The sequence below is a fragment of the Arvicanthis niloticus genome, chromosome X (genome assembly GCF_011762505.2).
Source record: "Arvicanthis niloticus isolate mArvNil1 chromosome X, mArvNil1.pat.X, whole genome shotgun sequence".
NCBI lineage: Eukaryota > Metazoa > Chordata > Mammalia > Rodentia > Muridae > Arvicanthis > Arvicanthis niloticus.
Genome location: NC_047679.1, coordinates 31,433,000 through 31,682,109, shown reverse-complemented (window position 1 = coordinate 31,682,109; position 249,110 = coordinate 31,433,000). Strand labels below are relative to the sequence as shown.

The following is a 249,110-nucleotide window of genomic DNA, read 5'->3' as shown; positions in this document are numbered from 1 at the left end:
AGGTCATCCTCCCATACATCTACAGATGGAGTCATGGGTCCCTCCCTATGTGCTCCCAGGCTTGTGGTTTAGACCCTGGGGAGCTCTGGTCGTTGATATTGTTGTTCTCCTCATGGGGCCACCAACATTTTAAGCTCTTTTCAATCTTCTCTCTAATTTACCTTGAAAATCTGGATGAATGGAACAATTTGCTAGACAGATACCAGGTACCAAAGTTAAATGAGGAGCAGATAACCATCTAAACAGTCGAATAACCCTAAAGACACAGAAGCAGTCATTAAAAGGTCTCCACACCAACAAAAATTAGGAAATGACACACTTCAGCAATACTCACAAATATATAAAATATCTTGGAATAAATCTAACCAAGCAAGTGAAAAATGATATGACAAGAACCTCAAGTCGTCTGAAGAAAGAATAGAAGAAGATCTCCGAAGATGGAAAGACTCCCATGTCTCCTAGATTGGCAGGATTAATTTAGTAAAAATGCCATCTTGACAAAGCAATCTATAGATCAATGCAATCCCCTCCAAATTCTAAATCAATTCTTCATAGAGATAAAAGTTCAATTTGCATATTCATCTGGATAACAAAAAAAAAAAAAACCCAGGATAGCGTAACTATTCTCAATAATAAAAGAAAGCTTCTGGGGAAATCACCATCGTTGACCTCAAACTCTACTACAGAGCAATAGTGATAAAAACTGTACTGATGTATTGGTACAGAGACAGGCAGAAGATCAATGGAATAAACTGAAGATCCGAAATGAGCCTACATACCTATGTCACTTGATCTTTGACAAAGGAGCTAAAACATCCAGTGGAAAAAGGACAGCATTTTCAGCAAATGGTGCTGGTGCAACTGGAGGTCAGCATGTAGAAGAATGCAAATCAATCCATTCCTTATCTCCTTGTACAAAGCTCAAGTCCAAGTGGATAAAGAACCTTCACTGAAACCAGATACTCTGAAAAATAAATAAATAAAAGAAAACATCACCATACAAAAAAAAAAAAAAAAAAAAAAAAAACAGATACACTGAAACTAATAGAGAGAAGTTGGAAAGACCATCAAATACCTAGGCATAGGGGAAAAGTTCCTGAACAGAACACAATGGCTTATGCTCTAAATCAAGAATTGACAAATGGGACCTCATAAATTGCAAAGCTTCTGTAAGGCAAGAGGACCGTCAATAAAACAAAGCAGCAACCACATATTGGGATAAGATCATTATCAATCCTACATTCGATAGGGCTAATATCCAATTATATCAAGAACTCAAGAAATTATACTACAGACAACCAAATAACCCTATTTTTAAAATGGGGTACAGAGCTAAACAAAGAATTCTCAACTGAGGAAATCAATTGGTTGAAAATCACCTTAAGAAATGCTCAACACCTTAGTCCTCAAGAAATGCAAATCAAAACACCCCTGAGATCCACCTCACACCAGTCAGAATGGCTAAGATCAAAAACTCAGTTGATAGCAATGCGGGCGAGGCTGCAAGATGCAGAGAAGAGGAACACTCTCCGTGTTTGGTGGGATTTGCAAGCTGGTACACCACTCTGGAAATCAGTATGGCGGTTTCTCAGAAATTTATAGCTGAGGACCCAGCTATCCACTCCTGGGCATATACCTAGAATATGCGGAACATATAACAAGGACATATGTTCCACTAGTTCATACAGAATTATTTATAATAGCCAGAAGCTGGAAAGAACCCAGAGTCCTTCACGAGGAATGGATACAAAAAAATGTGGTATATTTACACAATGGAGTTTACTCAGCAGTAAATTGAATTTGAGAATATCTTAGGTAAATGGATGGAACTAGAAGATATTATCTGATTGAAGTAACCCAATCACAAAAGAACACACATGGGATCTACTCACTGATAATCGGATTAATGTAGCCCAAAAGCTGAATAGCCAAGATTCACTCATATCACACCACATGAAGCTCATGAAGAAAGAAGACAAAGTGTGGCTGATTCTGTCCACTTAGAAGGAGTATATAACAAATACTCAGAAAGCAAATATGGAGACAAAGTGTGGGACAGAAAACTGAAGGAGGGGTCATCGGAGACCACTCCACCTGGTATCCATCCCATGTGCAGTCACCAAAGGGTAGACACTGATGTGGATGTCCATGAAGTGTATGCTGACAAGAGCCTGATATAGCTGTCTCCTTAGAGGTCAACCAGAGTCTGACACATTCAGAGGCAGATGCTCACAGCTAACCTTAAAAAGATATCTAAGAAGTTACTATTTGTAAACAAAAACAGAAATTACTTGGAGTTTTTGTTTCTGTTCATTCCAAAAAATGTCATTGGTGAAATATTATGTAGAGTAGCTATTTTTCCTCTAGCTTGCATGACAATCACCATCACAAACAGAGATGTTGTGGTGTTCTAATAAATCTTTATCATTAAATACAGCGGGCAGGTAAGTCTATGGTAAGAGGAATTGAGATTATTAACTAGTGGAAGATTGGGACCTGAGACACCATCACCATTCCCTCATGTCCATAGTTTTTTGCTGTATAGGAGGTGGAATGACGGAAGTTTTTCCTGATGCAAGATTTCCTTGAGTCAGATAGGCTAAGATGGACTTCCTGGTCGTATAATTACTTTTAAGTTGCCATGTTCTTGTGAGAGCATGAGAACTCATTGCTTCACCAATGTGGACCTGATGGAATCCTTTCTTATGTCTGTTGGTACCCTTTTTGGCCAAGGTAAATAGATACATATCTTAGAGCTCCTGAAAGAAAAGTCACAGAGTGACTTTTGTGTGTGTGTGTGGTGTGTGTGTGTTGTGGTGTATAGTGTCTTACATGTAGTGTGATCATGAAGTATGTTCTGTTTGTTTTGTTTATGTTTGTGAGAACAATGCTGCATGCAACTGTCATTTGTTTATTGCATATTCCTTATTTACTTTATTCTGATGCTGATAGCATTTGGATTCTTCCAGTTTTAGGCTTTTACAAATGATGCTTCTACATTTCTGACGATCATAAACATACATTTTATTCAGATATATATTAGTTGAACAATAAAAACGACCTATTCACCCCTTTTTGCCTAGTAAAATGATAATTGGAAAAGGAATAACAGGATCATAGGGATGCATATAGATTTTGCATTGGAGATATGCCAAATATGTTGCTGGTTCTCTTTCTGGCTCCTCATAAGCTCTGTCAGAGGAATTTCAAACAAGATACAGTATGCAATGTTGAAGATAGCTTATTACATAATAACATGAGGCACTTTCAGAGTTAGAGTAGGAGGTCAAGAGTTAGATGATAGCAAAGGGGCCATTGCAAAGGGGAAAATCCTCATAGGTGAAATTAGACAATGGCCAGAGAAAACATTGTCCTGACATAAATAGTCAGGATTTATACTATTTCTCTCAAAGGCTGAGAACAGATTTGTCATTCAGGTGATTGACAGAGCCATCTGGAGTAACTCATTTAAAGATTTATTCTCTCCTCACTCTTCACTCTTCTCTCATTTCTCTCTTCTCTCTCCCTCCCTTCCTCCCATGTGTGTGTGTGTGTGTGTGTGTGTGTTTGTGGTGTGTGTGTGTGTATGAAAGAGACAGGGGAAAGAGGGAGAGAGAAAGAGAGAGAGAGGAGAGAGGGAGAGAGAGAGAGAGAGAGGAGAGAGAGAGAGAGAGAGAGAGGAGAGAGAGAGAGAGAGAGAATGTATGTGTCCTTAGAGGCCAGAAGCAGTATCAGATCTCCTGGGGTTGGAGTTTACATATATTTGTGAGCCATTCAACACAGGTCCTGGGAACTCTATTTTGGGCCTCTGTAAGAGTAGCAAGCCTCTTTTAACCACTGAGCTATTTATCCACCCACTAGATTCATCCTTAAGAAGAGACAATGATATGTCTTTGTTCTTAACCAGAAAGCCTCCTGGTATATAATAGCAACTTTTAGAATCTTTGGCAGTACAGAAAAAGTCATATTCTCAATCCAAAGCCAGAAATATAACTCACATCTCATTGTTTTAGACAAAAAATCATATCACAGAACAGATTTTTTAAAAGATAATACAAAAAGAAATCTATAAAAATGGTCCTGCTTTGCCAGGAAGCCTTCCCATAATGCAGCTCAAGAAAGTCCTGCTACCTTCTCCTTGTTTTCTCTAAGTTATCATTTCAGATGTTCCTTTAAACCTTAAAGAAAGGCAACTGTGTAGTGTTCTCCCCCTTATCTTATTGCGTATTTGAAATTCTAAAGATGGGCAGTTGTGATATTTTCCCCTTCCTCATTTCAGTTTCACAATCTGTGGTACCAGAAACATAGGAGGAAGGTCTCAATGCTGATTTTGAGGGAAGGATCCATCCTCAATGGCCTTCAAGCCTGAGAATTATAAAGTATCTACCTAACAAATAGTTTACCAAGTTACTATCCCAGTTTGTACTCCCACCTTTGATTAAGGGAGAGTTCTATTTCTCTTGGTCCTTCTGAGAAGAAAGGTGAAAATAACTGATCTGACTGTGGCTGTCATCTGTGAACATGTCTTCACAATTTACATATTTTTCTATGGAGAATCTTAAGTCATTTGCCTAACCTTCTATTGGTTCACTGCCTCATTCATTTTTATTACTATTTTGATTTCACAGCTGAAGGCATCATAATTCTTTCATTGCTTAGATCTATAAATATTTTGATTCAGTCCTGTCCCCAAAGAACTGTGTGTCTGACTCTACTCAATTATATATTACAGTACTGAAGTTTTATTTACATATCTTCTCCAAATTACTAAGTAATTTGGGGGTTGTTGAATAATTGAGAACTACAAGTATTATTCACCACTGCACTCATAACTCAAGTCTAATATCTAAAAGTGATCAATAAATATTTGTCCAGTTTACTGAGATATATTTTACATTATATTCTCTCTAAATGTGTGTGAACTATACTCATTTGTATGAAGCTTATTCCAGCATTGCAAGTGGTATGAAGCAGAACACTGTGCCCCTGCCCTACTAAGTCACAAAACAATGACAGGTAGTCGCAACTGTACAAAGATGAGAGGCAGACAGTGGTAGAAGTTTTCTCTGAACATAAGTGAACATATAAAAATAAACATAATCAAAAGGAAAACCTAAGATTCTTTTTGTATCTTAATATTGTAATGGACAAAGGACATCGATAATATAAATTACACCAGAGAGGTAAGAACTAGTAGAGCTCCATTATTAAAATTGACCTGCCACATTCTTACATGTTTTAACAGAAGCAAATATTAGTTAAAACTGATAATATTTACGGTTGTATAATTGTGGTGCCTTCTTTTATTGTTCATTATTGCACTTGACATTGTAGTTGTTTATCTATACATCTGAGTTCCCATCATATTTTTACTTCCTATAGACAGGTTCTATTTTGGGTTTTGTTCTAGTACAAGGCAGGGTTTCTTCATACATAAAATTGTTTTTATTTTCCTCTGTCTCTGTATCTCTGTCTCTCTCTGTCTCTGTCTCTGTCTCTGTCTCTGTCTCTCTCTCTCTCTCTCTCTCTCTCTCTTCTCTCTCTCTCTCTCTCTCTCTCTCTGTGTGTGTGTGTGTGTGTGTGTGTGTGTGTGTGTGTGTGTAGCTAGGGTTGGAACCCAAAGCCTTCCCCATGGTCGACCACTAGGTTATAACATCAGCCCAACATATTTTTACTGGGATGCTATTTTTAGTACACTAAAGTATCACACACCTCCTTTGATCAAGTAACTTTATTCTTAACTAGTCTAAAAACAGAAGAGGAAGGGGGAAACCCTATACACTAAAATATCTATGTCTATATTATAGCATGGGGAAGATGAAACTAAGAATGTCTACAATAATAGATTCTGACTGTGTTACCTCAAAGAACACACATAGTATGTAATCACTGATAAGTGGATACTAGCCAAAAAGCTAGGAATACCCACAATACAATTCACAGACCATATGAAAACTCAAGAAGAAGGAAGACCAAAGTGTGAATGCCGCCAGTCCTACTTAGAAGGGGAACAAAATAATCATGGGAGGTAGAGGGAGGAAGGGACTTGGGAGGGAGAGAGGAGGAGGAGGAAAGGAGAGGCAGGATCAGGTGCAGAAGGAGACGGGGAAGATCTATAAAGGGACAGGAAATTGAACAGAGGTGTGTAGCAATGGGGGATGGGGTAACTGGGGTAGCCACCAGAAAGTCCCAGATGCCAGGAAAGCAAGAGTCTCCCAGGACCCAACAGGGATGAGATTAGCTGAAAGATCCAACAAAGGAGAGAAAAACCTGTAGAAACCTGTAGAGACCATATCCAGAGGTTCTCTGGCCCCCAGTTGAGGGATGGGACCTTGCACTCATCTCAAAAATATTTAACCTAGACTTGTTCCTGTCTAAAGGATATATGGGGACAAAGAGAGGAGCAGAGACTGAAGAAAAGGCTATCCAGAGACTGCTCTACCTGGGGATATATCCCACCTGCAGACACTAAAGTATTCCTTAGTAGTCTGAATGACCATGAGCTCACTTCCCTCCTCACACCATCTCATGTTTTATTCTTCCAGATCTTCTGACCACCCTTAGCAGACTTGCTCTGATGCAAATGACTTGGGGCCATTTCCACTCCAGGGTATTTGTACTGAGTCTTACCACCACCCTGGAGGCTCTGATCTGAGAGATTGTCTTTGTTCATATATCTTCCTATCTATTCTGTTCAAAGTCTAATACCTCAACCTACATACATTCTAACTTCTGTCCCCTGTTCCCTCTAGTAATTATTACCATTAATTAAATCACATTTTCACTCATTTTCTTGTTTTCCTAGAGTATGGGCTTTACAAGGTTAAGGCCATTTAACTGTTTTGTCTGTCACAATGTTCTCAGCACCTAAATTATGAGGCACATAGTAATGATATATAAATTGACTCAGCATATTTTCAAGGACCTTTAACATGTTAGACACTATTCCAGTTGCTAGAAATAATGGTAGCAAACAGGACAAGTACCCACTTTATGAAACTTACAAGATAGTAAAACAAACAAAAGGAAGAAAGAGAGTGGGGGGGGGATGCTAAGAAACAAGGGGTTAAAAGGCAAACAGAGAAGAGGGAGAAGAGAAAGGGAGGAGAAAGAAAAATCACCAACTGTGGTTAGATCCAGGAAGTGGTTAGATCCAAGTAAAGTGGCAGACATCATAGGTAAGAGCCTTGGAATGAATGGAGTCACATTTTTAAAAATACAAGGAAAATTTCAAGCACAGCAACAAAATCCATGAGACTAAGACAAAAGGCTTCATAATATCAGAGAGGAAGAAAGAAGCCCAGTGGACCTTAAGAAAAGAGAATTGTTTTGAGGTTTATTGTAAATTCAATGAAAAGAACACTAAAAGGTTTTCTGGTAAAGCAATGACAGTGCCATTATAAAACTTTTGTTTTGGAAGTTGGAATCCAGAAGTCGCCAATGTCCTGGATTAATCAACATGAGATACAGCAGCTAACACCATGTCTCATAGGTTAGTGGGCAAACATTAAATGATGGATAATTTTCCTTTATTCTTAAACAGCCTTCATACATATCACCAATGGTCCAGGTTAAGCAGAGTGGACTTTGGTTTGTGGAATATTGATAATATGCTAAATGCCTTGAAATGTTTTTCAATCAATGATTACAATAACATTGGCACAATGAGTATTCTAAAGAACAATTTCTTCTTTTTTAATTTACTTTTTACTTATTCATTTTACATCCCACTCACTGCCCCCTCAGTTACCCTTCCCACAATCCTTCCCCTATCCCCCTCCTTTTCTCCTCTGAGGGGGTGAGACCCTCTGAGTATTCCCCACCCTGGGACTTCAAGTCTCTGTGAGGCTAGGCGCTTCCTCTCCCACTAAGGTCAGGCAAGTCAGACCAGCTGGTAGAACATACCCAAGTAACAGGCAACAGCTTTTGGGGGAGCTCCCTTTCCAATTTGTTCAGGACCCACATGGAGGTCAAGCTGTACATCTGCTACATATGTGTAGAGAGGCCTAGGTCCAGCTGTGTATGTTTTTTGGTTGGTGGTTTAATCTCTGAAAGCCCCAACAGTCCAGGTTAACTGATTCTGTTGGTCTTCCTGTGGAGTTCCTATCCCCTTAGGAGCCTGTAGTCCTTCCTCCTATTCTTCCATAAGAGTCCCCAAGCGCCATCGACTGAACGATTTGTTCTTAAAAAGACTTTTTGATTGATTTCTTCCCAACAAACTATGTGCATTTAAATCAAACTCAATTGGCACCAGAGTCTGTGTAAACACACAAATGAGAATTGAAATGTGAGTCTCTGAGGACTGTGCTTGGCCCTTGTAGATAAGTAAAATTTTACTCTAGAGCATTCATGACAAATCTACTCTAGTATTCCCCTATATGTGCCCCATGCAGCCTTGAAAGGTGGACAGATACATTTTTTTCATCTAAAATGAATTCTTCATGGGCTTATCTTCAGGAGATACACGTCTTCAGGAGAAGCAACAACAACAAAAGTTTATTCATGTTTTTATTAAAATAATTTAAAATAGGTCATATATATATACACACACATATATATATATACACATATATATCACAGTATTCAATAATTTTAAAGAATCTTTAAACCCTAAAAGATGATGCTGGATAAAAGCAATCATGCAGTATAGAATGTTTCCTATAGGAGCAACTCCTTTCAAAAAATATATACATACTTAGAGTTAAAAGTAAGGGACGAATATAGATCTCCTCTCCTTCCAATAAATTGATTATATATTTATGAGTGGGTAAGTTGGTGTGTTTGTAGAGGAGAGAGAGAGGGAGAGAGGGAGAGAGAGAGAGAGAGAGAAAGAGAGAGAGAGAGAGAGAGAGAGAGAGAGAGAGAGAGAGAGAGATATATAGTAGAAAGTGTAGATACACATGGACAAATAATAGACCCTTCTAGAAGACAGTGGGAATATCCTGTAACACACTAGAAGGCCTCAGAATTCAGAAACTTATTAACGGTCCCGATCAGAATGCTTGATAGAGATAAAACAAGGTTATGCCCCTAAAGCCCTTCAAAATATCCTCAGGCAGTATTGTAAAGTTTTGTTCTCTGGCTAAAATGACCTGGAGACAATATGAATGTGTGAGACTAGGCTGGATGTAATCACAGGGCTGGATGCAGGTAGATTTGCGGAACTGCATTGAAGGTATACCCCAACCGGTAAATCTTATTACATAATATAATTAAGGCATTTAGTTTAAATGTGGCATGTAGTACATTCTCAATGAACAGTAGCAAGCATTATCACTATGGAGCACCTTCTGAATTTCTTCTTGAAGGACACAAGGTGGAAACTACCACTAAATATAAAATAACATAAACTTACTCCATTATTTTTAACAGAATATTATAGAAGCATAACTTATAATCTTCAGTAAGTCACAAAATTATGGTTGTTAACATCCCTCAATGTCCAATATAGTATTAGAGAATAGACTCTAGAACTGGTTAAAAACTGACTAGTTCTGCCTCCTCTAATTGCTAGCATGGATGGTCTTAGCGAGTTCCAGAAGTATCCTTCACATGTGCAGTTAGAATATTAACTATCTGCATGATTTCTGTGAAGACTGGCGATAGTTACAGACAAGGCCCTAGCAGAGTACCTTTGTCATAATGTAAGTCAACAAACAGAGGCTATTTTCATTATGATTACTAGGCAAAAAGAAATCAACAAACACTCATTAAAAATGTGCTCAATTTCAGGATAGGTGTGTTCTGGGATAATTTTGTTACACATCAGATGTCATAGTGATTTAATAGTTGTCTCTTATATATATATGTCATGATTCCATTCGCCTCCAAAACGGTTTGTACATTAACCCAATACACTTTTGAAGTGATAAACTATGCTTTTTTCTCAGAAAATTTGCTGACACTTTAGTCAAATTCTAGTGTATATATTAGACAATATTTAAGATAGCTTTAATTATTAATTCTTTTTTTCAGACATTTTTTACATAGCCTAAAGTGGTTCTCAACTTTCCTAATGCTGCAACCCTTTCACAGTTCTTCATGTTATTGTGTCCCTCAACCATAAAGCTTTGTTGCTACCTCATAACTGTAATTTTTCTAATGTTATGAATTGCAATGTAAATATCTGATATACAGAATGTCTGATATGTGACCACTATGAAAGTGTTGTTTGAACCCCATAGAAGTCTTGAATCAGAGACAGGCTGATTTCTGAGTTCAAGGCCAGCCTGGTCTACAGAGTGAGTTACAGGACAGCCAGGACTACACAGAGAAACCCTGTCTAGAAAAAAAAAAGAAGAAGAAGAAGTTGTGAATCATAGGTTGAGAACTTGAGAACTACTGACCTAAGCTGTCCTTAAATTTGCTATGTAACTAAGAATAAAGTTAAACTTCTGATCCCAGTCTCTACCTCCTAGGTACTAGGATTATAGACATTTGCTACCCAATTTATGCAGTGCTTGGGATTGAACCCACGACTTCATGCATGCTAGCAAGTATTCTACCAAAAGACCTACATCTCTGGCCACAACATTGTGGGTTTTTTTTTTTTTTTTTTTTTTTTTACCTGTTTGGTACTTTCTCTGTGAAAACAAGAGTCTCGATTCAGAATTAATTAGAAAACAGTGTTTGTGGCCTATAAATGAACAATCAGCTTTCTTTCTAGGACACATTCAGGGGAGGAATCATAAAAACAGAATAGACTGAGTAACATATTTCATCTTATAACAGATAATGAAAATAATTTTATATAAGGTTTCTTAAAGAATGGAAAATACTGTATTCTTTCAGCAATGTTTCACTTCATAGTCTATTTCCTTTCTCAATGGGATATACTTTAAAAGCATAGAACTTATCTGTAAATCTATGGCTTAGCCACAGATTCTTATATTCAGTTACCTTTTTAATTGATCCAATTAACAAAGCAAAATACACATTTAAATTAAACATGTATCCAAACCATTGAAGAATAATTAAAATTATAGATCAGGTTTTCTTTCACTGATCAGAAATTATTATAATGCTTCTGTGGTGCTTGGTTCCGGGCTCACTTTGGTGCGTTATTAAAGCATAGGATTGTCAGATCACAGGGAGCAGCTCATTTTCATTTTCATATCTTCAATTCTAAAGGGGATTAAATTATCCAATTAAGCTGTTAATTAAAAGACTCCTACAGAAGAAACTGCAGGCTACCAATAGCATTTTCAATTTTCATTGTGCTGTATTCAAAAGCAATTTTCTAACTTCAGAAGAGAACAAAGTTACTGCCCTAGATTATACTTCAAAAGGTATACCTGCTATCAGCTGAGAGCCCAATCCACTTTCTCTTTCTTCTTGGCTCATACCTGGACTATGTGATTCAGCCACCCCAAAGATTGGGTTCAGCCACATGACTTTTATCCAGTGGAATAAAGAGAAGTAATGTAAGCCAATCCCCGGGACCGAACAAATCTTCCATTTCATATTTTCTGTGGCAATCTCTCTCCTATCAGTCTATTGTTTGTGAGCATGTTATTAAATCATGTCTTGAAAATTGTATAACCCCCTGGCCCAAATACTCGTGGCTGGAGCAGTATTCCAGCCAATCTGCTCCCCTCTGGAAACTGAGTCCGGAGGCACCCTAGGGAGGTCACAGACCGCAGAGCTACAGAGGTACCCAAGAGAGGGTCAAGGACCCCAGAGCTGCAGACATCCTAGAGAGGACACAGCCCACAGAGCTGCAGAGCATGGGGCACCATTTCCTGAAGCATCATAGAGGAGCAATTACATTCAGAGCAGCAAACACATAGCTTGTCTACTACCATGGAGACACCATATCCTGAAATATCCTAGAGGAGCCACTGTACCCAGAGCAGCTGGAGCTCAGAATCATAGAGACATCTAGACCCCAAGGAGTTCTGACACAACCAAGATAACTGGAAAGGCAGACCCCAGTCAGAACCAGTGAGTGCGAGTAGCACTACAGCTAACCAAATGGCAAAAGGCAAGCATAAGAATGTAAACAACAGAAACCAAAGTTACTTGGCATCACCAGAACCCAGTTCCCCCACCATAGCAAGTCCTGAACACCATATCACACCAGAAAAGCAAGACTCAGAATTAAAATCACTTCTCATGATGATGATGGAGGACTTTAAAAAGGACATAAACAACACTCTCAAAGAACTTAAGGAGAACACTGGTAGACAGATAGAATACCTTAAAGAAATTCAAGAAAACACAACCAAACAGGTGAAGGAATTACACAAAACCGTCCAGGATCTAAAAAATGAAGTAGAAACAATAAAGAAATCTCTAAGGGAGACTACCATGGAGATAGAAAACCTAGGAAAAAAGATCAGGAGTCATAGACGCAAGCATCACCAACAGAATACAAGGGATAGAAGAGAGAATCTCATGTGCAGAAGATACCATGGAAAACATAGACACAACAGTCAAAGAAAATGTGAAATGTAAAAGCTCCTAACACTAAACATCCAGGAAATCCAGGACACAATGAGAAGACCAAACCTAAGGATAATAGGTATAGATGAAGGTGAAGACTCCCAACTTAAAGGGCCAGTAAATATCTTCAACAAAATTATAGAGGAAAACTTCCCTAACCTAAAGAAAGAGATGTCCTTAAATATACAAGTAGCCTACAGAACCCCAAATAGACTAGAAAAAAAAAAAAACACCTCCCGTCACATAATAATCAAAACATCAAATATACAAAACAAAGAGAAGATACTAAAAGCAGTAAGGGAAAGAGGAACACTCTTCCATTGTTGGTGGGATTGCAAGCTGATACAACCACTCTGGAAATCAGTATGGCAGTTCCTCAGAAAACTGGACATAGCATTACCTGAGGACCCAGCTATACCACTCCTGGGCATATACCTAGAAGATGCTGCAACATATAACAAGGACATATGTCCCACTATGTTCACAGCAGAATTATTTATAATAGCCAGAAGCTGGAAAGAACCAAGATGTCCCTCAACAGAGTAATGGATACAAAAAATGTGGTACATCTACACAATGGAGTATTACTCAGCTATTAAAAATAATGAATTTGAGAAATTTTTAGGTAAATGGATGGATCTAGAAATTATCATCCTGAGTGAGTTAACCCAATCTCAAAGGAACACACATGGTATTTACTCACTGTTAGGCAGATGTTTGCCCAAAAACTTGGAATAGCAAAGACTCAACCCACAGACCACATGAAGTTCATGAAGAAGGAAGACCAAGAGGGGATGCCTCAGTTCTACTTAGAACGAGTAACAATAATACTCAAGGGAGCAAATATGGAAACAAAACATGGGACAGAAACTGAAGGAGGGGCCATCAGGAGACCATTCCACCTGGGTATTCATCCCATGTACAGTCACCTAAGCTAGACACTGATGTGGATGGCTGGAAATGCATGTTGTCAAGATTATGATATAGCTGTCTACTTAGAGGTCTGCCAAAGACTAACATATTCAGAGGACGATGCTCATAGCTAACCACTGATATGATCAAGGGTTTCCCAATGGAGAACTTAGAGAGAAGACTGAAGGAGCAGAAAGGGTTTGTGACCCCAGGAGCAGGAGGAAAGCAACAATACCAAACAACCAGAGCCCCCCAGGGTCTAAACCACCAGCCTGGGAGCACATAGAGAGGGACCCATGACTCCAGCAGTATATGTAGGGGAAGACGGCCTTGTCAGGCATAGGTGGGAGAGGAGTTTATTGGTCCCATGAAAAACGAACACAGAGTAGGGGGGATTGTGAGGGTGGGGAGGGGGTAAGGAGGTAGGTGTGGGCACTGCCTCATAGAAGTATGAGGAGGGGGGATGGGAAAGGAGGTTTCTGGGTGGTGGGAGGAAGTGTGGTAAAGGGATAAAATTTTTTTTAAAAAAAGTGATAAAAAAGGGGAAAAGGGAGAAAAAAGAAAGAAAAAATAGGAGATTTAATTACACAAAGGGAAGGATTTAGAAATTTAGGAGGGATTTTATATTAATGGAAACAGCATCATAGAAACTGGAAAATCACACCCTCATAGAAGCACAATGGGGGGGGGGATAAAGGGTCCCTGGGTGGTAGTGGGGAATGGGATAAGGGGATAAAATTTGAAATGTAAATATTACAACCAATTTTAAAAAGGGGAAAAAAAGAAAAGTTGTTAGAACCAACATTGTTAAAAAAAAAATGTCAGCCCTCCAGGAAAAAAAAATTATCTTGATACTAAAACTTGTTCTGAGAATTGTATATTGCAGAATACACAGCCTTGGTGTATCTACTCATCAAGCATACTGAGCAGACCTGCCCAAACCTCCGATGTCCTGGAATTCCATCTGGATTCAGTGAAGACACAGCATCAGAGGCTTATCAACTTACTCTTCCCCCCACCCCTCTTCTAATATCTCAACACCCATAATCAGCTTGAAGAAGTTAGAGTCAGCGCCCTTATTCCCTGGTCTTGGGGACTAAGGTGGTTAATATTGGGCTGTCGTTCTAGGGAAAAGTAGTGGTTTTGTTGGAACAGGGATTAGCTAGGATTGATTGCATAGCCATAACCTATTGGTAGAAATCTGTATAATTATTATCAAGATGAAGTTAGAATTTCTTAAATGGCACAAAATTTACTTTGATTTCAAATTTAAGGTTTTCATTGGTATGAGCTTCTTATTGATATAAAAGGGAGATGAATATTGATACTCTCATGGGCATTGTGCCTGTATAACACATTTAGGAATACAAGGCTTAGACCCAGTCCTTGTTTAACTTTTTTAACTGATTTGAGATGGTTAGCCTGTGAGTTAAGGGACTATAGCAAATTCATGGCTTTGAGTTTATTGTTAGGGTGTTTTCTATATTTTATTTAGAAATAGCTAAGAGGAGTTAACAGACAACAGTCCATGTTACCTTACATGGATAGTTGGTTTTCAGAACGTCATAAATCCACAGAATTGACTTTACAAACATTTCTATATTAATGCTCATTTTGATTAGAGACCTGCCTGCTCCTGACAGCTTCCTGTCATGGATTCTAAGAAGAAATTGAGCATCCTTGGAGTTACTCCAGTTGTGGGGAGACAGCCACTAGGCAAGAATTGCCTCTTTCCATCTACAGACAAATTACTGTCCAGAAAAGGACACACTTGCAGAATAGTCGACTGATTATATCTGCCTAGACAGAGTAATCAGCCTTTCATAATTTTGCATCACTAGGTCTGTCAGATGATTCTGGGCCAGAAGGCTGAAGAACAGATGTGTCTCCACCAGTCAAAGACAGTTTATATATCTAGGTTGGATATTGGGTTACACTTCTGATTGAGCATTACCAAACTTATAAAGCCTTTGATTAACATTTTTAAAAAATGTATAAAAGCAAAAAAGGAAAAGGGGGCATGGGATAGGGGTTTTCTATGGAGGGGAAATGGGGAAAGGAGATGGCATCTGAAATGTAAATAAAATATAAAAAAAGAAAATTCTATAACCACAGTATTGAAGCCTGGGTTGCCAAATCACCAACTGGAGGAGAGACGTTCAATGGCCATTAATATCCATTGTGCATGTAATGAAAACAAAATAAACTGAAGTTGAACTAAGCCTTTAAGATTGTCTATTTCTACAGCTAGCATGGTCTTAATTACTAAACAAATCAGGTAAATTGGAAAGGCATGCAAAATCCCTTAAACATCAGCCTGAACACATTCGGATTTTGATCAAATCTACTTAGATACGTACCTGAAAATCTAAACAAATTAAATACCCCTGGGGTCTCTTGAAATCTAAGTTACTTAAACCATAGTAAAGGAGATTCTGTATCTCTCACCTCTGTCTATCCCTGCAAAATCTCTGCTTCCTGCCCATAACCTAGAGATAATTCTGGGACAAACTCTTGTCATTTATAGTCATCTTTCCTTCAAACCATGATCGATCACACACACACACACACACACACACACACACACACACACAAACACACACACACACACACACTTTGTGGATCTATTAACAAACTAGAAACTCAGAAACTTAACTCCCTGTTGGTCTATATCCAACCACTTATTACCCACTAATTCTAGAGCATCTCACTTTAATATCCAATGCAGGATGCCATGACACATTAGAATGACTTAGGACCCTGTAGACCAGTACTTTGTCAGATTTTAGCAAATAAGTGCTAGGAATTTATTTTAAGGTAATTAATGGGCAATTCTATGTGTATTATCAGCCTAATCCCAACAGGCTCCAGTGAGAAACTAGTATAAACTAGTATAGATTTGTTTGGATTCAGGCAAAGTGGTCAACCTTTCAGATTCCTGTACCATTCAGTTATTACATCAGGGTTGCCAGGAAATTACAGTTCACTGAAAGTGGATTGGTCAAAGAAGCCCCAGGTGCATGAAGGTATGTATCTAAAGAGCCATAACCAACCAGAAACAAAAGTACACAGAAGGTTAAGTTAGGGCTTCTTATAAAAAAGAACTTGTTGGGATCTTGGAAGAGAGTGGACTGATAATGTCCTTTATAAGGGAGCTAAATAACTTTTACATGTGTCCCAAACCACACTGTAATATACTTACATATCAGATGTTACTAGGTAGTGTACTTATACACATTTACAATATCCATGTCCCCTGTTAAACCAAACAGCTCACTGAAGCCAGAGACTGTATATTATCTTCCTAAATATAGCTGGCTTGATGATTTCAATAGAATGGATGCTCAGTTACCATGTGCTGAATGGATAACTATAAATTGACTGTATTGTTAAGGCACAGTAGCAGCACATGAGATTCTCTGCTTCAATAGAAATGGTCTTGTGCATTATCACTTTTGTGAGACCAACCCTACCACGGTAGATAATTTTCTCAGAGGCATCTCTTTCCCTCAGCAGGAATATTATTACAAATGCAATAAAACCACATCTGCTGGCTTATATTCTAGAAGGAATGTAATGACCAGCTTTCAAATTTCTCATTGTCTACAGAGAAAGTTTCTGCATCTAAGTCTTACTTTCCCAAAGCAAGAAATTTAGTTTATTGTAGTGGCTTGCATAGTTTTTCTGGCAAATACATTTTAAAACAGAACTGAATATCCACATATATAATAGATTGAGATTCTTTGCAAAAAAGGACAGCAACAGAAAACCTTCAACAAATGTTTTATTGTCCTTAAAATGATGATTCTCATTGTTTCATAAAGGAAAGAAAAATCACAACCAAACCAGTCTGATAGTAATGACATGAATTGTTTTTAACTGCACAATCCAAGAACATCTTTCTTCAAACCAGTAAGGCACTGCCACTAGTGTTAAAGATGTTATTACATGAAACAAGCATGCAGTCTTCCATGATTTAAGATGCACTGTAACATTATGTTAAAAATATCAAAGGCAGTGGCTACCAAATGATAAGTAATTTTAGAAATACTGGTGGAACAAACATATTAGAAAAGAAGATACTCTTAAGAGATGCAAGTTAATCCAAAGGTCAGTAGCCACAAAACCTGTCTTTCCATGCTCTGAGATATTTGACAAACAATTCTAAGCCTTCCCATTTCTCTTGGCATGAGCACCCTCTGTCTGATACACCTCAGTTCCTGGTTTCTTCTTAGTGATGCTCCAGGGCTAAGTAAGATAAGGTTTATGGGCTATGCTTTAATCTCCATCGAGGTAAGGCACTAAAAAAACTTGAGGATAATTTATGAATCCTGATCTAACGGTAGTCATGTTCCAATCTATCTAATAAAAGAGAGTGAGGCAGGAATAGGAGGCTTATGCTGAGTAGTTGGGGAAAAAAGAAACTTGGCAAACTTTGGACAATGGCAGTAAGGCTAAACAACACAGCTTTAAATATACAGAATCCTTGACTCACAGACAAGAATTTCCCACACATTAAAAAAAGAAAACCTCCTTCAAATGCCCAGTTAATAATCCACTTGCAGAACAGCTGCTATATGAGTCAGAGCAGTGTGTTTCTGCAGCCCTAGTCTGAGATCCAATATTCAATTTCCTTTTGATTTACCATAATTATTTTTAAAGACTTTTTGGCTCTTCACCAGTAAACATGTATATCAAGGAGCTCCAAGATCCTATCTTGTTTTCCTTAGGTCAGCTCCCCCTGCTTTTCTTCCATTCCTCCAGTCATGTCTGACCTTCTCTACCATTTCATCAGTGTCTCTTTAAGAAATCAAGTTGCACAAAGAACAATATTGTAATCTGAAGGGTTTAACAGAGACACCTAAAAAACTAGTACTTGTAGAAAATGTGTGTGGCTACTAAGAGTAATTTTGTATCACTTGAAAATCTAAATTGATCAAGATACTTAGTTACTAATCCTACCATCCAGAAACTAGGAGAACTCTTAACTAATCACTAACCAGTTGTCCTTAACCAATAAACCAATCCCATTTCCAAAGTCGTAAGTCTATAGTTTTATCAAACACGTTCTCTGACCTGCAGGAATGTGTTTCTTTGGAACTGTTAAAGGAAAACCTAGAAAGAATGCACTATTTATAGAAGCATGGCAAACTTCAGTGATCAGGAATAATTAGGGTTATCAAATCAGAATGGTTACACCACAGAAAAGGCACGTATGTTTCTAACAACTCACATAATGTTATTTGTGTTTAGAAATACAAATAAAGGTCACACTAAACCATGGTTAAAAGGAGGAAAACGTTGCTGCCCTTCAGAAGTGTATCCATTCGGAGAGGAGGAAGTCAAGGGGAAAATCACTCTCCTCAGACTAATGCAGTGTAATTGTTTTCCTCATGATGGTGCCCTTCCATTTTTCTCTCTTTGGAAGTTCCCATGGTTACAAAAGAATATGGTTCACACATTTTTTTTTTGCAAAAGAATGACAGGTCACAAGGATGCAAAATGACCTCCTGTGGTTCATCTGACTTTGTCATTATGCTTTTGAAATTTTTCTATTGCCCCACTTAACCCAGCACCCCATGTACAATGAATAATGTGATGGGGGGATAGAAAATGCCTACACTAAATTTAAAAAAAAAAAAGGAAATACTCACCACTTCAATGCCATTACAATTTATCCTGCATACACTCTTAAATGTGATAACAATGTTATCCTACATAAATACACACTAAGTTAGTTAATTAACACTATAGGTGTTGATTACAAAAATAATGCTCTAAAGATCAAAGTACAGTACTGCTTTTAGAAAAACATAAACCCTTCATAAGACGTAAAGAGTAAATTTATGTCCTTTAGATCTAGGCAGGAGTGCTTAAAGTGGATACATATATACCAAAATGCTTTTCATTCTAGAAGCTTCCGCAAAGGTTTTCTTTTAAGGAGAGGTAACATTAAGTGGACTGAGATGGAAGAGCATTTTACTCCCTCCTCAGCATGGTGTTATATCATCATGGTAAAAGAAAATGAAAGCCGTATGTCCCTAACATGGAAACAAAAAATTCTTTCCTTATTGTCTACTCAGTTCAGACAGGAGATAAACACATTTGAGCAGAACAAAACAAAATCAGAACTGCTCCATGATTGTTATCCATCAGACAGAGGCTCACTGACATAGAGGGACTGGATCAATGTTTGTAGACTTCATTTCCTACTATCTTTATTGTTGTGTGATTAGTTGTTATTTTTGTTGTTGTTGTTAGTAGTTTTTAATACATCTGGCAATTAAAGATATATTCTTTTTTCCATATTTTATAAACCCAAATCCTTCACCTAATGGGCTTTATGCCATCTTTGTTCATGCTTACTTAAACAGGGCAGTTAGCTAAATTGGGTGGAAGTTCTGAGATCCAATAGACTCCAAGCCTGAAGTAAAAAACCTTTATCAAAAATTATAAAATGAAGATCCAACATATTTCTAATTTAACTACCTTAGAATTAAGAAATGTTGTGTGATAACTGTATACCATAGGGCACACATCTTTATCATTGAAGGTGACAATTTTCATTGATTGATCCTTTCTATGGATATATTCTACGCAGGCCCCCTGCAAACTATATAGATTGAAACACTATATACCACCTAGCTGTGGCTAACAGAAAAGGATAATAGGGTTATCAGCCAAGAGCAGTTTAACCAAATAGACTTGACACTCATTTTCATTGGTTTGGCTTTCTAAAAAATTGTATTTGGCTCAGTTCTTGAATTCCTTTTATAAACCTAATGACTTTGAACAGATACTGTTTAGATCCAAGCAAGTCATCTACCCAAATAATGAAAATGCATTAAAATAAAAGCCTTCAACAAAATATAGACAGAAAGCAGTAGGTGCAGAGTACGTTAATGCCTCCTCTACTGGCACTCCTCAGCTTGGTCAGGATGGCAGAAACCAGCATTCCTGCTACCAGAGTCGGCAGGAATCCGCACCTCTGTTCATGGTGGAATTTGGTGGACAGTTAAAAGCTTTCTGAAATTCTTCAAAGTTGCTAATGGCACCATTGACTCTGAAAAAAAAAAAAGAGAGATGACAAAGTACATGTTATTCAATTCCTACACATCCACGGGTTCTGGATAAAATAGTCCATTGCTACAAAAGGGTCTTGCATTTGCTTAGTCTGTTTATAAAGAAGACACCTAAAGCTCAGATAATTAAGAAAAAATTTAATGTCATTGAGAATGAAAACCAACATTTCTTCAAAGGCTACCTTTTGAAGGGTACTCCTTCAGGACTCTAGTACTCCTCCAAGAGTCTTCAAATTCCTACACAGGTGTATCATCTCTAAGGTTTTGTTTTTCTAAACTTTGAGATATTTATTTATAGCAAGTATTAAAGATAGAATATAGGTAATAATCAATAAATATACTCTGTAAATTATTGCAAAAATTCCAACATTTCAAGCAACTAGTTAGTAAAATGAAATTAGTTTCTAAGACATATATAGTTGGCACAAAGGGCACAAATCATAAGTGTAGAAACCACTATTTTTTAACATATGTCCCTATTTCTACCATTCTGTGATCAAGGCAAAGTATCTCAAGCACTCCAAAGTCTCCCTTGTCTCTTCTGCCAAGACCTCTAAAAATAATTACTACTTCACCATTTATCACCATAGCACCACCTTTGAACTTGGCATGAATGGAATGTCCACTACACATAAGTTTGTCTTTGGCTTGTTTCTCTCTCACAATATTATAATATTGTAAAAGTCATTGCTCTTCTGCATTTCCAATTAGTTTTTAACAGTTAATTCAATGTACCAAAATACTTCCTTTAAATCCCTATCAATTTGTATATTCACATCTACCTAGAATTTGGCTTACATAAAAATCAACTAACTAATTGAAAGAATCTAGCTGTTATAGATGAGTCATTCTGCACTGGATTTTAGCTTCAGAATCTGCTACAGTCATAAGTTCCTGACTTCAATAGAGACTGCAGATTTCCTACTCAGCACTTTGATTGTAACTGCCTTTTGCAAGTGGTGTTCTCATTGTGTGATTTTTCTCTACACTTAAAATCTATGCTTACTGCAGATATCAATAACAAGTCAGGCAAAAACTTGCCATCATCAATTTCTTACTCAACTGAACATTCAAAAGGCTCACTAAAAGCAGCATTCTCTGTCACTATTTCTTCCCTAATGACTCTGGGCATTTGAATGAATGTTATGGCCTGTATCCAACAAATCCCCATAACCTCTTGGGTTTAGTTCGGGTGTTTAGATAGGGATCCATATATCATACTGTGATTAGCCTTAGGCAAGTGTTCAAGATGGAATATAGATGATAATCAGTAAGTATATTCTGTAAATTATTAGCAAAAGAAATCCAATATTTCAGGCAACTAGTTAGTAAAATGAAATTAGTTTCTAAAACTTATCTGTTGAGTAATTAATCTACTGTGTGGTTTAATCTGCTCCATTTGTCTGTGGGATCACATTTTAGTCCATTAGAAACTGTCAGTCTTCATGACAGTTCAGCCCAGTGGGAGAGAATTTCCAACACAGTGATTAGATTTTTATGCTAGTGGGTAATTTGTAGTCAATTTTGAAGCATTTCTAAGGCAAAGTTTTAGGAATAAAATTTTAAAATATAGAGGAACTCCTGGATGACTTTCTTATGATATGCTAATGGGTTTGTTTAAATATTAAACATAAAGATATCCAGGTATAATATGTTCTAAGCAAAGAATAACTATAAATTATCATGGCTTCTTGGATTTCTCCATATAACTAACTGTCCTCTACTGTAGGAAATTTCTCTCAAGCCATAGAACCTAGTCCAAGATCAGTAATAGCAACCTTAATTTTGTTTTTACTTAATATTTTATGCATTCTGAAAATTACAGTTGTTAATCTTTTCCCCTTCATAGATATAAGCAATTGTTTCAAAGGGTGTTACAAGATGAAAACCAAACTGCACTGTCTCTGAATCCAGATATGATTTATAATTGCTAAAGATAACCATATATCTTGCTTTGTGTTCAGAAAGGGGACAATTGTTTATGTTTGTTAGTTTACCAGGGGGTGACAACAAGAGATACCACAAAGAATACTCTTAAACAGAAAACAGATCAGAATAAACCAGAGTTTTTGAAGCTTAAAAACAGAATAGTATGTCAGATTACATCCTCTTCTGAGATAATAAAATCAATTTTGAATTTTTTCTTTTGCCTGGGCCTCCATGCTAAAATATATGGTAAAACAATTCAATATTCCCATTATTAAGCAGGGAATCTGATGTACTAATGGCATCCATGGACTATTACCTTTCAAAAGCAATTATAATTCTATATATACATAATTCTTTTTATTTCATATGTATGAATGTTTGACTGTATGTATGTGTACCATGTGCATTGGAGGCTTCAGAGACTGCAAGAGGAACTCAGATTCCCTGATATTTGAGTTTCAAGTGGTTATGAGCTATCATGTGGGTATTGGAAATTGAACCTGAATTCTCTACAAGAACAGCAATACTCTTAGCCATTGAACCATCTTTCTGGCCCCAATCAGTTCTAATTCTATATCTGAAATTTAATACTAAAACTAAGATTTGGATTGCAACTACTTTTGAAGACTCTCTGGTGTCTTGATATAATACTAAGCAGAAATTGAGTTGAAAAGACACTGAGAAGACCAGCTTACTACAATGAAACAAGAGATGCTTAGTTTCTGCTTAGCTAGGTTCTGTTGTCTACAAAATGGAGATTATAAATTTCATTGTGTAGACTTTTGTTCATATATCGAATCTGGCAGCAGACTGGTATGGCTGGGAGCACAAAGTGGGGGAAATGCACAGTTAAAACCTGGGGTCACCCCAGAGTTATTAAATTAACAGGTTGGCAAGCCAAAGATAAGTAAGATTCTGCACAGAGCCTTACCAACCTAAGACAGAAGTGCATTGCTTTTGATAATCTATATTCCATGATATAGGAAGGCATTCTTGGCAGATTGACCTAAGACAGGCTCAGTCTTGTTTATGAAATAAAAAAAGAGGGAGAGGCAGAGAGCTTTGGAGGCTGCTTGGCAAGAATCTGACATGGGCCAAGGACAAGGAAATGGACTGTCTGGTAGGAATATGACATTGGCCAAGGACAAGGAAGTGGACTTCAGGCAGGAATCTGACATTAGGCTAGAACAAAGAAATAATTTCAGGCAGGAATCTAAATATTAGGCTAGAACAAAGAAGTGATTTCAGGCAGGAATCTAAAATTTAGGCTAGAACAAGGAAGTAGGCTTCAGACATGAAAATGACTTTGGGCTAGGACAGGGAAGTTGGCTCAGATATTTTGGTCATCCTGATAATCCTTTAGAAACATTGATCAAGGGAGTGTTCACAGAATTTTGTTTATTGCCTCGCTTGTTCTTTGAATATTTGTGTTTATTGTCTTGCTTGTTCTTTAACTATTTGCATCTATTGTATTGCATCTTCAACCTAGAACTGACCTTAATACTTCCATGTAATTAAAATGGTATAAAAGCAAAAAGGAGGAGGGGGATGGGATGGGGGGTTCTAGGGAGGGGAAATGGGGAAAGGGGATGACATCTATATTGTAAATAAATAAAATATCCAATAAATAAAACCTGTGGTCACTTACCTAAATTGTGGAGGTGTGTGAGCACCAATTTGGACTTGTTCTCTGGCAGCTTCTGGTCTATAGGAATTACACCTCACCTAAAAGATAAAGATAAACCAGTAAATATGCCTCTACTCCAACCATACATTTTCTAGTGTCTTAATTCATCCAAGTTGTACTGAAGAGTAATTTTATGATTCATAGAGAGCAAGAAGTTTTAGTGAATCAAATAAAACTTGGAGCAACAGCAATATCCGTTATTCAAATTCCCAGAGCAGGAAGTTTTATCAATGTGAATTATATAATTTGAGTAAATAAGGAAGGTGTCCAGGAAAATCATTTAAATCAAGAGAATTACATGTGCCCCAAAATTACTGAGTGTATTCATCTTATTAATTTTGTGTTTTAAATAGCCTTTATCAAATTTAACCATATTCATTTCAATGAAAAAATAAATAAAGCATATCATGGTTTAGTACAATCAGGAGGTTTATTGACTGTAGATGCCCTGGGTGTCTTATTTGCCTTATACTGGTCTGGACTTGGGAAAGGAATACATTTCTCTATTTCCTTTGAAGTTAGACATGATTACCTAACTTGTTCTGACTAATAAACATAAAAAGTTATATATTCTGTTTCTCAATAAAAGTTTGAGAAAACTTGGCATCAATTTTAATAGTTTTGGGAGCAATGTAAGATACTACATTAACAGTCAATGGGTTGAGTAGATGACTCAATCTATAATGTACCTGATACAAGGATGAGGGCATGAATTCAGATCCCTAAAACCCATACTAAAAAGCTGGGCATGATGGCATCTACCTGTGCCTTAAGAGCTGGGGGCAGAATATGGGGGGTGGTAGAGAAAAGTGGAGTTCATTGGCAAGACAGCCTAGCCAAATTGATGATTTTTTAGATTCAGTCAAAGACCATTTATCAAAAAATTAAGAAGAGTAATAACAGAAAGACACTTGACATCAGCTTCTTTCCTCCGTACACACATGCATACATCCACACTAACAAGTATGCACACCAACATAAACATACACTGACAACAAATAAAAAGTGCTGTTTGGCGTCCATGAAAGTGAAATGATGAACTACTCCAAATGAAACACTGTCAAGATGAAATATTTCCAAACACAATTCCTTCAGTAAAAAAACCTATGGTCAGAGGCCCACTGATGACATATGCTGAACATGGAGCAAAAACAAGAAATACACTCCTGTGTTATTTGTTTCTGAGGTATAACCTACTTAATACTTGTTTGAAATATTTTTTGAAACATGATATAAGCTTAAAGTATGAATACCTCTAGGATACATGAATATATAGGAAAGCATTTGAAATTGAAAGGGAAATTATAAATGATTGAGGGATGGGGAAAACGTTCAGCTTGGTTGAACATCAGTGTGTAAGTGCCCAGGGAGAGAAAGGCTCATGCCAGATTTCTGAAGTACTAATCAGCAGGTCTAATTAGTTCTTGAACAGTAAAATAAAACCATATTTTTGAAGAATTTACCTGGCAAAAGGATATAGGAAAAAGAAGGAAGTAAAGACTAGTTGCATTTAGAAGCTATTAATGTCTATTAAATAAGTAGAAATAGGCATTGAAAGAACCAGAAAAATAAAAATACATGGAAAAATGCATAAGAAACAAATTTAGCAGGTCATAACAACTATAGGTATAGAGGGCAAGAAAGCTAATGGCTTACTGTTATTTTGATAATGATAAATCATTTCTCAGCATATTTATGAATATGATTTTAAGGATGTTTTGTAATGTGATTCCTTAATTTCCTCAAAAGCTAGCCCATGGTAGCTTGTGGTGGTTTGAATAATGATGATTGGTCCTCATAGACTCATGCGTTTGAATACTTGGTATAGGGAAATGGTACTATTAGGAGGTGTAGACTTGTTGAAGTAGGTGTGTCCTTGGAGGAAATGTGTCACTGTGGGAGTGAGTTTGAGCTCAAATGGTCAATCCACTTTTCTCTCTTGTTGCTTGCCTATCAGGATGTAGAACTCTCAACTCCTTCTTCAGCACCATGTTGGCCTACATGCTACTATCCTTCCTGCTAATGGCAATAATAGACTAAAACTCTGAAACTGTAAACAAGCTTTAATTAAATGTTTCCCTTTATAAGAGGTACTGTGGTCATGATGTCTCATCACAGCAATAGAATCCCTAAGATAGACTTTATTTTTCCTGATCAACCTCATATCTTAGGTTATTTTGTCATATATATATATATATATATATATATATATATATATATATATATAATATTAGCATTATGTTTCATAAGTTATTTAAGAAGTTCCTGAACATTAAGGTTGTTACTGTTTTCTAGTACATTTCCAGGATAGAAAATAGTATGTACCAGGTAAACAGAATTCCTCCAATATCCCTGTTCTGTAAGATTGGGGGATGCTTGAAGAGAAATTTCTCAATGGAGATTTTTTTAAAACAGAATTATTCTTTTACCACCGAATTTCTTTAGTTTGACAAAAATGTATTTAAACATATTGTAAAATTTAAATAATACCATCTCTATCCATTAGTTTATTCCATTTACAAAGAGATGTTATTTTGGACTAAAATGTAAGTAGTAGGAACAGTTAGATCCTTGTGTTTTTGTCCTCCAGACCAGAGTTCAGAAAACTTCTTCTGGAAAGAGATAGATTTGAACCTTTGAAAATCATAAGATCCCTATTTCAACTATTCAGTTCAGCCACTACAACACAAAACTAACCACAGATAATAGGTAAGTAACAAAGTATAGCCTTTTTCAAATCAAAACATTATTTATTACTTTTAAATTTAAAAAAACCCATATGCCCTTATTTGCTCCTGTTTGCCCATTCTAACTAGGAAATACTATTTTGGGGGTGTGCTTTTTGGGTAAGAATTCTTATACCTAACCCAACAGAGACACAAGATTAAATGTTGGCTATTGTCAAAGTCAGCGAGCTTTTCCTCCAAAGCTTTGATTAAAAGCACAAGTCAGTGGCATACATTTCTCCCTTTGGTGCCCTATCCTCAGTTTACTCACATGAGCATAACTCAGGAAGAAGAGCTGGTTGTTGGTGAAAGTGATGCCTGGTAGGAGGGGCTCCTCAACTCCATGTCTTCTATCATTTATCCATTTCCTGTAAGCCTAGTGACAGAAGCAGAACGGGTGATCATCATCAATAACAGCTTTTCTCTTTTCCCAATCAACACAAAAGTATTAAACACATACTCCTGCCATGTGTATAATGTACTGTGCCGAGTCTTCCTTTAAGAAAACAAACACCTGGAAATGCCACCAAGTGTCACTTCACCTAATAGTAAAGCAGGTGCATCTGCAAAAGAACTGTACACCTTATGCTGCTAGCCAGGCATGGTGGTACACATCTGTCATCTTAGCAATTGAGAGGCTGTGGCAGGAGCATTTCCATGAGCTTGAGATCAATTTGAACTACAGAATGAGACCGTCTCAAAAAAGAAAAATAACTGAAACTTGCAAAAAAAGGAACCTTACACTCTATAAATAACAAAGCAACTGGGCCACAGTAATCAGGTATTAAGTAGCTCTTTAAAAGGTGTTCTTTCCATTCCAAGGAGGGACAAACAAATTGAACACCATGCACAACTGTTTTAGCAATAAATTTGAGTGGGGTAAACATTATTTTTCTTTTGTCAAGAAGAAAAAGTATTATCTTTTTTCATCATCAATTAATAAAATAAGATTTGTTTTAACTAGAATATAAAGAAAGATAACACTTAGAATCAACCTGGTTTTTAAAGTAAACATATTCAATTTTATGCAAATCTTTCTATGTTATTGCTATGTTTATTTCTTTTTTTTTTTCCACAAGACGCGGGAAGGGAGCAGGCGGGACTCGAACCTGCACACAAGAGATATCCATGCCCTCTGCAGGCGGGCGCCTTAAGGGCCCAGCCACCAGCAGTTTGCTAACTATGTTTATTTCTTAACTATACACTGAGAGATGGTGCAAATAGTCTTATAGACTTTCACTGGCCCAATATATGAGAATGAGTAGCCTCTGGCCATAAGTTTGAAGTATGAGGCTTTAAGATAAAATGATAAAGAAGGATAAAGATAAATCTTTACTTCAAGAAAATTCACATGAATTTAGCTTCAAGTAGAGTCCTATGGCATTCTTTAATATGATTCTGAGTATGTCTGAAAACTCTATTTTAAATATATAATTCTTAATAACCATTATCATTTAGGACGACTTAATACTCCAAAGAGAAAAAAAAGTACTATTCTATTAGAGTACAGTGGAGTCCATGTAGAAACACAAATATATTTTAGTGAATACAAAACATCATAGTCGTCAACACCTAGTTGGTGCTATACACTGAGCTATACCCATGCATGCTTTCGAGTTTTAAAGCCCAGTAAATGTAATGGTGAGTACCCTAAAAGCTTCTCGCAGACCTCCGTTATCAGCAATATTTTCTCCCAGGGTCCTCTTCCCCTTCACCTAAGAAAAGAAAAATGAAAGTGTTTCACAGTCAACTACCATTCAGCAAAAGGCATGTAAACATTATAGGAAGGAAACGTCATATTTTAAAGAGAAAATCACATACAATAAATAAAACATAGGCATGATATGTTTTGAGATGGCAAATAGCCCCAGCAAGATGCTTCTGAATATAGCCATTTTTATCTTGCTACTCTCTGCATTACTTTCTCAGCCACCTCTTTATCCACATTAACTGAGCCAGCTCCAATAAAACATTAACAATATTCTCAATGGCTCTGGTTTAATGGGAGAAATAGAAACATCAATACCCAAATGACTCTCTGATTGACTCACATAATTTGAGTGTTTCTTCCCATTGTCTCTGTGTCTCTAAAAATTTGCCATACACACAGGAAAAAGATATTAGAACCAGCCATTATCATTTTTATCTTCAGCTATTTCTATGAAACATTGAAAGGAAAGTTGTTCTCTTGGGGAAGAAAAATGAAATAGAAGTGGTATAAACTACAAGGTCAAGGTTTGAAATATGTATGACACCCAGCGAAGCATGGGGAGACATTCTTCCCAGCTGTTTCCTAAAGCTATAAATGAGCTAGGATGGAAATAGTCTACGTTTATACACCCCAGCCAAAGCTAACCTGCCATTTGCTTTTGTCTAGACAGGATTTTCCACTTGTCAGTAACTGAAGGAAAAAATCAAAAGAACTGTATCTTGTGGCATATAGAAATTATATGAAATTCAAATCAGTATCTATAAATCAACTTTTATTAGATCACAGCCAAGCCCACTAACATACACAGTCTGGGTTCCCTTTCTTGCTAAAAGAGCAGTTTAGTATTTGTTATCTAGCCTAAGGGTATGCTAACCACAGTATAGTAGGCAGACTTATGGCTTCTTAAGGACATCTACATCAAAATCCCCAGGCATTCAGAAATCAGTTACCCTTCAATGGCAAAAGTAACTTTTAGAATGTGATTAAGTCAAAAAACCTACTATACCATAATTATAAATGTTCTTATAAAAGGAAAAGAAAGACCAGATAGCATCAGAGTGATACAATGGCCATTGTTGGCTTTTAAGAAGGGAGGTGACTTCATTATTGTTCTATGGCTGTAACAAGATACTATGACCACAGCAACTCTTATAAATCAAAGCATTTAATTGGAGACTCCCTTACAGCTCAAAGATTTTGTCCATTATTGTCATAGTGGGACACATGGTGGCATGCAGACAGACATGGTGCTAGAGAGGTAGCTGAGAGTTCCAAATCTTAATCAGTGGGTAGCAGGAAGAGAGACAGAGACACTGGGCCTGGCTTGACCTTAGGAAAACTCAAAGTCCACGCCTCAGTGACACACTTCCTCCAACAAAGCCCCTCAAACAAAGCCACACCTCTTAATAGTGTCACTCCATATGAGCCTATGGGGGTCATTTTCATTTAAACCAACACAGAAGGGGTCATAAGTCAAGAAATATAACTTCAAAAACAGAAAACGCAGGAGACAGACTCTTTCCTAGTACTGTCTACAAAGGAAGACATCCATTCTGACACCTTTCTTTTAGGCTACGGAGACTTGAGTCACACTTCTGACATACAGAATCTTGTGAGAATAAATGTGTCGTTTTAAGCAACTAAGTTCATACTAATTTCCTGTATCAGCAAGAGGAAACTAGTATACCCTACTCCCAAGCCAAGGATCCTACCAAAAGCATACTTTTAAGTTATCCCAACTACTGATATATCAAGCAATGCTAGCAAATAAAAATATCTCATAAGGAAACAAGATTCAGAGTGATCACCTAGAACCCCTATCACCCTTCGCTTTACTCTCCTAAAGTTACTATTTTGGCTCTGCTTACATTCTTTTTCTACATTCCAATGAGGTAAGGACTATTGCCAATACTTTGTTTAACAAACAAGCATTTGAAATTCAAAGAAGGCCATGGATTAAAAAAAAAGAAGAAGAAGAAGATGAAGAAACTAAAAAAAAAAAAAATAGTTATATCATAAGCCTTGCCTCTTTTCAACCCTCCCCATGCATCCCCCTCTTGGCTCCCTCTCAAGTTCTTGGCCTCTGTTTCTCTAATTGCAAATTCACAGAAAGTTACCTGTATGCATATGATTTCAGAGCCACCCAGTACATTCCCTTCTCTACCAAGAATTTGCAACCACCTTAGCCTATGGAAGTAGCATAGCTCACCTTCCAGTGACTAACCGATGTGCCCAGCCCCTTGTCCCTGAGGTGAACAACTTCTGGGGTGCATTCTCTAGACTCTTATTTAGTATGAAGAGTAATGCTCAGTTTCCCTCAGAGCCAAGAGCAGCTTTTGCATGAACTATTTTCTCTGTGAATCATTCACTTAAGGAATCCCTTCTTAGATTTTGCTTATAAAGAAGTTGCTCTAAGACCGAATAATTAAGAAAAACATTCATATTCATCAGGAATTTGAACCCAAGTAGACCTCTGTCTCTGGAGCTTTTGTTATATAACATGTGCTTTCTCAAGTCTCAATTATTTTTATTTATTTATATTTATATTTATATTTATATTTATATTTATATTTATATTTATATACACACACACTTGAATCCATCTCCTTTCTTTTCATTCGAAACTTTCCATCTAAAGTACAAGCTTCTGGAGTGGCCTCATCCCTCTAATGTCTCATACTCTGAACCACTGCAGTAGAGTACAAGAGACCAGGCTTGACCTCTAAAGATGCACTGCCTGCTGACATTCTGCATCTGTGGTGACTCAACTAAATTCTTCCCTAGTCACTGCAAAGAAAAATCAGGCACAGAGGACTGACTCATACAAATAAAACCTGAAAATAAAGCCTGACCATCTATCTCCACAAAAGAATCACATACATATAAATACACACATGCATATGCACACTCACACACACACATACACACACACACAGAGGCATACATTTAATTCCTTCTATGGGGATGAGACTGAAGCAGTTTTCTGATAATTGAATGAATTTATATTGAGACAGATAAGCTCTTATGATCATTGTCCCATTTTCAAAATTACATCTCAGTATTTGACACTTTGGGCAAGCAAACAGATGCTGAAGAACATAATAAGTATACATTTGATTATACAATCACACACACATATACATGGATAAACATAAAATAAGTGAATGAGTGCATGCTACAGTCATGTGAGTATGACTCTGGAGTCATACAGTTCTAAACCCTAACATAGATTCTACAGTAAGTGAGTTATACTAAATTGCACAAAAAATAAAACTCATATTTATAAAGAGTCAAATGTAAAATATCAGAACAATTAAAAAAAACTTTCCTGGGAGAAAAATAAGCATCTCCTGTGATGGTTTGAATGACCTTATATATTTGAATACTTGGTCCGCAGTTGATGGAACTGTCTAGGAAGGATTGAGAAGTATGACCTTGTTATAAGAGGTGTGTCATCAGGGTTTTGAGGTTTCAAAAGCCGATGCCATTGCCAGTGAACTTGAATCTCTCACTTTCTTTCTCTCTGTCTCTCTTGTTTCTCTCTCTCTCTCTCTCTCTCTCTCTCTCTCTCTCTCTCTCTCTCTCTCTCTCTCTCTCTGACTTATGGTTGTTGTCTCAACATGTAAGCTCTCAACTATGGTTCCAGCACCATCCTGTCTACCTGCTGCCATGCTCCCCATCATGATAGCCATGGGCTGTGACAGTCTGAACTGTTGTGTTCAAATTAAATGTTTTCTTTTAGAAATTGTCTTGATTTTAATGTCTTATTGAAGCAAAAGAACAGTAACTGGGTAACTTTCTATGCAATCTGAGTAGAGGAGACATCATCATAGGCCATAACACAAAGACAAAGGGTAATATTAAGAGAGATTATGTATCTTGGAATTGTTTAAATGTTTGGATTTTGTATGTCAACAGATAGTAAAGAAAAAGAAATCTGAAAGATAAGTAATACACTTGAGGAAAATAGCTATAATGTGAACAACAGAAGTTTAAAAGTCCTATTATTTTAAAGGTTCTTATAATTGAAAAAAAGGGTAAAGTTCCATAGATATATAATTTTTCATCCATCACTGGTGAAAATATGAAATTTTATTCTGGTCACAATAGAAATGTATCCCACAGGAAAAACCATATGCATAATAAACTGTTTACTGCATCAGCATTTCTAGCTGAAAACTGTCCCCTGAGGTAAGAGTTTAGTTGACTAGGTTATGGTATTCACACCAGGAATTCTTTAGCCATTTCCAGAAGCAATTAACTAAAGCTGTGTGTGTCTACCTTTACCTGAACACTGGAGAAAAAGTGTAATAACACTGACTATGGTCAGGGAAGATAAGAGAGAAAAGGAAAGGAGACAAAGAAAGGCAAAAGAAAAGAAACAAAATTTCACATCTTCAAAACATGGATAAAATTGCATTTTGTCTTCATGGAAGACTATGTATATATATATATAGCAAAAAATGAACATTTCAAAAGTATAGTTTTTTGTTCAAATTTTTAGAACTAAATGCTCAATTCTCAGATCTTTTGGTTCAAAATGATGAGGCCTTTTTTCAGCCAATTAAGCCTTACAATGGTTTAGGTGGTATTTCTTTTTACAATATGAAATGTGGGAATTTTTAAGAATGTTATTGTTTATTTGTGCTAGGGAATGTGTGATGTCACTAATGTGTAGGCCTGTGATTCTCCACATTCAAAGTCTGTTAGAACTACCTGAGCACTCGTGAAAGACTCCCAGACTATCAGGTTCCACCCCTAGAGATTCAGCAGGTCTGGACAGGAATCAAGAATTTGTATTTCTAACAAGTTCTCAGGAAAGGCAGATGTTGTGGATCCCAGAAGCATGCTTGGAAAACCAATGGACTAAAGCAAGCTAATGTCTAAATGAAGAAAAATGGCCCACAAGGTTTCCCACATGCACGCACACAGCCGCAGCTGTACTCACATTTAAGCCGGCTTTCTTCCAATAATAGTTGCTATACTGGTTAATCATGCATTTTGTTTTTTCCTTAAACTTTTCTTCTGAGTCCACAGACCACCACGGATCGAGGTTTCCATTTTTATCATATTTTCTGCCTGTCATAAAGGAAGGTTACAAGAAATCCATGTTACTTCATAAAAGCTGAAATCATCATCTTTCCTTTTCGTTACCTCTACATACTTTCCAAACCAGTCCTGACAGCACAGGACACTGTCCCTGAGATTATCTCCCACAACATCTCCAATGTCATGGATTAATTTAATTGTAAAAAGCAGGGAAAGGAAGCAAAGAATTGAGTTCTTTCCTTGAAACGAACAAAGGACATTTTTAAAAATGAGATTCCTCAATTTAACACACGCACCAGTCTTCTCCAATCTTGGCTTCCTTTTTCTCATCTCCTCTGACCTGAAATGTTCTCTGGCAAGCAAAATTAGTTTCCTTCATTCAAAAAGCAGAGGTAACTGAAGTACCACTACCAGTGAAATTCCAAATAATCCATAGGAACAGCCCTAGTGAGTCATCCAAACCATAGGACCACAGAACCTGACTCAGCCCTCTAGCAACCTGCTTCCTCTAAGTTGCCAGGAGCCAAGAGACACATAAACTCTCTGTTATGAATAATTCCACAGTCATCAGTGTGGATAGAAGACCCATCTGTCCTGCTTGGATGAGAAATGTTGCTCAAAAAAGAGAACTTGGAACAGGGATGGAAATCTCCAGAACATAACAGAGAGAGGTTTCTACATGGTCTCTCATTCTTTATCTTCTCTATACCCTCCAGAACAATGATTTGGGTATAAGTCTCCTATTTTCAAGGATACTACTAGAATCAAAGGCATAGTTTGAGTTTAATAAGACAGAAAGTTCCCCTACCTAAGAGCCTCCAAAGGAAAAGCTTGTAAGATAAAACATACATGGAAGGCCTCCTAAGCAAAAGTATTCACTAGAAAAGTCCAAAGCTCTTCAGCATGGCTGCTTGCTATTAACACTACCCTCCAGGAATGGAGTTACTGTCCTCTGCCCACTAACACATCAGTCATCAGTTACTAGGCCTGTACTCATATTGCAATACATTGTACTATACACTGTTCATAGGATGAAATCGCCACCATTAGATTCCATCCTGTGGAGAGACCCAGAAGAAAGATTCAGAACTAATTGAGCACCATGTGCCTTTGTTTCTTAGTTAAGAATCTTCTGTTAGATAATCTAAATACTCAATGGCAAAAAGGCTGGCTCTGAGAACTCTGGTGATTACAAGGCAGCTACACTTTAACAGGGAGCAGACCAGAGGAGCAAGGGGTAGTGAGACAAAGAGGGGATTAAGGAAGAATTGGTGGGATGAATTATTCAGAAGAAAAAGAAGCCAGTTTCTCTCTTATCCCAGAATAGGCATCCAGAAAAGGACATTGGAGATTACCTGGTCTTGCTAGATTTTTAAGGCCATCTACAAATCATTGTGTTAGTCTGAATGCTGTTTCAGAGCAAAGGGGAAGGAGGGACGGAGGGAGAGACAGAGACAAAGAGATAGAGAGACTGTCCAGTAATACTCTGAAAGTTAAGAAAAAAAAAAAAAAAACGATGATTTAAAGCCACTTACCACTAAGTCTGGTGACTTGATTTGAATACTTTGAACACACATCAGAAGGAGAGAAATAATCCTGCAAGTTGTCCCTTGATCTACACACACACACATTCACATGCACACAGACAAAGTGTGTCATAAAAACTTTTTAAAATGATGACTCCCAAAGAAGATACTTTTAGTTGTTTTTATCTCACCTCTCCCTTTTGCTTAGATACCACCAGGATACAGAGCATACTTGTGTGTTATTAACTGTGAATATATGCCAACATAAAGAGAAACAGAAAAGAAGCACTTGAAAGTACACAAAGCAATCAGGCAGCTGAGTTCCCAAGGCTAACTTCCTAATTAAGCAGCACATACAGTCATCACAGGGGCAGAGCTCACTCCTCCAGGGAAAACATCCTAAGATGCCAAGGAGGAAAAAACAAAGAGGGAAATCTACAGTATGATTCCTGGAGCACAGCAATACCATTCTAAATGCAAAGGGGCTTTTATGGAAACTACAAAGCCTTTTTTTTTTTTTTTTTCATTTTGCCCTGATCATCAACTGGAATAGTTATTTATTGAAAGCTATCACAGCAAAACATGAGAAAAGTTTGCAATCAGCAATCATATTTCTTGGGATAATCGTCAATCTATGATGATGCCACTTTGAAAAGATAACAACAATTAACACCATACAATCAACATTATTATAGAATGGAAGAGCTCATAAAAGGAACTGGTACTTACCATTATTATCAAATCCATGTGTAAATTCATGGCCCACAATTACTCCTATAGCACCATAACTCAGGGATCTACATCACAAATAAACAATTTGGAAAAATTATAGGTATGGATCTGACAGCATAATCCTTTAATGTTTTTAGTGAAAAACCAAGATTATACAGTTTTTAGTAATGTTAACAAGAATATCTAACAATCATATACAAAAATGTATAAAACAATTTTTCTAAACATAAACCTTCTAATCAGAACAAAGAAGTATAAATTCTAACATCATCACAGTGACCTTGCATGGGCCTTATTGCCCTGCTCTGTGAAATGTGGGATGTGAAAGCAACATTTCTAAAGTCCTTTCCAGTCTCAAGACATCTGAGCCTCTTGACTATATAGTATATATAAGGAGTCAAGGAGGCTTCTATATCTGTTGCAGTAATATTTTATATTCAGATACCTAAAACTGGGCTTGAAAATATAAATAATATAAATATACTGTTTTTTTTCCTGAAAACTTGCTGCAAAGTCACTATAATCTTAGATGTTCAATTGTTTTCTAAATGTAGTCATAAAAAAAAGGAATCAAGTGGCGCTTAAAAGGGATCTATCTGTTTGGAAATTAGTCACGTTCCTCTGTTTCTGTGGCAGACAAGCTGACAGCTGAATAGCAAAGACTGTGAAGCCTTAATCAGATTTGGGGAAAGTGTTATATTATTTCCCTTCACTTCTGAGGAAGCATGCAGTAGATTATCTGTAAAGATAGCCACCAACAACACCACCTACCCTTAAGTACACATGTCCCCTCTTCTACCAAGATGTGATCTATTTCCTTGAATCTGGACTAGACAAGAGACTTGTGACCAATAGACTATATAGTATGAGAAGCCAAGGAGGCTTCTGGAACTAGACCTTATGACATTTTACACTTTTCACCTGCAGCCTTTCTTCAAGTTAACACTAATGTGAAGAAATTTGACTGCCTGGTTGAAGGGCAAGAGGCCTGATAAAGCAATGGATAGACTTCAAAGTGTAACAGACTCTCACAGAAGACAGAAAGACACTTCTGGGCCCCACCCATCAGAAGAGCAGGAAGGATCACGTGAAGGCATTCTAAATGGTCTAACCCAATGGAGCAGGCCCAAAACAAACGGTATAATTGGGAAGCCAGTAAATGACTGTTTGGTGGTAGTGATGGTTTGAATAGGCTTGGCTACCATAGCTTCATGTGTTTGAATGTTTGGCCCATAGGGAGTGGCACTAGTAAGAAGTGTGCCCCTTATTAATCCCATGTGCAGTCACCTAAGCTAGACACTGATGTGGATGGCTGGAAATGCATGCTGTCAGGAATATGATGTAGCTGTCTCCTTAGAGGTCTGCCAAAGACTAACACATTCAGACGATCCTCACAGCTAACCACTGATATATGATCAAGGGTTTCCCAATGGAGAACTTAGAAGACTGAAAAAGCAGAAAGGGTTTGTGACCCCAGGAGGAAAGCAACAATACCAAACAACCAGAGCCCCCCAGGGTTTAAACCACCAGCCTGGGAACACATAAGGAGGGACCCATGACTCCAGCGGTATATGTAGGGGAGGGTGGCCTTGTTGGGCATAGGTGGGAGAGGAGTTTCTAGGTCCCACAAAAACGAACACAGAATGGGGGCGGGGGGATGGGAGGGTGGGGAGGGGTAGGTGTGGGCACTGCCTCATAGAAGCATGAGGAGGGGGGATGGGGAAAGAGGTTTCTGGGTGGTGGGAGGAAGTGGGGTAAGGGAATAAAATCTGAAAGGTAAATATACTACCCAATTTTAAAAAATAAAGATGAAAAAAGGGGGAAAAGGAGAAAAAAGAGAAAAAAGGAAAGAAAAAAATAGATTTAATAACATAAAGGGAAGGATTTAGAAATTTAGGAGGCAATTTATGTTAATGGAAACAGCATCATAGAAACTGGAAAATCACACCCTCATAGAAGCACAAGGAGGGGAAGATGGGATAAGAGGTTCCTGGGTGGTGGGGGGAATGGGATAAGGGGATAAAATTTGAAATGTAAATATTACAACCAATTTTTAAAAGGGGGAAAAAAAGAAGAGTTGCTAGAACCAACATCTTTAAAAAAAAATGTCAGCCCTCTAGGAAAAAAAAAGTTTTTTTCTTGATACTAAAACTTGTTCTGAGAAATGTATATTGCAAAATACACTGCCTTGGTGTATCTACTCATCAAGCATACTGAGCAGACCTGCCCAAACCTCTGATGTCCTGGAATTCCATCTGGATTCAGTGAAGACACAGCTTCAGAGGCTTATCAACTTATTCTCCCCCCCACCCCTCTTCTAATATCTCAACGCCCATAATCAGCTTGAAGAAGTTAAAGAAGAGTCAGCGCCCCTATTCCCTGGGCTTGCGGACTAACGTGGTTAATATTAGGCTGTCTTTCTAGGGAAAAGTAGTGGTTTTGTTGGAACAGGGAGGATTAGCTAGGATTGATTGCACAGCCATAACCTATTGGTAGAAATCTGTATAATTATTATCAAGATGAAGTTAGAATTTCTTAAATGGCACAAAATTTACTTTGATTTCAAATTTAAGGTTTTCATTGGTATGAGCTTCTTATTGATATAAAAGTGAGATGAATATTGGTACTCTCAAGGGCATTGTGCCTGGATAACACATTTAGGAATACAAGGCTTACAGCCAGTCCTTCTTTAACTTTTTTAACTGATTTGGGACGGTTAGCCTATGAGTTAAGGGACTATAGCAAATTCATGGCTTTGAGTTTATTGTTGGGGTGTTTTCCATATTTTATTTAGAAATAGCTGAGAGGAGTTAACGGACAACAATCCAGGTTACCTTACATGGATAGTTGGTTTTCAAAATGTCAGAAGTTCATAGAATTGACATTACAAATATTTCTATATTAATGTTCATTTTGATTAGAGACATGTCTGCTCCTGACAGCTTCCTGTCATGGGTTCTAAGAAGAAATTGATCATCCTTGGAGTTACCCCAGTGGTGTGGTGACAGCCACTAGGCAAGAATTGCCTCTTTCCATCTACAGACAAATTACTGTCCAGAAAAGGACACACTTGCAGAAAGTCTTGCAGACTGATTGTATCTGCCTAGACAAAGTAATCAGCCCTTAATAATTCTGCAGCACTAAGGTCTGTCAGATGATTCTGGGCCAGAAGGCTGAAGATTTGATGCTCCAACGTTCGGTAGTATATGGGCTTTCCAGGTGTTCACTGGTCTCTATACATTGGCTAAGTTTTAGAAGCTATGTTTAGTGATTCCCATAATTTCAGTTAATTCAGTCATTCTGGATTTCTGACGGGGTGAATACCTATAGTCTCATAGCCAATCCTGGCTATTTACTTTGAGAGAAAAGATCTGAGTGGATGGTTTTCAGCTGACATTCATTCTAAAGCCAAGAAAAAATGCCAGGTTCAAAACTAAGTGCTTTAGTTAGGACAGATGACAGAGGTTCTGGTTAGTCAACAAAATGATGGACTGGGTATTAGGACTATCTTGTACCTCACCGGTACAATTAGGAATAACTATGCTCTAATTGCATTTTGAGAGAAAAGTTTTATTTTAACAGGAAGGGTGAAGCTAGGTGATGAGAGAGAGAAAGAGAGAGAAAGAGTGAGAAAGAGGGGGGGCATGGAGGCAGATGTTCAGGTGTCTCCACCAGTCAAAGATAGTTGATATATCTAGGTTGGGTATTGGGTTACACTTCTGACTGAGCATTACCAAACTTATAAAGCCTTTGCTTAACATTCTAAAAAAAATGTATAAAAGCAAAAAGGAGGAGGGGGGAATGGGATAGGGCTTTCTAGGGAGGGGAAATGGGGACAGGGGATGGCATCTGAAATGTAAATAAAATATAAAAAATAATAAATAAATAAATAAGAAGTGTGCCCTTGTTGGAGTAAATGTGGCCTTGTTGGAGAAAGTATGTCACTGGGGGTGGGCTCTGGGGTTTCAGAAGCTCAAGGGAGGCCCAGTAGCTCGCTCTCTGTTTTTCTGCTGCTTGCTGATGCAGATGTAGAACTCTCAGCTTCTTCTCCAGCACTATGTAGGGGTTTGTGCTGCTATACATCTCACCACAATGATAATGAACTGAACCTCTGAACTGTAAGCCAGCCCCAATTAAATGTTGTCCTTTATAAGAGTTGCCATGACCATAGTGTCTCTTTGCAGCAATAAAACCCTAACTAAGACAGTGGTGCTTTATTATACAGCATAGATAATTGGAGCAAAGTACAAAGAGAAAAGTTGAGGAAATCAGTGAGTTTTCCAGATGCATGTGTCTAGAATTTTCTCTCTAGCATAATCTCCATGAAGACCAAATCCTCATCTTATTCATTGACCACTAAATTCTCTGTTCCTAGTAAAATAATAAGGATATTAATAGTAATTTAACTCTTGATTAATTAGCCTTACCATATCATGTAAGGGACATGTCTTATATGGAAACTATTTAAGCCAGTTAACCTATAGGTAAGAATTATAGACGATTTAGAATAGTTATTGTAAGATTTATAATTATTCTAAAAATATTTCACAGTTGGTCCCTGGCATGCATCATCAAAGTCATTCAGCAAACAGATAGGACAAAAGCTGGAAAGAATAGAAATTTTTGAAGTAACATGTTATTACAGGACGTAATGATCCTTAACATGCTAATTGTTTGTCTCAACTGTACCCAAAGAAGTGCTGTTAAGATTTAATTTTTCCCCTTGGTGGCAATTCTTTCCTTTGTTATTTCTTTCCTGCAAGGTAATTTGCATTTGAAAAAAAATGTTTCCAACTGTTTTTCCATCATTACAAACCTTCATTAAAGAAGTAAGAGTAAAATTACACATTTCAATCATAGAGCTATCATAGCCTGTGTGGGACAAACTTGTAATTTCACACAGTGCTAATTTTTTTTGTAGCAGTAGCTAGCACTGTATGACCTGCAACATTTTGATTTCCCAGATTTCTTAGTATTCTGCACACCCTTAGTCAATGCTATTGACTGGGTAAATTTAAGGGATGGGCAACGGGAACATATAGAAAGTACTCTGCAATAAATGTCCCTTAAGAGGGACTGCTCCAAGAAGCTTTTTTATTTGCAAAGAATAATAGGGAATTCAAAAATGATTGAATCATTGTAAATCTCAATTCACAGTCACAAAATCACAATCCTTTAGACAAGAGAGAGAAAAAGTAATTTTGTATGACTAAACCTTATAATGATAATGTTTTATAGTATTACTTTGATATCCTCTATTTTTTCCAATGCACATTATTTAAATTAGCATGCCATAAAATAATCAACTCATGTGTCTCTTAGAATACAACTGACTGGGCAGAAACTAAAGGGCTTCCTGCATTAAAAATTGAGGTCTCTAAAGAGGAAAGGAACAGTGTTACTTTACTAGCTATTCACGTTCTCTTTTCTTATCATCTGAGGCCTTTAACACATACACAAGATTTGCTGTCAATTACAAAACAATTATACTGTTGTCTGGATTCACTTTGACCTCAGGCTGTTATCCAGTAGGGGATACCCTACTCCTGTATCAGAAAATCATAAAAATGAAAAACAACCTCTGAGACGAAAGTAGTTACAAAATCCTGCTCGATTTCCTACCAGATACTTGGGAGGCAGAGATAATAAGATAAAAAGTTAGAGGTCAATCTGGACAACTTAGTTACATCTTATTTCAAAAACAGCTTTTTAAGCTGGACCATAGGAATGCACACCTATAATCCTGTCACTGCATTTGAGAGACTGATAGAAGTGTGAGACGTGCCTGGGCTATACAGTGAGCCTACAGTAAAAAGAATTAAAAAAAAACAAACAAACAGTAAGACATTCAAAAAGTACTAAGGCCTGCTTTTCTTTCCAATGACTAGCAGTTCACTTGTCTAATGTGACCCATTATGTCTTAGCATAGTTCCAAATAAAAAGTTTCTTCCACATGCTTATCTAAAATTTAACTGTGCTTTCAAAAGCATATTGGTCCAGTAAAGTTGCTAGTTTAACACTTGCTGACTTCCCTAAACACAGAAAACCATTCCAACACTTAATTTTCCTTCCAAAAGACAAAATCCAGCATGTCTGTAATGCCATCATTTAAGGGAGAGAGGCAAGAAGGTCACAAGTGCAAGGCCAGCCTTACTTATGTAAAAATTCCCACATCAGCAATTTTGAGGCTACCAAAAAAAATTGGCAAACCTCATCTCTAAATGTTGTCAAGTTCTTCTTCTTTTAATATTTATTTTATCTGTATTAGTGTTTTGCCTGAATGTAGGTCTGTGTACTATGTATGTACCTGGTACCCATGGAGGGTATTGGATCCTTGGGATCTAGAGTTACATCATGGGGGTATTAAGAATTGAACCCAGATCCTCTGGAAAAACAACCGTGTGTTCTGAACATCTAAATCATCTTACGAGCCCTCTTTCATGTTCTTGTTTTTCAGTCATGGACTAGAGAACAGAATTTCCCAGAAAAAAAAAAAACATAGAAAAAAAAAAGAGTCATCAGTCCTTGATGTTAAACATAGCCAAATAAGTTTCCTATAGAACTTGAGGAATGAAGATAATGGAAGGGAAGAGAGGACAGCAACAGTTTCATGGAACACTTTTAGATTGTGTTGTTTAAAGTTATTTACATTCCTGATTCTTTCCCTTGGAAATGATTTGGCTTGCTTCAGTCCTCAAAACTAGACCCAACACTCACATGTAGGCCACAATGTCCAGCCTGAGAAAAAGATACCTATTCCTTTGGTTCTGGTGGCTTTCTATCAATTAAGACAAAATAGATGACTGTGTGGAAATCGAGCTCACTGAAGAAACATCTACCATTTCTATATTCCATTACAAAGTAGTCAAACAGTACATAGCCTCTAACCATTGAAGTGATATATTAATAGAAAACAGATGGCTTACTCAACTATCAACTGCGTCTCAACCTAAGTTAATACTAACAACACTAACAAGAATTCTTATGTTTCTGGTTTTTATGTTCCTATAAAAATCCCATGCCCATGTACCAGATAAACAAATCACTAAATCAATAATTTCCAAACATAAGCAGGCCATTTCAAAGTCTTTACTTATAGTTATATAACAATAGAAAACTCAATTAAATTGTCTACAATAAGCAGAATCAAAGAATGTCAGGATTTTTTTTCAGATTGAAGAGCCCTTACAGAATTACTTAAACTTTTAATTTTATGAACTAAGTGTGTACATTTCTAATCTTAATTATAAAAAATAAAAAACAGAACCCAAATTCCTGAACACTGAAGAAAGCTATTCAGTTAAGGACCAGTATGTTACTAATAAAATTGATTAGATGCAAACGTAAGATTTTGCATTTGCACTAACAATAATGTTTCGTGTAGTAGCTTCTATTGATACCTGCCTGAGTGTTGGGTCTCTCAGCATAGAGCATGTCTCAGTGCACTGATCACATTGATTTTGAGGATCAACTTAAAACTAGCTGCCTAAGGAGTTTCTCCAGGCATCGGAGATTATTTCACATAGGCTGGCCACTAAACCACTGATGGAAAGTGACTTAGACAGTAAATAACCCTTATCTTGAAGTATGTTCTGTAGTTTCCCAGCAAGACTGATTTCCAGTTGCCTATAATGTCATATTAGCTTTGTAATACACATATGGCTTCCCCAAGATGCCCTGATGCTAATTCTTGGAACCTGTGAATGTGTTATGTTAAAAGGCAAAGAGGAATTAAGGTTGCTGATGGAATTAAGGTTGCTAGCCAGGTGACCTTAAAAGAGAGCGACTACCCTGACTTAGCTGGGTGGGCCCAAAGTAACCACAAGTGTCTTTAAAAACAAAAGAGACAAAAGATGCGATGTCAGGAGATACTACTCTGACATTGTTAAGATGGGGAAAGAAGGCCATGGAGAAAGTAATGTAGGCCCTCCCTAAAACTCAGAATATCTAAGGAAGTAATTTATTCCCTAGAACTTCAAAAAATGTATAGCAAAAAGATAGGTAGCATGTTTGGATAGTTTTAGTGGTAATTCATTTTTGCCAGCCACACAAGACTCATAGAATATAACATATCATTTTCCTTCCTTCTCTGCTCCACCTCCCCATCCCTTGCTGGGGTTTCCTGTTATCACATTCCAAAGGAATTACTTTATGACAAGAACAGCTTCTGAAGAAGACCAATCAAAACATGACCATATTTTTCTCAATTTTTATATGTATGAGATATTATCTAATTTAACCTACATGATCATATAGAAGTTCTCATATATCCAAAGGTAAATACAAGTGACAACTCTTAAAATCATGACTAAATTTCCCATGCATTAACAGGCCACAACCACATAAAGGCATATAAAGAAGTAATAGCGTTGTTGACAGTGAATATTATGAGAAACTCCACTATACAGAGAAATTATGAATTCTATTCATCTACAATCTGTTTTGTCAACAGCTGTCCTTAAGTTCAGACCTGTCAATTTTGACCTATGGTATAGTTATGTGGTTATATTTCTAATAACACTTTTAATTATCTCACTTCACAAACTTCAGCATTTTTTGTTTTAAATTCCTCATTTGACATTAAGAACCCTCTAATATCAAACTAAAAATTTTATGACTTCTCTTTGTGTATCTCTTGACCAGTCAAGCTACCCTCTGTCATTCCATAAAGGATAAATGTGTGAAAAATAAAATACTGTGTAGAAACTAGTTTTGCCATCTAGCCAAACACTATGATAACAAGGATCAAAAAACAAATTCCTACTGAAAACTACAAAGATCTATAATTCTTTCTTTATGCTGAATAACCATTGACTTGAAATTGACTGTTTAAGAAACTTCCATGAGTCTCAGAAGAGACTTTGGATTTTGAATTTTTAAACACTATTGAGACTGTGAATGACTATGGAGACTTCTGAAGTTTGACTAGATGCATTTTGCATTATGATATGGCTACAAGCCTATGGGGCCAGGGAGTAAAATCCAGTGGTTTGAATGAAAATGCCACCCCCATAGGCTCAGAGAGAGAGGCACTATTAAAAGGTGTGGCCTTAGACTCAACTCACAAACCACATGAAGCTCATGAAGAAGGAAGACCAAGTGTGGATGCCTCAGTCCTACTTAGAAGGAGTAACAAAATACTCAAGGGAGCAAATATGGAGACAAAGTGTGGGACAGAAACTGAAGGAGGGTCCATCTGGAGAACATTCCACCTGGGTATCCATCCCATGTGCAGTCACCAAAGATAGACGCTGATGTGGATATCAGGAAGAGCATGGTGATAGGAGCCTGTTATAGCTGTCTCCTTAGAGGTCTACCAAAGTCTGATATATTCAGAGGAAGATGCTCACAGCTAACCATTGAACTGAAGGAACTGAAAGGGTTTGTGGCCCCGTGAGGAGAGCAACAATACCAACCAACCAGAGCTCCCCAGGGTCTAAACCACCAGTCTGGGAGCACATAGGGAAGGGCTCATGATTCCATCTGTACATGTAGGGGAGGATGGCCTTGTTGGGTATAGGTGGGAGAGGAGATCCTTGGTCCCATGAAGGATGAACACAGAGTGGGGGGGGGGGGGGATTTCGTGGGTTGAGAGGTGGGAGTGGGGGGTAGGTGGGGGCACACCCGCATAGAAGCATGAGGATGGGGGATGGGATAGGAGGTTCCTGAGTGGTGGGAGGAATGGAGTAAGGGGATAAAATCTGAAATATAAATATAATATCCAAAAAAAAAATTTTAAAAAGTGTGGCCTTGTTGAAATAAGGGTTGCCTTGTTGGAGGAAGCAAGTCACTAGGGTGGGCTTTGAGGTTTCAGACACTCAAGCAAGGCCCAGTGTCACTCTCTCTTCATGCTGTCTGCTGATCTGAATGCAGAACTCTCTTAGCTATCTCTTCAGCACCATGTTTGCCTATGTGCTGCCATGCTTCCCAACATGATGGTAATGGACTAAATCTCTGAACTGTAAGCCAGCCCTAGTAAATGTTTTCCTTTATAAGAGTTGCTGTGGTGACAGCATCCCTTTATACCACTTAGAACTTTAACTAAGACAGACTAGATATTCTGTCCTTGGCCAAAGTGACAAGTTCTTCTCTGCTAACTTGTCAAGGACTGGTTTCTTTTCTGATTTACTCACCGAGGGTATTCTGTTCCCCAAAAGAAAGGCTTCTGCAGCTCTCCAGCAGGAAATCCTGAGAGGATGGCAAGCAAACAAAAAAGGTTAAGAATATGGAGATCATCAATATCCAGACTCTGGTTCCACCTACAGCCCAAAGCATCTAGATGGTCATCCAAACTACAAATGCAGTTGTAGATCCAAGTTATCTCCAAGAGATCTATCTAAAGGCAATATTAATTCACCTGAGTTTGAAGTAAGTACATGGAATCATTTCAAGGACAGTTCATACAGATATACTATTGGCAGAGTCTAGTCCCTTCATATAAAGTATGCCCTGGAAGCTTCAGGATAGTCAGCAGGTTCCTGGATGCACATAGGTCTCAGCTTCTTAGGTACCCATTATTGCAGGTACACATTCTATACATAAAGAATGGTTATACATTCAATATTTTATTGCCTTCTATTTCTTTGTAATTGAATCTTTGAACTTGTATTTTATATGTGGGTTCAAAGAGGTCATGAAGCATGTGTGTGAAAAGAAAGTTGCATACAATATTCATGTCAGCTGTTCTTAGTTGCCCTTTGTACACCCAGCACTTACCCTATCCAAGGAGTACAGAATTACAGCTGTTCACACATGGTAGAGTCTAACAAGATACAGTTCATCTATCATAGCTTTGTGTTACTCTGAACTCAACAGTGCCAAACTTTGACAGCTCCACAAGGCCATGCTTTCTCTTTTGACTAGGATTTGCTTAGATTACTAAGAGAAATTATTAGTATTCTAAGAAATAGAATGATTTAAATTCTCTGTTTCATTATCTCTCTTCATTCTTCTTTGTATTGCCCAACTTTTCAAACTGAAATTGGTAACATAGAATGAAAGGGAAATCTATCATTTCTTTACCTTCCAGTTTCTCCTTGTTCATCACTAAGGGAAAGGTGAAGACTGTTGATAGATAAGTGATTAAAAAGTAAAAAGCTTCTAGCTCAGTGAGAAAAGATACACATAACCCTCGAGAGATGTGAGGCCTGTGGGAGTGGGGAGGTCTGGTGGGGTGGGGTGGGTGGGGTGGGGACATCCTCTTGGAGACAGGGAAGAGTTATTGGATAAGGAACAGTCAGAGGGTGGACTGGGAGGGGGATAATTACTGGAGTGTAAAAAAGATTGGAAGAAGAAGAGGAAGAGGAAGAAGAAGAAGGAGAAGAAGAAGGAGGAGGAGGAGGAGGAGGAGGAGGAGGAGGAGGAGGAAGAAGAAGAAGAAGAAGAAGAAGAAGAAGAAGAAGAAGAAGAAGAAGAAGAAGAAGAAGAAGAAGAAGAAGAAGAAACAATTAAATTATCAAGAAAATGAAGTTAAAAGCTGATGATACAGCTCAACAGTAGAGCACTTGCATAGTGTTTTGGGGGTCAGCACTAACACTACCAAAAAAAAAAAAAGTAGTAGTAGTAGTAGCAGCAGCAGCAGCAGCAGCAGCAGCAGTAGCAACAACAGCAGTAATATAAAAATAGCTAAATTAGTTCTGTGCAGCATTTCTACCTTGCTGGTGAGAAAAATCTACATATGCAAGTATGTGCTACAAAATACAAAGTGTGTCATTTTAGAAATTCCATACACAAGTTAAAACATTCTTATTCACTTTTGAGACTTGCATTGTCGCATAAAAATATAGAAAGAAAAACTCATGCTAGTGACATAAAATTTTAGTTTTCCAAAGAACAGCAGTAAATAGCAGACAAAAATCACTATTGATAAGTCAAAAGTGAAGATAATGTTTTCATGTTAGCAGTTGTGATGGCATTTGTTTTGCTTCCTGCACAAGAGGCCTTGCATTTTCATTTTACAGTGAACTGTACAAATTAGTTAGCAGGCCTTGGATATAGGCGAATGCAAGAAAGACTTGTCTTTGCTTCCAAGTCACCACTCAATTTTGTACCCTGAGCTGATCCTGGTAGTTTTGATTAATAGTCATTACAGCTGGGAGTTCAAAGCAACAGGAGACAGAATGGGAGAAGGAGAAAGGGAAAGAGGGAAAGAGACCTTCTGTAATGTCCTTGTCTGCTTGAGAGCAGCTGCTATAGGCCCCATGAGACTGAATGTTCTTTTATGAATTAAAATGTTCCTCTACTCTCTGCTCAACTTTCTATCTCCCATCCATGCCAGGACACCGAGGGGAAATGAAGGCAGGAAAGCAAGTCTTAAATTTAGAGATGAAGTACTCATTTCATAAGACTCTCATATTCTATGTCTTCTATTACTAATATCAGAGTTTGAGATTTCAAGGTACAAAAATCTAATTGCAAAACAGATGGATCCAGTTAATGCTTCTTTCTTCCTGCTGCTTTCAGATAAAGAAAAACAGAACTAATGTGATTGAATTTAAAGGCACAATGTTACTTTAATCTTCATAATTTCTACATTTCCTTAAACATCTTTTGCATCTTTACATTGATAGTCCATCCCTTTTTTGTGTGATTTGGTTTTAGTAAGCCATTTTGATTTAGATATATATGCAAATATATATTACATATAAATGCAAATCACAGTGTTTATATGAAAATTCTATTTCACACAATAAATCACCCCAAAGCAATGATATCTTCTAATAAGAACAATGATCATAAGCCTATGTGATTTAATTTTTCAATCATTATGGCTTCCCTGCGTGGTAATGTGCCCAGCTGGAAGCAGTTATGTCCACTGCCAACTGTGTCACAGAAAAACATCTGACACCTGCAAAAGCCTCCACTACTGCAGGTTTTGCTGTTTTAGGGGCCCCAGACTCTAGTGCTGAAGTCATCACATCACCCAGATCAGCTATATCTTCTCAGCTTGTCACGGCCTTGAAACCCAATAGTGATAAACTGAAGAATCTGATGCCCTTAGGCATGTTTTGCTGAAGTGAATGGATTAACAGTGTAAGCTGCATTTTTAGAGATGTCAACTAGCAAAAGTGATAGATGGAAATCCCAACAAGGTCAATTCAATATCTTATCTCATAAAGTGGATAAGTTGTATTAGCAAAGGTGGAAGTGAGAAATAAATAAATTGGAAGGGAATTATTTCTGTCTCCCCTTTCAGTAGGTATCTGTTATGTTTTCTCGCCAACTCATTTTATTTCAGTGTTTCCCCACTGCAGAATCACTCATTGCTTGTTCCAGACTTCTAAAGCTTTGGTTTTTATCAGTATATTTATGGGAGGCATTGCTCACAGTGTGTGTGTGTGTGTGTGTGTGTGTGTGTGTGTGTGTGTGTGTGTGTGTGACAGAGAGAGAGAGAGAGAGAGAGAGAGAGAGAGAGAGAGAGAGAGAGAGCACAAACAATTTTTGTAAGAAGTATGGGAGGAGGGTAAGTTATTGCAAGCATGTTTTAAGGGACTAACTTCTGTGTGATGATATGAGAGATGCCCTAAGAGATAATAAACTAAGTAGAAACATATATATGTGGTGCAGTTCATGGAGTTTCTGTGCAATATATGTGAGGATATATGCATGCACATATGTATTCAATTCTACACTACCAGACTGTGTTCTTTTATATAAAAGAAGAGACAAATTTCTTCTAACACAACACATACAGAGAGGAAACCCTGGGACAAAGCTCCAGTGTTGAATTTTTGATTACACACCCCCATTGATAAGCAACGCAGAAACCACCTATACTGGGCCACATGTAAGTACACAAGTTGCTCGTATGCATACACCTCAGCACAATCAACTACTTCAAATCACTTTGTGCTTTACAAGTCACACCTACCACATCTGATGTCAAAACTACCAACTTCAGATAACTCTCCTCCTACCAGCACACAATAACTTATGCAGAGCAACTCCCTTAACAACAAATGCCACAGCAAACATTACTTCTTTTCAAGGGAAAGTGACATTTTTTACCATAGTATTTGTATATCTGCCCACTTTAACACATAAAAACTATACTAACTTTTGATTAGGTCCCCACTTTCTGTTTTTAAATGTGTCAATGATAATTTTTCTCATTTATTTTTAATTTTAATCATGTGCATGTCTTGGGGGTAGGTATGTGCACATATGTGCAGGTGTCCTCAGAGAGGAGGGATATTGAATCCCCCTGGAGCTGGAGTTTCAGGTAGTTGTAAGCATCCCAACATGGGTTCTGGCAACTGAAACTTGGTCTTTGACAAGAACAGAATGTGCTCTTAACCACTGAGCCATCTCTCCAGCCTGCAATCATAAGTTTTTGATTGCTGTGTACCCCATCCTCATTTCCCTGTAAACTCTGTGGCTTTTATTAGATAATTTTGTATACTGCAGTGATGCTTACAAATTCGTGCCATGGTATAGCAGGATACACACATGCCAGTTGTTCTCAACTGTCATGAAGCATAAGAATCAGATCTTGTTTAACTAGTTTGCCAACTAGTTGCTGTTTAATTCAGAATAGGTCCTTGAATGCCCATCTCTGTGAGTGCATATGTTAGTCTAGGCACCACACTATGAGAACTACTGCCCAAGAGGTTGTCCAAGCACACTCTGAAGTTCAATGCTGTACTGTATATAATTAAGACCATAATAAAGACTGCTATGTTACAGATGAAAAAGTAAAAGACCAGTTTTAAAATTCTAGCATGGAAATATTTTCCATGAGCTGCTGTTGGAATAAAGTGAGGTATAAGCATAAATAGATAAATAGTACTTTAATAACTCTCCTATATACTCAAAATAAGTACCTGTCAAATACATACAAATTGATTGTAGTAATCACCTTTGAGAGAAAATTGGTATTCTAGGTGGTAGATGGTCAAAAAATGGCTTTGAATATTAATGGTTTATGTTTTGATTAGCCAAAAGAGCTTTGAACATTAATGGTTTACATTTTGAGTAATCACAGGTAAACAACTTTTTTCACTAAAGTTAGCTGTTTTAGAAGTGTGTGTTTGCCGGGCAGTGGTGGCGCACGCCTTTAATCCCAGCACTTGGGAGGCAGAGGCAGGCAGATTTCTGAGTTCCAGGACAGCCTGGTCTACAGAGTGAGTTCCAGGACAGCCCGGGCTACACAGAGAAACCCTGTCTCAAAAAACCAAAAAAAAAATAGAAGTGTGTATTTTACTGAAAATTCTTCTAAACGCTATCAAATAATAGTTAACTAAGCTTATATAGTATTGTTTTGCTCTTGTATTGCTAATACTAACAAATCCCATTTCTATTTCAAGCAAAAAAATTAAGCCATGTATTTATAGAATTTCAATGGCTACAATTGTAACAAAATAAAATATTGGCATCTCTATGCTGTAATCACTTCATTGTTTATTGTAATAATTTTTCTTTTTCTAATTTGCACCCTGGAAAGCCACAGAGACCTGCTTTTGGTTTTCTACCTGGGTCAACATTTCATTTTGAGTGAGCATTCTCATTATTATTCTCCTATCAGTGAATACTGACTAACTTAATTGGAGCTCAGAGAAATGCTGACCATAGAATGCAGACGGCTCCTATTGCTAGTCTCATTGCCAAAGAACTGATCACATTTAGTGGGTAATTAACCCAACTTCAACGAACTGATTTCTATATTCATAAAGACATAGCCTGACTGTAGCTTCACTTTTCCAGGAGTATTTAGTTACCTGTTTCAATATTTCTGAACTTCAGTAGCCATTTTATTATTGTAAAATCACTAATTCAACTTTTAAGAGTACATCACATATAAAGAATAAAATAAAATTAACTTATTGTTTCATTACTCAAGACATTACAAAAGCAAATGAATATACTCAGAACTAACAAACTCACACTGTATAGAGATATATGAAAAAGTAGTAATTTCCCCCTGTCTCCACCCATTTCTGTCTAACTTTGATGTATTTTTCTCCCACTATCTGCAGGCCTTATTTCAGGTATTTGTTCAAATGTCATTTTATTCTCTAGTACGATGGTTCTCAGCATTCCTAATGCTGTGACCTTTTAATATAGTCCCTCATGTTGTGGTGACACCCAACCATAAAACTATTTTTGTTGTACCTCATAACAATAACTTTGCTGTTATGACTCATAGTATAAATATTTGATATGCAGAACCCCAAAGAGGTCATGACCCACAGGCTAGAAATTGCTGCCCTAGTGCTTTTCAAAGGTAGGGTGTTATTCACCATGATTTCCTGATTTATAACTCACTGTAATGCACAGATGCTCTCATTTGAGTAAATAAACAATCTTGCACAGGAATTGCTAAGTTCCATAATAAAGGGGGGGGGGGTTTAATTATTACCTTTTTTTTTTTTTTTTTTTTTTTTTAGATTACAATACAATTACACCACTTCATCCTTTCCTTTCTCCCACTGCAATATCTTCAGAGATAGAATGTCTGGCAAATATCTGTTGAGTGAATATAATCCATACCCTATGAACATCAAAAAGGTGACTGAGGTTGAAACAAAACCTGTAATTATGATTAAATTTTGTTAGCAGCTTTTTTAAAATAGCATATGATTTATTTAGTACTGCCATTACATTATTTCTTGAATCTTTCATCCTCAGTGCCAAATCTGGAATATATTACATTATTCAAGTTTGACTTTCATTTTCTTTCTAAATGAGAGATGTGTTGGTTCCTTGCTCTTGCTACGATGGCAGAACTAGTATAGTTTTGAAGCCAACACAGGGTCTATCAAAATTTAGTATGAGGTCTGTGAAGATGGTTCGGTAGATAAAATGCTTCCCATACAAGCATGAATACTTAGGTTCAGATCCCCAGCACCCATGTAAAATGCAAGGTTTGATGACATGTGCCTGTAATACCAGTACAGCAAGGCAGAAACATGAAGATCTCAAGGACTCCATGCCACCTAGTCTAACCAATCAGCGAGAGACACTGTTGTAGAAGTGGAGACCAACCAGCCAAGACATGAGAAATCAACCCAGCCACACCAGCATCCAGAAATTAACACACATCTGAACATGTACACAATATGCAAACACAAACAAACTGAGAAGTCCTGCCTATTGCCTAGCTTTAAGTAAGTTCTACACAGTGTCTCCCCTTGGGTCCTCCTGACCTCCCCACCAAATGATTAAAATGTTGTATAATGCCCTTTCTAATATCTATGGCACATACTGATACTGAAGACTAGTTTTATCTAGAAAAAAACTAGAAAAAAAAACTCTTGTCCTGAAAGTACTGACTTAACATCAGTCTCTTTCCCTGCAGTCTTTGTTGCTTCCCTTTAACTATAATATATATTTTAAGTTCAATAATTACAATATACAATGTAGATTCATTATCATATAGCAAATATTTTGGAAACAACACTTTCCAAAGGCTCCTCTAAGTCGGAAGTTTTACATTCTCAGATTGACACATTTAAAACATCCTGAAGTAGGACTCACAACTCTTTTCCTTTTGTTTCTATGTTTAATCGTATTGAACAAAATGGGGGGCCTGAGACTTCCATTGCCAGTGTTTGAAGCCCAGCTTACTTAAATTTTTCCTTTACTCTTGTCAAATTTTACCAAAATTTGTCAACACAAGGCAAGACAACTCAAACTTATCTAAATTCAGTATCATTTAATTCAGTATCCCTTCTGACTCTGGGGAAGGAATTAGTGTTATTAAATTATGTAGTTAGGATTTTTCCAGATACCAATAAGGTAGAAATAGTACTAACAGATGCAGGGTTCAGTCCCACATAAGAGGTAATAGGGAATATTTAAAAGGAGAATCCACTGGACTTCAGACTACGTAGAATGGTGTACAAAGTCAAGCACTGAATCACATGTTTGCATACTTGCTATAATTGCTTTCTTTCTTTCTTTCTTTTTTGAGCTGTCATTGTCATTTATTTCATCGGTATTTGTGACTATATAAATTTTTTTCCCTGTGTGTTGGACTTGCAGGAAGAGCCCCAATGTGGAAAGGAGCCCTGCTTGTGTTTCCCTTTTTTTATTGGATATTTTATTTACATTTCAACTGCCATCCCCTTTCCCCATTTCCCCTCCCTAGAAAACCCCTATCCCATGCTCCTCTTTCCTTTTTGCTTTTATACAATTTTTTAAATGTTATTCAAAGGCTTTATAAGTTTTGTAATTCTCAATCAGAAGTACCAACCTAGATATATAAACTATCTTTGACAGGTGGAGACACGTGAACATCTGCCTTCATGCCCCCCCTCTCTTTCTCTCTCTCATCACCTAGATTCTCCTCTCCTTCATCTTCTCCTCTCCTTACTCCATCTCTTCTTCTCGGTACTCCTTCCCACTTAGCTCCTCCTACATATCACCCTTCCTGTTAAAATAACTTTTCTCTCAAAATACAGTTAGAGCATAATTATGCCTATTTGTATCAGTGAGGTATAAGATAGTCCTAATACTCAGTCCATCATTTTGTTGACTAACCAGAACCTCTGTCATCTCTCCTAACTAAAACACTTAGTTTTGAACCTGGCTTTTTTCTTGGCTTTAGAATGAATGTCAGCTGAAAACTATCCACTCAGGTCTTTTCTCTCAAAGTAAATAGCCAGGATTGGCTATGAGACTATAGATCTTCAACCCCATCAGAAATGCTTTACTATGTTCATAGCAGCCTTATTTATAATAGCCAGAAGCTGGAAAGAACCAAGATGTCCCTCAACACAGGAATGGATACAAAATAATGTGGTACATCTACACAATGGAGTATTACTCAGCTATTAAAAAATGAATTCCAGAAATTCTAGGTAAATGGATGGATCTAGAAATTATCATCCTGAGTGAGTAAATCCAGTCACAAAAGAACACACATAGTATTTACTCACTGTTAAGTGGATGTTAGCCCAAAATCTTGGAATAGCAAAGACTCAACCCACAGACCACATGAAGCTCATGAAGAAGGAAGACCAAGAGGGGATGCCTCAGTTCTACTTAGAACGAGTAACAAAAATACTCAAGGGAGCAAATATAGAAACAAAATATGGGACAGAAACTGAAGGAGGGGCCATCAGGAGACCATTCCACCTGGGTATCCATCCCATGTACAGTCACCTAAGCTAGACACTGATGTGGATGGCTGGAAGTGCATGCTGTCAAGAACATGATATAGCTGTCTCCTTAGAGGTCTGCCAAAGACTAACATATTCAGAGGATGATGCTCAGAGTTAAGCACTGATATGATCAAGGGTTTCCCAATGGAGAACTTAGAGAGAAGACTGAAGGAGCAGAAAGGGTTTGTGACCCCAGGAGGAAAGCAATAATACCTAACAACCAGAGCCCCCCAGGGTCTAAAACACCAGCCTGGGAGCACATAGGGAGGGACCCATGACTCCAGTGGTATATGTAGGGGAGGATGGTCTTGTCGGACATAGGTGGGAGAGGAGATTCTTGGTCCCATGAAAAACGAACACAGAGTAGGGGGGATTGTGAGGGTGGGGAGGGGGTAGTGGGGGCGGGGGTAGGTGTGGGCACAGCCTCATAGAAGCATGAGGAGGGGTGATGGGATAGGAGGATTCCGGGTGGTGGGAGGAAGTGGGGTAAGGGGATAAAATCTGAAATGTAAAAATAATACCCAATTTTTAAAAAGAAGAAGAAAAAAAGGAAAAAAGAAAAAAAGGGAAAAAGAAAAAAATGAAAGAAAAATAGGAGATTTATTAACACAAATGGAAGTATTTAGAAATTTAGGAGGCAGTTTATGTTAATGGAAACAGCATCATAAAAACTGGAAAATCACACCCTCATAAAAGCACAAGGAGGGGGGATGGAATAAGGGGTCCCTGGGTGGTGGGGGGAATGGGATAAGGGGATAAAATTTGAAATGTAAATATTATAACCAATTAAAAAGGGAAAAAAAGAAAAGTTGTTAGAACCAACATCTTTAAAAAATGTCAGCCTTCTAGGAAAAAAAATTATCTTGATACTAAAACTTGTTCTGAGAACTGTATATTGCAGAATACACAGCCTTGGTGTATCTACTCATCAAGCATACTGAGCATACCTGCTCAGACCTCCAATGTCCTGGAATTCCATCTGGATGCAGTGAAGACACAGCATCAGAGGCTTATCAATTTACTCTTCCCCCCACCCCTCTTGTAATATCTCAACACCCATAATCAGCTTGAAGAAATTAAAGAAGAGTCAGCGCCCCTATTCCCTGGGCTTGGGGACTGAGGTGGTTAATATTGGGCTGTCTTTCTAGGGAAAAGTAGTGGTTTTGTTGGAACAGGGAGGATTAGCTAGGATTGATTGCATAGCCATAACCTACTGGTAGAAATCTGTATAATTATTATCAAGATGAAGTTAGAATTTCTTAAATGGCACAAAATTTACTTTGATTTCAAATTTAAGGTTTTCATTGGTACGAGCTTCTTATTGATAAAAAAGGGAGATGAATATTGATACTCTCATGGGCATTGTGCCTGTATAACACATTTAGGAATACAAGGCTTACAGCCAGTCCTTCTTTAACTTTTTTTAACTGATTTGAGATGGTTAGCCTGTGAGTTAAGGGACTATAGCAAATTCATGGCTTTGAGTTTATTGTTAGGGTGTTTTCTATATTTTATTTAGAAAGAGCTGAGAAGAGTTAACAGACAACAGTCTAGATTACCTTACATGGATAGTTGGTTTTCAAAACGTCAGAAGTTCATAGAATTGACTTTACAAACATTTCTATATTAATGTTCATTTTGATTAGAGACCTGTCTGCTCCTGACAGCTTCCTGTCATGGATTCTAAGAAGAAATTGAGCATCCTTGGAGTAACTCCAGTTGTGGGGAGACAGCCACTAGGCAAGAATTGCCTCTTTCCATCTACAGACAAATTACTGTCCAGAAAAGGACACACTTGCAGAATAGTCGACTGATTACATCTGCCTAGACAGAGTAATCAGCCCTTAATAATTCTTCAACACTAAGGTCTGTCAGATGATTCTGGGCCAGAAGGCTGAAGATTTGATGCTCCAATGTTTGGTAGTATTGGGACTGTCCAGGTGTTCAGAGGTCTCTATAAATTGGCTAAGTTTTCGAAGCTATGCTTAGTGCTTCCCATAATTTCAGTTAACTCAGTCATTCTGGATTTCTGACGGGGTTGAAGAGCTATAATTGCTTTCTATAGAGCTATAGTTGGGTTTCCCAAATGATTAAGTATATGCATCTTTGGTTTTTAACCAAGGGAGGATGTTGGTAGTAGTTGCTGCTAAAGGACTGATGATGCTCACATGATGTTCTATTGCATTATTGCTTTTTTCAAATAATACAAAATTTTGGTTTTGCATGGAGTTCTTGATGTGTAAATAAGGCTTTATTCTAATGTATATTATGACAGTTATTTTCAAGTCTTAGGTGCTATTACCAGATGAATTCATATATAAACCCACACTTCAAAGTTGTTGCTGATCTATCATTTTAGTAAGGAAGTCATGTTTCTTATTAAATTACACTTGTAGTTTCAATATACTTACATATTTTATTTTATCCTGTGCAATAGCTTCTAGCTTTATAACTCACCAAGTGGATATAGGTTATGATCCATATTCAGAATTACTAGTATATTTAAATACATCATTAAAACTATCACAGGCATTGGATTTGGTCATGATGATCAAACTACTGGCCACTAATATTTACTGGAGTCTCTGTGATATTCCAAGCTGCTTGGGTAAGTTCTAAATGTACAAATATCATCAAAGTACCTACAGTCTAGATAATAAGATAATGTTACCAAACAATCACATGTTGCAATACTTAAAGAAAGGGGTGGGCCTATTCTACTCTTTCTAAAATAAAATTTTTAGCATACCAGAAAAAGAAATACAGGATTTACAGAAGACATGCAGAGGAATTTGGAGAGGGGATTATTTATATAAACATCTATACTAATGGGTAGAATATATGGCTGATAAAAATTCAATTGGTCTTTGAAGCAGAAAATGTTAGGAAACTTGTTCTCAAAGTATGGTCTGCCAACCAACAACATCAGCATCTTTTAGGGACTTGTGAGAGATGCAAACATTGAGCCCCCATCCCAAACTTGCTGAGTCAATAACACTGGGAGTGGACCTCTGAGTTTCAACCAACCATTCAGGTTGCTGGGACCCACAAGCTGACATCAGAATAATCTTAACCCCAACTGTAAGTGAGAATCTCAACCAAAAAAGAATCTCTACCCAAATTTACTGAGATTCAAGTAAAGAAGTGATCTTTTTAAGCTAACTGATCCATAACTCAGCCCTCCTGGTTTAGTCTATTCACTCAATCTATCAGTATCATGCATTTGTGATACAATATCTTTACTTGAACTTTCTTCAGATGATAGTTTCTAAGATTAATCTTTTTGTGACCTAAAAAAATCTGATTGTAGTAAAGGACAACTATACATTTAATTGTAACTACCTTAAAAATTCCAGGAAGAATGCTAAAGGGAATGAGTATTCAGGATTAGTTCTGGCTATAAGGTAACCTAGATAGTGTTCTTCTAGAAATTAGGCATGAGGGGCATGAGTTGAGACATGAAAATTGCTGCAATTACAAAGCACTTTTGGATATGTCTTTTGTTGTTGTTACAAAAGGATTTCATTGTCACTCTTGCTAAGATTAATAGTGGCTTTTTATCCAAGTTGGCATCTTGCAATATTTTGGTGCATGCCAAACTTCCTATTTCCAGAAAGTATCACATTCTAACAGCTGTGATTCCTGTCAAGGGATTCAGCAAGATGTCTTGGCCATCTGCTGGCTTCCTGCAGGTAACCTCCTGCCACCAGATCTAGCAGCCCAGAGCATACAAGCAGAAAGCAGCTTCTGAAATCTGCCCTCTATCTTGTAGCTTTCTTTGATGACCATTCTATTCTATTTATTCCATAATTACCTTTATGCCACAAAAAGCACTATCTCTCCCTTTACTAGAATTATCAACCATCCCTATTATTTTCCCAAGACTAAAGAGATACTTAGAATACAGTATTTTTACAGTAGTAAAGCTGGAATGGGCCAAGGAAAAATGAGAAGAAATTAAAAACATTGCTTTCACCCACCAGGTCTGACTTTTTTTTGTATTGGCAGCATTTCACTGGCTCAATAGTTCTCAATATTCAGCATCTTTCAAAGACATTTGGTGATTAAAATCCTACTAAGATCCAATGTGCTAGTACAGACCACCAGAGTTCATTATTTAATAAAAAGGAGCCAAACAGTACCCATTTGTCACAAGTAATGGTGATGTTACTGGTCTCCAATAAACACACTTTGAGAAGTTCAAATTCAGAGAAAACAATAATCCTCACCTCCACACCAGTACGAAGCTCTATTTGGTCCTTTTATATAGACAATTTCTGCCCTGAGCATTAAACAATAAAACTAGCATCAGTGGTTCTCTGTCTAGTTGTGGGAACATATTAGGAAAATATATACTAATGAATGCCTGTGCGTTCACTGAAGCTATATCTGCTTATTTGATAACGATCTTGTCAATGAACACACAACTATAATTCCACCATATTAGTTACACTTAGTCTCTTCCAATACCATCCTTTAAAACAGAAACTGTATGTGTCTGCTAAATGTGGAGACACAAATTGGGAAAAGAAAACAGGGCCAAGGATATAGCTTCGTGTTCATGTTCTTCCTTACTGTGTGAGTCCCTAGATTCAAGCTGCAGCACTGCAAAACAAACACGGGGATACACATCTCTTTGGTGGTTAATAATATTCTTTCAATTCTGTGACTCTCTTTGGGGTATATTCCTAAGTAGAAGAGTTGCTGCATTAAATGGTATTTCACTTTCAGTTGCATCCTACATTTATAAAGTAAAAGAAAACTGTAAAAGAATTTTTAAGGTGGGGGACAAGTGAGATTGGAAGCATCAAGACAGATTAGTGAGACTGACCCTGACTTCCTGTCCACCACTGTTGTATTCCAGGATCTTGATATTCACCTTCTAGTTCAACAGCCAAGTAGTTCTCAGCCACTGCCCCAGTCATACCTTCATTCAAATCAACCATGTCATGCTTTCTATGACCAACCCGAAGCAAATCTGCCCAATCCACTACAACAGAAACAACATTCCTAAATACCTCACAGACAGAAGGCTGAGGCCATACAGGCATCAGTCCCAAGTCTCACTAGCTAATGGGAGTCTAGACCATGGGCTTACCAGTTAAGGATGCTTCTGTTTACTCATGAAGACTTCACAGAGCATTGTTCTTAGCTGTCGCCCAGGTCAGGCCTTGAAGACAGACAATTTTAAAATGCTTAAGCAGGTGCTTTTTAAGCATGCCATCTGTAAAGTTTGCAAACTGTTGCAAGTTTGTTCATGACTTAACTTCATCTGTCTCAATAAACTTTGTAAATCTCATTGTAAATTTTTGTAAAACAATCACTTTCTGGAGAATACACTTCAATATTTTTTATAAGGCATCTTGCAGCATCTGTCTGTCAAATAATCTACCTTCAGTTCCCCCTTGGGCAATGCTAAAAGACAAAGAAAATAGTGGACTTAAATACAGGGCTTGCAGTGAGCAGCGTGCTTAGGGCTCGGAAAAATGGAATGCCTTTATTTTCACAATAGACATGCTACTAGTAGACATGGATCCCACCTAACCTTGTGATACCTACCTCCTGACTAATGTCGCATCCTATAGTCTTGCCATATCAAAAGAGAAAGAAGCCCTCACTAGTAGAATTTGTGAAAACATATATGACTATTTGAGGATATCTTGTTATATACTCACGTGAGTAGCTTATACAATTCTCACATTTCTTACCCAGTGTCAAACACTATAGTGTAAAGATTGATAAAGTACCATCAATAAACTGGGTTACATCCCCAGACCTGCTGTGATAGTTAATCATGTTTGTCAGCTTGATTGGATCTGGAATCAATTAAGAGAATCTGGAATCAACTAAGCTCTGTATAGATAAGCTGTTTCCTGGTTTGGATTCAGTGATGAGTGAGAAGACGCCCACGCAGCATAGGGGTTATTCTCCAGCATCAGTCCAGTTTAAGATGGTTCAAGGGAAAAGCTATTGCTTTCTACCTGCAGTGACCCCCAGAATACACTGAATACTCACTACTAAGTATCCAGGTGACAAGCTTCTCACCCAACTCATCAGAAGCAAGCACTAATAGCTTGCTATGATTTACCTATGCTGAGCCAGATTCTTTTCTAAGCATTTAATATATATTATTTGATATTTACAAATTAACTAAGGATTAAAGATTCTAAGAAATTTGGCCAAGATTACAAGTTACTAGTGACAAAGTTAAGATTGGAAATCAAATTGTCCCACTTGAGAGCACACAGTACTAACTACCGTTATCATATCACATTATACATTCCAGTTCAAGCTCATTATCTGGCATGTAATAGTGCTATATAGCAAATCATCTCCATATTATCTTAAAACCATAAACATTTACTATTTCAGTTTCTCTGGTCCAGGAACTTGGAAGCAGCTACTGGGCGGGGGGTTGTGGGGGGAGATGATCTGTCTGAAGGCCTCTCGGGGGACTGCAGTCAAAATGAAGGACTTTATTGTACTGACCCAAATGCTTAGACTGAGGGATCTGCATAGTGCTAGAAATGGGCAGAAGTCCTCTGGAGCCTCACTTGTAGGCCTCGCCACAATCTGCTTGAGTGCCCTCATGATGTGGTAATTGGCTTCTCCCAGAGTGATAAATCAGTAAGCAAGTTAGAAGTCATAATGTCTTTTTACTACTCAACCTCAGAACTCATATTCTGTTATGCATATAAAATCCCACTGGATGGAGATATATATATATATATATATATATATATATATATATATATATATGCTTTAACTTATTATGGGAAGAAGCTTCAGAGAACTTTGGATACTAAGAAATAAGGATTATTTCAATTTCCTAAAATATTAAGTGGGAATATGTTCTAGATTTGGGCTTCTTAATCTTTTCCATTCATAACACCATTGCACCCAAGAAATGTTTAACTCTTGGCATATGTATAGGTGTGTATATCTCTGTATATATAACAGGTATTTACTAATCATAAATATTAAAGACATTTTATAAACATTTTTATAAACAACTATTTGGTATACATATATTTTTACTTGTTATAAAATATCTGCATGTTAATGAGATGGGTTGTTCTTATTTATTTTTACATATGAATTAAAATTTGAACGAATATTTATATAGGATATAAAACATCCTCAGCATTTTTCAGAGTTTTCAACTGTTTTGGAAAATATATTCATTTTATGTGTATGTGTATATGTCAGTGCCTGTGGAAGCCAGAAGAGAAACTGGATCCCCTTCAACTCAAGTTACCATACATAACATACAAATCAGGTGGTTATGAGTCACCTAAATTGAGTGTTGGCAACTGAACCTAGGTCTTTTACAAGTACAGCAACTGTTTTAAACTGCTGAGACATCTCTCCATATTCATATGCTCATCAAAGCTAAGGCTGCCATTTTGTATAAACATACACTAAAAATGCTGGATATACGTTCAGGGCCATTTCAAAAATTATTAGGAATTCTACCCTAATTCTAAGCCAAAATTCATTTGCTGATTTTTGATACAACTCAAGTCAATCATTCAGATAGACTTAGATATGTGTATGTTGTATGCATGTATAGGCCAGAGTTTGCCACTTGGGATCTTCATGGATTGCTCTCCAGTTTATTTTTTGAGACTGAGTTCATCAAGTAGACTAGTCTGGCTAGAAATTAAGATTTAGGGGCTTCAATCTCCATCCACCATCCTTACAAGTGTGATTATAGATATGTGTTACCATGTCCAAGTTTTACATGGGTACTGGAGATCTGAAATAAGATCATAATGCCTTCACAGCAGGCACTTTTCAGATTTATCCATCTTCTCAGCCCCTTGAAGAGTAATTTTTAGAATCTTCTGATCCATAGTCAAGCACATTATCCATTGCACCACCGGGTCAGTGCTTCAAAGAGCAATTTTTAAAACTCAGACATTACAGTACACAACACAATCCAAAGATATGCTATTAACGTTGATGCCAATAGGAAGAGAGTAAAAATGTTTCTTTTACATAGCTAATATGTTATGCTTCTGTAATAGCAATGCAACATAGCAAACACTGCCAGAAACACCTCAGACTTAATATGCATTTAATACTGAATTAATTTTTGGTCAATGATAAGAACTCTTTTACTGTTCCATGGTCTTGCAAAACATTTAAATACACAAGCAATAGGTAAGTTGTGTTCTGGATAATGAGAAATTTGTGTCAATCCCTGACATATCTCCATAGCTCCATAATTATGGAACATTGTTCCTAAATTCTGGATGTTTGCCTTGTTTCCTCATGTCTCCAAATGGAGCAGAAAATGAATTCAAGACTTTAGTTCCATTAAATCCCAGTAGAAGCGACAGGTGAATATTCACTAACTTGGCTTCCAGTCTATAGTTTTCAGCAGAGGTAACAAAGAATGAGAACTTCTCCCAGTTTGAAATAGTTATGTCCTTAACAGGATAACACATTTATGTTTGATTTCAGGATTAGCTCTCTGGTTAAATGTCAGTAGAAACCCAGCCTCTGGACAAAGGCTTATTATCTTCTCTAGCTCAGCATTAGTAATTAAACTGGGATAGCAAAATCTCTTGGGTATAACAGTAAATATAATAAAACTGTTAGGTTTAACCCTCAGGCCAGGATTGTTTTCAAGCCAAGATTGTATTTGCTTAAAATAATTGTTTAATATGATTTTAGATACACAAATATAAAAACTTAATACTGGAATGAGGCATATAACAAATTCACAGTGACATAAACACATATAACAAGCTTTAATGCTAAAGACCAATCCATATTACTAGAAATAAAAATTGGATATGAGCTTCTCACTCTTCCAGACACTACTACCACATGACTAGATTAGCTAGATCAGATTTGCCTTGGTAGCTCCCAGAATCCAATCCTCACATAGGCTTTACTACAACTATAACCCATGCATTGATCCAACATGCTGTCTGTTCTGTAAATAAAGTTTGATTGAAGCCCAGCCATGCTCACTTAGCTTATAGATTATCTGTAGCTCTAATGGCAGAATTCAGGAGTTGAGGCTCTGTGGCAAATCTGAAAAAAAAAAATCTGTGTTCTGGTAATGTATATAACATGTTTTCCTGATGTATACCTCTGAAGACTTGGCCTTAGGCAACCTATTAGAAAGCCAAGATATCTGTTTCTACTAAATGCTATTCCAAATACCTTTATAGAGGAAAGGGAAAAATATTGCTACTTACATCAAGGCACCACCTACACAGAATAAAGGCAAAATATTTTGTGTGTAGTTCTGGGAATGGAACTCAAAGCATCACACATGCTAGGTAAGTGTCTTGACACTGAGCTATACCCACCGCTCAGCCAAGGGACAAGCTGTAACACATCACCCATACAACCATTGGTCAGGTTAAGACAGAATATCTTTTGTACTTTCTCAGTCAATAACCCCAAGAAAGATTGCTACTATTTTAACTTCTATCATATGGATGAATTTTCCTGCTCCTGATTTTTATAAGCATGGAATGAAATAGTACACTTCTTGTGCCTGGCTTCTTTCATTCAACATTATGTCACTGGCAAATGTACAGTAAGTACTCATAGCATAGCATTTTCTTCTGCATTGCTGTCTGTGCAACATTCAGTTGCACAGCTAAACCTATTTTTCTGTTGGTGACTATTATGGTCTATCCAAGGGCTGCCTGACATACTAATTTGAGAAATACAAGTTTTGACATTGGCCATGTGTTGGTAGTTTACAAATCTATCCTCTGAAACACTTCCTGAACACTCTACGGGCTATCACACAGTAAATAGGACAGTAAGGGCCAGAAAGGCTAACTCGTCATACCACATAATCATACTCAAGCTCTCTCACTGAGACTTTTACTTTGTCCCTTTGAAAAGTGGGATGCTAAGTTTAGCAGTTGTCACAAAGTTAGAAAAGCACAGGCTGGGGTGCTAATGATCTGGGCTCCTTGCTCTTCCATTTAACTGAACTACCAATTGAAATGTAATTAAGATTGGTGACAGCTCTTCACTGCAGTGCCCAATATAACAGATTTAAATCACTAAAACTTCACACTACACTCTATATCTGAAGACATGGATACTCACCTTGACAAGGGCAGAAAATAAGCTTTAACTGCTCTGCAAAAATAACTGAACATCAAAAAATGGCACCAACCTCAGGGTTCTGCACAAAAGCATGGGTTGGGAAAGAATAACAAGTCTATAGGTTTTCCTGTTTTCTACTCAAGTCTTTACTGCATGTAGCAGCAGACTTAGTGGCATAAATCAGAAAATGATAATGAGACATGAAGGAAATTCTCATAAATCATGTTACTAAGTATAGTTACATCGTAGATGTGGAACCCAATTAAACAGATGGCCACATGCTGTCAGAATTAGCCCCTAATCAATAAAGATGTTCATTTTAGAAAATCACCTCAATTTTTCACTTCTTCAGTGAAGCACAGAGGAGGTGGTTAGGAGGGGATGGGGGAGTCCCAGGAAACCCAGTGGGGAGATGTGTAAGAAGAAATTCCACCTGTCTTAATTTGTAGTCCAGAAAATCAGAAATGAAAGAGGGGGGAAAAGTCACCCAAAGGATTCGTTGTCATCTTGCCTGGTAATGTAATTTACAATGAGAGCAAGCACTGGTCATTAGGAAAATAGAAACAGCTTGAATCTCTTAATTAAAATCCTGCTTCAAATTGTTCATTTTAAAACCCCTCTGCCCATGAGCTTTCTAGAACCCGTTGGGTTACCCTGAAATGGCTACTTCGTCAGAAAAGTTCTGATAGGGTCAGCCCTTCCCAGACAAGAAAAAGGCACAGTACTGGGAAACCCTGGGGACAGAACTATTGTTAGATACACTTAATTCCCCAAAGGAGCAGTAAGCCTTTAGTGACATTTGAAAGAAATGGAAACACCAGTGAAGAGACAATCTCATCACCCTTTTCTTGCATAAGAGCTGACCTTTTAAACTCACTAGACTGGTGACAATTAAGTCTGTAAATACCAAGAGTTGATGAGAGTGAGAAACAAAAGAAACACTGTTGGAATTTAGAACACTCACTTTAAAAAGCATCTGGTAATATCTTGTAAAGAACTTGCATATTCTCCCTGCAAGGAGTCCACTGAGGAATATCATCCTGACCGACTTCAGAAGAAAATGCATAAGACTATTCAGAGAAGCCCCATTCCTAGGAGTGAATATCTGCAAGGGTTGTGGGGATGGAGAGCATTCTCAACAGGAGAACTGATAATCTGGGTGTAGGGTCAGACAAGTGAATACTATACAGCAACGTATAGTAAAATGAAAAAAAAAGCACATGCTCCCACATATCATATATGTATACACTTGCCGTGTGTGTGTGTGTGTGTGTGTGTGTGTGTGTGTGTGTGTATCTTAAAAATAATGGGGCTAGAGAAATAGTTCAGTAGTTAATAGCACTGACTACTCTTCTAGAGGATCTAGGTTAGATTCCCAGCATCCAAATGGCAGCTCACAACACAACTATCTGTAACTCTAATACCAGGGGAACTGATGCCCTTTACTGGCTTTTGTATGTGCCAGTCAAGCATGGGGGGGGGGGGGGGAACATACACACTTCTAATCAAAACACCCATATACATGAAACAAAATTTAAAAATAATGATAATTGAAAAAACCACAACTTTTGAAGACTATAGTATAATAAATTTATATTATGTTGGAAACAGTATCATTAATGCTAACATTTTAGTTTTTAGAAGACAAACACACTCCAGCACAGTAGTGTATTTTTTATCCCAATATTAGAGGGGGGAATCTCTATAAGTCCTAGGCCAGCAAGGTCTATATAACAAGTACTAAGCCAGCCAAAGTTATATGGTAAACACTCCCCCCCCAAAAAAAGATAAATCTAAAAAGCAGTATGTTGGCTGCCTCTGCAGTGATGGGGAGAGCAAGATGGGAAGCAGATAAGCATCTCAGATGACACTGGTAGGATTTCAGCTCTTTACTGAGTCATGCTTTAACAGCACATGTTGATGTTGCATCCTCTTATGTACTTCTAACTTTCTTACATACTTTCTATGTATATAAGTATATTTTAATATACTTTTTATGTAGCATGTGCCAGGATGCTACATAGATCTTTAGAATGTGCCAAATATTGTATAATAATAAAAAGTCCTAGTAAGCTTTAACGCTTTAATTCTGAAGACAGACTTGCAAGGAGTTCCTTGACCTAATTGTCCCTCTTTCCAGTGTTACTATATTAAATGAATCTTTTTTTCTGCTTATCACTAGTAATATGGCTCTTTTAGTAGACTTATTATGTACCAGTGGCTGAACCTGGCTTACATGACCAGCTGCGAATGCCCAAGTTCAGTAATAATGTGGCAACCACAAAGAGACAAAAGATACATCTGGGGGTGTCCAGCACTCCCAGAAAGCTGATCCCAAATGGAAAGGGAAGATGAAAGATCCCAGCCATGGCTGGCATCACTTTACTCTGAGGACATTTTCCCATCTTTCTACTTCAGTGGGCATCAGCTGCCTTTTATTTCTACTTGGTCAAGCAGAAAAATGAGTATTTGGGCATTGTTTTGGATTCTCAAGAAAGTTTGAACCTTGTAGTTATGAGAAAAGTGGGAGGAGAGACAGAAACAGAGAGATGGAGACAAAGAGACAGAGATAGAGGGAAACAAAGATAGACAGACAGGCAGAGACAGAAAGAAAGACAGGGAGGAAGGGAGAGACAGACAGACACAGAGAGAGAGAAAGAGAGAGAGAGAGAGAGAGAGAGAGAGAGAGAGAGAGAGAGAGAGAGAGAGAGAAATCAATAGCTACAGAAGTAGAAGTACAACTTCTGACAAAGGAACCTGAACATTTTTGAGATACTAAGACATTCCTCACAAGACATGCAGAATAGACTTACTTCACAATTCCTCCAGAGCTGCTCTGCCAGATGAATAGCCATTCATCTTTTAGGCCCAGCTCACTCCTTTCTATAGTTCTCCTGATCATGGTGGCCCAGTTTGTTCCTCTCTAAGACACTCCCATGGCACCGGGTTTCTGCTCTCACAACCATATGGACACCAGAACTCCACCAAACCAGTATAGAGATTACTTCAAAGTGAAAACATGAGCTTCCAAAGAAAGACTTGCCCCTCAACTTCCCTTGTCTGCTATGAGTGAAAAGCAGAAAAGACCTTCAGCAGTGTAACCTTAAGCACCAGAACGATCAGGAAATCTTTGGATAAATGAGTCTCATTAGAACACATGGAGCGACCCATGGCTCCACCTGCATATGTGGGAGAGAATGGCCTTATCTGACACCAAATGGGAGGGGAGACCCTTGGTCTTGTGCAGGCTCAATGACCCAGCATAGAGGAATGCAAGGGCAGGGAGGTGGGAGTGGGTGCATGGGTGAGGGAGCACCTTCATAGAAGCAGGGGGAGGAGGATGGGTTAGGGGGGTTGCAGAGGGGAAATAAATAAATAAAATAATCAATTACAAAATATAAAAAGAAGAAAAAACGAAGATCTTACCTCTCTGTCTTTCCTACTGTGGATATACAAACTTTACCACTAACTTATCTGGGGACATGTGCCTGAGTAATACAAGTTTCTTCAATAAAAATTTTCTATCAAAATAAATAGTCTGGGTCAGTGAGATGGCTCAGTGGATAAAGGCACTTGCTACCAAGCCTCATAACCTGAGTTCAATCCCCACAAGGTGGAAAGAGGGAAGCGTCTCCTGCAAGCTGTCCTCTTACTTCCATATATTCCATGGCATACTCCCACACACACTAACATTTACAAATGTTAGTAAAACTAATAGAATGAATAATCCAATCAGTATTCTATCATTCAACAGGCATTTTACATATGATGCATTTAGATAAATACTATAAATGTTAATTGTACTTGAGATCTCAAATCAAAATCTCAAATTCTCCCCATAACATATGCAGCTTGGTTTGCAACTTGGAACTTTGGACCTTAAGAAAGCACCAGCATTTTCAGCATAATGAATATTTACATACTAAGAAGTGACACTCAAAATATTTAACAACCTCTTTGGTTATATTAACTCATGTAGAAATAAAAAATTAGCACCATCTGCTTTGTTTCCTTTTGCTCATTACTCTCAAGACCAATCCTGAAGATTACCAATTCCAACAGTAGCCATGAGAGGGCGATTATAGTAGTAAACACAATCCTTCAACTGCGTGTGTGTGTGTGTGTGTGTGTGTGTGTGTGTGTGTGTGTGTGTATTCCAAGAAAGTAGGAAGTGGGAGGCAGAAGCATCAAAAGTTCAAGGCCAATCCTCAACTACATAGGTAGTTTGAGGCTAGCCTGGGATCCATGAGACCTTACCACGAAGAAAAAAATGACAGGCTTATTGATCTTTGCAAGAAATTCTTAAGCTCAGTGAGATGAAATATGAACAGAAGGATTTGAAGACCAGGTTGATATGATATAACCATAAACAGAACAGTCCAGAGGAGATGAGAGCAGAAACAGAAAGGTCAGTGAGAAGGCTCTTCCTGTCATCCAGTTAGGAGACAGGTGGTCACAAGAGCAAAGATGGTGACTCTTACAAATCTTTCAAGGATGACAATCTTACAAATTCTATTCTGTGTTCACCAATGTAGAAATGCTATTGAAGCCACAAGATTAGATGTGATCAGTAAAGGAATGAACAAAGATGGAGAACAGGGACAAAGAGAACAGGAAGCAGGACTGGGCCCTAAAGCTCAGTCATCAAGGAAGTGGCAGCGAACATTAAAAAAAAAAAAAAAGTTTAACCTGGAGCAGTCAGCTTTCCCCACAAGACATCATACCACCAACCTGAATTTGATGTCTGTCCTTTTCATGAATGCCTTGTATTGCAAATGGATATGACTGTAAACAACCTATAGGATTATTCTGTATAATTTTCAACTTTATTAATGTGGTTTCATTGTCCATATATTTTCTCAAGTTGCTGATTGGCTGTACAACTGAATTATTATGGAAATCTATGTTAATAGGTGCCATAATAGACCATCTAACTTGCACTTTTGTATGCTATTCCTTTGGATGAATTTGCCACATTTGTTTATTTCCATATACCAGGGACACATAAACTATTTCCCTTTCTTGCTATCATCAATACTCTGCCACATGAATTCTCACATGGGCTTCTTTTTGCCTTGCTTTGTGTTCTGTGGGAACGTTTTCTCAAAGCTTAGTGTTCAGTAGAAACAATTGGAAATTGAAAGTTTTATTAAAACCAGTTTTAGAGCCCCACATCCAAAGTTTGTGTATCCATTAGAATCTGAGAAGTTGCACTTCTAAAAAGTTCCCCCATGGTTTTTTGTTATTGTTATTGTTGTTGTTGTTGTTGATGTGATGATCCAAAGAAGACACTGTGAATCAAAACCCTGGGATAGATCAGGCATGCAGATAATGGTCACAGATACACAGGCATATCTCTGGCTTTTCTACACATTGTCAACTTGCCTAATTTGTTTCTACCAGTGGCAGGATCTTTAATACCAATACTGGATGCTGCCGGATTTTTTAAAATTCTTGCCATACTGAAAGCTGACAATTTTAAGAATTAATCGTAGCCTTTATTCTAGCTCGTTCTAATCCTGTGATAAACACCTTTACCAAAAGCAACTTTGGGTTGGAGGAATGTTTGATTTACATTTACAAACCATAGTCCATCATTGAGGAAAGGCAAGGCAGGAACTTGAAATTAGATCTGTTTGACATTCCACACAGGATTACCTCTGACAGAGGAACTCACTTCACAGCTAATGAGGTACAGCAGGAACTGTGGAAGATGCTGCTTGCTAGCTGACTTGGAGGCTTGAAGACTACTTTCTTGTGGTGTTTAAGACCACCTGCCTAGGAATAGTGCTGCTCACAATGGCTCTCTTTCTTTCTCTTTCTCTCTCTCTCTCTCTCTCTCTCTCTCTCTCTCTCTCTCTCTCTCTCTCTCTCTCTCTCTCTCTCTCTCCTTCTCTCTGGCTTGCTCACTTGCTCTCACTCTCATATACATATACAATTCCTCAATGGGGGATATCCTCTCAGATAACTCAAAGCTGTAAGTTGATATTTAAAGCTAACCAAGGCAGCATATATAACTACACATATCCAACATACAGAAATAAACATCCTAAAGACATTACATCTTAGGATTAATCACAACACATTCAAGCTTCTTTTTTCATAAAAATTTCCCACAGTTAACTGTCATTTTCCTCATCGATGCTAGGATAGTGTGGAGAAGATAATCAAGATGGTTATGATAGGAAACAAATGTGTTCCTTTTAATGGAAAACTTCACTGTGGTTATGTTTACTATAGTTTTAATAGCCAATGGTGACACAAAATTCTTCTTATGGAATAATAAGTAGAAAGGAAGTGAAAGTCCCTTACATTAAGAACACTAAAGAAATTGAAGAAAACACGAGGAGATGGAAAGATGTTGAATGATTGGAAGAGTTAATATTATGAAGATGACCAATCTACCAAAAGCAAACTGTAGAATCAATACAATCCCCCTGCACAGTCTGGTACTCACGTATCTGGTTGGTAGATGCACTGTAAAAGGCATTGACCGTTGTTGGGTTTGTAAACCACCTGCAGAAAGAGAGACAAATGCCAGAGGGTAGCCATTATTATCCAGATTGGAAAACAGTAACCATAAATAACAGGGATATTGGGAAAATTATTGCCTCATTCAGGGCTCCTACTCTGTTGAATGAACAGTCTTATCAGAATGTGAGCACAGTTTGGCAAGACTATATTATCAGAGCTGGAGCGATGGCTCAGTGGTTAAATATACTGGCTGCTCCTCCAGAGGACAAAAGTTCAATTCCTGGAACATGTGTGGTAGTTAGTTAAAAACCATCTATGACTCTAGTCCCAGGGAATCTATGGTGCACAGACATATATCCAGGCAAAACACCTATACACATAAAATAAAAATAAATATAACTTAACAAAACAATATTAGTATACCTGGATTTTCATTAACAACAATAAATGAGTGCATATGCAAAACTATAACAAGAAGTTCTACAATCAGAGGTGTTCCCTCGGAAGATGGAAACACACCAGCAAGCTGATGTTTGCCAGGCTTTGTTCACATGACCCAACTACCTCTCTAGCCTGTATCATTCCTGACCTGTCCACAAAACCATTTTAGATTGGTAATAACACAGAGATCCATTTAAAAGTAAATTAATAATACAACACCATGCTACTATAGTGTCCAACCACTCCAGTGAAAAGTCCACTGATTTAAGTTGCAAATGCCTAAACTATCTCTATAACCAGATGAGTTTTGTTGGATCAGTCAACAATCTTTCTGGGGTTTGGTTTTAGCTGTAAAGTGAAGGTACTGGACTGGCAGGATGGCTCAGCAGCTAAAGTGTTTGCCATGCTATTCTGGTGTCTTGAGTTGAATCTCTTAGAACTCATAGCAGGAGAAAACCCACTTCTGAAAGTTGTCCTCTGACCTCTGCCTGTGCATCATAGAATGAGCACACGTGTACTTACCATTACAAATAAATTAATAATAATAATGAATTAAAGTGAAGGTATTATATTAGGAGATGTTAGGATTCCTTATAGCTCTGAACAGTCTACACCCTTATATTGACTACATGGGCTACTTAATTCAGAATGTAGAACTTTTTTACTGTAAAAAATTAATGTAAAAACTTCAGGCTTTATGGATGAAGCAAAACTGAAGATATTATACAGATATGAAAGACCAATCCACAAGTAATGATTGATGAAATTCAAATATAATAATCAGTAAGTATAACTTTTATTCATGAAAATGACAATTCTTTTGAGGTGGGATATTGTTTTGATTAACTGTGATTCAACTTATGGCTTACCATCATCATCAGACCAATTCAAATATTTATTTCTAAAAATCACTCTTGTTTCATGGGCTATGTGATAGGCACCAGATGATATCTAGCCCAGTGACCACCTTTTATGATTAAACTCAGACAATTTCTTTTAAGTTAAATTCCTAAAAGTAAACTTGTATACTACTGAGTGTTTGGCTTAATGGTACAACACATGCTTAGCATTAATGAGGCTCTGGGTTCAAACCCCAAATTAAAAAAATGATGTGTATAAATCCCTTTTCAAAACAATCATTTTTTACTCAATGTCTAATAGAAAATATCAGAGAAATACATTAATATATATCAAGCTAACATAAGACTGGCAGAAAACCAACTCTTTCTTCTTTTCTTTTTTTTTATATTTTTATTAGATATTTTATTTACATTTCAGATGTTATAAACTTTACCCCATACCCCACCCCACCCAGGAACCCCTTATCACATCTCCCCTTCTGCTTCTATGAGGATGTGCCCCCCCCCACCCCCCCCCCCCCACCTCCCCACCCTCGAATATCCCCACACTCAACATCTAGCCTTCATGGGACAAAGGATCTCCTCTCCCACCTATGCCCGACAAGGCCAATCTCCCCTACAAATGCATCTGGAGCCATAGGTCCACCCTATGTGCTCCCAGGCTGGTGGTTTAGACTCTGGGGAGCTCTGGTTGGGAAACCAACTCTTGGTTGTTATTGGTCCATTCACAGCTTCTCTTTACTTGTGGAAAAGCCTATGAATATGCCATCCTATCATTGTGACTATTAGCTAGTAGGCACTAAGCATTTTGCCATGTTCTATGCACTTTATCATTAGCCCATCTAGAGATGAAGTCTGGCCTTTTAAATTTCAAAGTAGTTTTATTAGGCTTTGCATTATTCTAGAGACATTTGCAGTAATCAAGAGAGGACCTTGCATTTTGTCAAATCAAAATAAATTGTTAAATTAGACACTGTTGGTTGTTTATCCAAAAGTTACTGACTGGCCTACTTTGTTGAGAAAACAAGTAGAGAAGAGAGTATTTTTTTGTTGACCCCAGCTTTCTATCTGTAGTGAGTAGAATTATTGTCACAACCTATAATACCTGAGATCCTGCCATTATATAGCAGAAAGAACTTTCAGGTGTAATTAAGGTTAAGAATATGAAAAGACGAAGCTTATCTTAGATTATCCAGATAGGCTGATCTAATCACATTCACCCTTTTTCAGCTAGAATCAAATAGATGCAACAGAGGACTAGAGGTCAAAAAAGTTACTTGCAGATGGGAAGTCAGGCAGATTGAAAGGGTGAGAAGGAATTCACACAGTGCTATTGGCTCTTAGATGAAGAGGCCAATATTCAAAGAAGTCAGAACCTCAGGCATGTAACCACAGGAAATTAGTTAGACCATAATATATATGTGTGATCATTGTAATAATGCATGTTCCTACAGACTGTCCCTTCTCTTCTCATCAGTTCTCACTCTCTGCCTGTTGATTAAAGAGTAAACTTTTGTAAGTGACAACTATACAGTAACATGTTCTAACTGCTGATAGACAAAGGCACAAAAAAACAAAGATATAAGCACTGCCTGGGGTCCATTACAGAGAGACTTCTAAAGCTTCAGCAAGAATTGATAAAACATGTTACCTCACATAAATGACCTTCTTATTCCTGACCCTTACAACTATCAGAGATGCTATTTATTCTTGGGTCATTTGGAGTCTTAAAAGTCTCTGGAGCTGATGCTAAGTGTCTGTACCAGCAGGTTCTATCAGTCGTTGATGCTTTTGTTTCTTCTGTTTGTTTAGGAATGATGCCAATCCATCTGTGAAATATTTTGTACATCTCCTTTACTGTATCCAAGTTTGTTGTATATTTAGTTTTACTATTCTCTGCTGCAAACTTTCAATATCTGTTTTCAAAATAGTTTATTCTTCTCTCATTAAGATATGAAATCCAAATTCCTTTCCTTTTTATAATGGATTAATCCTGCTGATTCACTGCTAAAGAAAAAGATGAAATGGAACTAGAACGGAGCTGGTAGAGTACTTGCCTAGCATGCTGAAAGCACTGGGTACCATCCATAACCCTGCATAGACTAACCATGATAGCATAGACTTATAGTCTTATCACTTAGAATGTAGAGCCCAGGGGATAATCCTCAACTACACATCAAGTTTGATGTCAGGCTGAAATACATGAGACCATGTCTCAAAAAAGTTTTTAAAGAGTAATATATTTTCTAAACAGACACTTTGGAATTTCCAAAGGCAATACACTGATGCACAAAAGAATAGCCTCTCTCCTTTCTTTCCTCTACTCTCTCAAGAAACCTGCTATTCAACTTTGTCCATCAACCAGCATTCTGTTAAGAAGTTCCACACACAGAGGGGCCATACATAGGTGTTCTAACCAATTAGTACCAATAAGTAGGAAATTTATCAATGAGTAAGGAAAGGACAAATATAAGAGAGGGGGCCCAGTCTCTATCTTACTGCAACTAAATGAATGACTATGAGCAATAACCCCAGAGCTAAGTCTATTGACCATGCCTAGAATCAGAATATGTACACATTAAATGATTATTATGGTTTTGAGCCCCTAATTTGGGAGATAGTTTGATGTTCACCAGCAAATAAGTAGAATGTAGAAAAGTTGACTCTGTACAGATTAAGATCTACCTAACAGTTTGGATTTTCCCAGAAAACAGTTTTATTTGCCAATATGATGGATCTTTAAAAATGAGTTAGAATTCCTTAAAATCAAAACAATAGACACTAATTCTTTTCATTGTTCACACTTGTCCAAGTGACCCATTTCTTAATTGGTGGGGCCCTGAAGGCATTCTAGTTTGGAGCACTTTACCTCCTAGGATGATTTATGAGCTAAGACAATTGTCCAAATAGCGGGTTCTGATCACTAAATCTATTATTAAATATGCATCTATGTTAATAAACAAGAATACCACTCAAATACCTTAGATTCTTCTTACTATGTCTCCTGAAATCTGTATTTATGGAAGAAAATAATAGATAATGGGGAGGAAAGAAGTCTTATATAAACTTTAAATCTCAAAACATATAGGACAGAGGTATAGTTAAAAGGAATGTAATACCAAAATGCAATGATCTGAAATATGCTGATACTCAGATTTACTTCTACTATCTAAAATAGATATAATCAGGCTAAAACTTCACATTTTATTCATCAACTCTTAATGGTAGTCCAGGGAATATGAAATGAAAAAAACATGAATATATGATACTTTCTTACCAATATCCTGAAAATAATATTAGTCACATCCAATGATATAAATAATGCTTTTGCAAACAAAAACTCTGAGAAAGACTATAATTTGTATACATGTTTAATGTGGGTTTTGCAAATCTTTTATAAGAGTTAGAGAATAGAGCCCAGACATGTTTTGTCACAGTAGAATGAGAGTGAGTTAATAAGGAAGCTGGCTTAGAATCATTTCTGTCAAATAAGAGGATCCTGAGGGAAAGAAATTACTTTTGACTCAAGCCAAGCAGTAAAGTAAATCCACTATTTTTTAAGCAAACTGATGAAGTGACAATTCCGAGAACCAATCCCTAAATATGTACCTTCAGGGATGACCACCCAATTAATTTCATTCTTGCTGACATTTCCCATTGCCTTAGAAACTTCTTAATGCATATTAGTGCAACTAAAATGGATTCCATGAGAAAAAACAAAGATGATAAAGGGTATTTATCTCCCAGCCCCACAAAGAAGCAAAATGTTATTCCAGGGCTTTTTGGAATGGTAATCATGATGTGCTGTTCAAAGTAAACTAGTACAGAGGAGCTACTCCAGCAACCTCCTCGGTTGATTAAATAATGAATTTTCAGACCTAAAAGATGTCAATTAAAGCCCATGGGTTTCATGAAGCTAAAATTCCCTACAATGCTTGAAATGGACCAGACAGGTATTTCCTTTAAAAGAAAATTTGAGTCATGTCACTTTGCCATGGAAATAGGACCGTAAACTTTTTAATATTCTTTTCTCTGAAATAAACATATACATTGATGAAGAATTACAAACATTACATTTATTTTTAATGTTAAAAGATATTTCAATCAATTTAATACCTTCATGAAGTAAATTCAGACAGCACTGTGTATCTACAGCTTGGTGGGGGGGGGGATATATCTGTACTTGACATACACAGATTCTTATTATTCCCTAAATGATAAAGTGTACCAACAGTCTCAAGCATTTTAATATTTGATCTTGCTGGGGGAAGTAATACTACTAGGGGCCAGCTTTGGGATTGGATAAGACTCCCATCATTTCAAGTTATCTCTTTCTGCTTCCTGTTTAGAGTTTAGATGTGACCTCTTGCCTCTTGTTTGCTCTGTGGTGGCATATGCAAGGGAGAGATTCTCTCCCCAACCCCTCCAGGCCTTATGTAGGCTAGAGAACTGGCCCCAAAGTCATGAGAGCAGGAGAGCTAACTGGTCCTGACCCTCACTGGCTGCAGCACTTGGAACAGCAGGCCAGGCACCTCACCCAGATAGCATATTGGACCTGGTTCTGGTGCTGTGGGTGCAGGTGAGCTGGCCCAAGGGCATGAGATTTGAATAGCTGGCCTGTGGCTGCACCATTGGGTAAGCTAGCCAACGAAGTGCTCGAGAGCTCATGCTGGTGGTGCAGGTCCAGGTGAACTGAAAGGCTGATCAACTCAGTTACCTTCTAGATCCAGATCCAAGGCTTTGAGTTGGCCCACCCTAACATCTACCCCATCTATGATCCTCTGGAGCTTGTAAAAGCACCAGTGCTGCAAATCCTAAGCTATAGAATCTCTATGATACAGCGCAACAGGATATCTGAGAAGAGTTCCTGTGAGGATCCAGTACAGATAATGCAGCAGAAGCCAGATGCCTCAAACCAGATCAACGACTCATTGCAATGAACCTTTACAAGTAAAGATGTGTAGACAAAAGGATATACTGTGTGACACACTACAGCTTCTATGACAATGTTGTTGTTTTTGTTGTTATGTCTTATTTTATTTTGGGGGGAGTTTGGAAGGGTGGAGGGCAGATACAAAGAAATGGATGAGATTGGGGTATATGGTGTAAAATTCACAAAGAATCAATGAAGTTTTAAAAAAAGATGTGAGTTCTAAGTTTCTGCTTTAGCTAACTTACCTGCTACTTGCTGCCAGGCTACCCTGTCAGAGTTGACTTTTATCCCCATGTAACCGTAAGCCCAAAATAAATCCTTCCTTCTGTAAGTAGCCTTAGTCATAGTGTTTTAGTACAGCATTAGAAAAGCAACTAGACAATTAGGTACTATAAATAAAGATGATTGAACTTCTACAGGTAAGTGTACACTGATTAAATACGAAGACTGTATCATTTTGTACAAGGCACTTAAGCATCCTCACATTTTGTGTGATGTCCAGATGTCCCAGTACTAATGCCTCATGAATATAGAGGAATACCTGATATTTGTGTCCCACTGACAAAGTGGAGGGGGGAACTATACAAGTTAATGTCACCTAGAATTTTCCAAAGGCATGAATAAAATGTTAAGAATATTTAAGACCATCAGAATATTTGAGAATAAAGTTTAAAAGGGCCTATTTAGTAATTTTCCCACTGACAACCTAGACACTCTCCATGACCAAATAAATAACATTTTTTTTCAAATTGAAGAATTAAACTGGCAGCCTCAATAACATAGAGGTGGCTCAGCTGGTAAAATACTTGCTTAGTGAGTGTGAGTATTTAAGATCAAATCTTCAGTGCCCATGTGAAAAGCCAGGCATTGTGACACATAGTCCCAGTGGTAGGAAGGATAGGAGGATATCAGGGTTTACAGTCCAGCTCTTCTAGCTGCATCAATGAGCCCCAAGTACAGTAAAAAATACTCTGTCTCAGAACATAAGGGGGGAAGGTATGGAGGAAGACACCATACACACAGGTACACCTACACATATATGTGAAAGCATCTCACACAGAGACAGACAGACACACACACATACACACACACATACAAAGGATAAGAGTTTTAAAGTTTGAACTATAGGTCCCTTCTGCATAGCATTCAACCTCTTCACTCAACTAGCTCTTCCATATCCTTCCATATCCTTCCATATCCTTCCATAACATATAGCCTGTTTAGTCTTACTGTGCCTTTCCTTCCATGCCTTCTCCCCAATCTGCCAGATCTAGTCCAGGTCCCATATCCAGTGCCTCAGCATTGTCTAGCCACCAGTGTCAGTGCAGTAACCAAGCTCTAAACTTCTTACTGGATCTGCCCTATGTGCCATTACCCACAGATCCCTTCTTTACTACATCCAAATATCCCACATGTTTCTACAAATGATGTCTAAGCTCCTGCCAAGACCTTCTGACCTGTCCCCCAACCCCACAGTACATACTATAGTATGTACTATGTTCCATACCACAGTAAACCTTTTAATCTAGAAAGACAGATCTACCCCAACAATTAAGGCTTGAACCAGGACATATATCTTGCACACCAGAACAATACCCTCTGTCTACCTAACATGATTCCACCCAAGCCATTACCAACATCTAGATGCAAACCACTCATACATCCTCTCTTCTACCTCAACCTGATTAGTCTGTAACAGACCCGGAACTAACAAACAGACATGCACATATCTCATTGCAAAAAAAATGCCAACAATATGAAAGCTCAAGATAATATCTTCTCCCTAGAAGATACCAGTCCTATAGAAACACTTTTCATTTAGAATTACCTAGCTGAACCCAGGGACACAGAGTTAAAAGAGCAATCATAAACTTCATCAAAGAATCTAAGGAATTAAAAGAAGGCATAAAGAAACAGCTCAAAGTAATTAGGGAGAAAAAATTTAAAGAGAATAAACACCTGAGTGATGCCCAAGAAAACACAAACTGATGAAAATGATGAAGAGAATCTAGAACTTGAGACAATAAGAAAATAGGAACACTGAAGAAGAATCAAAATGAAATGATGATGAAATTGAAAAACTCAGTAGTAATACATCTAGGAAACTCGATGGGAAGCCTTACAAATAGAATAAATGGAGTATGGAGTATTGGGACTTGAAGATACAGTAGAATTGCTAGACAAAGTAAGCAAAGAATGTGAAAAATATTTCTTAAACACAAGAAGGGAACATGCATATAGACATAGGTGAGAGTGAAGATTCCCAAGTCACTGGCATAGAACAGACTTGAACGAAATCACAGAAGAAAATTTCTATAGTCTAAGGAAAGACACATCCATGCAGCTATAAGAAACACATAGAACACAAATAGAGAAGACCTGAAAAGAAAATATACATGGCATAGCAAAGTTAAAACACTAAATATACAAAACAAAACAAATTTGTAAGAGAAAAAACTCACATATGAAGGAAACCCCATCAAAATAGCAGTTGATTTTTCAATGGAAATCCAGAAGAGCCTGTACAAAGGCATCCCAAGTCCTAAAAGCCTAGACTAATATGCCCAGCAAAACTATCCACTATAATTAAAGGAAAAAGAAAAATATTCCAAGATATAACAGCCTTAAAAATATATCCAATAAACCAAACCTGAAAAATAATACAGAAAACAGTATTTTAGGCTGAAGAGAAGACTATGCATAGCAAAGATACTGTGGAAAGAAATAAAGAACCACAACTGTTAAAAAAAAAAAAAAAGTTTCACTGAGAACACAAAGAACCTCAACAGCATGATGACTGCAATTAACACAAATGTTTTAATAAATAACTTAAAATAACAATGGCCTTAGTATTAAAATTAAAAGACAGAGACTGACTGAATAAGGAATCAAAATCTGCCTACCTGCTGTCTATAAGAAACACACCTTAGCTTTAAAGACAGGCACTGCCTTCAAGTAAAAGGGTGGATAAAAAACAGCAATCAACTGGAAACAAGAAGCAAAAAAAAGACTCCAAACAAAAAATTATCAGAAGATTTCGAAAGGGACACCTCATTCTAACTAAAGAAACAGCAGTTAACCAAGAAAACATTACTATCCTAAATATATATGCACCAAACTCAGGGACACCCAATTTCATTTAAAAGTATCTACTACTGGAATTAAAGAAACAGATTAACATTGATCCTTTAATAGTCGGTGATTTCAATACTCCACTTTCTCTAGTAGGCAGGTCAGCTGAAGAAAATGAACAGAAAAATATCAGAATCAATTGGCATAATGCATCAAAATAAATGTAGCCTCCACCTCTTCCTCATCAAGGAAACATCTCTTTGCAAATGAAGGAGAACATTATAGAAAAATCACAACCAGTCAAAATGCAGAGTTATGGAGCCCTATCACAATGGATACGTCTATGAAGCATTTCCTTCACCCGAGGCTCATGGAACATGACAGAAGAGAGGGCAGAAAGATTTATGAGAGCCTGGGGATCAGAGAGTTTGCTGTGAGACTGTGCCTCCTAGTATATCAGAAGCTAAAGTCTCACCAACATGACTCCCTAAGCATGACTCGAACAAGGACAACAAGCATACAAATATGGAAAGACCATGAGGCCTCAATCCTACACAAATATCTATAGGCAACTGGCAACTAAGGAATACTAATACTGGCAGAAATAGTCTTTTTCCAGGGTAGAGCATACTAGTTGGTTATTCAATACCAAATGGTAAGCCCTGAAAACATACATATAAGTAACATGTAGACTGAACAGATTATATTTAGGAGTATATGTATATTCATGTGTTTATGCCAATGAAAAAGAGACTATATGAATTTTAAGGACAGGAATGAAGGGTATATGGGAGGACTTTGAATGGGAAATATAATTACATTACAATTCCAAAATATAAAAGAAAAATATTTTTTTAAAAGTTCAAACTGCTATGAATAAGATTTAAAAGGGTGGGATGACTTACATAGGTCTATGACTATCCTACTACATGAACATGGTCACAAAGATATTGAAAATCCATTGCTGAAGTCATCTGCTTTGAGTCATCAGATTTTACAGTCCTAAATCTAGAATGCCTATGAATAATTTAGACTGGGAATGGAACAGAATAGACAGGCTGAGAAATAACATGATAAGAGCAGAGATGCAAGGACAGTGGAGCAGATGGCTATAGATTATTATCTGTCATTAGCAAGGAGATGTAAAACCATCTGTTTATTTTTCATTTGTACTTACTTTCTGAGTAAAATCAGGGATACACAGAAGACTGATTAATCTTTGATCCTCTATTCTTTAAAGCTAATAACTTACAAAATAATTGTACCTATGTGCTCCATAGAAGTTTGATAGAGTCAAGACTGTGCACATAAGAGCATCAAAGGGGAAATGGTGATGAGATTAATAGTTCAAGGGAAAAGGAGACACAAGGGTCTAGTGTTTCTAGAATCCAGAAGAAAGTTGGGTATTGATCAGAATTTTAAGAAAGAGCCCAAGATAGTATATAAACAGCCCACCAAAGTCATGGAAATGAGAATATTAGCTAATTTTTTAAAAGCTGGCCCATCAAATCAGCTTTTGGGAGATGATAGTATGACATAGCTGACAATTCCTTTCCATGAGGATCAGGCATAAACCTGGGCAAAATGGTCAACAAGCATGTATTTTAGGTCCCTGATAACTGGCCAAAAGTGAGAAGTAACCTGCTGGATTTGGGGAATAAATAGAGCATAATTTGGTGGACATCTTGCTGGGATTATTCTTTTTGATCCCAGTACAATAGAAAACTTAACTTTCTTCAAGAAAGAATTAGCTGAAAATGTATCTTTCTCAGCTAAACTATCACAAACCCAATGGAAAAAAAAACCAATAAGGAAAAGCCAGTCAGAAATTTCAAAGGGAGATTCTGAAACTGAAAAGGGCACAATGATAAATAAGCATTCCACATACCCATGGTTGAATGCAATAGCATGTCCAGTACAAGGGAGAGCACAGAAAGCCCACTGGATATAAAAGCCAAGGGAGTCAGAGAGGTGTCTAACTTTCAAAGCACTCATGCTCAAATGCTGAAGCACTAAGTCTGCCCTAACTCTTGGCTGAACTTGCATACATGAAGTAATCACCAGGAAGTAAACCTAAAATATAAAATAAAGGACTGAAATTGGACACAGGGATCCATAGCCACTTCTGGAAAGACAGATTCTGCAGTGTAAATCCAGAAAAGATCTCAGAAAAGTAAAGTAGCACCTGGACTTTCTTTCTTTTTTTTATTATAAAATCATAATTTTTACTTTTTAACACAGGAGTTATAAACACAAAAATTCAGGATGTGGGGAAGGGGATGACACAGGAGCGTAGGTGTTCAGGGGGAGTACAGATATCTTTCAGAACAGGGTATCAGCTGGGTGAAGGTTCAGAGGACAGGTCACTATGACTCTGCCTATGATTCACTTGTCCTTATCTAAGTTGGTACTATCTGCCAAGGTTGTCTATTTACAAGGTCTATGCCTACTCAGGCTGGTAAATTTCCACAAAAGCTGCCTGTTTACAATGGCTTATAACCATCTGTTTCAGTGGTTTTTCACAGGGACCCAAGACTTTGTGTTAGCAGGCATGTATGTCAGGCCTATTTCTGATTTTAGGCTTATGGCTGATTTTAGGCCTTCAGTGTATGAGCAGGGCTGCCCCTGACATCTCTTCCCTTCTCCAAGTATAGAAGGTCTGAGGCAATTCTAATCTTGTGAAGGCAGGGATAGAGGCCTGACCTCCAGTATTTAAAGGGGACCTTGTTGTGGCTCTGGTCCTCCTGTCGTTGTCCAGTGAGGCATGAGGGCCATACGAATCTGGACTTTCTATACTATATTATCTAAAATGTCATTTTCAACAACAAAAATTATGTTACAAAAAATAAAATGTGAAAGAGGATGAATCAATTGAAAATTACTTTAAGTTAATCCAGATATAATAGATTTGGGAAAGATTTGAAAGTGGCCATTATAATATAGTTTAAAGAAGTAAGGTATATTCAAAGAATTAACCAAAATATGATAACAATGACTACAAATAAAATAGGAACTATTTTATAAAAGAAATGTTGTAGTTGCAAAGCACAGACTGGGTAGATGGTAAATAGAAAACAACACTTGCTATTAAAGATAGAGGACCTGAATTCAAGTCCCTAGCACCTACATGAAAGCCAGGCATGACTACTCATGCCTGCAATCCACCATTGAGGAAGAGGAGACAGATGGATCCCAGAAGTTTACTGGCTAGTTAGACTAACTGGAAAAAATAGTGGCAAGTTCAATGAAAGACATGTCCCAAAAATAAAGTTGGTAATGGTAGAGGAAAGTATTTGATGTCCCCCCTCTGGCCTCCTTGAGAATGTGCAGTCAGTCACAAACACCACCACCCAGAAACACATACATATGGATGACATACAAAGACCCATACATTTAAAGGGACCAAATATTGTTAATAAACCATAATTTTAGCTGCTAACATCATCAACAACAACACTACTAAGATCAACACCAAGAGTGGCTAACTGGACATGGGCTTAAAAGTTGTTAAGGATATTTTCCTATTTGTAGAAAAACTTCCTATAGCAGATTAAAAAAAAAGATAAATAAACCATAACTGCTACTGGTTCAAAATGATACAGCTTTCAGTTCTTTGACATGGACTACCTCAGTATCTTATAGTTCAGTGGTTCTCAACCTTCCTAATGTTGCAATCCTTAAATACAGTTCCTCGTGATGTGGTAACCCAAAACCATAAAATTATTTCATTGCTACTTCATAACTGAATCATAATGCAAATATATGATATGCAGGATAACTGATATGTAGTCCCTGTGAAAAGGTCATTTGACACCCCACCAAAGGGGCCATGACACACAGGTTGAGAATCATTGTTTTATTTGCTTCTTAATTACATAAATTTGTATACATATCTATTCATACTAAGTGCTAAAGTATTCATTCTTTACTAACTTCAAATATTTCTACCTGAGTATGAAAATGTAGAGAAATTTATATAGAAGTATTATCTGTATATGTATTTATAACTACAGCTAGAAATAGCCTCAACACTTGCATCCTAATGAGCACTCTTCTAATACATGTTGATGCTAAGATTTGGAGCTCTGTAATAGATGGAAGTTCTGTACCACATAAGATCAGAAAAGAGAGCTGGCAATCCATGGCACAAATTTTGATAAAACAAAATAACTGGCAAGCTAACTACCCTGGGTTGAGGAGAATTACAGAGTTTAATCTAAAGTGATTCCACTTCCCACCAATGTATTTATCTATTTCACTTTTTAAAAATACTCACTCTGTTTTGGGAACAGCTTTTCTTAGCCAGAAGAAATCAGACTGTGCTAAATACTTTCGGGTTTGCAGTACGTTGCCAAAGTAGTCCGATTCTGAAAATTTGATCTGCATAAAACAAATCACATCATTATTGTTCTAAATGCAGATAAGAGATGGTTTTAAAAATAGACTTCAGCCCACCAAGGAGCAGCCAGAAAAGAAGCTACAGCCCTCACATCACTCAGCCATAACTCAAGAATTACAAAGCCATGAAATTTAATCTCAGTGATTTTCTTTTAACATAAAAAGCTCAAAAATCAATATGGTCATTTCTGGATCACAGGGAAGAAAACAAGAAAAGCTTCAGTTATTTACTATGTGTTCCATTTACTTTATAATTGGAAAATCCACTTTGAACTTTGCCAGACATATCTCAGATCTGAAATTTCTTGGCTCACAAGTTCTTGATCCTTTCTAAATTTATATGTCACATAAGATTCTTCTAATCACATTCAGAGTATTCAGCTGAAACCTCATTTAGCTTATAGATGATGATTTAGTCAAAAGTTAAAATCCAATTTACTGTAATTGGCATTTGTTTATAAATGAGAAAATTGAATTAGTTCACAAACTTATTTTCCACCCTAAGTGCAATGGAGTTGCCAAAATAATTTAATTATTAAAGAAGATTTATCTATTAACACTAAGAAAGAATCTAATTACCAAAAAGCAAAATTACAGAGGCAAATCACAGATTATAAACTGCATGGGACTAAAGGGAAATGAGGAGTCATAACGATGTTATATACTAAGATAATGGGCTATTTGGTCAGTTTTCTTTTTCCTGGAACAAGAATAACAAACAGTTTCAATTCTGCTATATGCCATCCAAAATTAGCATTACTTCACCTATGTATTATATTGATGTTTGTATTATGGTAAAAGCAATATGCTTGTATTATGGTAAAAAGCAATGGTTTGCAGTGATCTTGAAAGCATTGCTTCTAAAATCTCTCATTGGCATAATAAATTAAAAAGTAAAATAGATATGTAACCACCATTAATTAGAAAAACCTATGTGAGTAAGAACCAAAAGTAAATCCCTTTCTAAAAGTGCTCACTGTTTTTATTCAGCTATAAAAAATTGCACAAAAGAGTAGGATTCACTGCCATTATCTTACATGTATATAAGGTATTTTGATCATATTTTTCTTACCTTATTATCTATCTACACTTATTTCTCTCCTATTCCTACTGGTCCTTTTCCTACTCCATATTATCTCCCACTTCTGCTATATTTTTCCTTTCCACAAATAAGAGAAAGTGTGTCATATTTGTCTTCCCAAACCCTTAACATTCTGCTCTCTCAGACCTTTGACTTATACCTTGCCCTTCTAATGAACACCGACTGTTTAGTGTTAAGAAAGCTACTGAGAGCCTGGACTTCAGAAAAATGAACACTATGTGCAAATGTGGATTTTTAATTTTTAATTGAAAATTTCATACAGGTATGAATATATATATATATATGAAATGCACCCTGGTCATATCCATCTCCTACTTCCTCCCTTTAGCTCCCCAACCACTTTGACATATTTCCCATCTTCCTTCCAACTTCATTTATTCTTTTCATTATAACACACTAAGTCGAATAAGTGTTTCTCATATGTATATAGGTGGTATCCATTGAGAGTCTCATTTTTAACTAGACAGAATGCTGATTATGCACCATTTTTTTGCTTAGTTAGTTTTGGTTGGTTGGTTGGTTGGTTGGCTGGCTGGCTGGCTGGCTGGCTGGCTGGTTGGTTGGTTGGTTGGTTGGTTGTTTTTTTCAGACAGGGTTTCTCTGTGTAGCTCAGGCTGTCCTGGAACTCATTCTGTAAACCATGATGGCCTTGAACTCAGAGATTTGTCTGCCTCTGCCTCCTGAGTGTTGGGATTAAAGGCATATGCCACCACTGCCATGCATACAACTCCCATTCTTTAAAACACTAAAAAAGAAAACACCCTAAGCTACTCAAAAAAATTAACTGAATCTAAAACTCAAAAATAATTTCTTACTAACTATAGCTTTTTTAATAACATTAAACCATAGTTTTTATTACTTTGCATGTATATGTGTACCTCAGTATGTAGATATATGTGTACACCATATGCATTCATGTTCCACGGAGGCAATAGAGAGCATCAAATCTCTTGGAACTGGATATGAGCCACCTAGTATAGGTGCTAAGAACCAAACCCAAGTACCTCTTCAAGGACAGCAAATAATCTCAACTGCTGAGCCAATAGTGTAGTCCTTTTTAAAGTAAAAAATTGAAATACAGCCAGTGAATATGTATGAAACCCACAGACATTGCATTATAAATATAAATGTAAATATTCAATATGATGGTTAGAACCTTAATAGGTAACCTGGTTGTTGGCCAATGCCTAGCTCACATTTATCTGATCCAGAACATAGAGCAGGAATTGCTCTCAGAAGAAATTTCTTGTTAATGAGTGTCTTAGTTAGGGTTGTACTGCTGTGAGCAGACACCATGAACAAGACAACTCTTAATTAGGACTGTCTTACAGGTTGAGAAGTTCAGACTATTATCATCTTTTTCATTCTATTTTATTTATTTATTTATTTATTTATTTATTTATTTATATTTCAGATGTTATCCCCTTTCCCCATTCTCCCCCCAAACCACCTATCCCATCTCCCCTCTTCCTGTTTCTATGAGGGTGCACCCCCATCCACCCACTCCCACCTCCCCACCCTCAAATTCTCCCACACTGGAGCATCCAGCCTTCATGGGACCAAGGACCTCTTCTACCATCTATGCCTGACAAGCCCATCCTCCCTTACATATATAGCTGGAGCCATGGGTCCCTCCCTGTGTGCTCTCAGGCTGGTGATTTAGACCCTGAGAACTCTAGTTGGTTGGTATTGTTGCTCTTCTCATGGAGCCGCAAACTCCTTCCCAATGAAGGAGTTAGAGAAAAACTGAAGGAGCTGAAGGGGTATCATCATCATCGTCGTCATCTGAAGACTGATAGCTGAATACCTCCAGGCAGCTAGGATGAGGGTCTTAAAGCCCATGCCCACAGTTACAAACTTATTCCAACAAGGTCACACCTCCTAATAGTGCTGATCCCTGGACCAAGTATATACAAACCATCACAATGAGTCATGTTAATAATCTTCCCAGAGGGCAAGGCAAAAATTTTAAGCCAGGCATAAAACAACTGAATATACACTGAGAATGAAGGAAGTGAAAACATGGATTCCTGGCAACAGTGCCATTCTGCTTAACCAAAATATTTAAGACAGTGACTCCAAATTGCCCCTTCTTAAAACTACGTAGGCTGAGGAGACAGGGCTGATAAATAAAGTATAGCATGGTTGCACAATAAAAAGCAATACAGAAGTTTAAATGATTGTCCTATGTGCACAAACATGAAATACTCTCAAAAACAAGGTTAGTAATGCAAGTTATATGTATGAGAAAATTTAAAGTTTTCATGGAAAAACATCAGAAGGTGGAGAAGTTGTAGGAGGAGTTGGGGAATCAAATATATTGTATTATTATCAAAACAAATTGAAATACATATTAAAACGCTTCTCAGTCTTTTCTCTAAGATCAAGTGTATAACGGGAAACAATATTACATATTGTTTGTGTACCCATTTATGAATCAAAATAATTGACATAATTATTTATGTCAATAAGATTGAATTTAAGATAGTATCTATATTTTGAAGGAGATAAAAATGGGGGAAGAAGCTTAAATCAGAAATCATTATATATAGAACTTAAAATGTACCTATTTTATTCATTGAACATTTTTTCTGTATGCCAGGCAGTGAAATACACCTTTCATACAGGTACCTAGGATGCTAAAGCAGGAGGATTACTTGAACCTAAAACTTTGAGGCCAACCAGGGCAACATAGTGCCACCTCCATCTCATTAATAATAATAATAATAATAATAATAATAATAATAATAATAATAATACATATGTAAATACATGTATAAAATTAGTTTGATAATATTTTTTGAATATAAACCCTTAACCTATTTTACATGTGATAATATTAGAAATGTTTCATAATAGAAAGAAATATTAGTATTAGTTCTATTTTAAGATAGAGAATTTCTCTTAGCCTAAAGTAAAAATAGAAAACATGTTTTAGGAAGCCATTTTAATTAGCAGTCCTAAGACATCTCTGGGCCATAGGGCTAAAGGTTACATCCAGGACTTTAAGAATATGATTATAACTAATAGAAAATTCAGATATGTTCTTGAGTTCAGATTATCCTTCATATACATTATCATTTTTTGTCATATTAGTGAAGTCAATTTTAATGTTGTTAAATGATTTGTTCATTTTTATTTACATTGATGTTCTGTCTGGTGCACACAGAGGGCATCAGATCCCCTGGAACTGGAATTACAGACAGTTGTGAGTTGTTATGTGGGTGCTGGGAATTGAACCCAGGTCCTTTAGAGGAACATCCAGTGCGTTTAACCTCTGAGCCATCTCTCCAGCTCCTGGGGTCAGTTTTTTACTGAGTTTGCTAACTTCACTACATCCTTGTTAAACCTATAAAACCAAAAGCTTGTATCTAAGTTGATTTACAGACTTTAGAGAGAGAACCATTCCCAAACTTCCTGGGCATTTAATGGCATGTACCTGTAATCACAGCACTTGGGAGGCTGAGATGGGAGGACTGGGACTTGAAAGCTTAGTTTGTCTATCTTCCAAATAATACATTTGTATTGTTTTAATTCCTAAACTGAGAATATTTATAATTTATTAATCTGGCTTAATTGAGCTATCACAAGTAATGGTGTTACACAGTTCACAAGAACACATCGTGGTTTGTTGCTGTTGTCATTGTTGTTGTTCAAGTATAGAGAGTGAACCATCATTGGTATCATCATCTGATAGGCAGAAACTAGAGACTGTGGAGCCAGATAAAGCTACACATTCTAAACCATTTGGCTCCTAAGTTAGTGTTATTCTCTTTGATTCAAATAGGAAATCTCAGTGATTCAACAAAGAGAGAACAACAAAGGAGAAGGTAAGAATTGGTGCTTATATGGAAGCAGAGGGAGTGAGCATCTTTCTCAGTGCAATACTGTAGAGCTGTTAAAGGAATATTAGCAAATGTCTATGGGAGAAATTGACAGCACAAAATGTTAACTCTAAAGGAAAAGCATAAATTATGTGCTAACACAAATGACAGCTATAGAGACAGAAAGTAGCAATGGACTCTAACAGGAGAATTATATTGAAGTACCAGTACTGTGGATGATTTTTGTTCCTTTCCTCTGCCTCCAAAATTTTCCACCTTCTGATACTCTGATCATTTAAATTTTCTCACATTGCATATTAATGAGAAAAATTTGGAAATCCAGCAAACTTTGACAAAGCTTTGTTTGTTGTACAGACAGAAGCAAAAGTGAATGTTCACAAACACTCTGAAATTTTTAAAGCTCTACAAGAAACAATTAGGTCAAAAGCCTCTTTTGTCCTTTCAGCTACTAAAGAAAATCAAGGACAGATTGATAATGACTTTAAATCAATTCCATTTTGACCTTTAACTAAGTGACCTTTGTGGAACTAGTTGGGGTTCTCATGTCATTTTGGAACTGCTATCCAGCTTGTTAAAAATATATCATGGATTCCCCTTCTTGGAGATGCTAGCCTAGATGCAAAGTACCAATATCCACCAATTAAGTAGAAGAATAAAGTTATCATTTCATTCTCCTCCACTATTCAACTTAGGTGAAAGATGTGCAATACAAGGAGAACAAGGCAATGTGTTCAGGATTTTTTTGTTGGGTTTTTGTTTTGTTTTGTTTTGTTTTTGTTTGTTTGCTTGTTTGATTGAAAAGTAAGGCTATGTTTATAAGACACTGCCTATAACAACAGAAGCTAAGATCTCCCATTTAACTCAATTCTACTTAAGGATGCTCAGAGATATGTCCACGTAGCTGTATGAATATCAAAGAAATTTCTGAGTGCTTAATTGAAGCTATATTTTGAATTTATATTTCCTTTATTTAAATAGTGGATCAAAATAAAAGATAGATGTGTTCATGTGACCTTGATGAGAAGTATCTGTCTTTGTCCCTCTCTCTGTGTCTCTCTGTCTCTGTCTCTCTTTCACACACACACACACACAAACACACACACATATATGGGTGTAAACATATATGTATACATACAGGGGTGTGTTTCAAATGTTTAACCATATATATATATATATATATATATATATATATATATATATATAACATAGAAATTCCCCATAAGTAGCCATGTGGTGGTGACTGAGAGCCTCAGCCAATATTACCATAAAATCCTCAAAACATGTCCTGCCTCTATGCTAGGGTGGGAGAGCAGCACTTTATCTGCTCATGCCAGTAAAACACTCCAGATAAAACTACTGTGTGAGAAATAAGGAGGCCTGGTTAGAAGATTGAGGGTACCATGGCATTCCATGTTCTGTGCCTATTCTTAGCTCTCCAATGCCATGGTAACTATAAGTTACTTGAGATAGCTGAGAGCACTTTTTTACCAAAGGATGGGTGGATAATTATCATAATGTTTTAATGGAGTATTCCACCCAAAAATCATCACACTCTTGCTGGGTTGCAATGACACTATTATTCACAAACACACACACACACACACACACACACACACACACACACACACACACACACATAAAGAGAAAGAAACAGAGACAGACCATGGCTACAGCAGAGAAAAACCTTAAGTTACTAATGTCTAGTTTACCTCAACTTTCCTTTTTTCCTCCACCTTCCAACCTATTTCCTCTGATTGAAATACCCAGTGTATGCATTTTTGCTCTTTTCTAAATTAATAAAAACTCACTTTTCTGTCTACTTCTATTAATCATCAACAAAATAGAATATATACTTTATAAGACTAATTTGAATACTGATTGATGCTTCCCTTCATCTTCATACTGATATCATTTCAAATGAAGGGTAGTTCATTTCTTCTTGCTCTTAACAAAGACTGCAGAAAAACTGTTGTTCAGAAATGCATGGCACAGTATCTCAATTTACCTTGTCATTCTCACAGGGGAAATGATACTCTCTGATTCTTTTTCACATTCGCCTCTCAACTCTTTTCATTTCTTCTTATCTTCATGTGAGCTCAACTACAATTTGCACCCTTTCTCCCTGACCTCCCTCTGATCCATCTCCTAATCACTCTCCTTTCCTCTTAGATTTGTGCCTGATGAATCATATCTTCACCTGGGTCAGACTGAGCAAGCTGCTTTTCATTTCTAACAGCTCCTTATGCTCAGAGCTTATACTAGCATGAATTGCTCATAGGCTTTCTAGTAGTCCTTATCTACATATTTATTAAAACTGAAAACACAGTCCTATTGTGTACCCAGGATATTTCAGACATTTTTCTATTAACCTCAGTGCCGTGATTTACAATTGCGTCATCCCTTAAACACTTTTCTGGTTGGGCTCATTCATTTTTCTCTATCAGTTTCTAAACACACATGTATTTTGATTTTGTTCACCATTGGCTTTTTAAACTGGTAAAAATGTTTGGGTATAATTTCAATCTGTTTTGGCAATGAGTCAGATGCAAACCTTTTCTTCACAAAAGTGCTTAAAAATCTTGGTAGCTGGTGGCTGCTTTTGAGACCCTGGAGAAATGTATACTGTTTGATATCTGGTTTTTCACAAAAGATACTGTGTTCGGTGAAGCCTTAAATCTGGAACTCTCAATTTGGACAGCAGCAGGCTGCCAACAAAACCTGATCAACTAAGGACTGCGAGCAAGCTCTGAATGCTGCCTGATTGGATTAAGGCTTGGGCCAGTTCCATCTATGTAGCCTTTTAAATCAATTTGAGGGACCTGGATACTGCATGCATTAATTCATGATGACTTTGACTTTTCCAGACCAAAAACAAATGGACAAAAAAATCTACCACTATCATAACTGTAAATTGAATATGTCATAGCTAATGCTCATGTTTGTGTTTATGTGCCAGTGCAGGCTCTGAACATTTTATTTGGTCCTTATGACAATCCTGTATAGGAGAGATTACTATCATTAATTTTGCAGATAATGAAATTGAGGCACCGAGAAAATACATAATCTGTGTCAGGTCCCACGGGTAGTAAGTGAAAGCCTGAGAATTTCATTCTAAGTATTCTGATTCCTAGGTTCATGCTCATAACCACTACCCTCCCATATCCTTACTGGGAATATTTACCAATGACACATAATTATCCAGGTAAGTTTCTTGGATCGCCTTCTACAGTACTTTGTAGCCTAGAGATGCTATTCTTAGTCGCAACAGTTCTCATTTCGATGCACAGGACTACCTTTTAAAAATGTTATATGTATGGGTGTTTGGCCCACAAGTATGTATGTGTGTGTGTGTGCTCAAGCCAGAGGAAGCAAGAAGAGGGTGCCAAGTCCTCTAGAGCTAAAGTTACAAGTTTGTGTAGGCATCTGGCTCATGGAACCCAATCCTCTGAAAGAGCAACCAGTGATCTTGAACACTGAGCCACCTGCCAGCCCCCCATGAGGTTATCTTTTATAGGGAACCTACTATGTGCCAGACATTGGGTCAAGTAAGTGCTTTTAAATTCATACAACTTCTTCTTCACAAATTCCTGCCCTCAGAGCTTATGGAACCTTATGAAAGAGGAGGCAGAAAGAATGTATGAGAGAGGGGATAGAGAACACCAAGAGAACAAGGCCCTCTAAATCAACATGAGCAAAGCCTATATGAATTTAAAGACTGAAGCAGCATACACAGAGTCTGCATGGGTCAGTACCAGGTCATATCTATTTACATTATGGCTTCTAGTTTAGTGTTTTTATGAGATTCCTGAATGAGTAAATTAGTGTGTCTCTAATTCTTGTAACTTCTCTTGGGCTTTTTTCTTTCTGTTTGTCTTATTCAACTCCAATGTGATAGTTTTTGTTTGATCTTGTTACATTTTTTAAAATGGATGAAGAAAGAAAGAAAGAAAGAGAGAGAGAGAGAGAGAGAGAGAGAGAGATAAACCTTCATACTAGACATGATGATAGTTTGCATATGCTTGGCCCTGGGAGTGGCACTATTGGGAGGTGTGGCCTTGTTGGAGTAGTGAGTCACTGAGGTATGGGCTTTAATACCCTCATCCTAACTGCCTGGAAGTCAGTATTCTGCTAGCAGCCTTTAGCTGAAGATGTAGAATTCTCAGCTCCTACTGTACCATGCCTGCCTGGATGCTGCCACGCTCCTACCTTGATGATAATGGACTGAACCTCTGAACCTGTAAGCCAGTCCCAACTAAATGTTGTCTTTATCATGGTCATGGTGTCTGTTCACAGCAGTAAAACCCTAAGACACTAGAGTACAGCTTAACAACTGAACTGTCACATATACCCTCTGGGAGAGGGAAAAATCAGATTTCTCCAATGGAGTGACACTGGGTATATAAACCACTCCAGGATGGGCCTCATGCTCAGGAATAGCAGACCAGCATATAATGAACCCTAAATATTTTGTGTGCTTTTATTTAATTATAGTTTTGTGGCTTTTGTTTGTTTGTTTTTTCTATTTTTCTTTTTGGGTGATATTTCCTTTTGGGGGTTGTTGTATTGGGTTTCTATGGTATTTTAAAGGATTTAAAGTTGGTGGGAGGATCTGGAAGGATTGGAAGAGGGGAAGAATATGATCAAAATATATGTAAATTTTAAAATGTTTTAAATAATAAAAGATATAATTTAAAAATTGCATACATAAAAAATAGCCAAGGGGAACATAAATCTACACAAGATCAAATAAATAGGGAGTAGGAAAGGCAGAATTCAAACCTAAACCTTCTACTACAGAAAACATACTGTTAATCTCTAGACAATATCTGCTCCCTTCTGTTTCTTCCCTTCACACCAACTCTGGCAAACACACACCTCCAAGGCTTCTTTCAGCACAGCCTCCTGATCACATATCCCTGAGATTCCCCCTTCTCTCATTGTGGCCAGTGCTTCATCATACCAGAATCCATCCCTGGTCTCACAGTCTGTGTGGCACTGAGATTACCCAACTTATTTGACTCCTTCCATCCTTCTCTACAAGAAGTTCATCAATTCCCTGCCTTCACAGGGTCAATGAAGACATGGATAAAAATATCATGTAGTCAATGTACTAAGTTTCAACATCTAACTATCTTAATGATAAAATGTTCAGAATTATCCAAACAGTGTAGACGATAAGCTGTTTGAGAATTAAGATGCTAGAAAATATAACTGCTTTCTTCCAAAGCTATATCATAAATTTTAGGGAGGTCATAACTGAAGCCAAATGGAGAAAGTTCTCTCCTATCCCATGGAGATACGATGTTTTTCCTACCTAGAAAATAATTTTGGAGCATAAACACCCCCAAAAAATGTTGCATCAGACTGCTTCAGTGTGTTCTATAACCTTCAATTCACTGAGCTCTTTCAAAAGTTCTACAAATATTTGTATATTACAAAGATTTATTTTCATAATTTCCATACTAACTCCTGTTTTTAATATGCAATAAATGGTATAAACTATTTGTTCCTTTAATGGTGCTGTAACTATTCACATCTAATGGTACAAGCAGAATGTGAGGTGACATTCTTCCAGACTAATCCTGAGATATGGTAAATACTATTTCTATCTGAGGGTGAAGTTAGTATCAGTCCTGTTCAAAAGCAGAAAATTGCTCCTGGACATGTGGGAAAAAATGTGAGTAGAAATAGTGTTCAGTTTAATCAGCAAAATTAACACCTTCTTCATGACTAAAATGTAGAAAGTGTTAAATTTAGTCTTTATCTCATGTGTAAAGAGTCTTATAAATTACTAATAGTCACCCACAAAACTAGGACTGTTTATTAGGCCACATGTCAAACCACAATTTTAGCAAAGAGCTAGACCTATGAGTCATAGTTATTAAAAGTATTTCAAGACTACTTTTAAAGAAGGTATAATTCTGAGGATGGAGAGATTGCTTGGTAGTTAATAGCACTGGCTGCTCTTCCTGACAACTGGGGTTTGATTCCCAGCACCCACATTGGGCAGCTTATAACAATCTGTAACTCCAGTTCTAGGGGACACAATACCCTCTTCTGGCCTCTGTGGTGCCAGGCAAACAGGCAATGCACTGAAATATATGCATATAAAACAACTATACACATGAAACACATATTTTTTTTTAAAGTTCAGTGAACTGTGAGAGCAGGGCTGGCTTTTCTGTGAAGAAGGAAAAAATGTCTTCAGAACTATTTATGGGAAAGGAAATAGCAGTAGTTGTGATTAGAAAGGGCTATAATAAAAATATGTATCACAGAACAGCAGAATAAAAAAGAATTATTACCATCCCTCATCACTAACTTACTGCCAATATACAGTCCAATACATAATAAATTATAGAGTCATACATATATGCACTTAATTTGCCAAAACAGTCATAAAGTTTAATGAAGTTAACTCTCAGCAGGCAGATTTATGTCTACCCATTTAATATGAATGAAGAAAATTTTTAAAAATTAACAACAAATATGATGCATTCACCATTAGAACATGTCCACTAATTGTAAAATACTCAATTTGGTGAATTATTTCCATTTGCTTTACGATGTCCACTCAGCTTCTGACACTTCCTGTATTTGGAACCTGCACTAAATCTTGAGATAGGCCTGGCAAACTCAAGCTCCTATATAGCCAAGGAATTAATCAAAAGTTGGTACTTTCTGGCACCACCAGGTTTAATTGCTTGGACTTGGGTTAGTTAATAGGCACTAGGCCAGTAAAACCTGCCAAAAAAAAAAATACAGTAAATTTAGCACTTACTGCCTTGAGGTCTTCATTAACATAAGTATCATTCATTATAAACTCTGGATAGCCAACTTTTGCCAAAACAGCTCTTGCCTATAAAAAGGAAAATGAGAAATATGATGTCAGAGTTTCTTCACTTAAATCATTAATAATCATTGGATACAGGGCTTCAGTCTTCATTTGTAAAGTCCATTGACTGAATGTCTTCTATATGCAAGGCACTGTAAAGGACAAACAAAAGTATTTACTACCTGTCCTCAGTGTGCTACAAATGAAGTGAATGTAGCAAATAACTTTTATGAAGATAAAGATTTTAATGGAAATGGATAGCACTGTTATTAAAATCTGGGAGACTATTTCCTCATGTGGAAAAGGCACATCTGAGAGAATAGTTACCGTTTCAAAAATACAGAGCAGAGGGCAAGAAGAATCTGGAAATGGAAATAATGAACAGACAATAACAGACTTCAAGCATAGCTGATAAAGGTAAATGTCTGAAATACATTTTAAAAATCTAAATGACTCCATAGCAAAAACAAGTTTTTTCAAGAACTTGAAAAACTGTTTCTCATACATACATGTGCAGCCAGTGTGTAAAATGGAATATTTTAACATCACTAATCACTGGGGAAATGCAAATTAAAACCACAAGAAATTATTATCTGGCACACGGTAAGCTAGACATTATAAAGAAGACTTGGTGGGGATCTGGAGAACTAAAGAACACTTACCTTCATACTGTTGATGCAGCCACTGTGGAAAATTGACTGCTCAAAAGACTAAAGCCAAAATTACTGTGAGATCCAGCAATTCCTCTACTGGTTTGAGCCATAGATAATAGGTACACAAAGAAAATGAAATCCGTATATCAAAGAGCCATTTGCACTCCCATGTTCATTGCAGTATTATGTGCAGTAGCCAAGAAATAGAAATGACCTACTGATTGATGAATATGGATAAAGTGTAGTATACACAAACATACATACACACAATGGGATAATATTCAAGTACAAAATGGTTATAAACTTAGAGGTCACTATGGAAATGGAAATAAATTAGATACAGAAAGACAAGTACTGCTTAAAGACTTAAAGGAACATGTGGTAAAGAAGACTGTAAAATGACCTGGAGCCTGCTGCAAATCTCAGAAGCTCATGTTTGTAGACAAACTCCAAGATCACGTTGATCCACATGGTCAATTGAGTATACAGATTTTTAATGTTTTTACCACAAAAAGTGATCAATAGGTAAGGTAATGTATATGTCCATTAATCACAATTAGCCATTCTACAATGCATACCTATGGTCAAAACATCCTGGTGTGCTTCATGAATATGTAAAAAGTTATCCCACAATTTAAATAAATTAATATGAAAGACTGGTATATAAGAAATTCATGGATTATTCATGCAAACACCCCAGTGCCTTGCTAACAAGTGTCTGATGTTGTTGTTGTTGTTGTTGTTGTTGTTGTTGTTGTTGTTGTTCAGATAAGCAAAGGTTAAATATTTCCAAGGGGAGTGAAAAGCAATGAGTCATGCATGCATCAGGATGATTATCCATACAGCTCTGTGAGTGACAGCCAGAACATCAGAAAGATCAGAGGCAGGGGGTCCAGAATAATTTAAGATGCATCTCCTCATAGTCATCCACTTGATAGACAGAGGTCCTAATGATTGCCTTTGTTTTGCAGCATGCAGGGAATAGATAAAAGAAAAATCAGTGTGAGTGCCAGTCTAGAGCAATGACTGGCAAACTGTGGCTCCAGGACCAATTCAGCCCTCCTCTTCTACTTGTTTTCACAAATAAAATTCTGCTGGAACACAGCCACACTCATTCATTTACCTACCATCTATAACTGCCTTTGTGCTACAACTTCTGAGCTGAGTCATTGAAAGAAAAACTCTGGGGCCCAGAAAGTCTCAAATATTTTATATGGACCTTTGGAAGAAAGTTTCCCAGACCTTGCTCTACAACAACTTTGTAGCTCCACGTGAAACCCTCTCTTGCCATGTGCCCAGATTTTGGATTTCATAAAATAAAATAAAATAAAATAAAATAATCAACTTTAAACAGTGTTGCAAGTACATTGTCTGGGCTCTACCCACATTCCCCGGGATGCCTTTTATCACTTGTATATAGACACCCCTCCCAAGATTCTTTTCTGTATAACTGATTTTAACTAAAATAGAATTGCATCATTTCCCTCCCTCCCTTTCTTCCCTCTGGCCCATCTCTGAGGCCTTCCCTTGAATTCCTCCCATCTTCTCATACTTCCTACACTCTCACGTTGATAATCTCCTTTTGATTATTATTGTCACACACACAGATCCAGATGTGTCCACTTTTGATGGTAGTATATACACAGTTTAAAGGCTGGCCTCTCCTCATTGGACAAACAGTAAAGGGGCTTATCACTTAGAGAGGCTAATTCTCCTTCCAGAAGACATTAGTTATCTATAGATCTTAGTCTAGACTAAGAGTTGGACCTTGCAAACATTGATATTACTGTTGTTCTAGTCTTGTTTCTGCAGCTATTTCTACAGTCCTGACTTTTCTAATTGCCAGCACCAGAGATTCTGAAGGGCTACATATAACCAGCTTGTTCTGAGCTGTTGATCTGTCTTTCTGTCACTCTGACCTCTCCCTCCATGCAAGCAACTCTAAGCCAATGACTGTGGCAGGATCATGAAAGCCCAGCATCTTCCCCTCGATTCAGGACCAGCTCAGAGGTATAATTTACACTAGCAAAGTTCCTCCCAGGATCAGACTACTTAGAAATGTCTTCTGAAATTCCTTCTGCCCCTCAGCTCATCCTGGTCTTGGTCTAGTTTCTTCCATTCCTCTGCTGTCTTCACTTGCAAGTATTTGGTAAATAAATCACTTGCATGTGAGTCCATATCTCCAGGTCTGCCTTCAGATGATCCATCTAACACCCAGGCAGCCTCAGCCCCATTACTTCTATTCTAGGAAAGCCTCAATAAAAACCAGTGACTTCCCACACTGCTCTGGTTAATGACATATCTATTTTTTTGTTTTTTTTTCAAGACAGGGATTCTCTGTGTAGCCCTGGCTGTCCTGGAACTCACTCTGTAGACCAGGCTGGCCTCAAACTCAGAAATCTGCCTGCCTCTGCCTCCCAAGTGCTGGGATTAAAGGCGTGAGCCACCATCGCCCGGCAATGACATATCTATAGTCCCATCCAAATCACCTTACTCAAGGAATAGGGTTAGATAGTACATTTCTTGTATTTTTTTTGAGATGATATAAATATTAAATATCAGAGACTTTTAATTCAAAATTTAGGATTTTACAAGTGCTGCAGGCCAGGCCCTAATAAGTTTTGCTGTTCCAGGAATTCAAATATAATACAGAACAAATTCTGTCTTCAAAAGCCTATGAGCTATACTAAAATCTTAATATAATAGCAGGATGTTGCAGCTCTCAAGACCACAAAACAATGTGGTTTTAGGTTACCTCTTCCTGAAAGTGTTTACTTTCCTCGTTGTAGCTAATTTCTTAGTATAATTTAGTGACTCATCACAAGTTGTATGCATCATTTTAGCAAATAAAGAATTGTAGTTTCCTCCAGCACACACCCCCAAAAATACACAAGACAAGCTGAGTCATGCACAGTTGTTTCTGAACGCTGGCCTTTCCAAAGTGGATCATTGAATTATGCATTCTTTTTCAAACTTCATGCTCTGGGACCTCACTGCACTATAGAGTTTCACAGAATACATTAACTCCTGTACTGTGTATGTATAGCACTAAATTCTTATTTATTTAGCATCACCACAACTTGAAGAGAATCAGAAAAGAAATTAAAAAAAAATCCAGATTTCCCTACCAGGGATACACAAAAAATGATTCTAATAGCAGGCTGCTAACAGCTCAGTAGAATATTTTTTGTCAAAATGTATATAGATATCTATATTCTGGAGCAAATGCTCCTTCTCCCTCAGTTTTCTCCTAATTCCACACCATTCCAATCCATCCCACTTTACCTTTTTCTCCTGAGAAGCTTTAGAATTACATTGCTCAGAAACCCACTGGGCAAGACTCTAGAGCAAACTGTCAATAAGAAATACTCAACAGGGCTTAGGAAGAGGGAAGAGATGTAGATGTCATTTACACACTGTAGAAGAAGCATTAGTGAGGCCTGTGGGCATCTTCAGACAGTAAATACAACATTTAACCAACAACTTCCAAACATTCTCCTGGGGAAAACCCTTTAGGGTACAATCAGCAGTACCAGTCTTGGTCTTTACTTCCTGGCCCCAAAATGGTTACATAACCCCTCTAATCACTCACATTAAACATTTTCCTGCTTGGTACACTTAGAAATCTGTCCACTTTCTTTCATACAGAATAGAGCAAATAGTGACACATCACTTACTAACATATTCAGAACGAGAACAATGATCTACCAATAGTTGGATGGTTTGCTGAAGGGGAAGGTATGAGATGTGTCTTAAATCAATTATCCCATTAATTATGGCAGGACAGAGAAGCAAGTCACCATACAAATACTGAAAAAGTAACGAGATGAATATTTAACAGATAGCATATTATGTCTAGTGAAAAACATTTTCTGGGCTATTTGAGACTGATCAAAAAACTCAAGGGTGGGCAGCCCTGCTTATATACTGAAGGCCTAAAATCAGCCATAAGCCTAAAATCAGCAAAAGGCATGACTTACATGCCTGCTAACACAAAGTCTTGGGTCTCTATGGAAAAACACTGAAACAGGGGGCTATAAACTATTGTAAACAGGAAGCTTTTGTTGAAATCTACCAGCCTGGGTAGTCATAGACCTTGTAAATAGGCAGCCTTTGGCAGATAGTACCAAATTAGATAAGGATAAGTGAATCATAGGCAGAGTCATAGTGACCTGACCCCTGAACCTTCACCCAGCTGATACCCTGTTCTGAAAGATATCTGTACTCCCCCTGAACACCTATGCTCCTGTGTCATCCCTTCCCCACATCTTGCATTTTTGTGTTTATAACCCCCATGTTAAAAAGTAAAAATTATGATTTGATAAAAAAAAAAAAAAACACTCAGTGTACCCCTGGTTCTTCTGACTTAGCTCCTGACAATCTATTTTCTTGTTCTCAGAAATACTTTGAATTATAAAATGTTATTGTGGTTTTTGTTAGTATGCTGGGTAAAATAATTTTTATTGATCTCATTTTAAACTTCAAAGTTCGTAGTAAGTTAAAATGTCCTTTAACATAATTATAGGTCATATTTAATTTTGTATTGTAAAATGCTAGTTGATCTGTTGAACATTTTAAAAAACTGGATTCCTTTTTGAGAATTTCATATATGAACACTGTATTTGCATAACTTTCCCCTTTCTCTCCTTCTTCCCACTTTTCCTAACCCCCCATACTTTTTAAACACATCTTATTATTTAATTATTGTTTATATATGTATACGTGTATAAGTATATATATTTATACAAATATTGTTAAATAAAGTGTTTTGAAAAAATTTTTTAAAAAAACTCAAGGGTTTTCTATAACTAGTTATTTCCATCCATTATTCTATGCATACATCTGGAGTGAAGCTGCATTTGATAGGTAAATGATGATCTTCATTACCTCTATGTCTATAGGCAAATATTTCTCTTCAAAAGTCAAAACTTCCTAGTGTTTAATATAAATTGATGTAGTCTACCATCATTTTCTTATGGTATACCAATGATAGTCAGGAGGACAATAAGTTAAACCAAAAATATATAGATTCAGCCACAGATTTCCTAACAGCTGGATTTGATTATAGGATAAGATTTGGGTCAGTGGCATATAAATTAAAATGTTTTGTCCATTCCCAGGCATCTATTTTTAAAAAGAATATATATGACTGGAATAGGCTCTCTGCCTTTAATCCAGGGCTTTCCAGCTTCAACAATATTGACATCAGGGCCAAATAATGCTTGTGAGGGTTTTTCCTGTAGGTTCTTGGATATCTCGAAGCACCATTGCCTTGAACAAACTAAATGCCAGTTGCAAATCCCACATAAGCTGTGACAACCAAAACTGTAGAGATGTCAGATGCCTGTGGGAAAAGTGACAAAGCACTGTCAGTTAAGAATCTCTGGAGTGCTGATGCAACACCAGTGGTAGAACAGCTAGCTTTCAAGCACAAAGCATCAAACAGGATGAAGAAAGCTACATGTCAAACATGGCAGCAAGAAAAGCAGATAGCATGTGGCAGCTAATTCATTAGCTGTCACTAGGGCTTCAAAAATGTATGATAAAATGTGTGACTAATACCAATCCAATATTTAACTTGGAAATAGCTACATTTAACATGCTTGGATTCCTCTCTGTTCCCCACACACACACACAACATGAAGCATTGCATGCCATGTTTTCCATTATCAGTAGTGGAATGTAATTTCTACACACTTCCCTCTTTACCGGGTACAGTTTGAGGATGAAAATAGCCCCTCCCTCGAGGTGCTGACTGTAAGAGTTAGGTAATGGTGTTACATGTAAGACTGATTTTAGATCTCTTGGTCCAAAGAACATAATGAATAAATGCTCATATATGTTAGTTGTTATAGAAACATGATTTCTTCCATGGATTCAATATGTCAAAGCATCTTTTTGGGAGTGTAAGATACCCCAGAGCCAAGTACCTTAAATCCTCTGTAAAACAATGTCATTCATTTTAGGATGTAGGTTTCAAGGAACTATACTTGTGATGAGAGAACTTGGAACCAGAAGAAAAGCTGTGGTCTATGAATGGAGCCACACACCTATGAGCTTCCTGAACCATGGCAGAAGATTTCCTTAGCAAAGTCAAAGTCTGCACATTTGCCAGAAAAAAAAAAAAAAAAAAAAAAAAAAAAAGGAGGCTTTCGAATCCTGCCTCCAAGCCAGAAGATCCCTTTAATGGTTACTACAGGTATGCCTCTGAAAAGAGAGATAAGGCATACTATAAATCTAACTCTAGAAAAAGCAAATGTTGCAGCTCTTCTCTCACTTGTGGGTAGTATATTTTATACAGACATGCAAATGTGTGTGTGTGTGTGTGTGTGTGTGTGTGTGTGTGACACAAAAGTAAAATGAGAGCTGGAGAGATGGCTCAGTGGTTAAGAGCACTGACTGTTCTTCCAGTGGTCCTGAGTTCAATTCCCAGAAAATACATGGTGGCTGACAACCATCTGTAATGGGATCAAATGCTCTCTTCTGGTATGTCTGAAGACATCAACAGTATGCTCACATATATAAAATGAATAAATTTTAAAAGACAGTAAAATGAAACTATCTAGGGGAAAGAATGGAACTAATGGGATGGGGAAGGTAATGGGCCATGTGAAGAACGTGGTCAAAGCATGCATGTGTTAAAGTGTTAAGGTTGCCATCAGCAATCACCATCATGGCTCCCACATTGTCACTCTTTCTCTTTCCCATTCCTCCAAACAACTCTCATATCCTGGGTGTTCATACCACTTGTTTTCCTAGCCTACACTCATTAAGTTTTCTTGAGTAATATACTATGCTCCAGAGACATCTCATCCTTCCCTGTTCATCCATCAAAACCAGTATTCCTTCAGAACACTAACTTATTATCTATTATTGGGTCTTCAAAAGCAATTTATAATAAAGTGTGAGTGACCAATAGCAATCTAATACATTCACCCTGAGAAAGAGCTATGTTTAAAAGAGTAGTTTATTAGCCAAATAGATGAATCCAATCTTAAGAACGGTTTTGTTAGTAGAGAAAACTTTCTTGCTGTTAAGAATGAAATTAAATTCACTGCCTATTCAACCTAATCACCATGGTGTTCCAAAGAGGAATGCAATGTCAAGCACAGAGCAAGTGACCAATGTCTAACAAATACTGATTCATATTATGAGTAATTTAGCTAAGAAATTCGCTCTAACCAGCATCATCAACAATATCAGAGAACGTAAAATGTTATATTTTATTTTGAACCTTTAAATAGGAAAGGTATAATATTTGATCAAGAATACCATTCAGTGCTACTTACATCAAGACCTACGTCCATATTAACTAACTGGAGAAAAACGTTACAGACCTTATGAGAGACTACAGAGCCATCTAGAATATGAAGTGAAGTGTGAATCCATAATAGCTCATTCCTGGTGACAAAACAATAATTTTCATATGTGGTAGTCTTCCCACATGGATAACTTGACTTTTCATGGTGTCTGTTACATGCAGTTAAGTAGTATCCAAAATATTAATGGAAAATACCAGAAACAAGAAAGTCCTAAATTTTACATCAGATGTTGCTCTGAGTAGCATGAGTAAAACCTTGCATTGTCATACTTGCATACATTGAAGTATGTCAAAGCTGACAGATACAGTCACACCATAGATTCAAACCATCCCTTTGCCCACTCTTCCTTCCTTACACTGGTTTTGTCATGCTATTCTATCACAGCAATGAGATTCACTAACACAATGTGTGTGTGTGTGTGTGCGTGTGTGTGTGTGTGTGTGTGTGTGTGTGTGTGTGTGTGTTTACATGCACAGCTTAGTTACTAAGTTTGGTTTTGCTCTTTGTTATGACTACCATGTACATTCACCAAGTCATAATTGCTTGAGATTTTGTTCCTTGCACTAAAATATTAAGGCTACATCTTTTTAAAACACAGGTACTTTCTGTGAAGACAACAGAGAGTTCATAAAGGGAATGTTATTTCTTTAAGGCAGAGACAATGGCTATCACAAATAAAAAGCCAATGGACATGGAAAATGTAATATACAACATGATTTAAAACTCCCAAGCCACCCCCTGACTTCCCAGAATTTTCTACAAGACACTACAACTTGATAATGCTGGAGGAAAGAACATAACCAAATATAACCCTGCTGTATCTGGATGAGAGCTCTGCAATAGCATATACTTTTGACACACGTGGCCAAACTGATTTAAAGATTGGTCAGGTTGATTGCCTTACTCCTGAATTTGCAAAGGCACTTAGTATTAAGCTGAGCCACAGAAAGCAAGATGGCAAAGCTCAGTTGTTCTAATCCCTACAGACTTGGCTATGGAGGAAAGTCACGTACATTCCCCAATGTCCTGCATGTCTTACATCAAAGGGATCATCTTAATCACTTAATTAAACAGCTTTGTGTTTGGTCTACATGGTTAAGTCTCTTCACATATTTTTTTGTCTTTTCCATTAATTTAACTAACACAAAAAAAAGGACAACTGCTCTTTTACAAACAATTTCTAGAGCAACTTTCTTAAGCTTGCAGTAGCTTTGAAAGCTTTAGTCAGGCTTAACCATGCCAAGACCTCATTTTCTCTGATGAGTTCTGTAATAACTATTAAACATCAATCAAAATTCTGAGCTGTAAACACCCGGAAGTTTAGGAAACTGTGCAAGAATTACACTATCCTTCAAAACAGAGACAGTTTCTACAATGCCAGACAGATGATTGGCTCAAGCACATATCTTGGCTGGAAATCTTTTCCTGTGCAAGGCTAATGGTATTGGTGAAAATTGGCCTGAGAAACAGATTTAATATCCTTTGGGGCTATCAGGATCCCACAAATAATAACAATGCAGTAATCTAACAAATCAAATTTTGTCCTTTGATAAGAATGGCACTGATTTATTATGAGTTTTCAAAAGCTGTAATTCTGTGAGTTGGTTCACAAGCTATTGCATCATGCTAGGGTAGAGGTGAACTAAACATTGCCAGGAATCAGATATCTTTTCAACTACTAGACACAGTTTGGGGTCAGTATGAACTAGAATACTGTAATGTTCTTATTTCAGGCTCTCCATCCTTAATCCTGCATGGCTAATGCCCTATATAGTAGATACCCACTGTCCCCTACTTTTTAATATGGATAATGTTCTAGGAATTCAAGTTCCAGATTGCAAATGAGGACATTGAACTAGGAACATAAACTGTTATCTTAGAAGTGAGTAGTTTCTCCAACCAGAAAAAGAAAAAAAAAAAGAAAGGAACACTCAAGCACAAATGAATCATAATTTAGCCAAACTGCCACTCAATATTTCCTTGTTATCTCTGTGATATTCTGGTAACATATATTTTCTCTGTATCCCAACAGAGATAAAGACAGTGTTCTTAGTAAATGGTTGTAATAATTAGTAAAATCAAAGTCAGAACCCAAATCACCCCAGTATTAACTCACAAAGGAGCACATATCTCCTTCTGCTGAATGTTGGGGCAATATTACCTTAAAGAGAGAGGCAAACTCATTCACTTCCTTTAAAATTGAACAAAACAGTAGTCACAAAATTTAGTTTTTGAATCCATGTTTTTGTTCATTTTAAATTCATTCGTGGAGTTTTTGTAACTAGACCAGCTATAAAACCTGTTTATATAAATAACCTAAATCTCTATGAGGGCAAACCTCACTTGTCCATACAGAGCCAAAATAGTACAATCCAAGGGTTAAGAAAATCCTATATGAAAAAAGAGAAAAAAGAAAAAGAAAATCCTATATGATTGTTAGGTTTTAAACAAGCCAAAGTAAATTATGTTTTCCACTTTTCCCTCAACACAGGGATCTACATCAAAAGGTCATCAAACTATAGTCTACAGACCCAAACAGACTAGAACTTGATTTTTGCAAAGACAGGATTTTTGTTAGACTATGCTATTGCAGAAAGGGATTATTTTGAGCTGAAGGCATCTAAGAATCAGGGGAAGCAGTAAGAAGCTTTCTGTGTTCTCCTTATCTACCTAAAAGCAGAACTTTCCAAAACAATTCAACTATCACAAATCCCTCCCCCTTTTAAGAAAGGCAGCTTCTTGTTGCCAAGGAGAGAGCCCCCATCTTCTAACATGAAAAGATGCCAGAATGACAGGATGCAGCAGAACCGCAGTAAACCTAACCTTCTATTAGGTCTCCCATATATTTCTTAGTCATCTTTCATTTGTTAACCCACTTTCATTCTTTTGTGTATTTATGTATACACACACAGACACACACACAGTGGGGAAGAGACAAAGAGAGACAGAGACAGAGAGACACAGAGACAGAGAAACGGTGAGGAGGTGATGATTTAGCCCAAGACCATATGCAAATGCTGAAAAACTGACCTACTCTTTCAGCCCTTCCTTTCTCATTCATAACATAGTGTGAAAGTTCCAAATTCTAATCATTTTTATGGGCTACACTGGAAGCTACTTTGTTTATCCATATTATAAACAGTATTATAGTGAGTAGAATTCACAGACCCCACCACCACCAAATGCTAAACCAAAAGGGGGTAGAATAGAAAGTTTTTCTCCCTGGCAACAGCCCACTCTTCCACATATGGTCTATGGCCACTTGTAAGCTACAAAAGTAAGTTGAGTAGGTGTTACAGAGACCATATGGTCTACACAAGTTTCAAACAGTTACTATTTGACTATTTACAGAAAAAAGTTTTTGCCAACCCTCTTCCACATAAAAGGTTACAAAAATTTCAAAACCTAGTAATAAAGATTGCAATATAAGACATAAATTCATTTTTTAAAGTTTCAAGGTGATTTGATAGTAATTATTTCAGTAATTTTATAATTTACTACAGTGCCTATTCATGTTTTATTGAGGTAAACATCTGAGCTTTAAAACAGAGACAATATATAGATATTGAACAAAAATGGGAATAAATGTCATGGAAAAACATCCATGCACTTTTGGGGAAGAAGGAAGAAATAAACAATTAAAAAGCATTTTCAAGCATCAAGATACAAAAGAGCTTAGAAATGCATCTTCAATACCTAGGACCTAGCACTGAACATAGCTCTAAGAAACTTAATCAGCTACTTAATCCTCCTCCAATCATTAAATTACCTATTTAAACAGGAGGCAAGTTGGAGATTAACTTAAATAAACACATCCCCTTCTCTCATCAGCAGTTCAGCAGAATGGAAATTACCTCCACTCTCTGGTAAAGTTTAGTTCTGATAGGAGCAATGTTTTACTGTCTGAAAAATGTCTGGGGCCACCTAGATATCTCAGTGAGAAAAGCACTTCACCTGTCACTCAAGTATGATGACCTGAGTTCAATTCCCAGAACCGAGTATAGAAGGAAAAAAACAACTCCTGAACATTGTCCTCTGTGACATATGACATGCACACACACACACACACACACACACACACACACACACACACATATATATATGTGTATATATATATATATATATATATATATATATATATATATATATATATATATAGTAAGCATTCTTCTAAATATTCTTCCTGATTAGGTAGGGGGAATGCAAATGAAACCGTTTTGGTGAATTGTTAAATTAGTCAAGTATAATTTGCTTTGTTGGTGCACAGCTATGATCCTCAGTACTCTGAGGCTGGAAGATATCAATTTCAAGATTAGTTTCTGCTGCAAGATCCTATCTTAAAATATATAAGCAAATAAAATAATTATTAAATACCACACAACTTTTTAAAAATATTTTTGAGATTATACTAAAATTACATAATTTCCTGCCTTCCTTTTCTTCCCTCCAAACTCTCCCATGTGCCCTACTTTATCTTCTTCCAAATTTATGTATACACACACACTCCGTATATATACTATAAGATATATTCTTAAATACATTTGTAGAACTATTTAAAAATAAAGGAATATCAGTTTTCTTAAATGATATGACCCTTGGTAAACTGCCCATGCACCAGGGTAGGCCCCAAATCCAACCAGCTGGGCAATAAAAACTGGACTTGAAAAAGAAGGAGGAAGAAGAGGAGGAAGAAAAGAGGAGGAGGAGGAGGAAAAAGAGAAGGAGAAGGAGGATGAAGAGGAATCTATAAATTGGGTGAGTAGACATGGGAAGTTGGAAAAGTGAAGGAACATTCCATGGCTTTGGGCCTATTGCTTAGGATCCCTGACTCTGCAATATCCATTCATAGGAAGGAGACTCATCTGCCTCTTCAACATTCTGGAGAGAATTCTTTAGTAACAACTATTATGCCATTATGAGTACTTAATGGAGACAATACTACCATATTTCCTCCCACCAGCTTTTGAATATACCTCAGAAACTTTTGATTCAACCCAGTTTCTGGACAACACCACTTAAGTCCTAGAATGAAAAAGGGCAAAGACTCAACAATCAACAAGTGAGATTACAAATGGGTATCAGAGATGTTTCAACTAAAAATTCTAACAACTTTTTGCTAAGTAACTTGGCAAAACCTATTTTTAGTTTTTTTTTTTTTTAGGCATCTAAAAAGCCACACTAATACAATTACAGTTCACTGAAAAATTATCATGCAATCTAGTTTGAAAGCTAAAATCAGTCATAGCAGGGTAATATTCCATTTAATTATAAAGATTAATTCAAACTTCATTTATTTGTGCATGTGTTTAGTCTTTCCATTTTTCATAGAACACCCAAGATTCAAATGCCATCTGGTAGAATTGCTGCACAGTGTCGGTAGCATCTATTAGAGTTGCAGATTTCATCTTAAAGTAAAATTGATGGACAAAGTGAAACTGAAAAAGGAGGAGTGGAGGCAACAAAACTTTATTTGTAAAGCCAAGATATTCCACCAATGTGATGTGACTGCATACTGCTCACTACTTTTACCCCTTAAGGTGATAGTTAAGCCCTTAACTATCAAACTGTCCTAAATCACATCCCATCATCCTTTTTGAAACAGGCAAGGATTCAAGCAATATTGTAAGCAATAGTGAGAATTGCATAAATTATGAATTATGTCCACTGTGGTTTTCAAAAGACATGTTATATCTTCCTTAAAAGTTAGCCTTAGCCACATTACGGTAAGACTAATGACCTTTTTTATAATTTCATTCAATTCAATGCTTATCTCTTACTGAGTGACTACTTAAGACAAAATAAGCTTTGCAAGCTAGGATATATCTTATTTGTTTTTACTGAGTTATGATTGGTACTGAGTACATAAGTGTGAAGGGAACAAATCTAGTTTTCTCTATCACACATACACAACTGTGTTTGTGATCTAAAGAGTTTCAAAAACCTGGAAGACTCACCTAGGCATCTTGCCAGGCAGTAAAAATAACCACTACTCTGGCCACTCTCTATGTTGACTAGTTTTTGCTGCTCTTGAATGTCCCCAAAGCTCTAGGTTCTTTCATATTTGACTTTGTTCACTAAACAGTACGTCAATAGAATTTCACTTCTGTTATGTATAGCAAGAATAGACACAGCTTAATTATGCTATATACTTAAGAAGTTCATGATTGATTGGTCACATGTGGAGAATGAGGAATTAAAGTGAACAGAAGAATGTAGAGGATAGAATGGAGTGCAGTGATAAGGGTAAGGTCTTGGGAAAAGTTCTTTAGCAAAGACATCTCAGAGCCAAACAGAAACAATAGAAGAAGCGAATCGGCGGTGGCACAGCGCACTGTGTAAGGCAGCCACCTGCAGAGGGCGCCGGGCCCTCTGTGCTCTTTCTCTACCCGCGTTCGAATCCCGCTCTGTCCCCTTTGTCTCCTCCAGCGTCTCATGGGGAAAAAAAAAGAAACAATAGAAGAACATTGTCTCTGTGTGTGTGTATGTGTGTGTGTGGTGTGTGTATACATAGTGCCTGTGAATATGCATGCATCTATGTTTGTGTGCGTGTCTGTGTGTGTGTGTGTGTGTGTGTGTGTGTGTTACAGAGAGAGGAGGGAGTGTGCAGGTGTCTGTAGAAGTCAGAAGAAGATGTCAGATGTTCTGCATCTGGAGTTACAGGGAACTAACTAAACCCAGGTCCTCTGGAAGAGCATCAAGTACTCCTAAACACTATCTTCTTCACCTCAATTTTGTTATTTCCATAATAACAAAAGTAATATTCTTTCCTGATGACCTACTGTGGTAGTTTGAATGAGATGATCCAGATAGGTTCATGTTTGAAGATTTGGTCCCCATTGGTGGGACTTTCTGAGAAGATTAGGAAGTGAGGTTTTTGGAGGAGGTATATCCTGATGAGACAGCCTTTGAAGTTTCAAAAGACATCTGCCATTCCCAATGTGGAAAGCAGTAACAGTGTATGCCTCCCCTCTCTGCTTTCCATTTTCCTGTTTTCAGCTCAAAATGAGAGTTCTCTCTATTATTTCTGCCTCCATGCCTTTGCTCTGCCATCATGGACTCTAACCCTCTGAAACTGCAAGCTCAATTAAATAAATCGAGCTCTTATAAATTGCCTTGGTCATAGTGATTTGTCAAAGAAATAGAAAAATACACCTACCATGTACCAGATAGCGTGCTGAGAGTGTCCTTTCATCATTCAATGTAAGTCTTATCTATGATCTGCCTGGCAGCAAGCATATCATTTTCACATCACAGCTGATAAGCCAACATGAATAAATGGGGCAAAAACTCACCCAAATCACACCGAGACCAAAGCAATTTCTCAACCAAATTAATTTAGTCTTAATCTGACTTCAAAGTCTATGCTTTTTCTGATATGTACTATGCTTGAGGGATGAAGAATAATGTTCTATTATATAAATATTATTAATTTGTATAAATCCAAATTAACTGAATAATATAAGAGGCCCAGACAATTCTTGTATCAATGTCAATATTTAGCATGCCAAGACAAATATGCTTGGCTATAAGACTAGCAAGACACATGAAAATAGAGTTTTAAGTAAACTTAGTAAATTCTTCATTTCTTCTCCCTAACAATAATGCCAATAAACTTTCGATTTTGGTAATGAATGCAATAAAATTTTTAAATTCTGGGTAGACTAATATTTGGCCAAGAAAGATGAATGCAATGGAGTAAGATAAGAGGCAAGAGGAGAAAAGCAGAAAGGCACTCTATCTCCAGTTTGAGATCAGAATACCTCTGTTGCAATCAATGTAACACACCAAACTGAATTTGAGCAACAGACGGAATGTATTTTAGAGAGTGGGCTTCAGGGAGAAAAGTCTGTCAATTTCTCTGTACAGGGCCACTGACAAATACTGCCCTGTGAAATGGAGTCTTGCTTGGGTACCCTTTGCCCAACTATCTCCAACCCTTAGTTCCCTGTTTCAAAAGTGGAATCACACCTTTCATTTAGAATCCCGGCACTGTCATAAAGACAAATGAGTGTGAATTTCAGCTTAGAACCAACAATCCTCAAAACTCTACTGCAACCCAGGCCTGACTCATGTTGGGTTTAAAATACAGGAACACATGAGTGTAACACCAAATACCTTAGGTCTTACAATCTATGATTGGAACATAGCCCTTCTGAGCTTTATGTTCTTAATTTCAGACACTGGTCCCTCTAAATTTTGAGAAATGGCTCCCACTTTATCTGCTTGTATGAATACATTATCATCATCTGGGGGCGGTGAAACACACCTTTAATTCTAACACTCAGGAGACAGAGCCAGACAGATCTCTGTAAAATCAAGGCCACCCTGGTCTACACAGTGATATACAGTGAAACTCCATTTCAAGACAAAAAGAGAGAAGGAGAGAAAAACAGACAAAGAGATACAGAGATATACAGAGAGAGATACTATTTTAGTCCTGGACCCTAAAACCAGATGGACCTTTTTATTATATGATGGTCATGTGGCCAGAGGATGCATTCTTTCCTTATCACAATTAGTTTACTCTAATACTCCAATAGTTAATGTATATATTAGTTGAGAGAAATAATGTCAATATAATTATTATTAAATTCATAAATTACCAACCACATTTTATTCTATGCTACCTTCCTAGCTCTGTCTAGGATATGACATAGCTCAATGTGAATCACACAGCCCTGGGGACCTGGCCACTCTCCACCTCTCCAATAGCCAGGCTACCAGCCTCAGACTCCCCTCCAGACCAAAGAATTGCATCTAGAGATCACCCCTACCTCCACAGTTCAGACCCAGTAATTCATTCTGAGACACTTGTATAGTGTATTTTAAAACAAGTCTCCAGTTCTGCTTTGATCCATCTCTGCAAAAGCATTTGAGATTAAGAAATCAAAAAGGATACTTATACTAAAGGCAAAATAACAAGCTGCAGCCAAGGGACACATGGGCTGTTTTGTAAACAGCAGCATAAATGTCATCATCAATTATTCATCATTCAATAAAACTACTAAGTAACCTCTTGCAAAATCACTTCATTCTTACATGAGATTCAGCCAACAAGGAAAGGAAGAGCCAGGTTTTGGGTTAAAAACTTGAGACAAGAAGGCTCAAGACCAAATTGGCAAGCCATGGCCTACAGGTCAAATTCGGGTAGCTGCCTAGTTCTATAAATCAACTTTTACTGAGATGCATTCCATTTGTCTGCATATTACCTACTTTTGTGCTATCCAACAGATCTGAGTAGCTGCCTCTGTGCCTACATTGCTGGCAAAGCTCAAAATATTTGTGTATTGCTTTAGTTGGTTTTACCAGTACTGTTGGCCTAAGTCTGAGGGGGCAATGGGCTTGGAGAAGCTTTGTTCCTCCTCTTCAGGCTATGTGAAACCCACATTGTTCTTGTTTTCTTTTGATCCACGAGGAGAAACTCTAATCATCAACCAGTGGTTAGGGAGGGCTTGGGAAGAGGCAAATAGACTTTCTCTTTTTTCAGATTCCCTTTCACCCTGTCAAGTTTTCACCCTGTACTGTCTCGCTAAGCTTATTTGGGATTTGGCTCAGGTTTTGAAAATGGCTCAGAATAACTCATAGAACCTCATTAGAACATGACTCACATGCTCTATTACAAATCATTTTGCCAAACCTTTAACTTTCATTTTCAAAAGCCTGGACGAATGAACCAAATGGTTCCATAAACTTGGAAATTAGCTTTATAACTTAACACTGGAACTGAATGAAGGATCTAGTCTGGGGCCCTAAAGGACACAACCTCACTGCTGTCCTTGGCTCTACTCTGCTCAGGATAGGTTCTTGTGCTCATTAGCTCTAATCCTTACAAATCACTGTCAGGAGGCTCTCATTCAGTTGCCCTACAACTGCCAGTGCGGGGAGCACAGGGCTACACCAAAAGCTGCAGGCTCATTCCTCTTCTTTTTGGTTCAGCAAGAACATGGGATAGCATGACCTTTTTTCTATGCTGACAGGCTTTGTGTATAAAATACAGAGGTGCTAATCAGTGAGGAGCTGTATATACTGAAAATTATCTTTATTTCCTAAGAACCTAAAAGGGAAAACTGGGTAAATAAATTTTCTCCTAAAATGAGGTCAGCCACTAAGGACTATTCTAGTCATGGATCCTAAAACCAGGACCTTTTTATTGTATGATGGTCATGGGGCTGGAGAATGCCCTCTTTTTTCATACAATTCAGCAATTAGGTGTACTCCAGTACTCCAGCAGTTAATGTATATATTGGCTGAGCAAAATAATAATAATAATAATAATAATAATAATAATAATAATAATAAATTCATAAAATAATAAATAGTAATAAATTCATTTGATGATGAAAATATCACAAACAAGAACATAAGAAAGAAATTCCAGATAAAATGAGCCAAACACAGAAAGACAAGTATTCTATAATCTTCCTTACATACAGACTCTAACAAAATTGATCTCCTATAAACACAGAAGAGAAAGAATGCTGCTGAAAGCTGAGGAGGAAGAAAACCGATTTACATCAGAGGATCCAAAGGTTCCATTATGCTAGAGGAGAAGATGGGATATTGTATGGTGATGACAGTTAACAGATACTTCAAAATTGCTAAAAGAATAGATTTGGGATGAAGGTAAATACAGAAGATAGATGGGAGAAAATAAAGGATATAAGTGATCTTAATGGGGAAATAGGAAAAGGAGGGCTTCTTTGGGGATGGGTAAGGGAGGTAAATACAGAAAAGGAAGATAAAAGAACAATGGGGACATCTTAAAAAGTCATAAGGAGTCATACTGTTAACTTTATCTTTTCAAAACAAGTAATACATCTGTACATAAACACAGACACAGTTTAAATTAATTTTTCTAGTTTAGGCTAACAAATCTCCCACTGAGAGCCAAAGACCACCTAAAATAATCCCAATATCAAATATGAGAATCCCTCTTTAGAATTGTTGGTCAGGGTTGTCCAAACGACTCCCAAAACATACATCATATTGTTATTGCCCTTGGTTGCCTCCTAAAGGTGAAAGTAAATCCCTATTTCTAAATACATGGTGCACTTCAGAATCAGGGATCAGAGACCTCAGAGATGGAACTGACCTCAATGCCTCCTCTCTGAAAACCAGCTTTCATGGTACTAGATGGCAGAATGGAAGCTCCAAATGATGATGGTCATCTATAGTCCTACCACCAGTAATACATATGACCCACAACAAGGACTGGCATGGCAAAATAACCTTTAGGATGCATTAGTGGAATGCCTATCTTGGAGGTAACCAATGTCTCTCTAATTGTGAAATAAGAGGGAAAACATACCTGTTACTGGAAACATAGCCCATTATCCAGGGCTATTGAAACCATGGTTATTGAAGAAAAACCATAACTGCCACATTAATAAACCAGCATAATATCTAACAACAATGTAAACATTTGACTTTATACCCACAGATAAGTGTAGTTCCCATCCCTCATCAAGGAAACTTCTCTTTGCAACAGATGAAAACCATTACAAAAAAAAAAAAAAAACAAAAACAGAAGCAATTAAAATGTAGAGCCGTAGCTCACAGTCCCCAATGAATACATCTACAAAATATTCCCTGTACCCAAAGCTTAGGAAATATTGTGGGAGAGAGGATAGAATGATTGTAAAAGTCTAGGGATCAGAGAATTTGACATGAGATTGTGTCTCCGAGTAATGCCAGACACTACAGTCATAATGTCTCACCATCAGAACTACCTAAACCCAAGCTGAACAAAGACAACAGCAACAGGCATGTCAAGGTGAGCAGGCAAAGCCATGAGACTTCAATCCTACACAAGGAACTACATGCAACGGAGGAATTCTGAGAGCAGGAGAAATAGTCGTCTCCTGGGAAAAGCATACCAATTGGTTATCCAATACCAAATGGTCAATCCTGAACATATACATACAAGCAACATTATATAAACTGAGTTAGACGTATATATGTATATACACATACATACATGCATGTAACAGCAATGAATGAAAAAATAAGTCATGAATTTGAAAAAAGCAAGGGAGGATATATGGGAAGGTTTGGTGGGAGAAAAGAGAAGGGAAATAGTCTAATTAAATTATAACATCAAAAATGAAAGAAAATATGGTTGTAAAAAGAATAGATATTTAGTGTTCTCAACTGAAAAACATAAGGTGGTAGGATGTCATATATGTTAATTAAGTGAACTGATTCTTTATATCCTGTATACATAAATCAAAATCACATTATACTCTATATATGTAATTACTTTTCAATTATAAATAAATAAAACATTTAAACTTTTTTCAATTTTTATTATTTTATTTATTTACATTCCCATCATTGCCCCCTCCTTCAAACACCCCCCCAGGGAGCTTCCAGAGACTGAGCCACCAACCAGGAGCATACATAGGCCAATCTAAGGCCCCTTGCACAAAACATTTAAAATTTTTAATGATATTCACTGAGCAGTTGCCAAAGGGAGATGGTAAACTTAGTTCATAATTCTCTAAAATAATTAAGAAGAACTGAATTTAAAGAAGAGATGGAAAGAATGCAAAATGTAAGTAAGTCTTTCCAATGAGAGTACCAACAAGTTCTGTCCTTTCTGTGGGATTCTGCTCCTCTTCACACTAAGAGATGCAGTTTTTTTTTTCAACTTGCTTTCATTAAATGGTAGCCCTGTCCTTGACTTTGACCCAGAGAATGTATCACAGGAAATATTTAGAGACTTCTGAGCTCAGACATTAAGAAGACTCACAGCATATCTGTCCTCTTTTCTACTCCCTTAGCTACCCTGTGGAGAAAGCCAGAAGGAACAGAGACCTGTGTGTGAAGTCACCCCCGTGGACCTTCATCCAAAATTGTCATCTGACTTCAGCTACATGAGAGACTCAAGGTAAGACCAATAGAAGAGCCACCCAGCTGATCCCAGCTAACAAACAGATTCGAGAGAAGTAATACAATACATTTTGACATGGATTGTAAGGAAGCAAACAATAGTCAAGACATAGACAACTGCAGTAGTTGAGTTGTTCCACATTAAGGTATCATCTATTCCTTTTTGTCACTGACTAACCCATAACCAAAACACCAAATCTTTAAAATAATGAATTAATTCTTCCATAAACACATTTCTTATAAAAAGGAATGTCATCCACTTGAAACATTAAGAATGATACTATTTGGCTGGAGAGACAGCTCAGCAGTTCAGAGCACTGACTGCTCTTCCAGAGGTCCTGAGTTCAATTCCCAGCAACCACATAGTGGCTCAGGTTCACAACCATCTGTAATGGGATCCAATACTCTCTTTTGATGTGTCTGAAGACAGCTACAGTGTGCCTACATACATGAAATAAATAAATCCAAAAAAGTAATGATAATATTTGAAGTCAACATGAACTCTATTTTGGCAAAGTTGTCAGTGCCATTATCTGAATAGTTTGATTACATCGTTTCTTCCTAGCATGGCTTTTTTGTGGCCTTTCCAACTCTAAATCTTGAGTTCTTGCCTAACTCTCATCATTCATTCTTCTGCTATCAGGCTGCTTCTCCCTTTCATATGTGAGTTTCTGTCAGAAATGGATTTGCTGTCACACCCTCAGTCTGATTTTACCCAGCTATGCTGGAATCTAGAAAATGACAACTCAGAAGACAGCTTAAATACAATTTCTCTCTCTTCACCCATTTTCCACTATCTGCCTGCTCAGCCCTTGGGTTATTAATGGAACTGACATTCCTGTACAACTGACTGAGCAGGACCAGCAGCCAGATAACAAGGGAGCAGCTGACAGCAGCAGGAATAGCCCTAGAGATAGCAGATAAACAGATGCATCGTGGGCTATTAGTTTCATCCTGGGCTAAAGAGAAGGAACACCACAAAATCTAAACTCAAAACATTTCTAATGACTCTTTTCCCATGAAAATAAAACTCAAAATATCAAACCTGATTCTTTTTAGTAAACCCAACCAAACTCAACATGTATTTTTAAATCTTCACATAGTCAAGTTGAATCTGGATCAATAAAAAAAAGTTTGAAGTCATCAAATGTCTCCTGCCCATGTGACTAATAGTAATAAACTTCTACAAGATTCTGAAAAAGTAGTTTTCTGCTTTGAACCTCTAAAATGATTCCTAAAGAATTTGTAGCATTTCTCAACCTTTTCAAAGTCCTATAACCAACCAGTTTCTCAATCCAAAATAATCTCCAATATACACTAAAACCTAAATGCTTTTTACAGTACACATTTAAACTGGTGGCTCTTGCCTATCAGATGTGGTTAAAATTTGTAAGTACTTACTAGTCCATGTTTCCTTTTTTAAAGCTGTTTTCGACTCTCTCTCTCTCTCTCTCTCTCTCTCTCTCTCTCTCTCTCTCTCTTCTCTTCTCTTCTCTTCTCTTTAAAAACTTTTTATTGGTTCTTTATGAATTTCACAGCATGCACTCAATCCCTTTCATCCCCCTCACCTTGTACCAGCCTTCCACTTTTACAACCTCCCCCTTAACAGAGGAATAAATCTCTTTGTGGTAACTGTATTGTGTCACAGCGTACCCCACAGTATACCTACCCTTTTGTCTACACTTCTTTGCTTGCAAATATTTATTGCAATAACTCCTTGGTCTGGACTGAATCCTCTGGCTTCTGCTACTCTACTAATACTAGAATCTCACTGGGACTCCTCTTAGATAGGCTATTGGTGCCCTGTGTCATGGAGATCCTGTAGTACTGGGTCTATAGGACTGACCCTTTCATGCACTCCAGCAGTTTATAGATAGGGTAGATGTTGGGGTGGGCTAATTCAAAGGTTCTAGACATAAGTGATCAGAGATCATCAGCATGCCAGCTCTCACACTCTCATGTCCTTGGAGCTGGCTTACCAGCAATACCTGCTACCAGTGCCAGCTCTACCCTGCTACCCAGGTTAGATGAAGAGCCCACTATCCCAAGATGAAGGACATATCTAGTATCCCTATCTCATGACCCCAGGGCCAGCTCTCTTGCCTTCCATAAATGGCTAAGGACAAGAGAAAAGAGAAGGGTGTTTCTCCCTCATCTGTGCCACAGTCCAGCAGACAAAAGGCAAGGCTGGCTGTACCACACTCATAGCCAATCACCAACACCTATATCCAGAACCAGCTCTAACTGCACTGTCCAGGTGAGGTGCAGGGCATGCTCTCCCATGAGGCAGGTTCAGCTCTAGTTCTCTCATGCCCCCAGAGCCAGCTATCTTATGATGCCCAGGTGAGGGGTGGGACCAGTTCTTCACAGCCTTTAGACATCAACATGCCCCTGAGCAGTAGCCTAGACCAGGGACATCTGCCTGGTCTTTGATGGTAACAGACCCCTGCTGCTGCAGGGCCACAGACCTAGATATAGCTCCCAGTAGCAACCCATGCTAGGACCCTACCATGGCCACAGGTGGCATCACCACCTACTCGCATCAGGCTGTTCCTCACTACCCGTGAGTCTCCAGTTCTGCCTCTCTTCATTGTGCTCACATCCTTCTGTTTCTGTTTCTCTTCCATTTCTCTACCACTTACTTCCACCTCCTAGTGGTTTCTGAGGTCTCTGAGTGTCTGGGGTTGTCTCAGGAGTGGTTTCAGAAGTGCTATGCCCTGCTCATGCATTGTGGCTCTGGGAAGAGGTAATTTAGGGTGTGCTCTGCTCTACTCCATCCCTAGGACAGCACAGTAAAGCTGGTTGTCTCAGGAAATCTCCCTGTCAAGGCCCAGTCTGGTCGTCATCTCAGGCTACCTCCTCACCCTGCCTGTCCTCATGCAAGGGTTGTCTGTCTTGGGCTCACTCCCACCTGAGGCCCTCAGTCCCAGGCAAGTGCAGTTCTTCTAGTCCCTGTCTTGCTCCCAGTCCTAGTAGCCATCCAGACCTGCATAGTGCCAGACTAGTGGTCATCTTGGGCTAGCTTCCTGTCCAAGCCCCCAGTACCAGACTGGTGATCATCTCAGGTTCCCTTTTTTCAGGGAATGTTGGTCTACTAATCATGCAAATGTTCAGATATTGAGACAGGTCAGAACACTGAGAATATGCATAGCCTGTCTCCTCTCTGTCACCTATTGACACACATATGACATGGCAGCCACACTGCAATGATCCTATCAAAGGTAGGTCATGTTTCATCTTTTAATAGTATGTATGCTCCACATATTTCAACACTGTAAATTAGTTCACTGTCATTTTCTTGTTGTTGATGTTGGTGGTGGTGGTGGTGGTGGTGGTGATGGTGGCGGTGTTTTTCCCTATGCTGGTAATGAAATCTAGAGTGTTTGTTATACAGGCTGGGCAAGTACTCTACTGCTGAGACATGCCCCAAGGCTGACATTAGAATTCTTTTTTAACATATATGATGATCAAATACTAGTTAATTTATTTATACTTTTGTGTGCCTGTGTTTTTGTGGGGTGTGCATATATGTACACAGGGGAGAGTTCAAGCACATACATATCTAAGTGTATATGTCCATTTGTACACATGTGGAAGCCAGAGGAGGATGTTGGTAGTCTTCCTCTATGGCTTTCTGTAATATCGCCTTGACAGGATCTTCCATGAAACCAGAAGCTCACTGTTGCAGCTAGGTAGCTAGCCAGTAAGCTACCTATCTCTGTCTGACTCCACCCACAATGCTGGAGTTACAGGCCTCTACCATACAGCTTTTATATGTGTGCTTCAGATCTGAATTCAGATCCTCATGCATACACGAGAAGTCTGCTGCTACTTCCTCAGCACCTTATTTTCATTTTTAAAAGATGTATCTATTTTTATTTTTGAGTATTGTATTTATGAGTATTTGCATGCCTGGTGCTGAAGATGAATGTTACAATGTCAGAAGAAGGTGTTAGAACTCCTGGAAGAAGAGTTACAGACAGTTGTAAGCTGCCGTGTGGATGCTGGGAACTGAATCTGGCTCTTCTGAAAAAGCAACAAATGCTCTTAATCTTTAAACTACCTCTTCAGTCCCCTTTATCTATATTCTTAAGGGTCAATATTAAGAATTACAAAAAGAAGGAAAATGCAACAATATATGAGTTTTCAAAATCTATTGATTATGTGTGCATAATAGAACATTTTTACAAAAATATAATTCAAATCACTTATCAAAATATTTTGCAAATTTCCTTATTAGTGGAATTCTGTATTTCCAGTTAGAATGGAACTTTCACTACCACCCCCCAAAAAGTTAACATATTGCTCATTTGCAAAAGAATTGATTAAGACACTGATTTAATAGAAATCTAATATTAACAAGGATATCTTGTCATGCCAGGAAAGAAAGATGTAGTCTAAAATATTTTGGGGTCATATCAAAATTCCCTAAAGGTACAGGCACAATTTGGCTCAGATGAAACAATGTGAACTTCAAAAATAATTGTAATAAATTTAAGCATATCAAATACATTTAAAAATTCCAGAGTTTATAACAATTCTAAGAGGTAAATGCTTTGATATCGCTGGAGGTTTCCAGGGCACAACTTGTAAAAATTAATAATGGGAAAGACAGACCTTAATGCAGATTTTCCTGTATAAACTGTATGTCAGGCTAATTAAGTGATTAACAAAGGGAGAAAAGCCTTTTTAGAGAAAGATTTTAGCTAATAAACGCAGAGTGATAGAGTTTGAAAATCTCCAGTTGCAAACCTTAGCATAATCACATATCTAGTAATGTTATTAATGCCCACTAAAATAACTATCAGCAATAGCACTTGTCCATTTGTTGCTCTAGATAACTTTCTAAAATGGTGATACCTTGAGCTGGGAGATGGTTCTGTTGGTTGCATGCTTGCTAAGCAAGCATGAGGACCCGAGTTTGGATCCTCAGAACCCATGTAAAAGCCAGGCATGGTGATATATGCCTGTAATCCCAGCACTAGGGTGGATAAAGACAGACAGGTACTTGGCCAGCCACTCTAGCCAAATTATTGAGTTCCAGGATTAATAGAGTTCAATGTTTAAAAAAAAAATAAGGCAGCTCTCTATTGAGGAAAGTACCCAACAGTGACCTCTGGCCACCATATGCAGAGGATAGATAGATAGATAGATAGATAGATAGATATCACAAAGCATTTTTCTAAGAGTTTTTTCACTACTGGTAATGAAACCCATGGCCTCATGCAAGCTGGGCAAGTATTGTACTACTAATCTATATTCCTAGCCCTTATTTACTTTGAGACAAAGTCTTACTATATATCCCAGACTGGCCTTGACCTTGCCATACCCCTAAGCAGCTATGATTACATACATAAGTTAGCAGTTCTGGCTACAAGCAATTTTTGTCAGTAGATAAACCTGGAAGGGAGTACCTACAAACATGAACAAATGGGTTAATTAAAATTACATTTTGTGATCACACCCATTGTAACCCAGAACACCAACACAACCAAAAATGCATATTTATCATTTTTGCTAAATTATCGAGAGTATATAAATGGAACATATCGTTGACACACTGAGTGATATACTTGAGATTTTTAAAGATCATAGGCTAAAGAACTAATTCTGGGAGCTAGAAGTTGCTGTGCATGCCTGTGATCCCAGCATACTGGATGTAGAGGATAGAAGATCAAGAACTCAAGGGCACACTTGCTTAGATACAAAGTTCAAGTCGAGCATGCTCTACAAATGAAAAATAAAAGTTCTAGGGTTAAAACAATGTGCAAAGCATGCTTATTACCACACAATTGTAAGTATTCTACTATAACCCACTATAGAAACATGTTTACCTCACGTATACAAATACCAAAAGAATATATTGATTTCTATATGAAACGTTTTGGTAAAGATTATCTCATAATAGTAAAAATACAATATAAATGTTAGGAGAAAAAGATGAATCAAATTTACATATACAACATTGCTCAAGAATGTCTTTTAAAGCCTACATATAGGTGATAAATCAAAGTAATATATCAAGACATTAGCAGTGGTTATGCTTGGGTAATGACAAAGCATTGATTTTTCTTCATTGTTCTGTACATCACTTTCAGTATTTTCTTCAATGAGGATAAATTTTCATAACAAATATGATAAACATGAAGATTTGGAAATTATTTTAAAAGCTAGAGCCATGAACAAAACAACTAAATAAATTTTATTAAGAATAAAATGTGAAATTCTATGAAAGAGACTTTTTTTAATGCTAAGTATAGGAGCAACAGAGCTTAACAGCAGTTCTTGTGAGATTATTTTTTTAAGACCAAGAAATTAACTGACTGTAAATTTGCTATAAGCCAACACTGCCATGCATGGCTGGAAGAAAAAGATAGCCATAATATCAACTTCAGCTTCCTTAATATAATTTATATGCAAAACAGATGTGGCAATAATATCCTCATTGTGGTGGATGAGTTGGACTCTATATAGAATTACTGTGCTCAGCCTTGAGCTTGAGCTTTTAAAAAAAAGTCTTGAAAACTGGAGCACATCCAGCAGCATGAAGCATCAGAAACACAGTGCAGAGCACTGGTTTGCACACTCTGCTTACATTAGAATCACCTGAAGGGCTGTCTGCACTGTAGAGTCCTGCATCCCTCCCCAGAGTTTCATTCCATAGATCTAATTGGGACTATGAATCTGCATTTCTAGCTAGCCTTCAGATAATACCAATATTTCTGGTTTGAAGAGCATGCTTAGAGATGCACTTTTATTAGGATAAAGGTCCCAACTTTTCCAGCAACTAGCTCAATGACCATGGACCAGCATGCTTGGCATCTCTTGACTTTACATTCTTAATCTGTATAAAGAAACAACTGTACCTTCTTTATGGTGGTTGTATGATATCAATGTGGTGTTTATAAAAAACCTTTTAAACCTACAGCTTGGCATATAATAATGTCAATTTAATGTGAGAAACACAAAATTTGTTTCATCCACATTTAAAAAAATACATTAATGAATCTTTAGAAATGAGGAAGACTTCTGTATGGAAAACCTCATCTGCATAATTCCTAAACAACAACGTGGAATCGAGGGACAGAAAGGGACAACATGGAGCCTTTAGACCTTTAGAAGATTCAATAGATAGATAGTCATAGAATAGGTGCCCTGGGTGGGTTTTGTGTTTTGCCCAAAACACTGAGGCACTTAACCGTGAGAGATAATAAAAAGAGGAGCTTACAGGGTATAAAAAGAAAACTCCATATACTTCATCCAGTTCTCTTAATTCAGCCTTGGTGGAAGGAAATTGTCACCTGTGACCACCCAGTGTCCCATCAGCAATAGCATCACCTGGGGCCTCATCAAAAGTACTGATTCTCAGCAACACCTTAGACCCACTGAAGCAAATTGCAATTTGTTCCAATGTGCACTCCTAGTGGTGCTGACTCACACTCAAGTATGAGAGATGAAATGACTTAGGCATGTTCAGCCTTTGATATAACATTGTTATCTATGGAATTCAATTGAGAACCACAAAATTGCATTAAAATCTATCTCCCTACCTCCCCTCCCTTTTCTCTGTCTCTGTTTTTCTCTCCTCCCCCCTCTCTCTATTTCTTTTTCTCCTCTTATTTCATAATTTTTAAGAACATTTAAAATTTTGTTGCCTTACATTGATAGCTACCCTAGGGCACAGGTTGGCCATGCCTGAAAGCACCTCCAAAAAGTGTTTCCATGAGGCTCTGGATTATAATCACTGCCACAAGCCATCATACAGAGTATGTCAAACTTCTACTTATACTACATACACATATGTACATATATACACACATATATATACATTACATACATGCATGCATATGTATGTACATACATACAAATCACACAAGATATTGTGGAGGGATCTAGAGAGATGACTCAGCCATTAAGAGTCCTTGTTGCTCTTGCAGAGGACCTGGGCTCAGTTTCCAGCAGTTGCAGAAGATGTGACACCCTCTTCTGACCTCTGAGGGTTCCAGGTAAGCTCATGGCGCACATACATTCATGCAGGCAAACAGCCATACGCAGAAAACAAAATTTTTTGCTTTTGACTTTTTTGTTTTCTTTTTTGAGATCTGTTCAAAATCAGAAAATCTACAACCCAGAGTAAAGCAACCACCTCCTTTAGAATACCAACATCTTCAGTCTCGGTAACTAACCTCTGAAATGAGCACTTCTCTCACACTTTAAAGGAGGGAATGGGAAAAATGAAGCAATCTCCAAAAGGTCATGTAGCTCCTAAGAGGTAAAAAATGTCTTACAGTACAGGCAGCAAGCCACACACCTCACCTTCAAACTGCCCTTCCTATGGACAGCAGTGAACTGAAGAGATATAAGACGAACATCGCCTTCACCTGTATGTCTGTGAGACAAAAACTGAAAGATTCCTAAATAGGGGTGGAGAGGCAGTGGCTAGAAGCTCATCATGGTGAGTACTAGAAGCTACAGAAGAACAGGAAGCCAGAACAAGGTCACAGTTTGCACATTCTTTGTCCCTTTTGAATACTCAAGAGTATACTCGGGAAGCAGAATGACTGTATTCTTCAATGTTCTGCAAATACACTGAAACCCCTAACAAACAGGGGCATGAGACACCCTGGCTGAAGCCTTTCCTCTTCTCTCCAAACCTATTCCAATGGAAACTGTGTAATGCAGCAGGAGTAAAGTCACCAAGGGAGAGGAGCACTGCTGGGAGCACTTGTTCCAAGTAACAAGTGATGAGGAACTCAGAAGAAGCCTCACCCACGAGCTAACAAGGTCATGACAGAGGAAGAGAGGAAGAAGCAGGATTGCCTCTGAGAGACAGCCTGTCTCAACTCCTTAAAGCTTCCCTTCCTAGATCCCCAGGACCACTTTATTATGACTCTCTAGTAAATAACCTTCCCTACCAGCACAGCATCCACAGCATCCCTGTGTCAACCTAGGTATGTGAAAGCACACGCAGAACAGGGACTGCAGCTGATTACACACACACACCTTCCAAAATCTGCAGCTCCCAGCCCATTTCCTGGCACATTCTTGGTGTGCTACAAATGCTTGTGGAATTGAGTTTGCTGAGAGAATGCTGGTATCTTAATTCAATGAAATGTACTATTATCTTAAAGGGAAGAAAGCATGAGAAGAGGACCTAACCCAGAGGTTGTGTCCTCATTCGTGGTCTCCTTAGGGACAGATATGGAGACTAAGACTAAAGCAAATAGTGTTTGAATTGGGCGGGGGGAGTCAAAGAAACACCAGAAGAGGTCTTCAAAAGTAAAAGGGCAAAGGAAGGAAGGCAGGCAACAAAGGGCATTTTTGCTAGGAAGCTCAAGCCCATGGGAGAAGCCCCCAGGAATGGTTATAGAGCTTTGAGAGACAAGAGGAAGCAGGGGCAGGCACCTTCCATCAATTGTTGGCTAAGGGCCAGTGAGGAGGCAAGGTATAGTGAGTCTTCTGAATGCTGTACCACTCACAGTAGACTGCAGAGGGACAAGAGACCTTGGGAAGAATGAAGGGGCAGGCAGTTAGAAGTCAGACATGGATGCAGTGAAGTAGTAAGGACTCACCCCACCCCTAATCTTGAGGCAGGTGTGGGAAAATATGCCTGGGTAACAAGTTCCTAAGTGCCTCAGATCTAAAAGCACACCCTTAAAACCATGGGCTCAGAGGATGGTAAACAGGCACCTAACTGGTCAGTTCAGACTGTATGCTGTGCATACTGCAGTGCCTGGGATTAGCAGAGTTTAGTGACAAAGGCAAAGAGGTGAGGTGCACTCTGCTTTGCTCTCTGCAATGGAAATCTTCCTACCTCACTCAAAGCCTGTGCGTGGGAGTCCTATGCCTGAGGAGTTGGGAACATGCAGCCAACTTCTCTATACCTGCTGTGGCCAAGGCCACAGCTACTCCCTCACGCCACCCTCAGGACACTGCCTCCCCAAGTGTTCTGCGCTGGTATTTCTTTTCTCTGGGCATGGGCTGACAAGCTCTGACCCCAGGTGCAAAGCACACAAGGAACCAGTTCAGAGGTGGTGCAGCACTGAGCTATGTGATTAATTCAGCTGGGGAACAAGCCTGAGTCGCTCTCAGGAAGTTGCTCCTCACGTCTGACTCAGAACTGGCCAGGGAGGCCAAAGGCAGCCTGAGTCTCTTCCATAGTGACCTTGGGAGACTCCTCCTCTGTTATGGACACTGTCAATCCTCCAGAAGACACCCCAAACCACTCAATTATTACTATATGCCTATTCAAAGGCTCTATTAACCAGAAAAACAGCAGGCATCCTTGTCCTTTGCTGAAAGAAAAAAAGAGGCAATGAATTTGAAAGTGACAAAGACTATATACTGGGAGGGTTTGGGGGGGAGGAAAAGGAAGGGAGAAATGATGTAATTATATTATAACGTCAAAAAACAATTTTTAAAGAGCATATGCTTGCAGGAAATGCAGAATCTTAAATAAAAATGGATACTTATTTCCCAATATTAAATTTCCAGTTGAAATCAACACACTGAGTTTCGAAGCACAAAAGTACCAATGACCTCTCTCCAGGGAGAAGCAGGAAAAGGCAGGGAGACAGAGATAACAAATTTACCCTTCAAGGAAGCAGAGACATCCTCATTTATCTTTTACAGTGATCACCCCTAGCAAAGAGGACAACAAAGCCCATTCACACACTTCCGTTTTGAGACAGGGTCACTGCCACAAAAAACAAGAGGTAAGGCCCACAGACCACTCAGAGTATCTGGGTCTCCCTATCACTCAGTTTGGTAGTTTTGGTCACAAAGGAAAGCTGAGGTCAACACATTTTAGGTGGCGCTTTAATTAGCTGCAGTCCGGAGCTTCATGGTGAGAGAAAGGAAAGCTTTAAGCCCCTCACAAATCAGAACATTTTTTTCAGCTTTCCCAATGGGTAGCCAAGTGACTCAGCATCAGCCCAGTGTGGGCACTATTATTGATGAGAAATCTTCCGCCTGGGTGAGATACTGCATACAGCACATGCCCAAAAAACAGTGCCAAGTCATACCAGGAAGAGAAGGCGAATTATTCACCTCCACTTCAAATGCAGGCAAATCCTCTCTTAATGCAGCGGCTACTCCACATCAGAAAGACAAAGCAGAGAGATAGAGATTTCCATCTAAGACTCAAGAAATTATTAGGCAGAGTCTCTTCTTTCTTGTTGACTATTAAAAAGGCAATCAAATTGAGGAAAGCAAAAGGAAAAGGAGTGGGGGGGGGGGGTTGTTTTGTTTTGTTTTGTTTTTCAAAAACCGTCCCAGAGTGAAAAGCAGCACAAAAGGCTGCAGTTTCTCTCTGCTTTGTTAGTACTGTGAGCGCCACCTAGAGGTCATTTCTATAATCGCGCGTTAATTCAAGTTAGAAAAAGAAAAACCTTTGTATTCTGGGGTTTAGGGGTAATAGTGACTGGGAGAACTGCTGGAGATCCTTGGACAACACCCCATTTCTTATCTTGAATTACTGGGACTTCTCTGAACCTTAATCTACAATACCTTCTCGGGGAACCTAATGATATCCCGAAGGACGGCTGCCTTTGATGTTTGTGCCTGTCGACCTGCTACTGGAGTTCCTGGCAGATTGAACTCAGCTCAAAGAAAGAACAGTGTTCAAAGAATACTTTTAGAAGAAAAAAGTGACATTATTTCTGGTTGAAATGAAATAAAATACTGGCGATCAACCCAGAAGGCCAACAGAAACATGTCTAATATTAAAAGGACTGAGAATAGTTTCCTTAAAGAAGGACTCATGGACCATTTGCTTAGAAGACCCAGCTACAAGACAGTCTTTCCCTAACTGAGTGTCAACAAGCACTCTGAAGTGCCCTTAATTTCTATTTCTGAAAAGCTGACTACAAGCTCCCAAATATCCATAACTCATTCATAGTCTCTCTCTCTCTCTCTCTCTCTCTCTCTCTCTCTCTCTCTCTCTCTCTCTCTCTCTCTCTCTCTCTCTCTCTCCCTCTGTCCCTCCTTCCTTCTATCTCTTTCCCTCTCTCTTCACACTAGTCATCCTATGAAAATTGATACTTTAGAACCCCAAGCTAAAACAAAGAGCACCAAACACACTGAGCATTCAACTATTCAGTGCAAGACACATCTTGCCCCACACATCACAAGCTACCTTTTAAATAAACCAAGCCTTCAAGAAACAACAATGTGCTGTTGCTGCCAAGAGTTTCATCTACCATATGGAGAATGTCTCACCACAGCCTGTGTGTCCCTGCCTCCTCCAGCCTGTGCTGTGCATGACCTAAAACAGCTTTGACAGATCTTGGATTTAAAATTACTCATTGTCATCTTCCAAGACCACCACCAATACTGTTCTAGGTCTTTCTTCATTGCAAATACCCATCCGCCTTTTCATTCCTGTTAACTAAAATATCTGTGATAAGGCATCTCAATCTTGAAAGTAGGAAAGGTTCTACAAAAAACTTTTGCCAGAAGATATGGGACTGCCCAGGAGCCCTATATCAACAAGGCTACAGTGAGAACCTCCTTGTTTGTTGACCCTAAGGCAAAATTACTGGTATAAGGAATGACTTGAAGCAGTGTGTCTAATGATAATACTAAGAGATGGGTATGGCTAAAATCACAAGTACATAGACTTCCAACCTGATACACTAAAGCAACATGTCAGTAGGTTGCCTAGCGTGCTCTTGCATGTCCATGTCCCATTGGTGACTGCTATCACCAGTAAGACTTCTAAACTTCGTCTAAAAAGAATTGTTCCTAATTTCAGAGCCTCTCCAGATACAGAGTGGAATCTCAGTGTGGAACAGTAAGGTATGCTCTGGCCCTGCCCATTTGAGTTCCAGCTCCAGAAGAATATCCCCAATTCAAAGTGGACCCCCTCATTGTTTGTAGACAATATAGCTGTTCAGAATTTCCCTGTTTATTCATTTATTTTGTTGCATAGCATCCGAGAATTTTTACCAAGCCTCACAAGTATGCACGCATGGCAGAAAATAACGTTACTATTACTCCGCAATGGTCCATCACTCATGTAGGCCTTATAAGCATGCCCTTTGGGCCATTTGTGAAACACGATGGGTTCCAAAGTAGATGTGCTTTACTACAGGAAAATATTTGCCTCAGGACATTTGCACACATCATGCACAAATGGAGAAGACACATGGACAATATGGGTTTTTCTTCTTTGCAACTTGAGGGCCCTTCTGCCAGCTGCTTCCCATAGCTCCCCACTGCTCTACATTCTGCCATATCCAATGATGGTTTATAGCAAAATTCACTAGGCAGTAAGCCATGTGGCTTTTACAGGCAGCAATTAAGAGTGAAGCAAAGGCTCAATTACATGGCATTTGAAAATGCAGTTAGAGAAAGAACAAGTCAGATCTTATTTTCTCTTACCTCCTGGTGATGAAATCTATGTGTTCATCCAAAAGCACAAACCTACCTCTGGGGTCATTTGGAGCCAACAGCTCAGTCAATAAAAATAAATAAATAAACTGTACAGTCAATGTCAAGCATGAAAATCCATTAAACAGTGAGGGTTTTTTTTCTTTCATTCAAAGAAAGCCTTACCTTTTCTTGAGCTTTCCTTTTTGTCCCTGCATCCATCCATTCATTTTCTTTCTCCAGCATGTCAATGAAGGCCCAGCGAACACCCTCAATCAATTCTTTCATCTATAAGAAAATACACAAAGAAGCAGTGTCAAAGCCAGAAATTTAAGCCAAGGTTTCCTCGAGCTGAATCAGGTTGCAAGAAAACTACTTCAAGGTTCAAAATGGGAGGGGGGGGTCTTTCAGTTCAATTTTATGCTATGAAATTTTTTGAGAGGGGGCATCTGTAAACAAATAATGCAAGGTGGTGACTGTAAACTCCCCAGAAACTATCACTAACCAATCACATACCTGTATGTAGCTACTAATAAGCACTGTCTGCACCAATGTAACAACAAATTTCAAAAATTTAATAAGAGCTTAAGAGTGTAGATCTATGGTAAACTGTGTGCCTAACAAGTGCAAGGCCCTGGGGTCTATCCTTAGTTCCAACACAACATACACACACACACACACACACACACACACAGAAAGAGAGAGAGAAAGAGAGAGAGAGAGACAGACAGACAGACAGACAGACAGAGTTTTATCACAACCTGAGAGTGCCAAGCAAAAGTGCAGATTGTATTTTTCAAATAGACATTGTCAAGAAAGTGAGCAACAATTGAAAGAGGTGTGGTTAAAAAAATCATGCTGGGCCTTTCAGTCCGGGCCTGGGCACAGAGTAGATCCTGGGTGGCAGCTCTGCATCCAATCTCACAAAACCCAGAGGAAGCAGGCCTCTCAGGAGCTCTAACCCAGGCAGTATCTTAGGTAAGGAAACAGCAACACCCGCCCCAAACAGGGAGTAACCAGGACCCACTAGAACCCAGGAATTCACTTCTGGCCCAGAGCACTGGTTCCTTCCTGTCTGTGCCTGAGCACTGAGTAGATCTTGGGTCCTAGCTCTAACCCCAGTAGTAACACCCACCCCACAAAGTTCTGATACAACCAAGATAATAGGAAAGACAGGCTCCAGTCAGAGACAGGGCAGGTAGCACTAAGGAGATTCAGATGGCAAAAGGCAAGCGCAACAACATAAGCATCAGCAAACCAGGGTATTTGGCATCATCAGAACCTAGTTCTCCCACACTAGAAAGTCCTGAATTCCCCAAATTACTAGGAAAGCAAGACTCAGATTTAAAATCACTTCTAATGATGATGTTAGAGGACTTTAAGAAGGACATAAATAACACTCTCAAAGAATTTGAGGAGAACACAGGTAAACAGGTAGAAGCCCTTTAAAAGGAAACACAAAAATCCCTTAAAGAATTACAAGAAAACAGGTGAAGGAAGTGAACAAAACCATCCAGCATATAAAAATGGAAGTAGAAACAATAAAGAAATCTCAAAGGGAGACTACCCTGGAGATAGAAAACCTAGGAAAGAAATCAGGAGTCATAGATGCAAGCATCACCAACAGAATACAAGAGAGAGAAGACAGAATTTCATGTGCAGACGATACCATGGAAAACATTGACACAACTGTCAAAGAAAATGCAAAAAGATCCTAACCCAAAACATCCAGGAAATACAGGACACAATGAGAAGACCAAACCTAAGGATAATAGATATAGATGAGAGTGAAGATTCCCAACTTAAAGGACCAGCAAATATCTTCAAGAAAATTATAGAGGAAAACTTCCCTAACCTAAAGAAAGAGATGCCCATAAACATATAAGAAGCCTGTAGAACGACAAGTAGACTAGACCAGAAAAGAAATATCTCCTGTCACATAATAATCAAAACATCAAATGCACAAAACCAAGAAAGAATATTAAATGCAGTAAGGAAGAAAGGCCAAGTAACATATAAAGGCAGACCTATCAGAATTACACCAGATTTCTCACCAGATACTATAAAAGTGAGAAGATGCTGGACAGATGTCATACAGACCCTAAGAGAACACAAATGCCAGCCCAGGCTACTATACCCAGTAAAACTCTCAATTACCATAGATGGAGAAACCAAGATATTCCACAACAAAACCAAATTTACACAATATCTTTCCACAAACCCAGCATTGCCAAGGATAACAGTGGGAAAGCTCCAATACAAGGAGGGAAATTATACTCTAGAAAGAGTAAGAAAGTAATCCTCTTCTAACAAATCCAAAAGAAGATGGTCACACAAAGATAATTTCACCTCTAATAACAAAAATAACAGGAAGCAACAATCACTGTTTCTTAATATTTCTTAACATCAATGGACTCAATCCCCCAATAAAAAAGACATAGGCTAACAGCCTGGATATGTAAACAGGACCCAGCATTTTGCTGTATACAGGAAACCCACCTCAGTGACAAAGACAGACTCTACCTTAGAGTGAAAGGCTGGAAAAAAATTTCAAGCACATAGTCCTAAAAAACAAGCTGGAGTAGCCACACTAAAATCTCCAGCCCAAGAACACAAAGGGTGGAACTCATGGCTTCACCTGTATAGGTAGTTAAGGGTGGCCTTGCCAGGCATCAGAGGAAGTGGATAGCCTTGGTGCCTGAAAATTTGGATTCCTTAGTGGTGAAAAATGGAGAGCAGAAAGGTGGGAATGGGAGGATGATGGGAGCACACATAGCAATAGGAAGAGGGGGGATGGGGTAAGAGGTTTTCGGGGGAATGGGACAGGAGATAACATTGAAAGGTAAATAAATGAAATATCCAATTTAAAAAAAAAAACAGATAATGGGTCTGGCAATTGTAGCTGAGTAGTTGAGACTTTTTGTCAACAATTTATTACAGGGATTTCATATAATCCTCAAGAACAAAGTATTGTAGAAGAGGCCCATGGAACTTTAAAAAGATTAGTGAGACATACTGTTGTTGAGACAAAGAATGATACTGGCCTGTGAGCTTGCTGACTGCCTTGACAAGGATGACTGGGGAGCTGTATTGGACATATGTTCCTGACCCACCTTTGCTTGCCTATATCCCAGATGTGACAAGCTGCCTTGCCTCAAGTTTTTAGACCTTATGGGATAGAGAATCAAAAAGAGGAACTATGTCTCTTGTATTCTTCTTAAAGGTGCCCAGCTATTAGCACTCAATCATGTACTGGTCTAGAAATCAATCCAATATGGGAAATAACAGTCTACTTTTGGAAGACTGGATCTGGTCTTTGTCAAGAACATATTTGAAGCTAGCTATAGCTTGCTATGATACAGGATCTGGATTTCAAACAAGGATTAGTGCATATTTTAAGGCTCTTTTAATTGTCAAGCTAAAATTGGTTTTGTCTCTTCTACAGCATTTATTGTAAGCTGCATTGACTGTATAATTTCCAATTATGTTAGTGTGTTGAAATCTGGCATGTCTGTTATGGGGATCTATCAACCAGCTTTTGTCTCACTGTCCTGAGTATTAGAAAACCTTGATTCTCTGAAAAAAGCTTGAAAGTGCTGGAAGAAGTGAGTTAGGCTTTAAGCAGAAGCAAGGAGGTATCAGGCTTGATTATTGCTGGTATAACAGCTTTAATTCCATTAATTGCTAGCACCACTGCTTCTGCAATAGCATTGACACAAGGAGTTAAGATAACTATTTTTGTTAACCATCTAGCAAAAAATGTTACTAATATATTGAGTATACAAAAGGATTTATATAGGTATCTGGAACAATGAATGATGTTCTATAACCCATTCCAATTATCTGAAGGAGGTTCAGGGTTCAAGAGTTAGGAGCCATCCCAAGTGTCATGACAAATATCATTGGAGTAGTGTTACTTTTGAAATTCATAATGATTGTCATTATAATTAGAAAAAAAGTTTAAAGAAACCTGTAGGATATTTTGCATAATCCTAACACCTCTCTGGGTGTGTTAACTTTGCATAATGAGATTATAAATTTTTAAAATGCTGTTCTGTTGACCTTTGATGCTGAAGATAATGCTGATAAAATTATCCATGGCCTGAGCTCAGTATTTCTATTTTGGCCAAGCTTCAAGAATGGCATATATAGCTTGATCAGGCTAGCCCTTCTTGTCCTGGGAATACTTTTATTCCTGCCCATTGTGTTAAAGCTTATCTTTAACAACATCAACATGTTGGCAGACAAAATACATGGCTTAATCCTGAAAATGGACCCCCAGACAGTTATTAAATCAATGGGCTGGCAAGCCAAGGACGGGTAAGATTCTTCACAGAGCCTTACCAACCTAAGACAGAAATGCATTGCCTTTGATAATTCATATTCCATGACAGGTAAGAAAGGCATTCCTGTCAGAACAACCTAAGACAGCCTCAGTCTTGTTAACAAAATAAAAAATGGGGAGAGGTAGAGAGCCTTTGGGGCTGCTTGGCAAGATGCTGACATGGGCCAAGGACAAGGAAAGGGGCTGCTTGACAGGAATATGACATTGGCCAAGGACAAGAAAATAGGCTTCAAACAGGAATCTGACATTAGACTAGAACAAAGAAGTAATTTCAGGTAGGAGTCTAAATCATAAGCTACAAAAAAGAAGTAATCTCAGACAGGAATCTAAATATTAGGCCAGAACAAAGAAGTAAGTTGAGACAGGATTCTAAATTTTAGACTAGAACAAGGAAGTAGGCTTCAAACGTGAAAATAACCTTGGGCTAGGATAGGGAAGTAGGCTCAGATACTTTGGTCTTCCTGATAAGCCTTTAGAAAACAGTGATCATGGGAGTGTTAACATAACTGGGTTTAATGCCTTGCTTTTTCTTTGACTATTTGTGTTTATTGTATTGCTTGTTCCTCGACTATTGGCATCTATTGTATTGCTAGACCCTCAATCAGAACTGACCTTATTACATGCATGTAATCAAAATGATATAAAACCATAAAAGAAGAGGGAGTATAGGATAGGGATTCTATGGAGGGGAAATGGGAAAAGGGGTTGACATCTGTACTATAAGTAAATATCCAATAAAAAAAAAATCATGCTGGGATATACAACACCCCAATCGAAATCATGCCAACATGAATCAGATTTAATGTGAAGATCCCCAAATCTCTCTAAATTCAGTGCCAGTACTGAAACCAAATGCTTAGTCATGGTCTATTACCTTTCTACTGCTCTCTCTCCTCCCTTGCAGCCCAGCAAAGTCTTATTCAGATCTAGAATGTTGGGTACAAGGCAGCATCTGTAGAATAGACGTTTTCTGAAAGGCCTTTCCCCAGGCATTTAAAGAATAAGATCACATTCCTGTTGAGGATGCTTTGCTGACAACCTCTGCTGGGCCATAAGAGGGGTGGGGAGACTGTGGAAAGAGAGACCTTTGCTGCAAAGGTGTGAGGAAACCCTGCTGTGTATGGATGTATGCCCCGGAATCCTATTCACTTGCACAGATGCCTTGACTTCTTTAATTGTATATCCAATAAAAAAACAAATTGTGGGGGGTTGGAGATTTAGCTCAGTGGTAGAGCGCTTGCCTAGCAAGCACAAGGCCTTGGGTTCAGCCCTCAGCTCTGGGAAAAAAGACAAAAAAAAAAAAAAAACTGTGGAGCCTGGTTCCAGGATTATCTTTACTTTCATGATCATAAAGCTATAGATCAATTGTTAATATTCTAAACATCCCCCTTGTTCTATAAGGAATTGTCAGCATAAAACTCAAGAGAGAAAAATAATTTCTCTCTGTTTAATAAGTTTTCAGTTATGTTTTCAGTTCAATAACAGTTGTAGGGGAACCAGAGCTGTAAATCAGTGGGCTAGGTTCCATCATATGTAAATAAGAACAAACAGCAGATGGAAAAGGGGGAGCTTCACAGCTATTTCTTCTAACTTAGTAAAAACACTAAAAAAAAGAGAAAGCTCAAATTGGGATACAGGCATGACAAGAACATGAAATGATGGAAGGGGAAAAAATCTCTTTAAAATAATTAAGTCATAATTCCCACTGTCATGTGCATATTAGAATCAGGCTGGGGTTTTAAAGTCCTGTTTTTTAAAGTAATTAAAAATAGATAGATAGATAGATAGATAGATAGATAGATAGATAGATAGATAGATAATCAATCTTGGAGCCCAGGCATCAGGGCAGTAGTGTCACCTGTCTAGAGTTCACCCTGGGCAGTGGGAGTTTTAAAAGCTCCATTAGTGAACCCTATGTACAGACAGGGTTAAACTCCATGAGCATTTCAGGAAGCCACTTATTTTACAAATAAGGAAGTTAGAAGTTGATCATCTGTGTAAACTCAGACAGCTATTGAAGGCAGAGCCGGGCCTTGACCACTGAGCCTAGATGACAACTGTGAGTACAGAGCTTCTAGAAGTCAAAAAGATTGTTCTTTCTATCCACGAATCAGAGGAAAATGCCAAGAAAGTGAAATGTAACTAAGAATCAGTTGCAGAAGTGATCATATCTAACAGGAAGTCCAACTACAGAGGTACAGAAATGACATGAAGCCTCCTAGAGACTATATCCTTTGCTCGTACCAAACTTAGTTACCCTTAAATCTTGATAAACTCTTCAATCTAGAATATCACCTGCATGCAGAAAGAGCAAGGCCATATTCCTAAACCAGAGAGGAATACCAGGGATGAAAAGAAGTGAGTAGAGTTGACATATTTTAGTAGCCAAAGAAATGAAACTAGATAATTAATGGCATATGGAAAGGTGAGAAAAATCAGGGAGACGAGTGGTTCTCAGGAAACAGGCAAGAACAATGCTGTGGATGTGCTAGAATTCTCTATGATGGAAACATTGAAAGAGAGATAGAAAGATATCTGAGCCATGGTGTGATGAGAAGTACAATTATATCATATTATATCATATTATTTCATATCTCCAATTAGTAGAGGAGATATGAAAGAAAAAGAGAAAGGTAGGTAGGTAGGAAGGAAGGAAGGAAGGAAGGAAGGAAGGAAGGAAGGAAGGAAGGCAGAAAAGGAAGGAGGGAGGGAGGAAAGGAGGAAGAGAGAGGGAGGGAAGAGAGAAAAAGGGAAGGAGGGAGGGAAGGAAGGAAAGAAGGAAGGAAGGAGGAAGGAAGGAAAGAAGGCAGGCAGGCAGAAAGGGAGGGAGGGGGAGGGAGGGAGGAAGACAGAGGGAGGGAGGGAAGAGAGAAAAAGGGAGGGAGGGAGGGAGGGAGGGAGGGAGGGAAGAAAGGAAGGAAGGAAGGAAGAAAGGAAGGAAGGAAAGAAGGAAGGAGGGAGGGAAGGAGGGAGGGAAGGAGGGAGGAGAGATAGAGATAACCCAACCTAGGGATCTCAGGCTTGGAACTGTGCAATGTTTACTACTGAAATTTTGTTCACCTTGCTGCTGCTAAGTATGTGAGCTCTCTGTGTTCCAATACCAATGGATGCATTGAGAAGAAAAAGACTGAAACTATTCCAAAGGCTATAAAAGGCTTCTGAGAGGACAGAGTGAGAGAAGAGAGCCAAAGATTATACAGAAAGATTCATCTTAGATGTGAGACGGAATTATGAGAGGAAGAAAGGATGAAATGTCATAAGAATCTCCATAGTAGATGGCATATAATCATAGCTTTTCTCTGTGAAATCCAATTTAGAAAAATTCTATCCCTTCACACATGGCCATATACACCCTGGTAGGTTGAGCGCTCTGGGAGGAAGGGGTCTTTCATGTATAACAAAAGAGAGAAATAAAAGGTTTCCTCTCAATACCCTGGCCAACATGCAGTAATGATAGGCAGCATCCAATAACTAAGTAGAAAACTGACCATCCCCATGGAAATAGTTTTTTGGAGTAAAATGCATAAAAACTAATATTTCATTATATGTTAATCAATCAAAATGAGACAAAATAAGCACTTCCCAAGCCAAAAAGATCTCTGGCAATTAGGTTTGTTGTTGTTTTTCCAGTTTGTTTGGTTTTGTTTTGTTTTTTTTTTTTTTTTAGATTCCTATCACAAATCTTGAGGTCATTTATTGTCTTCAGTGGCATTTTAATGAAGTACACACTATTTGATAAAATCAGGCTAAACAGATTGTTTTCATAGAAGCTGCCTTGGCCATTCCAAGGTATTATAACGGCTATCAAATGTATTAAAAGCTTAAGAATAGAATTTTCCATAAATTTTTTTCAAGCTTTTTCTCTGCACCCTGCTGATTGGCATTCCAAGTGGAAATACACTGTGGCAAATGGATTTCGGCTCATTGTCTGAATGAAGAATGACAAATAGTTTACTTTTATGTAGCATTCCTTTCCCCCCTCCTGCCTGTGTCTACCCTAAATCAATACTTTGATAACTCACTCTCTTTGTGGCTTTCATCAATGTCAAAATGTAAGCAAATCACTTCTTGCCACACTTGGTCCTTCTTTGTCCTTGAGAACTCCCCTCTCTCCCCTGTCTCTTTCCTTTATGGATTTATTCTATAACATTTTCTGTGACATAGTACTGAACTACCCTAACAGACTTTCAGACCAGGAGAAATCTTTGAAGATGATTAATGCCATTGGTTGGCATGCCAATGCAAATAAGATAATGATTTTAGCATGTTGGAACCAAGAAGATAAATCATAGAACACTTTTGATTTTTATCGCTGGACTAATTTACAGAATCATACAATAACATTGCCTTTAGTCAAATTGTATGCCCTGTGACAGCAAAAGCCTGACATAATTTTTAAATAAGGGGGGAAAGAAAAATATTTCCTCATCAAACCTTGACCTAGTGCTCCAAGAGCCATCATATAGCATTAATGGAAATCACTTAAAGTAGGAGTCAGCAGGTTAAGCTATGCACACAAAATGTTTATTTAGAGTCAAAGACCAAAATGTAACATAAAAGAATTAACTAAAATAATACTGTGATAAAAATCCGCAACATTCAGGTTAAAGACCCTCTAGGTAAAGCATTCGTTTCAGATTTTTTCCAATCAACACTGAAAATACAGTTCATTTGATTGGTCTATGGTAGTGGTTAATTCTCTTCCTCAACAGTGAGTATTTAAAAGTAGACTCTCTTCATTCTTTGCACCCCATGAACTGGGTCATAATATCCTATATCAGACCATAGAAAGTTACACATGTATCTATATTTATGCTATTCTTCCATCATGAACTTTAAAAAAATGAGACTCCCTTATCATCTCCTTCCCACTCCCATTTCTCTCTCTATTCTCACCTTTCCTTTCTATACACACACAGACATGGGAAAATTTCCTTTCATATAAGTAGGAAATGGTGGTATATACTGATTCATTTAAATACATGTCAACAAGGTAAGGGGATTTAGTTCATCCCATGATTGGTTCCAATCTTTGTTTCCAGTCTTTGTTTCTGGCTATAGAGAAATCCTAGAAAACCTGTCCAAATCCTTACTCATATCCATGAATCTTATTCTGATGTTTCAATCCGTTTTTGGAGTTCCTCTAAGACTTATAATCAGTATGATATGGATATATATAATGTATTATTTGTTTGTACTTATATTTATTTAATCTCCCTAACAAGATCAAGGAATTTTAAGAATAAGAACCATGTCATAGACCAAATAAGATTATAGGTATATGTAAGAAAGCCAACAGGTATCCTGCAAATTCTATTTTCAGTAACTTTTATGACTTTGTATATAATATATGATTTTAACATGATTTTGTATCTCATGTTCATACTTAATACTGACAGAGGACAGATGCTTAGTAAAGACAAGTTCATCATCACCTCATGCATTTTGAACTCTTCACTGGAAGTTTTAACTGTTTATAGATTATATGACCCTGTATACCGAAAAACCTAAAACTCCACCAGGATTCTCCACAGAAGGCCGTGAGAGTTTTGAAGCATGGGGCTGTCATGGTAGTGACCTGCCAGAGGGAATTTAGCAAGCTATGTGGAGAGATTTCGGAGCTCTGAGTCAGAGAGTCATCACGAGATAAGAACATGCTGGCCATTGGCCGCCAGTACCTGGCTGGCCAGCCTGCCAGCACCATGTCAGCAGTAGCATGGATTTATTTTTTAATATTTCCCACAACAGGAGGTGAACCAATGTGTTGGGCAAGAATCCACTAGAAATTTAAGATCATTAGCCTAAGCGAGTTTTATTTTCTAAGTGAGAGAAGGTGGCTCTAGGACAAGTCATGTGGACTCAAGTGTGGGAACTTTGAAACAAAGAAAGAGAGCTCTAAGGTCCCCTGCTATGGAAAGAGACAAGATGGCTGCTCTGAATCAGAGAGCCAGAGAATGGAAGCTGCCTACATCTTGGGGCAAATATTGATTTAACTGTGAATTTATGAAATTGGGATTATTTGCTTTTAGGATAGATTTATATACAGATTTTGTCCGAATCACTTGGAAAATTTCGCCCACAGTTCCAAACTAGGATAGGGAAAATTAGTCACTGACTCCAAGTAGAAAGGGCAGTGATCATTACCTGCTATGAACAGGTATTAATTAATTAATTAATGTCTCTGGCCCCAGGTAGAGAATATCACATATAGATATTATAACAGGTATTAATAAAATAAATGTCAGTGGCTCCAAATAGAGAGCTCAATAGATAAATGGTATAACAGGATGGCTGCACTAGGCTTAACAAGTAAAAACTACTTGATTCCTATAGGCAGATACTAGTGAAAGTTTGAATTAATTGCTTTAAAGATGATACAAAGATATATTGCTCTAACAAGTCTTACAAGATACTCAGATCCTGTCTATCGTGGGCTCCATAGGAATTTTGGGTTTAAATCCTGGTTTGACTAGCTGTCTGCTTATAAGTAGGTTAGATAGAAGTGTGAATCAATTGTTTTAAAGATGGTATTTAAAAGGTTGCAAGATAACTAATTCTTATTCTCTAAAGTGGGCTCCACGGGAATTTTGGGTTATTATCCTGCATGGCAAAATAGAAAATGCCTAAGAATAGGCACATACAGTATTTTAGTTTAGTTAATTTGTTTTGGATTGTTTTAATTTTCAAAATGGATGTGATTTTGAGTTTTGTGTCTATATTATTCCTCTGGGAGAGAGGTCAAAATAAAGTTTTTTCTGGTTACTGGCTCAAGGATATGTTGATTTGGGAGAAAGGTTTTGTCTTTGCATTTTTAGAACAGGTGATTAGTGTCTATACATCTTCCAGAGTAATATAGATCATATATGATAAAATGAGATCCCCTGAAGAACTAGATTCTGGAGAATGAAACAGAAAAGTTGTCTTGATGATACAAAAATTTTGTCTTGAGATTTGTATATTACAAAATATACAGCATTGGTGAGTCTCATCTTCAGACATGCTGAAGTGACCTGCCTGAACTCCTGATGTCTTGGACTTTCAGCTGGATCCAGTCAGGACACAGACATCAGAGACTAAATCAATCATTGGTGTGGCCTTCTTAAGGCCAACCATCTCCCCTATTTTTCCTATCCTTCCCCCCACTTCAAAGATATCTCAACACCCATATTCAGCTTGAAGAAGTTATGAAGAGTTGTTGTTCCAGTTCCCAGGGCACTGGGGCTAGAGGTGGTTATTCTAAGGTTGCCTTTCTAGGAAATGTAGAAATGGTCATAATTGGACAGGGAGGAAATAGCTAGAATTGTGTAAGCTATAATCTCATTTGGCAAAACTCTTTGTTATTGTCACTAAGTTGAAGTCATAATTTCTTATTTTAGTATAGAATTTATCTTGATGCAAAATCAAGCTCTTCATTGGTAAAAATTTCTTCTATTGATACAAACATTTTAGAAGTACAAGGCTTAGACCCAGTCCTTCTATAATTGTTATTATAAACTGATTTGAGATGTTTTAAGCCTGTGAGTTAAGGGCCAGATAGCAAATTCTTGGCTCTGAGTTTACTGTTTGGGTGTTTTCAGATATTTTAATTATAAATAGTTGAGGGTAGTTAACAGACAACAGTCCAGATTACTTTACATAGATAGTTGGTTTTCAAAAATGTTGGAAATCCACAGATGTGACATTAAATGTTATTTATTCACTTGTTGAGAATTATCTGCTCCTAACAGTTCCCCATTCATGGATCAAAGAAGCAGCTGAGTATCTATCTATACCTTCAGGTGAAGTAGTACATTGTGGCTAGGTGGCCACTGGGCAGAAATTGCTATTTCTCCTGCAGACTTGTACCATCCTTGAGAGGATACAAGTTACAAGTTAGGACAGCTTAGTTCTGCTGAGACAGAATAAGCTAGTCCTTAATAATTCCTGGTTTTCAAGGTCTGTCAGAATATCCTGGACTAGAAGGCTGAAGACTAATGCTCCAACTTCCTGACTTACTGAAGCTGTATAGTTAGGCAGCAGTCTCTACAATTTGTCTCAGTTTTGGAAGCTATGTTAGGCTTCCTATATTTTCAGATAATGTTTGTCATTCTCAGATTTCTGACAGGTTTGAAAACTGGTAGTCTCATAGCCAACCCAAGCTGCTTAGCATTGAGAACGATGATATAGATTTGACAGGACAGTTTTCAGATGGTGTACAATCTAAAGCCAGGACATGAGTCAGGTGTAGAATTATAAGTCTTTGAAGTTAGGATAGATGACAGAGTGTTTTATTTAATTGACAAAAATGATGGACTGGGTGTTAGGTCTATCTTGTACTTTATAAATTACAAATTGGTAATAGTTGTGCTCAATTTATATCTGAGATAAAAGAGTCTTTTATCTTTTAAGTGGACAGAAATGGAGAAATGTTATGGATGGCCCTGGTGCTCTTTGTATTTTGATGTTAATTCTGCTTTCCCAGGGAGGGGCTGTCTGGAACAAGGAATGAATCATGTACACAGGTGTCTTCTTGTGAATCATCCCCTAATGAATAAAGGAACCAATCACTGGATAAATACTCAGAACTGCTGGGTTGGAGAGTGGAAGAGAGTAGGCAGGAAGGGAACAGTGCAAGGACAAGATGTAGCTACTAGTGTCTCCCAATTTAGATGACGAATCCACCAGGATTTGCCACCAGAGGATTTAGATTTAATATCGCTTAAAAGATTAGGATTCTAGTTGATGCATCTAGCAATTGAGTTACCATTGATTCTGGAAAAAAAAAACAGAAAAGAAAAAAGAAAAGTATAGTTCTGTGTTTAAGGAAAGGGAACCTAAACATTGGAAGGATCTCTCATTTTCATGAGAGGTATAATTAATATCACTAAAATGTCTATGATACTCAAAATGATTTGCAGATTCAAAGCAGTTTCTTGGTAAATACTATTTTTTTTTTTTTTACAGAACTAGCAAAAAGTATCCTGAAATTGATACAGAGGCAAAGAAGATCCCAAATAGCTCAAACAATCTTAGGAAAAAAGAGCAAACTGAAGGCATGACAATATCTAATTTTGAGACATGCAACAAAAGCATAAGCAAAGCAGCATGGTATTGGCATGAGAACAGGCACAAAAGCCAATGGAACAGAACAAGAATGCCAGAAATAAACCCATGCATTTACAGCCAACTGATTCCCAACAAAAGGCCAAAATATACATTTCCCTCTTCAATAAAATGGTACTGAGAAGACTGGATATTCATATATATATATATATATATATATATATATATATATATAATATTGAACTAGATCCCTGTCTCTCTGTACAATGAAGGAAGAAGAATAGATCCAAGACACTACTAGAAGGAAACAGAGAAAACAGTTCCAAACATTGGAGTAGACACACGATTTTTTTTATCCTCAATGGACAGAAAATGAAAGCAAAACTACAGAACTGGAATTCATAAAACAAGAAATCCTCTGTACCATAAAAGGAATAAAATGAAGAACCAACCTAGTAAATAGAAGAAAATACCTGTGAGTTAATCATCTGTTTAAGTATTAATATCCTAAACATGTAAAGTACAGAAAAAAAAGACATAGAAAAACAAACCCCAAGGAATCTTATTTTAAAATGGGCAAATGATTTGAATAGAAATGTCTCAAAAGAAGAAATACAAATGGCCAAGCAGTCTATGAAAGAAAATGCTCAGTGTTATTAGCCATTGGGAAGTAGAGATCACAGCCAGTGTCATCTTACCACAGCTACAATGGCTATTGTTTTTAAATAATAAATGTTAGTGATGAAATAGTATGCTACATGTGGACACTAAAAGTAATAATAAGTCAACCTGAAAGTTGAAGAGTAATTATTAGAGGCTGGAGCATGGAGGGGCTAGAACATGAGAAGCTAGATTTGATTGCTGTAGCTTGTGTACATATACTAAACCATCATACTGAGTAATTTTGTTAAAAATTTTAAAAAATGCTTCTAGTAGATACTTTATAAGAAACTGAAATTGAATCAAATGTTTTTCATGTATGCAAATCTATAATAATCATCTGATATAAAAGATCAAGCTCTCTTACTGATAGTATGTGACTTCCCAAATATAACCGAGATTTAATAGTATGGAACTTTAAAAGAGGGAAAAGTACATGGCATTCCTTTTTATATAAAGTCATTGTTTTAAGCAGACCTATTCAAATTGAGTGAATCAAAACTGAATCCATCTGTGGAATTCATCAATGAATAGCAAATGTCTCTGAAATGGCTATAGCCTGCAACCAAATGCAAACTTTACAAAGAGAAGATAACTTGGTAAGTTAGCTTAGTCTACTTTTAAATTGGTGGTATCAACATTACACTTAACAAATGGCTAAGAATGGTGTTCTTTTTCTCTCTCTTTCTATGTGTGTGTATGTGTCTGTCTATATATATATATATATATATATATATATATATATATATATATATCCATATACCATTGAAGTACAACAGAGTCTGATTCTTCTACATCAAATAATTTGATTAGTGAAAAGGAAGAATGAACATCATTATTAACATTTGTAGTTAACTAAAAATGGAAAGGGCATATTCTCAGGAAAGGGCAATTGTCATTTTACTAGAAATGCAAACATTAAATGAATTCATAAATATTACATATTAATTGATTCATTAGGCTATAAATATTTATATAAATGAGTTTGAGTTAGCTTCTGATAAAAAATATAATAATGTCATTGAAATAAGTGAAAAAATTGACCTACAATGGAAGCAGAACAAGTTGCTAAGCCAAAAAAAATCTAAGCAGAGAAAGTGCTGCAGTTTCTGGCAGCCAAGTGAGCTAATAAATCATATCACACTGTCAGGATTAGCAAACTTTCATAGCCATTAGACATGTTGGAAAAAGAAAAAAAGAATAACCCATTATTTGGGTCCAAGTAATGCTATAAAGCATGTTAGTCAGGTGGCATAAGAGTTTAGCATGTCCTTTCATCAAAAGCCACACAGCAGTTAAGACACAGGAATAATATCCTTGTCATTGAATATGAATATACAAGCTCTTTCCTATCTTATAATTTATCAGGTCCTGTTTGCCACTTTGCCACTCTCAGAGGGAATGGATAAGAAACTAGAATAATATTTACAAGTTAACTATCTCATCATAATGGCTCAGCTCTTGACCTTAGCTGTGATAACTACACCCTTTTCCCCAGCAAGTAACTGTTTGGTTATTCCCTATATTCAGATCTGATTAGGGCACAAATACTTTCTTGCAGTAAATGAGTCTCCAGTACCAGGCTTTTGCACTTCAGAAGTATGATCCAATTTGCTTGCCCAGATGGTGACCAATAAAATGTGGCAAGAGCAACACTGTCCAATGCTACCCAAAGATGTAGACAACAAATGTGAAAAGCAGGCCAAATGTGTCACAATGGTGGCAGCACACTCAAAGCCAAAGCCAAGAATAATGTCCACACTTATTTCAAAGGAATTCCCAATGCGCTATCTAAATTACTTCTTTTGCTGAATGCCATTTTACCAAAGATTGCATAAGTGAGTTGTCAACACTGGGGTCTGAGAATATTTACTGCAACAAGATTCAGCCCATAGAGAGTTGTGAAACCTGGATCTGTTATAAAAATTATATTTGGCTCCTTGAGTAGTTTCTTGAGACTCTCCTATGAGCCAAACTAATGTTAAATGATAGGGCAGCTTCTGGAATGTGGCCAAGCCACATGGCATTAAAAAGATCTTTATTCCAAGGATGGAGAGATGGCCCAACAGTTAAGAGTGAGTGCTGCTCTTGAAGAGGATCACAGATTGGTTCCTAGTACCTACTAACAAACATTCGTAAATCCAGCTTTAGAGGATTTTATACCCTTTCCTGGCCTCCACAGGCACCCACATGCACATACATGTACTAAGCAAGAAATACACACATATACATAAATAAGAAAATAAGACTGTTTAAAAAAAAAGAAACAGTATTTTATTCCAACTGAAAGCTCTTAAGCAGGAATTGATGGAGGCCTAGTAATGACAAAAGTCCCTGTATTTCTCTCACTCTAAAACAGATTAGAAAGAGGCAATCTGTACACAGAAGATGCCACAACCTGTGTCAAAACTTTCATATTATAAACTCTATATTCCCTGTTAATGATAGGTATGACCCACAAAAGAAACACATGTTAACATTGACTGGCTACTTACTGTGCATGATGGATTGTGCTGACCCAACTATAAGAATTATCTCATTTAATCCTCACCCCAAACCAAAAAGGCAGGTACTATTTTATCTCTATCTGTGATAATCTGAAATTGTAGCTTTAGTTTTGCACCCTTTCCTTTACCTACAGCCTATGCTATATGACTTTAGATTGTCTCACTAAAAATTTCAGCTCTGTAAATCTGGTTCTGTCTTTGGGCTTGCTTTGGTCAACAGAATGTATCTATGGCATTTTTATTAGCGACTTGTTTGGGTAATGTGGTAAAATACATGACCAAAAAAATAACCAGAAAAAGGACTGGTTGACATTGGCTCTGGTGTACCACAGTGAGGAAGACATGGCAATGGGACTATGGAGAAGTTGGTCACATTGTATCACAGTCAGGAAACAAGGAACAATGAATATTTACTTTCTTTATATTCAGCCAGGGGTCTCAGTCCATTGAATGGTGCTGTCCATACTTGAGTCTTTCCTCCTCAACTAAATCTAAATACTCTCAGAGGTGTGTTTCTATAGTGATTCTAAATCTAGTCAAAATGACAATGAAGAGTAAGCATCACAACCTTTATTCCATTTCTGAGCCTGAGCGTCAAGAGACCTCACATGCTTGCACACTTGCACCTCTGTCACCGCCATGGGAGCATGCCCAGGCTAGACAGATGATAGAAGGAAGACACATGGAGCAGGGCCTAGTTGTCCCAGTCACTTCTGCCAAAACTAAGCTTGATGGGCCAACCCCCAGACATTTGAGCAAGCACAGCCAAAATCAGCAGATCTGTAGAGGAGACCACCACGGACTCCAGATGCACCAGAAGTAATTGCTTATTGCTAAATGCCAGTTTGATTTTATGAGTGATTGTTACACTGCATTCTTCTAGCAACACATACTCATGGACAATGTATAAATATGAAAATAGGTTCAAAGAGGTTAACTAATTTTCCCAAATTGATAAAAGTAGATACTGATTTTGAGGTACCAATGCAACAACATAAATATTCTAAACCCCAAATCATTTCATTTTCCCTACTTCAGACAGGTCTTTAGCAGAGTTTCTCTAAAATCTGACCCTGTTGCAAGCTTACTGTTTACTGGATGAAGCAAGGATGCTTGGTTGTCAGAATATTTATTCTGTGCATAATCTGTATTCAAAAGAATCTTTTTTTCTGGATAATGATCTTCCTGAGAGCTTCTCACATGAGCATTGCATATGTAGGGAACAAAGAAGCACTAAGTATAAGGGCAGTGCTTTAATGCATGACACTGACTTTCAGGTGACTTCTGCCATCAACGTTAGAGTTACATCTCATTTACTCAACTACTGAGAGAAATGGTGAACAAGGGAATTGAAGAACTTAAAGAATATTAATGGGAGCACATCAATTCAATTATTTTGGCTCACTGATGAGGTGAGCTCCTAGTATATGGAAGTTTCAAGTTCAAAGTTACCACTGCAATTGGACCCATGTGGGTATTTAAGTCTTTAAAGCCAGTTGAAGCAGTATGAGGTAGGAGGAGAATTCCATTCTTAGGATAAGAATTATGCCAGAATTGCTCACATAGAGAGCAGCTTAGACAAATGGAAGACACTGTAGTCATCTGTAGGTCATCTATGGCTTTATTAGTTGGAGGGGTGGGGTGGAAACTTCTAGAGTACAAGAATTAAACAATAATAAAACAATAAATAAAACTCATATTCTTCACCTAATAGTCTAAATATGAAGTATAGTGAAATATTCACCCTACTTTAATTAGGTTAAACTTCTGTATAGATAATAGTTTAGTATCTAACGAGTCCATTTAGCTTTCATCTGAAAGCTGACAAAGATTCTCCCTTGGACCAAACTTTAGTCAGTCTCCCATGAGCCCTTTTTTCAGTTGAATCTTGACACGGCCCTCCTCCCTAACCCCACCCCCATCCTGTGCTTACCAGATCTGCCTTGCCAACTTTGAGCAAAAATTCTGCTCAATAGAGTTAGAAGGAAATTTCAATTTTCTTTTTTTTTTTTTCCCATGAAACTCACTAAGAGTCACACGGGGAGACCGGGGCAGGATTCAAACTCGGAAAGTCAGACACGTCCCCCCGAAATTTCAATTTTCAAAGTCTCATCACTCTCAGTATCAGATCAAACCCTTCATTAGCTAATATCTGATTACCTTGGCCTACCTGTGGCGAGAATAAGTTTGATTAAGATTTTCCTCCTCTCCATGTTTCCTCTCAGGACTTTGCTATCCAATGGCTCTCTCATTCTGCTTACTGGCTACAAACTCCTTGGTTTCTTTGCTAACAGGCACGGTTGAATGTCAGCTCTTTTTTTTCTATTGCAAGAGAAGCAATACCTAATGCAGTAGTCCTAAACAAAGTCTGTTGTTGTTGTGGGGCTGCAGAGATTAATTTAGCAACTAAGAGTGCTTACTGCTCTTGTGTAAGACCCAGCTTTGGTTCCTAGCACACGCCTGGTGGCTCATAACTGCCTGAAACATCAATCCCAGGAGAATTAATACCCTCTCTTCTAGCCCTGACAGGCTAGTGATACACAGACTCAAACAGGCTCACACACAAACACATAAACAAAAGTACACTTTTAAAAGAAAAATAAAGAACCCCTCACTAGTCTAACAAGCAACAAAAACTGTTGTTGTAGTAGCAGTGGTTGTCATTGTTATTGTTTTCCTTTATTTTATGATTAAAAACAGAAAATGTGAGCAGACAGCAAAAACACCTCCTAGTGGAGCTGAGATGCATGAGTAAAGTTAGGGTGTTTTGAGTACATTAGTGTGTATAATGAAATAAAGCAAGTATGAAGAAAGAATAAAAACAAAACAAAAACAAACACACAAACAAATTCAGCCTAGCCAAAATGTTCAGAAAGAAATTCTAGCCAAAATGTTCAGAAAGGAATTCGAACTTTACTGAATTTTCTAGAAACTAGTAAGTTTTCTAGTAAAATTTTTTTTTAAAAATTCAGCACCATAAACATTTTTCTTTAATATGCATGTCCACATTTATGCTTAGTAACTATGGAATGCAAGTAATAATTTTTTAAAAGGTTTGAAAAGTGCAGTCCTGGTTCACTGCTCCAAATATTAGAGATCACTGCTTAGAACCATATATGTAGAAAACACTGTGAATTGAACTTGGTATGCAGACTAAACCAAAGACATGCCTACAGTGTTGTTTTACATCAAAGCTCTGATGGTGCTCTTGTTTCTTATTGTTTGCCTCTTTCTTTGGAGAAACATATGAACACAAAAATGGAATTCAACTAGTTGGATTTCAATTAAGTTTCACTGCCTTTTTCTTTAAAATGTTGAAATGCTAGAAACAAAACGTCTTCTGTTTTCTGCCTCTAAAAAATATAAGAAATGGGAAATGGGTGCCTTTTGCTTTTCTTATTGTTAGAGTATGCTTCTAACAAGTTCGAATTAGTTGAATTAAAATGAATTTCAAAAGCCACTGTGAAGTCTCTGAGTTCTTCATTCTAAAAATTGATGCTGATGCAGGTGTCTTTCAGGGAGAAGCTGGAGACTACATTTTGGTCTGGCTTTTACTTGGCCTCAGACATATGTGTGCCAAAGGCTTGCCCTCAAGATGGTGCTATCCAAACATAGTAGAGCCTTTGTATAGGACCTAGGAGGAGATGTTTAACTCATTGGACCCTTTCCTCTTCCTACTCCCTGTCTATAAGGTAAGAGCTGTATTATACAACATGTACCTTCAATGAGAGACTGTATTGTCACAGGTCAAAAAGCAATAGGGCCACCTAATTGTAGACTGGAAGCAACACAACTATGGTTTCTTTTTTTGTGACATTTGTCTTATGTAAGCTTATTTCAAAAGTTAATTATAGTTAACAGAAAACTAATTCACAATGAAACATAGGCTTATGTCAGATTAACTGGATTTAGACCTAACCTAAGCACCTTTCATGCTTTTAGGGAAACTTACGTATACTCTCCAAGCCTCAGCTTTGTCAATCTGGAAAGTGAAAACACTAATAGTAATCATAAGATCAGTAATAAATGGCTCCACATCTGAAATGTGCTTAGAAGAGTACTGAACATACAGTTAAATCCCAGTTAATCACCATATCACTAGATTTAATTATATCATGACTATTGCACCAGACCTCATGACAATCATTTCTATTCCTTACTTTCCTAGGAATTATTTATGAACATTAATCTATGACATTTTCCTGTGCATTTAAGGTAACAGTTACAGCTGGGGAGATGGCTAAATTGTCAAAGTGGCTAGTATGCAAGAAGGAGGACCTGAGTTCACATTCCCAAAACCCATGCAAGAAGCTGGAAGTGTCTGTGCTTAAAATTCCAGCACTAGGTAGGTGTGGCTTGCTAGCCAGGGAGTTTTACCAAATTGGTGAGGCTCTAGGTACACTGAGGGACCCTTTCTCAGAAAAGTAAAACAGAGCACTAAAAAGGAAAATACCTGATGCCAACCTCTCCCTCTACTTGCACACTGAAACAACAATCCTTTACATTGGGTTCGGGTACTAAAATTATATTACTTTCACCTGCTTCTGTTATGCAAAATTTTTATTGAACTATGATCTTACGGCTTGCACAGACAGAGCTTTCCCCTCTGAGCCATCTTACCAGCCTATTTTTTTTAAAAATGAGATTTAAACGTATACACAGGGCTTATATCCTAGCTCTGTCATATAGTGTTACATCAGACCACAAAGACAGCAAAGATCAAAACAAGTCTCCCATTTCCTTCCCCTAACTCCACTGGCCAGCTCCTTAGGTACCATACAAGCAAGACTTGCAGCTAACATCTCTGTCCCATTCTCTGAATGGCAGAAGATTCATTCTATCTCCCCTCTTTAGGCGGCTCTATGTTGAAAGACTCTCTTTTTCTATACCCTGTTTGTCTTGTTGCTAATTAAATTGGCTAAATTCCAATAATTCTGTGAGTAAAGAAATAAAGGCCAGGATCAGTGTGCCTGCATTTACGCACGTATACTTGCACTTAGAAAACCATAAACAAACTGTAGTGTGTAATTACACACACACACACACACACACACACACACGCACGCGCGCAAGAGCGGAAAAAGAAGACAGTCCTAGTAGATCGGTGGACTAGGACAGGCAGAGAGCAGCAGAAGGGGATAGGAGTCGCTTTCCATCTAGAAAAGAAACCTTGAAATGAATCATTTGCTCCCTCTCAGCCACAGTAGATAACAGGAATGTCAGGGGATAGCAACTAAAGGCCATTAGGCCAACCCTGTTGTGGAGGTGACTCAAGAAACATTAAAGAACAGGCATCTGTCTGAACAAAAAAAATACTATTTTTAAGGGCAAATTCAATAATTTAGGGTGTGGAGCAGAATACAAGTCCAGAGGCCATTGTCCAAGATTTGACACAATCTCAAACATTTAGATTTTCAGGGACTGAAACCTGAAGCATTAATCACACCGTTACTGTTTGAGTAAACAAAGTATTGCTGTTGGAGACAACTGGCCTGGCCTGACCTGGCCTGCTCCAGTCAATCACCAGGACTTCTGTTTCAGGTGAAAATTATTTTCTAGTGGGTGAAATAAGGTACTTGCTGCTCAACAGGTGGTACCTGGAACAGCAGCAGGATAAAATGGGAATTTGCTAGAAACTGGGGCCCTAGACTGGACCAAGTTAAAGGGAACCTTTGTTAAAATGCAGTGGGTTTGCCATCTTGCAATAGATTCTGCATTGTAACAAAGCCATCCGATTTGTTCACGCAGGAAAATTTCAGTAGCACCTGAGGTTTTTAACCTTCTGATCATAGTCATTTGTTTGACAAACACCTCCTGGTAAATAAACTATCACAGTCTCTCAGTCTAAATTAGACATTCTGGAATTTACCCCAGTGTGGCTTTTCTTTTTCTCTAGATTGTTCTTAATAATCTAGATTTTTTTTTATTTACAAGTGCATCACTGTTCACAGGTGGCTCTTGGGTGGGATCCCTGAAATGAGGCTAGAAAAAGCCAGATTGTTTTCTCTTACAAGTTTCCAACTTAACTATCCACTGAGGCAAATCATTTGGGCATGGGGGGGGCGCAAATAATTTAATGTAAAAAAAAAGAATATCTGTACAACTAATATACTGCCCTCATGTATATCAAAATAAATGGAGAAAGCACCCAAATCAACTTATTTTAGAATGTCATACCCTGAGACTTGAAAAGAGGACATGTGCACCAAAACTGAAAAAAATAAATTTCCTACTTTTCAGATAAGTTAAAATGTGTGTGCCGAACCTCTCCCAGTATATAGACTCTTTTTATTCATTCATTGTATTTATATTCTCTTGAAATTTTAGTGATATCCCTGTGATTATTTAATAAGGTTTTCGCGCATTTACTCTGGCCAAAGAGCAAACAAAAACATTCAAGAACACTGAGCATTTTAAAAACAAAGCATTCATTTCTGGGTGGTCCTATTTGGAATATGCCTGTTTATTTAAAAATATGTTCTCAAACTTGACAGAAATTCTCCAAAGATAGTAAAAAACAAATTTAAAAAAGAATGTATTTAGATTAGTGGTATTTAAAAATAAACTCCAGTATAAGATATATAACACCTACCACCTGATATTATTATCACTATATAACACCAACTATTTGAACCTCCATGACTTAATAGACTGTGTCTTTACCCTCAAACTCAATGATTATAAACTACCTGTGTCCCATATGCTTATATGTCTGTATCTGATTGATAAAACAGTACTCTATCAGTGAATCACATGAATATTTTGCTTACTGGCACTGGTAGAATATAATTTATACAGAGAAAATTCACATAAAAGTCGCTAAATACAAACTTGTAACTCAAAAGTGCACTCCCAATAGCAAAAGTAGGAAAAATAATGACCTAACTAAATATGAAAATAGACCTGACTAAACATTTTCCAAAGACATATGAAAATGCATTGCATGTCACTAGTCAGGAAAATAAAAATCAAAACCACAGTGAAATAGTACTTCATGTCTATTAAGGTAAGTACTATGAAAGTCAAAAGAGGCAAATGCACAAATACAGAAACCTTGTACACTGGTACTTAAAATATGAATTGGTACTGCCATCACGGTTAAAGAGTTTAGAAGATCCTCCAAAAGTTCAAAATAAGACTACCATAACAACCTAGCCATCCTATTACTAGCTATATTGCCAAAGGAAATAAAAGTGATATCTTCAAGAGACAGCTCAATCCCATGTTCATTGCAGTGTTTTTCCTAATAACCAAGACATGGAATTACCTAAATGGTCATCAGTGAGCAAACAGGTAGAAAGTATGATGAATGTACGTGTATTACTTAGCCATGAAACAAGGAAATCTTATCTTTTCCAGTAGCATAGATAAACTTGGAGGACATAATGCTAAGTGAAATAAGCCAGACACAGAAGGAAAAATAAGATTTTTATGTGGAACACTCCCTCCTGCAAAATTCTGGAACTCCAAGATACAGAGAATATGAACTGAAGTTGTCAGTGGCATAGTGTGGGATTGGGTGATGCTGATCAAACAGCACAGACTTTCATATAAGGATGTATAAGTTCCAGTGATCTTATGTACAGCATGGTGACTTTAGTTACTAACAATATACAATGTGTTGTATGCTTCAAATTTGTAAGAGTACATATTAAGTGTTCATATGTTGTATATCAATTTCCTTTCATTAAGATATGAGAAGTTCTTTTTCTTTTTTTCTTTTTAAAAAAAAGTGGAACTTGTTAAGACTGGAAATTTTAAAGGGATGCTCCTTAGGACTCAAAAGTAAACAACTCAAAAACCTAGAGAAGTTTGCTGGTGACCCCTGTGGTTGAATTAGAGAAAAGCTGGAAGAAGCTGAGGAAGAGGGCGACCCTATAGGAAGATCAGCAGTCTCAACTAGCCTGGACCCCTGAGATCTCTCAGACACTGAGCCACCAACCAGGCAGCATACACCAGCTGATATGAGGTCCCCAACACATATACAGCAGAGGACTGCTGGGTCTGGGTTCAGTCAGAGAAGATGTACCTTACTCTCAAGAGACTGGAGGCCTCAGGGAGTGGGGAGGCCTGGTGGGGTAGGGGTGGGGGTGGGGGGACATCCTGTTGGAGATGGGTGAGGGGGAAGGGGAGATATGGGATGTGGAACAGTCCGAGAGTGGACTGGGAGAGGGATAAAGACTAGACTGTAAAAACTAGATTAAATAATAATGGTGATGATGATGTGAATTTTTTTTTTAAGTGGGACTTGTTAAAACTAGAAAATTTAAAGGGATGCTCCTTAGAACTCAAAAGTAAACAACTCAGAAACCTGGAGAAGTTTTTCAAACTGACTAGGTACACAAGGTCCCTCCCTAAACTTTAATAGGAAAGACAGCTTAGGAGACAAGAGGCCAGGCAAGCTGCTTGAAAAACAGAAAACAGCCAAGCTGTATGGAAGAGGCACAGACCAGCTGACTGCCCCAAAGATACTGTGACCTGTTGAGCTGCAGGCATCGCATGCAGGAACTCCAGGGTTCTAGTCTTTGTGAGCAGTCACCTATGCTGGAGTGGGCTTTCAGCCATCCCTGCTCCTCGCCTATAACCATAAAGGCAACCCCAGAGAAACTCACTGGTTCACTAAGCTGGACTTTGGTGGAGTCATTGCTTTTGTCAGTTCCCTATCTGGAGTGAGTTGACGCTTGTTCCTGGCTCCGCAGAAATAGTGTCACACAATACTATCCCACTGACAAACACAAAATAGTCAATGTGGTAATAAATTTGCTGATTTTGTTGTGGTAATCACTTTACAGTGTGTATCAAATTATTACATTGTACACCTTGAATATATACAATTTTATATGTCAAATGCACCTCAGTAATGCTGAAAGATACATATATAGTCATGTGTGTGTGTGTGTGTGTGTGTGTATATATATATATATCTTTAAATTCATGACCTTGCATCTCACCTAGACTACGATTTTACCTGCCTCTGAGCAGCCATACTAAATATTCTCATTCACCCTGGCCCACTCCTCTGGACAGCTATTGCATCCATTGTCTGTCCTCAGACCCTCAATATATGCTCACTACCTCACATTTGATGAGCTTTATTCATATTTTCCTGGGAAAAATGCAAAGAAGTAGAAGAGATGTCTTTGGGTCTACACACGCTGGATCACCGTGTCTGTTGGATCTGCCTAGAAGACCACTATTCTGCATGTTTGCCTTTATCATCCACAAAGCTCCACTTACCATTTCCTTCTTATCCTCCTGGAAGTGAACATTCACAAACATTTTCCCCACAACATAAGGGAGGGCACTTTCGATAAAGTTAACACATTTGTCCCACTGAGGCAGCAGAGTTGTGGTCCCCTGGATTACCTGTGGGGAAAAAATCAATACAATTTTTAAGCTTTGGATAAAAATTATTGCTGGGGAAAAAAAGAAATCAAATCATATACAAAAATACTTTCCACCCCCTCAAAGATACATGCAAGACAGGAAAGGCCAAGGTGAAGTCAGATGGATAAAATGAAACTGCTTTTTCCTAGTTTCCAGCCACAACTAAGTGAAAATGTTCTGATAGTGGAAAAACAATGCATTTCACCTTTAGTCCAATTTTCTCCATTAAGAAAAACACATGGGCAATGTCATAGCTTTTCTACAGCAAGTGGGGACATAAGCAGGATGTTGTTCAAGGATCCCGACAGTATTTAGGATCTATTGAGGACTGCAGTTCTACCAGGAAAAGTTTGGAATTCTGGACAATCAAAGTTCTTGTTAGCAGACTAGCAGACCATGTCTCACCATGGGCAACCTGGGGAGCCGGTTTACACAGTGTCATAGCAGAGTAAAATACAAATGTAAAGGCTTTTCCCATCTGTCCTGTTATGCTATTATAAGAAAACATTTACAAACAAGTAAGGGACTTCCAAAGCAGGATTTGAAAGTGCCAAGGTGTACTCTTGGGATGAAAGCAGAGAAATAAATGCCATGTAAGTTTTCTCTGGAGGTTGGAGTGTACCGGCCAACAGTGAGGGAGAGAGACCCTGGGAATAGTGGCCTGGAATAGCCCATGCACAATTTTACAGCCAGGTTGTTGGAGTGGGGCAAAAGGGATTAAAGCTTAAATTCATTTCTCCTTCCTTTCCTTTTTGGGAACAGGAACCTTCTCAGAGGTAAGGGATGAGGTTATTTTTAAAACCTCCAGAGAGAGAGAGAGAGAGAGAGAGAGAGAGAGAGAGAGAGATCCTACAACCTTCTTTGGCAATTCAATATTATATTTAGCACTTCATGTTCAAGAAACATCCCCTTATACCTAACCTCAAATTTTCACACACTACTTCTTACACCTCGCTCTCTCATTTTCTTCACAGTGAGGGTGGAAAGCAGCTGGGTACCATCTTTTATGTGATCCATAGGAGTTAAAAATACACACACAGCAAAAATATCTACTTGTTTTGTATCTTAACTATTTGGTTTGACCTAAATATAAGTAATTGTTCGTGCATATCTAGCCTCTACAAGGTAACTTTATATCCCAGTGACTGTAAAGGGTCAAAAGTTGCCCCCTCAAACAGCTGTATCACTCTCTAAGTATAATGGTCCACTATAAATTTCTGTATTTCCCAGTTTCTCTAATAACTAAAATGGATGTTAAATAAAATAAGAGCTTATATGTTTTGACATTCATTTTGATTTAAATAGATAGAAAAATAAAATACTTTTTAAAGCTACAAAATCCTTAAGTCCTCTAAGCTGTGGCAGAATTAGTCACCAGCCTTGGAAATGCAGATAAAAGCAAGATCTGTCTGTGTAAGTTAGGAGACAACAAAGGTGGGTGAGAAACAAAGATTCAGGGGCTAAGTAACTGGGGAAGAGGATAATGGATTCAGGCACTTAAAGAGGATATCGTGGGAGGAAATTAAAAATGAGTCTAGCAGAATTAGGATAGAATCAGGATTAAATATCTACATAAAGTTAAATATGCAACACTAACACCAAATTAAAAATCAAGCTGTATCGTTCTCTCTATATATAATTAGAACATGGAAAAACCTTGAAAACCATAGTTACAGTGAAATAGATCGTCAGACTGCATCCCTCCAGTCTAATTGAAATTGTGTACCCATTGATACACATCTCTCTTTCCCAGCCCTCCCTCCTCCAACTCCTAGTAACCATCTTCCTACACTCTGTTTTTTAGATCTACTATTTCATATTGCACATATGTATAATATTAGGCAGTGTTTAACAGTCTGCATAAAGTAATCATAGTTAATGATAATTGTGTGTTTCAATTTCAATAAAATAGGCCTTTGATGTTCTCAACACAGAAGTGATATGTTGCTGGAATGATGTATATGTTCATTATCATCACTAATTTTTTCTAGATTGCCTTCGTAGATCAAAACGTCACACGTAACCCCACAAATGCACATAATTATCACAAGTGTTTGCTAGTAAAAAGGTAAATAAATTAAAATAAATTTGAACTACTTTGAAAGGGATGTATCATTAAGAAACATCAAAACAATAATTTCAGTTTAAAGCATTGAAAAAATAGAAATACGCTGTTAAGGAGGATCATTTGAAGAAGATTGGATAGCCCAAAGTATCACTCTAAATATCATTGTACAGTCACAATGTAGAGCTTAGGGTATTTTTATAGAAAATAGGTATACCTGAGTAAAATGAACTAATGTGAATAAGTTTAAAGTAGAGTTTAGGTGGCAAGCTCCCTACATTCCATCCACAAAGATTTTATTTTTACTGGAGTAGTTAACATTAGAATTGTCCCCAGCATATAAAGTTGGCCACTGATGAAACATTTCAATATTTAGCAACTTACCCTTGAGAATTCCAGCCATCTATATTGGAAGCGCCTGCTGAGGTTTGGAATTCTGGAATAAACCATTCTCCACACCAAATAGTTGGCAATGGTTCTGTTAAAAGAAATGAACATTTATTATATTTTAGGTCATACCTGATTTCCTGAAAAACACCTTTGAAAAACTGCTGGCAAGCATAATACAAGGTCAACGAACACCAGCAAAATCAGCCTGAAGGTTCGAGCCCAATCCTCCAAGCCTCCTGTGTCTGAAAAAGGGAGTACCTTCAAATTAGTGATGACTTTTTTCCAATTTATGTGTATTATTGGCCTTCAGAAACCAAACCAAAATATTCATTAATAACAATAATCTAAATTTTTACTTTGTTTCTATAACCTCTAAGTATGTGAGCCCAAGAAAGTCACCTAAGTCTTCTTGATTATCTTTCCTTGTAAAAGAATTAATGAGGCTATTCCTTACTTCACAAGGTGATTGTGAGGTTAAAATAACAAAATAATTAACAGAGTGAACTCCTAACTCTCTGTTGACCTCTAAGCATATGAAGACTCTCATATGAGTTCTATAATGCTCAAATACATATTTTCAAACCTCTGTTCTATTTTAAGTGCTGCCTTTTTCTGTAAGTAAAAGAATTCCTGACCTATAACCAAAGATGTATGGTATGAGTTCATTTCTAACTCACCCGTGATGATAGATTTTTAATGACCCATCCCCTCTTAGCTGTGCCATTACCATGGTGATTAATGAGACACATTCCTAAAATGGCTCCTGGGTCATATAGAAATATGAGTAGTAGTGTGACATGGTGATACTACCAAACCTACCAAGAACAATTCACATGCTCATTTGCATGTTCTTCTGCCACCATAGATATTCTCCAATGAGCAAAATCTTTTTTGCATATGTATAATTATAGAGATGTCTGCTTTAATTTATACAGACATTCAGATTAGCATGTTAGTACCATTTCTGAGACAGGTTTTCAGTATGTAGCCCAGGATGATCTTGAGCTTGTGATCCTTATATCTCTATCTCGTAAGTGTGCTAGGATTATTACAAGCATATGCCATCATGCTTCTAGATTTGTGTATTTTTATTTTCTGTACATAAGTGTTTTGTGTGCATATGTGCAAATACACCACAGATATGCAATGCCTGAAGAAGCCAGGAGAAGTTTATGATCCCCTGGAACTGAAGCCTTACCGATGGTTGTGAATCACCATCACCCATCTCCCCTGATAACAGAACCCAGGTCCTCCGCAAGAACAGCAAGTGCTCTTAACCACTGAGCCCTTCAAAGAACTAATTTTAATAAATATAGGAATACAAAAGTTTAAAGATAAAGTGTTTAAGATCATAAATTAATTTTATAAGTCATGACATTTGTACTTTAAGTCATATTATCCAAATAAAATTACATTAGTATGACTGGATATGCAAATGTGTTTCATATAGTCTTCTTGAATATTTCAGAAAGTTTTGGCATACTCTTGTCATACATGGTTCAGTCACCACTGGTTTTCCCTTCTGGTTAACTAAGATGGCATATTAGTGCAGAAAACGTGACACTTTTGCCATTTTGTTGTTATTAATTTGTGTATACATTACTAATATTTTAATTCCTGTTTCTCTAAAGGAAGGATTAGGAGGGAAAGACAGAAGATAGAGGAAGAGACTATGGGGAGAGATGACTGGATTAGGTGGGCATTTAAGAGACAATGTTGAAACTTAGTGCAAGGGAAACATCCTGTAACCTATGAGGGTGACCCTAGCAAAGTCTCTGAGCAATGGAGGATATGGAACCTGACCCAACCATAAAACCAGGCTTTTGTAACCAGGCTCCCAATGGTGGGTTTGGAACACCAACCCAGCCATAAAAATTTCAACCTATCTACCCACAACTCCTCCCACCTGCAAGATGCTCTGGGGCAATGGTAGCTCAAAGCTTGTGGATGTGACCAACCAATGACTGGTCTAACTTGAGATCCAAGCCCCAAGAGGGATCCCATGCCCAACTCTGCCTTGATGGCCAGGAACCAGAAGCTGGATGGCTTAGAGACCTAGAGTAAAACCAAACACAACTGACCAAAATTTTTTTAAAAATTAAAGAAACGATTCCTAATGGTATTCTGCTATACTCATAGATTGGTGTCCAACCCAAATGCCATCAGAGAAGCTTCCTCCAGCAGTTGATAGAAACAAATGCAGAGACCCAGAGCTTGTGGAACCCAGAAAAGTGGGGAGGAGAGGATTGTAGGAACCAGAGGGATCAAGGACACCAGGAGAATACTACCCATTGAATCAACTAGGCAGAGCTCATCGGGGCTCACAGAGACTGAAGCAGCAATCACAGAGCCTTCGTGGATCTGTGCAAGGCCCTCTGCATGTATTCTGTGGTTGCATAGCTTGGGTTTTTTGTTATTAATAACAGTGGAAGAAAGGGCTGTCTCTAAGTCTTTTGCCTGCTCATGAGACCCTTTTCTTCCTACTAGGTTGCCTCATCCAGCCTTGATATAAGTGTTTATACCTAGTCTTATTGCATCTTGTTATGACCTGTTCAGTTGATATCACTGGGAGACCTGTTCTTTTATAAAGTGAAAGAGCAGAGTGTTGCATTGGATCTGGAGGAGAGGGGAAGTGGGGGGGAGGGGAGATACTGGGATGAGGGGAGGAAGGAGAGACTACAGTTGAAAAGTAAGAATAAAGAAAAAATTAAGACAACAAAAACAAAAAACAAGAATTTTTAAGCCATTCCCTGATGATATGATTAAACCAAGTAATAAAATTCATGTATCTAAACTATAGCATTGCAGAATTGTTTTCAATGTACTGAATGAAAACAAACTAGCCATAGTAAACACTGTGTCCCCCAAACAATAGACCTGTGATCATCAAGATAGTAGAACTTTATTAATCCTAATTTTTTAATTTGTAAAATGAAAATATAGACAGTGTAAAATTTTCATCTTGAACCTAAGAGTCCCTGCTGGGGTAAGAACAGGGCTCCTCAGAATCCATCATCCAAATACCTTAAGTCTTCCACTTAGCCGTGTTGTTTCAGTCACTAAAAGAAATGCACCATATTAGGCCTTTCTTTTTTTTTTTTTTTTTTTTTTTTTTTTTGGTTTTTCAAAACAAGGTTTCTCTGTGTAGCCCTGGCTGTCCTGGAACTCTGTAGACCAGGCTGGCCTCAAACTCAGAAATCTGCCTGCCTCTGCCTCCCAAGTGCTGGGATTAAAGGCGTGCGCCACCACTGCCCGGCAGGCCTTTCCTTTTTGCATAGGGATATTTTGAGGAATATCCCTATTCCTCAATAAGCCAAGGAATTCTCACCAAGCATTTATTGTTGACCCAGTGTGCCAGGTACCATGAGGAAGACGCCAAGGTAACTCAGTAACTACAGTTGGTATGATGGTTAAAAGTGTCAACTTGACAGGATCTAGAATCATTTAGAATCACTAGAATCACAAGCCTGTGAAAGATTATCTAGATTAAGTTAACAGGGGTTGAAAGACCTACTCAGAATGTGGGCGGCACCATTCCATAGGTGGGAGTGCCAGACTGAATAAAAAGGCTATCTGAACATAAGCCTTCTCTCTGCTTCAGGGCTGTAGATTCGATGTGACCAACTGTCTCAAGCTCTAGATGTCATGATTGCTTTACTATGATAGACTATTCACAATTGTGAGACAAAACAAACCCTTCTTTCATGCTTTTATCAGTTATTTGGTCCTGCCAACATGAAACAGAACTGATACAATGGAGAATGAAACATTTAAGCTTATTAGTACATTTTTCTTTCTTCTTTTTTAAAACATTTTATTAGGAACATAGTGTTCTGCCTGTATATATGTCTGCATGCCATAAGAGGGTGCCAGATCGCATTTTAAATGGTTGTAAGCCACCATGTGGTTGCTGGGAATTGAACTCAGAACCTCTGGAACTGTTCTCACCTTCTGAGCCATCTCTCCAGCCCCTAATTTTTCTTAATTGAACAGACATACTCTGTACTATGTAAAAAACCCTTGCCTCATAGACTCAACAAATTCTGAGCACCCAGGTATGTATTCTAGGTATTACAGAGATGAAAAAATATATTGACTCTAGGGTACTATTATGGTTTGAATATGCTTGGCCTGGGGAAGTGTCACTATTTGGAGGTGTGGCCTTGTTGGAGTAAGTGTGTTACTATGGGTGTGGATTTAAGACCCTTGTCCTAGCTGCCTTGAAGTCAGTATTCTGCTAGCAGCCTTCAGCTGTCACCTCCTCCTGCACCACACCTGCCTGGATGCTGCCATGTTCCCACTTTGATGATAATGGACTGAACCTCTGAACCTGTAAGCCAGCCCCAATTAAATGTCCTTATTTAATTGAGTTGCCTTGATCATGGTGTCTGTTCACAGCAGTAAAACCCTGACTAAGACAGATATGAAAGCTTTTAGCTGAATACAGAAAACTGAAACTTAGAGTCATTTACTGAACTCTTCATCACATAGTCAGTGGGTTCCAAACAAGTAAACTCATCTGGAGAATTTTCATAAGTACAGATGCTCAGGCCACAGCAGGCCAATTAAATCACCAGCTCTAGAGTAAGGCCTAACACAAATATTGTTTTTAATTCCTGCCCCCACCAAGTCCTATGAATAACCAAAAGAACCACTGTCATAAGCCATGGAGGCTAGCCCAGACCCAGGTATGTCTAAAGCCTGTGTGCTTTTCCACGAACCACATAGTGATTTAAGGACAATTTCCTGACCAGTCACAGAAACCTGAAAACAACTTGTCCAAAAGTGTTTTACAGAAACCTATGGGGATCAAAAAAATAAAAAATGAAGCTTTTTCTGGATGAGGCACTACTAAGACAATAACATTATAAGACCTCTGTGTGCTAGAAGATGATATGCTGGCTGGGAAGCTCGCCCAGCAAGACAAAACAGCATTGATGAATTGTTCCAGTGTGAAGTGGAAACGTCTAGTTCTTTGGAAAGTTAGTTATGTCAAGTGGTGTTTTTCTGGGGCACACAGGTAAAAGGATGCCTTGCTAAAACAAACACATAAAAGACTGTTTTCATGAAGCAGACACGGGTTAAAGGATGTTTGCATATAGCAAACACATGAAAGGACTCTTGATGAAGGAGTATAAATATGACCCCACAGACAGTGGGAGAGGAGCACTGAGCCTTGGTTTGGTTTGGTTTGGTTTGGTTTGCTTCACCTTGCTACTCTTCACTAAAGACATGCATGTATTAGTTTGCCTTACATAGCTTTCTTGAGCTCAACTGTGATAAAGTCACCATTGAGAAACTTGCCCCAGACTGCTTATAAGGTTTCTATGGCAGTTGCTGCTTCCACAGCCTTGCCTCAGGTCAGTTGGTGAGCCTGGCAGTTTCTTCAGGAATCAACTACAGCTGCCTGGTATCTGCTTGCTGAAAGGATTTGACTATAGCTGCTGTTTTGTGCCTGTTGTCTGCCTGCCTAGAGGACTGGTCTGCAGCTGCTCAATTGGATTAGATGTTTGCTATGGGACTGAACTGCTGCCAAAGAAGATCGAGCGCTCCCCAAAGAACTATTGCTGAACAGGTCCTCTTCCCCCATATCCTAATAACTTTTCTCTTTCACTACCTCGGCTGGGTGGTGAGCTAGAGGAAAGGTTGGACTCCTATTAAAGTAGGTTGCAAAAAATTTCTGCCTACATAAATGTGTTCTAAAATTACTGACTTCAAAACACTATGGATAATATCACGACAGGAACAGAGGTGGTCACAATGACTGAATCACTACCACCTAATAATTACACACATCAAAAACAAAACTAAACAAAACCAAAATGAGACTCAGCAACCATCAATGAAAATAACCTGTAATATCCTTCTTTTGATCTAAAAAGCATTTTTTGCAATACAGTAATTTCCCTAAATGATAATAAATAAAGGAAAGAAAAAATATCCCAGCAAAGAACCCACTACTAGGACAGCGATATGAAATTCTTCCCCAAAGCCTCTGACTCAGAAGATGTGCTATCTTGAGAAGCTTTTGCTACTCATCCACCCACATGTTCTCAATTATCGGAATTATAATTTATATTAAGTTTAAGAGATAAAATATCTTCTGTGATGGTTGGCTATTATCCACATTTACATATGGTGAAAGCAAAGGTCAAAAGTCAAGAGACTTTCAAAGAAGTGCTCAATCTTTCCATTTGAATTTGCTCTTGCTCCTCCTCCTCATACATATTATCTGAAGTGAGCCAGAAAGGTTCTTTTTAAAGATTCTCAAGAGCCAACTAGGTCTTCTGAAATCCTTTAGGTTATCCAGACAAATGCCTGAGGCAGTAGTTCTCAAAACAGTCCTTGGACCAACAGGTTACACATCACTGGAAAACTAGGTATAAAAACCCTGATCACTCCCCTAGACCCTGAGATCATGAAGGCAAAACACTTAGGACAGAATTGGTGTCATTATAAGAAATCTCAGAGAACTTTCTGTTTTGCTTTTTTTTCTTTTTTCTTTTTTCTTTCTTTTTTGGTCTTTTCTTCTCTCTCTCTCTCTCTCTCTCTCTCTCTCTCTCTCTCTCTCTCTCTATCTGTTTCTATCTGTCTCTCTCTCACAGACACACACATGCACACTTCTCTCATTCATAGTTTCTTGTTCCTCAGATCAAATTATTTAATTTGGAGCAATTCTGGGGCAGCCTCAAATTAGAATCAGCAGAAATGATACATCAGACAAAAGAGGAAGAATTCTACAATGCCCTTTGCCTTGTAATACATTGGTAATAGTTGCCATCTGCCTTCTAAGAAAAAAATATTTGAATCATTTGTTAGTTCTGATGACTTAAACAATTCCTAGAATAGTTAATTTTAAGCTGTGGGTATACAATCTGAACAAGGAGTTAGGAAGAGCTGTAAGTAACTTGAAGGATGCAGCCCATCCCTACCTACTCACTTCTCTGCTTGTACCATCACCTTTTTATCCTATGGCAACCTTACAGCCAAAAGAGGGCTAACATCAAAAATATATAAAGAACTCAAGGAGACAGACTCCAAAAAAAAACAAATAAAACAATTTTAAAATGGGGTATAGAGCTAAACAGAGAATTCTCAGCAGAGGAATCTCAAATGTCCTAGAAGCACCTAAAGATGTGTTCAACATCCTTAGTCAACAGGGAAATGCAAATCAAAACAACACTGAGATACCACCTCATACCAGTCAGAATGGCTAAGATCAAAACCTCAGGTGACAACACATTTGGTGAGGATGTGGAGAAAGAGGAACATTCTTCCATTGCCGGCAGGATTACAACCACTCTGGAAATCAATCTAGAGGTTCCTTAGAAAATTGGAAATAGTACTACCTAAAGACCCAGATATACCACTCCTGGGCATATACCCAAAAGATGCTCTACCATACCACAAGGACATGTGCTCCACTATGTTCACAGCAGCCTTATTTGTAATATCCAAAAGCTGGAAACAACTCAGATGTCCCTCAACTGAGGAATGGATACAGAAAATGTGGTCCAATTACACAATTAAAAACAAGGATATCATGAATTTTGCAGGCAAGTGGATGGAACTAGAAAATATCCTGAGCCCAGAGCCAAAAGTACATGCATGGTACGTATTCACTGATAAGTGGATATTAGCCAAAAAGTACAGAATACCCATGATACAACCCACAGACCATAAGAAGAAAGGCCAAAATGAGGATGCTTCACTCCCACTTAGAAGGGGAAACAAAATAATCACTGGAGGTAGAGGGAGGGACCTGGGTGGAAAGGAAGGGGAAGGGGAATGGGAGGTACAGAATAAGGTATGGGAGAAAACAGGAGAGAAGCCCAGAGGGCCAGGAGAATGAATGGAAATATACAACTGTAGGGTGTAGTGTGGGGTGAACCTCTAGAAAATCCCAGAGACCTGGGATGTTAGAGGCTCCCAGGACTCAATAGGGATGACCTTAACCAAAATGGCCAAGAGCGGGGATATGGAACATATGGTACATAGACAGGGCACCCAGTGGAAGGATGGGGTCACAAACTACCTTCAAAATTTTTGACCCAGAATTGTTCTTGTCTGAAATAAATGCTGGAACAAAAATATAGCAGAGATTGAAGAAAGGCCATTCAGTGACCTTCCTAACTTGGGATCCATCCCATGGGTGGACAAGGAACCCTGACGCTATTACTGATGCCATGTTGTGCTTACATACAGGAGCCTAGCATGGCTGTCTTCTGAGAGGCTCTACCAGCACCTGACTGAGACAGGTGCAAATGCTCACAGCCAAACATTGGACTGAGGTCAATGAACCCCTGTGGAGTGGGTGGGGGGGAGCGCCCTCTCAGAAGCAAAGAAAAAAGGGGGGGGGATGAAGAACTCTTGGAGGGGGACCAGGAACCAGGGCAACATTTGTAATGTAAATAAATAAAACAATTAAAAATAACTAAATAAATAAATAGGAAAAAATTGTCTGTCTGGAGAAAGTCTCACTCCTTCTCCTCCAGATATACAGATAGACTTCATGTTCTAGGCTCTCCTACTGTTAGATGTGGTGGCAAGACTAAGTCACACCTTACAGAATGTAGATAGAATTGACTTATCCCACTTGAAGACCTTTCCACAAACACTAGCCTTCACCTCTTCTCTTTCTTCAGCCACTAGCTGAGTAGAGAGAGTACCACAATCCTAGAAGGAAAGTCAAGCTACAAGATAGAAGGATCCTACCATATTTACAGGAACAGTGGGCAATGATAGTTAAGAGGCATCTTTTACAGCACGTGGTACATACAGTAAATATGGGGACCCAAGAAGACCTTTCTTCAACTAGAATTTTCAGATTACACAAGTGAGGACCAAATACAATCAGCAGAGAATGTAGTTCAGTAGCAGTGGTAGTTTTTTTTCCTGTTCAGCACCATGCAAGGACCTGGGAAACAAAGTTATGATGAAAAGGGAAGTGGTGGGAAGGATAGCAGGGGAAGAGACAAAGATAAAATGGGGACAGAGGCCAGAAAGAAAGAAGACAGACACAATTTTTTAAAAGATTGATCAGCAATGTGAAACATTTCTGTGGTATGTGGAAGTACTGTCTATCTTTTTTAGACACATACAGTATTTTAAAATCTTTTAAGTGTACTTGGAACTACCATTGTTTTTTGATGTCTTGGTTGTTGAAAAGAAACTGCTTAAAACATCTGGGTTTTAGCATGATGTCTAAGCAAAATGTTTTACAGACATAATAATACAGTCTACAAGTAGCCTTCCATCTAAATGTTTTTCCATCATTGTTTATTGTATTCACTTTTGTCTAAGTTATCAATTTGGCATAAACTAGATGTCAATCGCCCTCCAGTCACAGTTTTTCCTACTGCCTATCATTATGAAAAGTCCCATAGTTATAAAATATAATCACCACCAGAATTTTATGGCCTTGATTACAAATTAGGCTTTTGGGAAAATCAAATTAATACAGTTTCCAAAAGTTCTTACTATTTTAGAATGAAGGGCAAAGTCACAAGAAGAAACTGATTCCATAGATACTAAACAATAAAAACACAGTGTGACAAACACTTCCATTTTTGTGAATCTAAAATATGCTCAACAACTTAGGGCCATATAGAGATAGAAGAATACTTGGGTTCCGTTTCATAGTACAAGTTGAGCAACCCTGATCAAGTAACCTGAAACCCAAAATACTCCAAAAGCTACAACATCTAATGCAGTAACTTTACACTATCAATAGAAAAGTCCATACCTAACCTCCTGTGAAGAATCTCAGTTAAAATATGTTCATGCTACAAATATTGTATAAGATTATCATAAGGGTATACATCCCACATAAAATATAATAAATTTTGTATTTAAACATGGATCCCATTCCCAAAATATCTCATTAAGTACATAATCACTCTGGGCAAGTACTTTAGACAAGGGATGTTTAACCTCTATTTTAGAGCTAAATAGTACTTACGAAGTAGTTCTATGATTTTGTGACCCTTCCTGCTTTCCCCACTCCACTAAGAGAGAATCATAAAATTACCCTGGGATACCTATTTAAAATCCAGATTCCTAGGGCTAGCAAGATGGCTCAGTAGTTAAGAACACTGGTTGCTCTTGCAGAGGACCCAAGTTTTGTTCCCAGCACCCAGGTATCACCTCACAACTGCCTATGCATGTATATGTATAAGTATATGCATGTGTGTTGTAGGTTGTATGTATGTTATATATATATTATATGTATGTATGCATGTATGTATGCAGGCAAAACACTCATAATATAAGAATGTACTACTCTTTTACAGAATAAAATACAGATTCCTGACACCCCCCCCCCACTGCAGACCTACTTCACCAGACTCTGTGGGGAAGGTGGGATTTGGCATCTGTATTTTCAGCAAGGGCCTAAAGAAATGTTTCAGGTATCACTTGCCCTGTACAGTACATTGGAATAACAAGGCTTACTACCATCACATATGTTTATCCACTGTCAAATTCACCTTTCACTTAACAAACTTCTAAAGGATCACTACTTCTCTCTAAATGGTGCATTTATTGTTTCTTCTGTGTTTTGTCTGTATGTTGTCAATGAACATAGAAGATATCTTAAACAGGTGCAGCTCTCTGTGGGAATCTAGATGTTTCTATGGGGTAGAGGTAGGCATTAGATGCTATATTTTATTCCTAGGACTTCTGTTAGTGCCTTTAAAAAGAAACTTAACTCCTGGCAACATAGACAGAATGTGAATACTAAAATGTTTTTGGAAATCACAGCACAGCAATTAGTTTTAGTAAATGATTTTTATAAGCTTGCTCATCTTCCATTTTCTGGATCAAATCTAAATGGCCTAGAGAACACAAAAGGCTCAGGCACTTTGGGAACGTTTTTCATTGTGGTGCCAAGCTAGCAAAGCTACAAATCCTAAACAGTCTTTAAAATTTAAAAAAAAAAAAAAAAAAAAGTGGCTATCCCTAAAGTTGTTTCACCCATTCCCTTTTCCTATGTATGTATGCATGCATGTATGCAGCTCTCAAAGTAGTCTTGTCTTTTCAACACAGATAATTTGGCCTGTTGTCAAAAAATGGCTTGCTGACTAAAAAATAATAAGAAAGAAGGAAAATAACGAATTGTAGGGGAAACATTTATATAGAAATCTCAGGAAATAACATCATTACTAACTAGTTTCCAAAACTTATTAGTTTTTGTTCTCAGAAAGAACAGTACGGAGAAATAAGAAATTGGGGCAAATATGGTGCAAAAACATTGGTTGTTTGTTGTCATCTCAGCAAGTGAATTACCCCAGACAATGATGTGGGCCTATTTATCACAAAGGGCACTGTAATTTTGCCTATGATTGTTTTGCTGTAACTTCCTTTAAAAGCAATTTTCAACATACATAAAAAAATAAAGGCCTTTCTAATTGAAAGAGAAAACAAAAGCCACAGTAAAAATGCACATGAAAGTTCTTACTTCTTCCTCTCAGCACCTAATATCCTAAACAAATCTTTAAAGTATTGTGGGACTCGGACCACCACATTCTCCGAGGGGCCAATGTCTTTCAAGTGTGGGTAGAGTCTGGTATCAATGACCTTCTTGATATAGCCGAGCCAGTCAAACTGAGGATAGAGAAAACAAATGAAACCTATGTTAAGGCAGCAAATAAGAGTACAGGCATTCAAATAAAGTATGCTGAGCATAATCCATTCTGTCCAAATCATTAAAGATGAAACTGCTCTTCATTTGCTTATCCAGAAGCCAAAGTCAGATCATTACCACTCAGACATAAGATCATCATCAAAAACAGAGCCTGTATTCTGTACCACAGTCTTCCAGACAACAGACACTCTCGTGTGTTAATATATGATGCACTCCCTTGGCTGTTCAAACCCTCTTCTCTACATCTTCTCTCTACCTTGCTCCCTTAGCCCTACCCCATCTTGTGCCCATCTCTTCTTCTAGCTTAGTTCACTCCTTTAATCTGCACTCCCTCTCTCAATAGTCCCCCTCTAACTTTCATATTCCCTCTCTTCTTCCCATAAACACAGACACAGCTGCCCCAACACAGTATTAGTCTTCTCCTCTCTGCAGCCTCTTATTTCAGGATAACACATCTCCAGTCTATAGAGTATCACTGTGTCTCTAAAACAAACTCTGCACTGTTTGTTCTTTATATTGGTTTTCCTAAAGGCTGTTTTCCAACTCTTTTCTCCTTGTCTGCCTCCACTAGTGAATCTGAAAACTAGTTGCTTACTAGTGAAACTAAAAACCAGTTACTTACTTGCCTAGCACCCACTTTTCTACCCTTTGCCCAATAGCAGGGATGGCCACATGACCCACTTCTACTCAGAATTAAAAGCAAGCCATCTAGGAATATTCTGAAAGAGGGCTTTTTTGTTTACTCTGGGAAAATAAACAGGTCAGGTGGATCAATGTGTCCTTCCCCCTTCTCCTTGCCCTAATGTGGAGCTATACAGCACCCACTTTGTAACCATGCTAGCCAAATGAAGTCAAAAAGCCCAAGGAGGGTAAAGTATAAACATAAAGTCTGTGCAGTGTTAAACAGCTGGACCAATACCAACTAGTGCCTCTGGCCATGTCATAACAAAATGGCCTTTTAGTTTTAAGCCACTATCAGAAAACTTTTTGCATTCCCTACAACTGAGGAAATACTACTGCACACACAAGGATATTTTATGTGATAGTTGAAAAGAATGATGATAGTCAAAATGATGAATAGTAAGATTTACAAGGCCAACTTTTATACACAGATGAAATAAAATAGCTTATAAAATAGCAGGAAAAGGGATTATTTTTGTGGACAGCTTTCACCAACCTGGGGAATCATAGCACTGAGCTCTGAGATGTTCATTTTGTTATACATAGCCTCACTGGTTCGGTTCTCATGCGGAATCATTATCTGTCAAAAAGAAATTTGGGTTATTTTTCCAAATGAATCATTTATTACTGCATAACTGCCTTTCACATGTGCCAAAACATCTGTACATCATTATCAACTGTTTTAAGATTTGGTGTGATGCCTAGCTTTGGAGAAGATTTTTTTTTAATGCAAGAAGCATTTTAGGCAGGATTAAGAAAATAAAAAGAAACTTACATATCCTCTTCAGTAAGAAATATTGCCCCCAGTAGAAAGAGTTCCCAGAGTTGCCCTTTTCCTCTACCATGTGGATGGGCCAAGTCCATTACTTGCTCATTTTTGCCAATCAAGCTGAAGTTGCACAATTAAGGTCATCATTTCATGTTTACCTATGGTCTCCAGACAATGACCTCAACTCCTTCACCTCTAGGGGAAAATGACTAGTGACCAAAAGGAAACTATGTGCATGTCATCAGTACCTGTGACCATTTTCTCTGACCTTCAGATTTCCCACTGCCAGAAGTATGAATTTGATCACCACCTGGGTGGACATTTCACAAGCTTCCAGCCTCTATTTATTCTAAGAACTGCAACAATGCCTCTTCCTCAAGTGTCATCTTAATCACTTCCATTGGCCGATGACCATAGCTCCTTTACCACATCATCATCTTGCTCCAAGGCCTTCTATCTTTCTATTCCTTTGCATTCATTCATCTTGCCAACTCCCACCTCACCGACAACTCTCCAATCCTCAAACCTCAAGCCCATTATCACCATCTCCATGGGTATGACTGATTTACGATTGCCTGGGGTTTATATTCTCTAACAAGCCTTTACAATTAAACTCCATTTGGTACCAATCACCAGTGCCACTCCATGCATGAGTCCTCACTCTCCTTGCTCAGTATCTCAGATGGGGCCAGAGTGGATGAATATTTTGTAGCTATCTTTACTTATTCAGATTTGATTAGGCTTTTTTTCCATCCTTGGCCTCAAAAACTTCCCTAAGACTATGTATCTTAATAATCTTGGATGTGCCTAGTCAACGTGAAGACTAGAGAAATGAGAGGAACAGTCCTAACAGGCCAAAAGTCCATACACAACAGATATTTCAAGTCAAAATCATAGGAGCAGAATGGCAGGCAATTGCCCCTCTGCTTGGGGTGTGTCAGTGCCTTCATGTCTCTCTCCCCACTCTCCATTGGAGAGAGGCAACAAGTCCCTTAGAGTTTCCTTGCCATTTGTGAATCCTAAATCATTGCCTCAGAGAATGTCTACATTCTCCACCCTCCTTCTCTTTTCCCAGCTCGGAGTCTCAGCTCCAGGTTGAAAGTTTTTGGTCTCAAAACTGTGTCCAGTTCTCCAGCAGCTGCTTTCCCCTCCACAAATGGATTTGTCACTCCAGTTGCCTTCTCAACCATTCTCAGTCTTACCTCAGCCCAGCTGTTTCAAATTTCTTTTTGTTTAACTCCCTGGCTCAAGGCAAGGCCTTCCATGCTATTAATCACACCTTCAGTTCAAATTAGTACTCTAGACCTCCTATTTGCTTGGAAAAGGAATCCAGAATTCAAATAGCCTTTAGACATGGCTTCTAGGCATATCTGTAACAGTCTTCACAACCTTCATGTGACATGTAGTAATAAAAATTTTAATGATGTTGGGGTTCATTAAGAATATGTTTTAATATACAGTAAAATCAAAAGACAGGGGGAGAGAGAAATCTTAAGAAAAAGACAGTATAATCTGCCCTAGAATAGACACAGGCTTGATAAAAGACTTTTCAAGAATAAACTGGGAGAACACACATGTGTACAATGCATGTATGTAAGTCAGAGGACAACTTTGGGCACTGGTCCTCACCTTCTACTTTGTTTGAAGCAGAGTCTCTTTTTTTATCTTCTAATGCATCGTATATACCAGGCTAGCTGGTCTATGATCTTCCCAGAATTCTCTTGTTTCCACCTCCCCTCTCAAACTAGAAGGAGCTGTAAGATTATATACATGTACCACTACCCCTGGTCCTACATGGGTTCTGGGAACTCAATCACAGGTCCTCAGGCTTGTACAGCAAGTGTTTTACCTGCTGTCTTAGTCAGGGTTTCTATTCCTGCACAACCATCATGACCAAGAAGCAAGTTTGGGAGAAAGGGTTTATTCAGCTTACACTTCCCACATTGCTTGCTGTTCATCACCAAAGGAAGTCAGGACTAGAACTCAAGCAGGTCAGGAAGCAGGAGCTGATGCAGATGCCATGGAGGGATGTTACTTACTGGCTTGCTTCCCCTGGCTTGCTCAGCTTGCTTTCTTATAGAACACAAGACTACCAGCTCAGGGATGGCACCACCCACAATGGGCCCTCCCACCCTTGATCATTAATTGAGAAAATACCTTACAGCTGGGTCTCATGGAGGCATTTCCTCAAGGGAGGCTCCTTTCTCTGTGATAACTCCAGCTTGTTTCAAGTTAACACAAAACTAGCCAGTACACCTACTGATTCATCAACCTAGACCCTAGAATGAAGCTTTGTGTTGTGAGTAGGAATTTGGACAAAGATATATGTGACTATCATCCCTGTAAGGGGAGGCCTGATTCCTCAAACCTACTCTTCATCCCAATTCTGTATCTCAACATACCACCACCAGTTTACAGAACACAAAACCAATAAACACTTGGGCCTCAGAATTTTTAGTAACTTCCATTATAAAAGGTCACCAAGGTCTTCCACAAGTACATGTCACCACATTTATTATCTCTGGACATGAAAATATTTAGGGATTTAATACCTTGACTCTTCTAGAAAGCAGTCATTCTACAAACAAAGCTAACTATTTAGGATTTAGCATTCTCCAACAAATTGGTGTTCACCTCCCCTCCTCTTTTTTGTTTCTAAGGTGATTTACTCAGAATATAGTACATGACACAGTGACAGTCATCAAAGCAGTACAAAAAAAAAAAGGGAATGTAAGGCCAAGCACCACTGGCTGTGGTGGCATATACCTTTAATCCCAGAACTCTAGGAGGCAGAGGCAAGTAAATATCTATGAAGTCCAGGCCATCCTTATCTACCTATAGAATTCTAGGAAAGCTGGGGCTACATACTAACACCTTGTTTCAAAAAAATGAAAGAAATGTAAGAGTAAAGAAAGTTAGCTACAAAGTAGCACTGGTAAGGCAGCGCTCAAGTTTAAAGTGTGCTCTCTACAGTTTTCTGCATCAAACTTCATATCCCATATTGATAAATTTCTCTGAGCTCAAATTTTATCAGAGTCACTCTGAGTAGGAATGATACAAAAAAGGAGGCTGGATTAAAATTACCCTCCAGGACTAAGAACATAGCTTAGCGGTAGTGCATGCTAAGTGAAGCCTTGCATTCAACCTCCAGCGCCAAAAAAAAAAAAAAAAAAAAAAAAAAAAAAAAAAAAGCCCAACTTTGAACAACTGTCTTCTATTTGGTCCTTACAAGAATTTCTCTGTAAAAAACAGGTTTCCTTGCTGACATTCTCTGACCACAGTGGAGTAGCACATAAACACAAAATAGGCTTAAACCAGATAAGTGGAACAAATGAGGAGCTCTTAATTCTTGCCATGGTTCTTTTTACCTCCCAAAGAGGTTAATATTACTATTACCTTGGATACAAAGGGCAATGGCACAGAAGGTTACCATTGTTTGCAATTTATATTTTCATTCAGTGTGTATTATTTACAAAGTAAGGAAAAGTAAAGGACTTGGGGAAAAAAGAAAAAGGGTTGCAACTAAGACTTACCTCAGCTATCTTAATTTCCAGTCTAAGCACTGACTTCATGTCATGTTCAGCTCGAGAGCTATTAGCTCCTAAAAGCACAGCAGTGTCCACCATGAATTTATAAAGGGCATCCCGATACTGTAGGAGATAAAGAAGCAAGTGTCCATGACAACAGCCTGGTAGGAAGTATGGCTTAGAGATATGGAAGAGCAGAAACAGTAGGTGGAAATCAGCTTGCTTCATTTTCACTTTGTACTCAGAGTATGAAACCAGCATTATGCAATGCCAGCCACCTACCTGCCACTTTGAGAGGAAAAATAAGAGTGATGAGTGCATGGGTACTATTTCTGTGACAGATAGAGTTGCCCAGGCATCAAACACCAAGCAAACTAGTTTTCTGGTAACTGGTGATATTATGGATAAAAGAAACATCTCCAAATGAGTCCAGAATAGAAAGGTAAAGGTCAGGTGTCTCCTTCCCAGGCAAGTGATGCTTTAATAAAGTAATGGGAAAGAACTGTTTCTAAAAGCCGAGGACCTTATCCATGAACACTAATGCGAAGTGTGATTTATTCCCATCCAGCTCCATTTACCCAGCTCCACACTAAGAAATAAAAGGATGATGACAGTGATTGGAGTCCTGTGTCTTTTCAGCTTCAGTTTCCAGAAAGTTCTCATCCCTGGCTGGGGGTGGGGGGGAAGAAATGATAATAAGAAACCTAGCAACTATCAAATATAGTTTCATATCTAAGGTATACCCTGCAAGCTATTCTTACTGTGTGGCTGACCTTAAGACCTATATGTTTTTTGGTAGATAGCCAACCTTTTAATAAATGAAATTCCGTCAGCAAGCCTTGCTAATAGCCTTAATTGGAGAGAATGTTTTGCCCTTCCCAAGTCTACTGAAAAAGTGTTCAGCTAGCTCAGTACACAAGGTGGCTTGCTAGGCAAGCTGGGTATATGATGCGGAAAGGCATACAAATGAAAAACTAAATAATGCTTGAATCTATTTATAAGTGTGTGTTCTAGTAATGCAGACAAACATGTAATAGCTATAACATGAGGCAAGCAAAAAAAATGTTTCATAAGAAAGCCACTACATACATGAAAGCTGAAAAATTAGATGATTCCAGCCCAGAAAATTTGGAGACATACCATTTGAGGAACATGGGGTTTGGGAACAGTAAGAGAAGGGTCCTTCTGTTGAAGGAAGAATAAAAACAGGTGAGTTAGGAGAGTCTGAACACAAGCAATGAAGAATCCTTGAACTTCTTAAGAGGAATTTAGACTCTATCTTGAGGGCAAAGACATACTGGGAGTCGTGGTGTGGCCACAGAACTTGCCAAGTGATGCTAAAGGTCTTCTGAAGTGACAGTGGTTACAGCTGAATATGAATGGTTGTAGTTAGGGCAAGAGTGGACAGAAGTGTGATCTAGGACAGTACAAATGGAAGGAGGACAGGTGCTTAGAGAAATAATTCCTTGTAAAGGACTTGGATTAACTACTTATAGGGAGAGGGGACGATCTGAAATCTGGTTCCTGAGATCACAGCAGAAGCAAAGGTTCCTTAGTCTGGCAAAAGGTTGACTCAAGAAGGAAAACTTGGCAACCTTCTTTAATGAGTGTCCTCTGCCTGAAAGATGCCTAAGATTTGGGCTCGTTTTCGAGCATTCCCCATACAGAGGTTATCAGCACAGACTCAGGAAACCTGGGTGAGACTTGTGAGGCTTGTTTAAAGAGTTAACAAAATTTTCAATGTGAATTCAAATTGTCAAAATGAACTAGCCCTGTCCAGTGTCCAGGAAACTACCCTGTTTCCAGGCTAAGTCTAGAATTCTAACCTGATCAATCCTTTCTATTTCTCATTACCCAACATTAACTCAAAGCACATGCTAAAAATAGAGTGCCAGCCCCCATCTTGTCTGATAAATCAGAATAATCATCGCTTGAGCCATGGTATTTAACTACAACCATTCATGATATTTCCAAGGTTATATTTTAAGCCAGTATAGCTTTGAATGTTCTTCAGTTTGGCAAATGGTAGTGAATGATTTGCACTCCTGAGGACTGACTGTTAGCTCATATCTTGGCTACTTTATGAGGGCAATAAACAGGCAATTTATACAACCTTCATGTTCCTGTTTCTACAAAACAGGAAGTAGAATTGTCTGCCTAAACCAGTGGTTCTCAACCTTCCTAACACTAAGACCCTGTAATATAGTTCGTTCCTCACATTGTAATGACTTTCAATCATAAAATTTCATTGCTACTTCATAACTGTAATTTTGCTACTGTTATGAATCATAATATAAATATCTGATATGCAGGAAATCTGCCATGTGACCTTCAAAAGGGTCATGACAACAGGTTGAAAACTACAGGCCTTCAATAAAAGAGGATGCATCTAATCTGCCAGAGTAGGGGAATACCCAGGGGGAGGGCAACCCTCTCAGAGGAGAAGGGGAGGGGAAGAAGGACTCTGTGAGGAAGGGACCAGGAAGGGGAACAGCATTTGGGATATAAATAAATAAATTATAGCCCCAACACAGAAAAAGAAATAAAGAAAGGAAGGAAGGGAGAAAGAAAGAGAAAGAGAGAGAGAGAGAGAGAGAGAGAGAGAGAGAGAGAGAGAGAGAGAGGAGAGGAAGAAAGGAAGGAAGAGGAAGGAAGGCAGAAAAGAAAGAAGGGAAGGAAGGAATGAAGTGGGGTGAGAGGGAGAGAAAAGAGAGAGAGGGAGAGAGGGAGGGAGGGAGGGAAGAAGAGGAAGGAAGGAAGAAAAGAAAGAAGGGAAGGAAGGAATGAAGTGGGGAGAGAGAGAAAGAGAGAAAGAAAAGAAAGAAAGAAAGAAAGAAAGAAAGAAAGAAAGAAAGAAAGAAAGAAAGAAAGAAAGAAAGCGAAAACGAAAACTACTGGCCTAAACACAAGGTCTCTGCTTCCTGTACTGGGAATGTGCTCAGTAAAGTTATGATGCTTATTTCCAGAAGAAGCAGGCATTTTAAAGCAATTGATGAACCAAACAGTAGCCAGACAAGACACGTACTTGAACATGAGTAAAACTTACAGATTTGGCTTCAGTGGTGTTATCCAGGAAGTCTTCCCTCACAGCCAGGGAGAGTGTTGCTTGGTCCAGCTGTTAAAACCAAACCAGAAAGCACAGTATTGACATTTTAAATTCTTATGTTCCATGTTAACAAAGGTCACGGGCTCATTGGCAGTCCAGCCATATTTTGAGTTTGTGTCACTATCACAAGAAATAAGTTTACTCCATTCAGAACTGCATGCAAATAGGCATTCTGATAGACTTAACATGATAGAGATCTGCTCCCTTCTTTTCTGATTTGTGCTTTCTATCTTTGAGATTTCGCCAACACTGAAGAAGGTTATGGCTACTTGAGTTGGAAGAGATATCAGAGATTATCTGGCAAAAGCCAAAGAAGTTATGATTTTCCCAAGGTCACATGATTGGACAGAGCTCATAGTAAAACCACCTTCTGTTACCAGATCCGAGAGGCATTATCACTGTCGTGCTCATCTGTTTGAGCCTGATGCATTAGACTTTCTACCTCCCTATCTCAAAAGAATGGATTTTTAACTCAAAAAGAGTCAACTGATATTTCTGAATAAACTTTGTGACTTTTAGAACCTTCTCTGCAAAGTTAAGACTAGGTGCTAGAAACACAAATAGTACTCAGATTTTAATCTCAAGTATTTTCATCCATTTTTCATAAGTAAAATCTACGTAAAATTATCGTTTTCCCTGAAAATTCCCTTCACATGCAGCAAAGTCTAAAAAAGCCAAGTTATGGTGGTGCTGTGATAGAATTTAAGGGAATGCTGGTGGTGGTTTTTGAGAGCAAAGTGTATCCAAAATGTCCATGTAGCCTGTGCGTGCTGCTAATTGACCTAAAACAACACAATCACAAGCCATCTTGGTTTCAGCCTACTGCAATTCCCAAACTTCAATGGTTTCTTCCAAAAATTAAGTAAGCCAGAATCATAAAATAAAATATCTTGATTAAGATGCTTTGGCCTCACAATGTCTTGAGGTACCAGGGTAGGGGCACAGGCAGGGGGCCCCACCCACTCAGAGGAGAAGGGAGGAAGGGGGAAGGATTGTGAAAAGTGGTGATGGTTAGTTAGCTGGATTTAAAGTGAATAATTAAAAAGCAATAAATTTAAATTTTTTTTTAAAAAAAAGATGCTTTGGCTTTCAATTAAATTTGAACCATTCAGTAACTATTGTGAGCTTCAGTCTCAAAAGAAAGTAAAATATACAAATAATAATATCAAGAAAGTCATAGCTTCCTCTCATGAAATGAGGCTAAACCTATGTAAGGTGAAAGTTTCGATAATTCAACTGAGGTTACCAGACCTTTTATAAACCTTCCGATTGTTATGGTTTCTAGAGAATATTTTAAATATACTACTAATAGATTGAATAAGGTCAATCAACTAAATTTCCATAAAAACACACAAACTCCTGAGGCAAAGTCTTTCTCAAGAAACCCATACTAAGTACATCATATTATCTGGTTTTTAAAAGTCCTTGCATTGATATAAATGTTTCCATTTCAAAAGAAAAGAAAATGTTCATTCCAGCACTTGAGAGGTACCTGGACTGGCAGTTCAGATCAGTTTGGGCTACAGAGAGGGTTATAGAGTGTTTTTTAAAACATACTCTGGGCTGTTTTGTTTTGTTTTTTAAGTAATTTTATGAAATCAGATACATTGAACTGAAGACATAATTTTTGTATAATTACAGTTGATGTGCCAATATCAATTAGAATAAACTGTTAGGAGAGAAAGCAATAATACAAAGAGAAACATCTGAAAATTATGCTATAGGAAAGGAAAAAAAACTACAGAAACCCCATTTCTAAGAGAATTTCTGATTAACATCATGAATTTCGCTGAAAGCCAGAAAAATGCAAGTCATGAAATAGCAATGGCTTTGAGTCATCTTATACTAGGACAGCCCTGACCTTCCAAACAGTCTTTTGAGACCACACATCCCACTATTTCATAGTCCCTTAAATTCTCATTCTTACTCTCACCAGGACTAAAAGAAAAGGAAGTACATGTAGCAAGATGGTGCTTTAAAACTTGTCTTTCTGATATTTCTTGTAATTTTATTTCCCATTGAAATCCACATCAAATCTCTATAGTCTTGACACAGGGAGCTTTGCCAATGGCCAACATGTGGGTCAACCTGCATATCTTGAGGATAGAGACATATCTGTCCATTGAAAGGAGTACATCTTTCTATAGCCAGAGATTTGCTCATCTAATGCTAAAGTGGGTAAATGTTCAAGGTCAAAGATTAGGCTAAGGAAAATGCCTGATTCTACAACCAAATCGTAGGCCAAACAGGCATGCCATCTACACAAATAGAAATGAAGCATTATTCAAATGGTCCTGGCCAGCTGATGGGCCATGTTTCAAGAGAAGAGAGCCTTTTGTCATATGCCACTGTTGACTAGTATCTACCGTAGAAACTCACAAAATTCAAGTGATCTAAACCAAATAGCAACAATGACAAGCAAATGGTAATTTAATCTTCCTTGCCCACAAATAAAAATGAGACTCAAGAGAGATAAACTAACACACACAGGATGATAGGGAACTGACAAAGCTAAACTGAAAACTTCAAGGTCTTAACACCAAAGCCAACTCTTATCATCACACAAGTGGTTTTCAAACTATGTGTTTAACAATTACAGTTTTACACACAATTTATTAAGTGTGTGTGTGTGTGTGTGTGTGTGTGTGTGTGTGTGTACACAAGCATGCATGGTATACATGTGGAAGTCAGAGGACAACTTGCAGAAAAGAATTCTCTCCTTCCAGCCAGTGGGTTCCATGCATTGAACCTATCACATCACCAGGCTTGTCAGAAAGCACTTTTACCTGCTGAACCTCTTCATGGGCCCCTAAAAACTTAAAACTAACAAAACAGGCAATGCATCGACACAAGTTGTAGAATTTTGGAAGCCACTAATCCACAAATGTTGTTGTCAGGTTCACTAGGTTTCACACAGATCTCAGAGCAAAGTTGTTCCTGCCATATCTAGACACATATCTAGATACAGTTTCATGACTATGGAAACTGTAGCTCTCTGTTGTTCTGGGGAGGAGGTTAATTCAGGTGTGTGAACATTCACTCACATAGTTTGGTACAAACATGGATAGAAAAGCCAGTGTGAGCTGCACTCAAATGCCAAGCAGTGCTTAAACACTTCAGTTTAGAAAAAGCTGCCATCTTGGCAAAAGAAAGAAATAATAAGTACACAAGTGCCTCCTCACATTTGGAAAGGATTCTATTATGGACAGTGTTTCTGAGACCAGTGTAATTGAATACTAAGTGTACAAGGCAAGCTGTTACCATGGTCTTCTGTTTCCCTTATCTTTCCCTAAATTGGTATTAAAGGTGGACTCGAACTAGTTTTAAGGGTTTTGGTTTTTTGTTTCAGTGGTTTTGGCACAATGTCTTTGGTGATGGTGTATTACTCCTGACTGATATCAGGAGGTATATGATATCTGTTTTTTTCTCATTTCTAACAATGCTATCATTGATAGTTGAGTTCTAGTGACATCATTTCATGAATTTCCCAAATGTTCACCTGACCATCTTAGTAGCTCTTGATAGATCCTAAATCCATTGGCTCTTTGATGATTTAAGTAATGGTTATCTAACCCTTTATTTCTGTTGATTTTTCTTTTTGGTTTTTCGAGACAGAGTTTCTCTGTGTAGTCCTGCCTGTCCTGGAACTCACTCTGTAGACCAGGCTGGCCTCGAACTCAGAAATCCGCCTGCCTCTGCCTCCCAAGTGCTGGGATTAAAGGCGTGCACCACCACCACCCGGCTCTGTTGACTTTTTATTTTAATTATGTATATGTGAGATGGAGAGATAGCTCAGTGGTTAAGAGCACATAGCGTTTTGCTTTTTCAGAAGACCTAAATTCAATTCAGTTCCCAGGATCCATGTTGGTGGCTCAAAACCACCTACAACTCCAGCTCCGGGCATCTGCACTCACATCCTCTCTCTCTCTCTCTCTCTCTCTCTCTCTCTCTCTCTCTCTCTCTCTCTCTCTCTCTCTCTCTCAACACACACACTTAAAATACCAAAGATAATTTTTCTAAAAAATATGAACATAGTTATGTAAGTGTATCTGAGTGTAGGTAGGCATCCAAGAATACAAACACACACAGAAACCAGAGAGAGGGAGAGAGAGAGAGAGAGAGAGAGAGAGAGAGAGAGAGAGAGAGAGAGAGACTCAGTTCTTCTGCAAGAAGAATATGTTCTCTTTACTGAGCATCTCTCAAGTTCATCTCCTGAATTTTCAAGCAGTGGCTCTGTAAATTGAGAATTTTGTCTCATTAGTTATTCACTTACCCTGAAATCAATCAAGTCATACTGTGGGGGAAATATATAGGAAAAATAATCCAGTTTCTATGGTGAATAAATGTGGTTTTAAAAAACAGAGAAGGTGGTGAGTGATATAGTTTAAATCAGACTTTAAAAGTGCAGGTGTGATTGATTTTTAGTTTTAGCCTCAATCAAAATGCATCTGCTTCTGGGTGTGGTTTATTAAGGACACATTTAAAGGCCTAAGGGTATAGCTTGATAGTAGAACACTTGTTTAGCATGCATAAGGTCCTAGATTCCATTTCCATCAGTATAAAAAGAAGTTTGATATAATCAATAAAACTGAAAACTGACTGTATATTAGATGTTAAGTAAGAAATAATGACTACATCACTTCTGTTGTGGTAAAAGGCTTTCACATAGCTCAGCAAAAAAACACATTGCAAAGATATATTTTAGATATGCTATAAAATGTCCCAGCCTCCAAAAAGGAAAAGTTTAGATAAGGCAAAAAGAGCACAATGTTGACGGTATTGAAGTTGGGTTCATAAATACATAAGAGCTTATTGTTCTGTTTGATGATAGCTGTTAGCTTTCTTTATGATGAAATATAAAAGAAATAGGTCAACTATTTGGCTCAGTTCAGAAATGGGAGAAAAATAAAATAGTCACCATTTGCAATGATGTATCATTGTGCAAATCAAAATCATCTACCACTTCCCAGAGGGTGTAAATTGCATTTGAATGACAGTGTCTTTCTTACTTTAAAACACCACCTAAATGCTTGGAAGAACACCATAATAGTTCTGCAATTGAGAATAATAGTCTTAAAACCTGGCTTTTAAAAACTGAGTACTCTAGGCACATAGAACAGAGGCTGATTGGATTGCAACCATCACTGTGTCTTACATAATAGCATTACAAAAATGGCTCAATACTATGTTGCTACTTCATCATCCAACACAGACACACAGCTGTCACTGCAACCAAAACTTTCCTTCTAAGTGAGAATTCTTTCAACAACCAAAGATTTCTTAACACCTATCACTGTCTACACTAGAGGTCAGGAACTTAGAGTCTTCAGGCCAGCTTGTTATATGGTTATCCCCACTAATCATCTAAAGCTGTTTTCCAGGTACAGTGTCAACGCTCAATAGTTGAAATAGAGACCAGATGGCTAGCACAACCTCAAATATGTACCATCTGTCCCTTTATAAAAAACACATTGCCCACCTCTTGCTTAACTCAAAAGAGAATTTCCATGGTTTTGATTTTGGAGAGTTGGCTTATGTTAGATGAGGAAATCTACTCTGATGGTTTTATAGTTGTACAGTTTTAATATTGATATATCATTAATATGTCCTGCTTTGATGAAGGGTGACTAGGGTAGAAATCAATGTTCAGTAGTATCATTATCATTCTTCTATGGAAGAAAAAAACACAGCAGGGTGAACACCTAAAATGACTTGGGAAATGTTATTTGAATTCCTACAATTCTCTTTCATTGATGAATATTTTGTGGTCTGTAATTTTCTGACAGCCTCCTAATTTTACTATCGTGATCCACCTCGGGGCACATCCACCTGATCCCTGCCTTTATGTTCATTCTCCCAGTAGGAAATGTGCTTAGAATAAATTCTGCTTTACCTTTTGAGAGGAAGGAGGACAGATGCAGATTGAACTTAACAATGGGGATGTAGGCGTGCACTCAACTTGTTCCTGAAAGGGGAATAAAAAGAATCTGGCATGTGTTCACCCTTCTGTCAGAGGAACAAGGAGGTGAGGAAAAGAGCAGAGTTCAGAAAGTCTTGTCTTCTAGCATCACAGAAGACCCCTAGCTCTCTCTCCCAGCTGGAATTTACATGCTTTGGAGAAGGCATCTGGGAGAGACAGCATGGATCACTTGAAAGCCACTCACAGGGTTCCTGAAAGGCTGAGTTTTCTGCTAATGATCTAAATTCTGCAAATCTTGGAGCAGGGCATAATTCTAGACCTTAAAGCTCAGCTGAATTTTTACCTCATCACTTCATTAGGCCAGCATGAGATCCTTTCTCTAGGAAACTGGGAATATAGAAAGGTTAACAGGGTGGTATCCTAGCATTCATGAAGTGTAGTCTCCAGCACCATAAAAACATGGTAGGGTGATACAATCGTGTAATCTCAGCACTCAGGAGGTAAAGACAAAGAGACCAGAAGTTCAAAATCATCCTTGGATACACAGCAAGTTTGAAGCCATCCAGGACAGTTTATACATATATATGTACATATGTATGAGTGTATGTATGTGTATGTGTGTGTGTGTGTGTGTGTATATATATATATGTGTGTGTGTGTGACATCTGAAATACCTAATCTTAGAATGAACAAACAGCCCTGGCTATACCTTCAAGATATGTTCATTGGATGCTTTGTCGTCAGGGGACACATACAAACGGATGAACACAGAGTTGCTGTATTGACCACGGAATGTTGCCAGTGTTTGCAGTAGACTGAATTTTCTTTCTGACCAAACCCCTTCAGGACCAATATTAGCTTCAAGCACCGGCCAGCGGAAAGGTGAATGCCGCAAGATGTGGAGCAGTGGCTTGGCATCTGCTTTTTCAATCGCTTCTGAAAGAGTAGATACAAAGAGCAAGTTAGAATTGTAAACTAGAATCCTTGCACTTGGGAGATAGAGGCTGAAGGATCAGAAATTCTAAGACACCCTCAACTTCATGGTGATTTCTCAAAGCCAACCTAGCTCCATGAGACCCTAACTCAAAACAATGACAAAAATAAATTCCAAACTGGTTCACCAAGCAAGACTGCAAAGTCCCATAAAGCCCTCCACTTTCTAACACTTTCTCTAACAGTTCAGCTGTTAGAGACAGGGTAAGAAAAGGAGAGTGGACTGAAAATAACCCCAAGAACAGAACTACCTGTCACACACTTCAGTGAACCCGGTGGAAGTTCTCTATAATGAAGATGGGCTTAGTAAATAGATCCCAGACAAAGAATGAAATTAAGCAGGTGGTACTCATTATTGGCACCAAGGAATAACCTTAACTAAACAATATGGTTCAGTTAAGACAAGGATGTCCCAATGGATAGGTGTTTCTAGCATACCAAACAATATCCCCAAATCCTAAATCCGTTAACACACTTTTTTAGAAGCACTGGCCTCAACTCTGCAAGGGCCTTGAGAGACCAGCTTGAGACTTTTGTCTCCCAACAAGCATGCCAGTTACATGACAAAGTAGCCTGACATGTGTGGAAATCTAAATGTCACTAGGTTCCAGTATTTTCTATGGAACATAATTCTCGTGTATATGTCATATTGGACTTTTTCTTGGCCCAGAACTGGCCTGGATATGGATTCAGATTTTTGTACTAGATATAATGGGATTTTCCCTGCTGCCCTATCCAAATCTCTTATATAGTAACTGATAGTAAATAATCCAGTCCTGGAAATAAGGTTATTTTCTTGTGGCTGGATTGATGGCATGGCTGTTAAGAGCACAGGGTGTCCTTGCAGAGGACCTAAGTTCAGTTTTCCACACTCAGATTGGGCAAGTACACAACAGCATGTAACTCCAGTTCCAAGGGCTTTGTACTGGCTGGTTTTGTGTCAACTTGACACAAGCTGAAGTTATCACAGAGAAAGGAGCCTCCCATGAGGAAATGCCTCCATGAGATCCAGCTGTAAAGCAGTTTCTCAATTAGTGACCATGGGAGGAGGGCCCATTGTGGGTGGTGCCATCCCTGGACTGGTAGTCTTGTATTCTATAAGAAAGCAAGCTGAGCAAGCCAGGGGAAGCAAGCAGTAAGTAACATCCCTCCATGGCCTCCGCATCAGCTCCTGCTTCCTGATCTGCCTGAGTTCCAGTCCTGACTTCCTTTGGTGATGAACAGCAATGTAGAAGTGTAAGCTGAATAAGCCCTTTCCTCCCCAACTTGCTTCTTGGTCATGATGTTTGTGCAGGAATAGAAACCCTGACTAAGACAGACTCCTACAATCTTATCTGACCTCCACAGCCCACCGTTACTCATGCATTCATGTGCACACACACACAAACACACACACACCTAATTAGAAACATAAAATAACAAAATCAAAAGGTCTTTACAAGATTATCTTCTTCATTACAACAGCCATATATTAGCTAAAAGAAACTCATCAAATTCCAGTGTTTGAGAATTTTTATTGCCTAAATAACACCTTTAAACAGTAATAGAATTTTAGTCCTCTCTTCCTTAACTATACCATTAAAGATTAATAGGATTCTGAAATCTAAGGATCATAAATATTTTATTTTTTTTCTTTCTTACTCACTCTCATTCATGCAGGATGAATAAAGGATTTTGGCTTTCTGTATGGCTTCAGTGTCCCGCCTTCGACTGACTGATTTCTCCAGAAGTGCTAGCAAGGTGAAAACATGATTCATTAGCATCCATCCATATATGATGTCAAATTGAAGGTCAGCCTCCAGAAAATTAAATGTGAAGACAGACAACTCTGGAAAATACAAGGCATGCAGGCAGCAGGAGAGATTCCAAGGTGCTTGAGATCCAAATAAAAACAATAAATGTTCTCTTATCCAAGGTTCACCTAACTCAAAAGAAGCCCAAGGTTCAACTTCCATCTGAGACTAGACTTTCTACAGGGGTTAATTTCTTCCACCACCTACACAAAAGGAAGCAAACTTCATTTATTAAAGAACCAAAAATAACTGGATTCAGTCTGTTGTTTCTGGACCAAGTAATACTCTCAATGGAAGTAATTTCATCAGGGTCAAGTTTCTTAAGGTTTTTTTTTTTTTTTCATAACTCAGCCTCTCAGGGAGTTCACCCGGAAAAGAATTTCCCATTACAAGTTTTATTTGGTGTTGCATAAACATGTCATAGACATTTTTTAAAAAAGTTGTTGCAACAGGAAATAAAGAAGCAAGGTTGGAAAGCCTACCCAAATGGTCTAAAAATGTGCCCACTTATACATGCAAAGTTCTGAATATTGAATTGAAGCCATAAACAAATAAAAATGTTTGCCAGACCTTCTTAGAAATTTATTTTCTATTTATAAAATCACCAATAAGAATATTTGAAGGTTAAAAAAAAACCAAATGGCTATTATCACTCTTCTTTCAAATAAGTAATGAAGAAAGCCAGGACTGAGTGAAAAGAAACTTCTTCATAGGAAAAAAATGAAGGGAAGGAGATGGGAGGAAGGGAGAGAGGGAGGGAGGGAGGGAGGGAGGGGGGGAGGGAGGGAGGGAGGGAAGGAGGGACAGATGGACAAAGGGATGGAGGAAGAATTCACTTTGAATTGACCTGTATCAATTTACCAACCTAAAGCCAAGTTGATCCATCCCTATGGTGACTGTAGCCCTTTTGACAAGGCCTGTTTCCATGATGTAAAACTTCTGCTATCAGGGAACACACTTGACAGACTCCAAATTCACAGTGGAATAGATGTTCCTTCAGCTCTATGAAGAGCTTCAAGGCACAATGTTTAATGCTAATCAATTTGATAAATTTATATATAATTGATAAATTATTAAATTGATAAATATATAATTGATAAATTGATGTATAATTGATAAATTAATATATTGATTACATATTCTCAGAACTGACTTCTAAACTGCAAGTTTTACATTTCAAAAAACTGAAACTCAAAGCTCTTGTTCAGTTTTTTTCTTTAAGATTTGTTTTATTTTTATTATGCGTCTCTTTGTCTTTATGTCTGTGTACATGCTTGCTTGCAAGTGCCAACAAAGGCCACAAGAGGGTGCTACATCCTCTGGAGCTAGAGTTACAGGTTCTTGTGAGCTGCCCAATGTGAGTGCTGGAAACTGGTCCTTGATTTTTATTTTTATAAGCACCTGCACATTAACCAAACCCATGACACTACATAGATTCTAGCAAACTAAACGCTGGTTTAATGTGAACATTTTAAATTACATGTTTGGAATTTCTTATGTATCATCATGGCAAGAAAAGTTAGACAACCTGCTCCAGAAATAAAGGAGGTTTGCTTTTCAATCAACAACATGTTCAAACCATTTCCACAATACTTCCACTTAGGCCATCTTACATGCCTTTCTGCTACATCGCGCATGCAGGTTACAGTCATTAGACTATTGGAAAGACACATTTGGAAGTAAAGAATCCAAATTTCATTTTGGGTTCTGATGATATTTCAATGTTATAAACATACTCGGCAGGCTGCACACATGAGTACCTGAAGGATCGAGAAACAAGCCATGGGAGCAAAATGAAGTACAGGCTTTTAATACTTACCTATTTGTGTTTCCAATGCATATTGTAGATCACAGGAAAAAGAAGAAACATATATGTTGAACAGATCAATCTTAAAATTCTAGCCATGCACAAACATCAATAATTCATACTGTTCAAAATTCTGGTTTCTGTACTAGAATGTGGCATTTCAAAGAATATTTTGCTAATGGTCTGTTCTTTGTCACATCTTTTCCCTGCTCCTCTCCCCTTTCTCTCTGTATCAAAGCAGGCAGGAAAGCATTGCTGTGCAGATTGGGACGTGGCAATCAGTTCCCAACACCACTTTCTTTGTCTCTGCATGTGCATTTGTGAGAAAAGAAACAAGACCAAGCCTGAAGAGTCATTAGTAAGCAGAAAATAATACCCACGTGTCACAGGTAATTACTCATGTTATTAAAATGTCTTCCAAATGGGGAGGTCACCCATATAGGACTTTCCCTGCATAGCCAGTGTTATTAGATTTTCAATCTTTCCTCCCCTAGGGAAAGGCTGTAAGAAGCTGAGGAGGAGGGTGACCCATAGGGAGACCAGCAGTCTCAACTAACAGATCTCTGAGATCTCTCGGACACTGAGCCACCAACCAGGCAGCATACACCAGCTGATATGGCCCCTAACACAGATACAGCAGAGGACTGCCGGATTTGGACTCAGTCAGAGAAAATGCACCTAACTCTCAAGAGACTGGAGGCCCCAGAGAATGGGGAGGTCTGGTGGGGTGGGGACATCCTCATGAAGATTGGGGGAGGAGGTATGGGATGAGAAACTGTCGGAGGGTGGATTGGAAAGGGGGTAATGACTGGACTGTAAAAAAAATAAAAGTAATTTTAAAAAGAAAGAAAGAAAGCACCAATTCATAAAAATCATATACCAGACTACCTCAAGCTTCAAAACTGGCTGGAGAAATCCTTCCCCACAAAGTATCTTAAAACTGCATATAGTAGAACCAGGCTTGGTGGTGTAAGCCTTTAATCCCAGCACTCAAGAAACGAGTGGATCTCTGTGAGTTTGAGGACAGCCTGGTCTACAGAGCTAGTTCCAAGACAGCTAAGGACTGTTACACAGAGAAACCCTGTCTCTGGGGGGAAAAAGCTACATAGAGTAAGTAGTTTTCTCCTCACTAAACTCAAATAAAACACATTTTTAAAAGTAAGGCAGTTAGATGTGGTAGGCTCATCCTTGTCACCCCAGCCCTAGGAAGGCTAAGGCAAGAGGAATCCTATGAATTTCAAGCCAGTTCAAAATAAAAGGGAGATGTGCCCAGGAAAAGAAAAAAAGAAAGTGAAAGAAAACATGTCACGAAGATGGACTTTCAAACCACTTAGACATGCGCTCCAGTTTCATTTTGCCGATACCTCCTAGCTAGAATGGAGGAAGTTATATAATCTGTCAACGATAGGCCTTTTTCATCTGCACTACAAATTTGGTTTACTATATAGCCCCTGTGATTTGATGATGACTTTGAAACTTTAATGTACTGAAAGCTTCTCACCCAGAGCCTAGGCACACGATAAAAGAAGTGGTGGCCGTGCTGTGGATGTGGTTCAATTGGTATGACAGTTGCCTAGCATGAAAAAAGCCCTGGGCTTGATACCATCACTGAATAAATTGGGTACGGTGGCACGTGACTGTTGTTCCAGCACTCATGTGGTAGGGATAGGAAGATAGAAACTTCAAGGTCATCCACAGGCACATAACAAACAATCATATGAGACATATGAGACATATGAGACATATGAGAACCTATCTCCCAAACAAAGCAAAACAAACAACAAAAAAGTGGTACCTTGTTCTGGATGACAGACCAAGTTAACCATATACAAAATTGGATTCTTATCAGTCTTCCCAGTGTTTCCTCAATAACTGCTTCTACTCTCTTCCTCCTATTTCAGGTGTAGATAGCTATCAAGATACTCCCACGCTATGCATTGGATTCTTGTCCAAAGGACCCTGCTCTAGCCACTTTGCAGAGCTCTGAAATTCTCTATGCTTCTTCTGCTTTCATAACACCGGTAATGCTAGATCATGAGACCTATCTTGCAGTCAGTGGGAATCTCAAAGCTGCTTTGCCTGTGTTCTTCATCCTGGACAACAAGGCTTTAAAAATAAAGGACATCTTCAAACAAAGTATAATATGCATTCCACAGAAAAATGCCCAGATCACAATTTGAATTGATTCCAAAGAGTGAACATACAGAAATCAGCAAAATCATTACCAAAATCTCAGAAGCCCCAAGGTCTCTCCCTTCTAATTACTTCCTCCAATCAAAATTATCATTTTTGGTTTGATACTTGTTTGATTTTGTGACCTTTCACTGAACCTTGTATATACTGAGCAAACACTCTACTCTCCTGAGCTTTATTTCCAAGTCCAGTGTTTAAGCAAGTCTGCTTAGCACACTTGCATAGATTACCTTTTTCTTTTCTTTTTTCTTTCTTTCTTTATTTATTTCTTTCTTTCTTTTTTTTTTTTTTTTTTTTTTTTTGGTTTTTCGAGACAGGGTTTCTCTGTGTAGTCCTGGCTGTCCTGGAACTCACTCTGTAGACCAGGCTGGCCTCGATCTCAGAAATCCACCTGCCTCTGCCTCCCAAATTGCTGGGAATAAAGTTGTGTGCCACCACTGCCCAGTTTACTTTTTCTTTTGATTTACAGAAGATCCTGACATAGTCTCCACATCTTTTTGAAGATTTGCATTATGAAATCTTCTCTCATTCCATAGTTCTCATTTCCTTACTGGTAACTTGTGATGAACTAAAGTTCTGAATTTTAATGTAGTTCAATTTGTTCATTTCTCCCTCTATTATTATTATTTGTTATTTTTAATCTACCCTCAAATCATGGCAATGGCCTATATACTCATCTAGAATCTTCATTGCTTTATATTTATATCTATGTCTGGTCCATCTAGAATTTCTTTTTGCTCATGGTGTGGAACACTAAAATTGGCCCTACCAGAGATGAATCATGAGAAGAGTTTGATAAGTAAGATACATTGGTCATTTCATCTAAAATTATATCACCAAATACATTTTGGCATGAAAAGAATTGGCATTGACACTCTTGGTATGGATCCAACTTAGCTCTTTCCCACTGGCTTTCTCAGCCTTTCCTTCTAGCCCATCTCCATTTCCTTTGTGTCAGCTGTCTATCATCAGAAACACCTTTTTTTCCCATTAAATAGTTGTTTATTGGTGGTGGGCTGGAAGGGATGGCAGAGTTAGCATTCACAGACAGTATACCACACAGCAGTCACAAGGGCAGCAAGAGTGATGGGAAAGAGCCTGCAGGCCCCTTTTCAATAGCAAGTGTGTAGGCAGGGGCCTGGAGTGTTGAAGGAGCAGCCTTAGATCAGCTCTGGTTAGCAGGCACGCTTAGAGATGAAGAGAGATTCACTGGCTACAACTTAAAACTGACCAGTTGGGGTATACTTTCCTTGACAAATGAGGCTGGTGGCCAGGGTTCATTGATGTACTTCTGGACAGCCTTCACATTCTCCTTCTTCCTGTCCAAGGCCTTTAGATCAGAGAGGCCTAAAGGGCTTGACCATAGGAGAAAGTCAAGAACCATAACTTCAGCAGGGGACACTTATTGGTAGTATTGAGGTTGATGGGCGCCTCTTCCTCACTCTCCTCTCCAAACAGGAAAGTGACCCCAGGGGACAGCAGGGAATACTGTGCTACAGAAGTACTCTGAGAGTTGCCATGGCAATCTCCCCATTGGAAAATTTCTGGGTCCAAGCATGACCGTGGGTGACCATATTGGGTTTCAGCAATGTGCTTTCCAAATAGATGTGGTGCTCAGAGTCTTGTAGACACCAGCCAATACCTTCTCAGTTACATACTGACACTACTTCAAGTTGTGGGCTCCATCAGGGAGGATTTCAGACTCCACAATGGGCACAATGCCTTTCTGCTGGCAGATGCTGGCATAACGGGCCAGAACATTGGCATTTTCCATGATGGCAAGGGCTGGGGGAGTATGTTTCCCAATCTTTAGCATACAATGCCACTTGGTAAACTCAGCTCCATTCTTCTTTTATGGGAACAGCATTCAGACAGCCATCCAGCCCTTGGATAATAGTCTTGCCATTGGTTCCTGCCAGGGACACCACACCTTTATCTACCTTAATGCCTACAACATCACCTTTGTACTTAATAACTTCGGGGAAGGAACATCCATCATTTGCCTTCTGTTACAGTGTTTCATGGAAGAGGATCACTCCTGGCCAATGAAGGAATTCACATGGTCATCAGCAGACAGCAGCAGCTGGAGGTAGAAATGCCTGTTCTCCTCTGTGTTCTTGGTGCCAATGGACCACAGCCACTTGGCAATGCTTCCAGTGGACTCATCTACAGCCAGGATGTCCAAGCCCAGAGCCACAAATTGGTGAGTGATATCATACAGTTCCTTCTTCTGCTCCAGAGTCAGTGTTGGGTATGGAGTGGGACTTGGTGCCAGTGTCACGTTCTTGGCACAAGAGGGTGTGGGTCTGCCAGGTATGATAGTGGGTGGGCGAAAGGACTGAAGAGTGAACGTGCTGGCTAGGGTAACCAGAACCTCATACTACTGCACCTTCCAAGAGAATGAAGCCTATTCAGCTGGGGAGGGAGGCTCAAGAAACACATTTTACTAGGGACCGCCAATATCCACGCTGGGCCTTAACTCAGGTAAACTATTCTTGCTGTCTTTCCTATCATCCCTTATACTTTTATTTCCAGAGTAACTCTTAATCCTATAGCAGCTTGCTTGCAGGACTCTGCCTCCACCACACCTTCATTCCCTGGAGAATCTACTTCTTGGTTCTGAACAACTCCCCTAGCAATATCCAACATATCTTTTCAGCTTTTCCTCCTGGTTCATCTTCATCCCTTTCTTCCATGGAAGGGGTCCACCGTACAAAGACAAATCAGTGGGTTGGAGAGATGGCTCAGGGGTTTAGAGCATATGAGTGCTATTCCCAGAGGACCTGGGTTCAATTCCCAGTACCCACACGGCAGATCATCCCTGTCTCTAAGGCCTAATACCCTCACACAGACATAATACATGCAGACAAAACACCAACGCACATAAGATAAAATAAGTATTTTTTTACAAAGTCAAGATCAGATACCAAAACAAAGAAACACCTCAAATATCATAACTCCAGATGCCATAAGTGCAATATAGTTGAAGTAAAAAGCAAGTCTCAACACACATAAGAAAATTGAAATAATACTCTGTGCACTATCTGACTATCATGGAGTAAAGGTGGATAGCAACAAGAACAGAAAGTTTATAAACTTATGGAAACTCACTACTGAATGAAAACTGTGTCAACGCAAATATTTAAAAATAAATTAGCCTAGCCAGGCAGTGGTGGCACACAACTTTAATCCCAGCACTTGGGAGGCAGAGGCAGGTGGATTTCTGAGTTCCTGGCCAGCCTGGTCTACAGAGTGAGTTCCAGGACAGCCAGGGCTACACAGAGAAACCCTGTTTGGAAAAACCAAAAATTAATCAATTAATTAATTAATTAATTAATGCCTTTCTAGAATTAAATGAAAATGAATACAGAACATACCCAAACTTATAGATCACAATGAAGGTGGGTCTAAGCACTAACTGGTTCATAGCAATAAGAGCCTACAATTTTTAAATTTAAATATATTTTGATCATTATCTTTGCCTCCCTGAAATCCTCCCAGATCCTCTTGCCCTTTTTACCCCCCACAGCTATAAGTTCTTTCTCAGAAAACAAGCAAAAGCCCAATACGATAACAGCAAACAAACAAAAACCCAAACCAAAAAAACAAAACACCACAACCCCACCCAAAAAATAAAATGAAAATTAAAACCAATCACAGTATAACCAAATAAAAGTACACTCAGAAGAAATAAAAACCTGTGGTAGTGTCCATTATGTGTCAGTCAAGTACTCCTGAACATGAGGCCTGCCCTGAACTAGATGATGTCACTCCACTGGAGAAATCTGATTTTTCATCTCCCAGCAGGTATAAATGACAGTTCAGATGTTAACCTTTACACTAGTGGCTAGGTTTTCATTCATTAATTAATTCAATCATTATGTCATCTTGTTAATATAACAAAATAAAATATAAGAAGATGGAACAAAAATATAACTTTGGAGTTGGACAGACCAACAGAAGGAAAAGAGCCCAAGAAAAAGCACAAGAGTCAGAGACGCACTCATTCACACACTCAGGAATCCCATAAAAACACTAAACTATAAGCCATAATACAAGCACGGGGGACCTGGTTGAGATCCATGTTGGCCTTGTACATGCAGCTTCAGACTGTGAATTCTTATGAACTTTGGTCATGCTGATTTGGATGGCCTTAAATTTATGTTCTTATGAGTCTCTGGATTCCCTCATTGTCTGTTGTAATGCCTCCATTTTCATCTCTAATTTTATTAATGTAAATCTTCTCTCTGTCTTTTAGTTATTTTGGTTAAGAGTTTCTATTATTTTGAATACGTGGAGGATTGTATGTTTCGCGTGGGTTTTTTCTTCCTTTTTTTCTTTTAATTTTGGTTTTTGGGTTTTTTTTTTGTTTTGTTTTGTTTTGTTTTGTTTTGTTTTGTTTTTTTTTTTTTGAGACAGGGTTTCTCTGTGTAGCCCTGGCTTTCCTGAAACTCACTCTGTAGACCAGGCTGGCCTCAAACTCAGAAATCCGCCTGCCTCTGCCTCCCAAGTGCTGGGATTAAAGGCGTGTGCCACCACTGCCCAGCCAGGTTTTTTTTTTTTTCTTATTTTCGATTTTTATTTGTTAATGACAGAGAAGGCACAAAGTTGGGTGGGTGAGGAGGTGGGGAGGATTGGGAGAAGTTGGAGAAGAGAAAATCATAATCAGAATACTGTATGATTTTTTTTTCAATTAAAAAATAAAGACTTGCACCAGGCGGTGGTGGTGCACGCCTTTAATCCTAGCACTTGCGAGGTAGAGACAGGCGGATTTCTGAGTTTGAGGCCAGCCTGGTCTACAGAGTGAGTGCCAGGACAGCCAGGGCTACACAGAGAAACCCTGTCTCGAGAAAAAAAACTAAATAAATAAATAAATAAATAAATAAATAAATAAATAATAAAAAATAAAGACTTGGCCCTGAAGAGTTGGCTCAGAGTTTAAGAACACTGCTCTTCCAGAGGTCCTAAATTCAATTCCCAGCAACCACATGGTGGCCCACAGCCATATGTAATGAGGTCTGGTGCCCTCTTCTGGCCTGCAGGTGTACAAGCAGGCAGAACACTGTATACATAATAAATAAATAAATAAATAAATAAACCTTTAATAAATAAATAAATAAATAAATAAAGACTTCTTATAAAATTGAAAAGTTCAGCTGGATGGTGGGGTAACAGACCTTTAATCTCAGCCCTTGGAAGGCAGAGGCAGGTGGATCTCTGTGAGTTTAAGGCCAGCCTTGTGTATAGAGTAAGTTGTAGGCCAGCCAGAGTTACACAAAGAAGCCTTGTCTTGAAACAAGACAAAGCAAAAAGTGAAAACTTGGTATTAATGATGGTTATTCTCCATTAGATTGAGTACTCTTTTAAGCAAAGACTGGTCACAATCAAGTCTAAAGACCCAAGGCCTAGAGCTTGGCATGCAAAACTAGTGTTTAGCAAATACTGGCTGAGTTAAATTTCTGAGACAAAAAAGACAAGAATTTTTTATCCAATTGCACAGGAAGTACAAATGGTTAAACTGACTACTTTTATCAATTCTTTTTAGCATAAACAATATCCTGGCCATGCTAGCATCATAATTTCTGGTTTTGTTCACATTCCAGGCTGTATCATCCAAGACTTCATCTCTCTGTCTGCATGGGTACTAGTTTAATTTTACCAGTTGCCTCAGTTTAATCACCCATTTTCAATTCTCTGTTCTTAAGTACTAAGAAAGTGTTCATTTTTTTAAACTCAGCACTCCAGAGAAGACTATCAATCCTGTTCCCTTGATTCACTTCCCCTACTCAAAAGGCATTTATGAAGCTTTGTAGAACTAAGAAGACAATTTCAAAGCATGGTGAGATTCCTGAGAACGTCACAGTACCCTTGTGAAGCAGAAGTTCAGAGCAGCCACAGCCAGTTAAGGTCAGTCACTTGAAGCTTGAGACATTTAGGAATCACACAGTGAATATAGTTTTAAATTTTCCATGTACGTAAAGTTTCAGGGATGTGAATAAAATTCTACCAAGAACCTGGGACTGAGCAGAAACCACAAAGAGCTTTACAAGGCACCTCCTTTCTTTTCTCCAGCTCCTATGAGATCCCTGAGATTTCCCTGTGCTTCATATGCTCATTCTGAAAGGAATCCTTGGGCTGTTAAGAGACCAGTGAATGTTGGAGCTATTTACTCAATTTGCTTAATTTGCACTTGAAAAATTTCACATCAACTTCACTGGAGTAAAATCTGAATTTCATTTAAATTATACAACACTTCTTCGGAAATTCAAAGGGAACACCTTCTTAATTCTAGAGAGAGATAGAACATAAACATTCAAAATTTCAGAACATCAAATCTGTACTGGAAGTTTTCCCACCTACATAATGAACAGAATGTATGAAAACTACACACACACACACACACACACACACACACACACACACACACGGCCTGGTTTCTCTTTGGGTGATGCTTAAAAGCCACCTTTAGATGGTCCATGATTAAATGTTGCCTATAATCTTACTATTTTTAGTTCTTGTTGATTTTCCAGGCTGCAGACTTCAAACAAAGCCTGCTTTCTAGACTCCTTGCTTATTTATTACACCGAATTTTTCATCTTCCTAACTCACAGCAGCATGGATATTAAAGCTTTATACAATTAAACATGGAGACTTGAAACCAGCTTTCAAAGTCCAATATTACTCGCTTAAAAAAAATAAAATTCAAGTTAACAAAGTCAGGGTCCATGGATCCTATGGCCCTCATATTGTACCAAATGGCATGACACTCAGCTTTACAGTTCCTTAGCCCTGCAGCCAGTCAAGCATGGGATTAACTGAGTCTGTTTGACATCCTGAAATGACAACAAAAACCGATATTTCTCATTCTTCTAGAAAACTCCTGCCTACATATAGAGAGAGAAACTGTCAGAATGATTTTCTCTGTATATTTTTATAATAATCTTAAAAGTAATAATTGTTGGTTAGCCTCAACGTAAGTGAAAGGGGCAAGTATTATTTTACAAGGATTAGACACTTTCAACTCATTAATCTAAATAATAGGTTACTAAATAACACAAAATACCCACTTTTAACACAAAAGGACCTCTTTGTCCAGAAGAAAATCAATTTTATAAAACTTCCAGATATTACAAAACTCTGATGGAAAGTAATTCTTTTATTATGTTCACTTATAAGTGAATTAATTTATAAGGATTACACTTTATCAAGATTATACTTAAAGTAATTTAAATTTTAGCATTGCTCTTTGATAGACCAGTATTGGATTTGCCAATATGATATGTAAACTAAGGAAAATAACTTCCCTATTTCAATAATTCATTCTAAAACCTGCTCTAAGATGGAAGTCATTGGAATCCACCTTCAGCTTCACCTACAATAAAAATTCTAGTTATCTTTTTCTCCCTGCCTCCTTTTCCCACCTTAGACAAAGGCCATGTATGTTTACATATTCCCTGTCCCTGCAGTGGTCTTTCCTAAGTAGTCCTGAGATAGCCAAGGAAGCAATAATAGTTCTGCTGTTTATTAAATATCTGTATCTGTGCTGTGTAAAATATATTGTTCTTGACTAGAGTTAACCTCCAAGCATCCTGAAGAGACATGTATCATTAATCGCACTCTGCAAGTTGAAAAAAGAAACTCCAAGAACTTATCCAAGGAGATTCAACTACTGAAACTTAGAATTTGGGCCTGGACTAAATTCTGGAACTCTTGTTCAATTGGCCATCAGATACTCAGCAAAATTCCACAAGTTACTTTCCTGTGAGATGACTAGGCCTTCCAGTGCTAGACCAGATGCACCAGTGCCCTTGTAGAATTTCCCAACTGATCCTTCAACCATAACTGGTTATCTACAGTCTTGCTTTTACAATGATAAGATGACTTTGTGCTCAGCCTCTCCTTTGCCCGGTAATTCTATTTTGTGACCAGGAACATAGGTTCCTGGGGCACCTAGCCAGAGACGGGGGAACTGGAGAGTTTGAAGAAGAATCAAGTTAGCATGTGTGTGCTCAAGGTTTTCCTTCACATCATGCTCTAATCCAAGCCAATGGCATCCAAACTTGAGTGGGCATCACCATTAGGAGACATTAAGGTGAAGATAGTTGGGTCCTTTCAGAGTATCTGATTCAGTAGGTCTGGGGTGACTTCTATGATTTTACACTTCTAGTGAACTCCAAGGTAATACTGATGTTTCAGGTTCAGAGAATACACTTTTAATACCACTACTTTAAAACAAAAAAATTGATGTTCTCTCTCTCTCTCTCTCTCTCTCTCTCTCTCTCTCTCTCTCTCTCTCTCTCTCTGTGTGTGTGTGTGTGTGTGTGTATATACATATCTACATGCTCATGTGTGTGCAAGTACACATGTGTGTATATACATATAGAGATCAGAGGGCAGTCTCCAACACCACTCCTTTGACACCATCCACAGTGTGTGTGTGTGTGTGTGTGTGTGTGTGTGTGTGTGTGTGTATGTGTGTGTGTGTGCCATCGTACAAATACGGAAGTGAGTGAGTATTGGTGTTTGCCTTCCACCCTGTTGCTCTACATTGCTTACTCCAGTGTACCTGGCTCACGGACTTCTAAAGATTCTTGTGTCTCTACCTTCCACCTTACCATAGGTGCACTAAGATCACAGACTTGCCCTACTATATCTGTCCATCTTCTCCATAGTATCTTAGTTCCCTATCTATTACTATTACAAAGAACTATGACCAAAGCAACTTATAGAAAAAAAAAGTTTATCGGGGCTTACACTTTCAGAGAATGAGCCCATGATCATCATACATGGCAGCAGGCAGGCAGGTATGCTGTTAGAGCAGTAAATGAGAATTAAGATTTTAAGACACAGCCACAAGGAACAAACAGAGCTAACTGGGAATGGTGTGAGCTTTTGAAACCTCAAAGCCTACACTCAGTGATCCAACAAAACTACACCTTCAAATCCTACTGATCAGTTCTATCCACTGGGCCAACTATTCAAATATAGAAGCCCATAGGGGCCATTCTTATTCAAACCACACATTGGATCTGAACTCAGGTCCTTACATTTGCATGTCAAGTGCTCTTTCAGACCATCCCTCCGTTTTTTTTGAGACAGGGTCTCTCGCTGGCTTAGAACTTGACAAGTAAATTGGTCTGGCTGGACAGCAGCCCCATGAATCTGTCTGCACTCCTAGTATTAGATGTATTCTATGGATAGAATTCAAGGCATGAATTTTACCAAATGAGCTATCCATCCCCCCTTTTTGTCTTCTGCTTTTGTTGTTTTTAGGTGTGTGAGAAAGGCATTGTTTGTTTTGAGGCAGGATCTATAGTTTCAAGTTCTCTATGTAGTCAAGGAGGACCTTGAACCTCTGATCCTTCTGCCTTCTGCCTCCACCTCCTAGTTACATAGTTATGTAACTAGTTATGTGTGTGTGCTACCTTGCCAGATTTTACACTGCTGAGGATCAAATTCTGGGCTTTGTGTAGTCTAGACAAGTATTCCACAGCGCTATACCCCAAGCCCTACAACTTCACGTTAATTCAATGTTCTCTAAGAGTAGCATTAGTTTGTTTTGTCTTGGAAGTGTCTCCTTGCATTTGGATTTTAGTTCCTCAGATTTGCCAGTCCCATATTTAGAAAGATCTTTTCTTAAGAGCAAAGGAAAATAGGGGTTTGAGGTGAAAGCTTGGGTGGGGGGTGATCTACGATCTGCCAGGAAGATTTCCAAAGTAGAAAAAAAAAAGGACATAGGACACTTGTTTTCAATTCTAGCTTGTATGGCACACGATAGAAGGAAATAGGGAGATATTGTATCCCTCAAATCCTAAAATGTTTGAGCTACAGACTTCATCATTTCTCTCTCATCTAAGAAAGCAGCATCAAAACACTGTAAACATAGGTTTCAAAACCACATCCCAACTAACCCCTGCTTTGACTTCCACCTAACATGCGGAGGTGAGAGGTGGGCATGTTCTATTCCTGGCTTTTCAAACCATAATGTTTGGTCCAGTGAGATTATCTCCTGAAAACTGGGTTGTTGGCAGTAGAGGATCAGAGGCTATACTCCTTTTGTTTCTCTGTCCAGACTCTTCTCCCAGAAAGGAGAAAAAGCAATAGGCCCTTTAGCATTACCAGAGAACTCCAAAAGGTAAAAGGTCTGAAAGGACGTATGCTAACTACCATACCCACCAGATGCTATAATGGCTTCCCTGCTAGATGCTGCTCCTGACTGAGGGCACTTGGGAACATCCTATGGTCATAGAAACCAGAGGCAATGAAGGTGAGAAATGACACTTCCTGCTGATTTAAGGAAAAATAGAGAAAAAATAATCAATATGCTTCAGAGTTTCCTGCAACTAAATCTCCCTTCATTTTGATGGGCACGATGGGGTCTGATGAACTGGTGTCCAATACATCAGCCTCTGCCTCCAAGCTATTCTCCACAGGCAGCCAGTAAGCTTCAGCAGAACACATCACTCATCAGGTCCCTCGACATGACATTTACAAATGGCTTCCCACTGCCTTAGGATAAAGTCTAAGATCTTTACAAAGCCTACAAGGCCCATGTGCTCTGGCCCCTGCCCTCATCTTCTGTTTTTGTCTTTTGGCCCACTTCCCTTCCAAGTCAGAGCTCTAATGCACACTGAGCTTCTTGCATTTCCTCAAAGGCACCAGCTGGACAGAGCCTCCACTCCTGCAGCTCTTTCCGCCTGGGTTAAAATCGGAGACATTTGAAATGGTAGACCCATAATCTGTGGGGGACAAATTATATGGCTGGATTGGTTTGGGCAAGTCACATAATTTCCTTGACCTTCACTTCATCGGATGTAGGGCAAAGACAGAAATAAGCAATGATGGCTGCCGACATCCCAGAATTAGACTGAAGACTGATGGCAAAATGATTTTCTAAAGGAATAAACAGTATAAAAATTCTGGTGCCTTTGGGAAATGAATTAGGACTTTAGAATGGACCAGCAGGTAGTAGAAGCTGTTCCATTTGGAACTTAATCTAAACAGCTACTATAAGAAGTCTCTGCAGTTAGCAACATAGGCAAAATTGTAAATCAGCATGTATTTGTATGCTGGTGCATTTTTCTCTGCCCCAAATGTCTGTTCCTGCACCTATTGTAACTATTCATTAAAGAAAAGTCTCATTTATTCTTAATGACATATTTATTAGTTTTTCCCACCTTTGTGTGAGAAGCTGTGTGAGTTTGTAGGCACGACAAGACTGCAGGCAGTCAGAGGACATCAGATCCCCTGCAACTAGGGTTACAGAAGGTTATAAACTGCTTGATGCAGACGCTGGGAACTGAACCCAGGTCCTCTGCAAGAGTGGACTCATCTCTCTATCTCCTTTTATCTCGTTTTATTAAAAAAAAAAAAAAAACCTATGGATATTCTGGAAGTGACTGCTTACAACACCATCAACACCAACAAAGCTTTCCAAACAAACTTATCTTATTTGTGACAAGCTATTATCCAACTAATACAATTAATTTTTCTTTTATGGGAAGTGCCTTTTGAAAGTGTTCTATTGACATGTCAAAGCAAATAGTCCATCATTACTAATCCATTAAGCATTCACATAGATGCTATTAATCATGATGAACTGATGTAGTGTTAATGGGTGGGTTGCAAATCTGCAATTGCACACAGACTTCCTAATAAATTCAAGTTTTCCATTTTTTTAGGAAGAAAGGAAAATAAGAGGAAAGAAAAATCTTTCAGAAAGAAATTAAGGGAGGAAAATTTCTCTCTTTGTATGACAAGAGCAAAATCTTGTTCTTTTTTATACCCTAAAAATTCTTTGTGCTTACACAGTACAATGATATTTGCAACGTGCAGGTTTCCATTTAAACGATATGAAGGGAAAAAAATTCAAACACCCACACACCCTGGAGAGGTACTGAATTTTTCCATGGCAAGCTGTTTCCTTTGATGTACTGAAGCCCAGCTAGCTACTCAGTACACCACTACCCACACTAGCAAAGTGGGCAGAGTCTGAGCCTTGCCAGCACTGTACCCTCTCAGGTTTCTTCTCAGATCAACTGAATCCGGTAGCGTGCCTAGCTATGGAGGTCTGTAATCCCAGGTACTTAGAAGTTCAAGTACTAACTGAACTACAGATGAAGTTCAAGTGCAGCTAAGCAACTTAGTGAAACTCAACCTTAAAATGAAAAATGGGAGTAGGGGCTGAGGCCATAATTTGGTGGTAACTTAGTGGTAAAGTGCTTGCCTAGCAGTATGAGTCCCTGGGTACAATCCTCAGTACTAAAAAAAATGTTTTTGAAAGTACATAGCTTATACTTTATATTTCATCAATTCCAATAATGAACCCTTTTTTTCCCATGGCATCATCTCTGAAACTGGACTTTGTTTTCAAACAATCTACCCAACGACCACAGAGCTACCATTGCCTGCCCAAGGCACAAACATAAGCATAGCCACTCTCCCAGCTGTCCTTGAAATGACCTGGAGGCAAGGATGGGAAGGTGACACTTAGTAGGTCCGCAGAAAGATTTCAGCACAACTTGACAATAAAATGAAAGCTTACTGCATACATCAGAAGGCTACGTTGGTGGAAAATTCCTGAGATGATTGACTAGGGATGGATTCTAAAGAAATGTTGACTCATTGCTGCTCTTCATGAGCAAGATGGCATTTTGTAGCAAAATAAAGATGATGATTTAAAATCTAAAGGACACTGTAAACGTTTTACTAATGTCTGAATCAATGTTTTTTTAACTTGCAATTTCCTTTTTAATGGATATAAAGGAAGAATTTGGGATAAAATTACCATCTAGGTAAGTCCATGAACACATTATGGAAATCCCAAGGGGGCAAGAACACATTGAATTAAGTTTACTTTACCCTGGCACATAATAAATAATGCTGCATGTTACAGTTGCCAATATTTTTGATTCAGTGGAATGTGTTATTAATTTTGTAATGGCTATGGAAAACCACAATGTTTGTGCATTCACTAGCTTAATTTTAAGTCAAACACATAGAACTTACAGTACTACACACAGCTAAAAAGTTACCACTTCAGAAGAACCAATATTTTAATTTCGGGAGAAATAAATCCATCAATAATACAAAAGGTGTAAGGACACACACACACACACACACACAAACACACTATTCCATATGTCTCCAAAGGCACTTTAAGGACAATTGAGCCTCCTCCTCCTCCTCCTCCTCCTCCTCCTCATGAGATGAAAGGTTTTAATTTCTGACTATTGGGTTTCACATCCAGGTCTGTAGGACAGAAATACAAACTTGGCCCAGTGAGGATCCGGGCGTGAGGCTGCTGGCAAGAGCAGCTTTATGAAAATTCTGAGACACAGTGAGCTGTGCAGCCTTCAGACCTTGGCAGGAACCACAATTGCCTCTTTTCCTCACCCAGAACCTCCCACATATCCCCATGAGATATGTTTTATTCCGGCAATGGCTCAGCTTGCAGCTTTCAACACACCCCTCTCACCTACCAGCTTCTCCACAGCTCAGAGATTCCAGAATGAAAGCAATACCTTTGACCTCAATTAGCAGAGCAGAATCTTACATCTAAATATACTTTCATTGTGTGTATCCAATGCAAAGTGTAGTGTGGGGTGTCTTTTATCTTCTTAAACACTTCTACAGAAACTGCAATTTTATAAGTCCCATTTGTCAATTCTTGATCTTAGAGCATAAGCCATTGGTGTTCTGTTCAGGAACTTTTCCCCTGTGCCTAGGTATTTGAGGGTCTTCCCCAACTTCTCTTCTATTAGTTTCAGTGTATCTGGTTTTATGTGAAGGTCCTTTATCCATTTGGACTTGAGCTTTGTACAAGGGGATAAGAATCGATTAATTTGCATTCTTCTACATGCTGACCTCCAGTTGAGCCAGCACCATTTGTTGAAAATGCTGTTCTTTTTCCACTGGATGGTTTTAGCTCCTTCGTCAAAGATCAAGTGACCATAGGTGTGTGGGTTCATTTCTGGGTCTTCAATTCTATTCCATTGATCTTCCTGCCTGTCTCTGTACCAATACCATGCAGTTTTTATCACTATTGCTCTGTAGTACAGCTTGAGGTCAGGAATGGTGATTCCTCCAGAAGTTCTTTTATTGTTGAGAATAGTTTTCGCTATCCTGGGTTTTTTGTTATTCCAAATGAATTTGCAAATTGCTCTTTCTATCTCTATGAAGAATTGATTTGGAATTTTGATGGGGATTGCATTGAATCTATAGATTGCTTTGGGCAAGATGGCCATTTTTACTGTATTAATCCTGCCAATCCATGAGCATGGGAGTTCTTTCCATCTTCTGAGATCTTCTTCAATTTCTTTCTTCAGAGACTTGAAGTTCTTGTCATACAGATCTTTCACTTGCTTGGTTAGATTCACACCACGGTATTTTATATTATTTGTGACTATTGTGAAGGGTGTCATTTCCCTAATTTCTTTCTCAGCCTGTTTATCTTTTGAGTAGAGGAAGGCTACTGATTTGTTTGAGTTGATTTCATAACCAGCCACTTTGCTGAAGTTGTTTATCAGGTTTAGAACAAAATGGCAACCAACAGATTGGGAGAAAATCTTTACCAATCCCACATCCAATAGAGGGCTAATATCCAATATATAGAAAGAATTCAACAAATTAAGATTCCAGATAACCAAATAACCCTATTAAAAATGGGGTACAGAGCTAAACAAAGAATTCTCAACTGAGGAAACTCGATTGGCCAAGAAGCACCTAAAGAAATGTTCAGCATCCTTAGTCATCAGGGAAATGCAAATCAAAACAACCCTGAGATTCCACCTCACACCAGTCAGAATGGCTAAGATCAAAAACTCAGGTGATAGGAGATGCTGGCGAGGATGTGGAGAAAGAGGAACACTCCTCCATTGCTGGTGGGATTGCAAGCTGGTACAACCACTCTGGAAGTCAGTCTGGCGGTTCCTCAGAAAAGTGGACATAACATTACCTGAGGACCCAGCTATACTACTCCTGGGCATATACCCAGAAGATGCTCCAACATATAACAAGGACACATTCTCCACTATGTTCATAGCAGCCTTATTTATAGTAGCCAGAAGCTGGAAAGAACCCAGATGTCCTTCAACAGAAGAATGGATACAGAAAATGTGGTACATTTACACAATGGAGTATTACTCAGCTATTAAAAACAATGAATTAGAGAAATTCTTAGGTAAATGGATGGAACTAGAAAATCATCCTGAGTGAGGTAACCCAATCACAAAAGAACATACATGGCATTCACTCACTGATAATTGGATATTAGCCCAGAAGCTGGCAATACCCAAGATTCAACTCACAAACCACATGAAGCTCATGAAGAAGGAAGACCAAAGTATGGGTGCTTCAGTCCTTCTTAGAAGGAGTAACAAAATACTCAAAGGAGCAAATATGGAGACAAAGTGTGGGACAGAAACTGAAGGAGGGGCTGTCTGGAGACCATTCCACCTGGGTATCCATCCCATGTGCAGTCACCAAAGGTAGACACTGATGTGGATGGCAGGAAGTGCATGCTGACAAGAGCCTGATATAGCTGTCTCCTTAGAGATCTGCCAGAGTCTGACATATTCAGAGGCAGATGCTCACAGCTAACCATTGAACTGATCAAGGGGTTCCCAATGGAGGAGTTAGAGAGAACACTGAAGGAGCTGAAAGGGTTTGTGGCCCCAAGAAGAGAGCAATAATATCAACCAACCAGAGCTCCCCAGGGTCTAAACCACCAGCCTGGGAGCACATAGGGAGGGACTCATGGCTCCAACTGTATATGTAGGGGAGGATGGCCTTGTCTGGCATAGGTGGGAGAGGAGGTCCTTGGTCCCATGAAGGTTGGATGCCCAGTGGGAGGGAATTCGAGGGTGGAGAGGTGGGAATGGGGGTAGGTGGGGGCACATCCTCATAGAAGCAGGAGGAGGGGAGATGCGATAGGGGGCTCCTGGGCAGGTGGGAAATGGGTTAAGGGGATAACATCTGAATTGTAAATAAAATATCCAATAAAAAATCATTCTAGGGTCTTGGGCAAAATATAGGGAAATGTAAGTTGAGATAAATTAGTAAATGAGCAGGAGCTTTTCTTGGCATGCTTCAGTGTCAACTAGCAAAACATACCAATAGACTAGACACATTGACTGGTTCTCATATCACAAAATTCACAAAACCATCTCCAACAGAGTTTAGACAGTTTAAAAAATGGAAGTAAGGATACTATTAAATGATACCATCTCTATGAAGTTCCTGGTCCTGGTAGGTCTTTTCCTGTGCAAGGTATTTATTCTCACACTGTAAACATGCTTTGACACCTTCAGTCACAGATGAAAATGTCTCATAGTTCAGCTATTCAGAGAATCTGGAAATATAGTTAGAAAATTTGCAACTTGTTTCCACCATGCACTCGTGAACATAAAATCACCATTTTACTATTTCTTATGCCTTCCTCTTGTCCTTAACCAGGAGAAATATTGTAGAAATAACAAATTCCCCCTTCTAATCTACAGCAAAGGAAATCCTACTTCTCTACTTCCGCCATAATGTCTGGATGCTCTTAGAAATTCTCACCAAAAATCCTACATTTTCATTCCATGTTCAAACCAACAGCAGAAACCTGTGGCTACTTGGAGGATCTTCTGCAATTGAAGCCACTCAAGATCATATGAGTATGCCTTCCAGCTGTTACCACCAAAGCCATCCAGGGGCTTTCTGCACCTGCCAAATAGTCCTCCTGTTTCAGGAAGTGGTTTTACAAAAGTACGCCAACTCTTCAGTGAAAGTGTAACAAAAAATTCAGTGGTACACATTAACTATGGAAAACAAGACCTGGGTGTGGGCAGGTGAAGAGGTGGTATTGTGGGAGTGCACAGCTTTATTTCTCAGGACACACATATCCTGTGTCATCAGCCATGTCAAAGAACGTGTATTTAGTTGAAAGAACCTAAATTTAGTCAATGATCTCCTAGAGCAAAATGTTTCCTTCCTCCTCCAATTTTCAAGCTCTCAGGAAACTTTTCACAATGTGTTAAAATACTTACACAACCAAAATGCCCCTTTGTCTGCCCTCCCACTTTCTTTGCCTTCAATATTCCCATGCAAAGAATTTTGATGCTATTGTTCCACTTCTGAGAAACCTCAGCATTATCTATCTCAAGTTAAAAAAAATAAAACAAAGAAAGAGAGGAAGGAAGAAAGAAAAGAAGGAAAAAAGGAAGGAAGGAAGGAAGGGAGGGAGGGAGGGAGGGAGGCAGGGAGGGAGGGAGGGAGGGAGGGAGGGAGGGAGGGAGGGAGAAAGAGAGAAAGAAAGAAAGAAAGAAAGAAAGAAAGAAAGAAAGAAAGATAGATAGATAGATAGATAGATAGATAGATAGATAGATAGATTCCAACAGCTTCATCCACTTACCTCACTCCTGTTATCTCTTCCCTACTTATCCTTTCCTTCTAACAAAGTTACAAGTCTTGTCTTTGGTATCTAACTGCAAGCACCTCCAGATGTATAATCCCTTTACCCTACCATAACCCATGACTTCAGCTCATCCAGTGGTCCATGTTTTCAAGACTGGACAAGTTAGATCTTCCTTACATCGTGTACTGTTATATTTATGGACATAGATCCTAGTTAGTGTATTTCCTTCTCTATCATTAGTACAATTCATAAATATTTCTAACTACTTTATGACAGAACTGCATCACCTAGAATTGAGAGTTTGTCTTTAATCCCTGGTAAGTTCAACTGAAAATATACTTCTTCCATGGCCTGAAAAATTGTTTCATGAGTTCGAGTTGCTATTGGCACAAACCTCTAAACACAAATGTCCAGTTTCAACAAACATCCTCAGAAACACACATTAACTTTCAGTAATGTGCTCATTATCAAAAGAGTCTAGACAGTGGCCTTTTGAAAGAGCTGTGTAAACATAGGTTTGCTGAAGAAATCAGGTATTCCTAAACAAAGTTAAGAAAACCCTTTTGGATTTACCATGTGATTCACAATATACAGCTACTTCATTAACTCACTAAATGACAAGACCTGACCTATGGTACAACAACTGCTATGATTTGAAATGGTGATAAAAGAAGATACCATTATCAATCTACATGCAACATCTGTAATAACTTAGGAAAATAACCACAAATGAAAATCATGACACTGTTGTGTTCTAGCAGAGATAAGGGTAAGTATTTATTCGGTTTTTTCTCATTCAAGTCCTTGAATTCTGCCAGTAGTCCTCTTGGGGGCCCATGGAACTGAGTTAAAGATTCCCTATGAATGATGAAAGAAAAGAGAGGGAAGAAAAAAATGTTGGGAAAAAATGTCAACAGCACCTAGAGAAGACCTAGAACAGGTATTCTACCAATAACCTATATGTCAATCCCAAGGTGGGACCTTTAAAAATGTGATTAGGCCACAAGGTTTTTACTGACATAAGTCAATAAATGGTATCATTTTGGGGACCAGGTCACTCCATTTCCCCCTCTGCTTTATGTGCTTGCTTGCCCACTCTCTGTTTTACGACACAGTATGACGACCTTCACAAGAGGCCAATACCAACCTCTGTCAGCCTAGAGAAATATGAATTAAGTAGACTTGTACTGCTTACAAATTACCATATCTGTGGTATATTCTTATAGTATCGCAAAGCAGACCAAGACATAATCTAATTTGTCATGTTTACTTTCAGACTTGCCTCTCTCAGGATCATTCTCCTCATGTAGAGACTTTGAAGAAACAGTAGACTACAATATTCCATTTCAGTAGTGTTAAAAGTGTGGAATCAATAAAAGGTACTTCTCCAGTGTTCACTATGTGTTAAAGACTTTTAAAGTTCTTTTAATCCTTATGAAACTAACAATAATCATAGATTTCAGTTACTTAATCCCTATGCAAAAGAATTTCCATGCATCTTATTGAATTCACCAACAGGATCATCAGATAGATAATTAAGGTTCACAGAGAAGCAGCTTTCTGAAGCTCACATGGTTTACAAGTAGTTCATTTCAGAGCCCAAACTTGAACCTCACATTGTCAGTTCATATTTTACTCATCAGTATCTTGCATAAGATTTGTAGTATACTACAAAGGAGTCTTGGAAAGGCCTATGTCTGTCTAACAGTCCATGTTCCTTCCAGTCTTGCCTCCCTATGGTCAAGAAATTAAATGAACAGTAATAGACAATTTCTCTTCCAATCCTATTGTGAGCAAACTCCAGTTGCATCTCAGGACTCTTCTGGACCTATGTCTAGGATCCCCAGAACAGAAAGAAGACGTAAAGAAAAACTCCACTTGTTCCCATTCATCCATCCGTGACCACTACTGCATCCAGCTGCACACAAAGGAACATTTCTTCTCTCCTTTTTCAACAAATATTTACTGAACATCTCTGCTCTGTTATATACTATGTCATGCTTCTAAGTCTATTGGGCTGTAAGATTGTTCTAATACCAACCTGATTTTTTTGTTTATTTTTGTGATTGTATTTTAATTCTTTTATACTTTCATATTTACACTATCCTCAAGTGTTATGTTAGCATAAGAGATAAAGAAGTACGATTAATGTATCCCCTTAAGTTATCCTCATAGAAAGTTTGATCTTTATACACACACAAAAAAAAAAAAAATATTCAGAATAGAGAGAAAGGGGAAAGTTCCCTTAATGGCATGATTCAGTTGTTAAATCGACTGTTACCTGGAGACTAAAATTCTGACATAAATGAATGCAGTAGCAATCCCTGCCAATTTGGGGGCAGGGGAAGTACAATGTGCCAAGCTCATCAGAAGATCTATACAGACACATTGCTGGCCTGCCTTCCTCTTTCAACTACCTTGGAGCTTCAGGCTATGTTTGTATCTGTCAGCTTGCATAACCTGAGAGGAGCCTAGCATAACTGTTCCCTGAAAGGATCCACCCAGCAGCTGACTGAAACAATGCAGAGATCCACAGCCAAACATTGGATACAGACAGGAAGTCTTGTGGAAGAGTTGGGGAAGGGTTAAGGAACTTGAAGGGGACAGGGACTCCACAAGAAGACCAACAGAGTCAACTAACCTGGACCCTTGGGGGCTATACTGGCTGGACCTAGGATCCCGCATATATGTACCAGATGTACAGCTTAGTCTTCATGCAGGTTCCCCAACAACTAGAGCAGGGGCTTACTTTGACTCTTGCCAGCCTGTGGATACTGCTCCCCTAAGTAGACTGTCTTCTCCTGCCTCACTGGGAGAGGATATACCCAGTCTGGCAGTGACTTGACGTGCCAGGGTGGGTTATCCTAGGCACTTTCCTTCCTTTTCTTAGAGGGGAGGTGTTTGAGGGAGGAGACATGTGAGGAGAAACTGGGAAGAGGGAAAGGGGCTGCAATCAGAATGTAAAGTGAATAAATAAATAAATAAATCACCATACTTTTTGGATAAATGAGCCAATACATTTTCTTCTTAAGCCACTTGGAGTTGGGATTTCTACTATTTGTAAATCAGTTCATGCCAGGAAAATAGTGGAATGGTCAGTAGCTAGTACTGAGTACACAGATCAGTCATTGCAATTCCTCCACACAAAGAGTGATCTATAATAGCCATACTTTCAGTTCTGAATGTTTGAGTTTATTAAGTATACAGTAAAAAAGGTAAAAGAATAAATAGCACGTGGTAAGTATATAAAAGTACTAGATAGAGAGTAAACACCATCAAATTAGGCATCTTGAAAACACAGTAACAAGTGGATTGGTTTAATTGAAAAAAACAAACCAAAGTAACATCATCAAATCAGTTACGACACCCAGCAAAAATTCTACTGAGACAGTCATGCTAGAGTGCCGACTTGAGAGAGTTCCAGACATAGCAGAACATTCTCTCCATATTTCATTCCTGTCACAGGCATTATTGATGTACTGTGTACCACCGCAACCAAAGTACTATGCATTTCAATATATTTGGAGTCCATGTATTTTCCAAAGAATTAATATCAAACCCTTCAGAATAAATGCAGTGAATGGAGCTGCTTCCTATCAAGCATATTCAATGTATTTATGTGAGCTACTAATGGCAGAAGAGTAGTCTTGATTAACTGGAGTTGGGGCTACCCCAAAAGCTGTTGCCTGTATGTGGAATATGTTCTACTAGCTGGGCTCCTTTGTCTGGTCTCAGTGGGAGAGGAAGTGCCTAGCTCTGCAGAGACTTAAAGTGCCAGGGTTGGGGGAGACCCAGGGGCCCCCCATCTGCTTAGAGGAAAAGGGGGAGGGGTAACACAAGAAGAATTGTGGGAGGGGATGACTGGGAAGAGGGCAGTGAGTGGGCTGTAAAGTGAATAAGTAAAAAATGAATTAACTAATTTTCAAAACTATAGGGGAATATATTGCATCTAAAAGTAAATACTTAGAGAAAGTAAAGAAATTATTTCCCTACCTGCTGTTCTCAAAGGTAAAATGTTTTTAACACTCTTAGTTGTTTGCTGGTTTTTCTTTCTTCCTATTATACGGTCAGGGGCCAATCTGCCCCATGACACAGAACAAGAAATGCATACATACACTAGGGATAGGAAGAGATACATAAGGAGAAAACCAAAGGTGAAGATAAAACAGCAGCAGTGTTTGCAGCTAGTAACCATCCTAATGGCCTCCTTAGAGTCACCTTCTTGCTTAGAAATGGAATGTATCTCTAGGATACATCACATGCAGTCATCAGAAAGAAATTAATTGCCGGGCGGTGGTGGCGCACGCCTTTAGTCCCAGCACTTGGGAAGCAGAGGCAGGTGGATTTCTGAGTTCGAGGTCAGCCTGGTCTACAGAGTGAGTTCCAGGACAGCCAGGGATACACAGAGAAACCCTGTCTCAGAAAAAAAAAAAAGAAAGAAAGAAATTAATTTCTATATCTTAAGCAACTCTAAAATTTTTAGAAAAGTTTCCCCTAACACATTATACACCAAAAATGCAAATAGTAAATGAAGAAGAAAAAGCAGAAGACAAAAATGACTTTTCAAGTAAAATGAATTCATTTAAAATTTCAAAAGTCCTCAATGCAGTGAAACAACAGCATGAATAACTAGGCAGTTTGTGGTTTCCTATGTAGCCACATCTAAAAGAGCCAACAAGGTCTAAAAATCTAAAATTGTAATCTCTGAACATGTATACCCAGTTTGTTCAGGTGACTCACTCAAAATAATTAGGGCTGAGTTTTCCCTAGGAATAAAATTGTCATGTCTGAGTGCAGCCTGGACTACACAGTGAGGTCCAGTCTACAGAATAACCTGGGCTACAGAATGAGACACAGTCTCAAAGGAAAGAAAGGGGAATAGGAAGATCAAAGAAAAGAAAAAGGCCACACAATAGATAGTTGGTTCTTTTTTGGTTTTTGTTTGTTTGTTTTTTGTTGTTGTTGTTTTGTTTGTTTGTTTTTCGAGACAGGGTTTCTCTGTGTAGTCCTGGCTCTCCTGGAACTCACTCTGTAGACCAGGCTGGCCTGGAACTCAGAAATCCGCCTGCCTCTACCTCCCAAGTGCTGGGATTAAAGGCATGCACCACCACTGCCCGGCAGATGGTTGATTCTTAATAACTCTTTATCCCATCCCAACTTTCACCAGCCTAATGTCATTTCTCTCAACAAACCTAGTGAAGCCAAGGCTCAAGTTGATACATCATTATTCTACACTGCATGGTGTGAGGAAAATGATACATTTCACCACCAGGTCTCCAGCAATCTGAACCTTCTCATGAGGAGGCTTAACTGAAGCTCCTCAGTTTCTATAACCTATAAACAATTACTTGGCTAGGATCATTTATGGGAAAGACAAGATTATAAAGGCCATAGGTTTTTGCAAATAAATAATTGGTCTACACTACAGTCACAATCACTTTTATCTGAGCATGTACACATAGTCTCAATTTCATCTCACTGTTTTGCAACAGTATTTGAAAATAATACACTGTATTTTTTCACAAAAGATTGGCCAAAATAGCTATCCCATAAGAAAAATTATTTGGCCCAACCTTGAGACATCTGTCTTCTGACTGACCCAAGTGATCTAGCTCATTCATTGCCTTGTGAGGTGTGCCTTAGCTCGATTCCTGTCTGCTCATACACAAACGACACATACCATTCCATCTTTATGGTCACATGAAGTCAGACTGGGAAAGATTACAGTAAGGAAATTTTAGGTAAACATCAGTACATTTGGTCTTTTCTCCTCCACAAAACAATCTTGCTTCTTGGAGACAGCAAGAAATAAACATATTTTCTAAGTAGAAATCTAAGTCATATATATCATTTAAGGTAAAACTTCACAAAGCCTGGTTGCTGCTTCAATAGAGGGCAATTTTTCATCAGCTAGGTCTGTCAGATTCATTTTATTTCACAAATTGGACAGCCGAATCTGTGTGCTCTCTCTCAGCCATAAGAAAATGGTATGCTTTTGGCTGGAAATATTGGGCTTTATTTTTGGACATTCTTTTTATCAAAGATGAGGAAAAAAATACCTTGACAGTATTCAACATTTTCAAAAGCACATGATATTTGTAAAGGATAAGGCCAGCACAAAACTTAAAACATTTGGTAGATATTACTTCATAAACCTTAGACTGCCTTTAAACTAAATCAGAGATGCAAAACGCAAATATTTGTTGAGAGCTTGCCATGTACCAGAGGCTGAAGTGGATAATTTCTATCAGTCACCTTTTTCAGTCCTTACTGAATCCTCTATGCTGGTGATTTTATGCCATTTTAAAGATGAGAAAACTGAACTGAAAAGAGATCAGTCACTGTCCCAAGGTGACACAGATAGCAAATGAAAAGAAACCAGGATGCAAATCCTGCCCTCCAGGCCTCAAAACCACATACTCTTGGGTGGCTTACAATGAAGAAAATGACTTGCAATGCTCGAAACAAGAGTTCCACGATCACTTGATACATTTGCCAATTACAATCCTTGACACTGGAGGGCTTTGAATGGTCTTTTCTAGAATTTAGAAATATACAAGAGGCCTGCTACTTTGTTTTACAAGGTAAAAAACAATCTTTGTGACTGAATCAGACAAAACTACCACACAAAAGGCACAGACACATATAAATCATAAGCATAGACACAAATGCATGAAACAAAATACTAACTGATTGGATTCTAGTCATGCCTTAAAAACAAAGCATTATTAAGTAAGTTTTATTTCAAAATTACGAGTGTAGTTCAACATGAGGAAATCTAAAGAAGGCAAAAGACACTCTAAGTCTGTTAAACAGTAAAAAGTCATTTTCCTGAAGCATGCCCTTTGTATACTAGTAAACAATAAGAAATAGCAGCATAGCCGGGCGGGCAGTGGTGGCGCACGCCTTTAGTCCCAGCACTTGGGAGTCAGAGTCAGGTGGATTTCTGAGTTCGAGGCCAGCCTGGTCTACAGAGTGAGTTCTAGGACAGCCAGGGATACACAGAGAAACCCTGTCTCGAAAAAACAAAAAAAAAAAAAAAAAGGAAAGAAAGAAAAAGAAATAGCAGCATAATTATACATATGCACACATGTCAGGGGACACAAACTAGATCCATTACTACTCAAAGTAGAAATTAAGAACACATATACCTATTATCACTGCTTTTACTTAACATTCTGTGGATTCTACCCAAGAGAGATGCAGGGAGGGAGGCGAGAAAATATATAGACCTCCCTTAACTTTATGATTAACCATCTAAAATAGCTTCATGGAAGCTACCTAAAATCTTTGACAAGTCTAATCATATCTAGCATAACTATAAATCAAAGTTTGCTTTTGTTATCAAGAATTCTCAGTCTTCATCCATAAATATCAAAAAGTAAATTCCTCAGGCTATGCTGGCCATATGATTTCTCTAGCAACTACTCAATTTTACCACCGCTGCACAGAGGCAGCCATTGACTATTTGTATCTGAGCAAAGGTGGTTATGCTCCAGTAAAGCTGTGTTCACAAAAACAGGAAGTAGGATGGATATGGCTCATTGGCTACAGTTTGCTGACCTCTGCTTTACATCACACACACACACACACACACACACACAAAGAGAGAGAGGGTGACAGAGACAAAAAGAGACACAGAGACAGAGAGATAGAGAGAGAGACAGAGAGATAGACAGAAGAGATAAAAAAAATTATTTCAAACATCAAGAAAATATAAAAGCCTAGAGCTAAACCTTACACAGGCTACTTTCAGCATATGAGTCAAAACTTAATTATAAATATTCTTTCAATCCAACAATTCCATTGCTGGGGATTTACTCTAAGGATACAGTTAGAGATAAGGACATAGAGATGTGCACACAGGGCTATTTACTATGTTATCTATTGATGTTATCCATATCTTGTTTGTTAAAATCAAGTTCTATTCACATGCATGATATGAGTTATTTCTTTAAAAATGAGTATGCATAAGAAGTTTTGCACATGGGCTCATTTGTATCTAAAGGTAGAGTTATGAGTAACTTTCTAGTTTTTTTTTTTAAATCAGTTAAATAAAAACAAGATTTGGAACTGAGGAGATGGATCAGGGATTAAAGCATGTGACAAACCAGCATAGGTGATCAGATGCCCAGAACTCACATAAATACCCAGTGAGCATGGCAGTTTTCCTATAATTCTAGCCCTTAGAAGATGGGAGAGAGGATCCCCACTATATCAAACTAGCTAGCCAGGCTAGCCAGGCTAGCATACTGGCAAGCTCTGCGTTCAATTGAGAGAGCTTGCCTCAATGAATAAGTTGGCAAATGACCAAGTAAAAAACTCCCATTGTCACCAACAATGAGTTTGTTTCTCTCTCTCTCTCTCTCTCTCTCTCTCTCTCTCTCTCTCTCTCTCTCTCTCACACACACACACACACACACACATATCCATGCACATGCAAACACATAAGCACACACACCACATATACATGAGGGAAAAAAATCAATTTTTTCAGCTTTTAAGAAAAATGAGCATAGTAATTATGTTATGCTTAATGATTTCTATGAATTCTGATGCAGCTTATAGACAGTATTCTCCTCAAACAAATCATATCAATACATATTATAATTTTTACATTAAGACACCACAAACAGGAGTTTCTTTAAATCAGTATAACCACTTCATAACCCAATGCTATGAATATTTTGTTGTAACTAACATAAAAAAGAAAACTATCAAGAATTCTCATACTTTTCTTATTCAATAGTAGTCCTGCATGTATGAGTATGTGCATATGTGAATGAGCATGTGCAAATATGTGTACACTCATTGTCTGCCAAGGAAAAAAAGGCCAGAGAAGGGAAATAGAAAATAGCCAATGATGATAGATGAAGGACCAGAATAAATTAATATCTCACAGAGAGGGGCTGGAGAGATGACTGGTGATCAAGAACAATTGTTACTCTTCCAAAGGACCAGGGCTTGATTCCCAGCACCCACATGGTGGCCCACAAGCATCTTTATCTCAAGTTCTAGGGAATTAAATGCCTTCTACTGATCTCTGCAGACACCAGGAATGCATGTGTTGCACATACATACGTTGAAGCACAACACCCATATACATATTAAAAGAAATAAATTTTAAAAATATCTTACAGAGAAATAAGTGTTAGTCTACAAATTCACTGCTCATGGCATTATTTATGGCTCTACAGCACAGAAATCTTGTCTGTCGGGTTAGAGGAAACCCCTAACATTCTTTTTTGTTTGGTTGGTTTTTTTTGTTTGTTTGGTTGGTTGGTTTTTTTGTTTTTTTGTTTTTGTTTTTTTTTTTTTTCGAGACAGGGTTTCCCTGTGTAGTCCTGGCTATCCTTGGAACTCACCCTGTAGACCAGGCTGGCCCCGAACTCAGAAATCTGCCTGCCTCTGCCTCCAAAGTGCTGGGATTAAAGGCGTGCGCCACCACCACCCGGCAACCCCTAACATTCTTAAAACTCTCATTCATAATTTATGACAACTAAATTTTAGCCTTCTAATAAAAAATGTAAACTTATATGATGCATAAATATTTGTGAAAATATATTTTCCTCACAGTTAAAATAGGTCTCTAATTATTTGGCCAATGATTTCACATTATGTATAATATATAAGTTAATATATATTAAATATACATCCACTTAAAATCTCAGAAAAATAGGCATGGGAAAGAAAGAAATATAATTCTTCTCACTTCCCCAAGCTTCTCTGTGTTACTGAATGCAAATTACAGGACATACTTTATAGTTGTCAAAAAAGAAAAAAAATATTATTTTTATCTTCTAAAAACAATTCCCTTATCTGGTTTTTGAAATCTTCCTACTTTCTTCCTGAAAGATCTTGCTTAAACAGATTAACATAAAAATTAGACTCAATGCAAACACAGTCTTGTTCAGTAACAGATATTTCCAACTTTTGGCAGGGTTCTCAAGCACAAATGAAAATGTATATGTGCACATGTGAGTATGTGTGTGTGAGTTTGTCATTCCTCCGAAGGTCATGGGAGAAAGGTGAGTGTCCCAAAAACTTGGACGTTAACAGGAACAGTATGACAACCATGGGTCATCCAGAGTTCTCAAAATGAAGTCAAAAGGCAATGAGGTGTTAAATACATTCTGTAAGCCATAAAAACCCAGACGACAATAAAAAAGAAGTGAGGCTTACCTTCAACAGATTAGACAATAAGTTTCTTGATGTGCCATACCAGTCATTAACTATTTTTGTGTTTCCAAACTCTATCAAGTGCTATTTATTCTACAACAGAATTTGCCATTGCATTCTCAAGCAAAAAACTAACAGCCTACAACAGGCTTGTATTGAGAAAATTAGGGAAACTAAAATTCAGAAAACTATCTTCTACTAAAATAAATTTTGGACATGAATTTAGTATAGTTTTAAAAATGGATAGTCCAAATTCAAACAATGAACTATTTTTCTTTTCAAATATTATTCTGGAAAAAGTACCACCAAACTCTCGTAGAAACTTACCCTTCAACTTGAGGTCAACATTGTGTCTCAGCCAAGGATAAACCCCATAGCTTGGCATATCTTCAGGAATTGGGTTATTGCTTATCCAGCCATCACAAGCAAACCGGAAAAAATTCTCACAAGGATCCACAGAAAGATTTACTTTGCTCATGATGGCAGCAGCTATTTAAAAAGAAAAATCATAGGATTAAAAACTACTAATGACAAGCACTAGGTGTTCTCTTCCAAATTCAACAAAACCATTTCATATCAACCATTTCCCAAACCCTGGCTTCAACATTCCTCCTCAAATGTCTCCCTGGATGAGCTTCACTATATAAAAGTCTTCAAAGTGCATAGGCGAATACCAAGTGTATAGAAGAATGGTGGGTGAAATTACTGTTACTATTTTTTTTTTCAGATTGTCTCTAACATCTTTGGAGTGTGCAACAAGAATATAAATGGAATATGTGATCAACTGTTGGCCTTTTTCCATCCCAGATGTTCCCCTGCAAACTAACTTGGATATGCTTCCATGGAACAACAAATTCCATTTGCCCAGTTTCAAGCGATACTGGGCTCCCTTTCTCACTTTATTTGATCAACATAAGTGGCAGGGATGGCTTCTTGTGATTTCCCAAGGTAAGCATTTAAGGAGCCTGGTACCCTCTATGCTGGATCCCTTCAAACAGAGCCTTGGAACCATCCTTTGAAGGTGTCTTCTAGAACATAAGAGGCCATGTTAAGGAAATATAATTTCATACTCAAACCCTGGCTGGCCTCAAACGCATAGCCATCTTACTGCCTCAGCCTTCCAAGTCCTAGGATTACAGGTATGAGCCGCTACACTTGGCTCTATCTATGAGTTTAAAAATAATTATTACAAAATGAGGAAAAGAGAAGGTTCCAATATTTCTAATACCCACCCCCAACCATCTTCCAGCTGCAACACAATTGCTGGCTGCAAAGATGTGCACCAGTTGAGTTTTAAAAGACTGCCAATATTTTAATAACATTGGAAAGATGACACTCTGTTCAATTTTCATACCTCAGTTAATGCTAGAATACATTTCTAGCATTCATAATGCTAGAATGGATTTCATAGAAATAATGGAAATCCAATGTGTTATCAGCTAAATTAGAATGAACCTCCCACCCCTGTACAATTTACATAAATTTTCTGAGGTATGTTTTGGTTATGTAAGCAATTTCTCCAGGTTAAAAAGTACAGTTAGATGTTTCACTCTATTTCTTATGAAAAAGGTAAATCACTGCAGTTTTCCTCAGTACCTGTGAGAAAACCCAAGGAGATGGAGAAGAGGCATTTAAGAGTTGTGGAGTGGGGGAACATACAAACACCCTAACTTTTTGTTTCATTTTTGTATTTGTGACACTATTTAATCCTAGCTGGCCTAGAACTCAATGTGTAAACTAGGCTGGCCTCTAACTCATGACAATTCTCCCGCCTCTACCTGCTCAGTGCTAGGATTACAGGCATAAGCCACCATGCCCAATACATAATTTCCATAGGACTTTAAAATCCTTACCATTTTCAATCACTATCTTTAAAATAAACAAGGAAGAAAAAAATCAATTCGGAAATTGATAAATTTCAAGTTGGTTTATTTTTTTCCTTTTTTTCCAGACCTAATTCGTTGTCTCTAACTACACTTTTACTTACTGCTACTATTTTATCATTCTAATTTAATATTCAAAAGTGCTAGGGCACACAAAAAATCTTTCTCCATCTCAGTCTGTGCAGCCACAGATGGAATCTGCTATATAACACCTCAAGGACATGGATCACACATGTCTCAGTCAGGCACAATATTTACAGTCACACAAGGGAGCCCTCACACGCACTTTGACTCACATAAGCTCATTGCTTTCTGGCTTCCTTCCCCAACTTCCCCTGCCCCCAACTCTTAAATGCCTCTTCTCTATCTCCTTGGGTATTCTCATAGGTACTGAGGAAAACTGCAAACTCAGCTCTGACCTCGGCCCTGATGGAAAACTGAATTTGGAAAGAAGCCCATAGAGGGAAAAAAAAGTCTTCCCTCTGCCTTGCAACTAATCATCCCCCACTCACAGTTAGAAGTGTAGCTGCCCTTTCTGTGGAGAACTGTGACTTCAAATTGCAAGGGACCATAGTTGTCAAGATACCAAAACTCAGCTGGGCAGTGGTGGCGCACGCCTTTAATCCCAGCACTTGGGAGGCAGAGGCAGGTGGATTTCTGAGTTCGAGGCCAGCCTGGTCTACAGAGTGAGAGTTCCAGGACAGCCAGGGCTATACAGAGAAACCCTGCCTCAAAAAAAAAAAAAAAAAAACAACAAAAAAAGACACCAAAACTCTGTTCCCCTATTCAGCTTCGTGTTGAAAACTGAGAATCTTGTTTTAATAAGAAGAAATGTGATTATGAGTGAAAGTACAAACTGCCACCTTCTCAATTAACCTCACTAGGTTAATTTTTGGATGGGCTCCCACTAGTCCATATGGTATAGGGGAAAGCATTCACCAAAGATACCCTCAAAGGTGTTAATTTCAATCAGAGCTCAAAGGAGAGTTTTATAAAGACTTACAATATAATATTTCTATGGAATAATCAAGTCACTCACATTATATATCCCCTCTGTGCCTGGAACTATATGCTAAGCTCTTTTGAGCAATAAAGCCTTTTCACTAACTCTAGAGTGGGGCTGCGTGGGTTGGAATGACAGCAACACTATGAAATAGCTAAATAATTGACTTAGGTTTCTATTGTTGCAGTAAAACACCGTGACCAAAAGCAACTTTCAGTAGAAAGTCTTTATTTGCTTTACAGGTTAAACAGTCCATCATGAGAAAGAGCCGAGGCAGGAACTGAAGCAGATACAAGGAGGGATGCTGCTTACTAGCTTGTTCCTCAGGCTCATGTTCATCCATTCTTCTTAAACCTTCCCAGGAATAGCAAGCACTGCATACAAGGGGTCTGGAGCTTCCCACACAAATCCTTAATCAAGAAAATGCCCCCACAAACTTGCCCACAGGCCATCTGATGGAGTCATTATTTCAATTGAGTTTGTATATGCACAGTTACCTAAACCCAAAACAATCCACATACATTTAAGCATTTTATAATAAAATTCCATAAGCAATCATCTAAAAATTCATGCTAGATTTCCAGAGCTTGCAGATTTTCAAATTTTGGAAAAGAAATACAACATGTATAGCCAGTGGTGATTGAACAGTTCATCAATGGCTGGATCGGTACCACTCAAGCAAGAACATTGTATTCCTAGAGGGAAGTAAATGCATACTTTCCTAAGTGGAATAAAGAATGTCTTACATGGCTTCACATTAGTTACTTTTGCTAATGGGCTCAGTTTTGTGAAAGAAACTGAGATCAGGTTTGATATTATGAATTAGAGACTCCATTGTTTTCAGGGGTTGGGGATTTTGATGCAGGGGTACTATTGCTGTTTTTATTTTCTGTGATTCTCACAACTCATATGAAAGTTCAAAACTCTAGTGCCATTTCACAGGTGATGCGACTGCAGCCCAAGATGGTCATGAACTTAGCATAGATCATGTGGTTTCCAAGTACCTAGATTATGTTCCAAACCCAACAGCCCCGTCTTACACTTACTCATTATCATTAGCAAACCCATCCATTGTTTCCCTGTAGTCTTTCTCTGTAGTGTTTGCTGTCAAAGACAAGTAAGAATAACAGATCATAGCAACAAGGAAAAAGTAGAAAGTTGTAGAGAGGAAGGACCTAAGAAATAACTGCCCCTTGCTCAGAAAAGGAACACAACTTAGTCAGGCATGTCCATTTCTAGGAATTTCACCACCAGCACATGTGTCTGAGTACCCTTTTCTGACCAGAACACAAGCTCTTGCATAAATCCAGGCTTGGCTTCAATTCTCATGCCATGTGTACAATTGCTATTCCACAGATCCCGGTGTATGCTGATGTTCATACTGCATTAGGGAAGGCTGAAGCCCGCCTTGGTGAGCTTACACTATAGAAACAGAAAAATCAGCATTTTCCTAACATCAGGAAGCTATTTACTAATGTGAAAATTAAAAACAGGACAGCAAGGCAAAACACACTAGGTGACAGAAGGTGACATCACAAAAGATCACTCTGTCCATTTTCACTCTGGCGCTATATTATTATTTGTATCAAACGAAATTCATGAAGTAAGTGGCCTTCCATGCCTAAAGTTGTCTATACTAAAATTGAACACTTATGCCTTGAATATTTTAATTTCTCACACCTGCAAGAACTCTACCACAGCTAAAGTACCAAGTGACATGAAATTTACAACCTATCATCTGATTGTAAAACCTGGTCTCTCACTTTATTCCATGAAATAGTCTCTCCAGTTGCTAAGCCTCCAGGCAACTCCTCAAGTTTGGAACAGAAAAGAGGCATGAGAATTCCACACTATTCCAAGGGGGAAAAACATCACCATTCCAGGGACAATACTAAGAAGCAGAAAGGGCTGTCTATTCACTAGACCCTTGAGTAACTCTACTGTCATGGAAAAAAATAAGAAACACTGGAAGCCTTTGCACAGTTACTTGGCTTGGCACAGAGGAGAGGAACGAGAGGAGCCAGATGCAGACCTGAAGGCTCTGCCCCTAATTCACGATGTGATTCTGAAAAAGGTTGCCTTGAGAAGCATACATTCTCTCAACTGTAAGAACTTCATAGAGTTCTTTTGAGATTTGTGAAAATGGTAAGTGGGAGTCACTCAGCACATTGCTTAGTTGAAAAAAAAATATTGATCATTCAAGAATAGGGCAAAAGGGGGACTTAATATAACAATCCAGAGGTACTGCGGATGCCCTGGTGGCCAGACTCTCCTGATCACAGCTCCAGTTTTATCCACTCAACCCACTCCTCCCAATAGGAGAGGAATGAAGTTCAGAACAACCATGAGTCCTAGCAAGGCTGCTTACTCAGACACCAAAGTGGTGTCTTAGTTTTAAGCCAACTTGGTTTTTGACTATGTTAATACTGAGAAGCATGAACTGATAGTGTAAGACAGAGGTTGGCCTCTGTATGTGTGAAACAAAGTCTCATTATGTAGCACTGGCTATCCTGTAACTCAATATGTAAACCAGGCTGGCCTTGAACTCACAGTGATCCACCTGTCTGCCTCCTGAGTGTCTGCCCACCACAACCAGCAGTTTTTATGAATTCTTTCACCTAAGTCTCTCCCATCTCAAACAATGTCACTGTTTTACATATAAGCATCACCCTAAAAACCTGCCTTTTTCCACAATAAATCTCAACCCCATCACAACCACAATGCCTTCAGCAAGTTTCTCAGCTCCTAAACCTGCAATCTTCATATCAAATTCAAGACAACATCCTCTCTCACCTGGGCTACTGGTTGTACCCTCCTTTCTGATTTTCTTTCTCCCCAAAGTTAAATGCTCTACAGGAAGACAATTGTCACTTTGAGACAGGGTCTTTCCATGACTCCATAGACTGGTCTTGAACTCTTGATCCTCCTACCTCTACCTCCAGGATACTGAGATTATAGCCATGTATCACCAGGATCAATTTATGTGTTCTGTTTGAACTCTGGGCTTCATGAATGATAGGCAACTACTTCACCAATTGAGCTACATCCCCAGTTCCCTTCATGTGTTTTTTGTTTTCTTTTCTCCTCCTACCTAGTTCTTGGATATATAAACCCCTGGTATGAATAATAAATATTTGATGTATTCACTCATTAATCTCTTCTCTTCCAGTCAAAAGAAAAGCCCACCTGCTTAATTGCCCTATGACTTCCTTTTTTGGAATTTCCCTAGGGTCCTGCCCACTTGAAGAATGGAGGGTGGTAGAGGCAGGGATTTTGCATCTCCAAATCTAGGCCTTGACTGAATTGTGTGGATGTGAGCAGGATTTAATAGCTGTGCCAAAACCAAGGCAACGTTAAGCATGAATCTGTTGCCTTACTGTCCTCACTGATATATGGTCATGTCACCTCCAAAGAAGCCCAATTTGCATCACAGAACAGATGAACCCAACAAGATTCCAGCAGAGGCATAGATTTCTACAGGGTCCCTGCTTAGAATCAAACAGGCCATGTCCATTGACCCAGAAGATAAGCAAAGTCTGCTTAAGATAAAGAGGAATCTGGCCTCAGTGGAGCCATAAGAAACTCACAGTCTCTGGTCTCTGGGTTTTAAAAGAGGACACTCCTTTCCAGGCCCTTTCCTGGGTTCCTTATCACAAGGGTTGAAATATTGAACAGCTTGTTTTTTGCAAAGAAAACAAGAAACCTAAGCTCCACGACACCACACCAAACCTTGAAAGTAAACTTGAAATGTCTTCAAAATTGTATTTTGTATTTGGTCAACCTCAAGCAAACAGAATACTAAAAATACTACCTGTTTTCTCTTCCACTCCCCAAGGTACCAAAATTATAACTTGACACAGGGTGGAAAACAGACTTACCGGCTTCTATGCATTCTGGCTTCAGGCAGTACTCCTGTTTAGCTTGGAAACTTAGGAGACCTTGACTCACTGAAAAAAAAAAAACAAACAGGCCAGAATAAATGATTGATTTGTGGCAGATCACCATCAAGTTAAATACGTTCGGGCACATATGCAAAACATTTGCTATCAGTTCATACTTCTCAGTATTGACATGGCAGTCAAAAACCAAGTTGGCTCATAAACCAAGGAACTGCTTTGATAAATATGTAAACAGCCTCCCTATAGTTATTCTGAAATTCATTCCTCTCGTATGGGGGAGGAGTAGATTGAGTGGGCAAAACTGGAGCCATATTGAGGAGTCTACTCGCCAGAGCCACAGCAGCACCTGGAAGCTTACTAGAGTGCACATTTTCACTCCAGATTTCTGGGTTCAGAAATTCTGGAGATGGGAAACAGCCATCCTGTATGCCTTGGATTTGGTTGACAGAGATTAAAGCCAAAGCCACTCACAAACTGAGCAGCATGCACCTTGGAGATACACACGCACATGCACACACACACGCAAACACATAAATAAATTTTTTGTACAACTAAAATTGTTTTCAGCAATACTTTCCCAGCTGGTGTCAAGCAACATCGTCTATCAGGAATTTTCAATCCTTAGACATGACAGTGTCTTCAACAAAGTTCATGCTTGAGGATCATGCAATAAAGTCATAAAAATAAAAGCTTTTTAAAAAAAATCTCATAATATTAAGTTAAGATTCTGTGTTGGGCCACATTCATAGCTGTCTTTAACAGTATGCAGGGTGCAGGCACAGGTTAGACATGAGTGGGTTTTTTTTTTTTTTCAAAAGCAAAGAAGAATGCACTGGCTTTGAGCTTCAGTTAGGATCTGAGCATTAGCAAATGTGAGCCTAAAATTAAAACCTTTTTGAAAACTACATGGTTTGCCTCCATAGCTGGAGAAGTTATGAGGCATACATTATTGCTGGGCTCTATGAGTAAAAACAAGGACTCTTTGAAGATATGGCTATAAAGAAATGGACCATTGGGGCTTGAGAAATGAAGTCTGGAAGCCTACATTTCTGCTCGAGATGCAGACCTGAAGATCACCTGCCAGACTGGCATGTCTTATTATTTATGATCCCACATCCTAAGAGGAGCCTGCTTTGTCTTTGTTCTTTTCTCTCTTCCCTCCTCCAAACTGCCTTTTTATCTGTGTTACATTATAGATTCAAGAAACCTGCCGACAGAACCACTCCGGCCTATTTTCAAAAGAAGTTTTATAACATAAAAGGAGTGTTTTGATTTTTTTGCAGAGAAAATAACTAGGTAAAAATATATTAGACTGCATAAAGATCAACGCGGGACATTTCAATGTCCCTCGGTGGAACCGTGGTGAGCTCTTCGTTGTGGTCCATTTTTAAATGTTTACCTAGTGTACTTCAGTGAATATTTTTTATGATAGAAACAAATTTTACTAGAAATAATAATTTTATTATTAATAATAACAGCTTTATTTTTAGATCTTGTGAAATGAAAAAAGATTTTTTTTTCAAAACTTTGGGGGAAGAGGCAGGATAACCAGATGTTTGAGGTCAACTGTTGCTACATTGTAACTTCCAAGCCAGCCTGGGCTACATAAGAAGCAGTCTCAAAGCTCTCCAAAACTACCCTTATTTCTTCCACTAAAAACAAATGATTATTAATACAGATGTGTAAAAAAATTCAAACTAGTATCTGTTGTTTTTATCTGACAATATGTATAAGGAAGATTTCCATCCCCAAGACAGAAAAATATAACAGAAAGCATGAGGAAAAAAAAACTCACAAAGTTGGGGTCATCATCACCCAAGTAGCTAGTGGAACCCACAAACCAAATCGAGGCCACTGCCTGCTTCTATTTCTGTGAAAGCCTTTGATATTTTAATAGATGGGGGAAGGGGATACAACGGAGAATAATATTTCATAATATATAAAACGTATATGGAACTGAAGCTTCAGAATACAGAAAGCAGATCTTCCTGCCTTCCATTTGTGCTCACTTTGTCTTTGGACACTTTAGTGCTACAATGAAACAGAGCCCTGAAACAAGGAATGTGTGGCAGTGGAGCCAAAGATATTTACTATCATCTGGCCCTGACAGGAAAAGCTTGCAGACCCCTGCATCTGAGAAACAGATTTTGAGAGTAACAGAGAAGGGGAAAAGGAAAGAACACTTGAAAATAAATTGGTTATGACTATATTGTTATCCTTAATATTTTTAAATCCCCTGAGTTCTCAGATCCCACCTCAGACCACTGGCAACCATTCCTTCTATAGAAGAGAAAGACAAAAGAGAGGTAAGGCAGGGTGCTAGACATAGGAATGAACTTGAACAGACACAGTATATACTGCAAAGTCAACCAGGAAGCACCTTCAAGGGAAGATGCTGCTAACTAGAATATTATCATGAAGAACATTGTTCTGCAAGCATTTAGCAAACTAGATGCAGAGTGGGAGTGTCTGAGCAGACAGTAAAGAAAGGTCCTGGTAAAGTGTAGTGCTGAAATAGTTTACAAAAATATAAAAGGTCCCTGGGTGGGAATGGTGTTACATGCATATAATCCCAGCATTTGAGAAGCAGAGGCAGAAATATCCCAGTAAACTCAAGGTCAACCTAATCTATCTAGTGAGTTCCAGGCCAAATGGGGATACATAATGACATAGAAAGACAGATAGGCAGATAGATATTCCTGAGTGTGGACTTTCAGATAGATGTGCTCTGAAGCAGTGTTTCCTAAACTTGCACATGCTTTTGGATCCTCTCTCTTGTGTTCTTGTGTTCTTGTGCAGACTGTGAACCAGTAGACCTGGGAATGGGGCTCAAGCTTTCAAGGGATGCAGATAGTGGGGTAGCAAAAATAGAATGAGGCCAGACCTTTAGCTGGTCCTGTTTATTGTCAATCATCATTAGACCTCCTCCAGAAGATTCAAGGTGAGAGCCAGGTTACTTAGACCTACTGGGAAGTTATTTTTCTTTTTCATCCTAATCACTGCCCCTCCCATCCCCCAGTCAGAGTCCCTCCCCTCACTTCCTCCCCTTCTCCTTAAATCAGGTCTCCTCATAAAAGCAATGCTTGGTTTAGTGAACTCTACCTAAAATGTTTAGTGCTTGTGTCAGCAAATCATCTCTCAAAAAAAAAAAAAAAAAAAAAAAAAAAAGATTTGCTATCACTGACCATCTTCTAGAATGCTATGGTCTCCCGGAGTAATGATCATAAAAGTAGAATTGAAAGGGGTTGCAAAATGCTATTAGCATCACTGAAAAGAGGACATATTTTGACTTACATGATGACCATTTGGATTTGTAAGTCTGGGAGTATATGTAAACCTGACCTCTTTGGCACTTCCCACGTCATATGTAGTTCCCTGGCTTGCCCATAACATTTCTGCTCCAGTTTTAAATTTTAGTAAGTCAATTATCTAAAGGAGAAACCTCACAATGGTTTTCAGGAACCACAGACTCAGTCACAGGAGTGGGAGGTCTAGCTTCACCAGAAAGTGATATACTGATCCAATTTCCTAAGACTTTAGCCACAGAAAACATGGAAAGGTGGTTTGCTCTTTTTAGCAGGGTTCTCAACCACACAAGCCTAACTCTTTTAAAAGTTAATTACTGGTTTTCTCCTGCCAAAATAAACATGGCCGCCTGCATCCCGTATATGCCAAAGAATATTTCCAAGCCTGCTGCATTTCAAAGTTCACCTAGAATCTCTTAAGTATAGGACTCATTTTTAGGTGACCTGCAAGCCAATGAAATACTGAGTTATACAAGAAATCTGTTACAAAGGAAACTAGCCAGAGGTTTGGAAAGTCTAAAATGTTGGGCACCCCCTGTCTTTTTCTAACAGATTTCATCGTTTCTTTCCCCCTAGGAATATGCTTTTGTCTCCACATTCTCTCTGAGAACATCATTCTCACAGGAGTTATAACAATAATTGAATCCCGGTGTTTTTCAAATCTTAAGAGGAAAACCTCTGCTTCCTTCACATTCATTTTAAAATCTATTAAAAATGTGAAGTTAACCATTTTGCATCCATCAAAATCACTGGATTGAAAAAGACTCAAAAAAAAATCCCATTTAAGGACTGATTTATCTTTTGTGAATTGCACTTGGTACTTTGTTCAACTGAATAAGAACAAAAGTCAAACAAGAAATTCCGGTATGGTTGGTCCCCCACAAAACAAATGCAAATATCTAACTATGAATTCATAAATGCCCAATTTGTGAAATGTAATAAATACATAGTTTTTCCCCCTCAGTGCAACTGAATCCACCAGCCATTCCAAACCACTTACTAATTCAGTTTGCATCCTAGACTATATATTTAATACTAAAGAAAAACCTCCTTTTTCATTGATATAGCTGATTGAAACAGAGAGTATATTTTTATTTTTAACATAAGCAAACAGCCTTCATTATGACAAGGGTTTCTTACATAAAAAATTAGAAAGTTTCCATAGATGCCCAGCTCAGTCCCCTGGCCTCTGGAGCTCCACTTACCTAGAAAGAGCAGTATACCCAGCACCAGGGTGCCACTAATAAACAGGGCCAGTGTAATCCGAATTCCTCGGTTGGTCTCCTTTCCAGTCTCCATGGTGCTGCCTGTTTCTGCTTCCATCAGGAGGGACGGAGAGAAGACTCTGAAAGAAAGTCACTTTTCGTGGTTTGGTGGCTGGTCTCAAGAGTTTGTCAGGCGCTTGACATTCAAGACTCTCTTGTTCATCTGCTAATAGACAGCTTTAAAAAATTCCTGTCAGGGAACTTCCCCTCGACACCCTTTCTCAAATAATCCTTCACAAATGAAATAAAAGTAACTCAAAATATTGATTGCCTTGGCTCTCCCTTGACTAGACAAAACAAACAGAAGTTGCTTTATCTTGGTGCTCTCCCTCAGCAAAGTCCCTCTCAAGTGATTGTTTGGCAGGCTTTTTGCTCAAGCATTCCGAGTATACATGTTTTACTAGGTTGCTGCACAGATGTTTTAGCTATTTAAATGTATAGTCACTTGGGGAGGAAAAAAGTTGTCTTTATCAAAAGTAGATTCTCAACCTCCCCCTAACCATGATAAGTTAGGTGGCGAGGACAGTCTGCATCCACTTCAAGATCTCAATTAGTTACAGATTTCTGCAATGACAGTCATTCTCCTTGTCTGAAATGTCATCGTTAAAAGTTACTCTTTCAGTGTTTTAGTCCCCTTTTAAAGCCTTCTAAGAGTTCCTGGGATATCCTGGAGCATTTTATTTTAGGAACATTGTGTATGATAGCATGTGCCAAAAATCAGTCATAGTCCACTGCAGTGCAAAGTAGCAATTAAGACAACCTACAGAGGCTGATGGTTTGGACTGGAACTTTTTTTTAGGAAGAAGAAGAGTACTCTTTGTGGGGCTAAGAATTGTACAAAAGACAGTTAAGTATATGAATTAAGCTTATTATCAACCACAAACGATATAGTAAAAAGTCTTTTTCCCTGTGTGTTTTGATGAGCACAGCACCCATGTATTTTGTTCTCTAGCTTCTCCCAGGCAGCTTCTGCTTTGTAAGTTTTTGTGTTTCCCTTAAGTGGTTATTTCAGCAGCTTCCTGAGAATTAATTCAAACTTATTTGGTTCCACTAGAAAGATTGATTAACCACATTCTTTGATTACAATCAAATTCAAATTATGAAAAGCTGCTTTCTTACTGAGGAAGGACAATTGACATTTCAATAATATTGAAAGGATTTGGACTTTTATTAATGATACAGGTATTACTAATTCACAGCACAGTGAATCGCTACTCACCTGTGCCTATCTAGCCAGAGGTCATAAGATGGTGGGAGTATAGGGAATGATTCAGGAACCTCTGTAAACCAGAAAAACAAAATCTGTGCCCATAGCTTTGGCAGTGACACCAGACCTCAGCAGGTACCAACCAATAAAAGAGATACAACATGATGGCCCAGTTAGCCCTTAATTCCACCACATGGGATTTTCCCAGGTTTAAATATTTATTCTGGCTGAGAGATGGTGGAGCACACCTTTAATCCCAGCACTTAGAAGGCAGAGGCAAACAGATCTCTGAGTTTGAGGTCAACCTGGTCTACAGAGTTGAGTTCTAAGACACTAAGGGCAATAGTAATAAAAACTGCATGGTATTGGTACAGAGACAGGCAGGAAGATCAATGGAATAGAATTGAAGACACAGAAATGAACCCACACACCTATGATTACTTGATCTTTGACAAAGGAGTTAAAACCATCCAGTGGAAAAAGGACAGCATTTTCAGCAAATGGTGCTGGCTCAACTGGAGGTCAACATGTAGAAGGATGCAAATCAATCCATTCTTATCTCCTTGTACAAAGCTCAAGTCCAAGTGGATAAAAGACCTTCACATAAAACCAGATACACTGAAACTAATAGAAGAGAAGGTGGGAAAGAACCTTGAATACTTGGGCACAGGGGAAAAGTTCCTGAACAGAATACCAATGGCTTATGCTCTAAGATCAAGAATTGACAAATGGGACCTCATAAAATTGCAAGGCTTCTGTAAGGCAAAGGACACTGTCAATAAAACAAAGTGGCAACCAACAGATTGGGAAAAGATCTTTACCAATCCTACATCTGATAGAGGGCTAATATCCAAGATATACAAACAACTCAAGAAATTATAATCCAGACAACCAAATAACCCTATTAAAAAAATGGGGTACAGAGCTAAACAAAGAATTCTCAACAGAGGAAACTCGAATGGCCAAGAAGCACCTTAAGAAATGTTCAACATCCTTAGTCATCAGGGAAATGCAAATCAAAACAACCCTGAGATACCACCTCACACCAGTCAGAATGGCTAATACCAAAAACTCAGGTGATAGTAGATGCTGGCGAGGATGCAGAGAAAGAGGAACACTCCTGCATTGTTGGTGGGATTGCAAGCTGGTACAACTACTCTGGAAGTCAGTCTGGCGGTTCCTCAGAATATTGGACATAGCACTACCTGAGGACCCAGCTATACCACTCCTGGGCATATACCCAGAAAATGCCCCAACAAATAACAAAGACATATGCTCCACTATGTTCATAGCAGCCTTATTTATAATAGCCAGAAGCTGGAAAGACCCCAGATGTCCCTCAACAGAGGAATGGATACAAAAATTGTGGTACATTTACACAATGGAGTATTACTCAGCTTTAAAAATAATGAATTTGAGAAATTCTTAGGTAAATAGATGGAACTAGAAATTATCATCCTAAGTGAGTTAACCCCAATCACAAAAGAACACACATGGTATTTACTCACTGATAAGCGGAGAGTAGCCCAAAAGCTTGGAATAGCAAAGACTCAACTCATAGACCACATGAAGTTCATGAAGAAGAAAGACCAAGTGGGGATGCCTCGGTCCTACTTAAAAGGAGTAACAAAAATACTCAAGGGAGCAAATATTTAAACAAAACATGGGACAGAAACTGAAGGAGGGGCCATCTGTAGACCATTCAACCTGGGTATTCATCCCATGTACAGTCACCTAAGCTAGACACTGATGTGGATGGCTGGAAGTGCATGCTGTCAAGAACATGATATAGCTGTCTCCTTAGAGGTCTGCCAAAGACTAACACATTCAGAGGATGACTCTCACAGCTAACTACTGATCTGCTCAAGGGTTTCCCAGTGGAGAACTTAGAGAGAAGACTGAAGGAGCAGAAAGGGTTTGTGATCCCATGAGGAGAGCAACAATACCAACCAACCAGAGCTCCCCAGGGTCTAAACCACCAGCCTGGGAGCACATAGGGATGGACCCATGACTCCAGCTGTATATGTAGGGGAGGATGACCTTGTCAGGCATTGGTGGGAGAGGAGATTCTTGGTCCCATGAAGGACGAACACCAATTTGGGAGGAATGTGAGGGTGGGGAGGTGGGAGTGGGGGGGTAGGTGGGGGCACAGCCTCATAGAAGCATGAGGAGGGGGTGGGATAGGAAGTTTCTGGGTGGTGGGGGGAGATAGTGGGGTAAGGGAATAAAATCTGAAATGTAAATATAATACCCAATATAAATAAATAAATAAATAAATAAAATAAAAAATTTAAAAAAGAGAGGACTAATTCCTTTGATCCTAAAACTGAAGGTTGCAATTCTGTGCTTGGGAACTGAAGGTGGAGCTATAAAACCCTCACAACAGTCAAAGGGTTTTCAGTGAGCAACAGCCAAGGTGTAAACCAAAAAATCCAATGCTGAGGTGTCTCTGGTGCCACCAGCCTCTGATGTGTGGTGCCACTTCACACTTAGCTCTTTAATCCCATGCTCACATTTCCAACAAGTTCTGAAACATCCCTAAACATGCTTCTACCATTTTGGACTGTGTGTTCATGTGAAGCTGTGGGTGTATAAATCAACCCTGGAAAACTGAAGATGTTCTACACCTGAGTCCAAACTATTCAGCCAGTTTAAGTCACTGTAAAAAGAAACAAGCTCACTCATCTCATTAGTGTGCAAAGTCACGTTAGTCTTTAATAAATAGTAAAGCCATATGTATGCCAAAGAACATCTTAAGGTGATGGTCTCCTTGTTTTTATTGGGGCCTCTTCTATCTGTAGGAGTGTTTACAGGTTCTTCAAGCATCTCAGGCTTGTACCCTGTGAGGGACCTGGTGGCTAGATATGTGGGCATGTTCTCACTATCTCAGATAAGCACTGGGTAGTTGTAGTGTGTGACCTTGTTGACGCTGTTAACAGATCTGGTGTACGGGATGAATGGGAGAATATTAAACCAAGGCCGGTGATTGTTGTGGTGCTGGTGCTGGTGCTGGGGATGGTGCTGGGGATGGTGCTGGGGATGGTGCTGGTGCTGGGGATGGTGCTGGGGATGGTGCTGGGGATGGTGCTGGTGCGGGGGATGGTGCTGGGGATGGTGCTGGGGATGGGGATGGGGATGGGGATGGGGATGGGGATGGGGATGATGATGGTGATGGTGATGGTGATGGTGATGGTGATGGTGATGGTGATGGTGATGGTGATGGTGATGGTGATGATATTGGTAATGGTAATTGTACTGGTTGGTTTTGTGTGTCAATTTAACAAAAGCTGGAGTTATCACAGAGAAAGGAGCCTCTCTTGAAGAAATGCCTCCATGAGATCCAGCTGGAAGGCATTTTCTCAATTAGTGATCAAGGGTGGGTGGGCCCATTGTGGGTGGTGCCTTCCTGGGCTGGCAGTCTTGAGTTGTATAGGAAAGCAAGCTGAACAATCCAGGGAAAGCAAGCCAGTAAGTAACATTCCTCCATAGCATCTGCATCAGCTCCTGCTTCCTGACCTGCTTGAGTTCCAGTCCTGACTTTCTTTGGTGATGAACAGCAATGTTGAAGTGTAAATCCTTTCCTCCCCAACTTGCTACTTGGTCATGATGGTTGTGCAGGAATAGAAACCCTGACTAAGACAATGACGGTGAGGGACATGGCCAGCACCAGCTGCTTTACCTAGGCATTCTGAAAGAAAGTGGAGAGTCTCACAGTGCTCTTGGTCTCGGAATAGGTAACCTAAAATAAATTATTCAGTGACTGAATACTGGTATAACACACAGGCATTGATATCTGGGTGAGAAACCCTGTTCATCACTGGCCTTCCCAGAACCACTAGATAACTAGCAATGTTTGCTCATCATTCATTCATATCGCTTAAAAATCTCTTGGTATTTGCTAGCTGTACCCTATAGTGCCAAAAGGTATTGTGCAGGCTTCTGGTGGAGAATCGCCAACAGTGTTACTCAAGTATGAAGTCTATGTACAATAAAACCAGCCAGCAAGACAAGATGAGGCCACTGCTAGGATAGTGGCAAATCTGTTATGGACTTAGTCAACCACTTTCTACATGCATTTGGATGGGAATCCACAGGATTCATATCTGGTCCAATCAAAAGCCTATAGCTAAGCAAACGACAGGCCCCAGTTGTTTTGCTAAGTAGACATGGTGTACCCATAACACTCCCTTCAAAATAGCTATGTATATATTTCCATAAACCAGTGTTGCTGTCAGTTTTGGTTAAAGCAGCATTCCCTTCCTGCCTCTAGTGGTCAACAGTAGCCAAAGAAACTCATAACTGACCAAAGTACTAAGACTAAGGGAGTATTGAATGCCCAGCCACAAATGGGACAACAATGCCAATTTTTTAAAGTATCACTGATTTCTTGGCATGACGTGACTGTTGCTCTCCTGAACTCACAGCTGTAATTTCTGGAACAAGATCTACATAAGATTCTACACTTCGGCATCCTGTCATGGGAGGGATGTGGTTCACTGGGCCTCATCCTCTCTAAGGATTTAAAAGCAGTTAATGACCAATGGGGAGTGAGAGATATTTTCTTCAGTGGTGATACCACTGGAAAGATACCTATAATTTTGTAAGCAACCCTAAGGAAGCTAATCAGGTAACAGAAGAACAAAACAGAAGGCGAAAAATGAGGGAGAGTTAATTGGGAAGAGAACTGGGGTCAACCCAAGTAAGAAGGGGACAAGAGAAAGTAGTGAGGACTAGTGGTGAATATGGTCCAAATACATTACGACCAATGTGTGAAAATGTACTAATGAAACCCATTATTATATAGAATTAATACATGCTAATAAAAACATTCTTTAAAAAATAAAAAGTATTGCATCTTCAAAAGAAAAAAATGACCAAGTTATCCCTAGGTAAAAAGCATCTTTGGGAACCAGTCTCATTACATCTTTAGAAGAGAGAAGGGCTAGTAAATACTCTACTGATAATGATACTTCAGGTGGACAAAGTGCTTTTGGTTTTGATCTCACATCAAACAAATATATATGAGAGCAAATGGATTTGTTACTCCAACCTGAAAGCATTGCCTCAGGTGGCAAGATGGTAATGGGATCATTGTGACATACAGCAGATGACAATGTCCCTGTGCACAGGGGAGAGAAAAGCCACTCAAGGATGACATATGGGATCATTTCCTACCTCTTCCTTTTTCTCCCCACTCACTCTCTTTGAACCTCAAGAGTCCTAGCCGATTCGGAATGGTGACTGTGGGTTGCCAGTTGAAGTAGCCTTCGCCTACCTACCTTAGACTGGTAAATCCCCAGAGGCAAGAGAAATTTGGGAGTCCCTTTGAAGTCCCACCCACCCATCATTTGGAGACAGGACTTCCTGAACATTCAACATCTGAGCAAAAGAAAACAGAAAAAAAAAAAGAAAAAAGAAAAAAAAGTAAACCAAAAGACTAAATACACTTCCAATGATACCAATAGAAAACTTGATGCTTTTCATTCCAAACTTAGACATGTGTAGAAAAGAATGCACTTGATTCATGAAGATAACTCTATGGAAGTAAAAACACAATTCTCAGGTTGTTAAAAATAGTTTGCTGAATATAATGTAATGTAATGAAGGCTCCTTTTACTCACCAAAGAAATTAAAGGAACATTTGAGAGTGGGTGGAATTGATGGAGGACAGGATGTGGGTAGATCATTCCTTATAAGGTGCATTCTTCATTATGTCTCATTTTCTGCATTAATTTTTCAGCCTTTTGGGAGATAGTGATTATCTTGTACTGAAAATAAGGGCACTTAAAAACAAATTAGGATGAAAAAAATACCTCAGGCCAAAATAAATAAGTTCAAGGTACAGCTCAATAATGAGTGTTCACAAAAGGCCAAAGAAGAGGGCTGTAAAAGGAAGTACATATCAGATCAATCTGGTCTATTCTCTGTTTCTGTAAATAGTTTTGTTGAATCACTTATGACTGCATTCATGCTACACAGTCAAAGTTCTATAGTTCTGTATCAGACATTTTTGTCTGTGAAGTTTATAATGTTTTACTCTATGGCCCATTGTGGATTAAAAAAAAAAAAAAAAGCTACTTCTTCAAATGCCATACAAGACCCATGCTCACCTGCAACTCAAAATTGCTCTTGAAACAGAAACCATTGTGTCAAAGAAATTGAAGAATGGATCCTTATCTGAAACTACAATAATGAGACTATAGAATATTATCCTGTGTATTGGAAAATGAAAAGTCATTATCCCCAGGGAGGGGACTGTTCAAAAAGACTCATTCTCCAGAGCTGTAAAAATGAGTTAACTGGTGATTGCTGCAGGGTAAATTTGTTGATAGCACAATACACATGCACTTGTTTTCAAATCAAAACATTTCAAACCAGGGTGGGTCTAAAATGCAATCAATTAGTGAATCAAAAGACGTTTACTGACACTTTCTCACATTCCTGGCCATGTGCAAAAACTCATGAAAAAGAAAAAAACAAGAACTCGAACTAGAAATTCAAGAATGGTCAACTGGGGCTGGAGAGATGGCTCAGAGGTTAAGAGCACTGGCTGTTCTTCCAGAGGTCCTGAGTTCAATTCCCAGCAAACATATGGTGGCTCACAACCATCTATAATGAGATAAGTAATAACATTTATAATAATCTTCTGGCCCACAGGCATACATGCAGCCAGAGTATTATATACATAATAAATAAAATATTTAAAAAAAAAAAAAGAATGGTCAACTGGACTCAGGTGTGGAAATACTTGAAACTTTTGGCAACTTCAACACAAAACCCTCCCTAGAGCACCTAAGCCTAGCCAGAATGGAAGTATCCTAATCAGAAATCTGAGTGGGATTTCTCAAGAATTCCAAAATGAGGACCTGAGAGAATTAGAATCTTGATACCATAAATCTGTGGTTCTCAACTTCCCTAATGCTGAGACCCTTTGATAGAGTTCTTCATGCTGGGATGACCCTTAACCATAACATTATTTTTGTTGCAGCTCCAGAATCATAATGTAAATATTTCTGAAGACAGAGGTTTGGAGAGGGGTCATGACCCACAGGCTGAGAAACACTGACATAAAGGAAAGCTTCTAAATAAGCCAAGGCCTGCCTTGAGGTGGGACTTACTTGACCATTGCCCACTTGCTCTGGAGGACACAAGTGAGATTTTCTTAGTCAAGCTTGATAGCAGCAGCCTGTAATCCCAGCACTCAGGAAGTAGAAGCAAGAGAATCAGAAGCAGAGAGAGAGGGAGAGAGAGAGAGAGAGAGAGAGAGAGAGAGAGAGAGAGAGAGAGAGAGAGAGAGAGAGAGAGAGAGATTTCTCCTGAGGTGACGAGATCCAGGGAGCTGAGCTCAGTGGCTGGGTTGCCAGCTGAAATCTGTCTTTGTGCTAGACTGTACATCCGATGATTGTGCACATGGGGGGGGGGTTGTCTTTGGTTTCAAGCTATAAAATCTCATGTGGGTAATTAATTTCAGTGAGGAAGGAAATGATTCAATATTTTCATCCAGCCACTAGAAAGAGGATGGTGCAGGGGATAAAGGAGCTGAACAGGAAAGCTCACTTAGTAAAAGTGCCATCTAGGGGCTGTGCTGAGACCTGGTTGTTTCTTGGCTTCAGACTAGCCAAGTTCAAATTCCATGCCTCCCACTAATGAGATACATTACTTACTTTACACTGCTTTCTTGGAACAGCTTTCCTAGTTAGATATTCTTATCTCCTTTTTACAGATAAAGAAAATGAAGTTTGGAGCTATTAAGTGATTTGCTGAAGGTCAGAGAACCACATTTGTCTGAAGGCCAACATGGTTTCAAATTCCAAATTCTTGCTCTCTCCCCTATTGCCTGATAAGTTTGCTTATCAGGTAATTAGCAAAGGTAGGCATAGCATGTCAAAGGGATACTTGAGCTATGGTGAAGGGATAAACTATGCTCCCTTTAATTCTCTTGTTTACAAGACTAATTATCAGACTTCAGTCCCTCAACAGGGACAGCAGTCATCATTTAATGTGGAGGGGGGACGGGGATGTTTTCAGTTGGAGAATATACAGAGCAGTGCAGGAGATAATAGCTCCTGCTATGCTGCTGTTGCTAATTGAACATTAGGAGAGATATATAAATCTGAACAGCTATTTAATTCATGTGCTCTACTTGGTCATGTTTGAGCCGGTGGGATATTTTTCCACTCCGTGATTTTTCCTTTTACATTTTAAATAGCTTACAAAGTACCAGGTATCTTATGAATCCTCGTACATATTTCAGTTTGGTTGATGGTGTCCCTCGTATGCCCTCATCTCCCTAATGCTACCGGCATTAAGCCTTTCCATCCCAGTGTTACCTCTTCCTCATTCACGGCTCATATGTTCTACTTGATTCCTTGATTTTCTTAACACCTTGGACATACAGCTGTGTATTTCAGGTCTCATTCACTCGATGCATATTACGTTGTCTGTTCTGCTGTATTCTCTGGGTAAAGTTGCTAAAGCTGGCAGGGGAAAATTAAAGGAATATAATGGGCAAATGACAGAACCTAATGGAGACTCAATTCTGTCTAATATGCACTTGGGGTTTCTCTTCTTAGAATATGGTTAGACAACACAGAGACAGTCTTTAAAAGAAGTTTATTAGTTTCCAAGAGGAGTCATATCATGCCACAGAGAAGAATGGAACTGGACCAGATTAGCTAGTACGCAGAAGAGGGGAGGGGAAATCATGAGCATGGGGGAAGTAAGGTAAAGAGCCGAATGGGCTTCAAAGACTGGTGCAAATAATTCCGGCAGGCTCTGCTCAACAGGAACAATGAATGTATAGTGCACTAGTTAGTGCCCAGTGCACTGGGTGACTGAGGACAGCAAAGCAGTGTACTCAACTGTGCTATCTTTAAAAGAGGAGAAGATGCAGATATGTGTTTAGGAGTGATTGTCTATCAAAGGCCCAGGCCAGTCTTTTATTATCTCTAGAAATCAGCTTTCTGTGGAAGAGATAGACCTTCTAGCACTTTGGACCATCCCAAGATGGTCCCATCATAAAATACAAAAACTTATACATAGATATATATGACTTATTAATTATTGTTTTTAATAATTAATATATTATATATTATATAAATTTAATTTAATATATATTGCAGATATATAACAGATGCAGATCTCAACACATACCATTTACAATGCATCCCACTACACACTACATAGCGATTTTTAAAAATTTAGCCAACTTTTCATCCAATTAGCACGTATGTACTGCATCTTCAGACTGAGCAAGGCAACCCTATACCCTCACTTACACCACTAACCTAAAGAAGACTGAATTCTTTAAACTTTAGTTAACAAGAGCTAATTGTTCGAGGGGCATATATTTAGATGTTTATGAAAGCAAGAAGCTCTGAGGAATGGATCTCAAGTTGGAGAGGACTGGTTAAAACACACACCACTAGGCTCTAGCCTTGGAGTTTCTGATTCAGTAGAGGATGGGCTGATATTTGCATTTCTAACCACTTTCCAGATAATGATGTTGCTGCTGGTCTAGAGACCACATTTGGAAACCACTGGCTTAGAACAGCCATAATTCTCTTTACAGCGCAGTAAAGTGAGCTGAAGAACCAACAAAGCTAAACACTAATCTGACGTTGTAAAACGAGTGTTGACACTCAAAATGTTTAACATCCAGTATGCCTGCCACTGACCAGGTGTTATATTTTAGGCTAAGTGTCCACCAAAGTACCATGCGCTGAAGTCTTGGCTTCCAGTCCACGGCACTTTGGGGAAAAGGTGGAACCTTTAAGAGGTATAGCTTAGTATGTGTTTGCCCCAACCCTTGGTGTGATCCCTGGAATAGGATTTGGGATTCTGACTCTTTTCTCTCCCTCTTTTTGGCATTCTAGCTGTGAGATAGTTCCATCATCCACTACTGCCTCACCACAGGCTTAAAGTGGCAGAGCCAACTGATCATGGGCAAAAAGTCCTGAAACTGTGAACCAAAACAAATCATTTTCTCTTCTTAAGTGTATTGCTTGAGGAATTTTTGTTACATTTTGGAAAGCTCATGAACATGCCAAAGGACTGGGTCCAATTTCAGTGGCCCTGCTGTACTTGGCGTCACTTCTCAGTTGCTGGTTCTGGAGGGTCACAGAATAACTGGCATGCATCAGGCTGTAGGAGCCAGAGCTTGGAAGGAGGCATCTCAATGTTTAACACAGCTGCAGCCAAACTGGTAGCAACCAAATGAGCTGCAGTCCTGAGTCAAAATTCAAATAGACTTTGGTTTGTATGTTTGTTTGTTTGGTTGGTTGGTTGGTTGTTTTTCTCTGTGTAGCCCTGGTTGTCCTCAAACTCAATCTGTAGACCAGGCTGGCATCAAACTCAGCAATCAACCAGTCTCTGCCTCCTGAGTGCTAGGACTAAAGGCATGTGCCACCGACTCCCAGCTTCAAATAGGCTTTTCATGATGAGTGAAACCCTTCAGTGGTTGGTTGCTGTCAGCACTTAGGGACAGTATCAAAATCCTTGCACTTGCAATATACTCTGAGCTCACATGTGGATGGCTCAATTTACATCCTACATGTCAACAATTCTAAGCTCTTCCACATGCTCACGTAGTAGTAGACCAGCTAAGGCTTTTACCCTTTGAGGAAAAAAAAAAATCCTAACTACTTCCTCGGGAAATTCAGACTCATCTTTAAAGAATCAACTCGGATTTACTTAGACAGATCTTCCCAGACCATTTTTCTTTCCATCATCACACTTAGAAAGTATTGTAATAGTCTCTTGGCAGAAAGTGCCCCCAATTACAGGGCTAGAGAGATGGCTCAGTGATTAAGAGCTTATGGATCAAGATGTAAGCTCTCAGCTACTGCTCCAGCACCATGCTGGCCTGCCTGCTGCCATGCTCCAGGTCATGATGGTCATAGACTCTCACCCTCTAAAACTGGAATGCTCAAATAAATTCTTTGTTCTATAAGTTCCTTGGTCAAGGTATCTTATCATGGCAATAAGAACATAGCAACGATGGGCTCCATGAAAGTTATACTTTGGCTTGCAACCCACTCTGACTTTGTAGTATACTCAATGTTTCCCAGGAAAAAGCCCACAAACCTACATTTTCCAGGTACCCCTGACAGCTAAATCTCTGGCAGAGTCTATCAATAGGAGTCTGATGGGAGAGTAGACAACAGGAAGAAGCCAGGTTTCATTTTTCTTTCCTGTTCCTGACTTTATCCAGGCATCTAGAAAGTAAATAGGAAAACCTACAAAGGCATCAGCCACAGAGACAGTGGTACCTGGAGCCCAACTCTGGAACCGTGGCATTAGACACAGCCCCAGAGTCTGAGTCACATTCCCTCCCTCATTTTGCTACCTCGGCCTTAGCAACATTAGCAGTCTGTATGTTCTAGGTAAGTGCATCTCTTTGGCTTTCCCATTACCACCGATGTAACCAACTCCTCACATTAAATCTACTCTCTGAAATACCGAGAGTGGTTTCTGCATTCGCAGTCAAGCACTCATGACTATCCTTCCCTTTTCTTTCCTTGAAATTCCTAGCTGCTCCATTCATGGTGATGTATGTGGCTATGCAGCCAGGCAGAATAGCACAATTATAGCATTAGTGAAGGACATGGTACCTGGGTGGAAAGTGGTTGGTTTCTAGCACTGTTACTTACTGCTCTGTGACCTTAGTGAAATCACCTGCTCACTCACAGTCCCAATATGACAAAGGTAATCAGTAATAATTTCTACCCAATAGGGTTACTATAAGATGAAGGGCTAAACATAGTGGTTGAGAGTGTGACTGTTATTGTAATTGCTATGCTTAATCTTTTATATCTTATCATCTACAGATATACTTGTAAATGTTTCCCATTGTTTTTTATTTTTATTCAGAACTATCTATGCATATGAGAAGTATTCAGTACAGGGACATCGAGGTGGTTCAGCAGGTAAAACAACCAAATCTGATGACGTGAGTTCAATCCCTGGGATCCATGTGGTAGAAGGAGCAAACCAACTCCAGCAAGTTGTCTTCATACCCATTTATATAGAGGCATTCATTCATGTGTATGTGCACACAGAGAAAAAGAAACAGAATTTTTTTAAAAAAAATTAAACAAATATTTAGTGCAGACCTGGATAGGGGAAGGAGAAAGGGAAGGTAGAATGAAAAGAAAATGGTGACAGTGAAGAGGAATGGAATGTTTTATAACCACAAACTTGGTGCAGAATATTTGGTTGATTTTCATTTTCATTGTCTACCTGTTTGCTTGTTTTTAGAGTCTTACTCCATAGCTCACATTAACCTCAAATGTATTGATCAAGCTAGCCTCAGATTTCTTAGAATCCTCCTGGCTCCTGAGTGACAGGATTATATGTGCACCACCATGCCTGGTCACAATGATTTTTTAATGCCACCTCATCTCGTATCCCTTCTTTTCTTCTTCATTGCAAACACTAGTCACCCTCCACCCTCTACTCCCTAGTGGTAATAAAGATAAAGACAACCAAATGTGAATACACACATGGCTTCTTCTTGTTGTATAAGCATCTTGGGAGTTGAGACAATCATTGGGACATTTTTTTTGCCAGTTCTGAAATCTGACAGGGAATGTATGTGACTTTGTCGGATGAATATACTTGAAATCTCAAGGAGATTACAGAAGTCAGCCTGAAAAGGCAAAGTTTACACTGTGAATTTTGTAGCCAAGAGAAAGAAAGCAATGCTTAGACAATTTTTTGTAAACCTAGAACAGTGTCCATAGTCAAGGACAAGAAGGAATGTGTTTCTTTCAAGGTAGTAGTCACTGAATGTTGTCCATATGCTTTGTGAGTTATCATAATAACTTACCTTCAGAATACTTAATGCCAAACGACAATGCTCTCTGATATACCAAGTCTTGTTTTGCTTAAAATCTCTCTTCTCAGCCGGGTGGTGGTGGCTCTCGCTTTTAATCCCAACACTTGGGAAGCAGAGGCAGGCAGATTTCTGAGTTCGAGGCTAGCCTGGTCTACAAAGTGAGTTCCAGCCAGGACTACACAGAGAAACCCTGTCTCAAAAAACCAAAAAAAAAAAAAAAAAGAATCTCTCTTCTCTGGAAGTTTCTTCTAATAGAATATTCAGTTGGCAGGGGTAGGAGTGGGAGAGAAAGAATGCATGTCCATAAAATAGTCATTAAAAAGGGAAAGGAAACTGTCTTAGAGTTTCTAATGCTGTGAAGATACTCCATGACCATGGCAGCTCTTATAAAAGGAAACCATTTACTTTGGGCTGGCTTACAGTTTCGGAGGTTTAGTCCATTATCATCATGGAGAAAACCATAGCAGCTTGCAGGAAGACATGTTGCTGGAAAAGGAACAGAGAGTTCTACATCTAGATCCACAGGCAGATGGAAACTGTGTCACACTAGGTGTAGCTTGAGCATATATGAGATTTCAAAGCCTGCCTCCACAGTAACACACTTCCTCCAACAAGATCACACCTACTCCAAGAAGATTATACCTCCTAATAGTGCCACTCCCCATGGTCCAAGCATTCAAACACAGGAGTCTATGGAGGCCATAGCTATTCAAATTATCACAGAAACTAATATTTCTAAATTTTAAGTGTTAATTTTCCATTTTGTAACATATATGAAAGTTTTCAACTCTAAAAGAGCTGACTTAACACCATGTAATGGCTGTCATTACTCTTCTAAGTATAGCTCAAGTATTCACTAGTCATACAGTTTGGCAATATATAAAATCAAATCCAATAGTGTTTGTATTTACAAAAAAACACTATAATATAGCTCCTTAATCAAATCCTTACATTATAAGTCTGACTAAAAAACAAACAAGTAATAGTCTAGTTCCATACCACTAAAGACTATAAATCATGCTGCCAGCTATGAAATCCAATATATTCTATCCTCCTTCATCACAAATATATCCCATGCCCACCTGGCAGGCCAGAGCACAATTCAGAATTCTCAGATTCCATGGAGTTCTAGGTAGAAATATGGTGGCGAGCTGGCATTGGACATCGACCCACCCCTTTTCTACATACACCCAACATCCTAGACAATAGGTACTAGAATGAAAAACTGAGAAAAAAACCTAACAACCACTAAAAAATACAAGTTGGTTTTAAGCAAATTTTGACATGATGTTTTGAGTTCTGTAGATACATTTATACATACAGTTTTGTGTTTTGGGGGTACACAGGTGTAAGACCCTTCATTCCATGGCAAGGGGCATAGCTCAAGGATAGCCAGCATGGAGCACTGATGAAGCCAGGACACAGCAGGGCTCAGGGCTAGACCATAGTTCCCATCCAACACACCAAAGTAGATTGTCAAGATTATTGTCAAGATTATTGTCAAGCAGAAAAATCGCAATCCTAGGTGCCAGAAATGAACTATCAAGAGCCCTGGCAGCTAAAGAATAAAGGAAAAGATCTCGGTTATGGGTTCTTCAAGTAATTTATGCAAGCTCATTTCTTTAAGCAGACAATGTTTTTCAATATGTCAAATCCTAAGAATATTTCATTACGTTATTGTTATATAAAGTACACCAGGTGATGTATGAATCTTGAAAGTGTAATATATTATGCAAACAGAAAAATCATTTGTCTTTCTAAGGGGGTGAGCAACACTCTATTACACAATAAGATGCTTTGCTTGAATTCTAAGCCACGAATTCATTTGAACTTTACTGCTAAGTCTCCAAAACCTAGCATTATTTAATGGCAATAACTCCCAATCATAACCACTCAGATGATCAATTCCATCTAATCACCCATGCTCCTTTAATAACAAAAAGGCTGCAGTTTTTGAAGCCAACACACCAAGTTCCATGGTATACTATAATTAAGAACAACTGTTTACTTTTTCTTAAATACAATACCCTGCACCCCCACCTCAAAAGCTAGACATTAAAGTACTAAATATAATGATCTTGGTAAGCCAAATTGCTATGTTCCTAGCAGCCCTTCCCTGCTGTTTCCCTTAAACATTTCTATTTGAAGTGATAGAAAAAGAAAAAAATAGAAACCTGGGAAGTATACAGCTATGTACTTTGACCATATCTTCCACCTAACCACCAGTGTTTCCGTTTGAGCACTTAAAAACATTCACTGCTCTCTCGGTGTTCTTTGTTCTGTCTTAAGCATTTTTTGTTTTCACGAATATTGTTTTAATGTTTATGTATACACCTTGTGGGACCATGAAACACTGGCCAAAGAGTCAGTCTCCCTGGGCAGATGATGGGATCTTGTTGAAATTATTCAGTTTTCTTGGTTCCTTTAGTAAACATATAAAAAGATCCAAGATTCTATTAAATAAATGAATGGTCACCTCATAGTCTCCATAAACTATGTAATACAAATTAAACATTCTGAGTCCAAGAATTTAAAATTCAGAATGCTGCAAAATTTTAAATTTTGAGTGACATAACACATAACACTAGAGGGAAAATTCCAGGGTTGGTAGGGCACATTTAAAATATAGATAGGCTAAAATAAATTTATACAAAGTTACCTTTAAGGGGTGTGTGTGTGTGTGTGTGTGTGTGTGTGTGTGTGTGTGTCATATATGAAGCATGACCTTTTAAATGTGGCTCATGGGACATGGACTAATGTATTAACACATTAGTCTGTTTTTAGCTGCTATGACAAACTAGCTTTAGTCTGAACACTTTACAAAGAAAACAGGTTCATGAGCACAGTGCTAACTTTTTTGCTCGGCCTTGTTGAGTTCCTTCTGGCTGTGTCTCAACATGGCATGACAGAAGTATATGCAATGAGAGATTAGGTGGCAAAACAGGAAGGCAAGACAGGAAGAGTCACTTTATTTATTTATTTATTTATTTATTTATATTTTGGTTTTTTAAAACAGGGTTTCTCTGTGAAACCATGGATAACCTGGAATTTGCTCTATTGACAAAGCTTACCTTGAACTCATAGAGATCTTCTTGCCTTCACCTCCCAAATGCTGGGATTAAAGGTGTGCTCTACCACCACAGCTGGCTCACTCTTTCATAACAACACCTTCTCTCAAATTTATTCCAGAAGACAGTGTCTTCCAAGGGCAACACAATCACCTAATTACATCCCAGTAAGCCCACCTCTTAAAGGATCCTCCAACTCTATATTTCTACACACAAGCTCTTGGGGAAAAACACCATCCGAACCACAGCATACATTTCTTTATATATAACTGTTCCTAGGAAACACTTTGTGTGGGAGGGGTGTATTTCATATGCTGAAATATTCAGTCCGCCAATCTCATAACATCAGCTATAACTGTAATATTTGATAAAATGTGTCATTCAAAGCATCTTTACTAATGTACTGTGATGTGACTGCTTAGTCTGATTCCAATGTAACTTAATACTAATTTACTATTTAAAGTTAATGATTAAAAATAAATTATAGAGTGTAGCTCACTATATATTTCCAAGTGGGACAGAGTGGCTCCCCTTGTAATCCCAGCACTCAGAAAATAGAGAAGGATCAGGAATTCAAGGCTAGCTTTGGCTACATACCTCCAAACCCAACATAGGCTACATGAGGTCTTTTCTTAAGGGAGGGAAGGAGGAAGAAAGGCAAGGAGAAAAAACATCTTAGCTATATTGTGATAAACTTTTTCCCTTTTGGAGACATTTTTAAGATAAAACATTATCCACTGACATTCTGTGGCCACGTCTATATCTTTTTTGGTGTAAATCCATCAACTGTTACTTTCTCAAAGTCCAAAGCAACTGTGGAACCCAAGCACATGTCCATAAAAAAAAGTTGTAGTTTTGTTTTGGACTTTTTTTCCCTTTTGCTTGCAGTGCTGGAAATGAAAACCAGAGCTTTGGGCACACTGTGCAAGCATGGGCCTATATGCCCACTTACAAATGAAAACAAATGAATCTCACTCATGAAATGATAATTTAGCCAAATGTTTTGGGATTAGTGGTATGCACAATAGAAAAATAATGTTTTAACAGCT

General features: G+C 38.4%; 1 protein-coding gene and 2 pseudogenes across 1 annotated transcript; all 3 read right to left on the bottom strand.

The window, feature by feature from the left end:
• Positions 1–17,122: 17,122 nt before the first annotated feature.
• Phex (phosphate regulating endopeptidase X-linked) lies at positions 17,123–231,578 on the bottom strand. Its single transcript, XM_034485262.2, has 22 exons — positions 230,889–231,578; positions 226,358–226,426; positions 219,921–220,082; positions 187,869–187,955; positions 185,940–186,166; positions 179,251–179,319; positions 176,211–176,327; positions 172,405–172,488; positions 171,042–171,187; positions 159,578–159,671; positions 156,979–157,107; positions 131,374–131,475; positions 96,897–96,974; positions 85,047–85,150; positions 71,448–71,506; positions 45,932–45,986; positions 35,796–35,863; positions 33,440–33,570; positions 28,430–28,495; positions 27,052–27,156; positions 24,016–24,092; positions 17,123–20,419 (listed from the first exon to the last, which is right to left on the bottom strand). Exons 1-22 carry the CDS (start codon positions 231,004–231,006, stop codon positions 20,317–20,319), a joined length of 2,250 nt encoding a protein of 749 aa, XP_034341153.1. The 5' UTR covers positions 231,007–231,578; the 3' UTR covers positions 17,123–20,316.
• On the bottom strand, positions 120,899–121,042 carry LOC117695636 (small nucleolar RNA SNORA17; annotated as a pseudogene).
• Positions 193,192–194,665, bottom strand: LOC117694208 (fructose-bisphosphate aldolase A pseudogene; annotated as a pseudogene).
• Positions 231,579–249,110: the final 17,532 nt, after the last annotated feature.

Coding starts and splice junctions, on each gene's coding strand:
- Phex (XM_034485262.2), bottom strand. CDS start 231,006: ATGGAAGCAGAAACAGGCAGCACCATGGAGACTGGAAAGGAGACCAAC. Junction 71,507..85,046: donor AAAGCTGTTCCCAAAACAGA/GTGAGTATTTTT, acceptor CTCTTTCTGCAG/GTGGTTTACAAACCCAACAA. Junction 33,571..35,795: donor ACATGGATTTGATAATAATG/GTAAGTACCAGT, acceptor CCTTTATGACAG/GCAGAAAATATGATAAAAAT.